General features: G+C 41.5%; 10 protein-coding genes and 1 long non-coding RNA gene across 16 annotated transcripts in view; 6 read left to right on the forward strand and 5 right to left on the reverse strand.

Annotated features, from left to right (window-relative positions):
* adgrg4a (adhesion G protein-coupled receptor G4a) overlaps window positions 1–22,342 on the forward strand; it is a 22,988-nt gene extending 646 nt beyond the window's left edge. For both annotated transcript variants that reach the window (XM_015949333.3, XM_054739232.2), the window contains exons 3-29: window positions 35–652; window positions 820–923; window positions 1,000–1,058; window positions 1,377–1,431; window positions 1,523–1,560; window positions 1,645–1,793; window positions 2,704–2,763; window positions 2,886–2,969; window positions 5,544–5,629; window positions 5,706–5,776; window positions 5,858–5,885; window positions 6,022–6,044; window positions 12,016–12,158; window positions 12,229–12,358; window positions 13,196–13,302; window positions 13,392–13,608; window positions 13,690–13,852; window positions 15,438–15,590; window positions 15,973–16,110; window positions 16,766–16,811; window positions 17,033–17,136; window positions 17,913–18,034; window positions 18,666–18,934; window positions 19,995–20,100; window positions 20,256–20,533; window positions 21,303–21,398; window positions 21,490–22,342. In XM_015949333.3, the coding sequence (XP_015804819.3) occupies window positions 35–652; window positions 820–923; window positions 1,000–1,058; window positions 1,377–1,431; window positions 1,523–1,560; window positions 1,645–1,793; window positions 2,704–2,763; window positions 2,886–2,969; window positions 5,544–5,629; window positions 5,706–5,776; window positions 5,858–5,885; window positions 6,022–6,044; window positions 12,016–12,158; window positions 12,229–12,358; window positions 13,196–13,302; window positions 13,392–13,608; window positions 13,690–13,852; window positions 15,438–15,590; window positions 15,973–16,110; window positions 16,766–16,811; window positions 17,033–17,136; window positions 17,913–18,034; window positions 18,666–18,934; window positions 19,995–20,100; window positions 20,256–20,533; window positions 21,303–21,398; window positions 21,490–21,629 (3,587 nt within the window). In that variant the 3' untranslated portion in view covers window positions 21,630–22,342. The remainder of the gene's footprint in view (window positions 1–34; window positions 653–819; window positions 924–999; window positions 1,059–1,376; window positions 1,432–1,522; window positions 1,561–1,644; window positions 1,794–2,703; window positions 2,764–2,885; window positions 2,970–5,543; window positions 5,630–5,705; window positions 5,777–5,857; window positions 5,886–6,021; window positions 6,045–12,015; window positions 12,159–12,228; window positions 12,359–13,195; window positions 13,303–13,391; window positions 13,609–13,689; window positions 13,853–15,437; window positions 15,591–15,972; window positions 16,111–16,765; window positions 16,812–17,032; window positions 17,137–17,912; window positions 18,035–18,665; window positions 18,935–19,994; window positions 20,101–20,255; window positions 20,534–21,302; window positions 21,399–21,489) is intronic.
* Window positions 22,343–22,548: 206 nt separating this feature from the next.
* Window positions 22,549–25,494, forward strand: LOC107378876 (transcription cofactor vestigial-like protein 1). Of its 2 annotated transcripts, XM_054739233.2 has the most exons (5): window positions 22,549–22,884; window positions 23,569–23,763; window positions 23,847–24,200; window positions 24,523–24,591; window positions 24,680–25,494. In XM_054739233.2, exons 2-4 carry the CDS (start codon window positions 23,574–23,576, stop codon window positions 24,558–24,560), a joined length of 582 nt encoding a protein of 193 aa, XP_054595208.1. In that variant the 5' UTR covers window positions 22,549–22,884; window positions 23,569–23,573; the 3' UTR covers window positions 24,561–24,591; window positions 24,680–25,494. The 2 variants fall into 2 exon arrangements, with proteins under 2 accessions (XP_054595208.1, XP_015804831.1); XM_015949345.3 differs by having other exon boundaries at window positions 24,523–25,494.
* A 13,526-nt stretch (window positions 25,495–39,020) lies between these two features.
* tmtops3a (teleost multiple tissue opsin 3a) lies at window positions 39,021–53,783 on the forward strand. The gene is made up of 4 exons (XM_015949320.3): window positions 39,021–39,521; window positions 41,605–41,933; window positions 53,061–53,294; window positions 53,408–53,783. Exons 1-4 carry the CDS (start codon window positions 39,161–39,163, stop codon window positions 53,639–53,641), a joined length of 1,158 nt encoding a protein of 385 aa, XP_015804806.3. The 5' UTR covers window positions 39,021–39,160; the 3' UTR covers window positions 53,642–53,783.
* Window positions 53,784–61,964: 8,181 nt separating this feature from the next.
* On the forward strand, window positions 61,965–63,866 carry cd40lg (CD40 ligand). The gene is made up of 4 exons (XM_015949307.3): window positions 61,965–62,319; window positions 63,049–63,076; window positions 63,194–63,277; window positions 63,358–63,866. The coding sequence occupies exons 1-4, from the start codon at window positions 62,110–62,112 to the stop codon at window positions 63,726–63,728; spliced, it is 693 nt and encodes a 230-aa protein (XP_015804793.3). The 5' UTR covers window positions 61,965–62,109; the 3' UTR covers window positions 63,729–63,866.
* Window positions 63,867–66,504: 2,638 nt separating this feature from the next.
* arhgef6 (Rac/Cdc42 guanine nucleotide exchange factor (GEF) 6) lies at window positions 66,505–109,723 on the reverse strand. 2 transcript variants are annotated; one of them, XM_015949233.3, is made up of 22 exons: window positions 109,417–109,723; window positions 108,368–108,451; window positions 106,709–106,793; window positions 103,909–104,027; window positions 96,713–96,917; window positions 96,482–96,534; window positions 96,124–96,218; window positions 92,780–92,875; window positions 90,747–90,869; window positions 89,218–89,356; window positions 88,293–88,352; window positions 86,382–86,528; window positions 85,687–85,773; window positions 83,720–83,801; window positions 82,353–82,468; window positions 81,230–81,409; window positions 79,659–79,679; window positions 76,223–76,319; window positions 71,925–72,011; window positions 71,736–71,835; window positions 71,398–71,452; window positions 66,505–66,942 (listed from the first exon to the last, which is right to left on the reverse strand). In XM_015949233.3, the coding sequence occupies exons 1-22, from the start codon at window positions 109,579–109,581 to the stop codon at window positions 66,820–66,822; spliced, it is 2,319 nt and encodes a 772-aa protein (XP_015804719.3). In that variant the 5' UTR covers window positions 109,582–109,723; the 3' UTR covers window positions 66,505–66,819. The 2 variants fall into 2 exon arrangements, with proteins under 2 accessions (XP_015804719.3, XP_015804729.3); XM_015949243.3 differs by lacking the exon at window positions 79,659–79,679 and having other exon boundaries at window positions 66,592–66,942.
* A 430-nt stretch (window positions 109,724–110,153) lies between these two features.
* On the reverse strand, window positions 110,154–116,834 carry LOC139061608 (uncharacterized). Its single transcript, XR_011520435.1, has 2 exons — window positions 116,697–116,834; window positions 110,154–110,274 (listed from the first exon to the last, which is right to left on the reverse strand). It is a non-coding gene; the product is annotated as an uncharacterized lncRNA (long non-coding RNA).
* Window positions 116,835–117,676: 842 nt separating this feature from the next.
* On the reverse strand, window positions 117,677–122,147 carry rbmx (RNA binding motif protein X-linked). Of its 2 annotated transcripts, XM_015949262.3 has the most exons (10): window positions 122,063–122,147; window positions 121,842–121,953; window positions 121,610–121,735; window positions 121,165–121,271; window positions 120,944–121,097; window positions 120,265–120,399; window positions 119,660–119,777; window positions 119,204–119,332; window positions 119,033–119,124; window positions 117,677–118,290 (listed from the first exon to the last, which is right to left on the reverse strand). In XM_015949262.3, exons 3-10 carry the CDS (start codon window positions 121,716–121,718, stop codon window positions 117,977–117,979), a joined length of 1,158 nt encoding a protein of 385 aa, XP_015804748.3. In that variant the 5' UTR covers window positions 121,719–121,735; window positions 121,842–121,953; window positions 122,063–122,147; the 3' UTR covers window positions 117,677–117,976. The 2 variants fall into 2 exon arrangements, with proteins under 2 accessions (XP_015804748.3, XP_015804779.3); XM_015949293.3 differs by lacking the exon at window positions 121,842–121,953 and having other exon boundaries at window positions 122,063–122,141.
* A 3,016-nt stretch (window positions 122,148–125,163) lies between these two features.
* Window positions 125,164–144,887, forward strand: tm9sf5 (transmembrane 9 superfamily protein member 5). Of its 2 annotated transcripts, XM_015949222.3 has the most exons (18): window positions 125,164–125,475; window positions 126,045–126,112; window positions 126,216–126,309; window positions 126,397–126,524; window positions 127,273–127,402; window positions 127,994–128,121; window positions 128,214–128,328; window positions 128,410–128,489; window positions 128,585–128,690; window positions 131,047–131,097; window positions 131,474–131,606; window positions 136,149–136,268; window positions 137,615–137,672; window positions 137,836–137,995; window positions 138,099–138,250; window positions 138,361–138,472; window positions 138,549–138,720; window positions 143,972–144,887. In XM_015949222.3, exons 1-18 carry the CDS (start codon window positions 125,350–125,352, stop codon window positions 144,037–144,039), a joined length of 2,001 nt encoding a protein of 666 aa, XP_015804708.1. In that variant the 5' UTR covers window positions 125,164–125,349; the 3' UTR covers window positions 144,040–144,887. The 2 variants fall into 2 exon arrangements, with proteins under 2 accessions (XP_015804708.1, XP_015804711.1); XM_015949225.3 differs by lacking the exon at window positions 131,047–131,097 and having other exon boundaries at window positions 125,165–125,475.
* Window positions 144,888–149,631: 4,744 nt separating this feature from the next.
* gpr101 (G protein-coupled receptor 101) lies at window positions 149,632–151,917 on the reverse strand. The gene has a single exon (XM_015949212.3). It carries the CDS (start codon window positions 151,133–151,135, stop codon window positions 149,801–149,803), a length of 1,335 nt encoding a protein of 444 aa, XP_015804698.3. The 5' UTR covers window positions 151,136–151,917; the 3' UTR covers window positions 149,632–149,800.
* Window positions 151,918–239,665: 87,748 nt separating this feature from the next.
* Window positions 239,666–242,550, reverse strand: zic3 (zic family member 3 heterotaxy 1 (odd-paired homolog, Drosophila)). The gene is made up of 3 exons (XM_015949200.3): window positions 241,371–242,550; window positions 240,445–240,608; window positions 239,666–240,029 (listed from the first exon to the last, which is right to left on the reverse strand). Exons 1-3 carry the CDS (start codon window positions 242,359–242,361, stop codon window positions 239,847–239,849), a joined length of 1,338 nt encoding a protein of 445 aa, XP_015804686.1. The 5' UTR covers window positions 242,362–242,550; the 3' UTR covers window positions 239,666–239,846.
* A 7,038-nt stretch (window positions 242,551–249,588) lies between these two features.
* zic6 (zic family member 6) lies at window positions 249,589–255,596 on the forward strand. Its single transcript, XM_015949189.3, has 2 exons — window positions 249,589–250,973; window positions 253,182–255,596. Exons 1-2 carry the CDS (start codon window positions 250,034–250,036, stop codon window positions 253,787–253,789), a joined length of 1,548 nt encoding a protein of 515 aa, XP_015804675.1. The 5' UTR covers window positions 249,589–250,033; the 3' UTR covers window positions 253,790–255,596.
* Window positions 255,597–288,358: the final 32,762 nt, after the last annotated feature.

Below are 288,358 nucleotides of genomic sequence, written 5' to 3' on the forward strand. Positions count from 1 at the left end.
ATAAATTCACTGCCCTGCTACTCTTTATTTTTAGCTGCTTCTGTCAGCAGCAGCCTGTGGGGGAAGACGCTGCAGTTTACCAGCTCTCCATGTTTGTGGCAGCTCCATCCACGGGTGCATGTACCAGCCCTAAGAGAGCTGACTGTTTGCATGAGATTAAAACGCTCTCATGCAACAAAATGGACTGGTTTTGACTACAAAGGTCCACAAGGACAACAGTCAGAGCTGGGGCTTGGAGGCGTCTCAAAGCTGACAGTGTGGCTGTTTGGGAAACGGCATGAAACTGACAAAGAAGTGACCCTGAATGAGTGGCACTCTATCTGCCTCACCTGGTCTGGTAGCGCTCAGAGGCTGAAGGTGTACATCAATGGGACCCTTCTGCAGGAGTATCCAGGATCAGGGGGGCGCACGCAGCTGTCCCCCAAGGGCACGCTGACTCTGGGGGTGGGTCATTTTGTTTCTCATACTGAAGTGAAGCCTGAGACTGGGAGTAACCTGCTTGGTGAGATCGGTCTGTTCAGGATGTGGAGCAGAGAGTGGAGGTCCGAGGAGCTGAGCGGGCTGAGCTGTGCAGACGGAGACGTGATGAGCTGGGATCTGCAGCAGTGGAAACACAACTGCCTTCCTCCCTCTGACAACCATCTGCTCTGCGGTAAAAACAACGCTCTTTGCGGAGAATTAACTCTGAGCTAGGTGTTTCAAACAAGAGTCGCTGAAAAAGATTCATTTTAGTGTCGTGAAATGAGCAGGGAGGTTTACAGAATGAACATATCACAAGCTTTGGATTGTTGTTCACTTGTTTGTTTTTGTTGTTTTCAGAATGGTCATCCTATAAAATTAAAATGTGGGCATTCATTCGAGATGCATCAAACTCTGGGAGCTGCTTAGCCACCAGTGAAGTGGAGAACTTCATGAGGAAATGGGTACGAAACGCAACGGAAACAGTTAAAACAGTTTGATTTATTTGTTAGAAGAAATTATCTGTGTCATCTTTTTCAGCTGGAAAACATTTTTCCTACAAATATTTCTGTCCAAGATGTTTCCGTCTCTTCTCCAAGGTAAAAACAATCTTCTCAGTTTGCAGCAGACAGCTCGGCTCTGAAAGGGTCAGAGATTTGTTCTTATCAGTTTGAACAAACTCATTAGTGTTCATGAGGTTTTCTGTGTGGCTGCTTTTTGTAGAAGTAAACTAAAGAGACAGTGAGGTGTGAAGTCAAAAGTCATAAATTCCTCTCTAAAATTTCATGGAGGACCATATTACACAAGCGTTAATGAATTAATTCTAATGGAATTTACTGCACTTTCTTTCCCACAGGATGTGGCTCACACACCCATCACACCTGAGGCTAATTTCTCGTACCTCTCTTTTCTCACAGGCCAAACTGTCCTGCGACTGAAGATCCTGCCACTCTAAACGAGCAACAACCTCAGGTACACCACCACCAAAGAGCACACACACTTGTGAGTGATGGTTTCCATGGCATCATAGATGCTAGGAATTAAAACCAATCTGTGTTCACAGGATTTGGAGCAATTGTCAAAGTTAACTTGTGACAAATGGTGAGATAGTTTCCCCAAAAGCTTGACAAAGGAGTCCTGTATGATCCAGAACAGTTCCCGTTTAACAGATTTCTGTTTGTTCAGTTTCAGCTGTGAGGTTCATGTGAACGTGGATCCTGCTGCTGATGTAAATCTGGTTCAGACCAAAGTTACAGCTTTACTGACTTCAAACTTCTCTCACGGCTTCCCCACAATCACAACGGTCGCTGGCAGCATCGTGGTGCTTCCTGTTGGTGAGTCTGTGCTGCAGCACGCCACAGTCAACAGGAAGGGAACGGCCGACATGAACGTACCCAGGGTGGGCCGATGGAACCAAATATCAGTGGTGTCAATATCAACATTAAAAGTCACACTGTTGATAAAATAGCTAGTTATACAACAAAAACACGCGTTTAACGGCCTACAACATGTGATGTTATTATGATTAGGGATTCACAAGATATCGGCATCAATATTGGCATGGTCCAATGTTAGTAGTTTTAACACATCGGCATCAGTCTGATATGTGAAACTGGGCCGATACTGACATAAAATCCTTTTTCCGTCTAGTAGCCGTTTGTGTTTCAGTTTCAGAAGGGGAAGGGGGTGATAATGTATAATTGTTTGACCATATGACAGTGATAGTAATCATCTCAGAAGTATAAACGTGTGTGGTGAGTATATAATGATAATATATTATATTTATTTATAATTCTGATCATTGAAGTATGATTATTGGCATGAATCTGGCAATATGATATTCATCACAATACAGGAGAGACGATACAATATCTTGCGATACTAAAAACCAGACAATATTTGTGGTTTTATTTTGACTCAACTCAATTACAAAACTCAGGCCAGATGCCTGCTAGTGTTATTGCAAGATCTTGTTGTTCTGTCAGAGAAGGCTGTAAAAACTGCTGCCACCTAGCTGTTGGGGTTTGAATTGCACCACACAAAAGAAATAGAGTAAATGTTTGTGTGTAAACTCTCAATAAAAAAAATTGATAGACTGCTGATATGGGTTTTGTATCGTTTCACAAAATATCACAGTTTGACATTTCAAAACAATGTTTAATGCTGATTGTCAACAGAATGATTTGAATTGGTGACATGTGGTTTGGAAACTGCTCTTTGATAGATGCCCTCACTATCTTCCAGAGGTATTCCCTGCTGCATCACAAGCTCCAGCAACCATCAGTACACATTTATTTTCATCTGGTGAGAATACAGAAAACTAACCAGACAAACAGCTAAATTAGTTGCTTTGTGTTTGGCTTAAAATGCGCACTCTGCTGTTTTGTATTGTGTGGTTTAACGAAAGAATGTACTTTTTTTTACAGAAATGAGTTCAACTCAAAGTGTGCCCTTTAGACCAGCTAACTTGTCAACCACTGGGGAACCTGTAGAGCCCACTGCAGCCACTGGTCAGTCTACTAAACCAGTCACACACTCATAAATTACTAAAACATATTTGGTTTCAATTCTAACTCGGTCTTAGTAATCAGAAATGTTCTTGTTTTGACCATAGCTGCCATTTTGGTGGTTCTGTGAATCGATGTTAGATCATCACTCATTTTTCACCCCAACAAATGTTCTAACCTTTAGCTATTGATCCTATTTTGCAAATTTCTTATCAATATTAAACAGCAAAGATCTTTAATCTTTTTACAATTTGTAGTTCCCGTCCCTGTGCAATAACTGTTTAAACAAAATTATGCAGGTGCATAAATGTGAGCACTGTTTCCATTTTATTGATTCCCAAACCTTTAGAACTAATTATTGGAACTCTAAATTGGTTTGGTAAACTCAGTGACCCTTGAACTCCACACACAGATGAATCCAGTTATAAGAATGAATATTCTCTGTGGAGTATCAACATGGGGGTCTCAAAACAACTCTCACATGACCTGAAATCAGATTGTTCACCATCATGGTTTAGGGGAAGGATACAGAAAGCTGTTTCAGAGATTCCAGCTTCTGTTTCCACGGTTAGGAACATATTGATGAAATGGAAGACCACAGGCTCAGTTCAAGTTAAGGCTCAAAGTCGCAGACCAATAGAAATATCAGATAAACAGAAGCAAAGAACGGTGAGAATAGTCAGAGTCAACCCACAGACCATCACCAAAGACCTACAACATCCTCTTGCTGCAGATGGAGTCACTGTGCATCGTTGAACTATTCTGCACACATTACACAAGGAGATGCTGTATGTGAGAGTGATGCAGAGGAAGCCTTTTCTCCACCCACAGCACAAACAGCTGCTTGAGGTTTGCTAAAGCACATTTGGACAAGCCTGCTTCATTCTGGAATAAGGTGCTGATGAAAGTAAAACCATGGACGTAATTTTCACTTTAGAAGTGGGAGGGACACGGGGGGGGGGGGGGTATCTTTACAGTATGCTCTAATAGGAAACAGGCTTCAACACAAACGGTTGTTTTCCGCTTGGTCCTAGAGCTCAACCAGTGTCAACTTAATATAAAGTAATATTGTTTTTGGATGGTAAAAAGTGCAGGGGTCAAAACTTGACTTTGGAAAAAGTGGGGGGGACATGTCCCCCCTGTCCCCCCCCAAAATTACGTCCATGAGTAAAACTAAGTTAGTTGGGCACAAGCGGCGTTATGCGTGGAGGAAAAACAACACAGCATTTCCAGAAAACACCTGCTACCTACAGTAAAACATGGTGGTGGTTGATCATGCTGTGGGCTGTGTGGCCAGTGCAGGGACTGGGAATCTCGTTAAAGTTGAGGGATGCATGGATTCCACTCAATATCAGCAGATTCTAGAGACCAATGTCCAGGAATCAGTGACACGGCTGAAGCTGCACCGGGGCTGGATCTTTAAACAAGACAACGACCCTAAACACTGCTCAGAATCTACTTAAGGCCTTCATGCAGAGGACCAGGTAGAACGTTCTGGAACGGCCATCTCAGTCCCCAGACTTGAACATCATTGAACATCTGTGGTGTGAGTTAGAGAGCTGTCCATGCTCAGAAGCCATCAGACCTGAATGATAGTGATGGGAATTCTGGCTCTTTTTAGATAACCGGTTCTTTTGGCTCAGCTCACCAAAAAGAGCCGGCTCTTTTGGCTCCCAAGTGGCTCCTCAGATTTTCTGTTGCGTAGAGTACATTTATAACCAAAATGATCCAAAGCTACATGTAAAATGATTTACTTATGTAAAAAATGCTATATATCAAATATTTATCATTTCTATGGATTTAATAACTGAACACTTTAAGAAATCTCCACTTTCCAACTGCTGGCGCTCATTTTCTCACTGTCTTCATTGCACTCTCCTCCCTCTCGCTCACCTTTTTCCTGCTCCTCATTCCCTCTCATCTCCCTCCACCCGCATGTGCTCTGCTGTGTGTCTGAGTCTGATCCTCCCTCTTCCCCGCCCCTACTGCTCTGTGTGTGGACAGTCTGGACACGCAGTTACACATATTGGCCAATCGCCTGTAGCGTTCACCAAATCAAGAGGGGAGGGGACGTCTCCCAATGACGAGCCGGCTCCCGTCGTTCACTTCAAAGAGCCGGCTCTTACAGCCGATTCATTCGCGACAGACACATCACTACTGAATGAACTAGAGATGTTTAGTAAAGAAGAATGGTCCAGAATACCTTCACCCAGAATCCAGACTCTCATTAGATGCTATAGGAAATGTTTAGAGGCTGTTATTTCTGCAAAAGGAGGATCTAATAAATATTGAGTTAATTTTTTTTTGTGGTTCCCAAATTTATGCACCTGCCTCATTATGTTTAAACAATTATTGCACACTTTCTGTAAATCCTATAAACTTTGTTTCACTTCTCAAATATCACTGTGTGTGTCTCTTATATTTAACTGAAAATGTTTATGGTAGCAACCAACGATTTAAACAGGAAAATCATGAAGATTAACAAGGCTGACAACTTTTGCATCCCACTGTAGAAGTTTTTTTTCTACAGCTACTACTTTAATACTTACATACTTTTCTTTCTTTACTTCCTTGCAGTCACTGCAGATCGTTTTTTTCGAGTTAACGCCATTATAAGTATGTCAGAGAAACCACCAAAACCAAATGATGTCATAGCAAGATGGGTAAGAAATTATGCAGTCATGCTTGTGAAAGTTAAAAATTCACAAATATTTAGCCTCTTGTTTCCTTTTCTGAAAGTTAAAAGAGCAGCTTGAAGTGAATAAAACTATGGACGTCTTGAATCTCGTCATAAAAGAGAATGCTGACAGGTTGGTGCTTCTGCATTATCTTCTGAACTATCAGCAGTTTTTGAACGCTCATCTTTAACTGCCCTGTCTTGTTTGTAAAAGGAGCGTGGGTTACTACAGTAGATTTATGGTAAGTGGGATCCTTTTAGTAAGAAGAGATTTAAAATATGTTTAATTTTCTGTATAAAAGCTGCATTTTCAGTTAAATATTGCATAGTTCCATACTGATCAAAATATACAATAAATACTCGTTTCCTGTTTTTCAGACATTCTACAGTCAACAGAAGCAGTAGGTGACATTTGGATGATTTGTTATTTCCCTTAAAGGTGGAAAATAATGTTTTAAATGTTTATCTTTAGAGTTAGCAAAATATCTCATGAACCACTGGACAGAATGACTTAGACTCTCAGAAAGAAATGACAAGATGCATTAATATAATCACCATGAAGGACATACAGACACTTGTGGTTCCCTGAGTCTGGTGAATTTAGAGAAATGTGACAAATGAAAACTAAAGAAACACATAAACAAAGTAAAGATTAAAGGAGCCTTGTCATGGAAAATCCACTTTTTGGAGCTTTTCACCATGTGATAGTGTTTCCTCATGAAAAAAATCCCAAACATGTTTTTGGCTGCATTCATGCACTTCCCTGTCTCAGCTGCACATTTTGAGTTTTACATTGAAAATCCTTTAACCTGTTTAACCCTAACGCCCCCCAATTGGGGGCCTCTACAGTTTCATGTCCCAAACATCTACAACTGTCCACATTCTCAACACACAACTAAAACCACAATCAAACAGCCCAGATGGGAAACAAGGCCATTTTAAATTGTAATAAAGTAAGATACAATGATATTTGAACTTTATTTTAGAAGCGCTTCTGACCTTCATTGGTGTCTGCTGGGAAAAAAACAACACTTAAACAAATGTAGTTGAGGACCCCTGGAATAAATAAAACAATTGACTAAATTTCCTAAATGGAATTTGAACTCACAACCTCCATCCTGTCAGCACTTTCACACAGGGCAGCTCTTCTAAAATAAAGTTCAAGTATTATTTTATCTTAATGTATCAAAAACCAAAAATTGCTTTGTTTACAATCTAAACTGTTTTAATTGTAGCCGTGCTCGGGGAATGCAATCGATCACTGAAACTTGGGACATGAAACTCCATAGGCCCGCAATAGGGAGGCGCCAGGGCCCAAAGAAAAAAGGCCTAGGGCCTAAAGGGGTAAAGCATCAGTGGAAATGATTTGTGTTATCAGGCCCTGCTCTTCTCCCGGAAACTTCTCTCTAATCTGAAACCTGCCTCTCTTGGCCAGAACACGATATGTAAATTAGGCGACTATGGCTTTGTAACAGACTTGGTAATCCAGTGGTTAGAGTGCCAAACTGGTATGTGGTTTTGTGCAGGTTTGCATCCCAGTTGCAGCAGTGACTTGTTTCTTCTTCTTTCTTTTTTTTGCTACGCTTGCCGGTATTATGTTTTCGACTATTGGTAAATTGGTTAAAATATAAGGACTCATCTTTTAAACCATCCATCCATTCATTTTCAATTGCTTTTGCGGAGTAAGGTCGCGGGGACAGCAGCATAAGTTTAGAGGTCCAGACTTCCCTCTCCGCAGCTACTTGTGCTAGCTCCTCCGAGGGGAATCCCGAAGCGTTCCGTGGACAGCCAAGAGACATAGTCCCTCCATTGTGTCCTGGGTCATCCTTTAGGTCTCCTCCCAGTTGGACATGCCCAGAAAACCTCACCAGGGAGGTGTCCAGGAAGGCACCTGACCAGATGCCCAAACCACCTCAACTGGCTCCTCTCTCTGTGGAGGAGCAGCGGGTCTACTCCAAGCGCCTCCCAGATGACCGAGCTTCTCACCCTATCTCTAAGAGAGAGCTCAGACACCCTGCAGAGAAAACTAATTTTGGCCGCTTGTATGGGTGATCTCATTCTTTCAGTCACCACTCAAAGCTTGTGACTATAGCTGAGTGGGAACATAAATCGACCGATAAATCGAGAGCTTTGCCTTCCGTTCTCTTCACCACAACAGTCACTGTAACCACTGGACTACCAAGACCAATATAATAGCAGGCTGGCCTAAGATGCTTTCGTAAGTGCGTTTTGACAGAGCAGGTGTGAACTCCTCTAAAGCAAACAAACCCGTATTTCAGATAAAAGACATCTCAATAGTGCCAACGGTAATATTTTATCATATACTGTGCTCACCTTTGCTCTCAAAGATTTAAAATAGCATGATATGGCTCCTTTTAAATATCAACATTGAAGGCTTCAACACTCATCATATGTGCTATCAAAATATTTCAGGCTTGTTTTCTTCTTTTGTGTTTTTTATCTTCCAAAAGTACCCGCTTATCTGATGATAACCTTGCAGCATTATGTGTATCTGCTGTCTTAGAGCTGCCTATCATGCTCTTAATCATTGTGTCATCTCACCGTGACACATAAAACCACCAGTGGCGGAAAAATACTTGATTTTGTTCTTACTTGAGTAAAAGTACAGATAAGAAGGTAATAAAAGTACTTGAGTAAAGATGAAAATATCCAATGAATTTTTGACTTAAGTAAAAGTAGTAAGGTATGCATTTAAAAGTAACAAGTGAAGCATTAAATGTGCATTGCATTTTAAGTTTACTTATTTAAGTGTAGCCAAAACAACAAACAGTGCAGGTAAGTACTCAACTTACCAGAGCACTCCCATTCTGAACAAGAACATCACCAATGTTTGTGATTTTCAAAGTTTTTAGTCCAATCTGGCTCTTTTGGAAGAGAAGATCCCATCTTACAGCTTGGTTCGGGTACGTTTACAGTGGAAATTACAATAAATTAAAGTCAATATAAAACTAAAAGACAAACTAAAAGTTATTTTTAACTCAAACTTTCTCGATAATTCAGTGGGGTAAAGTACAGATAACTGCTTTAAATTGTTGTGGAATAGAAGTAAAAAATTGGCCCAAAAGCTGCTGTCTGTGATTTTCCCCTTTTAGAAATTATATATGATTTTTTCAGAAATCCATAAAAGTGATCGCCTTATCATTTACTGCGATATAACGTAGCCAATACATCTTTTTTTTCCCCAAGCCCGTCAACTGTCCTATGGAGCTCAATATAGCAACGGTCAGCAACAACCAATAGCATTAGACTACCTCTGACAGACAGACGTCAATCACAGAGCGTGCTCGAGCGTTTAATGACGTAGCTCGGTTGATGCAGAGTCTGTGACTTTTCTTAAGGGCAACTAAGTATTTACAGTATAAATATGTGAAAACACATTATAACATGAGCATAATAATTGTAAAACATTGTATTTTAGCTCTGTTTTGTCAGCTAGAGGAGCGCATTCATGAACAAGAGGCGTTGTTTTGGGCCGTAGAAATGGAAATGAAAAGTGGCTCATGGTGTGATACACTTGTCAGCCACTAGAAGGTGTCATCAGATAAAAGAAAAAATGCGGACTGCTACTTTAAAGGAGTCATCACCTGGGGCCTCATTTATCAAGCTTGCTTACGCACAAAACAGGGTTGGAACATTGCGTAAGCAAATTTCCATGCAAACTTTGGGATTTATGAATGAAAAATTAGCGGAAAAATGTGAGCAACTTTAAGTTGACTAAAACCTGGATCTGACTTACACACATTTTGGACATGGAGAGCACCTGCAGTGCTGCTGCTGCTGAGAAGGATACAATTATGAAATCCTGCAGCATTATCACTTGTACTACTTCGTTTTCACACAGAACAAGACCCCCCACACGCGCGCACACACACACACACACACACACACACACACACACACACACACACACACACACACACACACACACACACACACACACACACACAGCCTGAAGCGCAGAATACGGAATGCAGAATATCAGCAGGGGGACAGATTGAGACAGAATGTCATGCATCTGTGACAGTGTGTGCCCTGTCACCGTGACCCAATTGATCATGCGCCCTGGCTATTTGGACAAGGGAGATCTCTGTTTGGGTGACTGGTTAGTGTGCATGAATTTCACCTCGGAGTCTGGGGATCAAATCCTGAATGGATCATTTTTTTTTATATCCGCCACAGATCTCTCTGAAGAATTCACAACATTGACGGCTTCAGCAATATTGTGCCACTCTGTGGATTTTCTCTTATTTAATTTGCAAAAGCACTTCCTTTCATTTCTCCACCTCACCCACAAGTACCTCAACTTCTGCTTCTGTGAAATTGCGCTTCCTTGATCTGCAGTCGCCATCGTCATTGGCGTAGCGCTGCAACAGCCGGCTTATGTATATGCAGGAGATCCACAAGGCACTTTGCATTGACTATTTATGGTAGTAAGTGGGCGTGGTGAGGGTGGGATGCGACTAAAAAGCAGCTGAGAACCTTTCTAGATAGTTTCTGATTTACGAAGCGTGCAGCTGTGCATACTCCATGTTTGATAGATCTCAAACCTACTTGGTGTAAGTCCTTTTTTTTTGCTGAGCTTAAGTGCGGTTTTAGTAAGGATTCTACGCAATGTTTGATAAATGACACACCTGAAATGTTCACTTTTCTACTTAAAAAAGTGTATATAATGGCTTCCTAATGATTTTTCACTGGCCAGAAAGTTGATATTTAACATTGGATCTTTTTTTACTCTTGGCTTCTTCAACAGGCCCACGCGCACCCCAGGAGCATGTGAACTCAGATCTTGAGTTCTGGCCTTGCTGTTGTCACAAAAGCAGGATATCCATATATGGTACTGTACATATGTACAGTACCATATGTGGACGGTGCAGAGCAACGCCGCTATAACCCGCACTGCTCTGCTTCCAGAAATGATGGCCTGAAAAGACATTGTTTCAACTTTCTTTTTGGAACTGATTGTCTTTGAAAATATAGTAATAATAGTTTGTATTTTAAAATATCAAACTTTTATCGAACTAACGTTGTTTCAGCTGTCATCAAGCATCCAAATGTTTGCTGGGTTTAACACAATTTATACATATCACAAAGTGATATCTAGGCTGGGTTATCAGATTGTTATTTGTTTATCTTTTCCATTATATTATTTTACAGTAATAAGATGCCCAAATTTTCATTTTTAAACATCCAAATAAGAAAGACATTGAATTCACAGCCAGGAAAGACGTCGGTTCAACTTTAATTTTGGAACTATTTTTCAACCATGATGGGACGTGTCATTTGGAATTGTAGTATGTCCAAAGAAGCCATAGTCTTTCTCGCCACGCTAAGTTCACAGTTTCCGTACAAAGCCTCCCAAAACGGCTTACAGTTGGTGGCGGTAGCAGGAGAACAGTCTGCACTTAGCAAAGGAAGATGCCGGTTTGTTGCTAAATCAAATAGTGAATCGCAGTGGAGCCTTTCTAGCCAATCAGAGGCAAGAAAGACGAGATCTTCCTTGGACATTCTACCATTCCAAATTACGAGTCCAACACAGCCGGAATATCGCGTGTGCTCTCACGAGAAAACATGTCCTTTACAAAAAGGGTCAGAAAAGCACTTTTTATTTTTTTTCTAAAATAAATTATTTTTATGGGCTAAAAAGACTATAATTTTATGTAGATATCCATGGTACTAACAGGTGATGACTCCTTTAAGTAAAGTACTGCTACATATATTGTACTTAAATACAGTAACTAAGTACTTGTACTTTATTACATTCCACTACTGAAAACTACTTGTAATAAAACAAACGGTAAAACCATTTGAAGATGAAGTGATATTATTACACCCAAAACTGATTAACTCAGAGTAAATCCAATTAAAGATGGCCACCACAGCAGCTTGCTGAACTATGAGAACACAAACAGTGATTATTGCTCAGCCAAATAATTTTTCTCTGGCCTCCCTCAGCTTCTTTTGTTGCCATTGATTCAGTATCTTTCAGTTCATCTAGTACTCAGTTTATCTCTTAATGCTAACTCATGTTTCCTGTTCCTGATTCCCACCTACCTGTTGTATCCTTGGAAAGTTTTAAATCACGTAAAGATGTCCCTCTTTATTCTTTGAATAAATAACTTGAATGCTTCTTGCATGCCTACAACCTATTCTGTGAGCTGTTTAAAAGTCTTGTCCTTTAATTGTTTATTGCATTATCTTGTCTTTTTGTTGAGTTTATTAGTTTTTTTTTCTTTAAAATGTCACACATGTTCCATCTTTTTTTTAAATAAATCATTATTATTGGAAGGTAGTTATCAAATCTGTCACACTGACACATTTTCATGAATTTATGTTCCCACTTCTTTTCATCAGATATAACTGCACCTTTCATGTGAAAGAATTCTGCTTGAGCTGCGCTGAAGGAGCTGAATCACTTATTCTTGCTGCCTTGACAGAAAAATTTGACAATGGCTCATTTATCATTCAAACCGTGAAAGTGACAATCAAACCCATAGGTAAGTTGTAATTCTAAAGGAATAAACCTAAAAGAAACGCAGGATGGAAAAGATATTTTTTGTTTTTCAGAGCCACAAAACTGCTTAGAAGATGACACATCAACAATCTATGGACGATACATTTGGCCAGAAACATTTCCAGAAGAAACCCAAGAAATGGGATGCAAGAAGCCAGTGTCAAACAGAGCCTACAGACATTGGTGAGCAGAGAAACTTGTGCTAAAAGGAGTGGTAGAGCTCCCTTACCAATAGCGTACCATGCAGCATGAAATACTCTATAACTTTGCAGCATATGTTTCATACAATAAAGTACATTTTAGGTTGACATGACATAAAATAATAATATCCAGAAGATTATTCATGCTGGGCTGAGCCCGACTGCCATCCATTAACCTTAAAGTAAGAAAAAGAGGAAGAAATTTTGTCTATGTGTTTTAAACTGAAAAAATCATGATAACTTATGGCAGAACTACCCATTTCTTTCAAAAAAGACCAGAAAATTCTAGAATTATAGCTGCCTGTCTAGAAAGCTTTAACCCTCCACACACTACACTGCTGGATCCTTGCCATCCTGAAGCTCGTAGAAAAAAATTATTCCATTCGTTGCATCATTAGCAATAAAGCCTTTCAACAAGTCAAGCAATAAACTGCATAACAGATACATGACAGTTTAATGATCCATTTTATGAATCTTTAAACCATTGAGCTCATGCTCATTAATTTAATAATCAGTTGAGGACAGAATTTTTTTTAGATGACTTTTATTACTTCTGTCAGAAAATTGGTCATGGGACCACGGGCTGTGGCATGACCAACATACTCAATAGTTTCTTATGCTGCACCTCCTGCACTGTAACTGCTCAGTGTTTAAATCAGAATTTAATTTGTGTATTTTGAATATGCTATCTCAATGATTTTGCTGTTCTTGCTCCTGGAAAGCACATTGAATTTCCTCTGTGTGTGAAATATGCTTTCCAGATAAAGCTGCGTTTGCCTTTTTCAGCCTTTCCACTCACAAATGTTCTTGTCTTTGGCAGTAAATTAGACATAGAAACAGACACGACCAGCTGGGCCGATCCTAATATGACGAAATGCGAGCAGCTTCTAACAATATCAGACCTCAACAACATCACTGTCACACCTGGTGAGCAGATAAGCTGTTCTGGTTGATGTGTGTTTTATTTTGAAGCTCTGCAATAAGACATCAACTGTTATTGCATTAATGCTCTTTAGGTAACGCAGCAGAGGTTGTGGACATGATTCAGGACCTTGTAGAAGTTCAGTTAGGGAACAGTTCCCAGCTGTCTTCCTCTGAACTGGGATCAGTCGTGGAGAAGCTCAGCGAGGTCCTTGATGTGAGCACCATTGAGCCTGACGTTGGAGGTGACATTGTAAACATTGTCGCCAACATCCTGCTGTCTGAAACTGATGTCACACCTGTGGCTAGCACGTAGGGAATGATTTGATTTTGTAGTTTTATCATCGTTTTAATGGGATTTGTAAATCTTCTTCTTTCATCTTTTGGGAAAAGTGTTCTTGATCTGACCGACCGGATGGGAAACAGTATGGAATTCCAGGGCGAATCCACAGATATTAAAGCTCCAGCTCTCGCCCTTTCCATGATTAATGTAGATCGAGATGAGTTCAGTGGACTAACTTTTGCCGTGTCTCTGTCACCAAACATGGACCCTGAGGTGAGACAATTTTAGAGAAACAATCTAGAACTAGTCCAAAACATCTGGAGCTGTTTGTTAAAACTGAAGTTGTTTTCATAAATATTTTGTACACCATGCACACTTAGTGAGGACTCAAGGTTAAATCCAATCTTCTCATTGTTTGCTGAAGATGAGCTGTACTGAGGGGACAAAAGTGTTCCTAAAGCGGGACCTTGAATCTGCGACCAGAAACTAGAGCCAGGACTCACTCACATAAGAGTCGGTTTGATTCATAACTAGAGATGGACCTGGACAGTTGAAGAATACAGCTATAGACCTTCCTGTGGTTTGTTTCCCTACCCAATTTATCCGCTGTTTAAAGAGCAGGTTCACTAAAAAACATTTTTACTTATTATTTTTGAAAATGATCAGTCATTGAGTTTTTCATGCAGGCTGAATCTGAAAATAGTCTCCTACACTTATCTCCTGCATTAACGAAAATAGACGGTGAAACACTCAGTTCAGAAAACCCTAGCAGATCTATGTCACACTGTCACTTAACATTCATGGACTCACCCATCTTGACTCACGACGTAGAAGGATGTTGTTGTTTTAGTGCCCAGAAAATAGCAGTGAACGTCTCGGCTAGTTGAAGCTTGCATTAGACACTCCACCACACAGCAGAACTCCTTCTGGCTTGTGTTATTTGTGGAGATGAAAAATCAACTTTGCAAAGCAAACAGAGTCAGAGGTAGAGTCCTGTTACTGTTAGCCAATCAGAGCTGAGATGTCTGAATATCAGGAAATATGACTCCAAAACCTGCCGTCTGAAGCTACTTTTCCTCCAGCTGACTTCAACATTCGTAAACAAACACACTGGAGCTTTTTCTCTCCCGAGAGTGACTTCCGGCATTCATTCCTATTAGAGACCACTGCAGATGTAATTAAAAAAATGTGAGAACTTGATCTTTAACTAAGCTCTCCTCTCTCAGTGGAAGAATGCCAAACCACAAAACCAGAGAAAAGGACCAAACAGGCTCAAGGAAAGCTTTATAGAACAGTCCCATCAGTGGTTTTCCAGTTTGCAAATGAGATGAATTTCTTAAGAGGTATAACTTTGGTGGGCCTTCTCGCACACATTTAGCAATGTTGCTTGAAAACCAACCTGGATTCAAACACTTGTGCTGGGTACCTATGTAGTGTTTCCTTTTAACCTGGTTGACTCTGGTGTTTTGGTGGGTTTTCTGAAGTCCTTTGTTAACAGGTTTAGTTCTAGGTTTCCTCACACCACTTGACTGAAGAATCTATAATTGGGCCGTGACTGCTCTCGTTTCCTCTGAGCAGGCTGACAATAACAGAATCATCAGCATATTTCTAAACAAAATTATTTTTAAAATTACTTTTTAAGATTACAAAGAAACCAATGAAAGCCCAGAGCAATAAAATAAATCTCCATAAGGCATGACCAAATGTAACAAATAGAAGAAATTTTAACTTCTTCTTTTAGTTATTTTCACACCTGACATTTGCTTTTGCATAACAGAAAATGTGCAAATGGAAAAACAACACCAAGACATCATAAGAATCATGAAATATTTTTATTATTTTCTTTTTTTTTCTTCAGATTTTTGTAAACCAGAGTTTTGTCAGCAAACCGCTCCCACAGACAGACGCTACCATCTCTCTGCCCTTTGAAGTCAACAACTTTTTCCCCCCTGGAGTCCGAAACACCACGCGAGTTCAGTTTCAGTTTTATGGAACACCAGATCTTTTTCAGGTAGGTTCTGTCTATATTTAAAACAGTGATTGTGAAGCAGCATGCGTCTCCGTTTGACGTACATATCATCGTTGGTTTTAGTGGAAAATACTTGATCTGGCTTGTTTGAAGTATTTTTTAGCTATCTTGATGTTGCCTGTAAACCATTTTTACACAGTACTTTTACAGCTCAGACCTGAGCTGACCTATCCATAAAGCACACAAACACATGGATGGTGTCAGCTTTTCATCAGCTGAAGAAAAACAAAATTCCCCAAAGAGTCATATTCAATTACACAAAAAGACTCTCATCAAGTTGTTTATTTATTACAATCTTCAGAAAGGAGACCTTGTTTGGGCAATTTGACCCATTTGACTCAAAACAGTTGTGTCTTTTTAACAGGACCCGCTATTAGCCAATGTAACACAGAGAAACTGGACATTAAACTCATTTGTAGTATCTGCCAGCATCAACAACAGCCAAGTCATCAACTTGGTGAAACCGGTGGTGGTGACCCTCAGCCATCAGACACCCAAAAAGGTGAGAAATGAAGGTTTTCAGGGGGAAGAGGTCTAGGGGTGCTGAGCAACTAGAGAGCTGCCTGGCCAGCAGGGATCACGTTAACCAGATATTTTAGGTATTTAACCATTTTTTGGATATTTTTACGTTAATGAAATATTCTGAAAGCTGTCGGTCATTTTGACAGACTGCAGTTTACAACCCCCAACTCATGCATGTGCGCAGACATTTTAAACTTTACGCACATAAAGTTCATCCCAGAGTAAAAATCAATCAAGAAAAGATTCCCGTCAGAGCATCTGCACATTATCTCACACTTGGACACCATTCTCAATGCATCTCCAGTGCAGTGGTGCACATGAATCGAGGGCTTTTCAGGTCTTAAAAACTCTTCATTCAGAGAGTCTTTTACATTACATCTGGTAATTTATGGGAGAAATATTCCTTGATTTTAAAACTTTGGCTGAAATAGCGCTTGTTATTCCAGTTTCCAGTGTAGCAGCGGAGGTCAGATTCATCCCTAAAAACATGTAAAAAGCCATAAATCTGTCTGAGGTAAAAGTCCAGAACCTAATGACTACAGCCTCTCCTAGCACGACCTCCGCTGGCCAGGAACACTTTCAGGGATTTTTGTTTCTATTTGCTTTGATAACATGATGCTATTCCTTGTTTGCAGCTACAACAGAAAGTACAGTGCATGTTTTGGGATTTCCAGAAGTACGGTCAGTTGGTCTTTATTCATTACTTTTTGTGTACAGTTCAGATGAGTTACTGTGGCCAAGCCTCAGTGTGTTTCATAAAACCCTTGTAGGAGGCAGGCTGATAAGAAGGTTTAATCAAATGTGTGTGTGTGTGTGTGTGTGTGTGTGTGTGTGTGTGTGTGTGTGTGTGTGTGTGTGTGTGTGTGTGTGTGTGTGTGTGTGTGTGTGTGTGTGTGTTTTAGGCGGACTCGGTGGTTGGAACAGCAGTGGCTGTGAAACTCGGAGCGTTTCCTCTCATCAGACCAGCTGTCTCTGTGATCATCTCACACATTTTGCTGTCCTCCTGGTGAGTCACCTGGGTTCAGCAACCAACTTACCAGAGGTGTGGACTTGAGTCACATGACTTGGACTCAAGTAATTATGTTAATGACTTCTGACTTGATAAAATCTATAAAGACTTACGACTTGACTCGGACTTGAACACCAGTGACTTGCGACTTGAATCGACTTGCATCTGTTGACTTGATGATGACTTGAGCATATTTGATATTTTAGCACAAAAATGGCACGACTTGGACAAAAATCATAAATCATTCTTCGTTCTGGGTTTGATCTTGTTCTGCTAAATGCAGCAGCACTTTGTTTATAATCAGTTTCAGCTGCACTTCCTGCTTGTTTCAGCAAATAAATTAAGCTTTAAGAAGCTTTATTTCTGGAGTTTATTTATTATCATTGTCATTGAGTTGACATTGGACAAATGACTTGATTATGACTTGAAAATTCAAAGTTAAGGACTTGGACTTCCACATCATTGACTGGACTTGACTTGGACTTGGTTGCCTCTGACTTGGACTTGACTCGAGACTTGACTAGAAAGACTTGTGACTTGCAAAGCAGTGACTTGGTCACACATCTGCAATTTACTGCACACTGTCTGGTTGCTTGTTGGATGCTTGACTGTGTTTTAAGCCAACAATAAAATATTTGGACATCAGTGCTGCAATATATGCATATTTTATGCATTTATGCATTAGAAAACTACCGCTAGCTTCAGAACATATCTGATATCACTGATAGGAACGTTGCTGATATATGAAGTGTTTTATCTGTTGTGCCTTCCAGGATGTATCCAGGAGCCCTGTCAGTGGACCTGATAGTGAGATCCTAACCGTGATCTCCTATGTTGGCTGTGGAATATCCTCTGTTTTTCTGGGCATCACTTTACTCACCTACATTTTTTTTGAGTAAGTCATTCACTAAAGTTTCATATCACACTACAGGACCATACATATGTAATCACCCATCCATCACAGTTTATAGGTTTCAAAAGTGTTATTTTTACTTCCAAGCTCTGCCATGATGCTAACAAAAATAGCAAACTTCTTCTTCTTTGAGCTTTTCATTGACAGTTGGCAAACTAAAAAAGCTAACTGCTAGCCTTTATATGAGCTATCGACACACATCTCTTGCCATGAAGCATGTAGAGCTCTCCCACTGGTGTTCCTAACTGTACCACAAAACTGTTAAGTGCTATTTCTGGTCAGCAGAGGGCTGCAGAGAGCTGCCCAATTTGAGCATGGTCAAGTTTGTGTCTCAGTTGAAAACTATTTTGAAACAATAGCTTAAAGCACTGGTTCTCAATCCTGGTGCTGGAAAGCTGGTACCCAAAAACATGCTTCTGGTTTCCTAATAATCGCAATTCTTTAATTATTGTAAATTAGGCAGTTAAAAAGTATTTAAATCCATGGTGTTACCAAATGTCTAACTGGATTAAAGAGCACAAAATAGTCTATTCTGACATCTCTGTCTTGCTGAATTAATGATGCAGTGAGCTGTCAGAAATTTATGCACACTGAGACGTTCTCTCTTCTGCAGGAAGCTGCGTCAGGACTATCCATCTAAGATACTCATGAATCTGTCAGTAGCTCTGCTGGGCTTGAGCATGCTCTTCCTTCTCGACTCCTGGCTGTCGTCTTTCAACAACTACGGCTTGTGCATCACAACAGCTGCTGCGCTGCACTATTTCATGCTAGCCTCCTTCACCTGGATGGGCCTGGAGGCTGTGCACATGTACTTTGCGCTGGTCAAGGTGTTCAACACCTACATACCCTCCTACATCCTCAAGTTCTGTGCTGTTGGATGGGGTGAGAAAGGACTTTGTGTATCCTTGACTAAGATCCTGCTTTTTTGGTGGCTGTAGTGGGCTTATCACATTCAGGGATGGACTTTAGCTCACTGATCATGAGAGTTCAGTTCTGTTTGTTTAACTCTAATAACACAACACTTGACATACTGTAGTAAAGTTAAGACAGCACTGCACTGAAACAAAAAGCTCACCAACTCAAAAGGAGCAGCAATAATCAGCACCAAGGTCTCAGTAAAAGACTCGGATGTGATGGTAAAAATATGATCTTGAGTTTTTTTTTTCTTTTTCTTAACAATCCAACAACTTTCTAACTTTTCTCTAAAATGTTGCTTCTTTCTTTAGTCAACCCAGCTACTTTGCCAAGGTCCCAGCATTGTTAACTGGTCAGAATAAGACTTAAAAAGAACTCACCTTTTGCATCCTTTAGAGTTGCCATGTGGGTCTCTACTGCCTCTATAAACATGGCAAAAGTGAAAAACATGCATCTACTTGTTTTCTGTCAGTGTTTGGTTTTAGAAATTATACGCCTAAAACAAGCCATTTCAACACGTTCCCTTTTGTGATGTCACAACCTGGGGAAATTAGAACAGAACCACCTCTCATGTACAAGACAGAGCTACTGCTGGAGGAACAGCAGCTCTACTCTTGGTTGAATTTTGTTAAATATTGTTAATTTGGGATATATTCACAGCAAATGCCCATTTTAAAAAGATTGATTCAGTTAAGCAACTAAGTGTTCAAAGGCTGCTTAATGAAACTTGATATGGTCAAAAAAAAGTGCCATATTGTGCTAGTTTCTTTCAGATTTTTACAATCTGATTATTTACACTTTTTTCATATGCATTAACATATATAGTCACTGTAGTTATTCCAAGAAGTTTAAAGGGTTAAATTACACTCAAGCCCATTAGCACAGTGTTTATGAGAGAGCTGGTGTACATTCAGAGAACGTGCCGTTAACACTGATTTGTGTCTCTCTTTTTAGTCACATAAGATGCATTTGATTTTTTAATGACTTTATAGAGTGCAGTATAATTTTGGTGTTTTAATTCTTGCAGGTATTCCTTTGGTGACAGTGAGCATGGTTCTGGCTGTTGATAAAGATGCTTACGGCAGCTTGATACCTAAAGAAACTGCAGTGGCGCTTCAGTCCACTGAACCCTTGTAAGTACATCAGCAGCTGGCTGCAGATGCAGCAGATTCTGTTGATTTGATTACTTCCCGGAATGTGGACAACATCAAAACAAATCCGCCACATTTGACTAGTTTTACTACACGTGTCCTTGTTCATTTTAATTCTCTCGCCTCTTCTTCCTCAGCTGCTGGCTGCAGGATGACGTTTTCTTCTTTATGACGGTGGCATTTGTTCTACTCATCTTGTTGGGCAACGTGATTGTGTTCATTGTGGTTCTGATTCAGATCAAACAAATGAGAGCCAATAAACTGTCAGCAACCAGCCGCAGCTCTCTGCAGGACTTGAAAGCAGTCGTTGGTCTCACTGTCCTGTTGGGCCTGACGTGGTCGATGGGCTTTTTTTCCTTTGGCCCTGGCCGGGTGGCCATGATGTATTTGTTCTCAATCTGCAATTCTTTACAAGGTAAGTAAAAGACATAGTGGAGTAATTATCATCAAAATTATATTTATATTAGGGGTGGGAATTTAAAGTGTTAATTATGATTAATTCTTTTTTTTTTTCAATTATGCACTTTACCACTCAAGCCCGAGCACTCCCCAACTAGGGGACCAAAAAGTTTAGTATCAAAAGTTGTTAATTAAAATTAAAATATAATAAATATCACCGCGCTTCACCTCTAACTAAATTGCAGAGCCTGGGCTACAAGACCAAATAAAACCTTTTCTATGTGCTCCAAACACAACTAAAACTGCATTTAAGTGAATCACGACAAATTGCACTTCGTGAAGAAAGGAAAGAAAGACAACTTTTACTTTTTACCGTTATGTCTTCAAGTTGTTAGAAAGCAGACAGGAAATAACTTTACCCACAACTTTATTACAGCAGAAGGGACAAGCACACACACCATTAATGTTGTAACTGTCAGCAGAACTTCACCATAACTCTACACTACACCTCTATATTAGCAGTGCTCTGCAGCCATCTAATGTTCAGGACACAACATTTACAATGTTCCATATCCATTTGTGTTATCTGTGCCTCGCTAACATTATTTTTGAAGAACTAAATTGCATGGGTGCAAATTGTCTTGAATGATTAAAATGTGTAGTATTTATATTATCACACACACACTTACACACACACACACACACACACGCACACACACACACACACACACACACACACACACACGTGTGTGTGTGTGTACTCATTTTTGTTTGCTTTTTCCCAGGCTTCTTCGTGTTTCTTTTCCACTGTTTAATGAAGGAAAATGTGAGAAAACAATGGAGGATCAATCTGTGCTGTGGACGTTTCAGTGATAACTCAGGTACCCGACTGTTGCTTTTGTGCAGTAGAAAAAAACTTTTATGAGTGTATTTTTGATGCAAATGGCATTTTCCTCTCTTCTCGTGTTTTAGATTGGAGCCGCTCTGTGACTGTATGTGGCCGCTCTGACAAGGGCAATCTGATCAACTCTGATTCAGTTACCTCAGAGAACACGTCCTCTCTCAGATCACTCACGCCACCCCACAGCAGGACCACCAGGGGGCAGGAATGAGCCTCTGGAGGAGCAGAGCTACACAGTCCTACAAGGTTCAATGACCTGATGTCTTTCATTTTCTGAGATGAGCTGGGAGACGTGAATTAAATCAGATATCTGAAGAGTTGCACAGGTTACTACTTCGACTCCTCCTCTTTAACCCAAAGTCAGCTGTGCTTAAAGTCGGATTGGTCTAAACCTATCTCCTCTGTGATGTTTTTAGAAGGGTAACCCCAAAATAAATGTCTAAATGTCTTAAATTTACTGTTCACTTTATAGGTCTTTTTTGGCACTGAAGGTTTAGTTTTATTATTTTGTAGAAACAGAAGCGTTGCAAATTGAAATTAGAGGACAGCTGTGAGAGCTATATTTAAAATGTTTAATATTTTAATTAAATTAAGCTTTGTTGTACAAACTTTTCATCAAAGTTTTTGATTAAAAAAGAAGATTTGAGTTTATACATAAAATACTTTTAGAGTACAATCTGTTGGCTCTAGAATAAAAAGTAAGCCTGTATGTGGAAACATTGTTCTTCTAGGGAAAGATTTTATTCCTTCAAATATTTACTTTAAAAAGGTTAAAATACAGAACAGATTATATGAAGAACTTGGACGTTCTTGGATTAAATGCAGACTTTCTTGAAAAATGTGATTTTTATTTTCTGTTAATGATTGTGTGTTCAAACAGTGTTGTTTTGCCTCGTCTACAATAAACCAAAAAGCTTGGTTTCATCCTTTTGTTCTCATCTGTTCTTATCTGAGTTTTACTGCAGAAAAAGTTTTGCAAAAACATTTCAATCCAGTTTTTTGAAGCACATTTTACATGAAAATAAAATCAAAAGATGAAGATCAATAAAATCTGATCTGACGGGAGTGAAAAGTCAACCTGTTCTGCTGTAAAGCGCAGGAGTTTCATGTCAGTATAAAATAAATGCAGAGCTACTTATGAACCACAAAGTCTCATGAGAATTCAGCAGAGGAATGTCTTGTTGAGCTGCTGTTCTGGTTCTGGAGGAACTGGCTGGATAACATTCTGTTTGCAGCCGTCGCCCTCCCAGGCTAAAATATTCTGTCATTGACGGATCCGTGAGTTAAAGCTCAGTTCTGTGGAGAGCAAATGGAAACTTTTTACTGATTTATTCTGTGATCAGACGCTCAAACTGAAAACGAGAGGCGTTTTCCAATCATTTTGGCTGCTGCTGCGTTTGTCGTTTGATCGACCAGTCGATGCACGCTTCTGCTTCCTGGTCCCCTGTGGTGTGTCGTCAGGTCAGGTAAGTGAAGTGAGAATGGCCCGGTTTGTTTTAGCTGTTCTGCCATGTTGTCTTTGTTAACATTGCACTTTACTTTTCTATTAAGTTTAAGAGTTTGGTTTATAAAATCAAACACATCAGTACGCGCTCTAACAACCTGAGTTAACCCAAATATGACTTAAAAATCCTTTTTATAAAATAATTTTTAAAACCATGAAGATTTTCCAGAGAACCTAAAGCTGTAGAAAATCTGCAGGAAGTTAAAAGCAAGAAACGACCATTTGTGAGGGAAAACTTTCTGCTTTTCATTTCGTCCTTCATGCTGATGAACACAAATGTTATAAAAGCAAACCTAACATTAATACGGTCCGTGTCTTAAATCTGTTTGACGCATGTCGACCATAAAAAGTAAAAACACAAACAGGTCACAGTGCGTCAACATGCCTCAGCGCATAGGCATGCCTTTTGGATTTCAGAGGAGAATGACTTCTACAATTTTCATTATAATCAAATAAAATAAAAATAGACCAAGTGATGGTCATTTTCTGTTTAATTTAATTCTCGTAATTAAAGCTGCTGAATTGCAGTTTGTAAAAGATTTAGGTGATTTCAACTGAAACGTCTCCTTTGCTGAATGCGCAGTCGCATTTGTAAGTCTTAGTTTCACAGAGAAGATTTCAGCGATGGCTTTCTGTTGTGCTTCAGCTGACATGGAGGAACGAACCGACAGTCCCATAGCAGTGAAGGTGGAGGGGAACTCTCACAGCGTCATCCTGACATACTTCCAGGGGGACATTAACAGCATGGTGGACGCTCACTTCTCACGCGCTCTCAGTAAAGCCTGTAAGCCCAGTGAAGTCACAACAAAGACAAAAAAAGTCGACAAAACTGTTAAAACGGGTAAGAATGAAAATCCCACATTGTGACGTGGTTATCTCCCTAGCTTGATCTCATTGTGGTGGTTTGTTTCTGTCCCCCTACAGAGGACACAGGCTCATGTCAGGACACTCCTGTTGTCCCTTACTCCAAATCACAGATCCCATCTGGAGCAGGACACTTACTGACCTTCAGCCCAGCAAGCGACACTCCTGGGCCTTGGACCCCATACAGGTCAAGGGAGGGTCCAGGTCTGTCCACCATCATGTGCTCACTGTCTTCAGATGGTCTCACCCTTCCTGGATCGCAATATCCCACATCGCTGCTCAACCTGCTGCACAGTGACCGGAGTGAGGTGGGCCCCAGTATGGCCTCCAGTTCGAAAGCAGAACCCCTACCAACTTGGACCCTCCCTCAGGGATTTAGAGAGTCTGCTGACCCTCAGATAGGCTTTGAACCTGGTAAATCTGCTTCTGAAATAAACTTTACGTCCGCTCTGGAAATGCCCACAGCTGAAAGACTCTGACTAGAGTAAAAGGATTAAAAAAAGATGGGTTTAGCCTAAATTTATACTTTGTTCTATATTTAATGTAAAAACTATAAGATTCTGTTCTAAAAACTGGTTTTACATGACTGATATACTCACATTGATCACTTTTTCATAAAATATTGTTTAAAATGTGATTTTAAACTTAATGTAAATATGTCTTGTAGTGTTGCAAAGACAGTAGCTTATCTCTCTGCTTAATCCGTCTTGTTTAATGCTTGTCTTCTGTTTGTTAGGACGCCACGTGGACAAGAAGGACCTTTACTGGTACTGAGGACAAAACAGTCACTGCTGCATGGACTAAGGTCAAAGGGCATTAGATTGAAGTTTTATCATCAAACATTTGTGTTCTGGTGAAAAATCTGTGTTCCTGCTCTCCTCATTCCTCACTAGAATGACCTCAGCAGCTGAGCGCGCACCGGGACTGCCTCTTCATAGGAACACCCACAAACGGGTTCTTCAAGTTTGTCATTCATTTGTTGTTGCTGCATGAAGTATATTTCCCTTATAGGTTTACACCAATAGACCAGTGTTAAATCAGAACATCGAGAGTGTCTTGGATGCCTAAAAATGGTTCATCTGGATGGGTTTAAAGTTTCTGTGAGTTCATGATGCAGGTGCATGAAGGAAAAAAACTGTGTTTGATTCATGAAGATCTAAGGAAAACAGTGTAGAGCGTCAGTTCTGGTAAAAAAAATAATATAAAATGTGTAACCAAGATGTGAACAAAAAGGTATAATTATAAACATTTGAGTTGAAAACATTTTTACATGGCAAAAAAATCAAACAACTTTATGTAATTTGACCGCAAATACAAAACAGCACCCCCTGTCGGTAAGTTTGAAACCAAAGTAAACGTCTCATTACAAAAGAATGATCATAAAGTAAAGTTGGAATTTTAACTGCTGGAAGTTTATGTTTATCTACTTGTTTAGACACTTTTCCTGTGCCTGTGCAATCTGGGATTTGCAGCTTCCTCTGAAAGTCCTAGAACACGGATTAGAAGCGTCTATGCATGTATTACTCATTCTGGAGAAAAAACTTTTCATTATCTTAATTATAATAATAAATATCATTTATTTACTTCACCACACTGGATCCAAAATGATTAAATTTCTGAACAAGCTATTTAAAATGTTTTTGATACTTTTAGAATTGTTATTTTTTCTTCCTTTTAGGTGTAAATAATAAAAAATATATATCTTCAACTGCTGCAAATCTAATATATGATCAATGTCAAGTAAATTTTTAAGGAATAAATGTCTGATCTTATCTACAAGTAGTGAAGAATGATTTCATTTGATTTTGTTACCATTCACATAACATTTTAAAGTGATAGTGACGGGGGGTTAACCAAGCTGCTGAAGGTAGCTCTTTGAACAGCCACACCTTGGAGAAATAGATAACCGGAGTGAAAAGCTAATGTAATTAGTGATGTGTGGTTCGCAAACGAAACGGCTCTTTGAGCCGGCTCCTTCTCGGAAGAGCCGAGTCGGAGTCGTTTTTTTTTTCCTTATTTTCTCTCTCTCCCTTTCTCTGTGTTTAAGCCACACGTGATTGGTCAACTCCTCTGCTCTGCTCTGGGGTAGGGGGGGGGGGGGAGTTAGCAGGGGACAGGCAATGGTGTAAACACACAGAGCAGTGAGAGGAGGAGGATGGTGAGAAAGGGGAGAAAAGGCATGCTACAAAATGGTGAGGACATGAGCTAAAGCAGGAAATGCAGCTAAATGTGGACACATTTACCAATATTGACAATTCAAAGGAAGAGTGTGGGCTATGCAAAGCAAAAACATCTTTTTAAGCAGGCTCTACACATGTGTGATTATTTTAGTTTTCCATACTCGTGTTTGTAACCACATTTTCCACAGTCTCTGTTGACTCCGTGGCCGCTCACTTTGGGTAGCTTAGCTTTGGCTAGCCTGGTTACGGTCACTTCACTTTCTTCCTTTAGCACTTCCAGCATCTCTTCCTCATCTTCAAAGTCCATTGTGTTAAATACCTTAATGGCTTCATCGCTAGCCACATGCAGGAAAGTCGCACACTTAACTTTCTCTGGAGTTCTCCGAGAGACCACTGGCAACCAGGAACAGCTCAAATTTCTGGATCCACATGTGCAAGTTTTCTACTATGTTTCCTTCCAGGAAACATAGACCAGAGACCGTTCGGTGGCTTTAATTGCTCCATCCTTTACTTCTGACACCATATCATGTGTTTAAGGTAGTTGGAAGCCTAAATAACCAGTCAGTTAGCTAGTCCGAACACTTGTTTGTCTCAATTACAATTGCTTCTACTTCTTCTTCTTCTTCAGTGAGTGAGGCAGGCTAGACACCCACGAGGCATATTGCTGCCACAGCCACTCAAACACACCATCAGAGAGCATCACAGCCTCTCACGAACCCCCGTCACATGCAGATACCACATCAGGGCCCACACCCTACGCCTGTCCTCCACACCCAACAAGGTCTGCAGAGAAAACACCGACATACCCGTAGCCCTCAACAGTTCAGAAGAACATGGCACACAGACTCAGGCTCCCCACAATCACACTTCCCGTCAATGTGTTTCCCCACCAAAAACAGCCCGCCGCAAAGACCACAATGCCCCAACATCAACCGAGTGAGGACCACCAAGTCTCTCCTCCGAAGATCGAGGACCGACTCACAGCCACTCACCAAACGATGCAACCCATAAAAGCCCCTACCCACCACCCCACCATCCCACGATGCCTGCCACTATCTCATGGCCTCCCAGCCTATCACAGAACAATACTCAGGGGGGCCCATGGCAACCTCCAGATCCACAACAGTGTTCCTCAACGCCACCTTGGCCACAGAGTCCACCCTCTCATTGCCCACCACCCCCACATGGGCAGGAACCCAAACAAAACAAACCTCACAGCCACAAGCCCAAAGATCATGCAGCATTACCTTGGCAGAAATCACCAGGTCTGACCTAGAGCCAGAGCCTGACCATGACAGAGCCTCCAAGGCAGCAGCTGAGTCAGAGCAGAAAACAGCACGCTCCAGGACACGCTCCTCCACCCAACGCAAGGCACAGAAGATAGCCACCAACTCAGCCGTGAACACAGAACAATGGTCCCAGAGCTGACAACCAAAGCTGAAGCACAGGTGCGGGACCATCAAACCCACCGCCACCCAACCACTATCAGGATCCTTAGAGCCGTCCGTATACAGCTGCAAATGAGGGCCCCACTCCAACCCCAAAAATCATGAAAAGCACCAGCCACCCCACCATCATGGCATCACCCCAAAAAGGTAAAATCCACCTCCGGTATAGGCAGAAGCCAGGGCGGAACATCAGAACAGACCGGGAGCAAACAGACAGGCCAACTTAGGAAGCCCAAGGCGTCCGCTCTGTCCCGCAACCGGGCAGAAAATCCACCCCCAACCGACCCTGCCCTCCAAACTCCCAATGCTGGTCCAACAGGCCCGATGCAGAAGAAGCATCACCCGTACCCCTGACCCTCAACGGGTACCGGAGTCCTTGACTCAACGAAACTCTGCTTCTACTTATCCATATCAACCCTCTATATAGCTTCATACAGTCACAACTCCCCTAGTGGTCTTTATGTAACAACACGATATGAACACAGCTGATATGTTTGATTTAGTGATTAATCCTTTCTGTAGACTCTAATGCCGGCTAGGGAGAAATTTCACACTACCTAGTCTCTTTTGAAATAATAAAGTGTATTTAATGTAAGTTTGTAGATTGGTCAGTAATTTGACACACTTACATAATTTTCTGGTGATAAATTAATTTAAAAAACAAAAAATGCGAGGAGCTGTTTGAGAGCCGAAAAAGCCGGTTCATTTGTACATTTTTTCACTTTATATACAGGAGGAGGCAGAGGTGTGGACTCAAATCACATGACTTGGACTCAAGTCAGACTCAAGTCATTAGTTTAATGACTTGAGTCTGACTTGATAAAATCTTTAAAGACTTATGACTTGACTTGAACGCCAATGACTTGTGACTTGAATCGACTTGCATCTGTTGACTTGATGATGACTTGAGCATATTTGATATTTTAGAACAAAGTGGCACGACATGGACAACAATCATAAATCATTCTTCGTTCTGGGTTTGGTTTACTGCTAAATGCAGCAGCACTTTGTTTATGATCAGTTTCAGTTGTACTTTCTGCTTGTTTGAGCTAACAAATGAAGCTTTAAGAAGATTTATTTCTGGAATTTATTTATTATCATTGTCATTAAATTGAAGTTGGACAGATGACTTGATTATGACTTGAAAATTCAAAGTTAAGAACTTGGACTTGACTTGGACTTCTACATCATTGACTTTGAACTCGATTTGGACTTGGTTGTCTTTGACTTGGACTTGACACGAGAGTTGACTGGAAAGACTTGTGACTTACTTGTGACTTGCAAAGCAGTGACTTGGTCACACCTCTGGAGGAGGCGACGCGAGTCTCTACAACGTGACGATGAGAGACTAAAACGCTGCAGTGAGTGTATGCAAATATAACTGTTCACCCATGCCTGCATGCTGGAAATGAAACTGTAGATAAACAAACATTCTGGTGTGTTTTCATGTGTACGGGACCCCAATAGTAGATGTGTACGCTACAAACATCTATAATAATTGTACAAAATTTAATTGACTACTTTTTTATGTGCCAATGAAGTGGGGTTGTGCATTGTTATGTAGCCTGGATAGCAATCCTATATACGTGAATATATATTCCGGCCTCGACTCATAGACCCATAGTCGTTGGACGGAATCCACGGTTGTCTTTTGAACTGTCTAATGGACAGTGCGAGGACCAGTCAGAACAATAAAAATCATGATTTTAATCGCTACGGAAATCAGTCAAGGAGGCAGTCCACCATACACTGTAGAGGAAGAAGAAGCAAATGCATCATTTGTAGAAATAAAGGATTTAACTACCTCATCTGCACATGCATCAAAGAAAAGCCAAGTGTGAATCGTCCAAAGTTGGCGCCATTCCTGAGGCTGGTCTTAGTAATTTTTCTCCGTCATAGCTCTGGTTATAAGACCGCCCAACAGCTCTCTACAATTGTGATTGACTTAACGATTCAGGCCAATGGTAGACTTGCTGAGGGAATATGGTGCGTGGTTAGACAGACCTGCAGAGCAACATCTTTTGCTTCTGCTGGGGTTGGTCTAGATCTATATGGTAGAGGTTTTGTGCACTGGTTAAATTAAAATGTCAATAAACTCTATCTATGTTTCATACAGCAAATATAAACAAAAAAACTTTTTTTAATGAAAATTGAAGAGGATTCAATCTAAGGTCATCTTTAATGAAGGTATAAAGACAAAAACTGTTCATTATATGGGTCATTAATGAACAGAAACTCAAAACTAGATTATCTGAACAGGTGAATAGAGAATTTCTTTAATTTGGTAAGCAGGTGGCCTGATGCAATAATTTATTTTCAGATGTCTTTTTTTTATTTACAAACATGCTGAGGCGTCATCATAATGCACAGGTATGTCACTGACTCAGTTCTGTCTTTAAATGAAAAGACAGTGGTGTGCTGGTTCAATTTAAAGATTTCCAGCAGCTCTAAAAGGGATTCAACCATTATTCATGTCATTCATTTGTACTTTTCATGCTGTGACATGTATAAAAAGATCTATTTTAAGGTTATTTCATGCCCCATTAGTCACAAACCAGCCATGGGCCATTCTTTGTGGACCCCCGAAGGGTCCGATGCACAAATGAAAATTTTAGATCTAAGCCTGGCACATTATTAGGCCTTAAAAGCTTGTATCTTTAAAGATGAAACCATAAGGAAAAGAAATGCTTCTCCAACTCTCCAAAGGCTGCACATGGAGATGTTACTCACAACATAAGAAAATTCAAGGAGTCTTACCTCACCAGCTGTTATTTTTTTCATCATATGCTGAGATGTCATCGTCATTTCACTGTCGGAACACCATTCATCATCACAGATGGAGGATGAGCTGTCTGCACCAGAAGAAGGTGGATTAATGATATTGCAGTGTTATTAATAGCTTCTTCCCATCTGGTGCCATATTACTCACAGAGGAGTTGCAAAATGGGCCAACCCAGGTGTGAATTCAGATCAAATGTCCGTGTGCTCTTGAGCCCAGCATCTCATGAGAAAGGTGTAAAGCACCGTGTGTGTTAAATTAAACCCAATCAGAGAAATGTAATAATGCAGCCATGATTAAAGAGGAACAAAAACTCTTGACATTTTTCTGTGAGTGTTCGTCTGATGGCTGCAGAGCTGGTTGCAGTTATATAAATAAGAAAGGCAAAGAAAGAGGAGAAAAGAGAAAGCAAAATATGATTAATGGTGTTGTTAAGTGTAGTTTTTGTATCAATTGTGGAATAATTTACCTGGTTGACAAGTTATTATTGTTTTGTCCTAATTAGGCTGCATTTTAATGGTTTTTCACGTTCTTGTGACATGCCAGTCATTTAGATAAAAAACGTACTGAGTGATTGTTGACTCGTTCGAGCCGGTTCAAAGGCAGGCATCATGTATTTTATTGGTTGAGATGAGGGGAAGAGCAGTCCTGTCACGTGGTTTTGCTGTCTTGCCTCCAGACTTATCTTCCAATCCAATCCAATCCAATTTTATTTATAAAGCGCATTCACAAGGCATTACAACAAACAAGGTGCTGTACACTAAAAATGTTGGTTAATTAAACAGGCGTTATATAAACATGTTGAACACAGATAAAAGATAAAAAGGAAATACAACAAAATTCCCAAAAATAACAGCTAAAAATCATTAAGACACAGGGTGAAGTAAAAATAGGAAAAAAACATTTTACAAAGAACCTCAATAATACGGAAGTCGATAATTGTGGAGTCCATTTTTAAACAGTGCAGATGTGAGTGAGGTTCATAATTATGTTGTATAAGCTAGGTTGAAGTAGTGAGTTTTCAGGCGTGATTTAAAAATGCTAGCTGTTGGTGCTAGCCTCACTAGCAGTGGTAATGCGTTCCACAGCTTCGGTGCACAGACAGAGAAAGCCCTTTCTCCACGGCTTTTTAAACGTGCATTGGGAACAGCTAGGAGGAGCTTATCTTCAGACCTGAGAGCACACGGCAGGTTGTAGTAATGGACAAGTTCACACAGATATGGAGGAGCTTGATGGTTCAAGGATTTGTAAGTGAGAAGCATAATTTTGAAGTTTATCCTGAACTGCATGGGCAACCAGTGGAGAGATTTCAGAATTGGAGAAATGTGTTGTCTTCTGTCAGCTCCAGAAGCTGACAGAAGACAACACATCTTCCTCGTGATGTTTTACCATTTGCACCAGTTACAACCATTAAAGCCTAATTTTACACCTTCAGGTGAGTCTGTGTTATTTGCCAACCTGATTACAACACCAATGTGTCACAGATTGTTGTCCTTGACAGTTAATTATATAACTTATTTATATCACTCACAAACCTGTTGAGAACTAAGATTAAACAGCTTTCCAGGCAAGCAGCTGCTGCCCTTCTAGTGTTTCTGGGGAATAGAAAACATTATAACAATTTATTGCAATGCTTTGTCCTGACAAATGAGGATGTGTGGACCTTTCTACTATGCCCACCTGCTGTCAGCCAGGTGTGTGCTTGTGTAATCACAACAATGAGAACAATACAACCAACCTCCCAGTAAATGTGTCAGTGACAATAAGAAACATGTTGGACACCATGAAGAGTGTTTCTGTGCAAAGGTAATGAATGTTCTTGGTCTTCCCGATTGCAGATCCTCTCTGCCTCGGTTTAGAGTAATAAAGTTTACATCCAATAGTACTGATAAGCTAATGGCTAGTTTGTGAGCAGCCAAGGTCACTGTACATTTATGCTGTATTAAAACTCAGCTCCATAGTGAGCTCTAACAAGTATGGACTTGGGTATTTTAAACACATAACCTAAGGCTGTGGTTGGCACTAAATGCACTATAAATTATTACAGTGAGCTTAGTGGGACTCAGCTCTAATTTTCTAAATTCAACATGGTTCAGGTGTTTTTTAATGAAACACTTGTAAGGTTATTTGAATGGATTTTTTTTTACTTTTTGTTTTCACTATTTACAGTGAAAATCTCCAGCTGCAGAACAGTTTTGCACTCCCACTGTGCCAAGTCATCAAGTCTAGCAGAAACTTCTTAAAACCTCACCCACAATAACTCTAAAATATAAATGGCCTGTATTTGATATAGTGCCTTATAGCGGTCTATGACCCCCCCAAGGTGATTTACAGTTTAAGCAGTCATCCACCCAAGTGCACACACATTCACACACTGGTGGAGCTACAATGTGAGCTGACAGATGTGAGGCTGACGTACACAAGCGCCATTGGTGCCTCTGACCACCACCAGCAGGAAAGGTGGGTCAAGTGCCTTGCCTTAGGACACAACAGCAGCATTCTGTGCCAGGGGCTGGGATGATTGACCTAACTATTTGGGCCAATGGCTCTTGTCCAATAACTGCTCAAGTTTAAAGATGTGGAACTCTGAAGAACGATTTTTAATCATTATTTCTGATTATAATTAGTCATTCTGAGTTTTTAATGCAGGCTGAACATGAAAATAGTCTCCTACACCTCTCCTGCATGAGCTTCTGATAGAAAATAGATGGTAAAACTATAGGATTAGAAAAGCCTGACAGATCTGTCACTTAACATTCATGGACTCACCTATCTTGACTCGTGACGGGGAAGGCTGTTGTTGATTAAGCGTATAGGAAACAATAGAGAATGTCCCAATTAATAAAAGCTAACCGTTAGCGTTAGCATTAGCATTAGCAATTCCACTAGGTAGAAAAAACTCCTCCAGGCTTGCGTTATTTGAGGAGATAAAGCACCCATGTTGCAGAGCAAACAGTTAGTGAAGGAGTCATGCTGCTGTTATCCAATCCGAGGTGAGATGTCCAAATATCAGGGAATAAGATTCTAAATCCTGCTCTCTGCTGCCACTCTGCTGCAGCAGACTTGTCCATGTTGATCTAAGCAATTCTGGATTTTTTTTGGCACAAGTACAGCTTGCAAGACATCCCTTCCTACCAGAGACCACTGCAAATGTATTGAACAAACAAGTTTCTCACATCTTTAAAGATTGATTGAAAGACCCAAATGGGTTGAAATATTTCATTAAGAGTTCTAAATCTCAATGGCAGTGGTGTTTAAATTCTTCCCTTTTTCAGGTTTTTTTCCAGCTCACAGATTCAGTGACTGAACTATTTGCATAGCAAGTCCTCAGGTTCTGCAAAACCCATCAAATGATCCATTTCTCAAACCAGATGTGTTGGGATGGAGAGACATCCCAAACATGTAAGATTTCTGCTCTTTAAACCAGGTTAGGTTCACTGCTCCACAGAAATGACATAGCAGTTATAATGAAAATATTCCAGTTTGAGTGGGTGGTGTTTGCTCTGTTTCAGGTTCCGAGGGGAGGTAAAGGTGTTCCAGAAGAAAGTGAGGAGGAGCAGCTGTGGAGAGTAGGATCAGCTTGGAGGATCTAGTCGGCTTTGTATAAAGCAAAGGTTATCAAACAGTTCCTCAGAGACTGCTGGTTGCGACCTTCAAAACAAAAGATGGAGCATGCACAAGTCAAACCCGCCAGAAACTATCCTTGTCAATCTTTTGATTGTAAGTTATACAGTTATGATAATAATAACAACAACAACAACAACAACAATAATAATAATAATAATAATAATAATAATAATAATGATAATAACGATAATAAATAAATTAATAAATTGTTATAAAATAATAATCATCATCATATAAATTTGGACCTTCACTGAAAAACAAGCCAGCTGGCATGCAATCATATGTATCATTAAATTTCAACTTTTAATGTCACAGTCTTTATTAAAACTTTTGAACAATACAGCTCCAGAGTTTCAGCCATGCCACCATTCTTATGTTAATCTTTCATTTGTCACCATAATTAAAAAGCATAATCAACCATACTTTGTATTTTGCCATTCAGAACAGTTAAAAACACAATCCAGCAGCAGTTTATTGGTCAGTGGCAGTACAATGGTTATCTTATGTGGCATTTTAATGGTATTTAGCTGGCATTACCAGTCCATGAAACTCATTATAAATATATCTCTTTACTCTTTACTGTGCCCTTCCACGTTAATGAAGTTTTACATTTTTGTGAATATTTAGTTTAAAATGGTTCTTGTGGTTTTTGCAGAAAATGTCTGGAGCGAAATTAATAATAAGGCTGCTTTTCTATTTTGATGCACAAATATGTGTCTTAATTATTGCTTCTGACATGTTCCCCCGATGTTAGCTCAATTTTAAAAGAAAAACTAATTTCTGCTTAGTTAAAGTGATTTATGTTCCCCTTTTTTCATCCATATTCAGTGTTTGCATGGCGCTGTTTCAGCCTATCTCCTATGGCTGTGTAAATCATGCAGGGTGCAATCTTGGAATGAGATTTATCACTTTACTTATATGATGATGAAGAAGAAAATATAATTGCAGGCTTCATAAAGCACCCTGTCACTTTAGTGCAAACTAAAAACAGGGTGAACTTGAGGAGGCAATCTTATGTAACGTCTCCCTGAGACGGTGTTTTTTCTCCAGAAAATATTATAGAAAGAAGATTGGCAGCAGGTGTGGAGCAGGAACAGCAGGCAATTTGCATCCCTCCAGGAGGCAGATGTGGAGACAGCAGCATGCGGACTGCAACCTTTTTTCTCCCTGGGCGCCACTCATCCTCAGGCCAAAATGGAGTATTTCTTTGAAAGAGATGAGGCAAGGAAGGGGTGAGGAAGTGATTTCTGCCCATTGAGCATACAGCAGCGACCTGATGTTCTTTGCAGAGAAAGAAGGAAGTGCATTATGCGTGTTCTGGGATGCTGCATACGTCAGAAAACGTTGAAGATGACAGGCCAAATCTCCACAAATCGATGGATTTTATAGCCTGGCCTGCCAGACTCGTCCTCTGTTTAATTCTGCACAGAGGAAGAGTCTGGTAACCAGGGGCGGATTTAGGACTGAAGAAGATCCGGGGCTTAACACGCGCGCGAGCACACACACACACACACGTAACACTCACTAGTCTTTTCATAAAACATTCGGGGCTTGAGCCCAAGTAGCCGGGCCCAACGCCACCCCTGCTGGTAACTCACAGGCAGAGAGGCGCATGAGGTGAGGGACTAGGCAGGTCAATAATAACCAGTCTGATAAAAGATGGAAATGCCAACTGACGCTGTAGTTTTTTAGCTGTAGTAAAAAAAAGGCACCTGGCAAAGGCGCAAACATCTTTTCTTTTTTAGAAGAAAGGCTCTTAGCACTGCGATGGACTGGCTCTCTGTCCAGGGTGTACCCCGCCTGATTGCCCGTTGACCGCTGGAGATAGCCCCCCCCCATGCCCCTGCGTGGACAAAGCGGGTTCAGAAAATGGATGGATGGATGGGCTTTTAGCGCTTCTACTTGAATGTCTTTAAAACCACAACAAGTTATTTACAACAGAGGAAAGAGCCGCAGCAAACTCTGCTTCAGTCACCATGTTTATGACAAATCCTTTGTTTTTATTACAGAAGAAAGCTATGAGAATTATATTTATAAAGTAGATGCTAGAGAACATACCAATAGACTTTTTATTGAATCAAAAATTATGAAATTCAGGGATCTGGTTAATTTGAAAACTTTACCAATTATGTTCAAGGCAAAAAAGAGGTTACAGAAGTTTTTTTGTTTTGATTTCAAATGATGGAAAAAAATAGAAAGAAACCTGAGTTTAAAAGTGTCACGTTGAGGGGATGGTTAGGACCCAAAATGCAGATTACCCAGACAACAAGAGGCAGGAGTTGTTATAAAGTAAAAATCCTTTTATTGCAGGATGAACAAAAATAAATCCAAAAGGCAGCAAGCCAAAAATCCCAAAGTCCTGAGATCCTGGACACCGAAAGCTCACCTGGAGCACAAAACCTGAGAACTAGAACTAAAGCTCACATACAGCACAAAAACCTGGGACAAGACACAAAGCTCACACAGAGCACCAAAAACAACGCTGACTAACAACAATGGACCAACAAGACAATGAGACAAGACAGGGCCTATATAGACTGGGAGGAGCAATTAAGGAAACAAGCAGCAGGTGTGATGTTAGCCTAAATCAGGACAAGTGGGGGAGTACAGGGAGGTGGAGTGTACAGTCGGTAAAGACGGCTCTCCCTTGCCCTGCCTCCAACATGCCTCCATCTAAATAGGATAGATTATCCAGAGTTATCTCTGTAGTTATGCTGCTATAGGCTTAGACTGCTGGAGGATACACTGACCACTTTCCACACTCTACTGCTTTTTTCTACAGTCTGCTCTTTAACTGTATTACATTCTGCAATTTCAGCTGTTAACTTTATTTTCTCTCTAAGTGTTTTGCTCCCCAGAAGAAGCTACAACGATGTTCTGCTAAGCTGTGGTGGCCTCATGGAGGGGACCATCGTCTAGCACACTGCTGCTAACCACTAATACATTCTCCCTCTCCTGATAATAACTTTTTGTTTTCATTGACGTTGGACATGTTACTGCTAGTTTACCCATTTAATTATAGATCCACTAGGATTAATACAATAAAGTTTATCTCACCAAATAGAATATTTACTAAGACATCACAATAGAACTATAGACACATTAGTGTGTGTGTGTGTGTGTGTGTGTGTGTGTGTGTGTGTGTGTGTGTGTGTGTGTGTGTGTGTGTGTGTGTGTGTGTGTGTGTGTGTGTGTGTGTGTGTGTGTGTGTCTGCCTGCTCTGTCTTCTTGATCCCCAGTGAGTCGTGGAGGATGGCTGCTTATACTGAGCCAGGATTCTCTGGAGGTTTCTTCCTGTTAAAAGGGAGTTTTCCTCTCCACTGTCGCTGCATGCTTGCTTAGTATGAGGATTGCTGTATAGTCACTGACACTTGTCAGTGACTTGATGCAATTTGCTGGGTTCCTTATATAGGACACATTATTTCTGATTGGCTTAATGAACTGTGAATTGGAATGTTTACTGTGTGAAGTGCCTTGAGACGACTCTTGTCGTGATTTGGCGCTATATAAATAAACTTGAATTGAATTGAATTCAATTGGAGTGAGGGCTGGAGGGAAAGCAGGTGAATATAATTTTCTAAATGGGGAACAGAACCAGAGGAGGGCAGAAAAACCTAAAAACTATAAAACACAAAACTAAACCTAAAGACTGAGGGAAGGACTCTCTCTCACACACACACACACACACACACACACACACACACACACACACACACACACACACACTACACCGAGCTGAGGAAGGACACACACACACACACACACGCACACCGAGCTGGGGAAAGACACGCACACGCACACACACACACACACACACACACACTGAAATAAAAGACCTATATAAACTGAGATGGGGAGACTAAGAGACGTGAAGAGAACCAGGAGGGAGCTGGGGACAAAAAGGCTGGAGCTACAACAGAAGACACATAAATGAGACATGGACAAAAAACACATGAGGGTGCTTATGAGACACAAAATGGGAAACTAGAGAGGGATGGAGAACATGAGGAGACACATGAGGGAAGATGCAGACGCAGACCATGACAAAAAGAGTTTTTGCACGAACAACATTAAAGCAAATGTGTATTTCATTTGATGGAGTAAAATTATGGAATAATCTGGATCATGATCTGAAAAAAGTTTAACTACCGATCAATTTAAGAGACTATATAAAGAAAAAATCATAGAATCTTATGATTGATAAGTAAATATTGAATGAGTATTGAATGAGAGAATTGATAAGTTTTATTGTGATTTTGTTAACAAAGATAAGGAAGTTCTATACTTGGTTTGTGTGTAAGGCCATTCTGTAAATTATATTGTATGAAGTAGAAAGGGGTAGGTCATACAAGACTTGTTCTTCCTCTCCCTTTATTTCACTTAGGAGACTGTTGATGATTGTATTTTGCATGAATGATGAATGAAACTGCAGAGTGAGAAAATAAATGAACAATTAACAATGACAAACTCGGTGTTATGGTGAGTTATGTATGCTACTCAATGCTGATTGGCTTGGTTAGAATTCTGGGGGGATGGGGTTATTTGAATAGGAGAGTTCCCAGACCCTTTCTCTGTGCAGAATTAAACAGAGGAAGAGTCTGGCAGGCCAGGCTATGGATTTTAGCTTCAAAACATGTCCGGTAAATTGGGTACCTGGACATGTGAGGCCACTTTGGCAGCTTGGCCTTTGTAAGCTTCATTTGACTTTTTGTTCCACCAGTTTCTACTAATCAGCCAGGCTTTTAGAAGGGTTTGTGTGACATTGGAACCCTAACTTAAATAGGAAGCTGCACACTACTGAGAGTTTTTGTGCAGAGAAAAATAAAGCAAACTTGGAGTGATTTTTCCTTCAGAAATGTCTTTGCTTTGAATTGAAGCTATTCCATAAACATTCAGTTGTAGTTTGGCACAGAAACGCTGCAAGAAGAAGAAATGCACAGCTTAGCAAAATCAAGCTTTTGACTTGAAATTGGAAGGTTTTTTTTTGGGACAGCATATGCCGTGAAGAGAAAAAAAAACGATGCAACTTCCTGTAAAGCTGCAAATTTGAATAGGCTGTGCCGCATTTCATCATTACATGTGCACTTGGAAAGATTTGCTCTATTCACGCAGCTTGATGCGCATCAAAAGAACTCATTAACTGGAAGGACCCAAAGTGAAAGGCGGCAAGTTTGTGTCTGCAGGGAGGAAGGGGTTGGTGTGTTTGCATGTATATTGCATGTATAAGGAAGTGCCCTGACTCCCTCCTCACCCTCTACTACCAGAGCTCTCCCGACCCTCAAAGCGCCTGGACCCGCTGTATGCCTCTGTGCTTCAGCTCTAACCAGCCGCCTCTCTGCTATGGTCATCTTCTTTTTGCGCGACTCGAATTTCAGCACCACAGACAGCTCCAGCCTCGGCACCACCTCCGCGACGCCCCGGAGCCCCGATGGGCTGAGCCGGACCGGACACACGGCGGTGGCTGTGTGCCTCGGCTTCATTTTAGTGGCGGGCATCCTCAACAACGCGCTCACGCTGCTCGTGTTCGCCAAGTTCCGGTGCCTGTGGACGCCCATCAACCTGATCCTGCTGAACATCAGCCTGAGCGACGTCCTGGTGTGCGTGTTCGGCACGCCGTTCAGCTTCGCTGCCAGTCTGTGCGGAAGGTGGCTCATCGGAGAGCTCGGCTGTAAGTGGTACGGGTTCGCCAACTCGCTCTTTGGTGAGTGACCAGAAAAATAAATCAATGAAACTTTTAAGGAACAAAAACATAGTTGTTTCCTACTCACTACTTCTCTCATAATATCAGAAAGTTTGGTGATGATTTAATCCTAATTAATTGCAATCAGTTAAGTTTAATTCAGGTTCGATATTAAACTAAAACAAAATGACATTAATCGTTAACTGCAGTCTAGATGATGTACTGTGAATACATACAGTGAGTACAGAAAATATTCAGACCCCTGTCAATGTTTCACTCTGTTACAGCCATTTGCTAAAATCAATTAAATTAATGGTTTTCCTCATTAATGTAAACACAGCACCTCTTACTGACAGAGCAAGACATAACTTTAGAAATGTATTCAGATTTATTAAAAAAGAAATACTGAAATATCACGTTTTACTTAAGGAGACAAGCGGCTCTGAGTGCCAACCAGGTGACTGCATGAATGGACCATATCACAAAGTATTCAGACCCTTTGCTCAGTGTAGGAGAAGCACCCTTTGGAGCTAATGCAGCTTCTTGGTAAAGATGCAACAAGTGTCATACACCTGGATTTGGGGATCATCTGCCATTCCTCCCTGCAGATCCTCTCCAGTTCTGTCAGGTTGGATGGTGAACGTTGGAGGACAACCAAGTTTAGGTCTCTCCAGAGATGCTTAATTGGGTTTAAGTCAGAGTTGAGTCAGAGTTTCTGTGAAGCCACTCCTTCATTATTTTAGCCGTGTGCTTAGGGTCGTTGTCATGTTAGAAGGTAAACCTTTGGCCCAGTCTGAGGTCCTGAACACTCTGGAGAAGGTTCTTGTCCAGGATTTCCCTGAACTTGGCCACATTCATTGTTCCCTCGATTGCAACCAATCGTCCTGTCCCTGCAGCCGAAAAACAACTCCACAGCATGATGCTGCCACCACCATGCTTCACTGTGGGGACTGTTTTGGACAAGTGATGAGCAGTGCCTGGTTTTCTCCACACATACTGCCTAGAATTAAGGCCAGAAAGTTCTATCTTGGTCTCATCATACCAGCAAATCTTATTTCTCACCATCTCTGAGTCCTTAGGTGTCTTCTAGCAAACATCATGCAGACTTTCATGTGTCTTGCACTGAGGAGAGGCTTCCAACGGGCCACTCTGCCATAAAGCCCTGACTGGTGAAGGACTGCAGTAATGGTTGTCTTTCTACAACCTTCTCCCTTCTCCTGACTGCATCTCTGGAGCTCAGCCACAGTGGTCTTTGGGTTCTTCTTTGTCATTCTCACCAAGACCCTTCTCCCCCAGTAGCTCAGTTTGGCCGGACAGCCTACTCTAGGAAGGGTTCTGGTCATACCAAACATCTTCCATGTAAGGATTATGGAGGCTACTGTGCTCTGAGGAACCTTAAGTGCAGCAGAGATGTTTTTGTAACCATGGCCAGATCTGTGCCTCGCCACAATTCTGTCTCTTAGCTATCAGGCAGCTCCTTTGACCTCGTGACTCTCATTTGCTCTGACATGCATTGTGAGCTGTAATGTCTTATATAGACAGGTGTGTGGCTTTCCTAATCAAGCCCAATCAGTATAATCAAACACAGCTGGACTCCAGTAAAGGTGTAGGACCATCTCAAGGATGATCAGAAGAAATAGAAAGCACCTGAGTTAAACGAGCGCCACAGCAAAGGGTCTGAATACTTAGAACCATGTCATATTTCAGTTTGTCTTTTTTAATAAATCTGCAGAAGTTTCTAAAAGTCTGTGTTTTTCTGTCAGTAAGGGGTGCTGTGTGTACATGAAGGAGGAAAAAATGGATTTAATTGATTTCAGCAAATGGCTGCAACATAACAAAGAGTGAAAAATTGACAGGGGTCTGAATACTTTTTGTACCCACTGCATTTTCACATGTTCATGTGCATTGCAATTTCAAACAAACCAACAAAAAACATTTATAAGTGATCTCACAAGTGAGTGTATGTGACTTATTTGGTTTGTTTTTATTTTATTTCCTTCTCTGTGACCTTGTTTGTTTATTTGTTTATTTATTCCTTCAAACATGACACAGTTTTAACAGATGTTCATAATTATTACCTATGTGGTATTTTCTGCTTCCCAAGGCATCGTGTCCCTGGTGTCCCTGTCAGTCCTGTCCTACGAGCGCTACAACACCGTGCTGCATTCCTCACAGGTGGATGTCTCCGATTTCAGGAAGGCTTGGCTCTGTGTCGGGGGCACTTGGCTCTATTCGCTCCTGTGGACGCTGCCGCCCTTCCTGGGCTGGAGCAGCTATGGCCCGGAGGGTCCCGGTACCACTTGCTCTGTCCAGTGGCACCTGCGCTCACCCACCAGCATGTCATACGTGTTGTGTCTCTTCGTCTTCTGCTTGATCCTGCCCCTTCTGCTTATGGTCTACTCCTATGGGCGGATCCTTGTCGCCATCAGGAGGGTGAGTTCATTCACTCAGCTAATGAATGGTTTGGTTTCTGCGAATCAACACGTCAAACATGAGGTGGAACTAAATTGTTTTCCCTGGTCCCAGTTACAGCCCAAAGACAAAATAATATAATCAAAACATAGTTGTCCCGCTCTTAATGCTCTGAAGCCTCCTGCCTAAAAGGAGGGAACAAGCAGAGAAAGGTAGTGATGGTCATTCATGATTGGAGGTGTAGAAGTCGTGTGATGGATAAACTGAATACCACGGTCTTCTATGCAGCTTTCACCACCCTCTGCAGAGCCTTTTTCACTGCTTCAGAGCAGCTGCCATGCCAGATGGTGACACAGGAGCACAGAACACTCTCCACTATGCAGCTCCAGTTCAGCATGTCTCAGTCTCCTGAGGAGGTATAGGCACTGGTGTGTCTTTCTAACCAGGTAGGAGGTGTTGCAGCTCCAGGTGACATCAATCAATATGTGGAGGCTCAGGAGCTGGAGGTCACTTCCAGCGCTGCCCTCTGATGTGCTGGAAAGGAAGGAGAGGGTGTCTACACTGTGAACTCATTACCAAAATTCAAAAAAGTTATTTTCTTTTAATATTTTTAACAATGTAGTATTATATATTTTTTAGTTTTCATTAAAGAGACAATGTGTAGTTTTTAACCATTAATTTTTTGACAAGTTTTTTTTTCATTTACTCACAATTAAAAACAAAACACAAAATAGGTTTGCAAAAATAAAAAATGAAAAAGGAACAGAAAGAAGCAAAACTTATGTTATCTGTTCCCCTTAACCAAAATAAATACAATTGACAATAAAGTTATTATAGTTAAAAAAAATGTCGGACTTTGACAAAAAATGGAGAGAAAACAAATACGCACACAAAAATGTTTTTCTTCTTATATTAATAAAAGGAGAAAACAATCAAAGCAAAACAAAACACACAAAAAAATAATAGCTAAAAAGAAACAAAGTAGAACATACAATGTGTGTTTTCCCTTTCATTCTCTCTACTTCATAAATATGTCTATCTCATGACATCTTATAAGCTAAGCATTTTATTTTTGATATGTATATTAAAGGTATATATTTTGATATTCTTGATTTGGGTACTTAACTTATTCCACATTTTGACTCCATATATTGATACACAACATTCTTTTTGATTTATGCTGTTTTGGTCTTGTGTATATTTTATTGTCTTTCAAATCATAACTACTCCATAATTTGCTGGAAGGAGCTTTTTGTCGACTTTATACATAAATTTCAAAATACTATAATCTACTAGGTCATAAAACTTTAATGTTTTTAATTTAATAAATAATTGGTTGGACAGATTTTTGTAATTGCTTCTTGTTATAATTCTTATTGCTTTTTTGTAGGATGAAAACTGAATGTGTTTAGGTTTTATATGTTAGATCCCAAATTTCAACACAGTAGTTCAAATACAATCAATGAATTGAAAAATAAATATAGGGGTTTGTCATCTAGTGACCATTTCACTTTGTGTAATATTGCGATTGATTTAGCTATTTTAGTTTTGATATTGTTTATATGTAGTTTCCAAGATAAATCCTCATCAATGATGACTCCCAAAAATTTTACTTCTTTTACTCTTTTAATACAGATTTCTTCTAATTTTATTAATGTTTTTATATTCAGCTTTCTATTTCTGAATATCATAAAATATGATTCATCAGTGTTCAGTGAAAGCTTGTTCCCATCAAACCATAATTAGATTTTTTTTCCAACTCTGAATCACTTCTATCATTTGATCAATATCGTCTCCTGAATAATAAAAAGTTGTGTCATCAACAAATGAGATACACTTTAACATATTAGATGTAGAGACACTATCATTTATATAAATAACAAATAGTTTAGGGCCTAGTACTGACCCTTGTGGTACTCCACAAGTAATATAATACAGATTGGATTTGATATTGTTCATTTGAACATGCGGTTTCCTGTCATGTAATTAACTCCTTATCCAGTTTAGGGCTGTTCCTGTTATGCCATATTTACTACGTTTTTTTAGAAGAATGTCATGATCTACTGTATCGAATGCTTTTTCTTAGGTCAGTGAAGATACAGTACTCATCAAATGGTTCTTTTTGTCAATGGCTTCCGATATTTCTTCTGTTAATTCCATTAGTGCCATTGAAGTTGAGCAATTTGGTCTAAACCCATACTGAATGTGATTTAAAATATTCTATTTGTTCAGGAATGCATCCAATCTGGTAATATATAGTTTTTATAATATTTTTGAGAATCGTGACAGAAGGGATATAGGTCGGTAGTTTGAGAAAATATGTTTATCTCCACTTTTGTGAAGTGGAATGACTTTAGCTATTTTCATTTTGGTAGGAAATATGCCAGTTGTAAATGATAAGTTGCATATAAGTAAATGGATGGATAATATTCTCTATTATATTTGTTATTATTATTATGTCTAAATCATCGCAGTCAGTTGTTCTTTTATTGATTAGTTTTTTTATTACAATTTCTCTTATTTCTTCATTAGTCCCTGGATTTAATAACATGCTATTTTTGTTATAATCTTTTCGCCTATGTTATAATTATTTCATTTTGGAATGTTGTTTGCCAAGCTTGGTACCACATTAGTGAAGAATTTATTAAATTCATTGACGATTTTGTTTGGATCGTTTATTTCAGTGTCTTCATTTAAAAAATAATTCGGAACAGTTGAAACTGATTTATTTCTTTTTGGTAACATTGTTTATTATTCCCCAAGTTGCCATTATATTGTTTTTATTTTTTTTCTAGTAGATTGCTATAATAATTTTTTTTTTGTCTTTTTATTATTGAAACTAATGTACTCTTGTTTTTCTGTGCTCAGCTTCGCTGGTTCTTTGTTTTAAAAAGCTTCTGTATAGGGCTTTTTTTTTCTTGCAGGCATTTTGCAGTTCTTTTGTCAACCATGGTTTATTCTTATTGTCTTTTTTGTAATTTTTTTTTATTTTACAGTTTTTTTTATTGACTGCACAATATTCTTATAAAAGAGCTGTAAGCCAAGTTTACATCATTTATATAGATTTCATCCCAGTTTTGTTGTTCTAGGGCTCTGTTAAATGAGTCTATCAGTCATGATTCCAACACTCTCCAACCCCCTGAAACATTACTAAATATGTTATCTATAATTGTTGAGCTTTGTACAGTAATTCTTGTGGGTTTGGTTATCAGTGGAAACAGACCAAGTAGATGCATGGAATTTACAAAGTCATTTCATAAATTGTTTGTATTTTTCAAATCAATGTTGAAGTCCCCACAGAGAAACAAATTCTTGTTACAGATTCCACTAAACATCTCCGAAATTGTATTTGCGAATGATTCAATACAGGAACCTGGTGATCTATAACTGCTGTTTATTATTATGTTTTTTGTCATCTCAGATATTATTTCAACAGTGATCATTTCCATTACATCAGCAATTGCTGTTGACATGTTATACATCACTTTGCTTTCTAGGGTGTTACATATATACAGTGATATACCACCATCTTTTTTATTTTCCCGATTCTGGTAATACATGTTACCCATTTATTTGAACATCCTCAATATCTCCTTCTTGTAACCGTGTTTCTGTAACCGCAATGACCTTAAATCTCATTTCATTTAGTGTTAAAAACTCCAATATTTTATCATAATTGCAATGCAAACTTCTACTATTGAAGTATTCACCAAGGTATAGTCACGCAATTCTTGGTCGTTATAGTATTTACATTCATTATTATGCATGCACAGATTATTGTCAAAATCCTTTCCAGGATTGTATATTTTGTATTCTTCTTGTATTCTTCTGTCCATGTGTTTTTTGAGCTTTTCTATTAATTAGTTTCTGTGACTTTGTTATGGATTTTTACTTTATTTATTCGTTTTTCCACCATTTCTCTTCCGTCTATCAGTCATTGTTTATTGAAATTTTCCAGTTCCTTCAGCTCCTTTATTATCTTAGCCTGTGACCCTTGTTCTTTAATCCATACATTCCCATTTCTTGTCCATGTTGCTATAATTATTTTCTGCTTTTTTAGCATCTGTGCTTCTCTGGCTATTGTCCCGTATTTTTTAGTTAGATGTGTGTTTATGTACACATTAGTGCCTCTTAGCTTGTTTCCTTGTGCCAATACATTGTTTCTTTGTTTTCTGCTGGTGAACCTTACTATAGTAGTTGGCTTTGCTTTTTCATTTTTCTTAGACAGAGTGTGATGTATGGAAATAGCTTCTTTTTGTATGGAAATATTGTTACTGTGTAGAAATGTTACAACTTGTTGTTCAAGTGACTCAGGTTCTTTTTCTGAGACAACTTCTGCTGAGTTTTGATTGGTAACTGCATTAGCATAGCTTCTGTGTCTGGTTTCAGTTTGCATTATTACCAAGTCTTCTCTTCTTGTACATTGTTCAAGTTCGACCACTCTTTGCTCTAAAGCTGATATCTTTTTCTCTTTCTCAGTTAACAGTACTTTGAGTTCTCTCGCCTCATCCATCAGTCTTGGTTTTATGTACTTAAGCTTGCATCACAAACATGGTTTACATTAATATGTGCATTCTATTTGTTAAAAAGGCTTTTTATTTCTTTGAGCATCATGTTTAATTGCTCTTTTTACTCTGATGCATTATTGGGTTTGTAAATTGTAGAAGTTTTCAAAAACTGCAAGTCTAAAACAATCCATAATAAATTTTGGTCTACTTCTCGAGAAAGCCATTAATCTCTGGAAATATGCATCAAAACGTAGAAAATGAATTAAATGATGTGCTTTTGTTGAAAAATATTGGCGGCTTCATGACATAGAACCATAAACGTCAGGTTTAAAATACATGAGAGAGGGCCTAAGGGTGTTTCTCAATGTCAAGTCACCTGGCCTCAAGAGGGGATGTCTTGCAAGGCCAGGCGCCTTGCTTACAAGGACACTGTCCTTCCTTGGTCAGAGAAAATGGTTAAATGGAACAGACTTGCATCACTTGACAGCGGCTTCCCTGGTGGTCACGTAACATCACGTGACACGGGAGGTAACATTATAGTTTATACATATAAGTTTCAATATAAATATGTAATGAGCCTTTTACTTTTTATATTGTGTTTATATTTGTTAACCCTCCCAGGCTCAAAATAAGTTCTGATAAAAGGATGAACAACTAAGTCCTTCAGGGATACTTCTGATTTTAAAAATGCTCATAAAATACATATGTGGAGTTACCAGGTAGGTAGGTTTAAACGTTGCAAATCTGCAACACCTGCCTCCAGAGGGTTAAATTAAATATATAAGCGAGTTAGTACCCGCTAGCCACTGAAGCTGCAACTACTAAGCAACTGACCAACCATTGATAACTTCTTTGGATCTAAAACAACCATTTCAGATATCAGCCCAGTAGCTACAATTAGTTGACTTACTTTTAAACTTGAAAGTTACCCCCAAAGTAGCTGCCGGCTTCTGATCCGCCATCCTTTTGAAAATACTGGGGTGTATTCTGGGAAATATTTGACCAAGGCTAGGCTACAAGACACCTCCCGCGTATCCTTGCTCAGCTAGCTAAGTGGCTAACAAACGGAGAATACACACCTTGGTAAAACATGAACATTGGAACACGCCTTGGCAATTCCTGATGATGTATCTCCTAGGCAACCGGAGTGGGACCAAGACATCAAGTCAAGGTTCCTTGGCATTGAGAAACACCCTAAGTCTCTGGGTGGCACCATATTAGATGTCATGTTTCCTTCTACGGGAGCCCACAAGGACCAAATATATCTACTGATTTGTAATAAGCGGTTACAAAACTTTCACCATTCATAAGTGTTGTTGTTTTACACATTTACTTCTTCGCTTGTTGCCAGTGATGAAAGGGAGTCTGATGTTCATGTCATTTTGCTGGAGGTTGCACTCCCAGGGATTTTTGACCCTAATGGCCATCCGTTGGTGAGGTTTTACTCAAACACAAAAATACTGCATGCTTGCAATGATTTAGGTATGTACTGCCCCTATCACCAGGGAAAACACACATAGTAACTTTAATAACTGCTAATGTTAATTGCTATCTGCTAATAACTCACTCAGTCCAAAAGGATTGGACACTACACATTATTGGTTTTATGTACTTATGCTTGCATCACAAACATGGTTTACATTAATATATGCATTCTATTTGTTAAAAAGACTTTGTATTTCTTTGAGCATCTTGTTTAATTGCTCTTTTTGCTCTGATGCATTATTGGGTCTATAAATTGTAGAAGTTTTTCAAAAACTTCAAGTCTAAAACAACCCATAACAAATTTTGGTTAGGATGGTCTACTTCTTGAGAAAGCCATTCCCTTTTCAACTTTAGCTCTCGTGTTCTTTTCCCTCCAGTTTTCATCTTTCTTTTCTCCCATTTTCTATCCAATAAATCATCCCCATGTCAGTGGCTGCAACAGAAATCTTAAGTTTGACAGCTCTGTTCCCGCGCATCACACTCACCTAGGTGCTCTTCTCCCTAAAATCCCCATCCTCTAAATCTCCAGACATACTTCAGCTCACTGCAAAAAGAAAAGGTAAAAAGATCTCTTGTAGCATGGGTCCAGTTGAGATGTATTGTGTTTTAGTGCAGAAGCTTTTAATTGTGAGGGTAGAACAGAAATCAGTGACGCAAAGTGGATTCTTTTTAAATGATATAGCAACACACCACATGTAGAAATCACACCTGCATGGAGTATACAGTACGGTATGATTGAAGGTGTTGCTGTGAATTGCAGCAATAAACCACCAGAGTCTGCTAAAACTTCCTGAAAAAGTTCTGCATTTAAAAAAAATCCAGAAATCAGTTCCACCTCCATAATCCTTGCTCTTATTTCCTAATTAGTCTAAACTTAGGAGACACGTTTCTCCTGCATTGTGATGCACTTTTGAAGCTATAAGTTCAGCACACACCTCTAAACTCTCACCAGGAACATGTGCAGTACAGTTGGAAATGTTGAGTTTTAAACACACATGACCCAGAACAGAACAGATATTGCATTTCTGAAACCTTTTCCTTCCAACCTGATCCATCCGCTCAGGTAAAAGCTCTGCGATTGTTTTCAGCTGTCGGGGTGCTCTTAGGCTCAGGGACTGTTTCTGAGGTTGGCTGTCAGACGTGGCTGCGCAGTGGCACAGTGGTTAGTGCTGTTGCCTTGTAGCAAGAAGGTCCTGGGTTCGCTTCCCAGCCTGGAATATTTCAGCATGGAGTTTGCATGTTCTCCCTGTGCAGCCGGGTACTCCGGCTTCCTCCCACAGTCCAAAAACATGACTGTTAGGTTAATTGGTCAGTCTAAATTGTCCTTAGGTCAAAGTCAGTTTAATTGTCACTTCTGCCAGATGTATAGGACATACAGAGAAGTGAAATTATGTTACTCTCAAACTCTCGCTAGATAGAAAATAAAAATTTAGTATAAAAACAGTAACCAAGTTCAGAGAGACTGTGGGGGAAAAGAGAGGAGAGGTGGGAGAGCCGGGAGGGAGTTTAGCTTCCTATCTGCCTGATGGATAAAGCCATCCTTCAGTCTGTTGGTCCTGGCCTTGAGACTCCGCAGTCTCCTCCCTGACGGCAGCAGCTCGAAGAGGCTTTGCATTGGGTGAGTGGGATCAGCCGCAATGCGAAGCGCCTTTTTTGTGAGGCAGGTGTTGTAAATGTCTGGTAGGGAGGGGCGAGAGACCCCAATGACCTTCTCTGTGGCTCTCACTATATGTTGGAGGGTTTTAATGCAGGAAATGTTGCAGGCTCCGAACCACACAGTGATGCCGCACGACAGGATGCTCTTGATGGTGCCTCTGTAGAAAGTGTTGAAAGCCAAATGGGGGCTGGTGCTCTTGCTCTTCTTAGTTTGCGGAGGAAGAAGAGACGCTGCTGTGATTTCCTCGCCAATACTATGGTGTTGTTCGTCCAGGAGAGATCCTCTGTAATGTGCACACCCAGGAACTTGGTCCTGCTCACTCTCTCCACAGACACACCGTTGATGGTCAGAGTCAGAGGAGCATGCTGAGGTGTGAGTGTGTGTGTGATTGTTTGTCCTGTGTGTCTCTGTGTTGCCCTGCGATGGACTGGCACTCTGTCCAGGATGTACCCCGCCTGATTGCCCGTTGACTGCTGGAGATAGGCACCAGCGCCCCCCACCCCGCAACCCTGCGTGGACTAAGCAGGTTCAGAAAATGGATGGATGGATGGATGGGCTCGCCGATATGTGTTTCTTAAGACGTTGTCAGGACTCACCAAGACCTAACATCTCCAGAAGCCACTAGTGTGTGTTTACAACCTGACAATCAATTTATCCAGCAGGACGAAGGCCGGGCAGCATTTCTGTGTTCTTTAAAATGACTCCTTCTCACTTTCCTGTGACTCTCTCATCTTTGTGGGTTTTTATATAAACCTGTCACTCATATCCTCCCAGTTGGTAATTAAAGTCTCCCAGTTGCTCTTTGCTTTGACTGGTTCCATGAATGAATCACCCAGAAACTATTCTTAGATCTAGTAAGCCATCTGTTGCTATTGGATACGCATTGTTATACAAGAATCTTTATTTTCCTTTTTTTTTTTCTCTACAAGTTGGCAAATCCAAAGAAAGGGGGATGTGCAGATCTGGATTTACACCAGTAAACTGGTGCTCAGCTGCACTAAGAGCTATTGTCTGGTTGTTGTTTTTTTATTGAAAAAATAAAAATAAAAAAATAGTCGAGGGAAGTCCATCTTGTGTGACAAACTGGTCTGTCCGGGGATGAAATTCACTTTGAATGGACTGATGAGGATGAGGCCTTTTCTTTACGACATCATTTAGATGACCTTAAAATGCTTCTGTGATCAAATGACTGTTCAAAATGAAGAGATCCAATTTTGACTGGAGCAGTATTTTATTATTCTTGAAACCAAAAACTCTAACAATGGAAAAATAAAATAAATCCACTGTGTGTCTTACAACAGTTGTCCAGAAATCACTTATGTTCTAATAAAATGGATTTTAAGAGACTACAAAGATAGTAACTTTTTTAAAGCAGGTAAAATAGGTTGAGCACGTGTAGTAAGTAAGCAGTAAGTAAAATTTATTTACATAGCACTTATCACATAGAATCACAGTGCTTCACATAGATCAAAACAAAATGAAACAAAGCATAAAATCATAATGATCTCAAAACAATTAACATCAGAAAAAATAAAGTCATACAATTATAAAATTTCATAAACAGTTGATGAGGATCGGGATGGTAATTAGACAAGCAGGAGATGACTGAGGTCCACAAATCAATACCGAGATGACGACAGTCACAACAGAAGGGATCTAGCCTTGCCGGTCAGCTTATATAACTGAGCTAAATTTAGCCCAACTTCTATGATACGTCAGCACAGGAGGAGAAAACACACAACTTATGACTTCTTCTATTGATTACCCGATGCAGCAGAGTCTGTTGAGACGTGGGCGAGTGTACCGCCAGGTTCCTCAACAATGATTATGTGGGAGTGGAGCAGAGTCTAATTAGTAAGCATGAAAAGTTCTACGCTGACATAAAAAATGGACCGACAAAGACAGGACAGGGTTTTACACTCAGGGGCTGGGTGATTAGGAGGATTGGGCACAGGTGATATTAATAAACAAGAGGAGGAGCAGGACAGGGCAGGTGAGGAAAGCCCCAACTAAGGCCTGTTAAACAAAGCTACTGAACTAAATAACTTAACACTGTAGAAATAAGACACTGGAGAACTAAAGATAATAAATGACCTATAGGAGTAATAGAACCAAAAACACTGGAAGACAGGGGAGGATGATACCCAAGGGAGAAACGAACTAGACAATCTACAATAACAGAAAACTAATGATCAGAAAAGTGACTAAGGGAAACATAAGAGAAACCTGGAGAGAACCTGGAGGGGGCTGGGGACCACAGGGAGGCACCTGAGGGAGGATGCAGACAAGGAGACGCATGAGGAACACAAGGAGACTCGAGGGAGACGCAGACCATGACAGTTTCAGAATTAAATGTTCTTTAGAAGTTTATTTTACATACCAAGTTCTGCCTGTGCTTGTTGAAAAAGAAACCCATTTTTAATAACATTCAATAATTTACAAATCTCAGGTTTCATTATTGTTATTTTCTGACCAGAAGACAGTTTGTTTTCAGCTGAGGAGAAGATTAAATATCTGTTGTCATGATTTGTTGCAGTAAAAGAAAATGTTCCTTCTGTTTGGTATCAGCACATAAATCATGATTCTGTTGCAGTCTGGATCATTTTTGGTTTCCCTTCTCATCAGGATTTGCACACATTTTATTTGAAACTTCCTTTGGATCAAACACCAATTGAGAAATTACTCTTAATTACCAGAGTATTTAATTTGGTCAGTAAATCATGAGATTTTCATGTTAAAAATAATTTTAGAAGCTAAATGTGGTTTGTGACAATCAAGATAAACCAAATCCATAAAGCTTTTATTTTGAAATATTAACGATAATCATCCAGAGTGAGTGCTTGTGTCCACTCAGATCTATAAGCAGCTCACAGACGCAATTAGGCTCATCTCATTTTTCCGCCTCCATTCTCCTGCTCGGAAGTTGATCTCAGCAGGAAATTTGAAAGGGTCTCTCGGTTTCTAAAATGCCCTTGAAAGAAGAAGGTTAGAGAATTAGTGGATGATCTCAAAAAGAGGGGAAAAAACTGTTTGTTTTGTAGAAATCTTCTTAACATAGGGCATTTCTAAATATATTGTATTAAATAAAACCTTCTAAAGTTCATCTGCCATAAGGATTGGATAAGCTTTGAGCTTTGCTGCAACAATTGTTTAATGAAGCCGATTTACCTGCACCTTTTCAATTGACTCTGGTGTAAAATGACACCTAAAACTATGATGTGGCGGTGTGATTAGCACCTTTGGGATTTTTTTTCTCTGTGTGGAAGTAAAATACCTGCTGCAAAAGTCATGTGAGGAGAAGGTGATCCAAATTTGGAAAATAAGTCAGAGCGTGCATTTGCCTGTTTTATAACCACCACTGGATGGCACTAAAGATAAAAGTGGACAAATACGCATGAATGGATCAGAGGACAAGAGGAACAAATAAACCACTGAGATGCTTCTAGAAGTGCACCAACAGCATTCTGATTCATTTCCCTGTTTTCATCCTGTCACCAGGTGGGTAAAGTCAACCTGCTGGCAGCTCAGCGCAGAGAGCAGCATATTCTGCTGATGGTGGTGTCCATGGTGTCCTGCTACATGCTGTGCTGGATGCCCTATGGCGTCATGGCCCTGATGGCCACCTTTGGGAGGGCGGGGCTGGTCTCTCCCACGGCCAGCGTGGTGCCGTCCATCCTGGCCAAGTTCAGCACAGTCATTAATCCCATTATCTACGTGTTCTTCAACAACCAGGTGACAACCAGGCTCTAGTTATACCTTCGCTGACACAAGAAATGAATCAAGTTCTGTTCTTTTAAAACTCCTGCTGACGGGAGCTGATCACGACTCACTCTGTTTTATGGCAGTTTTATCGATGCTTTGTGGCCTTCATAAAGTGCAGCGATGAGCCACCATTTGGCCAAGGAGAAGGAATTCCAGCTCTGAAAACTCAGCAGTCAGAGGCCCTCCACATTCGGAGACAAGCCTCCTCCAGCTCCTCGCAGCCTCAGCCCCCCAGCTGCAGCAGAAGCACCATCGCCTGTAGCCACCACCACCACCACGACAGCAGGAACATCCTGTGTGTCCACTACACACCTTAGAAAACACACCTAAGTCTCTTCTGTTGTTCATACCCTGAAAGTGCAACTAAAACACATTTGTTATTTATGGACCATCCCTGAAAAGGAGATGCTACATCTCAAGGGGCCCTCCAGTAACAAATAAATAAATAAATAAATAAACACGACTGTTGATACCCGACAGGTTGTTGTCACCTTTTAAATGTTTTGAATGTAAAACTGCAGCAGTGCCTGACAGTTTATGATTCCCTACTTTATTTCTACAGAGGCAGACTCTGACCTGCATAGCTGATCCGTGACCTTTTAGTGTGTTTATTCTAATTCTTCTAGCATCAGGTGTGCCAATTTAAACACATAAATGCATCTGAACACTCTGAGAGTACTGAATGTATTTGCTGCACTCATCAGGAAGTAGGAAGAAAACGAAAAGGTTTCTGGGCCATGTTCATCCAAACGTGCTGATAAATAATGAATACAGTGGTGTGAAAAACTATTTGCCCCCTTCCTGATTTCTTATTCTTTTGCATGTTTGTCACACAAAATGTTTCTGATCATCAAACACATTTAACCATTAGTCAGAGATAACACAAGAAAACACAAAATGCAGTTTTGAAATGATGGTTTTTATTATTTAGGGAGAGAACTAAATCCAAACCTACATTGCCCTTTGCTTTGCAAAGTTTGCATAAAATAAAATCATGTCTCACTATTCCCGTTTAGTTTTCTTTTTTACTTTACTGTAGTTTCAGGAAATATTAGGTTTAAACTTAGCAACGAGTGAGATCTTGGTTCACAAACAACTTTTCAGATCTAAAACAAAAGAGACATAAAACCTCTGCATAAATCAGCGTATACAGCTGTGGGACCACAAAGGGAAGCTCTCATACAAGCATCTTTTGCCTTCCTGAGGTGGCTGCATCGCTAAGCACGCTTTCTTCAAATGTTCACATAACCCAGAGCTTTGATGGGTTGCAGGTTTTTTTCTGCAGCTGCGCTTTTTAGATTTTTTGGAGGAAATATTCTAAGAATTCAGAGACATAACTTTACCCTGTAACTCTGCTTGTCTCTGTGTCTTTAAAACGCAGCACAGGGCACAAACATCATAAAACAAATCACAAAACTAAGCCATGAATCTTTTTTTCAAATAAGTGAAAGCACTAGCGTTTAAGATTTCCATGGTACCACAGGCATATCACTTTTTGATTACATCTACATCTGGTCAGAAACCTCCAACCTCACACACCAACTCAGGCTCCTTCCCCACCAGAGAGGTGACATTCCGCTAGCTTTTGTAGCCGAGGATCAGACCGCCAAGGTCCCTGCCCTTGGCTACCACCCGACACACAATGCACCCGACCCCTTTGGCCCCTTCCACAAGTGGTGAGCTCAATGGAAGGGGGACCCACGTCTCCTCTTTGGGCTGTGCCTGGCCGGGCTCCATGGGTGAAAGCCCGGCCACCAGGTGCTCACTAACGTGTCCCAACTCCAGGCCTGGCTCCAGAGGGGGGGCTAATAGTGATTAAAGTATTAAATGATATCTGTATTAATACAGATTCAGGCAAAACATCTGTTTTAGTGATGCTCAAGCTCAATGCAGCGTCTGATGCTGTGGACCACAACATCCTTTTTGACTATTAAACTGGGTGGGACTATCAACTACAGTCCATAGTTGGTTCCAATCATACCTCACAGACAGGAATTATGTTGTTGCTATTGGTGATCATCAATCTAAGCAGATCACCCTGACATGCAGGGTCCCCGAAGGCTTGAGTCGGTCGGTAACAAGATGGCGCCTGTACTTGGCTTAGCCGCAGTCACCGGTCACTTTTTCAAACTTTTCTCCACTAACCTCCTATTTTCCACCTTGCTCCTGTCTGCGATCCTCTTCAGTAGTGTCCCTGCTACCATCTCCTATGATCGCCAGACTCTTTTGTCCTTCTGTTCGTTCACGATCGCCCAAGATGCACCGAGGACGTAACATCCTGTTTGTTTACCTGAGTGGGGCACCGGCCCGGAGCCAAACGACGGTCCCGAGCTGCGCACCTCCAGCTATGTTTGTCCGGTCCCGGGAAAACGTCGGAGGAAAAGAGGTAAACGAGCAGGAATCCAGGTGAGAATAAGACTTCTCTTAAAGCGTGGTTTATCTGGTAAACATCGGCGTGATCTTCTAGCTTCTTGTCCTTTGTTTGGTGACCTGAGCGCCACTTCCGCATTTCCGCCAGGCGGCGTTGCGACGCGTTTCATCCGTCCAAGTTTTTTAAGGTCGGTTTATCCTCATTCCTCAGTGGTTTCTCCTCCTGTTCCCTCCATAAGCGGTTTTTATAAACACTGTGGATCTAACCCTGCTAATTTACGTCCACTAACTCCAGCTGTTTCTGTAGTTTCTGATTCCTCCACCTCACTCAGCATGGCCCTATAGAGCTCCGGGAGTTGACGTCACTTCTCCCGGCATGCAACAGTTCAAATCGAAACGGCGCCATATTGGCATGCAGAAGCCGGCAGCTGGACTATTTGTTATTGTCAGAAAACTCAATCAAACGGGAAATATGGTAGATTCCTGTTGTGCCCCAGGATGCAGAACAGACGCGGACGACATAAGGAATGAGTCATCTACAGGATTCCCCAAGATCCGGAGCGCCGCAAACGTTGGATCATTGTAATAAAACGCGCTAGTGACCGGGCGAAAATGAAACTGTGGGATCCCGAGAGTAAAGGTTTTCGCTTATGCAGCGACCACTTCATATCAGGTACTTAAACCAACGTTTCCTCAACTGTGTATGGTATTTATTTTAAATGCTTTTATTACGATTCTTAGTGGGCTTCCTAAATTTATTTTGGCGTGGCTTTTTCTGTCTTATTACTCATAGCAGCAAATAAACGTCACGTAAAACGTTGCCTCGTGAGTTCTGCGTGCTGCCGTTTCCGTGTTTTATGATCACAGCAATTAACCGGCTAAGCTGTATTTAATTTTTAAGCAATGGTTGATCAATTGTCAGATCACACATAAAAAGCACTTTGGATTGCTATTATCTGTCTCACCGAGACTACTTACGTGTAAATCTGTTATTTGTCCGTCCATCCATCCATTTTCATCCACGTATCCGGAGTCGGGTTGCGGGGGCAGTAGCGTGACTTCCCTCTCCCCAGCCGCCGGAGCCAGCTCCTCCGGGTAAATCCCAAGGGGTTCCCCGGTCAGGTCCAGTGTTGTGCCGGTAAGAAGCCCGCTCCAACAGCTTCTGGCATCGGAGCGGGCAGTAGAGTCGAGAGTCTCAGACCTTCTCCCCAGCTCCTCCGGCCGGGGGAATCCCAAGGGGTTCCCCCGGCCAGGTCCGGTGTTGTGCCGGTAAGAAGTCCACTCCGACATCTTCTGGCGTTTTTAAAAAGTATCCCAGGGGCACGGTAAGGGTCGGAGATGTTTAGTCTATTTAATTTCTGACTATATAAAACGATTTCTTCTGTTTTAAAGTGTGAAGTAAACTCAGACGAAGTAAAATCCAAGCGGATCCCGTTCATGTTCATGGTTACATCCGTGTTTGTTTACCTTTTTTGCATGCCAAAATGGCGTCCACTAACTGAGAGTCACGTGGGGTCCGGAGCTCTATTGAACACCCGCTCTGTTAACAGTAACATAATTTAATTCTCTCTAAAAACCTGGATTTTATGTTTCTGACTGAAGTTTGGCAGCAAACATCTGATTATTCCGGTCTGATTGAACTTTGCCCGAGTGGTTATTATTTTCTTAGCCAGCCCCGGGGTTCTGGTCGTGGTGGAGGCCTAGCTTTTGTTTTCAGAGACCATCTTCCATGTAGCTCTACAACCTCTGGTCACTTTGCTTCCTTTGAACTGCAGCTGATTAAAGTCGGGCATAAGGGCCCGTTCTACTGTGCTGTGGTCTATCGTCCACCTGGTCCAAACAGTTCTTTCCTTCAGGAGTTTAGTGACTTTCTATCCTCCACTGTGAAGCTGTCCAGACTGGTGATTTTTGGTGACTTTAACATCCATGTTGATGATCCCTCTGATCACTTTGCCATGAATTTCTCCAGCCTTATGGACTCCTTCAGCTTTACCCAGCATGTTTCTGGCCCCACACACACCAGGGGGCACACTCTAGACCTTGTTTTTACCCTGAGTCTAAATGCTGACAGTGTTTGTCCTGAGGACGTTTATATTTCAGATCACCATTGCACAGCTAGCAATTTTTCTGCTGCTTTTGATCCACCCTGTTCTTCTGATAATGACCCAGACTCCTTAACTTCTCAGTTTAACGAGCACTGCCTCTCCATTCTGGACAACATCTGTCCTGTCAGAACCAGATCAGTTCCTGCAGTGAACCCTACTCCCTGGTTTAATGACAGCCTTCGCAGCCTGAAGCGCCAATGCAGAAAAATTGAGTGTTTGTGGATGAAAACCCATCTCCACATCCATCTGCTGCACCTAAAGGATCTTCTGGCATCCTTTAACTCTGCAGTCAGAGACGCCAGGGTTTCCTATTTTTCCATCCTGGTGTCCCAGAGCAAAGGGAACCCCAAGGTGCTGTTTAACACCATCAGCACCATCGTCTCTCCTGCCTCTCCTACAGCCTCCATCCACTCTGTTGCAGACTGTGAGAACTTTCTGTCTTTCTTTGTGGACAAAGTCAATAAGGTTAGATCTAGCATCTCTCCTTCAGCCTTATCGCCGCCTCTCCCGACTCCAACCAGGCCCATCATCCTAGATAGCTTTGCTCCTGTGTCTTTGTCTGAGTTAACCAAACTAGAGCATGCCCCCTCGACATCTTACCCTCATCTTTGTTTAAAAGTGCTTTTCTGTCCATCGGTCCCAGCGTGCTCTCTATAATTAATGCTTCTCTGGTCTCTGGTCAGGTCCCTGCTTACTTTAAGAACGCTGTAATCCACCCGCTTCTTTAAAAACGAGTCTCGACCCCTCTCTCCATAGCAGCTTCAGACCCATCTCTAAACTTCCGTTCAACTCCAAGATCATGGAAAAGGTTGTGGCTAAACAACTCATAGCTGCTCTTGATGAACATAACATCTATGATAGCTTCCAGTCAGCTTTTCGTAGAGCTCATTCTACTGAAACCGCTCTTCTTAGGGTCTCTGATGACCTTCTGACTCACAGTGATGCAGGGGACTGTTCTGTTCTGGTCCTGCTGGACCTGACTGCAGCCTTTGACACTGTTGACCATCACCTGCTACTGGAGAGGCTCAGAGACTGGGTAGGCCTTTCAGGAACTGCTCTGGAGTGGTTCTCCTTGTATCTCTCTGAGCGCTCTTTTTCTGTGGTCGTCTCCAAGTTTAGGTCCTCCACCACCTCCCTTACCCATGGTGTCCCACAAGGTTCTGTGCTGGGGCCTCTGCTCTTCCTCCTCTATCTGCTTCCTCTTCAGCACATCCTGAGCTCCTTCAAAGGAATCTCCTACCATCTTTATGCAGATGACATCCAACTGTACATCTCCTTTAAGCCCCATGAAATGTCTAAGCTGCAGCTGTTACACGCCAGCTTAGACTCTATCAAAACCTGGATGGCTGGGAGTTTTCTACAGCTGAATGAAGATAAGACTGAGATCCTCATCTGTGCCCCAGACAAGCTGGTTCCCAAAGTCAGAGACTCTTGGTCAGCTTGCTTCTCACACCAAACCTTCCGACAGGAATCTTGGTGTGACCTTTGACCCATCTCTCACCCTGGATTCTCATGTCAGTTCTCTTGTTCGCTCTTCCTTCTTCCATCTCAGGAACATTGCTAAGCTGAGTCCCATTCTGTCTCACTCTGAACTTGAGACAGTTCTCCACACCTTCATCTCCTCACACTTAGACTACTGTAACTCTCTTTTCACGTGTCTGAGCAGAACCTCCCTGAACCGTCTACAGGTGGTTCAGAATGCCTGTGCTCGGCTTCTGACCAAGGCCTCCAAATACACCCACATCACCCCGCTTCTCCTCCAGCTTCACTGGCTGCCAGTCAACTTCAGAGTTCATTTCAAGATCCTGGTTCTGGTCTATAGGGCCTTACATGGACAAGCACTATCTTACATTGGTGATCTCCTTAGTCCCTACACCCCCAGCAGGTCCCTGAGGTCCAGTGATCAAAGCCTACTGGTTGTGCAGCACACCAGGCTAAAGACCAAAGGTGACAGATCATTTGCTGCTGTGGCCCCCAGACTCTGGAACTCTCTCCCCCTGAGCCTGAGATCAGTGGACTCAGTGGTCTCCTTCAAAAAGCAGCTGGACTCACCTGTTCAAGCTGGCTTTTGTATGACCTTCTTCACCACTCTCTCTTTATTCTGCTCTCCCCACCTATTCCACCTTCCTCAGGATCCACTGATTTCCCTCTTTCCTATTTACTCTCTCTTTCTTAACATTTTTGTAATCACAATTGTCTATTTTTGCTCATTTTAAAAATATTTTAAAACATTTTCTAAATGCTTTTTTATATTTTTACATTTTTTGTTTTTGTGAAGCGCCTCGTGATTTTTTTCTTGAGAGGCGCTATAGAAATGATATTTTCTTCTTCTTCTTGATTCTTGCACTGCTTTTCAAGACAAAGACCCAGGTTAGGAATCTTGGTGTCATAATTGATTCCGACCTGAGCTTCACTGGTCACATTAGGGCTATAACTAGATCAGCGTTTTATCATCTGCATCAAAGAGCACGACTCAGGGCAGGGGTCTCATGTCCAGACAAGACCTAGAGAAACTCATTCATGTGTTCATCTACAGCAGGCTGGACATTTGCAATGGTCTTCTAACTAGTCTTCCCAAAAAGCTGTAAAACAAAGGCAGCTCATTCAGAATGCTGCTAGTCTAAACAAGAACCAAGGGAACTGAACACATCACTCCTGTTCTTAAATTTCTACACTGGTTACCAGTAAACTACAGAATCGACTTCAAAGTACTTCTACTAGTTTATAACTCACTCAATGGCATGGGGCCAAAATACATGTCAGATTTCCTTCAGGTATATACGTCCAGCAGGGCTCTGAGATCTTTAGGACACAGTCAGCTGGTAGAACCTCAGGTCAGAACCAAACAGGGTGATGCTGCTTTTAGATAGGCTGCACACAGATGGAATCAGCTTCCTGATGACCTCAGATGTGGCCTAACTCTAAAATTGTTTAATTGAAAATTAAAAACCTTCATGTTTTCATCAACCTTTGAATACATGCTTCTTATGCTGCACTTTCTGCACTGTAACTGCTCACCTTATGACTATGCCTTTTATCTGTTTGTTGAATCTGAAATTGATATCTACGTACATTTCTTTTTTTATTTTTTTGTGTGTTTGCTGTTAATGCTTTTGTAAAGCACTTTGAATTGCCTTTGTGTTTGAAGTGTGCTATACAAAAACAGCTGCCTTACCTTAGCCTAGTGAACTAGACCAAATTTTTGCTTTGCAAAGGTCTAGACATGCTCCATTGGAACCTCAGCAGCTTCTACCAGGACTCTGGCTAGCCAATCACAGCTCTCTAGAGGGGTTTCAAACACATAAAGAGCTGTGATTGGTCCATAATGGTGGGCCAATCATAGTGCTCTATCTGCTTAGTGAACAAATCACAGAGCTTTATCCGCTTTGTGGGCCAATCAGGGCACTCTATATGCCTGGTGGGTGGGATGATGCAACAGAGTGAAACAAGAGTATGTCACATTCTTTGTCCAGTGGAATGAGGAGATCATTTGAAAGACAACGGTAGAACCTGCCCCACAACCGAGAGCCGTCAATGGAGCATGGCCAGACTAAATAATACATTTATTTAGTCTGGCTTGCCAGGCTAGACTTACCTTGCTTTATTTTCTGTTCTGAAAACTTCTACTTTCACAACCTCCTCTAGGCTGAACCATCCTTTCATATCAGACTTGCACGGGCTAGTTGCAACACCTGGTGAGCAGCAGCAACACAGCGAGGTGTTTCACTTTGGCCCAATTTTTGACAGTACAGTCTCAGTAAATGTAAGACTTGTGCAGCGATTACTAGACAAGCTAATTATGCATAAAGAGTCTGGGAACCTGAATGACCTAGATTCAGGTTGCATCAAGCCACACACGTTTGAGGTTTGGTCAGTGTACTTTTATCAACCACTTAAAAGAAATAAGTTAAATTATTAAGGTTCAGGACAATTTGATCAGACATAATTTCATTCTTTAGGACCAATTAAAACATCTGACTGATGTTTAGTGAAGCAGCGCTTTGCATCTGATGCACTTCAGTGTGCTCTGCAAAGTAAACGTTTATAAATAACTGCTTGCTTTTGATTGTCACAGAGTAGCACAAAGTAATGCAATAAATAGAATCATGACATACATGGCAGAAGGAGGCGTGACATGATGAGCACATTCATGTCCTCTCAATAGGTTAGATCTGTCGCAGATCTGAAGGCCCCACAGCTTCCAGGAAGTAGACAAAGAAAAACTCAGTTGCTTGAGAGAGCATTTGCTCAGAGGTGCATGGGATGTCACGGATGTCAGGCCTCTCTGGGTTCCACTGCTCTTCTCCATCATGATCAACACCTACCAGACCAGCGTGGCTCCACCGCCGGTGCCTCCACGCTACGCCAAGCCCCAACCGGTCCTCATCCCGGCTCAGCTTCCAGCACCGAACAGCGGCAAGCCTCTCATCCGATTTCTGGTTGCTTTAGTGATTCTGCACTTGCTGCTGTCTGTCGGAGGGTTCATTTATCTGTTCCATCAACAAAACCCAGGTTCATCTGTAAGTATGCTTTTATCGATTGTAACAAAGTTTTACTTATGAAACAGGAAAAATTACAATATGGTGCAAAGGTTCATTTCATTCAGTAACTCAACTTATAAGTTTAAAGTAATGTATTTGATAGACTCGTGCAAAGCCAGATATTTGAAGCCTTTGTTATAACTGTGATGATTACGGCTTGCAGCTTGCAGATGAAAACCCCACATTCAAAATTTCAGACAGTTAGAATATTGTGAAAAGGTTCAATATTCTAGACTCAAAGTGTCACACTCTGATCCGCTACTGAATCCAGAATACCTGCTAAGGGTTCCTGAGCCTTTAGATGGCCTCTCAGTTTATGTTGAATTACCAACATAAATTAACTTTTGCACCATTTTTCAAGTTTCACCTGCAAATAAGAGCCTGATGCATAAATTACCTGATTAGTTGATACTAAATGAATTCAGATGTTGCTAAATAAAACACTATCAAATTGCAATTTTAAGAAGTGTTTGAAAAGTTTACTCTAAATATGGGTTTGCTTATCTTTAGATGCTGAAAGTGTTTGTGTGCTTTCACACATGAAAAGGTCGCACCCTGCAAAGCAATGAAAGCACAGGAAATGGTTCACAGATATTTCAAATGTTGAGCATTTTAAAAAATGCATTCAAATTAAATCAGTGATTTATAGAAATGTACATATATGAAGCATTGTGAGAAAATAATTACCTTTCTTTTTTATCAAAATAGGAAAACCTCCCCTCCCATCAGCGACAAGGTAATTTTTCTGATTAAATCTACATCTGAGCTTCTAAAGAAAACTAGCTGACCACACGAACGTCTGACATGTTTTTTTATTTTATTTATTTATTTATTTTGTTTGGTTTGTTTCCAGTTGGTTTTCTCTCAGCAGAAAAACAAGAAATTACTTACAGAGCTTTGGCACGAATGGTAGCAACCACTCCAAAAGAGGAATCAAGTAAGGAAATAAGATTAATTTAGAAATAAATGCATATTATTTTTAAGAGACTGCTGAAACACCGTCCTCTCTCCCCACAGAGGGTTATCTCCAGTGGGACATGAAACACTCCATTCGCAAAAACATCAACTACTACCGAAGCAGCTGGCTGACCATCCTTGAGCCTGGTGATTATTTTGTTTACTCCAGAGTGACCTTTTCCAAAAGTCACGTTAAAGAACCGCTGACCAGCTGGGTCAAAATGAGAAAGACTGAGGAGGAGGAGGAAAAGGTTATGATGGTGGCCTCCTGCAGCTTGTCCGATTCTGCATCGAGCCCTCAGTTGTGCACCGCCTCACAGGGGGACCTGATCTCCCTGGAGAGCGGGGACCAGCTCAGCGTCTGGGTACCAGACCTCTCTCTTGTAAACTATAAAGATGGTGCAACTGTCTTTGGGATGTACAAACTATAGGACTCTAGCAGGAGCACGTGCACGGATCTGAACTCTGTGGGGACTCTACATCTGGATTTATAGCTACCAAGAAATCATCAGAGTGGATCAAACAGACATTTTGTTGGAACTAAGAGACAAAATGCACATTCAGAAATTATAATTTATTAAATAACGTGCAATTCTGTTTTGTGGATAGTAGTTTTATATTTATTTCTGTGTATTGCTGCATTTGTCTCTGATAAGATTTTATTTTTAAAAATCTATTATTCTTCCCCATTTTTTAAACATTTTTAGTAAAAAATAAAAAAAACTTGTTTTCTTTGCATTTTATTGCTGGGTTTATTAGTTATTGTACCTAGAAGCTGCCGTGTCCAAGAGGGGAGCATTTATTCTTAAAAACTTACTTTGGACAAAAGATTGCAAGACTCCAGCCCTTTGAGATGTTGATTTAAAAGAAGAAAAAATCACTAATAATGATCTTTTGCTAACAAGTTCATTAAAACCAACTGAAGATAGTTTAGTCGCTCCCAGAATGTACAAAAAGCCTCCTCATTTAGGACTGAATAACAGCTAAAATGGCCTTTTTATCATTAAACTAGACTTGAGCAGAAAAGGCAACATGTTTTCCATCAACATGTTAATTCAGTTTTGATTAACAAAAAGTTTATGAACCTAAAAAGGTTGTTAAAATTGAAGACAAAACAATTTCTCTGCGTTTAATATTCAGAATAATTTCCTATAAATGCTAATTATGGTGTCTATTTTAGGATTAAGTTATTCTAAAGGGAGCTTATGAGTAACTTCGTGTGAGAGCTTTACTTGATGAGTAATCTATCCCGACCCAGCAAACTCGAAACGATAGTTAAGCCCTCAGACGTGTGCTTCTCATGGTGGAGGCATGGAAAGTGTGAATCTCTATGGAGGTGTGTAGGTGCAGAGGCAGCACTCTCTCACAGGATGTCACCCATTCTTGTCACTCCTTCCATCGTGCAACGAGTTTCCTGAGAGTGAACCTGAGCGACCTACTAATTCCTGCATGGCTCGTGAGTCGACAGCAGGATGGAAAAGCCTGCCTTGGAGGATTTCCAGCACAAATGAGAGATTGCAACAGCTTTCCGTTTTACATTTGGTTAAACAAATTCAAAGTTTATATTAAACTTTTAATAAAAGATCCAAACAAACAAAGTACAGGGTTTTTAGGTAAGAGAGAGAATACAATACTTGCATAGAACGGTCTTTAAAATGAAAAAGAAAGAAAACAACACAGTGCACAGGAAATATAACTTCAGCTGGACTGGAGTTCCTCTCACCAGTAAGTGCTCAATGAGGATTTTGGAAATTAAAAAAAAATTCAGTGTGTGATGCTTAATGAACAGTTTTTACAGAAAACAACAAACAAGCTATAATGTTAAGCAATAAACAAGTGATAAAAGCTGGAAAGCAGTAATAGACCAGCTCCAGCTCAAAAGCAAGTTGTGCCTTTAAAAGCATGAAGGAGACACTTCTGCAGATGAACCTCATGCTGCTCTGAGGTTTCTACCGAGACGTGTGCAAAAAACAGCACTTCCCACAAAGACACTGTTTCACAATCTGAACTACTATGGATCACCTGCAAGTGGAAAACTAGGCCATGGGTTAAGTTAAATAACTGAGAAACCTGGTTGAAGAAAAGGCTAATTCTCAGTCGGATGTGTGGCGGAGAGAGACTGAAAATGTTTGGGTCCATTTCTGTTATTGCAGGTTCTCCAGGTCTGACCGACCACCACTGCTGCGGCGGCGGCTGAGCCAGGGCTCGGTCAGTAAAGCAGTCACTTATTGCATTTCATTAACAGTCACCGCTTCTCTGCAGAACAGACAACAGCGTCGACAGTGCATCCGCGCTAAACCATGAGGAAATGTACAGAGGCCAGGCCACGTTAATGTACCAACTCATACACTCATCAGGCTCGAGCCGTTTCAGCTAAGATACTACAATAACGACACTTTGATGATCATTTACTGATTTAGTCCCAGTTGGTCTTAAACTCTCTTTTTTGGTTTTCGGACCCCTTCGGGAGGCACTTAGACATTTGAGCACTTCTCTACACTCATATATAAATGTTCTTTTCCTCAATTCTGCCAGAATCCACCAGGATAAGAGATATAAACCTTCCTTACTCTCAAAACAAACATTTTACTAAAGTATTTCCTCATTTGTGATAAAAAAGATCTTTGTTTTTCTCACAAAACTACATATATATGGCTTTCACTACTTTTAAATGTTCATGTTAATAAATACAGATGATGTTTTAAAATCCAAAATAAAGAAAAGCTGAATATTTTGGGTTACAATTATTCTTGTATATATATATATAAGAGTAAATTACCTTTTGTACTAATAAATAGTGCACAGTTAAGTTTTTCCTATGTGTTGATGCCCTGGAAGCTTTGAAGTCCATATCTGAATAAAAGGATCACATTTCTGACGCAAAATTCATAGTAACACTGTAGATTGATGCAGTTTTTTTAAAATAAACAGTCAGCGGAGACATTTGAGACTGTTCACCGTGGTGAGCTCACTTGTTTGACATGCCTACAAAAATGTCTTGAACACAAGGCAACAATCATCTAAACGGTTTAAAAAAGATCCCAGGCCTTTATGGATAAATAAAAACTGACAGTGACAAAGTCATGAGTTCTGTTTTAGAAAGAAGTGCATGCAAGAGAAGGCTTGATGGCTTTGTACTCCTTTCATTTTTCCAACTGAACACACAAATAAAGCAGTCTGGGTGTTTTTTTGTTGTTGTCTTGTTTCTTCTTGTCCAACACTGGCCCGTTTGCTGGGTGGAGTTTACGGAGCGAGTCACCATGTGGCAGGAGATTTGGAAACATGGTGGTGGAGCCCAGCTACATACAAGGAAGCTTGTTTTTGTTTGTCTCATTTAGTGACGCTGGATCAGGAAGACGGATCTCATCATCATAATGAAGAAAGAAACTCCAAGGTTTGAGAGTCTGATTCTGCTGCGTGAGACTGAAATGTGAAGACACGACAAAGATGCACAAATAAACACACAAACGCTTGTCCCAGTGCAGGTCAGCCCACACGTAGCACCATGAAACCAGGACGCGTTCAGTGGCCGCTGTCCTCCCAAGAGCTGTCGTTCTTCTGCTTGGACAGTTTTCGGACTAGCCTCTCCAGCTCTTTGCGAGACTTCTGCTCCTCCTCCAGGAACTGCTTCATCCATTTGTTCTCCTGCAGAGTGTATGAAAAAGAGCTGTATTTAATGAATAATGTAAGTAAGACATTTTTATTTACATAGCACTCATCACTGAAAGAAAATCCCAAAGTGATTCACATAGATTTAAAAAAATCACAAGGTCATAACATCATAATGATCTTAAATAAATTAAAATCAGGAAAACAAATTCATGACGTTACTAAATGATCGTAAATATAAATCAAGTGAAAGATGATTATTAATTCAAGTAAAAAAAGAACAAAAACACAGTAGATTTAGGTAAAAGCAGGTCTAAATAAAAGGGTCTACAGCTGCTTTTTAAAGGTGTCCAGGCTGTCAATACGATGTAAGATTCCTCTTAAGCCCAGAGACCCTGGTGCTACAGAAGAAAATACTCTTTCCAGGCTAAAAAAAAAAATAAAAAATAAACTACTCGGGTCACGTTCTAGGGTTACAGACACCAGCCAGACCACCTTATATTTTTAATGTCACGGTTGAAAGTTCTGACGCAGTTTACAAGGGACATTATTCAAAACTCGCCTTTGGCTGCCATGTGGGTCTCTGCTGCCTCTATAAACACTCTAAATGTAATAAAAACCCATCCATCTTGTAAATGGCTGCAAGTAGGTGGATTGTCAACGTCACTCACTCAATTGTATATAAATGGGCGTTAACCCGGATGTGGACGTGGCGTTGGCATTCCACCTGGCTTGACGTGTTGCAGCAGACCAAACCTCCACGTTAGTGAGGGCATTCTGATTAAAATTGATTAAATAAGAACGTGTCGCCCTACCAAATGCTTTGTACATTTAGTCTATGGTCTTGCCGTGCCAAGCCTCTGCGTGACATTACTTTGATTGCACCCCATGGCAAGAGGAGCAAGGTATTTGTTCTTTGTTTCTGTTTGTTGCTCCTGATGTTTGTCAGCAACTGTCTTTAATTTGTAAATTATGTATTTTCAGTTTTCACTGTGTTTGCACAGTGTTTGGCATCAGGTGCTCGGTGCGATTCTGGGAATGAGACGTATGCATCTACAGCCTGACGCAAATAAAAAGTCGCACCCGTCTAAGCTCTCCTCCTTATATCTCTTGGATGCTAAGGGGCAGTAACAGACAGAAACAAAGAACAAATATCTCTTTTTTTGACCGTGTTTATTTAGGAAATTATGTGCCTGAAATGACTCATTTGAAAAAGTCCTAGTTTGTGATGTCACAAATGGGGAAAAACAAACCACCTCTCACATGCAAAAGAGAGCTGCTACTGGAGGAGCAGCGGTTCTCCTCCAAGCTCCCCCTAGATATCAAAGCCTCTCTGCACATTTTCCAAAATGTATTTAACCGATTATTGAAGCCATTAAGTGGTTAATTCTTTGTTAACCGTAAACTCCCTCTCCAGCCCCCCTCCTGCGCACGCACACAGAGAAAAAAATATAAAATATAAATAAAACTAACGCTTTTCCTCCTACTCTTTTAACATCACTCAGACACAGAACCAAAGTCCCACGCCTGTTAAAACATTCATAAACTAAAAACAACGTTAGTGGGATGAGAGCTGAAATGTCCACCAGGACATGTTGTGTAATGGGCCGTCCGGCATTACAGCACTGCTTATAGAGCATTGTGGAGGCTACACATTTAAAAAAACACTTGAGTTTCCTTACATTGAACTAATTACACCAAAGTTTCCAAACTACAGGAGGCAGACACCAAGCTGTCACAAACGCAGGAGCCTTGTTTCATTTTGCTGCACAGCTTTATTTCCATGTTTTTCCAGGCTCAACGCTTTGATGTCGGCCTCATTTTGTTAACTACCACATAAAGAATGCTCCCACGCTGTGCACTTTCCTAAACGCTTAATTTTTGAGTAAATTTATTTGATCATGTGACAAGCTCTTCTTCTGTGGTTTTGACAGTGGCATTCTTGTGCCTTCTGGTGGCAAAAATATATATTACACCCATGCACAGCAGAAGGACGTGAGTTCAGCTGGCAGTTAACGGGACTTAACCGGCCAACTGTGTACACCCCTACTCTCAGCTTACAGCAGAAAGGCAGGGGCTGGGTGGGCGTGGCCAGCGGCAGCTCATTTTCTGGCAAAGCCCTGAAACGACTCATTCCAGAAGTGACTGAAACTGTCAAGAATTAAAATGCTGAAATTGCTTCATGTGAGAGGGATTTAGTGCAAAAAACTTCTTAAACATGTTTTGTATTGATCATAGAACTATTGTAACTTAAGGAAAAAGTCATTATTGGTCTCCTTTAACATTTCTTCAGCTCAGCTCAAGGGAAAATAATGGAGCTTCAGTACTGTTGCTGCAGTAGAAAACATGTTTTTAAAATCACCTTTGTGAAATCTAACCAATGCACTCAGTGTGAAAGCATAAACTAAAAGGTCTTTTCTTACATTAACGAGCATGTATCAATTATTATTATGCACAATATTGCAGTAGTTCAAGATCTTGTGCAGTCTGCTATTAGTTAGGGCATGCATGACTTGGTTATCACAATATATGCCAGCTGGCTGTGGTGACCTTTTGAATTTGGTCAACTCCATAAGTCAGTTAGTTGTAGACGTACATGCGGCGTCTCATTAAAATACATCCAATGGTTCATGAGATGTTAACTAAAAGAATAAACAAGCAGATATCACGTTATTGCCCCCCTGTGCCCACCTGTGTCCACCTGCCTCGTGTTACCTGATTACCCATCCCAGTGTGTACATAGTCCTTTGTGTCCTGTATTAATGAGGTGGAGTCTTGGCTAATGGCCAACTATCTACATCTGAATGAGGGAAAGACAGGGCTCATTGTTTTTCACCCCAACAGCAGGAATGTGGATTGTTATGTTGATCTTGGCCCTCTTTCTCCATACTCAAAACCAGCTGTTACCAGTTTGGGGGAGAAACTTGATGCAGGACTTAAATTTGAGGCTCACATCAACTCTGTGATCCGGTCCAGTTTCTTTCACCTGAGACGCCTTGCTAAAATCAAGCATATGCTGTCGAGAGCCCACCTGGAGCGGGTGCTGCATGCATTTGTAATTTCTAGGCTTGACTACTGCAACTCTCTCTATGCAGGGTTGTGTCAGTCATCACTGCGTCGCCTACAGGTTGTGCAGAACAGCGCAGCCAGGTTCCTGACTGGGACCAGGAAACAGGACCACATCAGTCCGGTTCTGGCCTCCCTGCACTGGCTTCCGGTTTGCTATCGTTCACAATTCAAAATCCTCGTCTTTGTTTATCATTTCTTCCAGGGTGGTGGTCCCGCCTATCTGGCCACTCTCCTGAACAAACATTCCCCATCACGCGCTCTGCGCTCCTCTGACCAAGGCCTGCTCGCTGTCCCTCGTTCTAGGTGTCGTACCCGCGGGGACCGGGCTTTCTCAGTCCTAGCACCGTCACTCTGGAACCAGTTGCCACCCTCAGTTAGGCTGTCCCCATCTCTGCCTGTCTTTAATGGGCCATTCCCATCTGTACCGGGTCGGCTCGGGCCGGGTAGCCCCAGTCGGCCCCAGCCTGGCCCGGTTGATTCCACACATCCTTGTCTTAAGCCCATGTGGGCTGATTCGACCCACCAATCAGAGGCTTGCTCTAATGGAAGGTGTGAATTTGCTGTCAGCAGTGGGTGTGTTGGCCCTGGTCGGCCTGAAGCAGACCACCTCGAGAAGAGGGCCGAGAATGAGCCTTGGTTGGCCTGGAAAAATACCAGGCCACCCAGATATGTAAACAACCTACGCTACCCGGCCCGACCCGGTACAGATGGGAATGGCCCATAAGAATCGCCTAAAAACACACCTCCTCCGCTTGGCGGTTCCAGAACATGTTTGATTTTGGCCCTCTTTTATGTTGAATTTATTTCACAGTTTTCATTGGTTCAATCTATCCATCCACGCAATCCAAATGTGTTTCACACATTTGTCCTGTACCAAAATGTTTCATCTATCTTGTAATTTGTATTTTGTAATTTGTATTTTGTAATTTGTATTTTGTAATTTGAATTGCTTTTATTGTTGATTTACTCAATATATTTACCTACAACTGTACCATGTTCAGCGCTTTGGGCTTCCTGACAGGGTTGCGGAAGGCGCTTTATAAATAAAGCTTTGATTGATTGGTTGATTGATTGATTGATTGATATAAGCCTTGTGTGTTGCTTGTGAGTTGTCAGTTCGTACTCATTACATGTCAGTTTATGTTCACATCTGTCTACCCGTCGTGTCTGCACTCCTGACCATTAAAGAGGAACCAATTGTCCATTGCTGTCTTGCCTGGGTTGATTTACCTGCCTGAAGGATCCGCTCTTCCTCCCTCACCTTCCCTCCACACCATGACGGCAGATTAGACATGCCAACCTTCAGTCTGTGTTTTTTTTGACCAACATTCAATAACTTTCGTAAAAGTCCACCATCAATGAAAGGTTTGCACCCATACAACTCATTAACAATTACTCATATTCATGAATAACCTCACTTACCTTTTTTAACTCATGAACTTCATCCTTTAAAGCATAAACTGCATCAACCAGGCTCCTAAAAATCCAAAACAAACCACAAATCAGGATGTAGAAGAGAGAGAACAGTGCTCCTGCGTTGTATGGGTCTTTAATCCCCCTGGTCCTCATTAGAGGAAGACAAATAATGCCTTTTATTTGAAGGTTTCTCAAGCAAACTGATCATTCAGCTGCTGAATTGGGATCAATATCTGATTTATGAATCTCATTACAGAAACAAAAACACAGTTTGTAGAATCATTAACAAAGCACTGAGAAAGAAAATACAAGCCTACGCTTTAGTAGAACGTTAGTAAACTTACTTTTCCTCAATAACTGTCTGCCCGTTGCTTTTAATCTCCTCCACAATAATCTTCTCCTCTTCTGGCAGGAGCACCTGAGGAGGGCACTCTTTACGCACAGCTGCACACGAGCACACACATAAAGAGAAGATCTGATCATTTATGGCCTTAATTGAAAAGGTGACAAAGGAAAAGAAAACACAAACACACCTGTGATGTTCTGGTGCACGCAGACTCCTGTGCAATAAGCCTCAATCACTCGAAGTATCTGAGCGTCCTCCTCCAGAGCAGCTGTGCCTGTGAAAGCCAGCTTTTAGAACAGATACATCTGGAGAATCCATCAAGAGAGGCTATCACGGTGGCCATTAACCAGGAGTCATGGTCTGTGCTAGCCTGGCAAGCTGTCCTATATATGTGAAAATGTAGTTTGGCCACGACCCACTGACGGATCTTGGATGGCAGAATCTGTGGTTTCTTTCAAACTGTGTCCACATGCCACTGGACAATAAACAATGTGGCATACTCACGGCTACGGATCTCAGTGAACAGGGCAGTCCACCATAGAGCCCTGCACGGGCCTAAAATCTGAGCCCGTGTCCGGCCCGCCCCGGCCCGAGCCCAACTTTTTTTTTAACCTTTCATAATGTTTTAGCGTGATAGAATGCTCTGCATTCTAATTATCTGTGAGAAGCATTCTGCAGTAAAAAAAAAAAAAAGAAAAGAAAGAAAAACAGCATTCATGCAGCTTTTTTTCTAACAGAGCATATTTTTCAAGCGGCAGATGAAATTTATGAACACTATATTAATTGGATGCGGTTGTAAATGTAATCTGCTCTAAAAATGTGCTCTTGTGCAATTAGAAAAAAAAGCAGCATTCTAATTTTCTAACTGTGAGCGCATTTTCAGAGCGGCAGATTAAATAAATGTTCCCAATTAATATATTTAATATTTAATCTGCCGCTCTGAAAATGCGCTCTGCAGTTGGAAAAAACCCAGCAATGAAAGCTGTAATTTTTTTTACTGCAGAGCAAATTTATTCACAGAAAAATAGAATGCTGCCGTTTTCATGAGAATAAATGAATGGTTTCTGACATCAAAGTGGACATAACATGGCATTAGGGCTGCAACAAACGATTATTTGGATAATCGATTAATCGGATGGGGTCTCGACACGATTAATCGGATTACATGGGGAAATTTTTAAAAACTGCTAGGGAAACGTTATTTCTCTCCTTCCTTCACTTTATTTAACACAACATTATTAGAAAACAGTTCAATAGCAGAAAAACAACATGCCATCACCTAAATTGTCTTATAAGGTGTATAGACAGAGACCCTAAGCTACATCTATCTGTGACCTAAAATGCTTGGTCCAAGTTAAACAGCTTAAGGGCAATTCTCATCTGTTTTGTTTGATCTCATCTGTTGACATTTATTTTAAATGTAATTAAACATAGGCTGTGAATTAATCAAAATTGATCACTATTTCCAAAAATGACTGAAAAAATACCAAATAAAACAAAAGTAAATGAATGCCATCCTCCTTGTGTGATGCCCTGGGCAACTGCCATAAAGTCACATCAAGAAATGCTGCTGATCATTCCAATGATCCCAAATAGACTCACATTAGGCCACATGAAAGCAACTGAACCCAAAAATATATTAACCAGTATATAACTGCACTCTCACACAACACGCCTGCAGCAACAGTTAGGACTCCTCCCTCCCTTTTAAAAGCGTTTTTGCTTCTGAGGACATTGTGGTTGTAAAACCACATGTTAGTAGTCTGGCCCCGGTGTGATCAACCAGTTTCTGCGGGAATGTGACGGCGGAACCAGGGCCAGATTAACACTTTGTTGTACCCTGGGCAACAATATTCAAGGGCTCCATCATCACAACCCAAGGATCACAATAATGTGGTCACATACAGAATATTTTACTGTAATATGCAGTAAATATACTCAATACTTGAATGCCTGACAACACTTAACCCGCCCAGAGTAACCTTTGACCCACCTCGTGTGGACTGGCCAATGAGGAGAGGGTCTTAACTTGAGGCCCTCTCTTCATTGGTCAGTCTGCATGAGACTGACTCTCAACTGACGTTCAGTCGTAGGCAGCGAAGAGTCTCTGTGCAGCGCAAAAGCCCGGGTGGACAGTTTGTTTAATGTAGGGTGATCATATTTCCATTTCCAAACAAGAGGACAGGGGATCTGTGCCTATGACGTCACACTATGGCAACGCCACACAAACCATGATGGGACCCATTTTTTGTAAGAACTAAATTAATATCAGATTCTGCCAATTAAAGGGCTCTAAAACAATTCATATGTAAATATTTTGCATATTTAATGCAAAATCTAATTTTTCTGCTTTAGTGCTGCAACAAGGTTTTATTAATAATAAATTATTATACCTTTTGTTTTACTACAGCATCGGTAAGCTTCATGTGCACAGATTATTAAGGATACTTGTTTCAGCTGTGAGATTAGACGATAGGATCAATGAAAAAATAAGTTGTCACACACTCCATGGAAACTTTCAGAGAATCCACAAATAGTGGCTTTCAAATGGTTTTGTTACTTTTTGCAAGTTTATAAAAGAAGCAGATGAGACAGCGTGTCTGATAATTTAGTTCTTCATCTGATAATATTAGAACATGTCAGTAATGTCTGAGGGGCTTTTATAAACACCGTATAACTAACACTACTGGAGAGGGTAGAATTACACAGAGGCTTCTGGGGAGCCCAGTTAGTGAGGGGGGGGGGGGGGGGTATTTTGCCTTGGCCCCCAAAATGTCTTGAAACGGCCCTGGGTGTGTGACTGAGTTTTGAAGGTGATCTGAATTGTATCAGATGTATAAATATAACATGTGTATAACTTATTGTTTTTTACTGGTAAAAACGTGTAGTGGAGATAAATCTACCTACATTTGACTTTTCAACACTTTGTTTTGTTTTCTTGTTTTTATTTAACTATTTTCCTGTCCTGTCTGTCTCTCATCTTCCTGCATCTCCTCTTAATTCTCCAGAAAATCAGTTGCCTGGATTCTTACCTTTTCACCTCATCAGTTACTTTTGAGCAGATCAAAGAGATCTCCTGACCGAAAAGCGCAGAGCGCGTTTTCGATGTTGCGTGAGGTGACATCACCACAGCACAGGTGATGAGTTCCACAGTAGCGCGCTTCAGGCACAAATAAGACAGAAAATAGAGAACATGTGCAGACATGAACGATCGTGTGCTAATTATAGTTTTTTGGTTGCGCCACTTTGAGAATGGACCGTGCGCTGGAAGCAGCTGCCTGGAGCACTGCGCAACAATGCGGAACCGGTTCGCAGCAGCGCAAGTCTGCCGGCTCTCCCTCGCGCTGATCTGACTTGCTCTGGTCTGCGCGCAACAGCGGGCGGGAAGGGGCGCTTTTGGAAGAGTTGTGCGACACAACGAATCGATGACGCAATTCGTTGCCAACGCTTTAAGTAATCGATTTTCATCGAATTTATCGATTCGTTGTTGCAGCCCTACATGGCATTTTAGAATAGGGGCACATGTTTTAATCAGCAGTTTGAGAATTTGTTTATATAGGCACATTTATAAACCACACAGACCTTAACTGAGCTAACAGTGCGTGAGAAGCAGGCAGGTGCTGCTGCGTTCAAGTGTTTCAGTTTTTTTTATGAATTCGATTTTTAAAAAAGGCGCCCGGCCCGTGTCCGAGGTAATTACACAGTCGTTGGCCCGAAGCCCGGCCCTCGAGCCGTCGGACCGGGCTGACCCGCGGGCCTAGGGCTTCAGTGCAGGGCTCTAGTCCACCATACACTGTTGAGGACGATGCAAAACATCCTTTTTCTAAATAAGAACTTTCATACCTTTTTCTGTTTTTGACCCAAAGAAAAGCCCAAGTCTAAATGGTCCAAAGTTGATGCCGAAGCCATTTCAAACAAGCTTCTACCATCTTAGTATCGCTCAGCCGTAATAACATCCTGCCCACCAAACCGACAGAACACTGTGATTGGCCAGCCACCAGACTGGTCAGGGCTGCAGTGGTTCCTGTTGGCTAAACCGACATGAGAAGCTAAATCATTTTGCTCTGATGGTCTAGACATCTAGGGCAGGTCAGTGCATGAAGTATCTTGTTGATGTTGAAACTGTAGGTTGTTGTTGTTGTTATTGTTGTAAACACCTTATGATCCATTGACATGGAAATTTTTTTTGTCGGACGCGTCCCATACATTTATACAGACTATTGTATTAGCTCCCTGTGTTGACTCCACTCTCACTGTACATGTTTAATATGAGCAGGAGTGGGAGGGGCTTTAACCATTCAAATTTCAAAATCTCCTCCCCCTCTCTGATAATTTCATGGACCACAGCTTTCATTTGTAGCTCATTCACAACAATAATCTATATTACTGACACTGACAATTTAAACCAGACAAAGATCTAAAATGTATTTAAAGCAAATCAAAACACTTAAATAATATTTTCTAATATAAATGTATAACTCTTACTTTTTCTGATCTGAATCTCGTCATCAGAGGGCTTTCGCTCTTTCCTCCTGTTTCCGGGCAGGAACTTCTTCATGGGCCGTGGGCTCTTGCTGGAGTCCTGAAGGAGAACAACAATCGGTTAAACTCTGCAAACACAAATTCCCACTTATACACACACCGGAAAGCTGAGGCTCCAGTCCAAACAGAGTGCAAGCTCACAGGGATGAGAATCCCAAATGCACAAAAGAATCATCAACGGACAAGGCAGTAAGCGTGTGGTGGCGACTGAGACCAGGGCGGCCAGGTGTGTGTGTGTGTGTGTGTGTGTGTGTGTGTGTGTGTGTGTGTGTGTGTGTGTGTGTGTGTGTGTGTGTGTGTGTGTGTGTGTGTGTGTGTGTGTTCAGATGCATCCGTCTATCAGGAGGTTGCTAAAATGTTCTCTCAAAAAGATTTGTAATCTTTATCACCAAAACTACAACAAAAAAGAAATCAAAGCTTCACCTGCATAGTTGTTTAAAAGCCTCAAGAAAGAAATTCAAGATATTATATAATTAATTTCACATGTCATCACACCACAAGAACAAAAGCGGTTTTATTAATGGGTCTTTTTTCCTTACTTAAAAAAAAAGGACAAACATGGCTTCCTTTGAACAGAAACGCTGAGGGGAGATGACTAATAAACCTTCACCAAAGTAACAATCATTCCATGTGTGATGTAATCATGAAAACATAGACAAGGAGACTGCGGAGAGCCTTTAATATTATTTTTTTCCTCAAACCACAGACCAGATTTCAGAAGTATACAGGGCTGTGTGAAAGTATTAGTCCCCATACACATGACTTCTACCACACTTAAAAGTTTCAGATCAGCAAGCAGGTTTCAATATCAGACAAAGAACCTCAAAAACCTCATGATGAGATTTGCTATAAAACGTTTTGGAGATGCTCAAGAAAAACATGACTTCGTAGCACATCGTACATTGATAATACAGTTAGGCATGGTGGCAGGTGTGTTACGGTCCGGGGCTGCTTTGCTCTAACTGATGGAACCATGAATCATCTGATCTTAAACAAACCGTTCATGCTGGAAAACCCTTCAACGAGTAAAAATATTCCTTAATACTGATGTGAGAATCATTATTATTTATCACAAACTATTTACTGCTAGTTGACACCAACGGTCTTACAACCAATTATGTTTAGGACAAGGGTCTTCAACTAAATTAGTTTAAGGACCAGAGTTTTTTCCAGCAGACACTGTGAGGGCCAGATGCTTTTCTACAATAAAGTTAAAGTATTATTGTATCTTAATTTAATACTATTTAAAATGGCTTTATTCGCCATATAAACGGTTTTGATCGTTGTTTTAGTTGTGTTTGGAGAACGTAAACAATTATCTATATCTGGGGCTTGCAATATGCTGCTAAACTTCGTTAGGGCCTAGAGGGTTGGTGGGCCGGATGTAGCCCGCGAGCTGCCAGTTGAAGTTCAGTGGTTTAGGGGGTCATTTACTTTGTAAAGAATGGGTCGTTTACATCTTACTTATGAACCATAAAATGTGAGATTCCATAGAAATATGAAATATCAGTCTGATGGAACTTTGACTATTTTAACCAGAAGATCGGAACTTTTTCTTGCAGGGATTAAGCGACATTTTGTATTAACTCCAAGGAAAGAGAGAGAGCCAGGTTTAAAATAGTTAAGAAATTTATTTCTACACAATTTAAACAAGGCTAACTTAAAACACTGTGTACTGATGGAACTAAGGTGGAGTGAGACGTGATGAATGATGATGGTGTGTGTGTGGAATGTTATTCAGAACCAGCGGATCCGGAGAAGCAGTTAGTTCTGAGTGGGAGTGAATGTTTCACTCTAAACTTTAGTAGGAGATTTATAACACACATGAAACGCCATCTGTCGGTCTACGTACCCAGGGGAAGCCTCCATCAGATCCAGAATGCAGAGGTCCTCGTGGACCCTCTTTGGTACCGAAGCCGGTAGAAAAGCAGCGGTGCTGGCCAAACTAGTCTTGGAATGCTTCCAGGTCACGGCAGGTTATCACTGGTGTCTCCGAGACCCTGAAGGGGTCGTGAGGTTAAGCTTTTATTCTGAAGGAACCGTTGCGGTCAGGTGTAACTTATCCAGCTTGTTGAGGTTCTTTATGGCTGAAGAGGAAGTCCGGATGGCCTGTCCGAGACTTCTCTAGAACGCTTTGAACTAAAGAAAATGTGGCGTGGGATAGCTTTTATAATTGTCATATTTTGGTTTACTGGCGAATCAGAATTTGACATGCAAAAGAGGGTTTATACAAACACCACAGATAACCACGCCTAGCCAGAAACGAAGGTTCTGATTGGGTCAGACAAAAGGAGATGTGTCGTGTGCTTTAGCATTATGTGTCTTTAGTGTCTAGTGCAAATGTCCAGGATTATAATAACTTGTAAAATACCACTGATCACAGGATTATAATATCAAGTAATAACATTGTCATTTCACAGATCATTGGGCTCACATTATTATTGGTAATTAACAAAGTTGTTGATTATATATTTATCAAAATAGTTCTTCGTCTTCGCTGACAGAGGTGAAGCAGTTCAGATGAGCAGAGGGCATGAAAGACCTTGGCCACTATCGCATGTAGATTAGGCTGTCAGAGACTTTATGTCTCTGCTCGAGCAGACACAGCAGATCATGACCTTTAGGTCAAAAACAGGACATTCATGATGCTACAACTTTGTCAATTCCCTTTATTTATTTAAAAAATTATTTTTAAAATAAATTCAGCATTTTCTCAGGCCATCTCTATCTGATATTTACATCTTCTTTTTTGCTGATCTGAAACATTTAAGGGTCTCCTACACTACCAGGTGGTTTTATACCCATTTTCTGTAATTCTTCTTGCTTATCAAAGATGTAAAATGACCTGACAAACGTATTTAAATAAGTCCCTTTGCCATAAACACTTGCTATGACTAACAAGTGTAGTGTTTAAAAACCACCAGATAAATAATGGGGATCGTTTTGTAACAAAATTCCATTTCCAGACTGTTTTATTTTTCCTTTAGTCTATGATGTCAGACTGTAATAAAACAGTGCCAACAAATCCATTGATGTGGGACAAACCCCAACTGCTCAAAGTCCCTTCTGTAGTGGAATTTCTTCAGCACACATGTGCGTGGGAAATTGAATTTCAAAAAGACAAAACGGTACTGCACCAGGTGAATGGCACCTTGTAGGGAATGGGGGAAATAAAGAAGCTATCTCGTGGGGTCACAGAAAACAGGAAACCAACAAGATGACAATGAAAAGGGAAGAAGTGAAGCAAACACAGCAGCAATGAGCTCAACACACACTCACAGGCAACCCAACCCACATCTTTGCCCACAAACACACATGCTAGAACACACACTTGTGCTAGCACACACACAGACAGAAACAGAGTTAGATCTAACCTTACCTTCATGATATAAGACATCCTCTACAGAAGGCAGAGTGGAAAAAGAGAAAAAGGGGAAAATGTGTATGAAACATTATGATGAGAGAGGAACATGACAGAAAGTTACTAAAGTGCTCAACATGCCCTCAGGATTTCAGTTTTATTTTGTTTGTGCAAAACAGGGAGAATATTCTCGACCAAATGGTTTCCATAGAAAATAAAGAACAAAGGTGTAGAGGGAAACATGACACCAAGGGGGTGAGGGAAACCACACTCATTCACTCTTTTACACTCTATATTTAACAGACTGGCAGAATATGAATAGTAGCATTTTCATGAATTATTTAATTGTCAATTTAATCAAAGTAAACAAGTTCAGAGGTCTGCAACCAGGTTCTTCTCCCGGTGCTTTAGCTGTGACAGTAAAATGAAGAGTTTCTCTTGCTTATCCTGTTTTTAGTTGCAAATGTTTGCAACTTAAGAGATTTTTCTAGATTCTCTTAATTTCATCCCAAAACCTTTTGCAGTTTTTGAACTTCATTCTTAAACTGATGAGCTTTTTGAGGATGTAATCCTGCTATTTTTTTATTTCTAACAAACTTGGCTGTTTCAGAAGGATTCTAATGCCTCATTAAAGCAGCCTTTACTCAGATGAAGTTTGTTTTTGGAGGGGGTTTCCTGCATCAGACTAAAAATATGCAAACCTGTACAGTTTTTTGTTAACTGAAGTTTTCCAGTTTGAAATAATAAATATGCATATGTTGTGTACGTTTCTTAGAAAAAATGCGTGTAAATGATTTGTACATTATGCATTTGCTGTTTTATTTCAAAAGTTTAGGCTAATAAAATGTGAAAAAAACACGTGGTTCAGAAGACACTGAATGTAATCATTGCAGAGCAGATAAAACCAGCAGTAATAGCTACAAGCATGATTGCTTTCACCCTAATGAACTAATTTAAAATCATTTTAAAAGCAGACTCAATAAAGTGACCACAAGAGGCTGCAGATGAGTGTCTATTATCTCGCAGTGTGGCAGAAAGCTATAACTGAATGTGCTGACATGAAAATGCTTCTGCCGCCCACGTGGACCACAGCGAGAGCATCCTCTCACAACACAAATAAGTAGTTCATAACCACGGCTGAACTCATAGCTCTCGAAAGCCAGTCACACACGCAGACCATGCAGACATTACTGGAATACAGTTCCTCAGAACTGCATCACCTCCTGCTACCTGAATCCGTCTCGAAACCGCTCCGTTTTGTTCATGATCATAACGATGCTCGAATAAGCGGTGGCAATTAAAAGATTCAAGCTGAGCCCTAAAACTGTTCCAGGAATTAAATTAAAATCTACCACTGATAAGTGAGCTAATGTCATTAGGAATCAGAAAACTCATTAGACAGGGACTTAATTAGGCCACAGTAGGACACTTTAAGATAAGTAAACAGGAGTCTTGGAGTTTGAATAAATCTAAGACAAAAGCAGAAAGAGATGAACCCGGTAAGGAGGGGGGCTTCTTGCAGGTTCTGACTATCACTGATGCATGAGTGATTCTGAGAACTCTGTTTATGCACGTCCACCACTTCCTACCTCTTTGTAGCCGAGTGCAGCGGAGGGCTTGAGAGGCGGAGCAGGACGCAGACAGCTGAGAGACCACGGCTTGCTGATCTTTGGTGGTTCCAGGGGACCTCGGTTGGCAGCGCTGATACTGCCCACATGGGACAGGTGTGTGGGGACGCCCACCATGCTCAGAGGCTTGCCCTCCACATTCTAAACAAGAAAGTCAGAGCAAACGAGTGAAAATAATTTGGGCGTTTTAACCCTCCCACTGTCCTAATGGGTGTGACCCCGCGAGGAAAGTTTACCATTGAGCAGGGTTGATGGTTTATCCCTTGGGTCCATGTGGCAGGGGTGAGGAGTGAGCACCGCTAAATCATCAATCCTGCTCAATGGTCAACTTTCCTCGCGGGGTCACACCCATTAGGACAGTGGGAGGGTTAAAATCTACGCTGGGTTAGAATTTTGGATTTTAGCGCTTTAAAGCAACTCTAAATAGTGTTTAACACTTTAAGCTTTTGCTTTCAAAGTGGATTTCAGTGATTCTTGAGGTAAACACTTTACAGACTTCAGATTGAACAGCACTCTGTGATCCTCTACTGACCAGAAACTTCACTTAACAGTTTTGTGGGAAGAGTAGGTGCACTGGAGGCTTCACGGCAACAGCTGTTTACTCTGCCAATAGCTAACATAAAGGCTAGCAGTTAGCTTTTTCAGTTCGCTGACCATCAATAATGGTGAAGCCAAAGAATTTTGCATGTTTGTTGACATTATGACAGAGCCTGGAAGTAAAAGTTTGATAGTAGTGTCTTTGGGGGGGGAGCAGAGAGCTAAACCAGCGTGAACATCTCCTACACTCGTTTGAGGACGCTAAAGAAAGCTAAAAAAGCCACAGACTGATAGTGACCTGGGTTTGTTGCTACTGGACTTGTAAATAATAGTTTTTTTTCCCAACTGTGTGGATCTTTGTCTTCTTGTATCAGTTGGTTCATGTTAGCGTTATCTCCTTTTAGCGCTAGCTACAGCAGGCTTGTTTACAGCAGTTATAAATCCACTTGCAAACAGTAGAACAGAAAGGCAGTAAACGTATTTAGTGTTGCTTTAAGCACAGGAGAGTTTTGACTTTAAACATATGTTTAATAGTAGGTGCACGTACCTTTGAGATGGTGCTTGCAGGGCTGCCTCCTTTGGTATAAGGCTGCAGATGCTCCAGCCACTCCTGTAACTCCTGTGTGCTGCTACAGTACACCGTAAAACGATCAATCACGCTTCCTACAACATACAAGCACACACACGTGCACAAACCAGAGCACACTTTAGTGAAAGTGAAACAGGCTTACACATACAGCTATTAAGCCCCACTGATAAAACCTACCAGAAACAATATCCCACACTAAAAACAGACTGTTTAGGCAGTGTATCATGTAAACTTCAAGTAATCTTCTATCTAGATTGATTTGCCCTCTCAAATAAGAAATTAGTCTTTATGGAATTAATAAACAGAGTAAATGTAAAAATAATGTTCAGGCTAAGAACATTCCAACACAAGGTGGTAACTGTAGCCCCAGAATACAGACTTTAAAGTGCGAGTAAAGGTATGGGTGGAGATGTATTTCATCCACACTTCCTGTTAGGAAGACGCTTCTGACAGAGGCGTCGCCTGGTGAACCAAGAGAGCGGCACTGAGGCAGTGATAGACCGCACCCCCCCTCAAAACACCCCCCCCCCCCCGCATGTGCTGTCAGAGTTTCTCAATCTAAAAACGAGTTGTTAACTAGCGTGTGCGCCCTCGCGTGTGCACGCACTCCTACAAGACTTACCCCTCAGGAGAAGAGCAGACACAGATTCTGCAGCATTCTGGAGGATTTCCTGTTAAACGTGATCATTACATGAAAAGGGGAGGACGACATTTTTCAAGGAGGCGAGCGACTCCGAGCGCTGATGTGTCATATCGGCAGGTGAGTTGCTGAGCCAGCTGGAGGTGCGGCTGCCTCACAGTGAAGTACAGCCACGTAGTCATTAGCTGACGTCACGTTTTTCAGCTTAGCCATCAGCCACAGCTGATTATAAATAAATGTGGAGCAAAGTTTTAACCTGAAGATGTGGATCGAATTATGGTTTTGGGCTGAAATGTTAATTTAAAGTAAGTTGCATTAAACTGCCACACTAATGATTACACATGTGTACAGCACCATTAGACACTCATCTATGCAGGTTATCAGCAAAAAGGTTAATTTAGGCGTTGCTTGCTCTTTAATGAATTAACTCTAAATCCACATCTGTGATGATCATAGATGTACCAACACTCCACCGTGTGGAAAAAAGAAGCTTCTAGGAGGGAGGCCTTCAATGGCACTAGCTTGAGCCTTTTTCCTCAGTAAAGACCTGTTACTGCAGCAAATATGGTAACATCTGGTGTAAAAGCATTCCTTACCGCATTAGATCCAGATTTGTACCACCTCCTTTCATACTTTCCAAACGTTATTTAATTTCAAGAAATTTTATTTTTGCTGTGATGCAAACCTGTAATGTCGAATGCATGATGAGCATTATCTGCATCTTCTGCTTGTCTCGTTACCGTGGTACCCGCTAGTGCCATCCTACCCTGAGATGAAGAAAAGATAAAGGAGGTAAATAAATACATAGTGAATAAATTACAATTAAACTGCATTTTAAAAAATGACAGAAAACGGTTATAAAGATGAAAGATTTGACCACTACTTGTTTTATCCACCTAGCTAGGTATTGAATTAGCATGTTTACAGAACACTTTGGCAGAAAATAAACAATAAAAAATAAAAACAAAAGATCTATGATAGCTAGGATGCTGTTACAATGAGTATTAATACTTGGGATTTTTATTTAGTATAATATTTAATATGACATTAAACTATTTTAATTTTTTTAATATAACTATTGTTTAGTTCTTGATTATTTGTTGACTAAACAAATGAAGAATGACCAAATTCTAAAATAAAATTTTAATAATTCTGTAACATTTGTAATAAGAAACTGTTTTCTTACTAAATACATGATGAGAAACCATCCTTTTTAAGTTTCATGATTGTTGTATCTGTTCTAAACTACAGCTAAGTTACAGTCTGATTTGGTTCATCGACAAAGCTCATACATCTCAGAATAAACTGCCAACAAAAAAAACATTTTAAAGCCCATTCAATAAAAACATTTATTCACTCAGTTAATCAGTTTAATCAAAAGTCTGTCTTCTTATAAAGTTTGTGGTTAAATCTAAAGATCCAGTTCACTTACAACTTTTAAGGCTATTTTCAAGTCTTTCTATACATTATCAAAGGTGTGGAACACTGAAAACACATTTGTAATGATTATAATATTTCTGATTATAATGGGTCACTGAGTTTTTCATGCAGGCTGAACATGAAAATAGTCTCCTACACCTATCTCCTGCAATAACTTCTGATAAGAAAATAAACAATGAAACTCAAGGATTAGAAAATCCTAACAGATCTACATCACACTGTCACGTAACATTCACGGACTCACCTAGCCTGGCCAGCCAAGCCCCATACTTCCTTATGGGAAGCATTAAGGTTGGTTTATGCTTGACGCGAACGCGAGGTCCGCACGGCTCCACGCAGCGAAATTGCGTCATTTTAACAACCACGCCCCTCCACCGCGCCTCCGCACGGCCCAAAATTTCTGCAACGTGCACCTAGGAAATTTTCTAACCACGCGGATGGTCGGACGCAGAAAAACATGGCAGACCGGCAAGAACTAGTATGGCAGAGGTTTGTAAATACAGACATTTTTATGATTCAGCTTTCAAAGATCACCGTGATCAACATGTTGTTAATAATTCTTGGAGAGAAATAGCTCGCACTGTCGGAAAAGACGAGGACGCTGTTAAAAAAATGCTGGAATGCCATGTTGTAAACAACAGTAATTTTTACTTCTACTATGGTGTAATGCCGTAGAGCTACATGCTGCCACCTACAGTTTGGGAGAATATTGGCTCACCGCAGAGACAAGCCGCACAAACCATAAACGCTGCGAGTTGTGAAGCGCGTTCCATCCGCGAGCCGCATCACCAAGCGGAAAGTAAATGCGTCAAGCATAAACCAAGCTTTAGGTCTAGAAACTCTTCTATTCAAATAGCCCCACCCCCTGAGAATTCTAACTGAGCCATTCAGCACTGAGCAGTGTACATCACACACCGCAAAGCTCAGTTTCTCATAAACAAAGAAGATGGAGTCTGAGGCGGAGTTCACTTACTTGGACACGTTTTTAAAACCACGTTCAGAATCACATTGCTGTTATCCAATCAGAGGCGAGATATCCAAATATCAGGAAATAAGGCTCCAAATCCTGCGTGTCCAAGTAATTTAAAAGCCCTCTACTGATGTGCTATTTGTTAGTTCCTGAAACAAGTGCAACTGACCCCCCCCCCCCCATCTTTTCTGTAAGACCTTGTGTTTAACTTTGAGTCTCATGTGCAGCACAGATCATCTCACCTGATAAATAAAGCCACTCATCCGAGGACTGGTAGAAAGTATAACTAACACATTAGGGAATAGCATCAGGTAGCGCTCCTCTCTTTCCTGGGAAGAAGAAAATAATAAGCATTGTATGTTTGCAGATCAGACACCAGAAGCTGCTACTGCTGCAGATGAGCGGCTGTAAAATTTTCTAACATTAAGGAGGTCGGAAAGTGTTTGTGCTACTTTAGGTTCCTAAAGCTAGAAGAGCCGCTGATGCTGAGAATTAATTGCCAAAAGCACTTCTACACCTGCTGAAAGTGGTTGCCCATGACTGACAGTTGGTTTACATAAAGGCCCAACTTAGGGTTTCTTCCAACCACTGCTTCAAATTCAGCCCCTGCACAGAAACTCCACAAGAAAGCTAAGTCTGCATTATCCCCCACATCCGGCCTACTTAGGTTTGTGTTGTGTTGCTTGTGGGGGATATTACAGAAATGGCAATGAAGGAGACGAGCTAGCACACACTTTAATAAATAGTGGGAACTTGTGGAAATCAAAATACTTTGTGCAGCATGAAGATGGTGGAAGGAAACTAAATGCGTCTTGGTTTTATTTGTGTTGGGATCATTTCCTGTAGTTCAAGTATTCCCTTAGAAGCAAGAAAAGTCACAGCCTACAACATGTTTATCAGCTGATTCTGCTCTGATCCATCCAAACCGGTCTCTCACCTCGTTAGAACCACTCCTCACATGAACCTGGGACGTGTAGACCACTTGACCCAGACTCTTCATGCTGTCCCCCTCCCAGCCCCGAACTGGCTCCGACAAGATCTGCAGCTCTAGATTTTTACGCTTTCGAAGGTCCTGAGACTGCGACTAAACACACAGTTGCACATATTAATACCATACCAAGTTTATTTCTATAGTACACTTTAAAACAGTGGTTAGAGCTGTTGCCTTGTAGCGAGAAGGTCCTGGGTTCGCTTCCCGGCCTGGGATCTTTCTGCATGGAGTTTGCATGTTCTCCCTGTGCATGTGTGGGTTCTCTCCGGGTACTCCGGCTTCCTCCCACAGTCCAAAAGCATGACTGTTAGGTTGATTGGTCTGTCTAAATTGTCGTTAGGTGTGAGTGTGCATGATTGTTTGTCCTGTGTGTCTCTGTGTTGCCCTGCGATGGACTGGCTCTCTGTCCAGGGTGTACCCCGCCTGATTGCCCATTGACCGCTGGAGATAGGCACCAGCCCCCCCCCCCCATGCAGGCCCGTTTGATCCCTATTTGCATCTTGAGTCTTTTAGAGAGAATATTGTGATTAACTATGTCAAAATCTGTGGAAAGGTTGAGAAGTAAGAGGAGGATATTACAGCCTGATTCTGTGGCCACCAGTATGTTGCTGTGCAAGCAAATATGGGCGGATTCTGTGGCGTGCTTAGGCCTGAAGCCAGATTGAAAAGGATCTAAGAGTGTTCCTCAAGACGATGTAGAAAACGGTTATGGACTACCTTCTCTAGGAATTTGAATTTTTGGATATGCAGACAACTAATGTGAAAAATTACAAGAAATGTTAACATTTTTGTTTATTTTGTTTAATAATCTGTTTCTTACCTTATTAAAAAAACTCAATGAGTGACTTTTTCTCTATTATCTTCATTATCTTTTAAGACTGCACCAGCTCCACCAACTTTGTGCCATTTTCATGTTTTATTCAGCTTTCAGATGTATGTCAGCTAACCTGTATCATAAAGTTGCACATTTTCAGGTGTTATGTGGGGACTCTCCCCTTCAAATGAGAAAAAATGACAGTGCAACATCTATGGTTTTTCCACTGCTTCTGTAGACTAGCACGATGGAGCTGTTCCTCAGAGCCTACCCACCCAACCGCACGTTCAAAACACACACAAAAATTGAATTTGCAAATGAAAGCAGGCAGCGCCACACGAGGTTTGTCTTCCCGTTTACTGTGAAGCTGCACTGAACAGATGAGTGAGTCACTTCTGTTCTTACAAGGAACTGAAGAGACACAACGGGGAAAGAGTATCTCAAAGTGTTGTTGACTCAGGTGCAACGCTGTCGCTAGGTTTGGATCCACTTCTTTTAAGATGGCATTTCGATTCACACCTACAGTAGGAACAACGTAATCATTTCACATACGGCGAAGGCAAAGATCACTTTCATTAGGACTGAAAAGTGTTACGATAAAACAAGAACTGGCTGCAAATCTTTTAATTATTAAAAAAGCATTTGATTGTATCGTGGTCTGTTTTTATCAAGCATAACTGAATTAGAGCTCTATAGTTTGTTTAAACCATGTTCTTACATTTGACACAGATTTAAATGCATTAAATATGTATTTCAGAAAAGTCAGAAACAGCAAACAGGGAGAGGGATGTAGAGTCTAGTATTTCAGGGTTAGTTTATTTCTCCCGTTGGTCATTTCTGTCTCTTTGCTGTTTTTACAATTCTGTATTTTGTGACCCTAAAGTTTATTAAGAAAATTAAACAACAAGAAATAAAAAAAAAATTGTAAAGGAATGAAAAAATAACTAATTCAATGGAAAGTTTGTTCTGTACTGATTAAATTAATAAAGATGCAACACAATATTAGGTTAAGCAGCCACCTAATCCCAGAAACCCACACTTACCAGGAGGTTCTTGAATGCTGCTGTTGCCTTTATGATATCTGTATAATCTGGGTGAGCTTCCTGTAATCCCAACAAACATCAAATCAAAACAGTAGAAGAGGATGAGCATAACTTATAGTAGAATAATAAGATAATACTTCTTATTATCATCATTACTGTAAAACACAATGGTTGTGCAACACAGATTAATCATATACTTTGCAGAGCAGGTTGGCATGGCTCTGCTGCAGAGTGAACATCAAAATGCTGTGGCTGTGTTTAATGCACTCTACAATAGTGCAAAGGATCTCACTAATGTATTAAAACATGTCTACAATGAAAGATATACATGAAAATTGAAGTAGAGGCCGGCCGATATATTAAATATTTTCTATATCGGCCATCATCCAAAATAGTTTTAAAAGCAGAAAAAACAAAAATCTGGCACCTCTGTGGCCAACTGCCACCACTACTAGAGTGAAGAAAGGACTCAAAGGATCCCAACACACCATTTTTTATGTTTCAAGTATTTTTTATATTTGAAGTTCAATAAATATTAAGAGATTTATGGACTTATTTAATTTGCATTGCACACAGTGAGTGTTCAGTTGTCTTTCACAATCAATGCGCTGCTAAAACGTTTATATCGGCTTTAATAGTCGGCTATCGGCAACAAAACTCATTTAAAAATCGGTATCGGCCTTAAAAAAATAATAACATATTGGTCGGCCTCTACATTGAAGTGCATGTAGCAGCAGAGAAGAATTATGGGATAGCATTATGTCACTCCATCCATTAAGCAGAAGCCTTTTAAATTTGATGAATAAATAAACAACAGGCTGGAAGCTGAAGCCTAAGTTCTCAATGACAGACTTTTTTTTTTTCAGGACACAAACAAACAAATGTTCTCTGTATCCAAATACTACACCCTGATGTTCGCCTGTACCTCCACGTGTCTCTCTAGCTCCTGCAGCAGCGTTGGGTATTTGTCGAGCCTCATGAAGGGCTTACTGAGGCTGGTGGTCAGAGTCAGGACTCCTGGAGCGCTGGCTCCCAAGTTCTCCATGAACTTGTCCAGTTCCTCTCTGTCAAAACACATATAATACATAAATCAGGCAGGTTTGGTGCAATGTTTCCAGAATCTTAGAAATGTTGAAAAATGTTCACGTACATTTCAGGCATGTTGATTTCTGATGTTACAAGCATCTGAGCATTTTTGACCCTAAAGTTAATCTTCATGTACACAGATAACACATTTAAAAACTGTAACTATCAAGCCCAAGCCCCAAAACAATATTTTATATGTAAATTTTAAGTTTAAAAGCCCAGAGTGGTTTGATAAACCAAAAGCAACACACACACAAACACAAATAAATGGCCATCATGCATGATGATTTGTGGTATTTGTGCACTTGTGAAGATGAAGCACATTATCTTTATTATTACTGCACAAGGAACCATAGCTGAAACCCGTTAACCCTAGAGAAGGTCTTCTTTACTTCTGCTAAACAACACTGAACCACATTCTACCTGTTGGGGGGTCTTAATGTCCAAAAATGTGTGTGAACTGATGTCACACACACACCTGTAAAAAAAAAAAAAAAAAAAAAAAAAAAAAAAGATCCCAAACAAGTGCGAGACTAAATCTATTTGATAAGCAAAAACGATGAAAAACTGCATCAGCAACAACGACTCTGCTCCAAAAGCAGGTCTCACCACCCGGGCACAGCTTTAACTCAACTAACTGCTGTCATCTGAACACGTGAAAATACCACCACGGTTAAGAGTTTAACAGGAAAAACAAACAACCCACTAAGTTTCGTTGTGTCAGTTCAGTGATAAACATGAAGCAGGCTTTGAAAGGAACATGCAGTTTTCCACGATCCACAGCTTCATTCACACAATGTCCTGTGACTGCCACTAGTGAAAACTAGTAAAGCAGTAGCATCAGAGACGCAAATGTGCTTACTGTGAAAAAAGCAGCAGCCTTCCGGGCTTTCAGAAATAACCACAACTCTATATATCCTGTCAACAGTCAACTTCCTGTGTGTAACTCAGACTGTTCCATCTAGACGACTCCCACCATTATGGCTTCATTTGAGCTGTACTGTAGAGATATTCTGTTATGTTTATAACAAGTTAATTACTCCATGTAAAAAACACTGAGTGATGATAAATAAGACTTGTAATGGTAGGAAGAGAAACCTTCTAGAGACACTAGTTTCTAGAGTTTAGCATCCAGAGCTTTTAAAGAAGGCAATGCTGACACCTAGTGGATAGAAGCAACACTACAACACAACAGAAAGCCACATGCCCCCTTAATGCCAACTAAAACTATTTAGAAATATTTTAGGCAGGTGTCAAGAGACTAACTTGCATTATTAATCTACATTTTGACACCAGGTTAAATGTCATGACTGTTCTCTGGTGAGATTATAATCCAGTTAGACGTGCTGTTTTGTGAGGAAGTCTGACTTTTGATTGGTGAGGATGCAGACAGCTGAGGGGTGGCTGGAACAGTAGCTCAGGTACAGATTCTTGATCTGATTCATCAGGTTTAAATAACAGGCGGCCACTCGCTGCTGGCTCTCTGGGACTCTGCAGAGTAAAAAAAAAAAAACAAAGAATGAGGAGACGAAAAGTATTCACAGCATCTGACTGACGGTTTATTGACTTTTACTTAAAAGCAACACTAAAGAGTCTTAAGACTTTAGGCTATTGCTTCCAAACTGGTTTCAGTGGTTCTTCAGCCACAACCTTGAGCAGCTTCACATTGGACAGCACTCAGTAGAAACTGCATTTAACAGTTTTGTGCTGCGGGTACGATTTTTCTTTATGAGGAACTTGCCCTGAGTTTCACTGTGTTCTTTAAACCTCATTTCAGGTATGTGTGTTAACTTGTCAACACAGGGGCGGGTAGGTGCAAAAGTGGACTTGCTTTATGGCAATAGCTATTTAATAGGGATGCACCGAAAATTCGGGCACCAAAAGTTTTCGGCCGAAAATTTTCATTTCGGTGCACCACTACGATTTACTGTGCTGGTAGCTAACATACAGGCTAGCAGTTAGCTTTTAATGTTCACCAATGGTCAATAAAAATCACATGTAGAAGAAATGGAAGAATTTTTTTTTTTTTTGTTGGCATCATGGCAAAGTCTAGAAGCAAAAGAGAGCAATGTCTTATGAGATGAAGCAAAGAGCTAAAACCAGAGTGAACATCGGCACGGCCTACACTTATTAGGGAGCTGAAGGAGGCTACAAAATCACAGCATGATGGTGACTTGGCTTTTTTGCCACTGAACTAATATTTGTTGTCCAACTAATTGAGCTTTTTACTTCATGATATATTCTCATATCAGTTGGCTCATGTTAGCATTAGCACATTGAAGACAAAGAACTCTTTCCTTTAATAAATCAGAAGAACTCTATTTTTAATAAAGCTAATCAAACAAAGTGTTAGTCCAATAATAAATGTGAACCAATCTGTGAAATGACAATGTTATGATCAGTAGTATGTTAATAAGTAATATAACTTTAAACTAGCTGCACTAGACATTCTCATCCACGTAATGCTTAAAGTCACATGACACATTTCCTTTTTCAGATCCAATCAGAACCTTCCAGATCTGACGCGAGGCGTGGTTTTGTCGGTGCTTGGTAAATCCCCTCTTGTTGTCCCTTTTTTGATTCGACCGTAAATCAAAACATCCAAATTATAAAACTATGCCCACGTCATCTTAAATTCATTTAAGCATTCTAGAGAAGTTGTCAGAATGGCCAATCCGTAACTTTTCTCTTAAAGCCGAAAGAACCTAACGACAAGCTGGATTAAATCTCTTGCATGTTCCACCTGCTGCAACGGTTCCTTTCGGAATAAAAGCTGAACCATCGACCCCTTTTTGGGTCTCGCTAGATACCAAAAAACTGTCGTGACCTGGGAGTATCTCAAGACAGGACTGGTCGGCAGCCGCTGCTGTGCTACAGGCTTCGGCTCCAGAAAGGTCCAAGCTGGACCTCTACACCTCCTAATCTAGACGGGGACTTCCGCTGGGTATGTAGACCGACAGAATGGCGTCTCAATGTGTGTTATAATCTCCAGACCAAAGCTTAGAGCGAAACATCATCTTCACTCCCATCAGAACTAGTCATTTCTCCAGATTTGCTGGTTCTGAACAACACTCTACACACCATCCATCTTGCCTCATTCACACCGAGATCCATCCATCACACAGAGTGTTGAGTGTTTAAAGTTAGTCTAGTTTTAATTTGTTTAGAAATAAATCTTTAAACTTTTAAACCTGACTCTCTTTCTTTTGTCTCTGAGTTAATACGAAGTGGTTACATAATCCCTGCAATAAAAAGTTCCAATCTTCTGGTTTAAGTAATCCAAAGGTCCATAAAATTGATTTCATATTTCCTATGGAATCTCACATTTTATGGTTCATTAAATAATATGTAAATGTAATCGTTACAATTCATTAGGTTGATCTTCGACTTTCACAACTTACTTGGTACATTCTTCCAGAGCTAAACACAGGCCCTGTTGGAAGGTGAGGATCTCCTCCAGGTTTCCACACAAGGTGCTGCTGTCTGCACTGCTTAATCTAAACATACAAGATGCAATCATCAGAAAAGAAAAGTATGAACTACTTAAAATATATTCAACCATGTGATGCATACAGTCATGGTCAAAAGGCAGTTGATCCTTTCCCATTCTCAGATCTTACAGATCACAGTCCTTCAGATCAAAGCAACCTCTGATGAACACCATCATTTTTGTAGCTTTATGTCTACAAAAATGATGGTAAAACCACTTTCAGCAGGTTGTCACATCTCTGAAGATTAACGGTCAAAGTTATTTAATTATTACAACACAGCTTCAGCTCACTGGGGTTTCTGTAGTTCCATGGCAGGAATCTGTGAGCCTGGGGCCCAGGTTTAACTCAGCCATTGCAGTACAGCATTGTTTTTTCTTTACAAAAAGGGTGTGTATTGGCTAGAATCTGGCATTACGATATATATCAGGGGAGACAATACGATATATTGTGATACTAAAAGCCAGATGATATTTACAATTTTAAGACGTAATATAATTGGAAAACGCCACCAAGGCACACTCGATGTTATTGAAAGATCTTGTTTCGCCAGAACGAACGCAGTAAAACTGCTTCCACCTAGCAGTCAGAGTTTGAAGTGCACCACACAAATATTGTGCATATAAATTCAATATGCTATAATGAATATAAATTCATCAATATGCTGATGCTGATTTCATGACCAAATTTCAACCCAGCTTTTACTGCAGATGCAAACATTAGAATGTCACAGAGGAGTTTATAATTGACAAAATGTCTGCAAGGGTCTGATGCCTTTAAGTTTAAGTTCTAATCATTAACTCTCCACCGCCATGCTTCATTGACACGTGTATGCTGAGAGGTTAATTTTATTTTTAGTCATAATCTGATCAGATGCAACTATGCATGTTTATAAGCTGTGCCACTTTGTTGCTTTAAAGGTGCATTATGTAGAAATGAAGTAAAAATGACATCCTGTGGTAAAATCAGGTTACTGCAACTACTTTAAATTACTCTGGAGCTTTTTGCTGGCCATCGCAAATGACAATTGCCAGTGCTGCAGTATTAGCTCGCAGGAGACACGGCAACCCCACACTCACTGATGGTAAACAGTAGTTACGTCCCTCCTTCCTTTGTTTTGAAAGGAGAAAAACTGACAATCCCCACAGCTGGATATGAAATATGTTTCAGTATAACCTTCCTTACAAAATTACTGAAACATCAGACTCTTTTGAGATTTTCTCACTGTAAAATTCTCACTATACTCTTACATACTGCATCTTTGTGAGAGGAGTGATGCTTTTTTTCCAGTCAAAACTTCCCAACAGCTTAAACTAACCATGTTACTCCATGGGGCCATTTGCAGCACTCAGATTCATTTAGCACATTTTATGCATTTCTGTTGAGGAACTTTGTTTCTCCAGTAGGATGGTGCTGTAGATTCACACAGTTCAACATTTTGATGTGTATTGTTACTAGGGGTGTAACGGTACGCTAAAATCGTATTTGGTTTGGTCCCGTGTTTTAAAGAGTTTGGTTCAATTCATTTTTGGTATATTATATTTATTTATTTAATATCTGAAGCAGCTCCTATAGTGACCAGAACCAGGTGTCATCACAGGCTGCTGATCTTGCATGATGTTTTTAATTATTTCACAGGTTATTTATGCAGCTATGAGTGTCACCACAGACAGACAAGTGTGTTTGACTGTTGATGCTCCTGTCTTTATTTCTGCAGCGAGCCTTAAAAACTCGCCTCACACCGCCCAGAGTTTCTTCTTTAAAACTTGTTTTAAATAACGAGCTTCCTTCGTGCCGTATTTGTTGTTGTAGGATGAAACCTTCAGCAGATGTGTTTGCTTACATTTTAGCCACTGTGTGCCTGCAGTGTGAGAGAAGGCAGGAGCGACACAACGCTCCGTTCAGCATCTCTACAGGCTCCACAGCAGCAGCGACAGCCAGCTGGTTTGATCCGCTCTGAAAGGTGTTGTTCAGAATTTGCAGATCACATTTTTTAAATGGAGATCGGGCACATACAGCCATCATGCGTCACTCAATACAGCGTCAGTGCGGAAACTCGCCTAGGAACCTTTATCTGCTGCACTTAAATCACGCAAATAAAAATTCATTATTTAGCGGAAAAAATAAACCGAAACAGTTCGCACGTGGACCAAATCAAACAGGCCGAACCAAAACGGTTCAACACCTCCCGTGAACCGTTACACCCCTAATTGTTACTCATTGACAAAGTCAAATACGTTTTTTGTTACATGAAGACTTTGGATGATTTTTGCCCTTGCTTTGAAAGGTTTGGACACTCTGGATTTAAACCTTAATTTACCCACCACAAACTTTAACTTTTAACATACTAACGCCTGTAGAGTTGCTTTGTGTGTGACCCCACTGACACTAACACTGAAAGAACTTGCTGTGGTTGAACTGAGATTAAACATAAATGTGTAACACCAGAAAATTATTAGGTTATACTATGATGAGAAACCACTTTATTCATGTAAATACTGAGTTTAAAGCAGATGTACATAACAAAATATTTACGATGACCGTAGTAGATTAATTAAATGCTTTTTAAAAAATGAATTTGAGTGATCCACCCAGCTTTAGGACTGGATTTAAACACACATCAAATATTGCTTCGCTACAACTTGGTCATTTGTCAGTGACTCTGCATTGAAACCAATTGAGCAAAAACACAATCAAGGTTTTAGATAGGAAACCACCCTTTTACAACATCTATAAAGTTTAAATTTTTTTTTTTTGTACTTTCGAAATTTTAATTTAAAAATTCTTGCCTCATTTACAAATCTCTCACAGGCCAAGCCCCAGCACCTTTAACAGATATTTTTAAATGGCAAAGACCCATCTGAGAGACTAGGTCAGTGATTAGAGGGGATGGCAAGATTAATTTCAGGAAAACCCTGTTTGCACAGAATACGCTCACTCAGGGGATGCAGTGAGTTGACAGAAGAGACAGCTCCTCTTTCAATTCCTTTAAAAGCAAATTAAAGTCTCTGTAGTATTTCTTTCTTGATTTAGTGTAATTTGCTTATTTTGCTAATGTTTTAACCATGCTTTGTATTCCATCATGTTTCATCTATAAGGTAATGTGTGAGTGCCTATGGGACTACGGATGGAAACTAGCTCTTAGCTAACTCTGGCATATTTACATTTTATGTACGTTCAGCATCAATATACTTTGTTCCATTCAAATAAACAAATCAGATTTAAATAAATAAAACATCTTCAGCTTCTAATCTTACTTGTCGCTGGCTTGCAGAGGTCGCAGGTAACAACTCAACACTGTTTGCAGTTCTTTAACAAACTCCCGCTCATGCTCCAGGATGTCTTGTACCACCTGGAGTAAAGCAACACAACAAAGAAAATACAAAATAGCATAAAAAAGGATGTCCTGAATGTAGGGTAGAAAAATAAGACAAACAATAACCGTCTGTCTTTGAAATGTATTTTCCTTTTTTAAAAGACTTACAATCATACAATGTCACTAGTATGGTTTTAATATTTTGCATTATTTATTTTACCAGAGATTGAACTGCTGAAGGCCATAAAGTCAACAATTGCCATGAAGTTAAGGTATTTTATCCGTACGGTATAACGTACCACGTTGTAGTAGTTCTTGGTCAGCTGAGTTGCTTTAGGAGACAAAGACTTTTCTGGAAATCAAACACATGATCAGAAGAATTTCAAAAAACTGATTCAAAACTAACGTAGGATCCATTTTAACAGTAAGATAAAGTAGTTTTAATTATATTTAATGTAATCATCATTTTAGGACCTCTGCCACCATGAGATTGAGTTATCATACGACCCAGACAGGACACTCCAACTCACCACAGGGTTTGATCTCTCGGACGTAGTTACTGGGAAACCAGCCTGTCCTGCCATTGAGCGTGCCCTCCCACCATCCTCCCTCCTCCTGCCGCGTCACCAGGATCATGTCACCTTTACCGAACGACAGCTCATCCTCGTTGTTCTGCTTGAAGTTGAATCGAGCCTTCACCACCAGCTGCCCACCACCCCCATTCTCAGACATTTCCTGTAACGGGAGTCATCCGCGTCAACCAGTAAAACAAATACAAATCATATGTTGGATTAATTTTTCTGTGTGAAATCCCGCTTTAGATGAGTGGTTTCCAATCTGGGGTCCATGATCCCCGAGGAGGTCCCCACAAGGTTGCAGGGGGGTCCCAACAATTATGTCTGTGTTGAGGTAGCAAAGTTACCACGATTGTATTTGTAAAAACTACATGTATAAAATCCCAAAAACCCACGCAAATGTTTAATAGTTCAGTTCATTTGTGATTGTAATATTTTTTAAGAAAACAAGTGCTTTTTAAGTAAAATAAGGTTGTATTTGGTGATATTTAATGTTTTTAGCATGCTTTATAAAAAATACTCAAGATAGGCCAGATGTTTGCATGCAGGTAAAGTGGATGTCATTCTTTTTCATAATGAGTAGGTAAACGTCTCTTAAAAGAATAAAATTAAATGTGGGCAACAGTGGCTCAGTCTGTCGCTGTTGTCGTGTCCTTGGGCAAGACACTTGCCTGCTGATGGTGGTCGGAAGGACCGGTGGCGCCTGTGTACAGCACACTCGCCTCTGTCAGTGCGTCTCGGGGCAGCTGTGGCTACATCGTAGCTCATCACCACCAACGTGTGAATGACTGATTGTGTTGTAAAGTGCCTTGGGGGGGTTCCAGGACTCAAGAAGGTGCTATATCAAGTACAGGTTAAATACAGACCATTTCCCATTTAGCCATGAAGCTGTAAAGCCTGTATAGAGGCGATTAGATGATTTTAACACGATAACGGGGTCTAGAAAGGTCCAAATAACAATAATAAAAAGGGCATTTTCAGATGCCTTTCCTTGTAAGTTATAAACACATTATTTTAGGCTCTGTTTCTGATCAGCCTCTGTTTACAAAAATGTCCTAAAGGATTGATTTGCTAAAGGCTAGTCAGCCAGGACCACAGTGTATTGCTGCTGTCTGAAAACTGTTGCAATCTTGAAATTTCTATGGCAATTTGTGAGCTTGAACAGTCGCTCCTCCTTGAACCGTAACCTTATCGTGGTGGAGGAGTTTGAGTGCCCTAATGATCGAAGGAGCTATGTTGTCTGGGGCACTTTGTGCCTCTGGTAGGGTCTCCCATGACAAATTGGTCTTAGGTGAAGGGTGAGACAAAAACGGTTCAGAGGATCTTTCATGGATGTAAATTCAAAGAGTCGGAGTACCCGGCCCGGAGGGTTACCGGGGTCCCACCCTGGAGCCAGGCCTGGGGTTGGGGCCTGTGAGTGAGCGCCTGGTGGCCGGGCTTTCGCCCATGGGGCCCGGCCGGGTCCGGCCCGAACCGGATACATGGGCTCATCCAACTGTGGACCCACCACCCGCAGGAGGAACCTGAAGGGTCCAGTGCAATGTGGATCGAGTGGCAGACCAAGGCGGGAGCCTTGGCGGTCCAATTCCTGGACAAGGGAAACTGGTTTTTGGGACATGGAACGTCATCTCGCTGGTGGGAAAGGAGCAGGAGCTTGTGGCAGAGGTTACGCGGTACCGGCTAGATATAGTCGGACTCACCTCGACACATAGCATTGGTTCTGGAACCCAAGTCCTTGAGAGGGGTTGGACACTCTCCTTTGCTGGAGTTGCTCTGGGTGAGAGGCGGAGGGCTGGGGTTGGCTTTTTGTTAGCCCCAAGACTCTCTGCTTGTGTGTTGGGGTTTACCCCGGGGGACGAGAGAGTAGCTTCCCTGCGCCTTCGGGTCGGGGAATGGGTCCTGACTGTTGTTTGTGCTTATGGGCCAAATATCAGTTCAGAGTACCCACCCTGGCAGCAGCGGAATGGTGGAAAGAATAATTTGAGGAGCTCCTCAATCCCACCTACGCGCATTCCGAGGAGGAACCAGAGCCGGGAGACCTGGGGATGGACTGTCCAATCTCGGGGTTAGAAGTTGCTGAGGTAGTCAAACAACTACACAGCGGCGGAGCCCCGGGGGTGGATGAGATTCGTCCTGGGTATCTCAAGGCTATGGATGTTGTAGGGCTGTCATGGTTGACACATCTCTGCAACATTGCGTGGTCATCAGGGGCAGTTGCTGTGGAGTGGCAGGCCGGGGTGGTGGTCCCCATCTTTAAGAAGGGTGACCTGAGGGTGTGTTCCAACTATAGGGGGATCACACTCCTCAGCCTCCCTGGAAAAGTCTACACCAAGGTACTGGAGAGGAGGGTCCGATCGATGGTTGAATCTCAGATTGAGGAGGAGCAATTTTGTTTTCGTTCTGGCCGTGGAACTGTGGACCAGCTCTATACCCTTGCAAGGGTGATGGAGGGGGCATGGGAGTTTGCCCAACCAATCCACATGTGTTTTGTGGATTTGGAGAAGGCTTATGACCATGTCCCCAGGGGCACCCTGTGGGAGACGCTCCAGGAGTATGGGGTGGGTGGCTTTCTGTTAAGGGCCATTCAGTCCCTTTACCAGAGGAGCGTGAGTTTGGTCCGCATAGCCGGTAGTAAGTCGGACCTGTTCCCGGTGAGGGTTGGACTCCGCCAGAGCTGCCCTTTGTCACCGGTTCTGTTCATTACCTTTATGGACAGAATTTCTAGGCGCAGCCATGGTGTGGAGTGTGTCGAGTTTGGTGGCAGGAGAATCTCGTCTCTGCTTTTTGCGGATGATGTGGTCCTCCTAGCTTCATCCAGCTCTGACCTTCAGCCCTTGCTGGGTAGGTTCATGGCCGAGTGTGAAGCGGCTGGGATGAGGATCAGCACCTCCAAATCTGAGACCATGGTTCTCGACCGGAAAAGGGTGGCTTGCCAACTCCGGGTCGGGAGAGAGGTCCTACCTCAAGTGGAGGAATTTAAGTATCTTGGGGTCTTGTTCACGAGTGAGGGTAGGAGGGATCTGGAGATCGACAGGCGGATTGGTTCGGCGTCTGCAGTGATGCGGACCCTGAGCCGATCTGTCGTGGTGAAGAGGGAGCTGAGCCAGAAAGCCAGGTTCTCGATTTACCGGTCGATCTACGTCCCAATCCTCACCTATGGTCATGAGCTTTGGGTAATGACCGAAAGAATGAGATCGCGGATACAAGCGGCCAAAATGAGTTTCCTCTGTAGGGTGGCCGGGCTCAGCCTTAGAGATAGGGTGAGGAGCTCGGACATTCGGGAGGGACTCGGAGTAGAACCGCTGCTCCTCTGGATCAAAAGGAGTCAGTTGAGGTGGTTTGGGCATCTGGTCAGGATGCCTTCTCGACACCTCCCCAGGGAGGTGTTTCGGACATGTCCTGCGGCCCCTGGGTCGACCCAGGACATGTTGGAGAGGTTACATCTCCAATCTGGTCCGGGAACGCCTTGGGGTCCTGCCGGAGGAGCTGGTGGAGAAGGCCGGGGAGAGGACGGTCTGGATCTCCCTAGTTGGGATGCTGCTACCGCGACCCGGACCCGGATAAGTGGAGGAAGACGATGACGACGACGAATTTGTGTTGTTTTATAAAATTTGACACCTCCGTTCTGTTTGCATTGCATGATTACTTACATTCAACCCAGTGCTTATTTATAGATTTGTATTTGGAGCAGCGTAAAGCACATCCTGTACATCCAGGAAACATTCAGCTAGAGTTTCTAAACACTTCTGCAAAAATTAACCATGCAACAGAAATCTAACAGCAGTGTGAAGATAAATAACTGAACACTTGTATGAACTACTGAGCACATCTGATGATTTAGAGATTTTTAAAGGGAGGAACCAACTTTAGTTCATCACTATTGTTAATTTACTGAATGCCAAATTTGTTGTTTTCCCTGGAACAACACCAAGTAGATTAGATAAGATTGGATTAGACTGGATTAGATTAGAGACCTAACTTTATTAATCCCTCTGGATGTTGTAATAGACCAGGGGTGTCCAATCCTGGTCCTGGAGAGCAAGTATCCCTCAGCAGGTTTTACATTAACTATGTTTCAACACACCTGATTTCAATAGCAGGTAATTAAGATGCTTCTGCAGAGCTTGATAAACTGCTGCACAGGTGATTCAACCACTGACTAGCATGTTGGAGCAGAGAAACCACATAACCTGTTGGATACTGGCTCTCCATGATAAGGATTGGGTTCCCCTGGTTTAGATAATTCAGTTTCCAGCAGTAGCGCATCCTCGGAAAGACTGCTTCAAAAAGAAATACATGAAAAGCAACTACAAATAAACATATAAACAACATAAAAAATGTGAAATATAGCAAAAGCATTTACAGTACATCTTGATAAAATTGGTATAGTTACCCGTGATGTCAGAGGTTGTGTGTTCTCAGACAACAACTCAACACAAAAATTTGTGAATTCTTAAAAAAAGCAAAAAACCAAAGACTGTTGAATCCTGCAGTAACATAAACTGCAGGGAATTGGACTGGCAGCTTTCCAGTTAGAAAACAAGTTCGACAAACATGAATAGCAACAGGCCAATTTCCCAGCAGACACTTTAACTCGAACCAATGAGACAAGTACAGGTGTAATAACGAGAACAGAGTGATGGAGGAAATAGGGAAGAGGAAATTCTGCCTTTTCGCGTGATGAACAGAACCAGTTTCGCACAAGTGCAGATGCCTAGTAACTGTGATGTTTGCAGCCCTCACTAGAGAACCTGAGCTCATCCTGAGTCTAAATATTTTGCTATGAGATGAGTCAAGTTCACTGCTGAAACTTTAAAGAGTAAGTCACTCCCAAATCAACCTTTTTTGCTCATAAACTGTATAATTGTGTCTAAAGCAGTGTTTCCACCATAGGGAGCCCAAGTCTCCCCCTTCGGCTCATGGGTCCCCGGAAGAACGAAAAAATGAATGCAAGTCAATGGAGCTAAAACTGCTGTTTTCTAATGCCAGTTTAATGTGTGAAATGCTTTGAGATGACTCTTGTCATGATTTGGTGCTAAATAAATAAACTTGAATTGAATTGAATTAAACTGCTTTGCCTTACGCCTTAGATCGCACATATGCTGTAATTCAATTTAAATGAAAAGTAATGTGTGTTTCGACCACGCTTGTCACGTACTTTGAGATTTATCAGCTCATAAAAGTTTGTTATTAGCATGACTACACATCAGACGTCTGTAAGTTGCATGTATGACGTCACCACAGAATCTCCTCTTCCCTACTACGTCCCAAATGGTCAGATTTATGGTGGTCCTTTCCTCCTGAAAGAAGGATTTGAAGTTTGTTGAACTTGCAACCACTGGACCATGCAGGGGCGTAGCAAGCTCATTTTAAGTGTGGGTGTTGAGATTATATACACACATATACAGGGTTATTTCATCTTAATTTCTATCATCTTTGGGTTTAGTGCATTCACTTACTATTAATTATAAAATTATAAATAACAGGTCACTACAGTCTGGGCATAGAAAGTGTTTCTAGGAACAGAAGCTTGTTGGCAGCAGCTCACCTGTTCCACTGACAGGTGAAACCCTCTCATCAGCAGCAGGTGATCAACAAACACCAGCCCAAAAAATAATAATAATAATAAAAAATTAAAAAATCACCGACCTCAAACTGGGCCAGTGGGAATTTCCCCAATCATGGCCTGGTTCCACCCGCCGTCTCCATTAGACATCAGAGCGTGGCTCCATTGGCGCTCATTAATGCGACTAGATTATACAAAGTTTTCGTAAATAAACACAACTTAGATCTGTGGCTCGTATTAAACCAAAACCAGGGCACACCACGGGAGCGAGCTTGTAATGAGCTCGCAAGTTTTTGACGCTTGGGCGGTGCGGAGCAGTGGGGAAACGTGTTTAAGAAACGGAACCAACCGGAATACTGACGTAACACCGGAGCGCACAGGTGTGGGTTTAAATTAGCAACAGGAGAGGGAGGGGGAGAGGGCAAACACAGCGAGAGAAACACAGAGGGACCGGACTGATAGTAAAGTTTTAAAGCCTAACTGTGGGAAACTTGTGGGAGTTTAACCTCCACATCCTCCACGGGTGCGACACCCATGCCTGTGTCCTCCACTTATTACACACTCACGTATTTAGCAGCAGAACACCAGAGGTGTGAGAACTTCTCCACTCAATAACATCAGAGAAGGAGAAACAATCAGCTGCTTCCACTTCAACTTTAAGACAAACCACCAGAGTCCCAAACTGAAAAACACCATTTGAAGTCACGGACAACAAATGACGTTTGGACCCAAAAAACAGCAACTGGTGTTTAGCGCCATCTCGTTTCCTCTGGCATTGCGGGTGTCTGGTTCCGGCAGAGCATCTCAGGGAAGATACCCGAGGGGAGGGGTGAGTGCTCCGTGACTGTGTTTGTGTTCAGTACCTAGCTTGTTTGCAGATTGGTTGCAACAGCTTTAACACTTTGCACTACATTCATTTTTGAATCTGCCTTTGCTAATGGCAAAGAGGTGCCTAGTGGCGTTGCCTGTACCATATGTAGTTGCATTTTTCTTGACTGTAGCAGAGTCTCAGCCATGGCTCAGCCACTCACAAGCTGGTGAAACAATACAGCTCAGAGCTTTTTGCCTCTTAAAAAAAAACGTCCCTCCCTTTCTTCTAGAGAACAAGGTGGAGGGAAAATAATGTTTCTCTATTTGCACCTCCAACTGAGGGACATGTCTGCGTGTGTGTGTTAATGACTCATTTCTCCAAAAGAGAAACTCCAAGCACGCACAAGGGTGCTGTCAATCACTGCCTCAACGACGTCCTCTTTGTTCACCAGGCAACACCTCCTCCTTTCAGCGCATTTTTCAAACAGAAAGTGTGAGTGGAGTAAGAATCAGGTAGGGGGTGACTTGCTCTTTAATGAACACTTACCAGAGTGTTTCATTTTTATTTGTATCTGCAAGTTAGTCAGTATATCCTTCAAATAAACAAGTTTATTTGCCATAAAAAGAAGTGTTTTGATGTATGCTACACATCGTAGACAATCTAGTCCGGACTCCATCCTTAACCGTTTTGAGCATTTGTATTTAAATTGCCTGTAAATGCTGTAAAACTAATTTTAAAACTGGGATAAAAAAAGACAAGAAGAGAAGACCGTACCACTGATCTGGACTGTCTTCGCAGAGACCCTTTGGATTTGGCGGAGAACAGAGTGTGTGAAGCCGTGGCCTGATTAGGAGAGGATGAACCGGACTGAGGACATCTCTCAGCAGAACAGTCTACAGATACGGAAGAAAAACACAAACACATCATGCATTTATGTTTCTGAGCAGATAGCAGCACCTTAAAAATGCACTCATGCAGTTAGACTTATTTTGGAGGACAACAATATGATGATAATTCATGTTAGCATGGTCAGCTGCTCTGTACAGCCCCAGGGTGGTGAAAACACACAGACTATGAATTCATCTTTCCTCTCAGGGCAGCCAGATTAAACCAAAGCTGACATAATAAGCCAAAAATAAACAAGTAGCTATCAAAACAACAACAGCTTACAGCTTTCAGATAAAAAGTGCATCAGAGTTGACTAAAGCAGCATCCAAGTTGTTTCCACGTATATTCTTTCCAAACATATTCTGATCCCCTCTTCCCTTGCTCTATCCCTGATATAAATTTGATTTCTGACAAATACAAGATGAAAAGCAGAATGTAATTTATGTTGCAGATGCTCAACCCTTCCATGCAGTAACATCACTCATCCACTGCAGCAGAGGAGCTTTGATTTAGGACGAGTAGCTGCCAGCTGTCCTGCAGTACCGAGTCCTGTAGCTCTAGAGATACATGGACAGGTCCTTTTCATCTTGTCTGCTGCCAGGATACATTTAAAAAGTGACACATGGCAGGATTACAAACCTCGCACATGCTTACAAACAGAAGTCCTCACAGAAGGGAGCCTATCAGAAGCCAACTGGACTAAATCCAAATCTGAGGTCTAATTCTTGCTCAGATCACAGAAGATAAAGACAGGCTGTGATGAACAATTAGACTCATGGCCCTTAAATTCAGATCAAATAAAGAGTCCAGCTGTGGGGAAATAAAACTGACAGGGACTAAAGCATATTTGCATTTATGAGCAGTAAAACAGGAACCTGATATATGTTCAAAATGGAGAAAGCAGGAGAGGCGCTGGTGTTTTCCATATGTAAAGTTGTTATTGCCGATCATGCTTGAAGTTGTACAATACCACTGAAACAGTGACAGGTGGGCTTCATGAACACCACGTGTGGCTCCCCTCACACAGTGAAGTCCAGCAATACCATGTTTTCATATGCTGACAACATTCAGAACATTTAATCTATGAAACACACATCTTGAGTAAAGACGTGAAGCAAAATACATGAAGATGACAATAAAACAATGTTTTATGATGGATTGCATCATTTAACTTGCTACTAATCCATTTATAAAGATCAGCAGAGCAGCTGCAAGTTGTAGCCTGTGAAACACTTGGATATCGATTGGTAGTCAACACTGAATACAAACCCACGCCATCAGAGTTTACACTGGAATGGATTCCAGTTTTAATAAATTGGGCACTGATGAATGTAACATTTTTCCAAGGTAAGGCTCAGGTAACATCATGCAGCCCTGAAACATTGATTTAACTGTTTTTACCAATTTCATGACTAATTATACATTTCAAGGCAAATACTGAAAAAAGATTAAAAGGTCTCATCTGTTTATTTTCTCAATACATGTGCTGTGGTCTCTCTAGTATGAATGAATGCCTTTTGGGTGGTTTTCTGTGGAAGAAAGGCTCTGGCACCTCCATTTCAGGGGTAAAAAGTTTGTCCGAGCATAGGGGGTGGACGGCAGGATTTGGAGTATTCTCATTAATATTCATGTTATGCAAACAAACAAACAAACGTTTTCTGAGCATTTCCCCGTCTATTTGCTTTAAGTGTCTAATACAGGAGATTTCCATGTTCAGCCTGCACGTGAAACTCAGTGACTGATCATATTTCAAAAAGAATACGTTTCTCACCTTTAAACGCTTGATGATTTCTCAGCACGTCTACAATAATTCAGGACAAGGCAGCAACAGTTTGTTTATGTTTATTTATTTGGCAGACGCTTTTATCCAAAGCGACTTACAATTTATAACCTATAGGGCATGTTGTGACCTGTGAGGGAAACCGGAGTACCCCGAGGAAACCCACGCATGCATGGGGAGAACACGCAACTCCACGCAGAAAGGCCGCAGCTGAGCCGAGTTTCGAACCTGCAACCTTCGTGCTGCGAGGCAACAGTGCTAACCACTGCACCACCATGCAGCCAGTATTATACATACAAACAATCATGGGACACTGTTTGAGGAACAGTGAAAAAACTGCTCAAGAACACCTGCAACACAGCGAGACACAAACACACACTGCTCTGCCAGCTGTCGATCCACATTTTTAAAGAGCTCAATGAGAAAAGATCTTCAGCAGGGCTCGGACACAATGCACCAAACACCATTCAAGGCATTCTCCATTAAAACTGGTATATTTGGTCAACCATTTCAATTAAAGACATTTATTAATGGTGCATACTTTTGGTACAGTTATGACACTTAAAGAAGATATACACTGACCAATTTTTTCAAATCACCATCTATCTAAGAACAGGTGAGAGCTTAGCATCTGAGAAGTTCTGAGGTGTCATTTTCATCTGTCAACACAATATGAAACCTTTAGTGATGCAGACAGCAGCTTCTCGTTTACTGAAACAACAATACTTGTTTAAAACTGAAGTTCAGAAACCATGACATCATTGTCACACGTGGACGAGCCAGCTTTTAGTGATAGCGTATGAAAACAATTCAGTGGCTAATGTGCACTAAAGCCAAAGCTAATGTTTTAGGTGTGGGCGACCAAATGGTTTTAAACAGAGCAGAGAGAAAATGCAAAGCTGTTACCTTGTGTGGCAAAGTTGACTGCCAGCAGAGTACTCAGGACTTTGCCAAAGTTCTCCCCAGTGTATAACCACTCTGGTTCAAAACCCTGGGGGGAAGAAAACATCAGAGAAGATGCAGTCAGACCAGAAAAACCTAAACGTATCCCGATCATCTGAGCTGGAAGAGGCTGAACCTAGAGTCAAATTTAGACCTTTTCAAACAGAGGAACACATCTGAGTTCTGGTTCTTTATTGCACACACAATGGTGGAGAAAGAGAAAATTTACTTTGTAACAAAAACTGAAAAAACTAAAAATATACGTATATACAAGCTCATACATACATTATACATTATATACATATATACACATTACATATATACACAAATATACATATACATACACATATGTATATATGTGTATGTATATGTATATATATATGTATATATATATATATATATATATATATATATATATATATATACATATACATACATACATACGTACGTACGTACGAACGTGCGTGCGTGTGTGTGTGTAAAACAGATTACAGGTCAAGGCTACTAATCAGTATTAATATGCTAATTATGAAAGTAGCAGTAAAGTATGCTATACAATTCTAAATGTCAGTGAAGGTGTACGATCATAAATGTGAGCACAGAGTGAATAAACAGGCCCTGATCAGTAATCGGTGCTTCTTCCTCTTTGTTTATCTAAGAGCAGAAGTGAAAGCAGTATATCTGCTTTTGTGTGTGTGTGTGTGTGTGTGTGTGTGTGTGTGTGTGTGTGTGTGTGTGTGTAGTCACAGTGAGCTGCCACTAATGCCATAGCAAAAAAAGATAGAAATACTTTAACCATAATCACTGAGGTAAGGGCCAGCTCCAGTAGTCACACAGACATCCTCTGGCTGACACATTCAACAGCGTCTCAGAAAACATCTGCCACTGACCTACTGACTGGTGGCAGAAGGTCTAATTATGGGCTAAAGCGGAGCTGGCGGGTAAAAGCTAACAGGACCTCCCAGACATAACAACCCAGCTGGACAGAACTACTCAACCACTAAAGCAAGCCAAGCCTGCTGACTCAATTAACTGTTTAAAGAAACCAAGTGATGTGTTTCAAAACCAAAACAGGTTATTTATAACACTGGAAACGTCATTAATGTCCACTGTGGAAGCTGCTGGTAAAATAACCAAGAAACTCCTAACATCTGCAAATGATTCAACTCTTTCTCCTATAGGACATACTTTTGCAACCCAGGACAGTTAAGAGATAGCCTGGCCTGCCAGTCTCGTCCTCTGTTTAATTCTACACAGAAGGAGGCATGCTGGCCAGGCTAGTTAGAGATGTCTCTGAGAGCTTTCAGCCTGCGCCCAAACATTTATTCATTTGCATTTTAATGTAAAAGAGAAGTTTGTGAGGAAGTAAACTTCGTGTTTGTGTTTCTTATACAGCGTGATGCAATCAATTATCTTTCTCTTTTAGTTTAGAGTGAGTTCCCTACCATGATCCATATAAACATGACACCATATGTCAGCGTGCTTAGCAGATCACAACACATTCAAGATGGTTAACAAATATTTCTGAAAACTGCAATAGCCAGGGATGAATAAAGAAGATAAAAAAAACTTATGTTATTATCATAATTACACACCTTTAATAAAATAAACGAGTCAACTCACCTCAACTTTCAAGGACGAGCATCCTCTTAAAAACTCCTTAATGTTGGAAATGCAGTCGCTTTCAGTTCTGGGATCCTGACAATACTGAACACACGGAATAAGTACGTTATAAACACAGACTGTCCATCGGTTCAGTGTGCCAAACAGTCATCAGACACACACATTAAACCGCTTCAAGCATCACTTTAGTTCCATTTGTGATTATAATAACGATGCAGTGGCATTCCAACAATGGTGAGCTCGTGATCTGAAACAGTGCTTGGTTCTTCGTGCGTCTCCTTCATGCAGACATAACCATAAACCCCAGTGAAACGCCAAGAGCCATATTTAAGCAAAACATCCGCTCCCAGCACTGCCCTTCAAAATAAAAGTCCGCCTTGTGCTACTGACGAGCACGAGGTGATTGAGACATTAGAAGAAGAAATACTTATTTGGTTTTAGAATTAACCGGAATTTTTTTATTGAGTCTAACATGAAACTACAAAAGTAAAGATACGAAACTAGCTAAAAAGAGTGAGTCGAGTAAAGCAGAAGCAGCAACTTCCGGTTGTCTTCTGCTCTGGGGAGGTCGTACACACTGGGAAGAGCAGCCGCTCAAGAGGAAGTGACGACCTGAATTTGCAACTGTTATCACTATCAACTTTCTTATCGCCAGACTTAACATTAAAATACACATGCATCACAGTACAATTCCAAATTCCGTGACTTTAATTAAACCCTCTGTCCATTCTACCCCTAACAGGGGGCGTTTAGTGCAGCCTTGATAGACCTATTCACTCAGATCAAGAACGCGTAACATTTTATCTCTTCACAGGAAGCCACTTACTGAAAACCCCTCGTCAGTAAACTCACTAGATGCTCCCGTTATCCAACGCAACACTCACTACGCGAAAGAACTAAGTTTGCTGTTGAAACTCTAAGCTCGCAAACAGAAAGCTGAGCCTGTGAAGTGCAAGAAGTTCCTGTCGGTATCGCTTTCATCAAACCCCTCCCTTATTTCCAAATCTCTGCTGATCATTCTCCATTTACTTGATAAATCAGCAGCTCACCTTGGGAGTGAAGCTAGGTATGAGCCGCTCCGTGAGCTTGCACAGGACGACCCCATCCTTGAGTGATGTCTTCAGAAACTCCTCCGGGTCCGCTATGTTCTTCTTGGGCGAGCTGAGCACTCCCAGCGATATCAACCACGTTACCGTCTGCTCTTCGGGATTCATAGCTCCGCAGAACGACCATTGCTTAAGCCCGCATAGCTACAAGAAAACTGGCGGCCTGTTCCGTAGGTATCAATATGCAGCTCACATCCGCACTTCTGCAAGTTAAAAAAAAGGCTGTGTGGGGGGAGAGGCGACGCAGTTCAGGACGCAGAACTGATGATCACCCCTACTGGTATACAGGAACCTCAACAACACGTTTCCTGCAAGTTGACTTTATCACAGGAAGTAAGGCTCAGAAAACTAATATGTTTGGTGTTCATCACATCATGCAAGAGGGGAAACCTAATCCAGAATAAAAATGTGTATTTGGTAATAACGCAGTCAAATTAGCGAGCATGTAAAATAAAAGCAAAATAGGTATGTTCAGTGTTTATGAGTTTTATGAATATTTACATTTGCAGGATGGGGACAACTTTGCTAAACCCGACCATAAAAACAATCTAGGCCTACCTCTTATTGGTCCGTTAAAATAATTTTTACAAAACCAGTTTAAAACATTCATACATTTTGAAGGCAGACATAAACTGTATTTTAACAATATTTTAAAAAACATAATAACTTGACACCACTGCTCTTTGAAAAATATTTATTAAAAAATAATAAGATTTTTTTTTAAAGAACTCCTGAATTCTTCCCACTTTAAGTTGCTCCAGTTCTGATTCATCCAGCACCTGCACAGAGCTGGATCAGCACCTGAAAAATATTGAAGAAAAAAATGTACATTTGTTCTTTTTTATGCTTTAGACAACTCAAAAACTTCAAAAAGAACCAAATATTAAGTGCCAACAAAGATATTTATAGGTGTGGGAAACTGGTTTAATATATTTGCAGTGGCCTCTGGTAGAAATGAATGCCTTGCAAGCAGCCCTCAGGGCAAAAAAGCCCTGAATAGCTTGGATCAGCATGAACAAGTCTGCTGTTGTAGAGTGGAAACCGTGTCAGTTCCAATACCATCATGAAAAAAATAAACTGCACGTAGGAGACAAGGATTAAGAAAAATAAAGATAAATAAATGTAACTTATGTAAATGTATATAACAGATGAGTGGTTGAATTTACAGTTCTTTTAAATGGTTTACAATGTGTCCAAATTTTGAGATGTTCCATAAAGTCTTCACGATGTCGTGATGACTTTATTTTTATGTCATCACGCTGAGAAGTCCACTTGGGTGTCTAAAAAGAACAACTTATGCTGTTTGGGAATATTTCAGGTACAAAGCAAACTTAAAAGAAGAGCCTCTAAACACTGAAGAGATCATTTGAGCTAAATAAAAGACAACCTCTAAAGACGTAGGTCCCGTCAGCACAGGAGCGATCCGGAGCTAAAATAGCAACCTTCTGTTTGGAATATGTTATTAAAAGAGACACTTTTCTGGTGGAAAATAAGCTGCCAGTTTTTCCCAGATGTCGCAACTAGCCCTTAAGTACCCGTATGTCTGTGCCACAAGCTCATCGAAGGGAGTTTTCAGCTGTCGTTCTACAACATCCTATGTTGAAGCCAGAAAAGGTAAACAATCTGGTTATTTAAGCAAATAATCTTTCTATATGCTGCAATAATATTATGTGCGTTATGTTATTTTTTAGTAATGGTGTTGGTTATACAATTTCTGAACGGCAAAAGTCCAAATGAACAGTTTGGTAATTCCACTTGAGGCTAACATCATTTTTGAATCAGTCCCAGTAAAAGTGGTCAAATGTGGAGGAAGTTGGATGTATTAAAATGTGGATACCGCCTAAGCTTACTGACTGGTGCTAGCGTTGTATATTGCATGTGGAGACAGGTTTAAAGACACATGGTAAATGGCCTGTATTTGACATTGGGCCTTCTAGAGTCCTGGAACCCCCCAAGGCGATTTACAACACAGTCATTCATTCACCCATACATACACACATTCACACACCAGTGGGGATGACCTACGATGTAGCCACAGCTGCCCTGGGGTGCGCTGACAGAGGCGAGGCTGCTGAGCACCGGCGCCACCGGTCCCTCTGACCACCACCAGCAGGCAACGTGGGTTGTGTCTTGCCCAAAGACACAACAAAAGCGACAGATTGAGCGGGGCTCGAACCTGCAACCTTCCAATTACGGGGCGAGCACTTAACTCCTGTGCCACTGTCACCCATACCATAGATTGAGCCCAACGACTGAGCTCAGTTTATGGGTCGTGGGAAGGCCATATATTTACGATGACTTGCCAAGCTAATTTAAAGGTGCAATAGGAGACAGGGCTGTACAGTGCAACATATATGTCTCACGTGCAATGAAAAAAACTCTGTGCGACAAACTATTTTTAGACATGGCACTGGTGTGACATCTTTTCAAGTTACTTTTTCCCCTTTATTGAACAAGGTAAGTTGCTTTAGATTGTGTAGGAAAGGTGCCTTTTACTGGCGCACAATGTGCTAATCTAGGTGCTGTGGAGGAAAACAGAGAAACCAGCATGTAAGACACAAAGGCAGAAACAGTCCAAAGTTTGGGCAGATTAGCTAATGCTAGTGGGTATCAGGTTCACAATGAAGCGGGGTTCTAAAAAAACACGATGGTTGTGAAACTAAGGCTACGTTCACACTGCAGGCCTTGTACTCAATTCCGATTTTTGGAGTGAATCTAAATTTTTTTGTGGCCGTTCACACTATGACTGAAATGAGACATCAAACTCTCTCCAGTGTGAACGCTCCGCGGCCACAAAGCGACACGCATGCGCAGAAGACAAGAAGTCACACTCAGTGGAGCCGAAACCAGGAGCACCGGAGTTGTGATGTAATACTGATCCTTAGGGCTGTAGCGAAGCGTCGACGGCTCGATTCTAAAAATTCATCGACGTCAGATCCGGTAGTCGACGCGCCACGCCCACTTGTTGCATCCCCAGGAGTTTGTAAATAGAGATGGAATCTGCCTGTTTTTCTTCTAGTTCGCCTTCTTCTCCGCCTTCACTAACATCTCCGCCAAATACCGAAGACCCGGAACAACGTCCGTCCGCTACTAGATTCCTTTCCTGTTTTGCCCGTCTTCGTCTCCCGGCAAGGACAACAACTTCCGGGGTCAGATGCGCTGCTTCGTCTCTACCGCAGATGTAGAACATCACCGGGAGCGTTTCTCCCTTCATAAAGGAGCTTCTTTCAGACATTAGGAGAGCTGGTTTGGTGGTAGCAGTCTCTCCTCCGTGCTGGTCTGTTTGCTGCTGGGTGTTTTTGGTTTATTTAAACTTGGTAACTTGAACTTAACGTTGGTAAAGCTACTGTTAGCATTTTTGCTAACAGCTTCTTGCGTTTGGATAAGCGGTTACGTTTTGGTTTAGAGTTAATCTTTTTTGTGGTGCAGATCTCCCTTTTATTACATTTAGTGTTGTGGGTTTTCGGGTTTAGGTTAAAATATCACCTTGAGTTTGGTTTAACCACCCAGTTTAGAGTTTGGACCTTTGGAGATCCTTATTTTGGTCCAGAACCCAGTAATCTTTGCCCAGTGGGACATCGCTACTTATTTGTACATTTGTTTTAATTCCAGACAGGCAGAATTAGTTTTGTTATTCCCAACCTGTAGATGGAAAGATTTATGTTTTTTTGTAGTTGTAAATAAACCTGATCATCATTTTAACTTTTAAATCCCGTGTTATTGTCCCTTCCTTTTTGCACATGAGCCAAACTCCCCAGGAAGGGTCGTAACACCACTCGCCTCACGCACATAAGTGACCAAAACAAAGCAGTATGGAGACTTGTCTCCAACCACCTCTCAGGCAACAGCCTGCACTCTTTAAGTTCTACATGTCACCAGAACATAACCAACCAACAAAATAAAAGCAGTGTTATACAAAATGGAAGGCCTGTAGTGTTTATTCTCTTACAGTAAAAATTTATCAATTTTTTTGAGGAATTTATTTGAGATTTTTTTGTTTTTATTAACTGTGCAATAAAAAAAATCACTAGATTAATTGTCTAGTCATTAGACTAGTCGGCTACTCAATAATCGTCAGAATAATCGTTTTAAAAATAATCGTTTACCCCCGGCCCTACTGATCCTGTGAATAAACTGAAAACTTTCACACCTTTTATTTCTTCTGCTTTGGGCTGGAAACTGTTTTAAAAACTGTAAACTATTTTCCTCCTTGTTCCCGCCATCTACCTGAATTATTATTCATCGAAAATATTCCGGTATTAATTCATTCACGGAGATTCCCCCTCTCACGGAGACCTGCTAGGCTAGCTTGTTGTCAACTTTAGAGACCGTCTTAAACTCTCAGCTGCTTTTTTGCTTAACATGTTAGCTCCAGTTTTATAAATTAAACTGTTTTCCTGTACGGGAGTCAGAGAATTTCACTCCGTGTGTTAGAGAGGAGATAGTCCTGCAGCGTCTGCACTCATTAATAGATGAGTGTTGTTTAAACGTTTCTCTAATATTTATTATATTTATTATGGACTGTAATATGATGAGTCCTCCTCTGCTCTTTCCGCTAGACTGAAGATGGATGCTCTACACAAACACCAACAACAGTTTCTCCTGTTTAGTTTCTGTTTGATGGCTGAACCAAAGTCAGATCCAGCATGGCAGCAAGTCATGGAGCCAAACCAAGGAAAGGAGGGTGTGAAATTAGCAGGAGGCTGGTGAGCTGGGAGCTGGTGTACCCATCTCCAGGCTAACACAGAAGCTGCTGCTGAGTCAAGAGCACTTAAGGGTTAGTTAATACTGAAGGGTATTTCACATGAAGATGTTTAAAAAGACTGAACAAACTTTAGCAATCTGATGACCATCTCTTCCGTCGATCATAATGGGCAATGTGAGATCACTGGCCAACAGGAGGAACTCCAAGCCCTTTCAAGGACTCAGCCAGAGTTTCGGCAGTTTCAGAACTGCTGGAGGAGATAATGCAAAGAAGGATTCTCCAGAGAATCAAGAAAATGATGGACAACCCTGAGCATTCTCTTCACAAGACTGTCGTAACAACGGAAGAGTGTCTTCAGTCAGAGGCTTCTTCAGTTTCGCTGCAACACTGACCGCTACTGGAGATCCTTCCTGCCAACAGCCACTGTAATATACAATAACTCTTTTATGACTTGATTATTATTATTCTGAGCTACTACAGCAATCAATTTCCCTCTGGGATTAATAAAGTATTTTTAAATTGAATTGAATAAGGTGCCAAACATTGAGATATCGGCCATCAACTGACCACGACCGCCTCATATCGGTATCGGCTGTTGAAAAACGAATATCGGTCAACCTCTAGTTATGTCTGTCATTTTATAAAGTTAAGTCTGACATTTTCCACCCAATTCCGATCTTTTGAAAATCCTAATCAGACCAGAGCACCCAGAGTTTGCAAAATTAATGAGTTAACATACCTGCAAACTTGGAAAATGTGAAAAAAATTAACACTAAAATCACATCCACCCCTGCGGATCAGTCCCTTAATGTACAGGCAGCATGTGTAACTTCATCTGCCTGCCACACTTGGCTATTGTTTTGCAGCATTTATTTATAATTGTTTTTAAATGTTTACAAATCAATAATAAATTTACATGTGCCACATTGCAATGGATTGACTAAATGGTGAATTGACGCACTTTTACTCTGATATTACCCAGCAAACATTGTCACAGTGGCAATATGGTGTTGGCCAAAAATGGTTGCGGTTGGATGTCTTAAATTTGTTAAAATATATGTAACAGGAAATTCCCTAAAAATCTATTCAGATATATTTGCACATGTCAAAAGTTACATGAATAATTGATATTTTGACAATTAGTTACGTGTAAAACATCCAGTAAATATTGGTCCATGGTGTCCACGGCCAAAAATGGTCTTCATAGGACAGCTTAAACTGGTAAAAACAAAAATTGTAACGGAATTTTTCCGTAAAAATCCATTCAGATATATTTTTACATGTTTACAGTTATTGTTCTCGACCGGAAAAGGGTGGCTTGCCAACTCCGGGTCGGGGGAGAGGTCCTACCTCAAGTGGTGGAGTTTAAGTATCTCGGCGTCTTGTTCACGAGTGAGGGTAGGAGGGATCGGGAGATCGACAGGCGGATTGGTTCAGCGTCTGCAGTGATTCGGACGCTGAGCCGATCTGTCGTGGGGAAGAGGGAGCTGAGCCAGAAAGTCAGGCTCTCGATTTACCGGTCGATCTACGTCCCAATCCTCACCTATGGTCATGAGCTTTGGGTAATGACCGAAAGAACCAGATACAAGCGGCCAAAATGAGTTTCCCCCATAGGGTGGCCGGGCTCAGCCTTAGAGATAGGGTGAGGAGCTCGGACATTCGGGAGGGACTCAGAGTAGAACCGCTGCTCCTCCGGATTGAAAGGAGCCAGTTGAGGTGGTTTGGGCATCTGGTCAGGATGCCTCCTGGGCGCCTCCCCGGGGAGGTGTTTCGGGCATGTCCTGCCGGCAGGAGGCCCCCGGGTCGACCCAGGACATGTTGGAGAGGTTACATCTCCAATCTGGTCTGGGAACGCCTTGGGGTCCTGCCGGAGGAGCTGGTGGAGGTGGCCGGGGAGAAGATGGTCTGGAGCTCCCTAGTTGGGATGCTGCCCCCCGCGACCCGGATAAGCGGAGGAAGACAACGACAACGACGTTTACAGTTACATGTGTAATTGTTATTTCGACAGTTGGTTACATGTAGTTCAACATATAACATCCCAGCAAATATTGGTCTGACAGCGACTTCTACTCATGTCAAGAGAGATGGCTCAACTGGTAAGGCATCCACCTACACGCTGAGGACCTGCGTTCGAATCCAGACTGGGACATACAAGATTCCATCTCAGATGGCATGCAAAAATGCTTTTTTTTATTACAGTAATGATATATAATTTTAAACATTAACACAGTAATAAGAAGCCTAAATTTTAATTATTAAATGTCCAAATGAGACACGCTGAAAAAAGTCGGTTCAACTTTCATTTTGGAACTACTCTTCAATCATGAAGGAACGTGTCGGTTTGACAATGTTTCAATGGTCATTAAATGTCCAAATGTTTGCTGGGTATGCACCATAAACATCGCACTAAAATGCAGTGTCATAGTCATATTGATTCAAAGCCTAAAGTTGCAAGATTATAAAAATCAAACCAAAGATTGGACGTCTCAGTGAAAGCTTCGCTTTTAGCAGGACCTACCAAGATTGGTCCATTCGACACATGAAGGTTGAATTGGTCCAATGTCTGGACACATTTCAGGCACATTGTAAGAGCAGTTGTCTTGGCTTGACTTGTTCATCCTGCAATGAAAAGAAAAATTAATCCATTGCCTTCTCCCCAATCATGTATTGACAAATGTGGAAACTTTAGTGTCTTCTTCCATCCAACTTTAGGTTCTCTTTCATGGTTGAGTCCAGTTTGGCTGTTAGGTTGATGGTATTGCTCCAGATGTCTCCAGTATTTGAAAAGGCAAGCTTGCAGAAAAGGCTTCAACATTGAGAAAATTGTTCCTAATTTGTTTATACCTGGCTTTTGTTTTTATTCAAAAACACTTGTGAAGCAAATAAAAATACTGAGGTCAATCTTTTGTCTGGAATTGAACAACTTGCTAAGCAAATTGTAACTTTGATGGCTCAAATGGGTGATAAATGTTGATCGAGAGGGCTCTTCCTGGGTTCTTTCTGTACTTCAAGTTTTTAGCTGACTTAAAAAAATATATCAGACTACAATGAGATGGGCTTTTTTTTCGGTTGATCTCCTTTTTGCTTTGTTCCATGAGGCAAATATTGTCTTGAATGTCACCTTTTTAGTGAAGATTTCATTATAGGACAATGAGAAACTCATTTACAGATGAGAAACAAAAAGGGTTGCTTTGCTTACCAGCGGTTGACTATCAGTTGAGTTGCATTTGGTTGTTGTCTTTGGTTTTGTTGTTGCATGTCATCAAATAGCTCAACGGTGATGGATCCATTTCCAAGAGAACTAAAGTAGAACATTTGACAGTGACATTTTCCTGATCTTGCAAACAGATTCCCGTTGGAACTCATTTGCTTGTGAACTGAATCCACTCCAATTGAGTACGAACAGACTCACCTATGCATTCGAGAATTTTTTACTTGGTGTTGTTGCTTAACATCCAGCTGGTCTTGTGTTGACAAATAGAGGAGTAGATGCCATAGTTCAACTAAAAGCTTTATTAGAGTATGAAAGCAAGTACGCATAAGGTATTGCAGGTTCCAACAGCACTAAATGTACAAAAACTAACACTTTGTTACTGTAATGTGACATAAGCAGGAACAACTAAAAAAGGAAAATAAAAATTTTGTACACATACAAAACTGGGAGAGTCGAGATACAAAGCCAAGCTTCCTACTCCACAGTTAGACATGCCTATTTTGATTTCACAGATTTCTTCCAAAGCACGTGTTTAAGTGTGTATGGAGACCAGCGTTCACGTTTATGCGCTTTCCCAGTCCATGTCAGTATCTACTGCGAGCCATGCCCCTATCAGCTCGGATTCCACCTCGGCCTCCTCGTGGCCCGCCACGACTTGAGCCATACGAGTCACGAGGAGGGTAGCCTCTATCAGCAGGGGGGGCTGGGCCCCTTTCCTGCCTGCCCATTCGCTCTCCGCGGCTAGGTGGATATTGGTCACTCCGACTGCTGGGGTAACTGTCACGACTGCCATATCCATCCCGGGAGCTGCTTCCATAGTCATCGTAACGACTGCTTCCACTGCTTCCACCATAGGATGGTGGGGGGCCCCGTGAGGGTGGGGCGCTGCGAGAGTTACCTGCAGGGTCAATGGTTCAGGTAATTGGAAAGGTTCAATTTATACATTTTTCTGCACTGTCAAGTGCTCACTGTTTTGCCAATAGCAATCACTCTGAAACAAATTAGACTGTAAGTTTCAAATCTTCCAATTTGAGTTTAACATGGACATTTTGGTTGATACGTGCAGTAATACATCCAAGCACACGGAATGAGTAGGAAGTGAGTACCCTTTTGTGCATGCCATTTTTTGAGTTGCCATTTTTCCTTTTTAGAGGTCCAGGTGATAGGAAGGATGAGGTTTTCAGACTCGGCTTGATGATATTTTACTCCTTGAGGGAGTGCTTTGCTACTCATTGCATACTGGACGGAGACTTCCAAGGATTTTGGGGGAAGGAGTTTCCTTTTGGTGGCATACATTGGTAGGTACATCAATGTTTCAGTGTTACTTTACATACTGCCACACATTTCCTTGACTAATGTCGTGGCAATGGAAATGTATTAGTTCAACTCAGCTTTTTAAAAGTCTGTTTGTACTTGCGATGCCAATGAACAAACATTCTGAGTGAGGTCAAAATGTAGACGTTGAAGATCAGGGGAAGATTGTTTCTCTCTTACGATGCAAAAAAAAAAAAAAAAAAAAAACGGACGTTTCTTGTGGCTGGACAAAATGGTGGTCAGTGCCATGACTTGGTTTGTTATTTGAGCAGCTCTTCGTTGTGCAATGGTCAATCTGTCATTATGCTCATGGGGTTTTCTCTTACCGTAACCATCATATGAATCTCTGTAGGAGCCACCACTGGGTCGTTCAACGTAGCCTCTTGGTTCCCGACCACCCCCATAACTATCACGGTCACTATAAAATAGGAACAACTGTTATCCAACTACCAGGTGAAAATTCTCCCTAGCTCCTCTAATTCTGTACCAACCCATACCTGTATCCTCTCGACATTGAGCCATAGTCATCACGGGAGCTGGAATTAGAATACTCTCTGTACGAGTAATCTCTTGAAGGAGGTCCGTAGTCCCTTGAATCTCTAGAATTATAATCCCGACTGGAGTAACTGAAAAAATTTTTTTACAAGATGCTCCAATTATAAGGTGACAATGAAAACAATTCAAATTGTTGACTAAGCAATTGTGAAATACCAAAAATTAAGTTAAACTAATTGGAAAAGTTGTATTTACTTTTATACAAATTAAGTGAAATTTGATTCAAGATGCACGTCAACAATCTAAAAAGGAATAATCTCGTATTTCTAACAGCATAAAAAACATTAAAGGTAAAACTATTAGCTAAAGAGCATAGTGCAAGAAAGCAAATTTCTATTGCTTTTGTTTTAGTTTTTATTCTATTAAGTATGTTTGTGCAGACACAAGACATTTCCTACCTGTCTTTAGAGCTGTAATGGTCATCTCTTGGTGATGGATAATCATCCCTCCTTGACATCATCGAGTCTCTACGAGGTGGGGGTGGACCATAGGGATCCCGGTCTCTGGACATTGGGGCTGTAATATGTAAAATATTAGCCAGTTAGTTACCAAACAGAAAAAAGACAAAATCCTCACCTAAGCAACAGGAGGTAATTACAATTATTACAAACACCACCTTGTCCAAAAAAAAAAAAAAAAAAAGGCACCACTTTTATTTATAATGGAGCTGGTTAGATCTAGGCTCAGCAACATGATGTGAACAGAGAATGAGATTGTTTCATACATGGCTCGGCCACCACAGCCTGGACCCCATTCCCATTGAGAATCTTAGGGATGTGCTGGAGTAGGCTCTGCATAGTTTTTAGACTCTCCAGTCATCAACACAAATTCATAGTGACACTGCAGAAGCTTTTAATAACAACGCCACAGCAAATACACGCTGTTGTCAAAGCTAAAGGCAAAGAGGATAGTCTTTTATGAGATGGCAACTTTTCCCTTAGCCAGGCAGTGTGCATCTATTCTGGAAACTGTGCAATGAATTTTGGAAGGTACAGACACTTACGTCTACTCATGGGACCAGATGGTGCAGACCTTTTAGGAGGGGGACCTCCATCACGGATCGGGGGACCTCGTTTCATTGGAGGGGGGCCTCTAGATGACATCCCTTTATAGTAGGAATCCCCTTCATCGTAGTAGTCTACTCCATCAAAATATGCAAAAAGTAGAATACAGATTTCAAACAACATCTTTAAAATAAACAAATTTAAACATTTTAAATTTCACAATATATTGTGGTTTTATGAACTTAAAGGGATACTACGCAACTTCTTCATATTTTTAAATCGTTTTCTTGAGCCAGTATGCACTAAAATGACTCTTTACAGGGTTAATGAAAGGTCACTCAGCCCTTATAGCCCCCTGTGGCCAGAATACCCCACTGGCAACATCACAGTTGCCGGTCTGGTCTGTTGGGGGGGGGGATTGAGCTGACCTACCTGGTGCTGCTGTCTGACTTCAGCACATTTTCTGCATGTTTTAGATCATGAACACAGCTGATTTGTTTAATATAGTGACAGATCAAACCTCTAGACACTTAGGAATGCTGGGAGATACTTCAGCTGTTAGAATAAGGTGTTAAAAAGACGAACGTACAGAGACGAGTTTTGGTTCCGCTTTGGACATTAGGAGGTGCTAAATGCAAGCAAAACTGCCTAGTATCCCTTTAAAAACTGACACTTTACCTCTGGATGGGGGACCCCTGAAACCACCTCTGGAACCACGAGGACCTCTGGGTGGACCACGACCGCGGGAGTACATAGGTGGTCCACGCCTGCCAGCACTCTCAAACTGAGGCTTTGTAGCTTGCTCCACTTTAATAGGCTTGCCATCAAGAGACTGGTGAAAAAGTCTCAATGTTAGCAAACTTTGATTCTGTTTAATAATGTGTGATAAAAAAAATTACCTTTCCATTCATCTCGTGAGCTGCATCTTTCGCATCAGCGGGATTTTCAAACGTAACAAATGCAAAGCCCCTTGATTTGTTTGTTTCACGATCTTTCATCAGAAGAACTGAAGGAAACATGAGAGCAGAGCTTAGTCATGGCAAATAACTACAAGGGGTTTTTAACTACAAGAGTGCAGTTGTTTTGCCTTATTAACAAATGCAAAGTCTGCTTTGGTAAGTCGTTTATCATTATTTATTTATATACATGAACCTTACAAAAATGTGGATTAATGACATCAGCTGCGCCGAGGCTTGTAGAAAATAACGCATGTTATTGAAAATGTGCAACACAGGAATGAAACTTGATCATTTCGAATTATGATACAGGACGTCTTGTCTTTATTATATAATGAAACACTGAAAAACGAGATGTGTAAGAAGCAACTCAAGGTTCCGTTCCCACCTTCAACAATCCTGCCATATTTGCTGAAGTACTGCTCCAAGGCCTTCTCGGTGGTCTCCGTGTTTAACCCACCGATGAAGAGCTTCCCTGGTATGTCTGCTTCAACCATTCTGCTAAACGCTCTGCCTGCAATAGAAAAAAAGTGTGTCGTTATAAGTGAAATATGTATTTAAACGGAATACCACACATACAACTGACACCAATTTGTTATCCAGTACTAGTTATGGATTACCTTGTTGCACGCGAAGTCTTGAGGCGTTGAACGCTCAAAATGGCGATTTACGCGCCTGCAGTTTCAGCGAGGCAATTACTCAACCTTAGCTTGTTAGATTTTTCTCCTACAACTGACAAGATTACGCTTTACACGAGCCGTCGCGCTACATTTAAAACGTATAAAAGTATACTTCTCGAATCACACTAAGCATACATGTAAGAATGTAACTTAATCCAAACCTCTTCCAGACGACGACAGCGAACAAGGGATCTTCTTCTTCTTCTTCTTAGTCCTTGTCTTCTTTTTCCGGTTGAATATTGCACTAGAAGCAGAAATGCTCTTTACTGCCAACTGTCGGTCACCTAAGGCGTTACACTGTTTTCAACTATCATTGACCGCCGCATGTTTCTTTTTTTTCTCTTGCTTATATTTTTGTGCTGTTTTAAACGACAAAGTATCTCCCGCAGCCACAATCGCAAAGTTTATCATTTAAATAAACGCAGCTAGTTTATTTCCTGCATTATGTTCATAGCCCATTCTTCTGATATATCCCTTTATATAATCAAATTTTATTGTTTTTGTCTAACACAGTGGAAAGAGTTTGCTAACATATTTCTATTAAAACAACGAATTCACAATAATTTGGCTTCGGTAAAGTTTTTTAATTTGATAAATTAAATCATCAGAATAAGAATGAGGTTGAGGGTGAAAAAATGATGAGTAATTTCCAACAGTCTCAGAACGTTTAAACAAACAACTCTAACAATTACAAAATTGACCTACATTCAATATCAGCTAAAAAGCTGTAGTTTAACACTAAGGTATTTTATTTATAAATATAAATATATGATATGAATTAGCTATTCATAATGTGTTTTGAATTAAGCATGAAATTAAAAACGGAGTGATTTGTTGACACTACAGTATGTTCTATTAACCCTCTCAGGCTCAAAATAAATTTTGATAAAAGGACAAACAACTAAGTCCTTCAGGAGTACTTCTGAGTTTATAAATGCTCATGTAATAATTATGTGGAGTAACCAGGTAGGTAGGTTTTAACTGTTGCAAATCTGCAACACCTGCCTCCAGAGGGTTAAAGATGTAGAACATAAATCCCTTCATTATTGTTGATTTTCCCAGGGCCATGTATTGTATTTATCACTTCACTCTGAAAACACACCTGCACCCAAGAAACAAAAACACAGTTGTAAATTCATTAGTGTGTATTTTTGCATGAATATGGGCATTTCAATGAGTTGAGAGAAAAAAATTAATGAATGAATTCGTTTATCTGATGGACATAGCAATTACATTGGGCAAACCAGATGCATTGATGTGTTTGTAGCACTAGTGCTAATTCACAACACTTGTCCATATCAGCAATTCAAAAAAACATCAATCAGCATATCAGTTAAACTACAGCAATGTCCTGTCTAAAAGCATAACTTAGACACAAAGCCAATGGTAACTGATAACAGTCAGCTGTTTTAACCCTCCCACTGTTTTCATGAGTGACCCTGCCAGGAAAGTTGACCATTGAGCAGGGTTGATTGTTTATCCATTGAGATCCACATGGCAGGGGTGAGGAGTGAGCACCACGATATATTCCGGCTTCTGACCAAGTCCTCCAAACACACCCACATCACCCCGCTTCTCCCCCAGCTTCATTGGCTGCCAGTCAACTTCAGGGTTCATTTCAAGATCCTGATTCTGGTCTATAGGGCCTTACATGGACAAGCACCATCTTCTATTGGTGATCTCCTTAGTCCCTACACCCCCAGCAGGTCCCTGAGGTCCAGTGATCAAAGCCTACTGGTTGTGCAGCGCACCAGGCTAAAGACCAAAGGTGACAGATCATTTGCTGCTGTGGCCCCCAGACTCTGGAACTCTCTCCCCCTGAGCCTGAGATCAGTGGACTCAGTGGTCTCCTTTAAAAAGCAGCTGAAGACTCACTTGTTCAAGCTGGCTTTTGAATGATCTTCTTCACCACTCTTTATTCTGCTCTCCCCACCTATTCCACCTTCCTCAGGATCCACTGATTTCCCTCTTTCTTATTCATTCTCTCTCTTTCTTAACATTTTTTAATCACAATTGTCTATTTTTGCACATTCTAAATATATTTTTAAACATTTTCTAAATGCTTTTTTATATTTTTACATTTTTTGTTTTTGTGAAGCGCCTCGTGATTTTTATCTTGAGAGGTGCTATAGAAACGATATTTTCTTCTTCTTCTTCTTCTATTCATAATCATATAATCCAACTAAATTTAGAAATAACTCGACAGCCAGATTTGTGAGTCGATACACTCAATTATACTATTAAAGTATTTGTGGGCTTCACATTGTTTAGTTCCAGTAAATAGAGGAATAAGATAGTTGCAAGAGTATTTTGTGGACTATTAATACAAGAAGGATGCACAAAGCTTTGTGTTATGGCTAATTCTGTATCAGATCATTTATATAGACTATTTTGGGTAATTAAAAAAGATAAACGTTATGCTAAAACCTGCAATGCAGTGTTAATTTACTGGGGCATTCACACAAGGAGCCAACAATAGCAGATTTGCTCATTCTGAGGATTTTATTTAGCTTTAGGACATGAATAAAGAGCTGCAAGGCTTCACTCTACTCCTCTTTCCCAGCTCCTCCCCCTTGGGATTCTCCTCAGGAGTGTTGTCTTCTCTTTTTTACAGAAGGTGCATTTCCACCTCTGTTTATTCCTTATGAACCTTAACACAAACTGCCAATAAAGGGAATGAAGCTGATTAATAAGGCATCACAGTGTGCGCCAATCAGACCCACCTGGTGCCCAAGAGCACCTGGCTGCGGCCGCTGTGGTTTCCTTGACACCCCCAACACCCCCCCCCCCCCCCCCAATGTTGTGTTTACAATTCCAGTTTTACTAGTCGCCATTTACAGGTTTTTTAATTTAAGTGTTGTCTTTGAAATTCCCTCCCCCTGCTACTATATATATGTTCTCTTTACAACTATACAATGGTGTTTTCATACACAATGTTTCCCCAATACAGTTTTTTTCTAATTCTGCGCAAATATAACAAAAGAAAACAAGCATGCTGTTGAAGGCCACGGTAAGTTCCACGGTGTCAAAAAATGCCTCCAAATGAAGTGCTTGTCAAAATAAAACGACTACCTGTGTATCCGGCTAATTTGGATATGAAATTACGGATTATCAAAGTGCACGTAATACTTATTTATATAAATTGTCCTTCTAAATTTTATCGCAGGTCTATCTACGCTTGGTAAAAATCCCAAATCCAAATGTGCAGAATGGAGTACGTATGGCATGCATTTATTTAGAAGGTGACTGTCTTCTGGTGAAAACCCCGTGACTTCCGCATAGCTTGACAGCGTCACCAATGCTCCTGAATGTCCAGCTCAGTCTCCGACTGTAGATTAGAAAGACGGCGCTTTGCTAACTTAACGGAGCTGGTAAACTAAAGCTTCCACTAGAAGAAAGGCTACTTTGTAATACCTCAATATACTCAGCGAACCGTCTCCGCGAGAAAATGAAGAGGCGCATACCACTTGGTTTTGTTCTGGTGGCTTATTTCTGTTCGTGCTCGGCGTTTTATCTTCCGGGTTTAGCCCCTGTGAGTTTTTGTGAGAAAGTTAAGGATAACGAAGAATGCGAGGTAGGTTTAAGTCTGACGAATCACAATTCTTGGAAACTGAAGTATAATTTTCTCTTTTAGGTTATGTTGGCTTTTTAAAAATGTTTTCTGTAGTAGTTGTTTGTCAGTCGCCCTCTAGGCCTCGGCTACTACCTGGATGTAGGACACATACACTCACAAACTTTGGCATATTTATTGCTTTTCAAAAAATATTTACACTTATAGTTTGTCGAAAGAGTAAATATGTTGTTGTTTGTGCCTTTTTGGGGGTTTTGCGTCTTTGGCCTGTCATCTTACCTTAAGATATATTATTTTAGCCGTTTCAAGGAGGGAGATGACGTCGTATTTTAGCCACCGCTGGACTCTTGTTTGTTGGAGATGTCCAGGAAAGTCGGATGAAAAATGAAACAAGTTCCGCTTCAATATTTGTAATCAAGAGTTTGAGCTGTTTTTCATATTTTTTAAACGCCTGTTAACAGTTTAGAAACCCATCACTTAAAACGAGTTTGCTATTTTTAACCGTCCTGCTGTCTATTAGGGTACGTTTTATTTTACCCAAACGTGATAATTCGAGTTCATGTCGTTCACAGACAGAAATTCAGCTGTTCGTTAATCGCTTGGACTCAGTGGAGTCAGTTCTGCCTTACGAATATGATGTGTGAGTAACAAATTAACCTCGTTTTTCTTGTTATCTTCCTTCAAAGACACATTTTCTGCGTGATTGTCTCTAAATCACGAATAACAATCTCTCTCTGTTGAAGGTTTGACTTTTGCAAAGACGAGAAGGAGAAGAGACCCTCTGAGAACCTGGGACAGGTATTGTTTGGGGAGCGAATTGAGTCATCACCATACAAGGTGAGTGCTTTTGTGTTGATCAGTGTCTTGACACTTATCTCGCGTCTTTTCCATGTAAAATGCTTGAGTCAGTCCTGCTTCTTACAGTTCAAGTTCAAGTCAGCTGCCACTTGTCAGCCAGTATGCACAAAGACGTACAAGAAAGACAGCAAACTGGATGCGGCCAAACTGGACTTTCTCAAGATGGGAATGCAGCTGAATTATCAGCATCACTGGTTAGCTGACCTTACTGTCATCTGATATTTTTTAAACATCTTTGATTACTTGTTCAAAGCTGTTAGTCCGAGTAAGTTGACACGTTACAAATTGTAGTGGAGAGAGGCGACTACTGTCATGTAGCAGATTTGGTAGTCCAGTGGTTAGTGGGCTGGGCTGGGATGCAGTTTTGCGCAGGTTTACATCCTGGTCTCAGCAGTAACGTTTTTTTCTTATTTTTTTCACTGCACTTGCCAGCAATGTTTTCAACCCTTTATTGGTAAACTGTTTAAAAGTAAGGACTAATCTGTTTTTTTTTAGCTTCATTAGTTTATTTAGCCAGTTTGAGTCCATGTGAACAGAGTAAATCAATCAGGAAATAATGAATAAAACTAAAATATACAACACAAAATCTGCTTCAGCTCCCTAAAGAAATTACTGCTGACACTACTGGGCTTTGAACCCATGTGATGTCAGCACATGGCAAGACTGAGATGGCGGACAGATGCCTTAACCAATGGACTGCCATAGCCAATACAGCAACTGACTCACCTAAGACGCATTAAGAGGCATGCTTTGTTGGAGCAGAGTTTCACTGAAACCGTTTTCTTTCTGGGTATAAAGGCTAACATAAATGACTCATATTTATTATAAATGGCATCTCAATAGTGCCAACAGTAATATTTTATTATACTGCATACATTTTCTTTCAAAGGTTTAAAATGGCATGATACAGAACCTTTAAAACCGGGCACTTTTTTCCCCCAGGATCATTGACAACATGCCAGTGACATGGTGCTATGATGTTGAAGATAATCAGAAGTACTGCAACCCTGGCTTCCCCATTGGCTGCCTTGTCACAGATGGTGGTATAGCTAAAGATGCTTGTGTTATTAATGTGAGTTTTTTATTTTATTTTAACATCTTAAGTGGTTTTCAAACTGAAAACCTTTGCATTTCTGCAGGGATTTTATAATGCTTCAACTGCTAATAAGCAAGGGGTTTAATTCTTCATGTCATTCCAAGTAAAGAATAAAGTTGCATTGAGTGTTTACAGTAAATCAATCCAACATGTACAGTTTCCTCCTGGCTGCCGTGACTGTGAAAGGCTGTTCTCCTGAGCCGCGGTACAGCTAAAGCTAACAAGTCATTCTTGAACAGCCAGTAAAACTTGAAAAGCAAAGTGTTGACCCTTTTCTCTGCAGCACAAGAATGAGAACGAGAGTCTTGGACAGACATGAATACTTCTAGTTGATAAGCACTTTAAAGTCTCATGGAATAAGAATACATTTTTATTTTATTCAGTCTAAACATTAGAAGCAAGTTTACCTTAAATTTCGACCCCTTTTTAAACAGTTTATTATAGTATAGATTTTATATTGGTGCCTCTCAAGTTACTCAGTAAATCCATTATATGAACCAATAAAGTTGGTGTGTTAAATGAAAAGGATCTTGGAAGACTAATCTGCTCCTTATTAACCCTTTTCAGGCCGAGTTCAACAAGAAAAACACATTTTATGTCTTTAACCACGTTGACATAAAGATCTCCTACCATAGTGGAGAATCAGAGGGTTGGACTGGCGATCGCCTGGTTGCTGCCACCCTGGAACCAAAGAGGTGCATGTTGAATACTAGTACATGGACTACTTATTGTTTGTAACATTTAAACAATATTTATAATAAATATTAAATATTTTTTTTCACTACAGCATCAAGCACGCTGTTGACAAACCCCCAAGCTGTGATAATGGTAGCCCGATGGAAGTCCCAGTAGAATTTAAAGAAGATGTTTCAATCACTTACACCTACTCTGTCACCTTTGTGGTAGGCTTTTAAATCATGTGATATGTTTCTATGAGAATTTGTCAAACCAAAGTCATTTATGCCTTCTTTTCATTCTTATAGGAGAATAATGACATCAAGTGGGCCTCTAGGTGGGACTACATCCTGGTGTCAATGCCCCACACCAACATCCAGTGGTTTAGGTCTGAAGATTTGTCTCTACAGAATTTTCTCCTGGAACGTCTCCTGTGGGTGTTATATTTGTTGAAGAAAAAGATGTGTTGTGTTTGTTTTCCAGCATTATGAACTCCTTGGTCATTGTGCTCTTCCTATCTGGCATGGTTGCTATGATCATGCTGAGAACCTTGCACAAGGACATTGCCAGATACAACCAAGTGGACCAGGTAAAGTCATCTTTTAATGGCCTGATTATAAAGTGGATAAAAAGTAAACCTTCATTCAAAGTGGGGTTATTAGATTTGCCAAAACCAGAAAATACTTGGGACAGTTTATTTATTTATTTTTTGCACAGCTGACTGTAAATCACTGTCACCAAAGTATTTTTCAAACTAGCTGCTTCATTTTTGAGAGAGCTGCTTTTTAGTAGCTTGGGTCATATTACTGATATTTTTTTGTTATCACTACTAAATATTTAAACCATAGGAAGAATGACTATCTTCATATTATCACAAGTGCTTTTAAACAGGTGTTTTTATTCACACACACACACGCGCACGCACGCACGCACACACACACGCACACACACTTTATAAGTAGACTGAAGCAGATTTCTAGGTATGAGACGACTAAGCCTGCCCCAGAGGTTATGACAGGATAACTGCCATGTGTGTGAAGTGGGAGTGGCTCAGGCAGCACACCTACTTTCAGTGGAAGTTCTTCAGCTCATTCTGCTTCCTATTTGAATTGTGAATTCTAAAGAGGAACAGAAGGAATGTAACAAGAACATTTTTGAGCCATTCATGGTCAGCTAATGAGGTTGCTTCCAGATGAAGCTTCACTTGAAGACCACTGATATTTATCAGGGCACATTCACTAACATTTTTTTGCTTCACAAACTGCCAGTGACATTGCCTCGCTTACAGTTCTGTTTCTTCAGATTAGTTGTGTCGGTGCCGCAGGATAAGACCATTTTTATCTCGCTGTAGTTTCATGTTACTGGTACTAATGTTTTCTCTGCTTATATTTAACCACATTGAGAGTGGCATCTTTTCCACAAGCCACATGTTCTCATCTAGCTTTTTCACCAATGGTGCTACATCACTTTCTTACCATAGATTTTGTTCTCAGTGGTCTTCATTTATTATGTTTTAGGTGTCTCTCCATCACACCTGATTTGACTAATTGGTGGGCCTAATCAGTTTAGGAACAGGTGATTAAGCCGTTCAATCAGGTGCAGGGAAACTACTAAAACATGGAGGATGATGGTTCTGGTGAAACAGGATTGGACACCACTACTGTAGATTAGAAAACTTGGTCAGTGCAATGGATGATGACGGGTAAATTTAAAGAGAAAGTTAAGTAATAAACAGTCTTTATTTTAATTACAATTGATCACTGTTGAGTTTCACATGCAGGCTGAATGTGGAAATGGTTTTCTACCCCCATGTCCTGCATTAGCCACCATAGAAATAAGACTGGGGAAACAGTTGGATTAAAAATCCAGGTCGGTTCAACATCACGCTGAAAACTAACAATCATGTGTGAATGGATGAATGATGCACTGTAGTGTAAAGCACTTTGGAGTCCTCTGACTCTGAAGGGCAAGTAAGGGTCATTTATCATGAACTCACCCATCTTGGCTCGGAAGTCTGTTTTTGATTTAGGGACCAGGAAACAGCCAAGTGCATCTAGACTAGTATAAGCTAACTGTTAGCATTAGCAACTCCACAACACGGCAGAGCTCCTTCAGGCTTGTGTTATTTGTGAAGATAAAACATCAACATTGTAAAGCAGATTCAGTGGTAGAGTCGCATTACTGTTAGCCAATCTGAGGAGAGATATCCAGAAATAATGTAACTCCAAAACCTGCCGTCTTCTGCCTCCCCCTGCTCCGTCCATCTTCTACATCCTGAAACAGGAGCACCAGAGTTTTTTCCACAGAAATCGACTCACAAGACATTCATTTATACTAGAGATCACTGCAAGTGTCTTGAAAAAACAAATGAACTTGTATTTTTTCCTCTCATTGTTCTGATGACTTGGTGTTCTGGTAATTTTCATGAACTCATTTGGTTTCTTGTGTAACACAGGCATGCAAATACTTTCTACTGTAAACACTTTGATTACTATTGAAAAATTATTCTTTTTAAAAATTTGAAATACGTTTCTAGAAATGATTACAAATTGTGATTGAGTTGTTAGTTTTGAAGTTGGATAAACTGGCGGTGTCATTGTGGTTTCCAAGGGAAACAAATATCTATTGATGCCACTGCAAATAAGTACATAATTATAAACCGCTTTTAAAATTACTTTTGATAATAATAGTTGTTGTTGAGGTATAAAAGTCACTGGGAGAGATTTTAATGTTTCTAATCCACCTAGTAAATAAACAAATCATAAACTGAAACATTTTGATGTTGGGTTTTAAAGGTGAACTTTTTTTTCTCTTGGCAGTAATGCATTTTGCTGATCTACATGTGTGGTTTTGTGGCTTATGCTTTCAGTCTGCAATGTTGAATACCACCCAGCACGATGAGTGCACTGTACCCCAAATTATCAATATTTTGTTACATTTTACAGGAAAACTTGATTAAGATTCCACCGGCCAAGGAAAAATCTTCTCTACCTTATGTAAGCGTAATGCAAGCTATTCCAAAAATGTTTGTTTTAATTAAATCAGGTGCTTGGGTGTGTATGATTGTAGTAACCAGGTATGTGTGTGTAAGAAATGTAAAATGTGGTGTGAAAGTTTGCAATTGGGAGTAAAAGGTAAAGAATTAAACCAAGTTAAAAGCCTTTTTTTAAGGAGAAGTGAAAAAAGTGTCCACACCAGATTTTACATCTTTGGTAAACCAAGTCTTCACTTCTTTTTGCTTTGCTAGCAGGTGTCAGTTTTTAAAGCAGCAGCAGCAGTTGCTGACTGGTGGTTGGTGAACCTTTCACTCTTAGAATTTTCAACATGTCAAATCAATGTTAATTGACCGTCCGGGCTGCCATCTCTTCACAGGAGGATGCTCAGGAAGAATCTGGGTGGAAGCAGGTACACGGGGATGTTTTCCGTCCCCCCAGGAAGGGAATGCTCCTCTCCGTGTTCCTTGGACAGGGCACACAGATCTTCATCATGACCTTCATCACACTCTGTAAGTTCCATTAAACCTTATGTAGAACACTCACTGATGTTGCTTTTGTTGCAGAGTTACGCTCAATTCATGGTTCACAGTCCACTTGATCTTCCACAAGGCAGTGTGCAGCCCAGAGGTTTGGGAAAGCGGTCAGGAGGTGGAAAAACAGCTAGGACTCTTATTTCGATGAGTTATTGTTTAAGGTTTACTATCATCTCAGATTAGAGTTATCACACAGAGACTACAAGGACACAGTGTGTTGAATTTATGGTGGGATGTTGTTCACATTATTCCAAATAGACAAACAATAAACCAACCAGTGCATTATAAGTGTGAACTTGTAGAATTAGAATACAAACGTTGTGGTGCAGCTGAATCCCAAAGGGTTTAAATTGGGAGTTCTGGAAGAGCCAGATGCATCAGTCGAACATGTTCATAGCTTTTCATCTTGTGGTGTCACTTATTTATAACTACCTTAATTATTTCAGTCAGGAGGTCAGTCTGACATGCTATTTATCTTTATGTGAGATAAACTGTCAGCAGGGCGACGTGTGACCTTGACTGCTGTGATCTGATATCAATTCCACAGTTATGTAGGGTTGGAAATGAAACGTTTCTTCTTGAAGGTGGCTTCTTGGAATACCCTAGATGGACATTTTGGTATTGACCCTTTGCACCGATGTCGCCTAATCACGTGGGTCCACCATGCTGGACGGCAAAAGCATGTAAACAGTGAGCGACACGAGTACTAAACAAAGGGAAAAGTAGAGCCTGAAATTGTTTTTGCTATCAAAACAAAAACAAAACTCCTCCAGCATTCCTTCAGCTAGTTCATGCCCAGTTCAGTTATCAGAAGAAGTAGCGCATCTAGCCGGGGCTCATAGAGAGCGGTGTGTTAACTAGGGATGCACCGATCAGGTTTTTTGCTGCCGATCACCGATACCGATATCAAAGAATGCTGATCACCGATACCGATCACGTGGATTGGCCAGAAATTTTCTACAACATTATAATGAGTGCTACAAACTACATAATCTGGGAATAAAGGAAATGCAACCTAATCTAAAATGGTCTGTATTGGGTTGTCACGGTGTGAAAATTTAATCTCACGGTTATTGTGACCAAAATTATCACGGTTTTCGGTATTATTGCGGTATTTTTTTTAAACGTGCTACATTTTCACACAATTAAATAAACCCTGTATGTCAGGAAATATTGTCCTCAGTTTGTGTCTAAATTTTGCCTAAAATGTGTTATTTTGTAATTATGTTGTTTATTTGTTTACATTTTTCCCCTTTAGTCTTTAAAATACCAATATTTGCCCATAACTTCTTATTTTATGTCTGTTTGATGTCATCATTTTAAAAATATTAGATCAGATGATACTCAGTACTCAAGTAACCTTCTAATCAGATACTTTTTTACCCTTACTTGAGTAATCCGTATATCAGGAGAATATCATCCTCGGTTTGTGTCCTTCCAGTGAGCTTTGCAGATGTGGGAAAATGTCATCAGGCAGTAATCGCTGTTAAATTCATAATTATTCTGGGAGAGAGACCAACTCTTATCTGCCCCTGGGAGCCCCGTAACGCATAGCATCATTTCAACATGGGGGTGTCCTCGACACGGTTTATATGCAGGTAGCAGGCGCTGCGGCTGCTTTATATAGCGACTCGTTGCATTCTCCCTCAACCCAATTCCTCGGATCACGCATTTTAGCTAAAACGCTAACGTTAACTTGCCTTGCGTTGACTGTAGAGTTGTGGGTGATGGTCACGCAGATGTGTCATGAGATTTGAAGCGTTGCTGCCTTTCACAGACACTTTTTCTGCACGTGCTGCAAACAGGATAGCCGTCTTCTATCAACTCCCTCGGCATTCTTCAAATATCTAAAAGATGCCCGTACTTCTGACTTTGTCTTCTTTGAGGGATAATAAATGTCCTCCTGAGCGCTGCCGTCTCCTCCTTTGGCCATTATTTCAGCTTTAGCTTCAAGAAAGTTTTGTTGTAAACAACGAAGTGCGCATGTGCCGCCGGCAACTTCAGCCGATGATACGGTGGCTGGTAAGGGTCACCGCGCCTACACCGTAGCCACGGTAAACCCACCAAGATAATATATTTTTTTAAAAACAAGACGGTTATTATTATTGTCAACTTTTTTTTTACCGGGGTTTACCGCTACACTGGTTACCGTGACAACCCTACCTGATCGGTTTGCTTTGATCTATTTTGAAAATTCCGATCAAAACCGATAGGGGCGCTATCGGCCGATTACGATCAAATGCCGATCCATCGGTGCATCCCTAGTGTTAACTAGCTTACCAACGTTAGCTTACGTTCTCTCTGCAGCTGTTCACCGATGTAAACATGTTGCTGACTTTGCCTAAATTCACCCCTCTGGATTTATAACCTTATGTTATAAACAGCGTTTCACTTCACACCAAAGCTGATTTTTAAAAAGTCCGGATCCCTACCAGCTTCTGTTGCTGGTGGTGTTACCGGGTTCAGCTGCTGCTCTCACACCGGAATGAGAAGATCTCTGAACGCCGACGCTCATATAAATAAATAATGTAATTTTAACAAACGTAATCATACATTGGAGCTTTAATATTAATAATTATCTCGCTTTACACTACAGTGGACGGCGCGCATCCTGTCGCTGCATTTCATCTCCATCAAAGTTATTAAAAAAAAAAGAGTTGAGTTTACATCCTTGTCTGTTAGTGCAGCCAACCACGCAGCAAGCTAAAACCATTTTACTGTCAAATCAACTAAAGAAAAGCAATAAAAGGATACAAACTGGCTTGTTTTGACTAGCTTTACTGGAGTTTCAACGGGTGTAAACGGTCTTTTTGCCGTCCATCATGGCGAAGGGGTCAGTCGGTCACAGGAGTGGCGTGACGTCACGTCCAAAGGGTCAATAGGAGGGTCTTTGTTGACATATGTTTTCATCTTTGTGCACATGTGCGAGTGGGTGGGTACACAAAATGGCTTGCTATTATTATGCGATGTAAACTGAGTTTGCGGGTGAAATCCCTGATATATGAACACTTTACCGTCTAAAGACAGGAGGAGGTTTAGAGAGAAGCTTAAAATCTGTTTTGAAGACAAAATTAAAGTTATTAAAAGCTCGTATGAGCTCTCAGATGACGGAAAATGATGGTTTGATGCACCAGTGTTTTTTTTAACAAACCTTCAGGGGAGATATTTATTCCTATTCAACAGAAAGCCCTGTGCTCTTGACTCTTAAAAAAATTAAGGCTTTCAAACGTCTGGAGGCCTACAATTATTTTGATTTAAGGAAAGTTGAGCCGTTCTCTTTAGAAAACATAAAGCGGTGGTCATGCTAATAGCATCAGTTAGCTCCAACAACCGTCACAGCATTGCTTACATCACCTGCTGGTGATGGCCAAAGAAAACTGATAAATTCTCACAGCAACTGCGAATCTGGTTATGTTTTAATTAATCTGTGTCCTTATTTGTTTATTGATGATCGCAGGTTTAGACACCTGAATCAGAATGCAAAAACATAACAATGTGGATTTAAAATACATGAAGATGAATGTTTTTAAAACGTAAACTTCTCTAACAAATACTTAGTCACAAGGACTTGCCGTGGAATTAAATGAGCCTCACAAACTGTTCGTTGTTGCAGGAGTCCAGGCTTTCTTCGGAGAGTTTGTGTCACTTCCTATCGTCTTTTGTACTTTTGCGGTCGTTTACAGAGGAAATTCCAATAAAACTTTATCAAGCCTCCCACAGGCCGAACAATCAACCACACAGCAAGAAAGATCGATCAGCTTCGCTGAATCCTCGTCCAAACATGCAAAACAATCCAATTATAGGCAAAATACGCAGTTTCTTACCATATGCACTCCCATGATGTAATGCGAGAAACATAAACACTGACGTCACAAAACATCCTCCTATAATTTACACTAGTTTTCTCTGATCTTGTTTCTTTCAAGGAAAACTACAATTTGTGGAGAGCAGATCGTGAGATTTGGCTTATGTTCATAATCAGATTTGATCTCCTACTCAGAAATGAGTAATAATCTGTAAACAAGTTTCATAATTATCACTCAGATTTTATACAACATTTTTTTGAGTCTATGTTAAAGTATTTTAGAAATGGTTTGTTTCATCCGTCCGTCTGTCCATCCAATTTCTTCTGCTTATCCTTAGTTGGGTCACGGGGGCAGTAGCCTAAGTGGAGAGGCCCAGACTTCCCTCTCCTCAGCCACTTGGGCCAGCTCTTCCTAGGGAATCCCAGGCTTTTCACCCTATCTCTAAGAGAGAGCCCAACCAACCTGTGGAGAAAACTCATTTCGGCCACTTTTATCCAAGACCTCGTTCTTTCGGTTCCTACCCAAAGCTCGTGACCACAGTTGAAGCGTAAATCGAGAGCTTCACGTTCCGTCAGACCGGTACAATGCCCGCATCACTGCAGAAGCAGCGCTGCGATGGTTACAATGTCACTCAAATGTATTACTTTTGTATTTCTGTGAAAATAATGACATTTGATTGTATGAAAGCATGAAATCTCTTTCTCCTCTGCAGTCCTGGCCTGTCTGGGGTTCCTGTCTCCTGCCAATAGAGGAGCTCTGATGACGTGTGCTGTGGTACTCTGGGTCCTGCTGGGTACTCCTGCTGGCTACGTGTCTGCACGTCTTTATAAAAGTAAGTGCTCTTTATTCCTACTTTCTTCACTTTTTTTGTGAAGTGATTTGAAAAAATGCCTTTTAATATGTAGTGTTTTAACTGCAGAACATACTGATTCAGAGGTGTGAATCTTGACTAATTTGCTGAAAGTTCACCTGGATATTTTTGAGATTGAGCCAAGTCTGAAAGCAGTTCAGAGCCCAGGCTGCCTGCCTCACAGGGTTGACTTCATTTTTGCTCTAATTCGTCGAGGTCCGCTGTTGACATGTCAGCACACCTGGTTTGCGCTGATGTATTCGGTCCACTTTCCTTCCCTTCAGTGTCAGTCTGATGACCATTCATACTGTAGATCGAATGTTATCTGGGCCCTGGGTGTGTGACTATGTTTTGATGGGTGATCTGAATTCTATCAGATGTATAAATATGACATGTGTATAACTTATTGCTTTATGCAGGTAAAAACGTGTAGTGGAGATAAATCTCCTTACATTTTAGTTTTTAAACCCATTGCTTTGTTTTCTTGCTTTTATTTGACTTATTTTCCTGTCCTGTTTCTCATCTTCCTGCATCTCTAAATTCTCCATAAAACTGCTGCCTGGCTTCTTACTTTTTCACCTCATTAGTTACTTTTGAACTAAGTAGATCAAAGGGATCTCCTGACAGCAAAGCAGAGTGCACGTTTCGATGCTGTGTCAGTGAGGTGAAATCGCTGAGGTGACGAGCTCCGCAGTAGTGGAGTAGTAAGAAACCACCCTGGACAGAGAGTAAAAATGTGGACATGTCTGGGGAAAAGAGGACGTATGGTCACTCTATCCTACAAACCACCAAATACAAAAATGAGCAGCCAACCTCTGAGCCACGGCTGCACATGAAACTGTCTCAGGAAACGGCCCAGACAAAGCCATCCGAGATCTGCAGGTGGCGACGGGGCTGCAACGTCACAATATCGGACACAGTTCAGAAAAAACTCAGCAGATTCCTGACAGATGAGCAAGTTTAAATAATGGAGAACATTAAAAATGACCCATAAAAAATTACTGTCCATTAAAAGATGAAGTGTGAAATTTTACTCTGCATCCTGTTTCTGTTTTTAAATGACAAACTATTATTCTGTTTTTCCTGGTATGGACCCTATAATTCAGTTGATCTATTAGTGACAGTATTGAGTGCTTACTCCTGTACTATTAGTCATACACACACACACACACACTCTCTCTCTCTCCTTTCTCTCTTTCTCTCTCTCCTCTCTTTCTCTCTCCTCTCTCTTAAATAAATCATCCTTCCTTTTAACAGACCAAACCGATAACACTAAGCTGTGTCATTGTTTCTCTCATGCTGATCTCATTCTCGTCTCTCCTTATCAGCTTTTGGAGGTGAAAAGTGGAAAACCAACGTCTTACTGACGGCGCTTTTATGCCCAGGGTATGTTCACTAACCGGACTGACTTAGGGAGTCTTTAAGTCATCTCATATTTCTGTAAAATGTCTACTCTCCAGGGCTGAATCCAGTCTAGCTTAGCACAAATGTGTTATCCTTCTCATGTTTCATCTTTACTCGTGTCATCTTCGTCTTCCTTCTTCTTTAGGATTGTGTTTGCTGACTTCTTCCTAATGAACCTGATTCTTTGGGTGGAAGGATCCTCAGCAGCAATTCCCTTTGGAACTTTGGTGGCCATTTTGGCCATGTGGTTTGGAATATCTGTGCCCCTCACCTTCATTGGTGCTTACTTTGGATTCAAGAAAGCTGTGAGTTTGATCCTATCAGATTTGTTGTAGTTACAAAGTCTAATTTTAGAGAAAACAGGTATTTTTGGTGCAACATCTAATACCCATTTTTATGCTCGTGCAGGCAATTGAGCAGCCAGTTCGAACAAATCAAATCCCTCGTCAAATTCCCGAGCAGTCCTTCTTCACTAAACCTATCCCTGGTATCATAATGGGTGGGATCCTGCCCTTTGGCTGCATCTTCATTCAGCTTTTCTTCATTCTTAACAGCATTTGGTAAGAGGACAATGGGGCGTTTGTCCTGAGCCTCATTATTTTGAATGTCAAGATGAATAACAGCTTTGTTCTTGTTGCCTCATATTTCACAGTAACTGTTTGTATTTTAGGTCTCATCAGATGTACTACATGTTTGGATTTCTGTTCCTGGTTTTCATTATTCTGCTCATCACCTGCTCTGAGGCCACAATTCTGCTGTGTTACTTCCACCTGTGTGCAGAGGTACCTGAATGCCCAGAGTTAAGCTTCTTGATTTTTTTTTTTGTATTCTAAAAAATAATTTGTCTTGTGCATCAAGGACTACCATTGGTGGTGGCGTTCCTTCCTGACCAGCGGCTTCACTGCGGTCTACTTGTTTGTTTATGCTGTGCACTACTTCTTCTCAAAGTTGCAAATCATTGGAGCGGCCAGTACTATACTGTACTTTGGATACACCATGATTATGGTCCTCATCTTCTTCCTCTTTACAGGTGAGAATTTATCTTTTGATATTTTAACTATATACCGTAAATCCTCTAATACAGGCCGGTATTCAATTAAAGGCCGGGTCTCCAATTTTGGCCGGTGTCAGAGTCGGCGGAGGTGAATAAAGGCCGGTCTCTTATTGTGGCCAGGTGGAATGTGGTAACAAGCAAGTACGGGGGGCGGTTGTGTTATCGTCTCACTTTTGATTTGCCAGTGATAGACCGCGAGGGTAACTTTAACCGTGCGGAGACAAGAGGAGGCTGTGCCAGCTTGTCGGTACTGACACGCGATCGTTCATGTCGGTTCATTTCCTTTAAAGATTTCTGTCTTTTATTTGCGCCTGATGTGTTTCGCTGCATGCTGTGGAGCGGGGCACATCAGCTTGTCCTCCGGTGCGCCCGCCAAGCACGGAGCACTCCGCTGTTTTTGCGGTCGGTAGATCTTTTAGAATTGCAGTTCAAAGGTAACTCATGAGGTGAATATATATGAACCCAGGTAGCAGTTTCTCTTTAGGATTGAGAGGAGATGCAGGAAGATAATAAACAGGCAGGACAGAAAAATAGTCAAATAAAAACAAGTTAGTTTTTGTACCTGGTGGTTGCAACAAACAGACACCATTGAAGGTAATCACAAGTGAGGAACAGAAAATGAAGTAATTATTTTAATGTTTAGAGCAGCAGGAACTCCGAGAGGCTGCAGGCGCATCAGTGAGTTTGCGGCTGCTGCGCAGGGGGAGGGGGTAGAGGGCTGAAGCAGAAACTACCGTTGTTAAAAGAAATGTTTAACTTTGAAAATGTGGGCGCAATTTTGTCAAAAACTCCAGCGAACCATTAGTTCATTTTGCTCAAATAGAAATAGAGGCCTGCCTCTAATACTGGCCCTCCTTCCAATAAAGGCCTGGAGCTTGATGAGCTTCAGTCAAATACAGGCCCGGGCCTGTACTAGAGGATTTACGGTATATAATTTTTATTTTTTGACTTTTCAGTCAACAGCTGACAATATTGCCTCAGTAATATCTATTGGATCATATATGGGGTTGTAAACAAAGGCATGCCAACACTGGTTATGATGATAAAAGGTATTTGAAGGAATTTTTATTCTTTAAGTGGGGAAATATGTTGGCCTGTGAAAGTAAGAATTGTTGTGGACTGTTTTATTGGAGGACATTGTTTAGAGCCTTGTGGATGTAAGAAGACAGTTTTTGTTTGAGATGGCTCTGTTCTGTCGATATGAGGTTTTGAATAGTAAATTAGAATATCCAAGTCTGTGTCTACAGATGGTGTGCCTAACCCTGGTCCTCGAGATTCCACATCCAGCATATTTCTGATGGGTCCCTGTTTCAGCACACTTGATTAGAATCAGTGGTGATTAACAGGCTTCTGCAGAACCTGATGAGCTGCTGGACAGGCGATTCAGCCACTGAATCAGCAGGAAAACACATAAAACATGCCGAGTTGGAGATCTCAAGGACCAGGGTTGGGCACTCTACAGTTATGGTCATGTCTTTGGTTGGTATTGGAATTCTAGCTTTCTACTGGTTTGTAATCTGTATATTATTTACATAGAAAAGGTGCTGCAATAAGACTGATTTAACATAGAATTAGGGCTTCACAATATATCGAAAAATTATCGTTATCGGGATAACAGGACGTGCGATAGGCCCATCGCAAAGCACGTCCACAAAAACGGCGAAAAATATTTGGTTCAAACATTTCCATCCGTGTCATACATCAACTTTTTGTAAACCAGCTCTGTTTTTTTTATGCGGAAGTATTATTTGACCAATCAAATGTAGCCCTTCTGATATGCGGTCAATCAGATGGGTCTGTTCACGTAATAACACCCGCCCCCTACATAGACTGTTAGGATGGAAAGCAACACCCGAACTGAGTTAGCGGCGCCGTTCCCTTGTTCGTCATGCTAGCTCAGAGCAACTAACGCACTTTGTGCTGAGGTTTCTGGATTCAGCGCTGCTTTCAAACGTGAACGTGAGTCCTCTCGGTGTCGTTAATCATTTTTACCGGGCTGACTCCGACACGTGCCGGTGAACCAACCCACCTTCATGTCGCTAGTGTTCCACCGGGTGGTGATGTTAGCCCCAGGCTCTGGTTAGCTTCCAGCTAAGAGGCTACAGCACGCTCCTCCCAGTCCCACCCTGCTAAAGAGGGCCTGGAAAAGTTCACCCACACATCAAATAGATTTTTCATTTATGAGCTTTTATAACCTTGTTAATCAGGATAGTTGATTTGCTGCTGCACATACACTGTCAGTCAGAAGCTCTGCTAGCCGGTTATCTTAGAGGAGCTAGTTCAATTTGTTAGCTTGTTACCAGAATCATAGTTGCAGTTTCATCATCTGAGCTGCTTTTTAAGATCTAGGTAAACTTGTTCAATTTGGGGTTAAAAACAAACGTTTTCACATATTTTCCATGTAGTTTTTTTGCCAGTTCCTCTTCTGAAAGGTAGACAATTGTTTTTCTCTTTCCCTCAGAAAATCTTAATTTTCTCCTAGTTTGGCCCAGCACAGTTCACTTCCCAATTGCAGCAACAGCCTTATATCATAACCACATATGTGGAGAAAATGTTCAGTAGCAATGAGAGAATTTGCTGTTGCATGTAAGTGATGTTAACTATTATTTAACATTTAAACTTATTTTCTGATTTTTTTTTATTTATTCAAAAAACCCTGGTAAGGAATGTTTTTCTGTATTTGGAGCATCAGAAAAAGTTTTATGGTGGAGGTGATGTTTTAAAGTCACTGAGAAACTGCATGCATGCAGTTTGTTGTTTTGCTGCTAATACAATAGCAGGTGCAGCTGCTAATACAGTAGCAGGTGCAGCTGCATATTTTTTCAATGAAAATGTGATGTTGTAATGGAATTCATGCATTAGTTTTTGTTTGCTTTGAACCCAGAGCAGACGTCACACGCCAGACGACATCAACACTGCATACTTTAGTATTTGTTCATTTATCGTGAGTAATATCAATATCGCAATATTAAGCACTGTTATCGAATATCGCAGGTTTTCCTAATATCGTGCAGCCCTGCGTAGAATTTTGTCATCCCATCTGTGAGACTAATTCATTGGCATATAACATCGCCCTTAAAATAACAATTGAAGGGCTTGCCAATGTTCGATAAAATTGTCCCATCAGCCGACCTTTATTTTTTTAATTTTTACTTATTTTTGTATTTAACCACAATGGTCACATTGAGATTAACAACCTCAGTTTGAAGAGTCCTGGCCAAGAAGCAGCGAAAGATGGTCACAAAATTTCTCAGTTACACAGAAAGTTATGTGCAAAATTATAGAAGGCAGTTACAACACAGGGAATCCTTACAGGCAGAAAGACATGTAGTTTTTTTTATCAGTTGCTCTGTTTATTCAGACATATTTAATTATTGCCTCACTTTAGTAGCAGGATTCAGGATCCTGTTCTTAGAATAAACAGCAGGAAACGTTGTAAATGATAAATGAGAAAGTCAAACACTGGTTTCCCCATCAGGTAGTGACAACAGGGTCAGATTTAATTAAAGACAAGATTTCTTGGGTCACAATTCGAGTCTGAAGTTGAAGGAAAAACCAAATAGATTAATAATAATAATAATTATGTAGATTGTCTTTTGGTCTTAGTTGCAGTTTGAGATAAGTGATATTATCGTGGATTAGCCTGTGGTAAAACGGTACTTTAGCAGTTTTTTTGTTTTCATAATGTATTTGAATAAGACGATGACAGACTGTATCACGGCAATGGTATAAAACAATGTCACCCCCAACTGGTGTTGTACGTTTTATAGTAACAGTCTAGCGGCGCTGTTGAGCTTTCTGTTGCCAAAGCTTAATGAATTTCAGGCTGTGTGCAAAGGAGTATTAGGTTATAAATAAAGTGCAAATACTTGCCTAGACTGTTGCACAAGAATATCTGGCTCACCATGATGTCAGATAAGGAAGCTGGAATTATTCTGTATCTTCTTGTCACCACTGCACTGTTTGACAATGTCTGAAGACAGAGTTATAAGTAGCTGAGATGTCAAAGATTATCACCCTAAAGTAGCCCAAGGAGCAGGAAAGGATGATCAGTTCCCCTCCTTACTTCAAGTTCTGATCCTAATAATCCTAATCCCTGTCACTTCCCTTTTCAAAGTTTTTGTCTGTCACCTCATCCCAACTTTGGTCACATGGTAGTTTGGGCTTGTGCTCTTTAGCGTGTTCCCCTATTGAGCAGTCGGATAGGGTTTAATACTAAGATGAACCGATCCAGGATTTCCACCAATCAGGCTTTGAGAAGGAAGCTGAGCTCAGGCAGATATGTTTGTTCCTTGACTAAATTAAATGTGTTTCTTTTGCATACTATGAGGTTGTTCTGTTAACTCTAACAAAGGCCCCCATCCAAAGGCTTCCACTGGTCTGATGCTTACTAGCTGTTCAGAATATGTCTCAAACTTATCAGTTTGGACTTTTCAGTGTTTCCTGCCATCACAGACTTGTCCAATTGAATTTAGTGTACAAGTAACACAATAGAACAAACATACCCAACATGCTTTCATGTATTAATTAAATGACTCCAACCAACTATTTTTTTAGGAAATTATTAGGACCAAATGAGAGATGGTAGCATGTTTGAGGACACAATATTTGACCTAATGCTGCTTCCTTAAACCATTATTGTGCTATTATACTTTAATAAATAGAACATTATAGATTTTGTGCCTTTTTCCTTATTTGCTAAACTAACGGAGTATTTTAGTGGGATAATGTTTTGTTGTCAGTTGAATAATACTGTTGTTCATTTAAATATAGCATGTTATAGTGTGCTTGATAGATAAAAACTGTTATTTCAGTTGTTTCAAGACCTTTTTAGTAGAAAATATGAGAACAACCAAATGTGATAAAATTCAGAAGGAATTGGGTTGATTATGATTTTTATTTTACTGTTAAATCTGTAGAATAAACAAATATCTGTCTTGATAATTTAGTGTCAAGTAGATCTGACATTTTAAAAATATTATTTTGTGATTGTTGCTTGAAAAAGCAAGCATCTGAGTCCTGCCATCAGTAGTTATGTCATCCTAAATATCTTTGTCAACGTCAAGAAGGTTTGATTAAGTGTTCCTGGTTGGTTTTCATTCTTTTGTTTTAACTAAATCTGCTAAATCGTAAGATGGTAAAATTAAACAGCTAAACAGTGTTTTACGTTGTAAATGTGTTGTGTGCCACTTTCCTTTTTGGTAACCGTCTTGTCTTCTTTCTTTAGGGACAATTGGCTTCTTTGCTTGCTTCTGGTTTGTAAACAAGATCTACAGTGTGGTGAAAGTGGACTAGCGGCCTGAAGGATGGACTAACTTGTTGCTGCCCCAGCGCTGGGCTCCTCAGTGCTGCTGTGTAATAAAGTGGTCTGAGTAAACATGAACTGAATACATCTCATGTGATAAAAAATCCCACAGAGCAGAGCCCGTCCTCTTTTGTGCTTTAAACCTCTGTTGCTTTTTCTTTTTGATTAAATCTATAAGTTTGTGTTCACGGTGACTTGTAATATTTCGAATGGCGCCTTGTAAAATCAGTGGGGGGGTTCCAGTTTGAAGTTGGCACCTTGTGCCACTTATCTGCTGAAACGTTTAACTTTCATTTTCTAAAGAAAGTAAAATATTTAGCCATTTGTTGTTTTTATTTCTATTCTTTCAAAGCTAAATGTTCCTTTTTTCACGATCTGTTCAGTACTGAAGAAGTGTGTACATATATTGTATAGAGAAGGGAGAACTTGTGAGATAAAGATTGTCATCATTTTTTTTATTTTCATTAGAAGTTTTTCGTTTTCTTTTAGTTTTTAAGGTGTGAATTGGGCTGTAATTCTTTAAGTATCAACCTATATTGTAGTTAGAGCATATAAAACATCACTGTTTGTATCATACATGTCCATTTTGTTGAATTAAAGATTCATTAGAGTAGCAGGATCCAGCAGGCACAGGAGGCACATCGGTGTTGTAGATCTGCTTCAGTGTGTCGAGGGTGTGTTTGGCTACAGAGAAGATTAATCATAACATAATCAATGAGTTTACTGTTTAAATAAATGGCTTGTTGAGCTCTTAACTTAAACATTGCTGCTGTCTGCTTCAAGCAGCATGACGTCATCAAAGGTGATAACTTTACAAATAAAAAATTCAGAGAGAAAACTTTGTTTTTGGCCTCTTACTAATCATTCCCATTGTTAAAATGACTGTTTAGATGCAACACTGTTATTAACCATTGACTGTACAGTTCTTAGTTTCTAAAACTAATATTTGAATGTGAAGCTCAGAGTAATAAAGATGCTGTTTAAATTGATTATAAGTTGTTAGAATATTTTGATGACAAATGCAGTGAATTGTGTCACTTTATAATGATGATTCCGATTGTTTGGGTGGATTTATGTGTTAGATGTTGGCTCCATGAATAATATTAGTTTGGAATAATGGAGATGAGTTCTATTCAACCAAGCTTACTAAGAGCCATGGCAGGCATTAAAGTGGCAAATGTGCTTAAAACATTGTTTTCATGCCTTACAGCTATAAATATATATGTATATAAAAGAAAACAATGAAATGGTTCTCATGCATTTGTCTAAAACCTCTACCAATGTCACCATTTTTGGACCAAAAGCAACTTAGACCATTGTCTCGTTGAATTGCTGCACTTCCCTGGGTCCTTCCTTACGCTATTGCATATTTAGCAACAGAACAGCACTGGTGTAATATAATAGAGAAGGAGAAACAGCTGGCTGCGCTCACTTGAACCTTACGACAAACCATCAGAGTCTCAAAAAGAAAAACACAATTTGAGGTCTCGGCTACTGAATACCGGTGACTAGTGTTTAGCACCAACTCGTTTTCCTCTAGCATCGCAGGTTTCCAGTTCCAACAGAAGCATCTCAGGGAAGTTACCTGAGGAGAGGGGCGAGTGTTCCGTGACCATGGTTGCATTCAAAACCTAGCTTGTTTGCAGATTCCTTATAACAGGAAGAGTGTGGATTCATAAACAACTAATCCCAGTTTTATTGTATTATCTGCAACAGATAAGATACTAGTCCTTATGAACCAGTTCAAAGAGAACCACTTAATTTTAAGGCTTTGAAAAAAAAGCAGCTTGATCATTCATTGTAATTCAAGTAAAGTAAAACTCCTGTTAAATTTTGATGCATCAGTGGTTTCCAAAGTTGTGGTTGGGACCACACTATGGGTCACAGAGGGCTACACGGGATCTCTAGATGATTTCCAGAAATCGAAACAACATTGAAAAATAATTGCTGAAGCTATATTTTTAGTGTAATTTTTACAAAGACTCAACCAATTGTAAATAATTGAATATGAGCTGAAGCATGTTTCTGTATTACTTGAATTATCTAACCTTGGTGTTACCTTGGTTACCTGTAACCTTGGTCATGTTGGTGTTGGTGTTGCATGCCTTAACAGTCAGTATTTTGTAGTTCTGAAGCTGAAAAGTTTGGGAACCACTGTCCAACCCTTACAGGTAAAACTCGAACAATTAGAATATGGTGCAAAAGTTCATTCATGTCAATAACTCAACTTAAAAGGTGAAACTGATATATGAGCTAAGGAATCCAAAACACCTGCAAACGGTTCCTGAGCCTTTACATTGTTTCTCAGTCTAAGATTAATCACAGAAATAAATAGACTTTTGCAGGACAGTCTAATTTTTGTAGTTTCACCAGTATAGAATTGCAGCATCTGTCATTTACCCATTGCAAAATTATTCTTTTGTGTCCTCAAGGTGTCAAATCCAGTAAGCAATATAATTACACATGTGCACATATTTTAAATAAAATTTTCTTCTCAGTGTTTAATAAAAACAAAAAATTAATTCAAACACAAAATTCATCACAAAATGTTGGTGTTTTTAAAGAGAAAACTCTTTATTCCAGTTTGCTGAAATATACATTGTTCTCTAGGAGAGTCTGACAAGTGTGATTGTCAATTATAATGTCGGGTTTCTCCTTAACCTGCTGAATAAATTAAAATTCATATACAGGGCAGGTCTGATACTTAGTAAAATGTCTATCACAGTATTTTAGGAGAAATAAAATACACTAGGAGCACCCAGGCTCAGTCAGCTGAACATATATATATTTTCATATTTTACCAAAAATATACAAAAACATATAAAAACTGAGATTGAACACTTCTTTTTTAAAGTAATGCACTCAAAGCATACTTTCAACTCACTGAATTGAGATGAGTTATAATAAGCATACAACTTTTACAATAATATGGATTCTATCTGTGAGTTTTAAGTATTTTTTAAATGAAAAATACTTTATCAAGAGGTATCTTTACAAATCTACATGTGTTCAATAGAGAGTAAGAAATCAGTTACATAAGCTCTTCGGGCATGCAGCCTACTTCAAAGAATGGGTGCACAGAGTCCGTTGGAGTTATATTTTTATCACACGTTGCTCTCTGTGCACTGTGGTGTTCAGAGGAAAAAAAGCTGACATTACAAAAGGCAGCAAATGCTGATTCCAAATACGGCACGCTGTAGTAGGAGGTAAAACTCCCCCTAAAGTTACAGTAGGCTTTAGTTAGAGACAAACTAGAGCAGAGAGTTACGTTTACACGCTTGGCCATCCCGTCGGCGGGAAGGAGACACGGACATTTCTGTGTTCCCTACCTGACAGGCACAAATAATCAATTTTTCTTTTCTTTTTTTTTTTTTTGTTGAAGGCGCTTCGAGACTGAATGATGCAACACATTCACATACAGGTGCTGGCCAGTAAATTAGAATATCATCAAAAGGTTGAAAATATTTCAGTAATTCCATTCAAAACGTGAAACTTGTACATTATATTCATGCAATGCACACAGACCAATGTATTTCCGATGTTTATTACGTTTAATTTTGATATTTATAGGTGACAACCAATGAAAACATCAAATCTGGTATCTCAGAAAATTAGAATATTCTAAAGGCCAATGAAAAAATGTTTGTTTCTCTAATGTTGGCCAACTGAAAAGAATGAACATGAAAAGAATGTGCATGTATAGCACTCAATACTTAGTCGGGGCTCCTTTTGCCTCAATAACTGCAGTAATGCGGCGTGGCATGGACTCGATCAGTCTGTGGCACTGCTCAGGTGTTATGAGAGCCCAGGTTGCTCTGATAGTCGTCTTCAGCTCCTCTGCATTGTTGGGTCTAGCGTATTGCATCCTCCGCTTCACAATACCCCATAGATTTTCTATGGGGTTAAGGTCAGGCGAGTTTGCTGGCCAATCAAGGACAGGGATACCATGGTCCTTGAACCAGGTGCTGGTGGTTTTGGCACTGTGTGCAGGTGCCAAGTCCTGTTGAAAGGTGAAGTCTGCATCCCCATAAAGTTGGTCAGCAGCAGGAAGCATGAAGTGCTCTAAAACTTCCTGGTAGACGGCTGCATTGACCCTGGACCTCAGGAAACAGAGTGGGCCAACACCGGCAGATGACATGGCACCCCACACCATCACTGACGGTGGAAACTTTACACTGGACCTCATGCAACGTGGATTCTGTGCTTCTCCGCTCTTCCTCCAGACTCTGGGTCCTTGATTTCCAAAGGAAATGCAGAACTTGCTTTCATCAGAAAACATAACTTTGGACCACTCAGCATCAGTCCAGTCCTTTTTGTCCTTGGCCCAGGCGAGACGCTTCTTGCGCTGTTTCTTGTTCAAGAGTGGCTTGACACACGGAATGCGACACCTGAATCCCATGTCTTTCATGAGTCTCCTCGTGGTGGTTCTTGAAGCGCTGACTCCAGCTGCAGTCCACTCTTTGTGGATCTCCCCCACATTTTTGAATGGGTTTGTCGTCACAATTCTCTGCAGGGTGCGGTTATCCCTAGAGCTTGTACACTTTTTTCTACCACATTTTTTCCGTCCCTTCGCCTGTCTGTTAATGTGCTTGGACACAGAGCTCTGCGAACAGCCAGCTTCTTTAGCAATCACCTTTTGTGTCTTGCCCTCCTTGTGCAAGGTGTCAATGATTGTCTTTTGGACAGCTGTTAAGTCAGAAGTCTTCCCCATGATTGTGGTGCCTTCAAAACAAGACTGAGGGACCTTTTAAAGGCCTTTGCAGGTGTTTTGAGTAAATCAGCTGATTAGAGTGGCAGCAGGTGTCTTCTATATTCAGCCTTTTCAGAATATTCTAATTTTTTGAGATACCAAATTTGGAGTTTTCATTAGTTGTCACTTATGAATATCAAATTTAAATGTAATGAACATTGGAAATACATTGGTCTGTGTGCATTGCATGAATATAATGTACAAGTTTCACGTTTTGAATGGAATTACTGAAATATTTTCAACCTTTTGATGATATTCTAATTTACTGGCCAGCACCTGTATGTCACAGATTTACCAAGGTTAAACAAACTGAGATGAACACCACACTTTCACAATACCCTGAGTTTATAAATTGTGGTAACACTTTAAAATAAGGGTCCCTTTATTAACTTTACTTGGTGCATTATTAAGCGTTAATAAACAAAGGGTCCCATCCTGACATTGTTAAGGTTAGGACAAAGGGCCAGGGGATGGGGTGTCTGCTACATACCACATAACGTGATATTAACATTAATATTAAGCTGTTGTTAATACTTTATTTAATATTTTATTAATGCTTAATAATGCACTAAGTAACATTCATAAATGGACCCTTGTTGTAGTGTTGCCAAAGCTATCGTTCTAAAGGATTTTGTGCCCTCCGTTATGCCTGACTATGCATCACATAACAGAAACATAAATATTATTATATTAATTTATTAATATGAATAACAAGGTTTGAAAATTTTAAGGGCTCTTTTTTTAATACTATGAGTAGACAAAACATTATCTCTGGTTTTGTACACATACTCCATGTGGTAACTCTTGAAAATGTTTCTCTTCCTTCTCTCTCCCTCACAGCTATTTTTATTCAATCTCATTGATACAAGATTGGAAAAAAGTTTTTCTCTATTCAAACATTTATTAATCAGTCATTCACACTTCTAATGTCAGCAGATTGAAATCATCTTGGTGTGCTGAAGATCCACAAAGAATAAAATCCCTTATTTTCCCGAGGCATTCTAAGAGCTTTGTTTGCTGTGAACAGGGAGCTCCCTGTCCGAGCTGACGCTGGTAGAGGTGGTCTCTTTACGGCTGTCCCCTGACTTCCTCTCACAAGTAGGAGAGGAGGATGTCATGCACTCCTCCCAGGTCTGCAGAGGAAAGACCCGAGCAGTCAGACTGGGAAGGTGAGGGTGAGCCCCGGAACGTCCCTCCGTCGTAGTGATGCAGCTCTCCACGGCCGAGCTCTGGCGGGGCCGACCCTGCTTGCATAGCAGACTGTAGAGCAAAGCCAGGAACTCTTTCCTCACGCTACGATGCATGTAACCATAAATGTACGGGTGTAGGCAGCACTGTAAAAAGAAGAGCACAAGGGCAAGAGAAGACAACCACGGGGGCACAGCTGCTCTGTGACTCATTGATATAATGTTCAGTATACTGTAAGGACCCATACTGAAGATATATGAAGCCATGATCACAAAGACCACACGAGCCGCCTTGCAGTGGTAATGGAAACGCCTGTGTTTAACTCGAACGGGGTGTCGTCTGGCAGCATAGGGACCCTCGGGCGAACTGACCTGCTGAGGATGATGTGGACTGCCGGGTCCCTGGAAGTCCTGTGGGCAGGGCTGGGAGTAGGATTGAGTCTGTATGGGATGCACAAGAGCGTTCTGCCTCCGGGCTGCTCTGAACACCATCCAATAACATCCGAGCATGATGAGCACGGGCAGCCAGAATGAAAAGGTAGACACCACAGCAGAGTATGACAGACTGGAGGACCACACCACGGTGCAGACTTTGTGATGATGGTCAAAGTCGATGTTTCCCCAGCCGTAAATAGGAGGCGTGCTCTGCAGGAAACTCAGCACCCAGGTGAAGACAATCAGGTTGGTGCCCAAATGTGGGGTCATTCTGGTTGGATATGACAAAGGGTGGATGATGGCCAGATAGCGATCCACTGAGACAACTATGATGGTGTTGACCCCAGCAAATGCAAAAAGGTGCATGGATACCACCAGAGCCTGGCACAACCGAGCATCCAGGGGCCACACACCTGGCACAGAAGCAGCAATGGCAAAGGGCATGACTAATATTGTCTGGAGAAGGTCTGCCAACAGGAGGTTGAGGACAAAGCGGTTGGCGACATGAAGGAGCTGAGGCTTCCTTTGGAAAACCAGCAGTACGACCACATTCCCAAACAAGGACAAGCATACGATCACAGATATGAGCACCATCTTCACCACACTGCCAGCCCTGGAGGACCAGCCTGGTTCCTGATTGGAGCCTGTGAAAGTAAGCTCCAGACGAACATCAGTGGTATTTGAGCCCATGCCAGGTGCCTGAGAGGTTGACATCGTAGATCTGACACCCAGCAGGGTGTTAACGCAAAGTCAGGTAAGTCCCATTTGGATCAGGAGGTAAAACCAACCCATCTGCTTTTTTGCTGCTTTTCTCTCATTTTTTCATTGGATTTCAGGAGCACAAATCCAACATGTATCTCTTTTTTAAAGCGTTTCAGCTAACTTGACACATCATCATGTGAAATTTGAGTCTAATCCACCAGAAACTGGAGATAACCAACGGTGTTTCGCTGTTCATCGTGATCAGTGATTAATCCCTGAAAGCTTCACCATGAGAGCAGGCCCTCAGCTTGCAGCCTGCAGGATGAAAAATTGAATTCTGACGGCAGCAGATGCCACCGTTCCAGCCGCCGGTAAAGATGTCCGCCCAGTGACGAATGTCACGGTCTCCTGGGCTGTAATCGATGTTTAATTAATACCTCCCGACGATTAGTAACGCGGTCGTTTGGCTGATGATGCTCGATCTCCGTCGCCTCGCTTCCATTTCAGCCCAGCTTCCAGTGATCGGCGCTGGGCTTTCACGGCTGCACGTCTTCACCCAGCGGGGGTCTCATCCAGCCAAGCACATCCCTCCACCGCTGCAGCCGCTGCTGCTCTTTTCGGATTTCAGGGCGGATCAAGCGTTTATTATTTCATCGGCTTTGACTCCTCCAGAGGAATATTGTTGGAAAATCGTCTCCGAGGTGTCAAGAAGGGACACCTGTACAGAAATCTCCCACTGGAGCTCGTCAGCGACCCCCTCCCACTTGTCTCCCCCCCTCCCGTTGTCATGAATGTGAGCGCGTTTCAGCATCCTGTCTGGTTCACTTTATACATGATGCAAACGTGAGGGTTATATAAATGGATTTGATGCTTTTTAGTAAAAGGAAAATAAACGCGTATGAAATAAGCCATAAATGGGCATTTACTTTAGTTTTTTCTACCACTATAGGAAACTTGTTTCAAAATGTTTGATTTTGCCTAAGTTCTCAGAAGACAAAATAGTTAAATTAAAGTAATTATGAGGACATCATCACGAGTCCAGATAGATTATGTAATATGTGATAAAAGCAAAATGTCTCAACTAGAAATTACTTCAATTTGTTCCGAATCCCAGTGAAAGTGCAAGGGCATCCAAGTTAAACTAACAAAACTGATACAACTGGTTAAATCAATGTTTCCCAATCTGAGGTCTGCATCCTCCAAGGGGTCACCGGATATTGCAGGGTTCTCCACATTTTTTTCCTGTGCTGAGGTCATAAATGATAAATTACCTGCATTTGTTTTGTGCCTTTCAGAGGACAGTCAGTGGACTCCAAAGTGCTTTACACTACTACAGTGTACTTTTATTTTCTTTATTCGCACAATAGAGAAACATATACAATAAACAATTAAAACAATTAAAATTACGGTACTGGAGGAGGCAAAATGGCCTGTAAATGGCTTGTATTCGATATAGCACCTTCTAGAGTCTGAACCCCCCAAGGTGCTTTACAGCACAACCAGTCATTCACCCATTCACACACACATTCACACCCTGGTGGTGATGAGCTACATTGTAGCCACTGCTGCCCTGGGGCACGTGACAGAGGCGAGTCTGTCACTGGCGCCACCGGTCTCTCTGAACACCACCAGAAAGCAAGGTGGGTTAAGTGTCTTGCCCAAGGACACAACGACAGCGACAGACTGAGCGGGGCTTGCAACACAAGGTCACAAGGCGGGCACTTACCTCCTGTGCCACCGTCGGCAAACAAAAGCAAAAGCCAGTGAGTCTTATCTGAAACCTTCACCAAACACATTTAGACATAAAATCATAAAACCATAAAACCATTGATCAAAAGATTAAGACATTAGTTGAAGAGAGTCTCGGGGTTTGCTAAAAAAACAAATTAATACCCTCCTTTAATTAAATTAAATGATTTTAAAAGTATCAATTGCATATAGGGAAAAGATTACATTTGCACCCCTAAAGAGGATAAATGCGAGTACGGAATGTATTCTGACCCCTGTCAATTTTTCACTTTTGTTATTTTGCAGCCATTCGCTAAAATTAAATTAATTCCCCCCTCATTAATGAGAGCACCCCATACTGACAGAAAACCACATTTTAAAAATGTATGGAGATTTATTGAAAATGAAAAACCAAAATATCATATGGTCCTAATTATTCAGACACCTTGCTCAGTATTTAGTAGAAGCACTCTTGAGTTATCGGTCTTTGACAGACAAGTGTGTAACACCCGCAGATCAGCCCCCAAGATGTTGCACGAAGTGAATCTGACCAACCAGTGTTACTGTGGACAATGTAGTACAAGATCAGATCACTTCAAAAATAGATAATTTATTAGAAATAATTGCAAAATCTAAAAGTCCATATCAAAGCTCAGTCTGTGCAGGTTGTGCCTATAAAACAGGGTAGGGAGACCAGTTAAAATCCAGGGGTAAGCTGAATTGTCTTTACCAAACCAACATGTATGAAGCCAGGTAGTGACGATGACTTGAGCTTCCCCCAATCAGCCCAGTGCCTCCACCCGTCCGACTCAGTGCTGGACAGGTGTTTGGTCCTTCTGATCAGTGAGTCCTGGTCTCCCTTTTTATGGCACACCTGTGTTGCGACACACACACACACACACACACACACACACACACACACACACACACACACACACACACACACACACACACACACACACACACACACACACAGTACCAGGTTACATGTGACCTGCTTGTCAACCCCAGCCCCCCACCCCCCAGCGCCATCTTTAGTGTATTCACGTTGCTAGGGGAAGCCGCAGCCAAAGTTGAAACAGCACACGAGACTGATGGAATAGAAAGGGACACTGGTGAAAATATTGAAAGGAATAGAAGCTCGATGTTTTTGAGAGAATTGGAAGAGAATGATATCTATGACATAGTTAGAGGACTTAAGAACAAAACCAGTACAGATTGGAATGATATTGACATGGTAACAGTAAAGACAATTATTTATGGTATTGTAAAACCCTTAAAATATATATTCAACTTGTCATTTCAAAAAGGGGTTTTTCCACAAGATATGAAAGTTGCTAAAGTTATTCCCATTTACAAAACTGGTGAAAGGCATCATTTTACAAACTATAGACCAGTGTCGATACTCTCCCAGTTCTCTAAGATACTGGAACAACTTTTCATAAAAAGATTTGACAGTTTTGTGGAAAAATATGAATTACTGACAGATAGCCAATTTGGGTTCAGAAGCAACAGATCAACAGCTTTGGCATTGATTTAATGGAAAAGATAACGGACTGTAAGGACAATAAGAGGTATGTAATCAGAGTTTTTTTTAGATCTAAAAAAGGCGTTCGATACTGTTAATCATGAAATTCTATTAAATAAAATGGAAAGGTACGGGTTTAGGGGAATCGTTGGGGACTGGTTAAAAAGCTATGTAGGGAATAGGAAACATTATGTACAAATAAATGAATATAAATCTGATTTGATGGATATAGCTTGTGGAGTACCTCAAGGTTCAGTACTGGGCCCTAAATTGTTTATTATGTACTTAAATGATATCTGCAGAGTATCAAAAATTTTAAAGTTTGTAATATTTGCAGATGACACAAATATACTGTGTTCAGATGTGGAATTGCCACAGGTTTTGGAGATGATCACACAGGAATTGACAATATTAAAAAAAGTGGTTTGATATAAATAAATTATCATTGAATCTAGATAAAACCAGATTTACGTTATTTGGAAACCAAAAGAAAAACAGCAAAATAGAAATATGTGTGGACAATGTATATTTAGAAAGAGTAAATTAAATAAAATTTCTTGGTGTGATCATTGACCATAAGCTCTGTTGGAAGCCACACATCACTTATGTTCGGGGGAAATTGGCACGGGTTGTTGCCATCCTGGGGCAAGCAAAGAATATGCTGGAGAAAGCACTGCACATATTATACTGTGCTTTACTACTGCCATATATAAGTTAATGTGTAGAGGTCTGGGGAAACATACACAAAAGTAACATACAGACGATAACTATAATACAGAAAAAGGCCATTAGAATTATAAATATTGTGGGGTACAGGGGCCATACAAAAGCACTCTTTGTCGAAATGCAAGCTGTTAAATTCCAAGACTTGGTGAAGCTCAAAACAGCGCAAATAATGTATAAAGTTAGACATAAACTGCTTCCAAAAGAAATCTGTTTATTGTTCAAAGAAAGAGAAGGTGGGTATAACTTAAGAGGGAAATGGAATTTAAAAATACAAAGTGCTAGAACAACTTTAAAAACTATGTCAATCGCAATTGCAGGAGTTAAATTATGGAACAGTCTAACAGAAGAAATGAAAGAAAGTAAAAACATAAACCAGTTTAAAGTAAAATATAAAAACCTAATTTTAAATAAGTATAAGAATGAAGAAAACAGGGTTAAACCCGAACGGTAATGTGGCTGGTTATGCTGTTGTTCTTCTTTTTCAGTGTTTTTGTTTTTTCTTTTCTTTCCATAACTGGTGAATCTGCAAATTTACACATTCTCTGTTTTTCATATGTTGTTTTGTTTTTTGTTTTTTATATATTTTTTCTCATATGTAGTTTGTTTAAGACTGAGAGAAAATTAAATGAATAAGAGGTAGAAATTGGGGGTAGAGACAAACGAGTAAATACTCACACTCTAGACCTTGTTTTTACCCTGAGTCTAAATGCTGACAGTGTTTGTCCTGAGGACGTTTATATTTCAGATCACCATTGCATTTTCTTTAACTTGTCAGTTTCTGCGTCCCCACCTCCTGCTCGCCGTATGGTTAGTTCTCGTTTTCTTAATGAGAGCACAGCTAGCAATTTTTCTGCTGCTTTTGATCCACCCTGTTCTTCTGATAATGACCCAGATTCCTTAACTTCTCAGTTTAATGAGCACTGCCTCTCCATTCTGGACAACATCTGTCCTGTCAGAACCAGATCAGTTCCTGCAGTGAACCCTACTCCCTGGTTTAATGACAGCCTTCACAGCCTGAAGTGCCAATGCAGAAAAATTGAGCGTTTGTGGAAGAAAACCCATCTCCGCGTCCATCTGCTGCACCTAAAGGATCTTCTGACATCCTTTAACACTGCAGTCAGAGACGCTAGGGTTTCCTATTTCTCCATCCTGGTGTCCCAGAGCAAAGGGAACCCCAAGGTGCTGTTTAACACCATCAGCACCATCGTCTCTCCTGCCTCTCCTACAGCCTCCATCCACTCTGTTACAGACTGTGAGAACTTTCTGTCTTTCTTTGTGGACAAAGTCAATAAGGTTAGATCTAGCATCTCTCCTTCAGCCTTATCGCTGCCTCTCCCGACTCCAACCAGGCCCATCATCCTAGATAGCTTTGCTCCTGTTTCTTTGCCTGAGTTAACCAAACTAGTTAACTCTATGAAGACCTCTTCATGCCCCCTTGATATCTTACCGTCATCTTTGTTTAAAAGTGCTTTTCAGTCCATCAGTCTCAGCGTGCTCTCTATAATTAATGCTTCTCTGGTTTCTGGTCAGGTCCCTGCTTACTTTAAGAACGCTGTAATCCACCCACTTCTTAAAAAACCGAGTCTCGACCCCTCTCTCCATAGCAGCTTCAGACCCATCTCTAAACTTCAGTTCATCTCCAAGATCTTGGAAAAGGTTGTGGTTAAACAACTCACAGCTGCTCTTGATGAACATAACATCTATGATAGCTTCCAGTCAGGTTTTTGTAGAGCTCATTCTACTGAAACAGCTCTTCTTAGGGTCTCTAATGACCTTCTGACTCACATTGATGCAGGGGACTGTTCTATTCTGGTCCTGCTGGACCTGACTGCAGCTTTTGACACTGTTGACCATCACCTGCTACTGGAGAGGCTGAGAGACTGGGTAGGCCTATCAGGAACTGCTCTGGAGTGGTTCTCCTCTTACCTTTCTGAGCGCTCCTTTTCTGTGGCCGTCTCCAAGTTTAGGTCCTCCACCACCTCCCTTACCCACGGTGTCCCACAAGGTTCTGTGCTGGGGCCTCTGCTCTTCCTCCTATATCTGTTTCCTCTTCAGCACATCCTGAGCTCCTTCAAAGGAATCTCCTACCATCTTTATGCAGATGACATCCAACTGTACATCTCCTTTAAGCCCATGAGATATCTAAGCTTCAGCTGTTACACACCTGCTTAGACTCTATCAAAACCTGGATGGCTGGGAGCTTTCTTCAGCTGAATGAAGATAAGACTGAGATCCTCATCTGTGCCCCACACAAGCTGGTTCCCAAAGTCAAAGACTCTCTTGGTCAGCTTGCTTCTCACACCAAACCTTCCGTCAGGAATCTTGGCGTGACCTTTGACCCAGCTCTCACCCTGGATTCTCATGTCAGTTCTCTTGTTCGCTCTTCCTTCTTCCATCTCAGGAACATTGCTAAGCTGAGTCCCATACTGTCCCGCTCTTAACTTGAGACTGTTCTCCACACCTTCATCTCCTCATGCTTAGACTACTGTAACTCTCTTTTCACGTGTCTGAGCAGAACCTCCCTGAACCGTCTACAGGTGGTTCAGAATGTCTGTGCTCGGCTTCTGACCAAGTCCTCCAAACACACCTACGTCATCCCGCTTCTCCTCCAGCTTCACTGGCTGCCAGTCAACTTCAGGGTTCATTTCAATATCCTGGTTCTGGTCTATAGGGCCTTACATGGACAAGCACCATCTTACATTGGTGATCTTTTTAGTCCCTACACCCCCAGCAGGTCCCTGAGGTCCAGTGATCAAAGCCTACTGGTTGTGCAGCACCAGGCTAAAGACCAAAGGTGACAGATCATTTGCTGCTGTGGCCCCCAGACTCTGGAACTCTCTCCCCCTGAGCCTGAGATCAGTGAACTCCTTTAAAAATATGGCATCACAGGGATGGCCCTAAAATGGATAACAAGTTATCTTACCGATAGGCAGCAATATGTTCAAATAAACAACACAAAATCACATATAAATAACATTACTTGTGGTGTACCACAAGGGTCGGTATTGGGCCCTAAACTATTTATCATTTATATAAATGACATTGTTGAGGCATCCAATATATTAAAATGCACCTTATTTGCAGATGATACAACTTTTTACTATTCAGGAGATAATGTTGAGCAGATGATAGAAGTGATACAAGCAGAGATGAAAAAAATTAAACTATGGTTTAATGGAAACAAACTATCATTAAACAGTGATAAATCCTGTTTTATGATATTTAGTAATACAAATTCAAATGATGAAATTTTATTAAATATAGATGAGATTAATATTAAAAGAGTTCAAGAAGTCAAGTATCTGGGAGTCATCATTGATGAAAAAATGTCATGGAAACTACATATAAACAGTGTCAAAACTACAATATCTAAAACGATTGCACTGTTATATAGAGCAAAAGGGTTGCTTGATAATAATTCATTATATTTGTTATATAACTCACTGATCATACCATACCTGAACTACTGCATTGAAATCTGGGGAACAACATATAAAACTTACACAAATTCCATTTACATCTTACAGAAAAAAGCAATAAGAATAATCACAAGGAGCAACTACAGAGATCCGTCCAATCCATTATTTATTAAATTAAAAACACTAAAATTCTATGATCTGGTGGACTACATTATTTTAAAATTTCTGTATAATGCAAACAAAAGGAACGTACCTGCAGGTTTAATTAAACGATTTTCAAAAAGACATAGCAAATATGATTTAAAGGGACATGAATTATTTAACATACCTAGACATCGGATACTCATAAAGGAACATTGTGTCTCCATATATGGAGTTAAACTGTGGAATAAATTGAATACTGAACTCAAGAATGCAAAAACAATATTGACTTTCAAAAAAGAGATAAAAAAATAAAACGATTAACTTATATAGATCCGTTACATAAATGTGTGAGGGGAGGGGGGTGGGGGGGATTAAAGGAACAAGATATTAACCTAGTATGTGCCTGTATGTATATATATGTATGTATATAGATCTGTAACTTAATGCTTCTTTCTGTGTAAATTGTTTTCTTTTTCTATTTTTTTCTCAAATTCATGGGTTGAGATTTTGTCGGCCAACAGGTCCAGGAACTATATTGTTCAATTTCCTTAAGAATCATATGATTGTTTCATTTGTATTAATGCTATTTTAGTTAAAAGGGGCAGACAACATAAGTTTTTCTTCTTTCTGTCCCCTTTTTCATTTTTGCTTGCAGCAATTTAGTTCTGATTGTATTTTTATTTTAATGTCAATAAATGAAAATAAAAGATAAAAAAAAAAGCAGCTGAAAACTCACTTGTTCAAGCTGGCTTTTGTATGACCTTCTTCACCACTCTTTATTCTGCTCTCCCCACCTATTCCACCTTCCTCAGGATCCACTGATTTCCCTCTTTCCTATTCACTCTCTCTCTTTCTTAACATTTTTTAATCACAATTGTCTATTTTTTGCTCATTTTAAATATATTTTAACCATTTTCTAAATTATTTTTTACATTTTTACATTTTTTGTTTTTGTGAAGCGCCTCGTGATTTTTATCTTGAGAGGCGCTATAGAAATGATTTTTTCTTCTTCTGCCTACTCTTTTTCAAACAAATATTGGAATGATATTTTGTAATGATATATGTGTGAAATGTTTGAAGTAAAAATGAACTGAACTGAACTGAATGTGGAGCTCCAGGAGCTTCTCTCTGTTAGAGCTGGAGGTCAGGTCCCCAGAGACTGCACGGGGACTGCTATGGACAGACACCTTTAGCAGCAGCTTGTTGAAAAAAACGTAATGAGCACAGCTTCAATTGCAATAAAAGCAAGTTATGTCCAAGATAAACAGGAGTCCGTGGCAGTGCTGCATAATCGTATAATCTTTTGTATAAAGGACATGATTGTGCAACATTACTGCCACGGTTTAACCACTCATAAACGATCTAAGGCTCCCTGATACAGCTTCAGTCTTGCCTCAAATTGACGTCATAATTTTGACAAAGACAATGGGCCGACGACAGATTGAGACGCAGACAGGGTTTTATACACGGGGCAGGATGATTGGGAGATGAGCTACAGGTGAGTGGGGAGAGAGACACAGGGGAAACCTGGTGAAATCAATTTACTAATTAGGGAGAGGAAGCTAAGCTGAGGAGGGGAAACAAAACATAACCTATGAATAATAACCAAACCTAAAGACTACTAGAAGAACAAGATAAACAACTAATGATCTGAGGAGAAAGGGAGAACTAATAAACTGGTGGGGAAGGAACCTAAACGGAAACCTGAACCTATGAAAACTTCAGGGAAAAACTAGCTAGATAATATAAATACAAAGAGAACTAAAGAATAAGTGAACCTGGGAAACCTGGTGGGAGCTGGAGACAAGAAGGGGCACAGGAAGCTTGGGTACACATGAGGGGGATCCTAGAGGGACACCTGGAGGGGTTGGGGAACACAAGGAGCACAGAAGACAGGAGGGACACCTGGAGGGGTTGAAGACCTAAACGGGCACAGAAACCTAAGGAGAACACCTAAGGGGAAAACCTGGAGAGGGCTGGAGAGCACAAGGAGGCACATGAGGAACACAAGGAGACATAAGGGGAACCTAGAGATGGCTGGAGAACACGAGAGGGACGCAGGATACAGAACATGACAATGACCTGCAGACGAGACCAAGCTTTCTGACGCTGGCCAGCACCTTTTTCTAGAATCCCTTGATAGTCTTGAGGTTTCATTGTACCCTGCACAGGTTCAAGACACCCTGTGCCAGATGCAGCAAAACAGTCCCAGAACATAACAGAGCCTCCATCGAGTTTCACAGTAGGGACAGTGTTCTTTTTGTGATATGCTTGGTTTTTTCATCTGTTAACATAGAGCTTATGTACCTTTGCAAAAAGTTCAATTTTTGTCTCATCTGTCCATAGGACACTCTCCCAGAAGCTTTGTGGCTTGTCAACATATAGTTTGGCATGTTCCAGGCTTTTGTATGATTTGTTTTAAACAACGGTGTCCTCCTTGGTCATCTCTCATGTAGTCCACTTTGGCTTAAACAATGATGGATGGTGTGATCTGACACTGACTAATTACAAGACACTGTAATGCTAATTTGTGGACGCATCATGATTTAAACATGTCCCTCTGGTATAACTTGCCTCATTGACTGACATCCACAGTGATGAGTATGTCATGTCCTTCATTGACAAATAGCATGCAGAGACAATTTGAAAGATAACATAGAATCCGCCCCACTGAGCTAATTGAGAACTCTGTTTCTGAGTCATGGTCAGACTATATTCACATAAATAGTATGGCTTGTCAGGCTAAGGTGTTGCAGCTGAGACAGGAAAATTCATATGTGAAACCAAAACCACTTTGGGAGTGTTTTTCATTAGGAAATACCCATTAATGGCCAAATGAAGCCTCATGAAGCCAGGGCTGCCAACTCTCACACAATGAGCTTGAAAAACATGCATTTGATTGTCTTCACATTTTCTCACACCACAACCCAAATTTCTAATGCAAAAAAGTATGTGTTTGAGCTACACACTGCATCGCGCTACTGTACACACTCCACTAGCTACAGAGCTACAAGTTCATTTTAACTGGATCTTATATATGAGCAAGACGGAGAAATTGACTCCCTCCAGTGGTGAAAAGCTCAAACTACACTCTATTTCTCTTTCTCTCTTTAGAGAATATTTCACCCTTCTTATCTCAATCAAGGTGGAAAGAAAAATCCTAACGTTGTCCTCTTGTGAATATTAATCTTAAGGAGAAGAACGAAGAGGAGTAGGAGAATAGGGGGCCATCTGTATAAAGTTACAATATTTAGCAATGTTAAGAAGAAACCTAACATGGATATTGCCTGTTTAAGTAATCCTTAAGCTGCTCATTATATCTAAGACCTGGAAAATTAATTGTTGAACAGCTGTTGTTTGAAAATGTCACCAAACTAAACTTGTTTCAGGCGCTATACAAATACACACCACTTACCATTTGAAACTTTATGTCTTATTGGATGTCTTTAATAATATGGATCACATCCTCTTTTTGTTTCCATGGTCCATACTCCTGGGTTGTATTTTTCACATTCACACCTCCTATCCATTCATCCATTTTCATCCGCTTATCCGGAGTCGGGTCGCGGGGGCAGTAGCCTAAGTCGGGAGGCCCAGACTTCCCTCTCCCCAGCCACTTGGGCCAGCTCCTCCAAAAAGCAGAGACTTGATCCTCAGGCCACCAAAACGGATGTCCTCAACACCTTGGCTGCGCCTAGAAATCCTGTCCATAAAGGTTATGAACAGAATCGGTGACAAAGGGCAGCCTTGGCGGAGTCCAAATCTCACTGGGAACAAGCCCGACTTACTGCCGGCTTCCATTGTTGAGGCGGCCGACCAGAGCTTCAGCCGCAGGGTTGTCGGTGCCTGTCATGGTGGCAATCCCTGAACCCACTGGTGGTGATTGCGGTTAGGGATGCTGTTAACCCTCTCAGGCTCTAAATAAGTTTTGATAAAAGGACGAACAACTAAGTCCTTCAGGGGTACTTCTGAGTTAAAAAATGCTCATGAAATACGTATGTGGAGTAACCAGGTAGGTAGGTTTTAAAGTTGCAAATCTGCAATGCCTGCCTCCAGAGGGTTAAGCGGAAGAAAGCGTCCTATTGGGTCTTTTTGTCCTGTGCGACTCCAGAGGCAGCTGATGGGTACCGGCAGGTCAAGTGGAAAATGGCTTGGGTGGTTGCGGAGGCAAACTTTTGGGTGTGGGAGGAGTTCGGTGAGACCATGGAGCAAGACTTGCATATGGCTTCAAGGAGATTCTGGTCCACTGTCGTGCGCCTCAGGAGGGGTAAGCAGTGCGCTAAAACACTGTTTATAGTGGGGATGGTGTGCTGCTGACCTCTACCCAGGACGTTGTGGATTGGTGGGTCGAGTACTCTGAAGACCTCCTCAACCAAAATCAAATCAAATCAAATCAAAGATACTTTATTAATCCCAGAGGGAAATTATAGTTTCAGTACACACAATTCAGAGATCATACATACATGGGCAAGACAAATGACAATAATTGGTGACTGTGGTCATTCGCAACCCTGAGTCACGCTACCTTAATATAGATAAGAGGGTAACATGAGGAATTGATTCGGGAGGAGGGAAAAAAGGCACTTCCCATCTACCCTCCCGCCAGGAGGGCAGCTTTGCTCTGCAAAAAACACCCCAAACAGATATGCATCAGACTTCAGACAACACAACATGAGACTTCAATGGGGCGCGTGGGGAGGGGGGGGGCTGGGATCCTGTTTTCCCCAGCGAGAGCAGCCATCTACGGCGCTCAGCCACTGTAGCCACAGGTGGGGGGGATCTCGGGAGAAGCGCGCAGAGCACATTGACTCCTGCAGGTTGATGACCGCGCCAGGCTGAAGTCCACCAATCCAAAGGCGGGGGGGGGGGGGGGGGGGGGTCGGGTTTTCACAGCATCTGTCTGCATTCCTTTGTGGGGGGTTGTTCCTAACCTCTCAAGGCTGTTATGGCGTCAGATTCGGATACCAAGACTTTGTTTTGGTCAGGCTGAGATAATTTTCCTCTCTGCCTTCAGTCTTTAAACTGATCATTCCAGTCCTTCAGTGAAGCCAATTTGGGTTTTTTAACTTGTCCATACCGTCCAGTGACCCTTCCGAGATGACATCCATTTTGCGCACTAATACCGGTATCGCAGCTAGAACATTGTCCAGCTTACAATTCACCTCGAGTAACGTCCCAGTCTGACAAGTCTCCACACGGACGGTGCTTTCCGTGGGTGCGGGTCGCCCACCAATTGCTCCCGTCTTCCCACATTTCCAGAAAACCAGAAATCCTCCCACTCCAATCAGGAGAAATCCAGTGATCATCAAGCCGAATATCCACACATCTTCGACATCCTCAGTGGACAGCTGGGAGAGGCATATGATCTTCCATTCCCTCCAGGAATCCAGCATATACCCCGCCGGGTGTGTCCCCTGTGGACATGTGGGAGCCCCCTGCTCCGTTCTCATTGTTGAAAACATCTTATCAATCGTGTTGAATGACGAATTTATCAAATCCATGGTTAAAAATAGAGTTTTTCAGAAGAAATGCAGAGAAGCGCTCTGTGGGCAGACAGGACAAAGAGCCTTGGGAAAAAAAACATAAGGGAGCAAAAATAGAAGCGTCTGTACTCTGCGAGTGCCAGGAAGAGAACTCCCCACCAGTCAGGAAGCAGTGTCCGGGGACTTTGTGTTGGGCTCTCTAAATTCTGGTGCTGAGGTCACTGAGGTGAGGCTCTTGCCTTGCCACTGAGGAACTGGTGTTAGACCAGTTTTGCTCCAGGCAGACCGCCTTGGGAAGAGGGCTGATAAGACATCTGGGTGTGTGCGAGAAAATCCAATGCCATTTACAAACTAGCATCGGCTCCACTCCACTCCGCTCCGCGTAGCCTGGCCGCGTTGGTTCCACATTGCCTTAGGAATGTGGACGTAACTGAGCACATGGGTGGTCTCCAAAATTGGTGTGAAAAATCAGTGATGTCATGAGCGCATCTCTGAGCACGTGGGCGGGGCAAATGAGCGCAGAAGTCTGCAGTGTTTCCATTATTAAGCAAAAGCGGCCTGAGCAATCTTGCGTTTGGAGACTCTCTGACTCTGATTTTGCATCTTGCTTTGCTGTGTCTGGCAGCCTGGCAGCACTGTGTGTGTGTGTGTGTGTGTTTATGTGCCTCCTCACAGCAGTGAGAGACAGAGAAAACAGCTTCAGGCAGACTGCCTCAAGCAGAAGGCTGAAAAGACATTTGGTTGCACGAGAAAATCCACGGCTACTCAAATGAGAACACTCCAAACCCAGTCCAGGTCAAATGGAGCTGATGCTATTGTGTAAGTGCTATATGTCTCTTGGCTGGCCAGGGAATGCCTTAGGATTCCCCCGGAGGAGCTGGCCCAAGTGGCTGGGGAGAGGGAAGTCTGGGCCTCTCTGCTTAGGCCACAGCCCCCGTGACCTGACTCCGTATAAGTGGCGAAAAATGGATGGCTGGATGGATGGATGGATGGATGGATGGTGTGTGTGTGTGTGTGTGTGTGTGTGTGTGTGTGTGTGTGTGTGTCTGCTCTGTCTTCTCGATCCCCAGTGACTCGTGGAGGATGGCTGCTTATACTGAGCCAGGATTCTCTGGAGGTTTTCTTCCTGTTAAAAGGGAGTTTTCCTCTCCACTGTCGCTGCATGCTTGCTTAGTATGAGGATTGCTGTATAGTCACTGACACTAGTCAGTGACTTGATGCAATTTGCTGGGTTCCTTATATAGGAAACATTATTTCTGATTGGCTAAATGAACTGTGAATTGGAATGTTTATTATGTGAAGTGCCTTGAGACGACTCTTGTCGTGATTTGGCGCTATATAAATAAACTTGAATTGAATTGAATTGAATGGACGGATGGCTGGATGGATATAAATCCTCAGTATCATAACTGAGTTTGGGTGTACCTCAAAGATGTGTCCTCGGGCCCCTTCTAACACTGGGCAAGCCCATTTGGAACCATGCTGTTCCACATAATTGTTAGGCTGTTAACACTCAGTGTATGTGTACAAAAACTTACAGACATGATCTCTGCCAACTTTTCATCTTTTCTCTTAACAGAAAACCAGGATGGAGCCACAACTTAAAATAATTTCACTGGTCATAGGTCATCCTGTTTGGTTCTATAAAGTCTTTCAGTTTTGTTCTGCTGTTAGAAGTCTTGTCCTGTTAAATAATAATATCTTAGTTGTACTTTTCTAATGGATTTATCGTTTATTCTGATCTCTCTTTTGATGCCCAAGAAAAATAAATCACACACTTTTTTTCTTGTTTCATTTAAGCACATTATTTAAAAACTAAATTATTTTTTATAATAGTAACTCAATAATTATCTTATTCTGGTATAGTTCTTGTGAACTCCTCTGACCAGGCAAAATGTATTTGTTTACTGGAAATGCTCTTTTTAATATTTGATAAGAAATGTGTTTAGTATGTAAATTATTTGTATAACAACCCTCCCAAATCATTTTGGGAACAAATCAGAGAACAAGACAAAAACATCAGTTTTTGTGGGGTTCATATATAAACTAAACTGCAACTGCATAATTTTTCCTGTTTATGATGTGAAATCAGTCATTTTAGCATCATTTGTAAACATCAAACAAAGAGAAGATGTACCCTTTATTTTTGTGCATTTAAAAAAAGATGAATCTATTCACTCCAAATGACTAATCTTTTGAAACATGTTTGACATTTTAGCACTGATAATCATTAAGAAATTCAGTTTTTAATATAAAAAAACCCAGAAATTTTAAACAACTTTGAAAGCTACTGCACATTTGTTTGAGCCGCGCTCTTCTTCAGCAAACACAAAAATTGCTTCAACATTTCAGTCTTTGTGTGGGTAAAAGAAGTGGCTTCATTAAGATGCAAAGAAAACAAAAGCAGCTCCTCATTGTGCAATCCAATTAGTCTGTGGCTTACATGGCCTACTAATCAACACTAGTAATTAGCCATTTTATTTCAAGTCTGTGCTCTCTCCTAGTTATCAAAAAGCTCTTTGATGTGACTCACGAACACCCCGTGTTTTAGATTTAGATTGCAAATGAAATGCTGGTGACCACAAAGGGGTGTGGAGATGTTTCCCTGTTCATATGGTGAATGGCCTGTGGTTCAAAGGGAGACCCACAGGCCTTCTGTTTCATGGGATTATCAGACACGCCATGCTATATGCCCCGAGTGCAGATGCCTCTGCCTCCAGGTCTGGATTCAGTTTACGTCCCAGCTCCCATCTATGACCAGTAAACACCCAGTAGGCAGAAATGCTGGAACTGTAAAATTTATTGGCATGGCAGAAGATTTACATTTGTAGTCAAACGAACGAGACATTCTTTTCTGAGAATGACAAAACAATAAATACTTTTCTGTGGAATATCCCTTTTATTACTTAAAAAACACATTTGAAGTGAATATTAGTTGCAATTATTTAACTTTAATTTGTTTCATTTCATCACCAAATATTCACTTACATGACCACTAGAGGGCAGAAAAGTTGCAAAACAAGTTAATGAACGTGTCTGAGTCTGATTTTACACTGTGGTTTAAAAACCAACAAGAAATTGATTTGTTTTTGTTTGCTAAAAAATGAATGTGGAAGACACGTTTCCGTGTGCCGAGCTATTAGCCACCTGACTAATAGTCTCATTACTTATTTTATTGTGTCACAAGATCATTAAAAAAGGAACTTATACGGCTACAGAGAAAACATTTGAACCACTTATAAAAAAAGGCAAAGCACATCTCAAACTACACAGTTTTAGAGATTTATTCAACTGATTTATTCTAAAAATAAACCAGATAAATATGAATATTTAAACAAAATCATCTGATTGCAACTCCCACGACTAATTGATAGTCTAACTTTTGTTGCATCTTGGCCAGGACTCTCTTAAAAATTACCGGTAGGTATTTAATCTCAATGGGATCTTCCTGTTTAAATAAAGAAAAAAAAATAGGCTACATTAGATGAAATAGCACAGTCTTACCCAACTTTTGAGAGGGGTTCAATGTGGAAAACTCAGAAAAGACTATTAAGAGAGGAAAAAGTAAAATCTCTTTTTGTAAAATCTCAAGACTGATGACACTTTGTTACAAATAAGCAACATTTTGTGGTGGAAATCACAACAAGGGTTCAATCACACAACAAAACCATGATTCAACACAGGTTGCATTTAGAAATGCACATTGAAATTCTGCCATACGAAAAAAGAAAAACCACCAATGAGTAAACAAGATCCAGAAACGTTGCCGCCTTCAAGAGCTCATGCTTATTTAAGATGGACTGAGGTAAAGTGGAAGATTTTTTTCAGCTCTCTGATTCTTACAGAGGCTGTAAAAAGAAGAGCTGATGCAACACGCAGTAAACAGACCCAATCTCAACTTTTTTTTAACATGTTGATTTACTATAATCAAAAACAAAATCAAAAGTGGAACTATCAGGTAACAATAGGGCTGTCTCTGAGTGCTTAGATCAGAGGCTGCGTTTCATTCTGGTCTGGAGTCAGGTAGAGAACAGAGAACAGCTGTTTTCCTCTGCTGAAACAACTTCCTGTTCTTATGTTTCCTGTCTCACATGCATTTTGAGTTACCATCTGGGACATAAAATAGAAATTAGCCGGTGCATCTTCTTATGCATTGTCTCTGATTATTAAACATGCGTAGAAGCTTTAAGTGTCAGACTTCTGATGTGTTATTTTAGTCATTTGAATTTATTTGGATAAAAATAATTTAATTTAGGTAATTTATCAAAATTTTCATTCTCCACTTATTTCCAAACTGTGCACTTACTGACACAAAGACTGTGTTCAGTGCAAGGAATCCTGTCATGAAAACAAGGGAAGGTTTAATAAACATAACTGTGTGCAACCCTGCAGAATGCAATCACACACCTCGAACGTAATTCCTCTTTTGGGTTATTTTCAATTAATTTTTTCCATTTTTTGATTAGAAAATAACATAAACGTGATTTTTTTCTCCTGTAACATATGTAAAATGTGTATTTATTATTTCCTTTTCTATCTATCACCATAAAAATATTTTTTACAAATAACTGGCTGTCTTGATCACTTGATTAATGCAATAAATTATATTTTTTAAAATTTCTTTAGAGTGTGTTTTTCTTTACGTATTAATTTACTGTTTTGCAGCCAGGCTCAGAAAAGCAAGGTGTCCGGTGGCAGGAGAAACCGTACATGGATCCTCATTAGCATTTTTCATTTTATTAATCTATTATAGAGACTGTAATAGTAGGAGCGCATTTCTGATATTTAACACTGAATATTTTCAGGGAAAAATGACATTAAATGTTTGACAGGTGAACAACACAAGACTGGAAACATTCTTTTCCTTAATGTTTCATTTCTGTCGCTTGTTCACTAGTCATATTTTAGTCGTAACATATGACATTCACAAATCACACAAATAAAATCTGATTACATTGAGTTGAAGATCATAGATGCTCGTTTGATCTTTCAGCATGACGCGAGTTGACCTCTCACCTGGTGAAAAAGAAGGGCCTGGCAGCAGGAGCTTAACGTCATCACGTTTAATCACAGATTTGTTAATATAATGAACTGACAGCAGAACACGAGCATGCTAATTCATTAGTACTGCAGAGATAATCATTACAGACACTTATTGGGGCAATTAGGACTAATAGATAATGAATACCAGTACAATAAGTTTGTACCCACCAAGTCTGTGTTAGCATCAGATGAAATGAAAACTTCTCATGTTTCTCGTGTCTGCAGTTCAGCATGTCTCCACAGTGGGAGGTGGGGGGGGGGGGGGGGGCACCCTCAAACTGCAAACACACATAAACACGGAGAGGACGTGGTGGTCAGCTGAAGCAGAAGACGAAAACTCTGTAAACAAACAGATGACAAACGATTGAGAGCGACTGCTCTCCACAAAGAGCCTTTCATTTTAGCGCACAATACCAGTTGTCTTCGAAGCCCAAACAGTTTAGAAGTAATTACTAGTGTTTTCCCCAGAAGGTGATTACTTTGCCACACTTGGCAGCCATTGTCACCGGCCTTGCACCGCACTCATCAGTCCGACAAAGGGGGAGAAGTGCTCGATTGATGATGAGCCTTCTGTGGCTTTGGGGAGAATTTAAAACTACTTGTATGAGGCTCTTTCAGGAGATTAACTTGCAATAAGGGCTACCTGCCATGGACACATTCCCTGTATTCATGGTGCTGGCACAAAGACTTTTTAAGAGGAGCACAGCTGCATGAAAGCAATTGGTGAATGGGGATAATGGGTCACAAAAGACAACAAACTTCAAGTGTAAAGAAATAAAGTGTTTTTTAAGATGGGAAGCATCCATTCAACGCAGGACCATTCCTTCTTTTGACCATTGAGGATCCGGCCACTCCACCACCCAAAGCCTCAATCTAATTATTTTAGGACAAGACATGTTATGGTGCAAAGTGGCAATAAGAGAGTGCTCTGGACCAAAGTGCGCTTTAATTCAGTCTCTATTTGACAGATTTCCCTTCAAATGGACGTCACACACCAGTTGACTGGCACAATCAAGAGGCTTCAGGCAAGGCCTGGGCCCCTTTTGGTTGTATAGTCAACAACACATAAACCACACACACTTGACAATTGAAGTTAATGTAGGAATAGGTGCAAACAAATGTAATATTTACTGCAAAAGAAGGAAAAAACAGAGTAAGAGAGCATCAGGTTTATTTAATTTTATTTAATTTTTTTGCTCTGAAAATTGTGGAAATTTACAAAGGCAGATTAGACCACAGCCATGGGGGCCCAGTCCTGATTCCATTCATTAAGCAGAGAGAGAGAGAGACTGCATGTGTCCTTGCTTGCCTAAATGTGAAAATTGCTCATGCCATTATTTCAGATGAGAAAGTGGGAACTGAATGGATTTGCTTTAATATAACAGACATGGGATACCACATACAGAGAACCAGAGGGGGGGCCAGACTTCTTTGGTTTTGCTCACACAGTGGAAAGGCCCTGACAGGTGTGCTTTTGTATGCATATGTCTATGTAAGGGCGAGGCAGATTTTGTGTGTGTGTGTGAGAGAGTGTGTGTGTGTGAGTAGTTGAATGCGCGTTTGCCGACATGAATGCACAGGCCATAAGGTGTGTATGTGTGTGTGTGGGTTTGTGGGTGTGTTAAGCCTTTCCGTGTTTGCGCCACCACACCCTGGCGAAGCGAAGGGCCTTCTCACTTCTTGTGGGTCTGGTGGCGTAGAAGGCCAGGTCTCAGCGCCGACCTTCGCACGGCTCAGATGAACTGAAACCAGGATACAGGAAACGGGAGAAAATGAGTGTCGTGGAAACCCACAGCCCGCTGAAGAGACTTCTGAGTTTCTGCGATCGGTTCTTTTGCTGGACTGGTTCCAGATCGTCCGTAATCTGGTAAGAAAAAAATTAATGACTTACTTTCAAATCTGTAATCCTTTAATCATTTTTTAAATCTTATAAAACTTTAAAAGGATCCATGTTTTCCCCTTAGATTTCGCTAGCTGTTGATGTGACATCTCATGAATACTTGGTGTGAAAACCTACAAATTCTTCAATTTGGACATCAATGCCAGGGTCAATGAACTGAGTGACACTTAAGGGTCAGAGGTCATCTCAGCTAATTTAGTGGTGTGGAATCAAAGAGTAATCCTAAAACAAATGTTGTTGAAGACTCGTTTAGAAAAACAGCCACAGAAAGCTACAGGAAAACTTTTATTTTAACAATAATCTCATTTGGATTAACTGATTTTGAGATTTAAAATAAAGATTCTCGGTTTTCTGCAACTGAACGGGGGTGTAGTTTTGAGTTTGACCACTAGATGTCAGAATTCACCTGGTAACAGCGTTCTTCCGCCCACCTCCCTTCCACTGGCACCTGAGGGGTAAACTTGCGAGTAGCCTACACATGGTGTGACAGCTTCCCCAGGAAGCTCGGGTGACATTTGCCTCACTTAATGACACAAGCTAATTAATCATTAGCTGTCCCAGAGGTATTGCTGTTAGAGAGGCTTTGTCGTGCCTCTCCCCAGTGGGGGGTCCCAGCCTCAACGTGTTATGTATGCATAACTGGCTCATCCCACGCTGCAACATCTTAATTCTCACCCGTTTAGCTAGTTTGACTGAACCGTACTCGTTCTTTTCCAGTCCTTCATCTCAGATAAAAAAGAAAACTGCAGAGAGATCACCTGGGTTTGTGTCAGCCTGTTGCACCACAGTTGGACTGTGGTGTCTCCTTTGGTTGCGACTATCAGCTGTGGTACGGGGGACTGATTTTTACTGATGGTTGACTGAGCAGACAAGCAGATTGGGGTCTATATTTGATGCATCAGTGGTTTTAACCAAATCGCTTTGTCAAGGCCCAGTGGACACTTTAACATGTCAGATTCTGCTTTGTTTAATTACCAGATGATGCCCGCACCCTATATTACAACTCTGGCTAATAGTCAATCTCCATTTGTTTGAATATAGATTTAAGCTGATGAAAGGGTTAAGTTCACATGTGCATGTGCATGAACTCAGTCCAACAAGAATGCATAAAAATCTTTCATGAAAAGTTTTAATAATGAAATCTGCCCTCAGCACATACTTGTGCCCCCTCAGCATCATTACTGCCCCCCCCCCCCATTGGGTCCAAGGCTGTTTGGTATGTACCGGGAGCTCCAGGTGATGCATGAAGGTTCATACCTCACCCACCAGTGAGGAGTGTGGGTTGGTGCACGTGTGGACAAGGCCATCGGGGGCACGTGCTGATGAGGGCCTGGACTGCAGGAGGGCTTTGAAAAATGTTAAAGGTTTTGGGATGAGACTCAAAGTACCCTTGGGAAGCCATGATCCCTGACACCTGTCTCCTGACCCTTGTGCTTTGTTCTGTGACCCGAGGATGGTGCATACATGTGGAGGGATACTGATCCAAAAGTTTCACTAAAACACAGTTCACACTGGTAGTCCAGCGAATCATAGGTGCTCATAAAACCGGCTAAAACTGGCCCAGAAACTGGCTACTGTTACAATTCAAACATAGAATTTTGTTTCCTGTTCTGCTAATAGTGAATGAAAATTAGCATGTATCTGAAATCATTCCTTGAAGATCCGCTTTAAATTATTCTCTTTACTGCAAAGTATTCTGTTGATGCCACCTGAACATACACAGAATTTGTTTTCTATACACAAGTGTGTTCAAGACGACCTCCTGCCATGAGCAGCCTTTATAATTCTGATCCAGTGGAACCATCAGACTCTCTTTTTATTTGCTACAAACATAAAATGGCAAGATAGAGGTTAAACAAATGAGGAGTGCAGCCGTCCTGCAAGGATGAGAGCCACAGAGGTACATTCACATGCTGCTACTGTCCACAGACTCTATCACCTTGATGAAGCACTTAGTGATTTTCTTTGTCACTCTTAAAATCTTTTGTGGCAGAAAGACATCTAAGCCTTGACCTTGTGAACACAGACACTATATTTTCTACAGTCTTAGCAGGAGGCCTTTGGTCACAGAAACATAAAGAGATAACAAGTAGTTACTGTTGTCCGGCTACAGAAGTGTCTGCTCAAGCTTTAAGATGCAAAGACAGATCTACTACCTTCGTCGTTGTCGTCTGTCTTATAAAACACCGGGGCGTGCCCGTCCTTTGGGAGTCCCATTGACAGGCCTACGATGATGGCGCCACCCTTTTTTCCCCTCCAAAACCCATCGTTGTTCACTGTCAGCGGTACGCTTGTACACATCCACCTGCACATGCGTAACACACACATTAGCTTGTGCAAATGTACCAGACAGCGGCAGCATTTGAGCCTGTAAACATATTTAACAATGCACACCGAACAGCGATCCATTCCCAGCAGGAGGCTGCAGGAAACAGATGAGGACCAGTCAGGTTGATCAGGAAAAATACTGCCTGTCTGCTTACTGTGTGCTGCGCTCACTCTGCCATCCTCTGGGCTCATTAAGAATGAATCAACGTAATTTCTTTACAGACATGAAAGAGTCTATACCATGAAGCTGAAGGCGGGAAAGGGAGGAGACTGCATGTCACTTGATTTTTATCAGGGACAGCCGATCCTCCTCCGTTTACCAAAGAGCATTACTTCTTTTCATAACAGCAAGTTTATGCCTCCAAGATATTTATCTAAAGTGTGTAAAAGTGAAGCAAACTTCTCTGCTCGTACTACTTTGGCTTTGTTGTGTCGTTGGGGTGGGGCCAAGAGCTTCACGTGATTTTCTATCTCCAGAAACCCTGCAATTACATCTGGCACAACTCTGCATGAAGTAACGCTTTATAAGCCTTTGTGTATTGCAGCTTTGAAGAGCCGCGGCCTTCTATAAGTTTCTTTTTGTCCCCCCTCCCTTCCCTCCTCTGTTGTACAGCGCCTCCATCAATCCCCCCCTCCAGTCTCCCCCATCCCCCCAGCTTGAGACAGAAGACAGAATGTGATGTGTCGTCTCCCTCATCACACAAAGACCCAGTGCATTGGACACACCTTGGACAGCACAAAGGATGAAAAGCACGACGAAGCTTGGACATGCAAGACCACGCTGCCAAGCCCAATAAAGACGCTTCAAAAGTCGAGCAGCAAACAGTGGTCTTCTTCTCCTCTGCTCCCTCCTTTTTCTTCACAGGGCCTTGCAGAGGGATGAAAAAAAAAATTAGAAACCGAAAAATAGATCAACTGAGTTAAACGAAATTTTTGTCTTTTCCTCTTTTAGCCACAGGAGACCTTTGGGTTTAATTTCTAGGCAATGTTGTGTCTACAGCAGACCGAAGAGAGTAAATGCGCGTGTAAACACCTAGATTAACATTTTGTACGTCTGCTAGTAGAGCAGAGGATTAGCCAGAAAACATCTCAGCTTTGAGGCGGCCTGTAAATAAACTCGACTGCAGCTTTATATCATTGCATGTTGCAACTGGAGGAAAGTAGTCTGTTTAGATAAAAATAAATAAAAACACCATGAAAATCTGCAGGTATTTTTTTGCACACGTCTTGGTTCCCCACAATTTTCACATTAGGTTTATTATTAAACATCATTTATTTTGCACCAAACTATCTTCAAAAAAGGACTTTTATCCCTTTTCATTTTTGCCTTGTTAGTATGCAAAAGTGTTCACATGTCATAAAAACGACTTTTCTCTGGCAGCAGCCTCCTTCTTCCTCCTGCTTCTCCTGCACTGCCTCATCGAAACAGATGGCGTTTTATGCTGGGCACAATCAGGACTATTCAGCATCAGGCCGGTCAGACCCTCCCCACCTGTGTTCAGCCCAATCATAACCTAATGAACACATTGGGAGCAGTCTGTTCCAAATTACTCCCAGTTGGAGACAGGGCCGCAGGTAACACCCCCCCCCCCCCCCCCCCTTCACCTACTCGCCATCACACTTTGCCCCTTCCTCTGCACCTCACCTCCTTCGCAACAGTTGCCTTGCCCACCCGCCTGAACTGGTACTGGCTCCACCACTCAGACCCCAGCTCTGACTCCTAATCAAATCAAGATTCATATCTCAGTGCTGTCAGCATTCCAGCACAGCTCCGAGAGGCTGCGTGTGCAGCGACAAGCGTATAAGTTACACATGGGGAGATGTGGATTGACAGCTAAAGTGTTTATATGTTCGGGTGGAATTGGTTTTATTTGATAGATATTTTAGAACTGTTTTTTTTAAGTGTAATATGAATACCTGTGCTCTCCCCCTACCTGCGCAGGAACACGCTTGTAGAAACACTGCTGGGTTCTTGCACTGTCAGCGTGTTTTCACCTTTTACATGGAGACTTGTCCATTAGCATTTAAACTACCTGGAGAGTTTCAGCTGCTCAGATGGTGCAACTCTTGTGTATTTTTGGTTCGTGGGTCATTTGTGCACAAAACTGAAACAAAAAGTTAAAATCACTCCTTTCGCCTCTGCCAAAAAGCAGAGTTTACTTGTACGTTTATGGCTTCGTGGCCTCTTTTTTTAAACATGTATGTCAGAACAAGAAAACAGGCAGTTGTGTATAGTAGACAGTTGACACCAGAAGTGTGCTTTAGTCAAAAGCTGCTGACATTCTGATACACCCTTCGACTTCCCCAGGGACAAAGGAATGAAACCAGGGCCCCTGCCTCGTCATGTCCCATAAATTGCCATGGGATCTCAGGAACCGCAGATCAACCAGCAGCTGCTACATGGGTGTCCATCACTGGTTTTTGACAGGAGGTCCTGCCCTGCTGGCTGCCCCTTCTTTACTGTCCCTCTGGTCAATCTGCACCTCAATTGGCCCCTGCACTGGTGGGTGAAGCCTGCTCCTTCTGTTGCATGTCAAAAAGAGCCAGGAGCTACGGAGGAAGTGCAAAAATCCTCTAATGGCCTTGATCCAGATTGATGTGTCAATGACAATAGGCCCCAGTGCCTGAGCTTTTGGGCATTTTTTTTGTCATTTAGGAAGCACAGAGGCCACCACAATAACACAGTAAAATTATGCATGCAGGACAAGTACCATTGACATGTTAAAGAGCACTGCCAGTTGCTATGATAATTAAGTTAGCTCATTCCAAGGCAGAGAGCTCTTGTCGCTTAAATACATCTTTAAAGGCAGCTTTTAAGACAATAGATGTATAAAATGAAGAAGGGCACCAGATTAGGTTTTTTCGAAGTTAATATTTTTCACGACAATAACAAACATTGAATTCTCCTCGTGGAAGCTCACATTACAATCTGTAACATCCCACGTGCCACAAGTGAAGAGTGACCTGCTTAAGTAAGCAACAACTTCAATGGCATCTCCTCTGTTCAGACTGCTTTCAACCAGGGTGTTTGGCTACGTCGAGGGGTGTCTGATCTCCCTGCACCTTCAGTGGCCACTTTGTATACAGCTGGGGCATGTTTGGCCAGTAAAGTAAAACCAGGAAGCCTTTGAAATCTAACCAAAGCTTTTCCAGCAAAAAGGTTGGAAGTTCACTCTTATTTAAAGTTTCTGAGGCTTTCATTTTGGACACATGGAGCCAGAGACATCAGAAGACAATTTTCTTTCTGTGTCTATGCAGCTGTGATGATGAGCAAATAAATATAAACAATCAGAGAGACCGTTTGTAGAAGTTTGTTCTTCTTGAATACATCTACATAATGTTAGTATGACTTGCTTTTGTGATCAAAGGTACCTTTAGAGGTCAGTGGTCATTAGTTGGTGTATTCAATCCGAGCCTGCGTGAGTCGTGTTTTTGTATTTTTTAGCTAATTGGCGCCAACGCCACTATGACAGACAGGCACCAAGTGAGACAACTTTAAAAATGCGATTCTTGCACTTTCAAGGCAGGTCCTTTGTTTTAACAAGATGCTAGTTAATGGTTCTGCTTTTATGACGGTGGCCGCGTGTATAATTAAACTGCTGTTGTATTTGTTATAAAAATCCCCGGGGTGCAGGAAATGTTGCGGGAGCCAATTTCACTTTGAGCAGTGGAAAATTAAAACCGTCAAACCTCATACTGTTGTTTTGACATCATTCCAATGTTTATGGATTTTCCTGTGTGGGGTTGAGGTTTTGTAGCTACTACGTGCCTCACCTTGTGTTTGTTGGGGGAACAAAGGTTGCAATGTTTGCACAATGCTGATTGTCCCTTCTGGGAGGTCTTGCCTCTGGTGCTACTTGTTGAGAAAACATGTTGCATGTCTGCCATTAATGGATGCCTGGCCTTTATACCTACATCGTTATTGAAACCCGCAGCTCATTTATGATTTCTGCTGCGTACATATCTTTGCTTACATTTTGAAAACAGATGGAAACCTAATAGACTGATAAACCCTTACAGCAGATATTACAGTTGTAATATTAAAGGAGCAATATGTAAGAATTCTACAGTGCAACAATAATAAAACAGTATAATATAGCTATTATGTTGGAAGAAAGGCTATTTTGAATAAGGTTTAATTCTCAGCCAGCTGGGGTTGTCAGTTTTTCTACTAAAAATAAAACAACTAAAACAAAAGAGGGACATAGTTACTGTTCACAATCAGTGAGTTTGAGAGGTTGCCATAGCCCTTTTTGTAAGACACACCATGCTGGCAAACCAGTGTAATACTGCAGCCAGTGTGTTATATGAACACGCAGTGGCTGCATGGCATTCTGGGAATTTTGCGACATTCATACAGCCATTCTTGGTGGTACTATTGCCACAACGCCAGACTTGTAAAAGCATATAACTCCTAGGGGCAACAGAGGGAGGTGTCATGATTACGATCGGGAGTTACCGTCGAGCTTCGGAAGGAAACTATATTGAAAACAAAAGTAAACACGGCAAGAAGCTTTGCTTTTTGAACAGAATCAGCTGAGATGGTAAACTGGAACAATGCAGAGCTCCAGGAGCTTCTCTTTCTTTGAGCTGAAGGTCAGATTACCAGAGACTGCACAGGGACAGTGGGGGGACACACACCTTTCGGAGCAGCTTGTTCAAAAAACCTAAGGAGTGAGGCTTTGATCGCAATAAAAAACAAGTCATGCCCAAGATAAACGGAAGTCTGCAACAGCACAGAGACCGCCCCCATAGCCCCTTTATGCCATCACATTACCGCCATTGTCTGACCACTTTTAAACAACCCAAGGCTCCTTGATGCTTGTTCAGCATTGCAGCATTGTTTTCTAAAAGAGGCTCATGTCTCAGGTGAGCTAGCGCAGCGCCAGAATTTGTAATTTGACACCGACAAGCAAAAAGCTCCAGAGTTGTTTAAAGAACCAACGCCAGTAAACAGGAGTGACCCAACAGTTATTTCTTGTACCTCTACAAAGCCACGGCGTCTTTTTGTCTCACTCTAATACTGGGTGAATTAGGTTTGAGGCTAACGTTTAGCTAACAATGCTAATGTTGAAGTAGAAACAAACAGCCATCTCTAAAAATATCTCAAGCTACTTTTTCAATTACCAACAACTTGATATCAAAGTGAAATTTAATGAGTGAAGTGAATAAGTATTCAGTCGTAATGTTTTACTTCCTTACATGAGTTGTTCAGAACAACAAGCTAACATCAAAAACCCCACTTCCTCTTTTCTGGACAATTGTTAATGTAATAAGTTTAGTGAGTGCTCGCGTCCCTTAAAACACTCAAGAATGCTAACACCAGATATAAGAATGTATTTATTTACTTATCAACTTGCTGTGTAGGACACATCCATGCTTGTCATCTAGAACCTTCTGGCGCTGATCTGTAACTGGCATTTGACCACAGGATGTCATTCTGACATCATTCTTAACATATTGCACCTTAAAATATTAATACAAAAATAAAAGGTGAAAACATTCATCCCAATAATTAGTATCGCTCTTTTATAACTGAGCAACATTTCATCCCAGAGCAATCACGGTGACACAAAATAACCTAAGCAGTCATTTACATCCTCATTTTGTGGGACAGGCAAAACGGTATTAAGAATTAATCACGGCGAGGATTACTGAAGTTTAGGGTGGCAGCTTGTTGGCATAATGTAATGCACTCCAGACACAGCACAGATAAGCCTGATGTACGACTTACCTGCATGGCCCCGGTGATATCTATGGAGATGAGCTCATGGTCTTGATGTCACCTCCTGAACACCAGTTCCCTGCCACGCTCGTGACGCTGTATCTATGCTAATACAGGGATCAGTGGGGTTGAAAGCTCATCTGGCTTGTGCTTTTTTGCTTTATCTTATCACTCTACTTATCCAGCTCCTGTCTGCGCAGCATCACCACATACCTGACACGCCGTGCACCTTAAAGAAGCACAGCCTCTTGTTTCTCGTCCTCCATCTTTCTCTCTCTGGCTGGCTGCTTCACACTATTTCACAATTCCACCTTTCATTTATTTATTTTTTTGGCTTATATTGCATCAACTTTGGTGAAACTTTATTATCATCCAGTGAAACTGTTTGCTGGATGTGCTGTTGAAATCTCAAGAGCTTAACGTTATCATTGAGTTGAGTTTGAACATCATCAAGACCAGTCAAACCAAAAGAGCATCCAACAAAGTTGTCCTCCATGTGGGTTTATGATCAAGAATGGGTCAGTTCAGACAGTAAATCCTGTCTGACTTAGCTACCCCCCCCACCCCCCAGCCCTGTCCCTCTTTGCCTCTTTGTCTACATCACACCCACCCTCTCTGGCACGATTATTTCTTATCATGTATTTATTTGTTTAATCCTCCCCTCCCCCCACAACACTTGGCGGCCCTCTCCCAGTGCACGAGCTGCCTGTCTGGCATCCCCCACCTCCCCCTACGTTTCCAAATCCACACCCATCGCCGTTCCCATCCAGCTCCAGCCCAACCACAGTAGGCGGATGTTACTTCCAGAGCCCCAGAGCGTCATGCAGGGAGGAGGGAAAGAGACCCCCACCTCCTCACTTCATCTTCACATCCCTCCCACTTGCATGTGCCCACCACTAGCTAGCCTCCATGCACACTATAAATAATGAATCCATTAGCATGCATGGATATTGTTTTAAAAAGGGGGGTGGTGGTGGGGTGCCTCAATTCATTATTAATCCCCTTCTAGGCTAAATGGGCTGTAGCTAGGGCCTCTGCTCACTGTGGTCTTCTTTACCCTTAACCAACACCACCCACCCTGTCCTGAACCTTCCCTTATAACTCCTCCTTCTGGCCACTGCTGTGTCACATCTGGACATGGTGTCCTCCCAGATTTTAGAGGCCAAACTCTAGACTCAGTCGCTTCAGATCTCCTAGCATTTATTTTCGACCATTTGATTCCAGTACAGAACTTATTGGCGGGTGAGCAGAAGAGGGTTTACGGGGATGAAGGGGCTCAGAGGGCGGAAAGCATCAATATGTGGGTGGGCTGCGGGGAATTATGTTATTTTAAACCCCGAACAGTATTTAGAATCTTTCATCAAATAATGGGTTAGAGGTTGGCGAGCATGTGTTTCAAAAAGATAAATCAGTATGAGAGTATTAAAGAGGCACATGGCCTCAACTGTAAGGATTGCATCCACGTGTGTTTATGAGTACAAGAGTGTGTGTTTTCAGTAGTGTGAGTCATGGTGCTCACCCCTCTGCTCCACACACCCTCACCACTAGGCTGCACTGCCTGCTTCTCCTCCCAACTGCCAAAGATTCAGCCAGTGGTTTACAGATGACAAAGCCACAGGAGAAAGTCACCCTATAAAAAAAACCTACATTACACACATAGATGTTGTGTTTGTTTTGACGTGCTGGGAGTGAGAATGTGTTGGTGCACACTCACATCCTGGATATCTGCCCTCCTTAGTCACAATGTGAATAATCCTGTTCCCCCAAATCACCGTGGAACATAAACAGAACAAATGCTGATAAGGAATTCAAACATGTCCATTATTTTTGTTTCTAACACACATTTGTTTTTTTAGAATATTGATATCAGGGAGAGAAAAGGTGTTTGGTTCGAACATTTACCTGCAGCTGACTCTGGAAAAGAAGCATGTCAGGAACTGTCTTCTTCGGTTTTAAATTGTATTTAGAGAAAAATCCAACAATCAGATGTCAAAGCAAATAGAAATAAATGCCTTTGATGACTAAGGCGTGTCAGATATTGGCCTACTTCTTCTGAATGGTCTTTGAAACGTTAGCCTCAGAGGGAGCTGGGTGTCAAAGTCCTCACTCCTGTTTCTGAGTCAGGGCCGGAACAGCAGGGGATGTTTTGTTGACATATAGGACCAGAGTTTGTGGAATGTTCTCGACTTAATGCTTGGATCTCAGGCTCATGGCATGAGGCTGGGGGCTTGTTTCCAGGGCTGGGCACCACACCGTTCCTCTGAACTTTGATCAACCTCTTAAATTCTTCTTCCTGGGCAGGAAATTGAAGTGTTTTGACGTGCTGGTGTGCTGCTGGTCATCTATCTCTGGGGCCTGGGAGGGGACAGGGGTAAGAGGAGACCCTCCGTAGATCAGAGATGAGCTGCTGGGCCTGGGCTCAAAGGTAAACGGGGAGAAACCTGGACAAGGAAAGAAGATATCTGTCTTGGCATGACTCGTCATGTGTGTACCTCTGACTGATCATTCTTCTCCCAGCATCCAGAAAAAAATGCATATACTCATTATTACTTTTTCTTTAAACTGGAGAAGGGTGTCAGAAAAAAAGAAATACTTTAAGTAACTTTAAGTAACAGAGGGCGTCAGGGTCAGGAATTTGTCTGATTAGTAAAACAAAAATATGAGCTGTTTTTTGATGCCATTTAATCACGTTTATGATCATCAAAAACGTTCCATTCTAACAAGCTCTAATGCATTTAGGTGTATTGATAATTCTCTCCATTCCTGCTCTATAACAATACTGTATGATGCATGTTGCAGATGCACAGTGCTGTGATGCGCCGTCGTTGCATAACGCGGCAGTAAATGCGTGCAGTGTACCAGGAAATGAACCTCTCCAGCGCATCACAGGGGGAGTAGGAGGATTTGGATGTGACTGTTTATGTAAAAGTATAGGATCTTGTCGGAGTGAGCCAGATGGAAAGATGGCTGTCATTTTAAAGATTAACGTGCGTCTTGTCTGCGCTTGGATTTTGCACCTCGGTGTGACCTTGTGAACTTGTCCCGAACATCTCCCTGTTACACGCCTCTCAGAACACCCCTCCACATACCCGGGCTTGTTTGCGCTGCTGGCTTTACCCAAGCAGGAAGTGACATCAGCGGGTCCAAACTAAAAATATGTCGCAGGATGAGCGGTCTAGGATGTCCAGGTCCGGTGTTTGTGAAACAGGAGGATGAGGATGCATCCCGCACCGGCTCCTGCGTGATGCTCTGTGATGGATGCAGGACAGTGCCACTGTTACGACAGACGCACGCAAGGCTGAGTGAGTCGCCTGCAGACCGCGCGGTGCTTTGATGCCGTCACTCTCTTTCATTCAAGTTCAGATAAGGTGCCATAGTTTTGCCCCGTCTGAGCCGGTGACGCAGCGCGCAGGCGATCAGACTAGCTGGGTGGATTCAGGGATTCGTTCACCTCTGCTTTTAAAACACTTAAAACGTTGGCTGGAACAACATAAATCAGCGTTTGGGTTGCATGTGCGAGAGAAACGAAACGTTTTAATCGACGTTATCGGTGCGCTTTTACGCATGACGCAGTAGGTTCGATTATTTAAAACGCACGTAAGGATGACAGTAGGATCAAATGCGTGGTTTATTAAGTAGGAGTTTGCGTCGTGTTGCTCCTCAACATCTGAGTAGCATCTATTTTATCCATGCAGCGCGTGAGTGTCGTCCTCAGCGGGGAAGCTCTGACAGACCCTGCTCTGCTTCCACAGCGCAGCAGTCACGTGATCCAACCTTAAGTCAGGTGCTGCCGTTGTTTAGATGAGATGTCAAGAAGTGTTGTATCACACATATAAATACAATAGTTATAATAACAGATCACAAGTACAGAAAAAAGCAAATTTGAATATCTATCTATCTATCATCTATCTATCTATCTATCTATCTATCTATCTATCTATCTATCTATCTATCTATCTATCTATCTATCTATCTATCTATCTATCTATCTATCTATCATCTATCTATCTATCTATCTATCTATCTATCTATCTATCTATCTATCTATCTATCTATCTATCTGCACACTGCACAACATCACTAAAATATATGCAAGGATTCATAGATTTATTCCCATTTTTTAAAATAAGTGCTGCCTGACAAGACAGATGGACAGCTGTTCAGCAGGCTGCCTGCAGCATCTGCTGCCCAACTTTTCCTAATAGAGGACATATGTTTAAGTGTTATTTATATTCTCTAGACACAGCTTTAGATAAGCATTAAACTTCCTGTCATTCTCATACAATTTTCAGTGCAACAGTTCAAACTTTAGTTTTTAGTTTTCTACTAAATAAACAACCAAAGAGATGAACTAAATGGACTGATTTGAGTCTTTTTTATAACGTTTTAGGGCGGCACAGTTGTAATAAGCGTGTGTTTATTGTTTCTGCTACATTGTGATTGTATGTTTTAGCAAATATTAAATACACATTTCTGTTGCTGCATATCAGTTGTTGACTGCAAAGTGCATTTTTGTTAAAGACAAAAGCTTCCAAAGGCAACAATGTGCAGTAGAGCCACATACATTGTGCAATAATCCCTGATCTGTCCAGTAGAGCGCCTGTACAGTACAGTTACATCTGGCACGTGTGTGGAGCAGCCATGTGGGACTCCTGGTGCATATAACTCACCCTGCTGTTGCCTGCCTGTCTGGAGTGATAGCTTCATTATTCATGGTTGCGTGTAGACAGCAGTCCTTAATCTTTGGGTTAACGGGAGCTCCTTGCGACTCTGGAGTTGAATGCTTGTGCATTGTCAGCCTGTTTGTTGATGAATGGGTAAGAAAGGGATGACTGCTTAAGTAAGGGAGCAGCGGCTAAACATACCCATCACGTTGTGGCATTTGGGGACAGTTTGAGGCCATAGGTAATTAGCCAGACAGAAGCCACGAGAGGGGACATATATTCTTCCTGGTGAAAGGGTCTTGGCAGGGGGTCTTTTGGCGCTCGACAGGTGCAGCGTGAGAAAGGCATTTAGAGAATCAAAACCAGAGCTGAGGCCAGATGATGGTGTCTCTCTGGCTTTTGGGGTCAGGTCCTCTTTGTAACCTCTAGATTAGGGGTGCCCATTCCTGGTCCCATGAGGACCGGTATCCAGCAGGTTTTGTGGTTTTTCTGCTCCAACACACTGGATTAACTGGTTCAATCACCTGTGCAGCATCTCATCAGGCTCTGCAGAAGCCTGTTAATCACCTGCCGATTGAAATCAGGTGTGTTGAAGGAGAGTTAAAACTAAAACAAGCTGATACTGACCCTCTATTGTGCAAAACACACCCATAATCACATAAACACACCCAGATCAGCTGAAAAAAGGAAGAAAAAAAATGCCAGGCAGAGATGTATAGATAAAGCCAAGCATTGACTGTTATTTGATTTTAATGTAAACCCTCCTCTATGTTTGTTCTTTAATCTTTGTGTGTTCTAGCAGTGTGTGTGTGTGTGTGTGTGTGTGTGTGTGTGTGTGTGTGTCTAAAATAGATAAAATAGAAGTTGGAGTTCATAATGGATCACTTTGAATTGCAGCAGTCATTTGTCCTGACTCACATGAGGAAACTGGAAACACTATTCAGTTAAACACCCATGATCCCACACTTCCAAAGGAGTGCAATCATTCAGTTTTAAGGTTAATGTAATAAAGAAGTCCCGTCATGAAATGCTTGGACACGTTTATTTTATGCCGATAGTCCTAACCCCAACCTTAACCCTAAGCTGAAGAGTAATCTGGAATGTCTGTACTGTAAACGGCAACACACAGCTCATTGTACCGGACGTTAAAAGGAGGAAAAGCAGCCGCGCTCACTGTGTCATGTTTTTTTTTTTTTTTTACTTGCTTCCTGCCTGTAATGCTTGAACTCCATAATCCTGGTTACAGCCATTACAAATCCTGCTGCCTTGACTTTAGACCCCAGACAGGAGACAGGCGCTGCAACTTGGTTTAATTTAGCATTCCTCTGAGCTTTACGGGCAGGTGTTTAACATTACTGGCAGGATTTTTATTGGCAACTTTAAAGGCAACTTTTTTTTGCTTACCTCTCAATTAGGCACACACAAATACAATGCTGCTTGTACAAGCGCCCACACATTCAAGCGCACAGCCGAGCATGAAAACATAATGGGATGCTCCATATGCACCGTGCTATCGCCTCTTTATTCATCTCTTCTGAATGCCTTTTTGAGGTGAAGATCCATCCAACCCCCACACACCTCTATCCATATGTTATCTCTGGGTACCTCCACCTATCCTGCCACGTCGGACCATGATGTGGGGGGGTTAGAGTCAGAGTTAGGGGAGATGTGTGGCCTGTAATTACTGAATCTTAGCAGGACTAGTGGTTGTGATGTGCAGCTCCCAAATCAAGGTACAGCCTGCAGCCGGCTCCTGCCACCGCGGCCCTCTGCTGCTTGATTGCTGGCAGGCTTGGCGAGGGATGTCAAGTGGCAGGCTGGGAAATGTGAAATCCCAGATAAAGCACAGAGCCCTAAAAGCCATGAAGCTGTAGTAATGAGGAAAGTGATGGGGTTTGGGGCGCAGGGCATGCTTAGCAGGCAGGCAGCAGCCAACCTTTCACACCGCCCTTCTCTTCTTCGTATGAGAGGAGGCGAAGGTGTTTGTATATTTGACTTTTCTAATCCTGGATTTAGAGGGATCCACCATACTCCCAACAATGCTAAACTGGTGGGTGGGTCAGAACAGCTCCAGATATCCCCTTGGGTCATCCTTGGACATAAATCATAAACTCTGAGCACATCCTGCCACTGCTTCTCATGTTTCCCAGGGTCAGTTCCTTTGAAAGTAGTGGCGAAGCCTTTGTAATGTGGGCCGCTGAAGAGAAATCATTCACAATATTAACGGCTTGCCTGATTTTGAACAATTCTGGAGCCGCTGTAGCAGTTAAATGCATTCCTAGTTTTGTGGAGGCCATTATTCCTGCTTTTTAATCACCCTTTTGGCTTTTATAACCTCTCCAAGCCCTAGTGTGTGGCTAAGGGGACCATGTGTGGGCGAGGAGCTCGGCTGGCTCTTACCAAACCGCCAAAAGTCACTTTATTTTTTGCTGCAGTGCAAAAAGCTAAAATACTCTACCTGGATGATGTCAGCTGAAAGTAAAACATGCATCTTGTGTTTATTTCTGCGTTAGTCTCAGCTCAGTATTTGGGATTTGATAATTCACCTGAAATTTCACTGTCCTTCGTTTCTGTTTTCATTGTGTCAGCGCTGGTAAAACACAATAATGAATCTGGCATTGCTTTTCTCCTTTACGCATCCTCATTATGACAATAAATTATTCTTACTAAATGATTTTTTTCCCTTCGATGTAAATCATCCAGCAATATTTTGTAGCAGGATTATGTTTCGATTTTTGCCAATTTCCATTTTTTTTACCCTGTTTTCCCATCTGGACATTTCACACAAACACAAAAAGCAATTTTTATGAAATGCATTTTTATTTTTTCCCCCACACAGAAACACACACTCCTCATAGCAATCCTTGATTGTTTCAGTAGTCGTGATGTTAACGAAGGTATTGGTTCTGATGGCAAATTAGGCTTTATTTTGCAGAATATTTTCACTTTAAGTTGATAAATAACAATTTAGAGTAAAATAAATGAGCTTTCTAAAATACTGTACGCACTATTTATGATGATCCATCAATTTGTGATTTGACAAAATGTAGTTTTGCATATAATTTAAACACACGTCGGCTACCGTCATTTAGGCTCAACATTTTCCAACTTTTAGTTTAATAAATCAACTTGCATCCATGGTGCAGGAGTGAAAAACAAACAGAACCACTCACCCCCTCATTACCTGCTTCCAGGTCCGAGCAGCTCAAGGAGAGATGGACAGGTGTGATTAATCTGCAGAGATTTGTTTTTTCCTAGCTTAGCCCTTGGCTAACAGTCTGTTTAAATCATCTAGCCTTTAGTCTCAAGCTGACAGGATGTGTGAAGTGGCTTGTCTCACTGGTGGTTTAGTTACAGCTAACCAGAACACCTGGGTGCTCAGACGCCAAACAGACGGGTGAGCCGCTGTCAGGCTGCAGACTCGTCACTGACGCGGGTCACAGTTGCACAGGCTGTTCAGCTGGGTGAGAATGAGGGGTGTGTGAAGTCATTGCTTGTTTACCCTGCGCCTGATGGCCCCCCGCCAGCAGCTACAGCAATTATCACCTTGAAGGAATGTGGGACCCTCGTGCTAAATTCCCTTTGACCCCCCTGATGTAGGAGGTCAGGAGGTGGGCGCTCTCTCCAGGGGGAGATCTGTGTGGGTGACAAAAGTCAGTGTGTGCAGGGTGTGTTCGTGTAGAGGTCTGGGGGACACCCCCGTCCGTCGTTAGGTGCCTGCAGACCCCCAACACAGCAAACAAGATCGGCATGTTTGCTGAGTAAATTGGTTTCTAAAGATTTTAATTTGACACACACACACACACACACACACACACACACACACACACACACACACACACACACACACACACACACACACACACACACACACACACACACACACACACACACACACACACAAAAACACCTAAAGTGTTATTCAGAAGACATGAGCAACAAGGTTTTAGGTAGAAGGAACTGACCTTTTGGCCAAGCCAGACGCTTTCACACGTTTCTGCCTCAGCGCCACGTCCAGGAAGCCTCCTGCACGAGCGAATCCAACCACCAAGCCCACGTTCTAGAAATCTACATTTGTTATTTGAAAGTGTTTGTTTGTCTCAAGCTGTTTTTAGTTCACGAGTGTAAATCACAACTTTACAAGTGAGTGTAGGGCACTGTAAAGGATGGCTGTTCATGTGCATGTTTGTGAAAGCACAAGTGAGAGGATAGTGGGTTTAAATATAAGAGGTCTATTGAATCTGACGTGTTTTGTTCTAGACGGAGAGTTGCAACATGGACATATGATATGGCAGAAGACGAGGCATCTTTTTATTAATCTTTAGTACCTCCAAAGCTTGGTGATTGCAGATAAAGTATAGGGGACATACTGCTGAGAGTGAAGATGCAGTGAACACAGATTTCATGTGAGAAATGTTTGTTGCTTTGAGCTTATGCAACGTTATTTTTGATTTTACAGGCTCTCCATCCTGGCTGTGTGCTGCAAGAGACTGCTGCCTGGCATCAGTGCATGAGGTAAACACACCGGAGTCTTTCTGTGGTGGTGTGTGGCTGCAGGTCAGTTTTCTGTGTTGCAGAGGAATGCCCTCCTGAGACATCTCGCTGACCAGTCCGTATGAAGCTGTGCGCTGAAACGTGAAGGCCTTGATGCATTGTGACAAACCCGAGTGTCCCCGCAGTGTCATCAGATCACAGCGCCACTTCCAATTAACGCTCGTCTCCGAGCTCCTTGCTCCCTACCGGCACTGCCGAGGAGAGCTGCAACAGAGCTCGGCTGGCGTTCTTTAAATTTTTTTTCTTCTTGTTTTCATCCAAAAATGTCCAGAAACTCTCATCATTAATTAATCTTCACGCTGATGGAGCAAACGGCACACGGGATGGACAGCTGTCAGACAGAAGGGGTTTAGGTGGGGTGGGACGGGGAACAGAAGGACCACCTTAACCAATGTGGGCACTCGCACACAATCAGCACATCATCTGCACCTTCTTGTCAGGAGTTGTTCGTACCTCTCCAGGTTGTCATGGCAACATCATTTACTCTGCCAGAGGGGCTGTTCTTCTCTGTTTCAAATTGCACTGTAATATTGGAAGTGGCTGAAGAGATTTGGGGGAGGGCGGGTGGGGGGGCGGTAAAGGTGGACTTCGCTGTAGCCTGAAATGGAATTTATTTGATTTAATGTGATGTTTTATGGAGCTTCTTCTAAAAACAAATCCAGTCAAGTTTTCATCTTGCAAAGCAGTCCTTTTCTTTTATTGACCCATCAACACGATTCCTAAAATTACTGCAGCAGTTTGTTGTGTTTGTCTTGCTGTTCATCTGTGTATCTAACACCGCCAAACTCCATAACTGTGGCTCTTCGTCTGCTCCATATCCCGACTCTTAATAACCCTACACCCCTTCACCTCTCTCTCTCTCACATTTAGCAGACTCCTGTCTCCCTCAGTACACTCACCTCTGCAGCACTCATCCATGAGCAACACACTCATTCACACGCGCTTTCGCATGACTACACAAATGCACAAACAGGACTTAGGCCCCAACTGGCTCACGCACATGAAACACACTCGCTTACTCACCCAGGAATTATCACGGTAGTAAAACTGGAGAGAGAGAGAGAGAGAGAGAGAGAGAGAGAGAGTGAGAGTGAGAGAGAGAGGGAGAGAGAGAGAGAGAGAGAGAGAGAGAGAGGGGGAGAGAGAGAGAGAGAGAGAGAGAGAAAGATGGAGGGGGCAGGGGGTATTCAGAGGGAGGGAAAAGTGTGACTACCCCAACGGAAGTATTTTCTGCCTACTGTGTCTGTGACCTAATGTTGAGGACAAGCTACTGTTCTGTCCTATAAACTCCTAAAAAGTTTGACCATAAACACACTTTAAAAAAATTCTGCGCATATTTTTATATTTTTACCACAGTGAGATAGTTGTTTCAGGTGTGTTGTGTCTTGTTTCTTCTGTACTGGCGTTTCACTTTGAATGATGTGACAGACGTGAGTCTGTTCTGCTATTCTCACTTCTCTCTGTCTCTGCTTGTATGTCCTCGACTCTTGCTGTGTGTGTGCGTGTGTGTAGGTGTGTGTGTGTGTGTGTGTGTGCTCTCTGGTCCGCTGCTTTGGCACAAAAAGGAAGACCGAGCCGCCCCATTCTTTGTTTTCCTTCTTGTAGGAAACTAGCAGCAAATTGCGGCTCAATGAGGCGTTGCTGTTTTGTATGGTCTGATAAAGTGCAAACCTAACCGTCTGCGCTGCAGTGTTTTGTAGCTTTGGCCTGTGAATGTAGGTCCATGTGATGGTTGGTTAGTGTTGAACATTAGGTGATTGAGGGTGGTTGTGGTTTCTCTCTCTGTCTCTCTCTCTCTCTCTCTCTCTCTGTGTGTGTGTGTGTGTGTGTGTAGGGGCCATTCACGCATTTTTAAGATGTCACCCCATGTTTGGAGTCGCTGTCCACCGTGCTTAATTGTGATGAGGGGTAATTAGAGCCCTGTTTTAAGGCTCCTTGGAGAGTTTAGTGTTCTGCCTGTCTTCAAGCGCTGCTAAAATCCCAAGACTGTAGAGTTCTCTGTAGAGCCGGCATGACACACTTGTCAAAGTGATCAGAGCAGGGCATATGTGTGTGGGTGTATTTATGTGCCGGTGGGAAATATCCAAGTTTTTTACTTCAATGAATTCTTCCAACACCTGCAGTAACTACTTAGGGTGGAAATGAAAGGGATGACTCACAGAATCTGCAGTGATTTCAGGAGGATTTTATAGTTTCACAACCACACAAGCTCAACACGATCCTCAGAACCGATCAACTCCCAAATCATTTGCAAAAAAAATTTACAAAATTATTTATTAATACGCTATATTTACTTTAAATCCTGTGCACAATTAATTCATGATTGTAGATAAGTTGCTTTTGCTTCCTTGTGTAATTTAATCACCTAGATTTCAGCTCTATTTGAACTAAAAGCTGTTTAGATCCACCGATCAAGATCGTTTAGTGAAGGAGAACAGACACACGGCTTGGGAAGCCGACAAAAGCAGAAGGTCTGGGGTGAACGTTTGACCTTTTCTTAAGGGAACCCACATAAGCATTCTGCTCTCCAGAGGCTGTTGAGGGTAATTATCTGCCAGGGTGCACACGTTGGAGAGCGTCTGTTGGAACGAGCTTGTGTTTACAAGGTGAGCGTGGAATTGTTTGCAAGCATCCTGTGCCTCGTGTTGGTGTGTCAGCCCCAAATGGGATAAAATGCATATCCACTCACCACTGTGCAGCACTTCGTCACGCAAGTGCGAGCTTTGTGTGCCCTCCCAAGTGAGCACACGCAGACATATCCCATTTTTTCCCCTTCCCTGGAGTTCAGAGACAGAATCTGGGCCTCTCAGAGGAGGAGTGTGGCTCGAGGAGGAGGCTCAGGAGCCATCTTGGACATGGGGTAAGGGGGCCCAGTGGCACAAAGCCCCATTCCCTGCTCCTCCATGTGGAAAATGGCAGGAAAGCGAGGAGGAGGGGAAGGAAGGGGGGAAAATGAAGAAGTGGAGGAAAGAAGAGGAGGGAGCAACAATTAGTGGGATCTTCTAATCACCGAAGCAACACTCATTTAATTGACATGTGAAATTTGAATTCATCTAACAAGTTGATATAGGCAGCACAACAATGGAGCAGTTAAAGTCCAAGGACTGCTGGTGGAAGCCTGGGAGGAGACGCGGCAGCTGAGGGCTGAGGCCGCGGTCTTTGTTAGCGCTAGCTGCTGCTGGCTGGGTCGGTTGTCCGTGAGGAGATTATAACCCACAATGCCCCTGGCCCTTCTCCACCACCATAGAGCAGCGCACACCAAAACAAGGGGCTTGTATAAGTGTTTCTGCTTGTTGTGGTTATTTATTTTCAGCATAAAGTGCAAGTAGCGCGAAAGCAACAATTATTTTTACTACAATAAACCCGAGCCTAATAACTCCTGAGGAGGTAAAACACAAAAGGAGGACGACAGAGGGAAAACGGCTGTCTGTTCATTCCTGCTCTTACAGAAATCAATAAGCTATTTAAGGTCATCAGAAAGCAGCATCACTGTCAACTTGCTGCTGCGGGAAGTGAAAACACCAACCCCCCCCCCCCCCCTACCTACATGACTGTTTTAACACATGCATTTGTAAACTGTAAAATGTTTTTTTTTGTTTTATCTCCTGCCACACATGTTTTTTAAACAATCCATAATTTGGTCTTCTTATCTTCTTAGTTCTGAATAAAAATATTTTGTTGTTAGTAAATGTGACAGCTCATCAGGAAGGATTAAAACTTTTATAAAAAAAATGTAAAAATGGCTAATTTGATCTCAGTGTGAACACAGTAAGAAAAAACAGATTTCATGAATTTTACTAGCATGACTCAATGGTGGCTGATCTCCCAGTTAAATGTGTTGGAACACTTTTAAATAGGACATTTGTGATGGATTTAATCAGTGGAGGGTGGAAAGGAAAATGGTTAAACTAAGGAAGGTGACCAGCATTAAAATCTTTGCTTGAACTGATGTCTTTATGGCTGCTCCTCTCTCCCAAAATGTATCTTCTGATCATTATATATATATATATATATATATATATATATATATATATATATATATATATATATAAGATAAATATAAAATGATCAGAAGATACATTTTGGGAGAGAGGAGGATTAGAGAATAAATATTATTTGATATCTGTGGCAACAAAGCTTTAAGGCAATCAGACTGAAGCTGGATCATCACAGATGTGGATTATAGCCTCTATAGCCTGAGGAGAGCAACTTCAGCTAAACCTGACTGCAGCATAAAGTGGATTTCAGCTATAAGCTCCCTCTCCCACCAATAAGTAGAATAAAATTAGAGAAAATAATAAAGCAAGTTTGTGACCATGTTGTTATATCACAGGTGAAACTTAAAAATTTTGAATTTGGTGCAAAAGTTCATTAATGTCACTAATTCAACTGAAAAGGTGAAACTAATATATGAGACAGTCTCATTCCATACAAATCCACATATTTCACATTTTTATTTGTTATAATTGTGCTAATTATGGCTTACAGCTGACGAAAACACCACATTCAGAATCTCACACTTATTATCAATATCAGAATATTGTGAAAAGGTTCAACATTCTAGACTGACACTCTATCAGCTAATTAATCCTAAACTCCTACAAAGGGTTCCTGCCCCTTTAGATGGTTTCTCAGTTTAAGTTGGATTACGGAATTTTGCACCATGTTCTAATTGTTTAGGTTCTACCTGTACAGCAGTAGCTCAGGAGATAGAGCAGGTTGTCCAGTAATCGGAGGGTTGTATGATTGATCATGCTGATGTTGTGTCCTTGTAAGCGCCTCGTGATTTTTATCTTGAGAGGCGCTATAGAAATGATATTTTCTTCTTCTTCTTCTTCTTGTGCAAGAAACTTAACCCTCCTTGTCTTGTGGTGGTGGTTGGAAGAACTGGTGGTACCTGTGCCAGTCAATCAGTGTGCCCCAGAGCAACAGTGGCTACATTCTAGCTCATCCTCATCAGTGTGTGACGTTACATGTGTGTGTGAATGAATGAATGATACACTGTGGTGTAAAGTGCTTTGGAGTCCCCTGACTCTGAAAGGAGCTATACAAGTGCGGGTCATTTATCATTTAACCTTTCATGGTCCCCATTGAAACAGAAAGAGCAATTAAACCTTTGCTTTCGTCACATTTTTTCTTCATTGAGAAAAATTAAAGATTTAATAAAATCACATAAATAATATGAGCTCACCTTTTCAAAGGTATGGCGAAGGATGCTTCTGAATTTCAGCAAAGAACCGCCCTCTCCACATTTTGAAAAAACAAAAAAAAAAAACTAACCCATGCATGCTCTGTTTAAAGTCAAAGTCCCATAGTCATCATCACACACTGGTGGAATCCATCTCGGCATTTGACCCATCCCTATGGAGGGGAGCGGTGAGCTGCAGCGGTGGCTGCACTCGGGAACTATTTGGTGGTTTAACCCCCCAGTCCAACCCCTTAAAGCTGAATGTCAAGCAGGGAGGCATTGGGTCCCATTTTTAACGTCTTTAGTATGACCCGACCGGGAATCGAACCCCAATCTCCCAGTCTCTAGGTGAAAACTCCACCTCTAGGCCACTGAGCTGGTTTACAAGGTGGTCACAAGTAGCTGTTAGCCTTGCAGCTAACTTCTTCTAGCAGTACTCAGAAAGAATTTCTCCGAATAGCATGCCAAACTTTAGCTTACACGGGGAAAAAAAAAACAGCGAAAAAAAAAAACAGCAACAGAGGCGTCCGTGGGAAACCCAACCTTCACCTTGCGGATGCGCAGGAAGTGAAAACTACTCAGCACTGAACACGTATGACAACAGCCTTACGTGAAAGCTTCACCAGAATGATTGACAGTTATGAGGACCAATGGTTCAGATGATCCACCCGAAAGAAAAATATTCTCCTCTCTACCTTTAACTCGTGTATCATTGGTTACATTTTTATCTAATTTCCACATTGTTTAGAATTGTATTAAAGTTTATTGAACTATTTGGTAACAGTTTACAATAGGGGTCACATTATTAACGTTACATAGTGCATTATTAACCATTAATAAACAATTAAATACAGTGTTAATGTAACTGGACTCAGCCGCACTGCTTTGTCCAGTCAAGAAACATCCTGCGTTGTGTAAATGACGAATGGCTCAGAGGTTCAGGTTCAGCCCAACTGACAGTGTTTTTATTCTCCAACTGCACAGAATGGGATAACACACAGCAGCAGTTAAAACCATCTAGCCAATCTCAGCTCATCATAATTAAAATGACAGTCTGATACATGAAGTTTCCCTACACTGTCGGAGAACAGGCCAACATTAAAGTGCAATTTGCAGCAATGTCCGGTTTTATAAATGTAATCGGCTCTATTGACTGCACTCATGCTGCTATAAGGGCTCCGAGTGAGAATGATTATGTTTATGTAAATAGAAAAAACATACATTCCATCAACATCCAAATTATTTGTGGGCCAGACATGGTTCTAACAAATGTGGTGGCACATTGGCCTGGGTCTACGCATGACTCATTTATCCTGACGCACAGTAGTGTGGGCAACAGACTGCAGGCAGGTGCTGCACGTGATGGCTGGCTCCTCGGTAAGTAGATCCACACTTATATTACTTAAACCACTGCATATTATAGTCATTGTGGTATAGCACATAGGTGACAGTGGCTACCCCCTGAGATCCTGGCTCCTCACTCCCTTCAACAACCCACAGAATGCAGAGGAGCTGCGATTCAATGAAGTCCATGGGCGTGTGCGCTCTGTTATTGAGCGCGCCATTGGCTATATTAAAGGCAGGTGAAGATGTTTGGATGCGTCAGGGGGCAGACTGCTATACCAGCCCAAAAAGGTATGCAGAATAATTCTGGTCTGCGGTGTCCTGCACAACATCGCACTGAGGAACAACGTTCCTCTCCCACCGGGGCTACCTCCCCCTCCTCACCTTGACCAGCCTGAAGTGCAGCCCCCGCCCCAACATGTGGAATATCAGCAGGGGGCCAGATTGAGACAGAATGTCATGCGTCGTCCATAGAACCAACACAGACGGCATGATTTTCATATTTTATTTTTTCACCAATTCCTTAAGTGTTCGTGAAATTTCAGTCAGGACATCACGTATTATGTGCAGTTCTTCCCTCACTTTGTTCACTGCACTAAGCATGTGTCAGTTAGCACCTGGCCACTTCCTGGTGCGCTATGTGCCCGAGGCGCGTTGGTGGAACAGGCCGACCCTGCAGCCACATCTTCTGTTGTCACCTGGGATGCCTCGTTGGACCCTTCATTCAGAGTCACTGGGGGAACAATGAGATATGATTTTGTTTTATATTTTAATGACAGACACATTTGATCTGTATTAATAAAAGGCTTAAACGTTACCAGTCTCCTCTGCATGGTCAGTATCTCCCTCCTTCTCCGGCACGATGCCATGCACGCTTGCCGGTCTGAGTACTGCTGAGATCCTAACGGCGAGCAGTGGGAGACCAGAGGTGCCAGGGACTCCGCCAGTGGCAGACACACTCTGGCAGTGGCAAAACATCTTTTTTTTTGCCTCAACCTTCAGATCGGACCATTTCTTTTTAATATCTGCCACAGATCTCTCTGACAAACTCAAAGCATTGACGGCTTCAGCAACGCTGTGCCACTCTGACGATTTCTCTTATTTGTTATGCCACTGCTGTTACCTCCAAAAAGCATTTCAGTTTCCCACTTCACCCACAGATACCTCAATTTCTGCTTCTGTGAAATTGCGCTTCCTTGACCTGCCTTGATCTACAGTCGCCATCATCACTGGCGGAGCGCTGCAACAAGCCGGCTTATGTATACAGGTGCTGGCCAGTAAATTAGAATATCATCAAAAGGTTGAAAATATTTCAGTAATTCCATTCAAAACGTGAAACTTGTACATTATATTCATGCAATGCACACAGACCAATGTATTTCCAATGTTCATTACATTTAAATTTGATATTCATAAGTGACAACTAATGAAAACTCCAAATTTGGTATCTCAAAAAATTAGAATATTCTGAAAAGGCTGAATATAGAAGACACCTGCTGCCACTCTAATCAGCTGATTTACTCAAAACACCTGCAAAGACCTTTAAAAGGTCCCTCAGTCTTGTTTTGAAGGCACCACAATCATGGGGAAGACTTCTGACTTATCAGCTGTCCAAAAGACAATCATTGACACCTTGCACAAGGAGGGCAAGACACAAAAGGTGATTGCTAAAGAAGCTGGCTGTTCGCAGAGCTCTGTGTCCAAGCACATTAACAGACAGGCGAAGGGACGGAAAAAATGTGGTAGAAAAAAGTGTACAAGCTCTAGGGATAACCGCACCCTGCAGAGAATTGTGACGACAAACCCATTCAAAAATGTGGGGGAGATCCACAAAGAGTGGACTGCAGCTGGAGTCAGCGCTTCAAGAACCACCACGAGGAGACTCATGAAAGACATGGGATTCAGGTGTCGCATTCCGTGTGTCAAGCCACTCTTGAACATGAAACAGCGCAAGAAGCGTCTCGCCTGGACCAAGGACAAAAAGGACTGGACTGATGCTGAGTGGTCCAAAGTTATGTTTTCTGATGAAAGCAAGTTCTGCATTTCCTTTGGAAATCAAGGACCCAGAGTCTGGAGGAAGAGCGGAGAAGCACAGAATCCACGTTGCATGAGGTCCAGTGTAAAGTTTCCACCGTCAGTGATGGTGTGGGGTGCCATGTCATCTGCCGGTGTTGGCCCACTCTGTTTCCTGAGGTCCAGGGTCAATGCAGCCGTCTACCAGGAAGTTTTAGAGCACTTCATGCTTCCTGCTGCTGACCAACTTTATGGGGATGCAGACTTCACCTTTCAACAGGACTTGGCACCTGCACACAGTGCCAAAACCACCAGCACCTGGTTCAAGGACCATGGTATCCCTGTCCTTGATTGGCCAGCAAACTCGCCTGACCTTAACCCCATAGAAAATCTATGGGGTATTGTGAAGCGGAGGATGCAATACGCTAGACCCAACAATGCAGAGGAGCTGAAGACGACTATCAGAGCAACCTGGGCTCTCATAACACCTGAGCAGTGCCACAGACTGATCGAGTCCATGCCACGCCGCATTACTGCAGTTATTGAGGCAAAAGGAGCCCCGACTAAGTATTGAGTGCTATACATGCACATTCTTTTCATGTTCATTCTTTTCAGTTGGCCAACATTAGAGAAACAAACATTTTTTCATTGGCCTTTAGAATATTCTAATTTTCTGAGATACCAGATTTGATGTTTTCATTGGTTGTCACCTATAAATATCAAAATTAAACGTAATAAACATCGGAAATACATTGGTCTGTGTGCATTGCATGAATATAATGTACAAGTTTCACGTTTTGAATGGAATTACTGAAATATTTTCAACCTTTTGATGATATTCTAATTTACTGGCCAGCACCTGTATGCATGAGATCCACAAGACACTTTGCATTGGCCATTTCTGGCAGTAAGTGGGCGTGGTGAGGGCGGGATGTGACTAAAAAGCAGCTGGGAACCATTCTCGTTAATCTCTGATTTATGAAGTGGAGATTGCATGCAGCTGTGTGTACTCCATGTTTGATAGATCACAAACCTGCTTGGCGTAAGTACATTTTTTTTGCTGAGCTTAATTGCGGTCTTAATAAAGATTCAACACAATGTTTGATAAATGAGACCCCTGACCTGTATTGAATTCTGTTTTATAACAATCTGCACTAATCCAAGTTGACACATATTATAATGTTAAAAAAAGACCATAATACCAAACATCATGGTAAGAAAAAGCCTAAACTACCAAACTACTGCATATACATGTCTGTTTGGATTTGACAGGAACTTCAACAATGTGGTTTTGGAAGAACAGAAACCTACTTTAGGAGATTTTACATTTTTATTCATTTAGTTTTTTAACTGAATTACCATTTAAATCTCTGTAAGTGTTAAAAGCATTATTTATTTTATTATTATTATTATTTGCTCTGATCTCTTTATGTGGACTTCTGGAACTGACTAAAGAGTGGCTTTCCTCATCACCTCTCAGTGTATTTTCTGTAAACTCTGACCTTTACCTTTGTCATGCTGGGTTGGGAAAGAAACCTCCACATTAGCGCAGCTTTTGTCGTATTGTACTCTGTGCTAACAGATAGTTCTATTGTCCAGGACTGACTTTGTTGAAGAGGCAAAGAGTCAGAGGGACTCAGGACGCTTCTCAAGTCTTTCAGCTGGAGTGTAATCCCCTTCCTTTATCTCTGGGGCTGATCTGGTTTTCTGTGAATGACTGCCTACTTGTCTCTAGCTCTTAGTCACGTTTCCTTTCACATTCTTGTTCTCTAAATCTCTCTAGTTTGCTTGTTGTGCCACGCTCATGCTCGGTGATCCATCTTCAGCTCGTTCCCTCCGTCTGTATGTGGCAGCATCTTGCATGGCTGCTTTAAAACTGTTCACTGGGTGTAAAAGAATACCCAAACGCATCCAGAAGAACCACCTAGATGCCACCTTGCACCACACACCAGACAGGTAGCTTGGCTTATGTCCAAGAATCACATCTGGGATGGTGTGTGGATACTTTGGATTTGTGTGTTGGGGGCTGGGAAGTGGGCTGCATCTGGGACGTTTGATTGGCCCGCTGGCATCAGAGCCAGACGAGATGCTGATTGGATGGCTGGATGCAGACTAGCGTGCAGGTTTCTGTGTGCCATGTAGCTTTGCCTCCCAGCACGCCAGCCAATAGCTCCACATATTGGATGCTTTACAGATTAGATCCATTGGAACTTTATGCGTAGCCTGTGTATGTTTGCATGTGTGCGCGTGTGTGCGCGCGTGTGTGTGTGTGTGTGTGTGTGTGTGTGTGTGTGTGTGTGTGTGTGTGTGTGTGTGTGTGTGTGTGTGTGTGTAAGAGCATTTTTAACCCCCTTGAACAAATCTGCACTGTCTTCATGATCACAAAATGCATTTGCCTCTCCCAGACTCATCATTAATTATTGACGGCAGATCTGACTGACCTTCCCAGATCGATGCAGAGGCTGTCCACAGTTATACGGTTAGGACTTAGCTCATATACGCTCTCAAATGGTCAACATGGAAGAATTTATTGAGGATTCCTTATGATAACAGCAGGAATCCTCTACATAATTTATCACAATTTATGGACTCATCCAAATGGAGCCAAGCAATAATAATCGCTGTACATCTTCAGATAAGGTAAACTATACCAGTGGACTGAGTTTTAGTCATATTTAATTCTGTGTACAATAGTGCTGCTGTGATAAAATCGAAACATTGATTCTGAATTGATTCTTATGAAAAGTCCAAGAGTCAAATTGAATCGATTCATAAGTTTTAAAAAATTATTTAACATTTTAACAAAGTTTGCCCTTTTTACTGCTAAAATGGAAGGAAAACTCCACATGGTCAAATGAAGGTTAATACAGTTTCCCCTGGTGATTCACTGGAGGAGCTGTCCCATGTTTGCCTAGAAATCTAGACCATCAGTGGCTGAAGCAAAAGGACTTTGCTGTGCATGTCAATATAGCCATGCTCCATTGGAACCTCTGCAGCCCCGGTTACTCTGGTGGCTGGCCAATCACAGCGCTCTATAAGTTTGGTGGGCAGGTAGACAGTGACGGTTCATTTGAAACGGCTTTGGCATCAAATTTGGACAACTTCCACGTGGGCTTTTCTTTGAGTCAAGAGCAGATAGAGGCATGTAAGTCCTTTATTTAGAAAATGGATGTATTTGCATCTTCTTTGACAGTGTATGGCTGATATCCGTAGTTGTGAGTACGTCACGTTGTTTTATGTAAAAATAAAATGTGGAGACAGTTTAAAAGACAACCTTAGATCCCGTCCCACATCTGAGAGCAATGGGTCGTGGCCAGACTACTTTCACAAAAATAGGATGGCTTGCCAGGTTAGGCCCAAGTGGCTGGGGAGAGGGAAGCCTGGGCCTCTCTTCTTAGGATGCTGCCCCTGCGACTCAACCCCTGTTAAAGCTTGGTTTATGCTTGACGCATTCACTTTCCGCTTGGTGATGCAGCTTGCGGATGGAACGCGCTTCACAACTCGCAGCGTTTATGGTTTGTGCGGCCCGTCTCTGTGGTGAGCCAATATTCTCCCAAACTGAACGGGGCAGCATGGAGCTCTACGGCATGCATCCAACACTACACCATAGTAGAAGTAGAAATTACTGTTTACAACACGGCATTCCAGCATTTTTTTAACAGCGTCCTCGTCTTTTCCGACAGTGCGAGCTATTTCTCTCCTAGAATTATTAACAACATGTTGATCACGGTGATCTCTGAGAGCTGAATCATACAAATGTCTGTATTTACGAACCTCTGCCATACTAGTTCTTGCCGGTCCGCCATGTTTTTCCGCGTCAGACCGTCAGTGTGGTTAGAAAATTTCCTAGGTGCGCGGTGCGGAAAGTTTGGGCCATGCGGAGGCGCGGTGGAGGGGCGTGGTTGTTAAAATGACGTAATTTTGCTGCGCAGAACCGTGCGAACCTCACGGACGCCAAGCATAAACCAAGCTTAAGCGGTGATGAATGGATGGATGGAAACGGTTTCATAGTCTTATTTGTCTTCTATTGCTATTAGGTGTGCAGTGATTTACTTCCTCTAGTATCAAGTATTTTATGATTTATTTAATTAGAATTACTATTAATGCAGTTATTCTCATAAATTAGTTAGGGGCAGTTGAAGCCAGATTTAGGTATAAAAGGAAGCATTCATCAAAGTTTCACCGTTTCCATTGATGCATCAGCCATTTCTACAGACCCAGTGTTTCTGCTCATTTTGACAGATTTCAATTTATCTCAAAGAACTGAAATGGGCACAGAAATATTTTTCAGTTTCTGATTAACTTATAAATGTTTATTCTGGAAGTAAAACATTCACATGTATGTTATTGCTGAAGTGAACAAAGCCTACAAGGAGTAAACATTTTCTTTTTTAGAACCTAGCAATGGTGTGTTCATGAACCAATTAAAAAAAATCAGATTTCAATTCTAATTTTAAATTGGCCAGTCACTGACTGTTCCACTCATACTACATATTGGCTGATTTTGACCCTCAGAGGACTATTTGAATGCACCTGTACCATTTTATAACAAATTCTATCAGACAATCACAAGCCTGATCCAAAAGAAACAACCTTTGAGTACAGATTTGCAAAAGGACTGAGATATTTTGAAATCTGTAGTTCATTGTATTGTGAAAACGTTCATTAAGTCAAAGGAGGTTTAAGTGTGAAATCTGAGTTTTTACGTGATATTTGAGCTTTAAGATACGACTAACAAAACTGTCCTTCTCCTGAGATAAAAAAAGACTCATGGGCCGAATGCCAATGTAGAAAACTCCAGAAATAGACCGTTTCTGTGTTTTCCAAGGAGAAACCCATCAATCCGTTCTACCACAGAGTCCCCTAGACACGTGCTCATCTGAGGTGGAAGGGAGATCGTAGAAACATGTTCTGAGGTCACATGGGTCCATGTTTCAGCTCGCTTTTGGCAAAAGCAGGCGTTGGTTCTAAGAGCCAATGATAAGAAAGATCATTCAGAGTGTTATCAGCAAAAGATGAAAATGTCAGTGTCTGTGATTTTACGGGGGTGGGTCAGTGCTGGACCATGGACATGTGTGACCATGAGAGGAGGATTAATGCAGAGGTGAAGTTTAAAATCACCAGAGAGATATGCAACCATCACAATGACGTCTCTTCCAGGGATGTCTGTGTTTCCTTTTGCAGGAAAACGGCAGACATGAAAAAAAGGAAGCTCCTAATGTTGGTCCCAAAGCCTCTGCTGCAATTACACTTGAGACCTGTTGTGGAATTACTCAAGAATAATAAAGTTATTCAGTTGATGAACAAACAACATCCCTTCCTTTGTGCCTGGTGAGCAGATGTGTGATCTTATAAATAGGACAGTTTGATGCATATCTTGATGTGTGGTCTGAGATGCGTTTGTAAATTGAACAATTGAGATTGTGTTAATGTAGACATTTATTTTTCTTTGTAGATTAAACGATGTATTCAAGTGCACTGTTATTTGGCTTTATTAGATGGGATATATTTAATTAAAAATCCTTCACAAGAAGAATGTATTTAGTAATGTGCCAGTCTGTGAGCTTTCCCAATAAATCAGACTCCATGCTGTAAATATGTGTGACTCTACAGAGCGTTTGTTAAACTGGAAAATCCTCAATATTTCTTTGTTTGTTTGTTTAGGTGTTGTTTTATGTTGTGGTATACTTTATTGAATTAAGAATAGGCTCATGATATGTGAGGATGAAGCATTTCATTAAATTATTGTAAACTTTTTTAAATAGTCAACTGAACTTGATTTTATTTTGCTCTTCCTACCTATTCCACCTTCCTCAGGATCCACTGATTTCCCTCTTTCCTATTCCATTTCTTTCTCTTTCTTTACATTTTAACCACAATTGTCTTTTTTTGCTCATTTTAAACAAATTTTTAATCATTTTCTAAAATTCTTTTTTGTATTAAAATTTTTTTGTTTTTGTGAAGCGCCTCGTGATTTTTGTCTTGAGAGGCGTGTGACCAAGCATCAAAATATGACGATCAGGGTGCCCCAGCACGCTGGGAGAGGACACGCAGGGACACGTGTCACCATGGGCGTCAGGGATGCTTTGGGTGTGAGAATGTGTTGGAGAGGCGCAATAGAAAATATCTCTTCTTCTTCTTCTTCTTCTTCTTCTTCTTCTTCTTCTTCTTCCATCCAAAGGACTTCTTCTTGATTGAATGCAGATTCTATCCAATTACATTTTGTATCAAAGAACAATTGCAAAAAAATAAATAAAAATAAAATAAAACTAATTTAGATTTTAGAAGGCAATAATATTCACAAGAAAGATCTATAATCCCTGGTATGAACTAGCTCGTAGTAATCGTTAAATTCACTAAGTGTAGTTTCTGAGTTTTAGCTTGACCAGTCAGTCATTAAACTAATCACACTGAATATTAGATTCCCACCAGATGATTTTGCTCAAATGTTTTTTAAAGTTTCCTATTATTGTTGTGTACATGTGAAACTGGAAAAATGAGAATATGTGCAAATGTTCATTTATTTCAGAGAGACCATCTAAAGGCTCAGGAACCCTTTGCAGGTGTTTTGGATTCATTAGCTGATTAGAGTGGGACCCTTTTAGTCTAGAATAGGGCTGGATGATAAAAAAAAGTATACTGATAACAATTTTTTTTATATTGATCAACATGTTTATGTTTATGTATTTAGCAGACGCTGTTGTCCAAAGTGACTTACAAGTGATAATCGGCATATTGCCCTTGAGGCTAACAACAACAATAACAACAACATTGACATCAGTCATGGAGAGTAGGGAACAAGGAGTGGACAGTAGAGAGGGGGGACCGGTGCAGGGAGGGTGCTAGTTAAGAAGATGCTCTCTGAAGAGCAGGGTCTTCAGGAGTTTCTTGAAAATTGAAAAGGAAGCTCCTGTTCTGGTAGTGCTTGGAAGGTCGTTCCACATTTGTGGAACGATGCATAAGAAGAGCCTGGATTGTCCTGAGCGTGGTGTAGGCACTGCTAGCCGACAATCCAGTGATGACCGGAGCGGCCGGGCCGAGACGTAAGCCTTTACAAGAGGATTCAGGTAGATGGGAGTCATACTATCTTGGACTTTGTATGCTAGTCAATAATCAATAATATCAATAATTATGGAAAATAACAACAACAACAACAACAAAAAAGTAGAAAATATATTTTACGTCCAGTCCTAGCATTTAACTTTTGGTATTTTTACTTTTTCTCCGCCTCTTCTCGCTGAGACATCTTGCTGCCTCATGCTCTGTTTTGGCTGTTTGGCTACTTTCTAAAAGGTCTGTGCAGAACTGGTTTAGTACAAAGCAGAGATTGATTAACAAACTATTAGCGTACACAGTCAGTGGGTTTACGTGTGTCATACATGACGATTATAACTTGTAAGTTGCTTTGGACAAAGGCGTCTGCTAAATTCATGAACATAAACATAAACATACAAAACTATTGCCCCGAATAGACCGAGATTTTAAAAAAATTTACGGTATTTATTTATAAACTTATACACACACACACACACACACACACACACACACACACACACACACACACATACACACACACACACACACACACACACACACACACACCGGTGGCGCCTGTGTACGTTAGACTCGCCAGGGTAGATGTGGCTACAATGTAGCCCGTCACCACAAGGGTGTGAATGTGTGTGCGAGATTGGGTGAATGACTTATTGTGCCGTAATGTTATTGAAAAACAAAAATTGGGAAAATGTAACAACCTAAACTCTAAAATGACAAGAAAGAAGGGTTGGATTGGGGGGTTAAACAACCACATGGTTCCCGAGCGCAGCTGTGCCTGCATCACCGCTCCCCAAGGTGATGGGTAAAATGCTGAGAACTGACTTCGCCCGCCAATGTAATGCAACATTTTAGATGAGAGCACCACCCTTGTAAGGTCTCTTTACATACAAGAGGCACACATGGCTCCAGAGCCACAATTGCAGGGCCATTACCCCATCATGCTATACAATTGATGCTGTGCAGAGGTTTATCAGAATTTCCACTTTTGTCAAAATAAAGTATTTTTCAGATCTGAAAGTGTGCTGAAAACCTGTGGGCTTTCATGGTTCAATCTATGAAGGGAATTCGGTGGTTGTGTTGATGGTCGCTTTGTTTTAATGGTGACGAGATTCCATTTAGTGTGGCGCAAGCTGCTGGGGACCACACCTGCTGTCCTGGAAACCAGTGTCTCTTCACCCCCACTTTACATAATAATAATCATAATAATAATAACAACAACAACAACAACAACAACAACAACAATAATAATAATAATAATAAATTTGATTTAAAATTGCCTTTCAGGACACCCAAGGTCACTTGACAGGAAAAATACATTCAGTAAAATAAAATTAAAACAACAAAAAACACAATGAAGAAAAGAACATAGAAAAAAACAATTCAAATAAAATCAAAGGTCATATGCAGATTTGAACAGGTGTGTCTTGAATCTGGATTTGAATAGGGTGAAATTTTCAATATTCTGATGTCTGGGGGGAGTGAGTTCCAGAGACGGGGAGCAGAGCTTTGCCGGCTGAAAGCTCTGCTCCCCATGGTAGTGAGACGGGCAGAAGGAACAGCAAGATGGAGGGAGGAAGATGGTCTAAGGGAACTGGAGGGGGTGGTAATACTTATAAGGTCTGAAATATATGGAGGAGGGAGGTTGTGGATGGCTTTGAAGGTATAGAGGAGAATCTTGAAGATGGACCTGGAAGCCAGTAAAGCTGCTGGAGAACTGGAGTGATGTGGTGAAAGGAAGGGGTTCTGGTGATAATACGGGCTGCTGAGTTCTGTACCAGTTGAAGTCTGTGAAGGAGTTAGTAGGGGAGGAGTGAATTGGAGTAATCGAGACGGGAGGTGACGAGACTGTGGACAAGAATGGCGGCAGTGTGAGGGGTAAGGGAGGGTTATGGATCGAAAATGGAAATAGGCTGACCAAGTTATGCTATTTATGTGAGCATGAAAAGAAGGTGAGCTGTCGAGGAGGACACCCAGACTCTTAACCTAAGGCAAGGGGGAGACTGTGACGCTGTCAATAGTTAAAGAAAAGCTGTCAGATTTGGAGATGGTGGATTTGGTACCAACAAAAAGAAGTTCTGTTTTGTTGCTGGTGAGTTTGAGGAAATTAGAGGTGAACCAAGATTTAATTTCTGAGAGGCAGAGGGTAAGGGAGGAGGGAGGGGGAGGGGGAGGGGAGTTAGGTTGACTGGAAATGTAGCTGGGTGTCATCCGCGAAGCTGTGAAACTGGATGCTAAATCTGCAGAAGATATTTCCAAGAGGGAGGAGATAGAGTATGAAGAGGAGGGGCCCCAGGGCAGAGCACTGGGGCATGCCTGACATAACTGTGGAGGGTTTTGAGGAAAAGGATTTTAACTGGATGAACTGAGTGTGGCTGGTAAGGTAAGAGTGAAACCAGTGGAGCGGGTGTGAGTGATACCTAAAGCCTGGTTTATGCTTCTCCGTCAGCTCCGCAAGGGACAGACACGCACGGATTGACGGAAGCGTTTTGCTCTTTTACTTCTCCGTCTCCTGGAGAGTGTTGCAAAGCAACTGCCCGGCAGGACCACAGAGGGTGTAGCGCTGTTCTGTGGTATCCTGTCATGTATCGGTCCAAGATCGTGTGTTTATATTGTGTTTTGTGTTTATAAGAGACTTTTAACACGGACATATTTGTCTCTCATTCTCCCACCGCTTCATGCGCTCTCCACCTCTAAACCCACGTTTCCTGTCATTTCCGTCCACAAATAAAACGCTTGCTGCGCATCTTTTCACTCCTCCAGCCACGGGAGGATGAAACGCTCATATTTTTAGAGTTTTTTCGCGAGGTATTCTTCAAGCTTCTCCGTGTCTGCCGCTGGTTAAACTCGGCTCTCTTTGCAATGGCGGCGCTGTAAACAACAACGGCGTCCTGACCAATCACAAGCTTGTGTAATCCGTCTCGTTCGACGGATGTTTAAAAAAGTGGGCTCGACTCCGTACGTACTTGCGTGCCTGCCGGAGCCCTACGCAAGGACGGATAATGGTGTTGCGTGTGCTTCGCACTGACGCAGACGGAGAAGCATAAATCAGGCTTAAGAAGGAGAGTCTATTGACAAAGATGGGATGAGAAATGGTGTCAAAGGCTGCACTCAGATCGAGGAGAATGAGAATGGAAATCAAACCAGAATCAGCAGCAATGAGTAGGTTGTTGGTGATTTTAATGAGAGCTGTTTCTGTGCTGTGGCTGGGCTGAGTCCACATTAGGACTTAAAGATGTCAGCTTGATCTTCGACAAAATTAAGTTTAAACAAAATCTGGCTTTAAGAAGCTAATTATTTTCATTGACCTTTTTACTTGACATTTAATTAGAGGTAAAAAGGTAGGTTGAAACAGAAAACTGAAGGAGGACATATATGAATAGAGCTCGGAAAAAAGAAGTATACACAGAGAATACCCATGAACAGTGACTTTACTCACCCATATGACAGTCTGGCCTATTAGAGGTCCTAACTCTGTTATTACACTTGTCAACACAGCTGTAAGAGAAGCAAGTGCCAGGCTATACCACCAGGCCTCACAAGAGACACACATGCATTAAGATAGAAATAAAAATGTGACCATACTCGCACACTCTGCCCATATGGACTTACAGACACATATAAATATTCACACTCAAAAACAGTTGCGCCATCCACATGGCTGCACATGCTAGGCCGTATCTGCTTACTGAACGACTGGCAGCACTGTCACCCCCAGACGGCTCTCCTCTGCCCACCTGTCAAAAAAAAAAGGAGAGGAAAAAAATAATAATTCACCTGGCTGATGTCTCAGTCTTCTTCTGTGCTCAGTTTTTAGCTTAACTTATAATAGCCATCTGGCTCAGCAGCTCCCACCCCCTCTCTCCTCCCTCCCTACAAAATCTTTACCAACTCTCACTCGCTCTTTAGTCCTCTTTTAACAAGTGTCAGCAGTTACCCAGCACAGCGGTCTTAGTGAGGCTGCTAACGTGGCTAAGTGTCCCTCTGCCTCTTAGTGGGTGCCGTGATTCTGTGTGTGTGCTTCACAGATGGCACAGGGAGGGGAGGGAGAGTTTGAGGGGGTGATGGAGAGAGCTGTCTGAGGCTTCGGCAGCTCTCAGGCAAGGCGGTCTGTCTGTGGGCATCTGCACTGGCAACTCCCAACCCCCCCCCCCCGCGCCGAGCCCTCCCCGTCACCCATCCAGCATTGCTGCGGGTACCTCTCCAGCCAGTGCCACATTGGCAGCAGCTCACAGGGACATCTATGTTGCTGAAAGATGGCTCCTCTTGACCTCAGATGCACTTTCCCCCGTTTGCCCTCGGGAATGGTAATATTGATAAATGATAGGGAGGTAAAATGCATCTTGTTTGCTCTAGATAAAAAAAAAGTTAACCAAAAGCTCTACTCAGAGACGAGTGTGAGAGAGAGTCTGTGCACAGCTGCACATCTGCATTCATGTTGGGATATAAAAACAAAGAAGCGTATTAAAATTCAGCACTTTTACTTTTAATTTCCTTGAGTTTGACACTTTTTTTGCTTCACAGGTGGAGAAGATCTGAAAGGATGTGCAGTTGTCTTAGTTTGTTTCAAGAGATGAAAACTTTCAGTTCTGAGAGAATTCCTGAATAAATTTAAGTGCACCCCATAAATTCATTTTGAAAAAGTGATTAAAGCAGATATTCTCTTGGAGGAACTCAATTGTGATTGGCTCAGACAGCACAGCAGCACAGAACAGGGTCTGGCACATCTGTTCCTGAGGAACTGGTGGAGGTTTGGGCAGTGGAAGTGTTGGAATACACTGATTCGTGCAGAGCTCTCTTTACCCAAAACGACGAGTCTGTAAACTGTTTAAGAAGGAGGCTGTTGCCATGGTTTTCTGCTCTGTTCCAATCAGTCTTTTTTTGACCACTTAGCTTTATTTATTCTTCAAACAAAGACCGTGCCTTCTGCATCAACCAACTGTTGTACCCCTGAGACCAATTGTTCTAAATCGTGTATGTACCACATTTCATTCATCGGCAGGGTGGCAAGCTTGGATGATGAATTGAGGCTGATTGGATGAGCTTTGGAGAAAGAGCCTTTACAAGCTGACACCTTTGGCTCATGGGTGGTTTGGAAACAGAGGCTTTGATGAGGGATAGAGATAGCTATCACGATAGCCTGGTAACACAATATTCAGTGTGTGTGCTCGACCTCCAGTTAGAAATGCATGCTTGCCTTGTTTTTTGATCTCCCTTGAAAAAGACATTTTTCAGAAAAACTTACCTTAATGACACCCCCAGGCACAATGCGATGAAAGTAAGATAAGATTAGATATTTTTATGACTAAAATGGGCTTTCCACTGATCCTGCATGTCTGTTCTGTTTTATTCTTTCTCTCCCTTCAATACCCCCTCCTGTTTTGTATTTCTCTTCTTATTTTCTCTGCTTTAATAACCAGCTGAAACTCTGTCTCAGATCTGACAAAAGCCAAAGCAGCACAAACACCAAGGAGCTCCCAGAGGTAAAGTCGCACTCGAGGAGCGGATTGATGCTCAGTGTGTCAGAGAGGTCCAGAGGTTTGTCCTCCTGTGGGCCGAGGGCTGCATCTATCGTGTTTAATAGTCTTGTAAGCTGTTTATTTCGTCCCTCTTGGCTCTCTTTACAAGAAGCTGTATTCCCTGGATTGGATCACAGCTAATTAAATACTGCACACATGTAATGTCAACAGACAGAGGTGTCATATAACCCCGTCCCTTGCCTTTATATTATTACCTCAGAAGGAGCAGTGTTTAGCCTTTTTTTCTACTTCTCATATTAAAATCCAGCACAAGCTATGGGCATTTATTCTTTCACGCGCTTTGAATACTTTTTTTTTTTTTTTTGCTACTGGGAAACTGACAGATCCAAGCAAGAAAAAATGTACGAGTTTTTTTTTGGAGATCGTTATAAAGGAACTGTTTTAGCAGAAAATAACTAAAACACATGACAAAAAGCTAGTTTCATTTGCGCATAACTGCACAAATTCCTCCATGAGATACATCAGAGGAACACATTTTAAGTTTACAAGTAAATGCAAAGTGCTAACACCTACCAGTGGTGTGCTTTGCACCTTCATGTACAAATGGGTACATTAAAAAACTTTTGTAAGTAAACCAAGATATACCAAGCAGTGGTGCCCCCAGATATTCTTCTTTGGAGGGGCTAGTTAAAAATTTGGTGAGGTATACCAAGTTGGTCTTTGCTCTGATTGGGTTTACCATGTGGCTGTGCTTTATATACTCCTTTATTCATTTTCAATAAAAAAAACAATAGGCATCCGACACATTTACGTCAAATATGAGAAAAACAAACATTTCAAACAGTTTTTAATTATTGTTTGAAAATATATTATTTAAGCATTTTACAACCGTTTAATGTGCTCGTTGCAGTTTCAGCAGAGAAATAAGTAAAAATTCTACAGTAAATAGTCACAAAGCAGTCCGATGTAAAGAATTTTTCTCCTTTAAAAAAACTAAAGAGGGACACAGTCACTGTTTTACAATCTGAGCCCACGAGGATGCTGAACCTGCACCGAGCTACTGCTGCAGTGCTGGCGCTAGTGACTCAACACTGGCTGGTAATGAGCTCCAGAGTTGTTTAAAGAACTGAAGCCAGCAAATAAGAGCGACCCAGAAATTATTTCTTGTACCCATTTGAAGCCATGGCATCTTTTTTCTTTACTCTAATACCGGGTGAAGCAGGTAAGAAGCTAAAGTTTAGCTAACAATGCTAGTGTTGAATAAGAAGCAATGGTTCTACAAATATCTCAAGCTACTTTTCAATTAAAAAAACAACTCTATGTTACAGTGAAATGCATGTGTGAAGTCAAAGAGTCCATTGTGGTGTTTTGCTTCTTTTAATCGTAAATGACCTGTATTTGTATTGCACTTTCGAGGGTTCTACCACTCCCCCAAGGCACTTCACAACACAATCAGTCATTCACCCATGCACACATATTCACACGCTGATGATGATGGGCTACAATGTAGCCACAGCTGGCCTGGGGAGCACTGATGAAAGCGAGGCTGCAGAACACTGGAGCTACCAGTCCCTCTGACCACCATCAGTATGCAGAGTTGGTTAAGTGTCTTGCCCAAGGCCACAACAGCAACATTATTTAATGAGTCATTCAGAACTATAACAGCAAACTAACAGAAAGACCTTGGGGGTGGTGGTCGTTGACAGCAACTTTCCAGGGGTGGCCTGGTTATTTTTTTTTATTATTGATCATTTCAATAATTAGAAGTTTCTACCTAAGAATAAACCACCATCTTATATGAAAACAGAACATTTTCACCTTTTTCTAACGTTGAATAGTATATATAAACATATATCACACAGCTGCAAGTACTAATCAACAGAAAACAACAGCTGGGAAAGTAAATGACCTGAGTTGTGTTTTTTTATTAGTCAGCAAGGTGTGCCATTTGTCAGAATGGGACTTTAAGGTGATATTGCAACCAACCACTAGTGGGTGCTTTGATTTCTTTTGCATTACGTTTATTTATTGTGTTTGTCAATGGATGCAACAAATAATTTCCTTGATCACCATTTCCCTTTTCTCTCTGAAACCACTAGTGTTTTCATATTGCTGTTGTTTGTTGCAGCCGTGTATGTCCTTGTTTCTGCAGCAATCTAAGCTGTATTCATACTCGTACTAGAGCCCTTAAGTCTTCTGGATTTTTTCTATAAGATTTGTTTACAGTTTAATACTCTACTCAGTTTTCTACTAAATAATGATTTCAAAATAATTTCTGCAAATCAAACAATACATTTGCAAAAAAATACATGTTTACTGGTAAAATCCTTTGCTTCAAACTTGTCCTTTTTAACATTTGTTTTTTATTCCACAGTGACATTTATATATTTTGCACAAAGTTTTCCTGATTAATGTTTTAATAAAGTTTAATTATCTTCTCTGTTCTCATCAGACTGTAAACGAAGCATCTTTTCTTATTTTCTGATGAACCCAGACCCTGATTTGTGAATTTCCTGGGCTTCCTTTTTAAAAGGCAATTTATTTTTAATCAAAAATATCTTCACAGTGATGGTCTGAATGAATCTATGTGACTCAATGCACATTACACTGATCATATTGTGCTCACTAAGGAGCATAAATGTTCTTCATAAAATGAGATCATATTAATTTCACATATGAAATTATAAATCATATCAATATTATTGTGGATCAGTTACTCAGAAGCCAAAAATGTTCTGGTTCCAATTGTTCCACAGCTAATGAACAGAAATTCTGTGCAAATGTAATACAAACTCATTCATTTCATCCTCTTCATTTTGATTTGACAGTTAGAAGATCATCATTTCTATAGCTCTAATAAATCAGTAATTTATCCAGATAATTGAAATGAAGTTTTTTCCCCACAATCCCCTTCTGGTTTTTAGTGACCAGTTTGTGACATGAGGTGATGTGTCACATTTGTCACTAGGCGTTTATTGGACACCCAAGGGAACTGTTAGTGAAGTGTAATACTTTGGGTGCAATGTAAGTAAGTAAAAACTTTATTTATGTAGCACTTTTCACAGATAAAATCACAAAGTGCTTCACAACATGCATAAAAAGGCAGAACAGGACAGGAGCACAAGGTCAACTTACATGAAAGCTTGTCTAAATAAAAGTGTCTTCAGCTGCTTTTTAAAAGAATCAACAGAGTCGGCCACAAGAAGAAACAAGGGCTGGGCGTTCCAAAGTCTGGAATGCTGACTGAGAGGTGAAAAACCTTTTAAAAAAACAAACAAACTTGGAATTTAAACAGCGTAATGAAAATGTAATGAAATAAGACATAATTAAATGATCTGCAGTATGAGATCGGCTGAAGGAGACTTTACGACTCTTAAACGTCTGCATCTTTTTTTATATTTCAGTTAAATAACAGATTTATTTTAGATGCAACACGTGGTTTTGCAGAAATATTTTATTTCTACAAATGCCTTTGATCCCTTCTTAGGTTGTCTGGCGATCATTGTTTATAGCTTTAGTGTGGCAAAAACAGCTTTGACAAATCCTGCAAACTCTTGTGTTTACAGCTCATTATTATTATCGGGCGGGGTGGACTGGGACCAAAATTCGGCCCTGGCATTTTTACGAATCGTGGGCCCTCAGTCGGCCCTCCCCATTGGGAGAGTGGTGGGGGTGGGGGGTGTTGCCACCTGCGGACTTGTCTCTAGGCCGAATGTGAGATCTAATATGGACCAGGACTGTTAAATTACAACCAGGACCAGACCGCTGCGACCAGGAGCCCTGGCCTTCCAGATCAGCTCATTCTCCACAGGTGGAGATCAGCGGGGCATTAGCTACATGCTAACGTGGTAAAACAACTCCTACATCATCGCTCTACCACGTTTTTCTTGCTAAAAAGGCCTGGAAAAACTCTGTTAGCTTCGGGTTACCATGTAGCTAATGTTCTGCAGATCACCAACTGTGGAGTAGTGTCGGCCCAAACTGGACAAGCAGCCCACTTGGCTAAGCGGCCCACCGGGACAGTGCCAGAATGCCAGATAGGCCAGTCCATCAGGTCTTAGAGAAGGAGAACAGGAAACATGTGAAAAGATGGTTAATGTTGTTGGAACTGCAGCTTAAAGAATTAACGAATGGATGTTAGTGATGGGACCCAGTGATCACAGAGGGAATAAGACACTCTCCTTATCGACACACAAAATCCACAAAGTCTCACGTACACACACACACACACACACACACACACACACACACACGCGCGCGCACAGCGCTTTGTGATTTATATCTGTGAAAGGCGCTATATAAATAAACTTTACTTACTTACTTACACACATACACACACACACACACACACACACTCTCACGCGCACGCACGCACGCACACGCATGCACGCACACACACACACGCACACATACACACACACTCACGCGCACGCACACACGCACGCTCACACACCCACACGCACACACATACACACACACACAAAACAAACAGACACACACACACTCACGCGCACGCACGCACACGCACGCATGCACGCACACACACACACACACACACACACACACACACGCACACAGCGCTTTGTGATTTATATCTGTGAAAGACGCTATATAAATAAACTTTACTTACTTATTTACTTACACACATACACACACACGCACGCACATGCACGCACGCACACGCATGCACGCACACACACGCGCACGCATGCACGCACGCTCACACACCCACACGCACACACATACACACACACACAAAACAAACACACACACACACACACTCTCGCGCGCACGCATGCACATGCACGCACTCACACGCATGCACGGACACACACCCACACGCACGCACACACACACACACACACACACACACACACACACACACACACACACACACACACACACACACACACATATACACACAAAGCCTTTGAAAGACTCATGAGGGTAGTTTTCTTTTTTTAGTCTAAATCTTTTTATTTCCTCTGTATGGTGTGTGTGTGTGTGTGTGTGTGTGTGTGTGTGTGTGTGTGTGTGTGTGTGTGTGCGTGTGCGTGTGCGTGTGCGTGTGCGTGTGCGTGTGTGTGTGTGTGTGTGTGTGTGTGTGTGTGTATTACTTTACAATCACTACTCCTCTACAAATCAAAGCTGAGGTGGAGAACCATCAAGGGAACTTGTCTAATTAACAATGCTGCCATTCTCACAGACACTTGTCTCAGGCAAAATCTCTGCAGCTACCAGGGTCCTCCACTCAACAGGAAACAAATAAAACACGTGGAGAGTCATAACTATTTTATGTTGCTAGAAAAATACTGATTCAGAGAGGTGTGTGAATGTCAGGAGGAGACATGCAGTTTGGGAGGTCTGCAGATAAACACACACAGGAGGAAAGATGAACAAAAATACACAAAAATATAGATTTTATATACAGAAAATATATTTCAGGGCTTCATGTTCTCACAACTCTGACTAAATGTGTTCTAACAATCCATCAAGTCAAATCCTCAATTGTGGTGTAAATATGGAATAAATAGGTATTTGTAAAGCATATTCTCAGCTCAAATCTAAAGAAATGTGAAATGTAACTGTGAGCACAAAATAGCACACTTTGATTAACTGAAAATCTGGAAAAAAACTTATTTGTTTGGCTGAGGAAGATAACAGGTATTCTATTTGAATAATTATATAATTAAAAGAGAAAAAATTAGTGGCCACTTTATTTCTGCATTCGCTTTGATTGTAAGTTGGGCACAACAAGAGTTTTATAAAGCTACCAATCTATTTATAGTAACACTTGTATACATGTTGATAACTATAAAAATTACGTATTTGTTTACTATCTCATTCTATAAAGGTAATGGAGACAATGTTTTTTATTAGTTTTTATGAGCAATTCGTTTTTTTTAACAAACAAGTGATGATTCATGACAAAAGTACCTATACCTTTGCTAGAGCATGCTACAAAGTGTATTTCTGCCATTATTATACTTTTTATACTGCTATACTTTTGTATTTTTGCTGTTATTTATATAGAACAGGAACTGCAACTTGTTGTACAAGATAAAATAGGGTTAAAGCTAATATTACTTTAATCTAATAGTGATATCTGACAGAAGAAATAATCTAGTGAAAAGGTCTGGTTCCTTTTGTTAGCAGCTGCATGTTATGCCTTGTTTTATTTACAAAAACATCTTATTTTTGTCTCTAAATAAAATAAGTTTTTATACAATCCCAGTTTTTCGGTGCATATTTGACTATGAGAATGCACATAAATGTTGGCAGGGGCAGGCGGGCGGTGTTCTTCCATAGCAGGGTGGTGGTGATGCAAGATCCTGCTGGGTCTTTTGTCACCTCTGCTAATTATGTGATCCTTGTGACCTTGTCGTTGCTGCACACCAGCTAGAGCTGGTGTCTGCCCTCTGCTCCAAGTCGTAACTAGATGTGTGACTTCAGTAGGGGGGTGTGGAGTAGCACAGCGGAGGTTATAATGATGCATGAATAGATGACAAGTGCAAACACTCAATATACATTAATGATGATACACAGCTAAGTGCAGCAAAGTTACTCTGTGAAGCTGATAATGTTAATTTTATGGTGGTTTTAATGTATATTCAATAAAAATACACCCTCCACCTCTGGTTCATGACTTCATTACAACGTGGGTGGATGCAGCAGAAGTGCGAGTGGTGAAATAAACGGTTAATGTTCCTTGAGGACATTTTCCTTTCGGGGATCTGGAGGTGCGTTAAAGAGGACAGTTACAGTTTGGAAAATGAGTAATCTGCAAACATATGAGAATAACACTTGACAGATGCTCACAGGGTAGCGTCGTGCTCTATCTTATGATTTTTCATTAACTGGGCTGTAACAGCTGCAGATGTACATCAGTGGTGACAGTCGTAGCGTGCCAAGTCTTCTAAAATAAAAAAAAAGAAAAATAATAATCACCATCACTCATCTCTCCGTGCACGCCTTTGGAATTTCTTTCAGTGTACATGTGACACTTTTCAGATAAGTGTTTTTTGTGTTAACAAAATGGAAATCTTAATTTTGCTAAGCTAATTATAGCCTGCAGTCTGTTGCTAAGCAACCTAATGACAGGAGACAGCAGGGAGTCAAGAATCTAACCTTTGGCTGGATGGAGCCAAGAGGTGACATTTGGATTTCCTTCATATCACCTCTGTTGATGCTTGGCGCTCCGACTCTGCTTCAAATAGTTCAACATCTGGTCTAAAGTAACTCGTCTGTTTTTAATACGGTCAGAAACACGGCTTAAACTTCCATAAGAGCATATAGAGCAGCCCATCAATGTCAAGTAGTTTAAACAAAGAGCTGTTATGAAAATGACAGTTCCTATACATACATGTAAATGTGGGGGAGGGGGGTTGAGTCATTCTGCGCTGCAGAAATGTGCTTCATGTCTCATCTCACACACTGCTGGTGTGAAAAATGCCATGGCTGTTTTCTTGATGCAGTTTTGAAGGGCACTAATGTGCTAAGGGACGTCTGCTGTTACCGTATGGCCCGATCATACATAGAAACACTGGAGCAACACCATATGCGGTAGTGGATAATGTGCAATGTTCTTTAGGCTAACTGTGAGAAGCACACAAAACATAAAATTCACTATACGCATCGCTACCAAGTGCAGATTGGTCTTAAATACGGCCTCCAAAAAGTTCTTTATGAGCATCTGATCTTTCCTTCTGATGGTGTGTGTGAATGTGTGTGTATGTGTGTGTGTGTGTGGTAGGAGGGATTCAAGGCTCAGCGCCAACATAGTTTTGAAGTATCTGTGAAAAGACTGTTCTCAATCCATTTTATTTGCTCTGCTACCTCCGTACCATTTGTCCACGCGGAGCTCCACAACCCTCTGCTCCACCCAGCCATCTCAGGGATTTAGTGTGGTGGAGCAGAGGTGTAAGAGCCCACAGACAGTTAAAAAATAGCCATCTGGCTGGGGAGTCGGCAGTGGGGGTGGGGGTGTTGCGAGATGGGGGGAGTTTTTGGAGGTTTGGGGCTGAGGAGTCATGCTGGGCAATCAAAATGACGGACAGCAGTGAGAAGTGTTTTGCGGGCTCTCACGTACATGCAAAGTAGCCCGACTTGTGAGCGTTCACAGCTCCCTCTGGTCTTCAGGTAAACACCGATGGGCCAAGGTATGCGCGGTCTTTCCCCACCTCGGTGTGTGTGATTTTGTTTGCCTATGATAATCTTGTGCTTGTTGGCATGCTTGAGGGAGGAAAGAGAGAACTTTCTTGTGTTTACCTCAATGTCAGTGACTTATGTTTTTGTTTATTAGAAAATGCCAAATTTATTTATTTCTGTGGTTTCTTCTCTTACTATCCGTATTTGTGCATATATATATGTATGTATATATATATATATATATGTATGTATATATATATATATACATAAATATATATATATATATATATATTTTTTTTGTGTGTGTGTGTGTGTGTGTGTGCAGCTGATGGTGTATGAGCAGAAACGACAGGGTCAACAGGTGAAATAAACACCATCCATATTTCATGAACCATCAAGAAAAGCCCTTGCATTCGACACAGGCTAGTTCTAAGGATACCGTGAAAGGGTACAGAATTGTTCCTCTCCGCTCTGAACAAATATTATAATCCTATTCTCTTATGCTCTCCATCTTGCCCTCTCTCCCCAGCGTTCACCCCGATGGCGGCCCCCTTTTCCCTGAGTGAAAACCCCTCAGAATGTGTGCAAGCTTCATTTTTCACTCTCCCTTTGGGGCTCTGTTGTCAGAGAGCAGCCCTTAGGAAGTCTTTATTTCTGCCAGGCAGGGCCTCTTGCGTTCTTCCACCCTCTCCCTCCGTTCTCATGGCTGTCCCCCCTCCCCACCTGCTGGGATCCTGATCCCAGCCGGGGCAGGACTTCAGCGGGGGACAATTACTGCTGCTCCCCAGCTTTGATCATCTGACCACATGGAAGCATAACAGCTGACCACATGTTTCAACAGACAAGAAGAAGAAGAAGAGGAAGAAGAAGAAGAATTGAAGACAGAAAAGAGGAATAGCTAGAATGGAGTGTGAAGACGAAAATAAACCCCCTTTTCATTTAAGCTGAGCCCAAGGTCTCAGCTCTCTCTCTGTCCCTGATGGAGCGTTTGCTCCGAATGGTTGAACCTTTGATGGTGATTATTTATTTGCATCGGGCCAACCATACTTATTACCCACCACGTCTGGCTACTGCCTCAAATAAAGTTCTGTTTCAACTTGCCATTCACTCTTTTGTGAGTGCCGCAGAGAGAGAAAGAGAGCAGCAATTTGAGGCAGCCCTTTTAAAAAGTGAGCGCTAAGTCCTCTGGTATTGTCAGCCACATTGTTAGGAGGCCAACTGAGCTCTGCTGTCGTGTTCTGGGCACTGTCTAGCTTTTTCTCAACCCGGGCCGGCTTCATTCACTCTGCTCCTTCACAAAGTCAGAAGCTTTTCATACTGAATACAGGGGTTGCTCTGAAAAAAAAAAGAGACCCAATTCAAACCACCACCTCATTCACACCTCAGAAAGCAAACAGCACAAAAAATAAAATAAATACATGAAAGATTTTCAGGAAATGTCGTCAATTACCCAAAAAGAATCTGCTTTCAGCCCAAATGAAGCAGCACTACATTAATAAATCATGATCTTTGACCCGTATAGTAGGGTTTTCAGGTTGTAGTTCAGAGTCAAGCCCAAATTGATCAGACAGAAGCCGAGTGAGGGGAGGCTGTTTGCTTTGCCCTGGTTGTTAGGGATGGCCTCTTGGAGTGTCCCATTGTGGAGGAGATCACTTTACCACATTAAGGGTGCCTCAAAAGGCCCTCTTCAGCAACACTTTGGCCCAGCCTGGAAGAACAGGGCATGTTTTGACTGGCCTGCCACCTTTTATTGTCGCTGCTCTGCCGACCAACAGCTCGGTGCAGCCGGTGCACACACACACACGACATATGTGCTGCATGTACATGTGCAGTAATACACACACATGACCTAACAGTTATGTTAATTATTTGATAGTGCTGTAATTTGATTAGATTATGGCGCTGATCAATGAATCTGAAGGATGGGAGCATTATAAAAATCCCTGAGTTTTTGCTGATGAACATGGAGCCATGTTGGTTATTTCAGATATTTATAATACATGTCATAATTACATTCAGTTCAATTGTAACTCACTGACAAAATTTAACATCTATCAAATATTAACCTGTAATACTAATTTTTTTAAGTCCAGATGTCAACGCTGAAAAAACATTTTTATTTATTATTTCTGATTATAATCAGTCACTCTGTGTTTCATGCAGGCTGAACATAAAAAGAATCCCTTACACCTATCTCCTGCAATAGCTTCTGATAGATGGTAGACGGTGAAACTCTAGGATTTGAAAAGCTGACAGATCTATGTCACACTGTCACTTAACATTCATGGACTCACCCTTCTTGGCTTACAACGGGGAGGGCTGTTGTTGGTTAGCGTCCAGGAAACAGCAGAGAACATCTAGGCTAGTGGAAGCTAGCTGTTAGTATTAGCAACTCCACTACATTAGACCTCCTTCAGGCTTGTGTTATTTGTGTAGATAAATCAGCAACGTTGCAAAGTTAACAGTCAGTGATAGAGTTGCATTGCTGTTAGCCAATCAGAAGCGAGATGTCCAAATATCCGAAAATAAGACTTCAAATCCTGTCGTCTGAAGCTACTGTGGCCCAGTCCCAATACTCGCACTGCGCCCTACGGTCTTCAGCAAAGTGCACATGCAGGAAGTGCTCAGTAAGTAAGGATAAACGGAGTAGGAAGTGATGCCACCATCACATCTGAGGATGTTTGCAGCCGCAAACGAAACGTCAGCAAGGTAAAGAGAAACCTTATTTGTGTTTGAAAAAGAACCAAAAAAATGGAATTTGAAGACAAACACAGCAAGAACGTACAAAAGATTGCTCAGTAAGGTTTCGAGTGCGTAGTACACAAGTGCGCAAAAAATTGCCGAATTGGAACAGTTAGCATTGCGTCATCGACCGTGATGCACGCCAAGATGCCAGTTGCTGCTACTTAAAAATAATCTTTATTAACAACTTTCAAGCAAACAAACAACTTATTTGACAAACTTTACATTCATTGCTGTCCGCATTAACCCTCTCAGGCTCAAAATAAGTTTTGATAAAAGGACGAACAACTAAGTCCTTCAGGAGTACTTCTGTGTTAAAAAATGCTCATAAAATACGTATGTAGAGTAAACAGGTAGGTGGGCATTAACGTTGCAAAACTGCAACGCCTCCCTCCAGAGGGTTAAATGTAAGTCTAAAACATTCAGAGCATGAATAAATATCATTAGTCATATTAAAATTAACTTCTTTCATTTGAAAATACATATTTTCTGAAAAGGCACTTCAGCTGCTTCTTCTAGCCTGGGAATGCTTCATTGACGGCTCTCGGTCATGGGGCGGGTTTTACCCCTGTCTTTCAAACGATCTTTGCATGCTTCTGGACAATGAACAACGTGACATACTCACTGTAACGGATGTCGGTAAACGAGGCAGTCCGCTGTCGAAGAAGGGGAAAATACATCCTTTTTTCCAAATAAAGGACTTAAACACATCTATCTGCTGCTGATTCTAATAAAGCCCAAGTCTAAATTGTCCAAAATTGATGTAAAAGATGTTTCAAACAAGCTGTTGGCTTCTTGTTCCACTCTGTTGGGTCATCCTGGCCACCAGACGAATAGAGGACCTTGATTGGCCCACAAGTGGATAGAGCGCTGTGATTGGCCCACCATTGTTGACCAATCACTGCGCTCTATCCATTTGAAACCCTTTTAAGAGAGCTGTGACTGGCCGACCAGAAATCTTCTAGGGGCTGCGGAGGTTCCAATGAAGCGTTCCTAGACCAAACTTTGCAAAACAAGAATTTGGTCTAGTTCCCAAAACCACCTTCTTCTCAAAATGCCCATGCAGCAATGGATTGTAGGTAATACACAGTGTGGCTCAAATGTGCAAATTGGACATAGTCAGCTTCCGCCCTTGAGAATCTGGGCACCTTAGAAACTCCCCCTGGTTGGGAATGCCCAATTGAAAGGCAAATACTTCTATAAAACACATTGTATGTACTTTGGCTCTCTGTTTGGACACTCAGGCTCCTGGAGCAGCTATTTTCTGCTTTTACAGATTTGCTGTTTGTGACCTGTTTATTGAGTAGAAGATCTTTTGTATGCATGCATTTTTATGCTTATGGAATTAAAATAATTTATTCTCAAAATGTGTTCTTTTATACATTTCTCATCACCACTAGTAGCACAACTTCACCACCTGCTCATATAAATCTACGAATGTCTGACTTCTTAAAATGTGAACTCTATGTAAACTAATTTAGTTTCTCAACTCAGTGAAGAATTATGTTGCATAAGTATATTACTAACCCCCCCCCCCCCCCCCCAAAAAACCCAAATGATTTCTTCAACAATTAAGCAGCCATATTGTAATGTGCATAATGTTTATTGTTTAAATATTGATGTTGTGTAGATGTAGTCATGTTCAGTTAAAGCGGTGTTTTGGACAAGAGTTTAACATTTCTCCTGCAAATTTGAAGTGAGTTTGTCTCCAGGGACGGGCAGTCTCTTTATGACGTGGCCTCTGCCATTTGTGCATCCTGTCCTACTTCATTATTATTTTTATCTGGCAGTTAAAAATAATTAACAAGTCATACTCCTTTGTCGTCCGCGATTTTGGGCCGTTGGTCCGCCAATGAAAGGTCCTTCCATCAGCGTGGTCACATAATAGTGTCAGGGTGCATTTTAAAGTGCAGTAATTCAGTGCTTTACACTGCCTCATAAAATACCGACATGCCCTGATAATGAGAAGCATGAATGGAAACTTGGAGTTCCCTGTGGCCCCTTGTGTGAGTCTCTTTAAGCGAGGAGGGAGACATAGCTCGGAGGAAGAAAGGAAGCGCAGAGAAATAAGAAGCACAAAAGAAGCGAAAAAAGTTTTTCAAGTAACGTAGCTGCTTTATATCCACCTTCTGAAAGAACAAAGATGACTAAATGACTTTGTTCCCATACATCCTGCTGAAGCTGCAGATAGTCTGGTTCAGAGTGGCAGGTTTCCATGCCTCTCTGAGTGATATCATATGGACAAAACAGCAAAGGTCACAGTAAGCTCAAGCACATAACTCTTCATATTTCAGCCCTCTGTGGCACTCTTTATGGAGTCTTGACCCACGGACAAGCAGGCTGTGTTTTTTTTTTAGTTTGTGCACCAGTATGTTGCATATGAGCAGAGTAGATTGAAATAGACAAGAAGAGGCTGTGTGCATGCTTTAACACTTGTTTACATGCTTTTTTTCTCCTTCCTATCAGGTGATCAGTGTCAGGCCACTCTCAAAACACATCTTCATCTGACTGCAGCAACATCTTGTTGTCATGGCATAAATCATGATGCATCGTGGAGGTGGTGGCAGGCAGCGTGAGTCAGAGAAGCAGTCTGCTTGACTTCACACTCGCTGGGGATCTGGTAACTCAGCAGGTAGCCCGAGTACAGATTGAAACGAATGCTGCCTTTCTGCACTTGTGACACCCTGAGAGCTCTATTCAAGGGCACGACTGTTCCTTTATTGCAGAATAAATTGCAGGAGTTCTTTTTTTATTGTGTACAGATGGGAAAGGTTCAGGTTTGCTCAGCTCCCAGTCATTTTCTCACAAGGTGTGTGTGTGTGTGTGAAAGAGTTTTGGTTTTACTGGAAAAGCCCTGTGATCCCACAAACGTATGAGCAAAAGTACCCCTGTTTAAGTGACACTTGTTTAATCAAGGCAAAGATGCGATTCTTGTAGATGGTTTGAGTTCAAATCTGGAACCAGCACGTGACCTTTCTGTGAGGTTACCACCACAAGGGCTGTTTTCCTTTTCCTTGTTGTTTTTGCTTGCACGGACTAGACTGACTTATAGCAGCTTTGCACTAATGTGCACGTCACAACCACTGACTAACTAGCACTTCTTCATCTGCCGAGAGAGCCATAGTCCCAGCGGCACAAATTGGGACGTCTGATTTATATTAACAGCTCTGGAGTCACATCTGTGTTTATCAAGCAACAGCTTTGAAAATGACTCAGCCAATCAAAACTGTCAATTTGTCTAATATCTCCTATTGCTGAGGTAGCATGTAAATGAGTTTTTCTGTACAGAAGGCAGTTGCTGCATGGGGACGGTGCCAGCGAGTGTGTGAAATGCACACATGCATAAAGCTGTCCTTGTGCGCTGCTGCCAAGAGCAGCAGGGAAACTGGAAATGATTGTAAATTAAGCAGAACTTGGCCAAATGCAGAATCTGAAATTTAAGAAGAAAAAAATAATAATTGTAATTAGGCCCAAGAAAGGGAGTTCTCTCAAAGCCAAAAGGTTGACTAAGGTGAGATGTGCAGATTGAGAGCGCTAGACGGCGTTACAGGCTGGCAGGAGATGAAGGGGAAAGGTCAGATTTTTGATACGTCTCTCGTAGTAACAGCAGCAGTCATAAGGGGCTGTCCCAGCTGATGTCTGCCACTAGAGATGAATTATTCACTCACTTGTCAAATCAATAATGATCTGGTCTTTAGTGGCCTACTCTCCCCATGCCCTACTTATCGGTTTTTCAGGGGAGAGGATGCATCGTTTGACAAAGGCTCGGAAACAAATTTATTTACTTGTTTGCGTCGTCGCTGGGGGAAATCTGTGGCTATTTGTCATCGTTTTAAGTTTCAGTTTCTTGGTAAATTGAACTTTGAACACAGAAGCTGAATCAAATAAGCAGGAAAGATTTTGTAGGAGTGGAAGGTGGCAAATGGAGGTAGAGAGAGAGAGGTGCATGAAGGGTGGATGAAGGGAGGGGGGTAAGGGGATTGTTGAGAGAGGGGGGGTTGGCAGGATGGGGCGGATGCTGCTATGGCTTTAAGGGCATGGGCATGTTTGGATGGCACGGCCCACCCCTTGCCCCCTCTGCCTCTGTTCATGTGTCACTCACTGTCTCCCACTCTGTAATTTTCCATCTACTGTAACCATCTGGGCACATTGCCACCCAGGGAACTTTTAAAATAAATAAAGAATTCATTAAATAATTAGTATCTCCACAACAATCTCTTTTGTTCTGTCAATCTCAGAGCGCTCACAAGTCACTGTGAGAGATGGAGGAAGAAAGAGAAAAGGAGGAGGTGGAGGAGGGGGGTGACGAGAAATTAGCAAAAAAAAAAAATCAATTCAAATAAATTAAAGCACTGAATTTTTTTTAAATGCATTTTACTTATCTGCCACTTATTACGTCTAATTGGACCTCATTTCCTGTAAAAACGTTTGTGTGGTTGCATGTGTGTGCGTATGAGTAAGTGTGTGTGTTTGTGACATTTGCTAATGGTCGGGTGCATGAATGATAACCACTTGGCTTGAAGACAGACAGATATGAAGGGCTGTCACTCTAGCAGAGACAGCCATAATGGCTCCGAGAATGCTTCTCCACGTGTGTGTGTATGTGTGTGTAAGGCTATATAAGTGAATGTTTATGTGTGTGTGACAGTATGGTGATGATAGGGGCCCACGCTTGGGTGGGTGTTGGTCGTGCTTCCTAATCAAAACCCATCCTCGTGCTGGTAGCCGGTGAGCGTGTGGTATGATGTTTACATTGGGGGAGATGGAGCAGAACCGCATCTTTGTCCCCTACGAGATCCGACCCCCACCATCCCAGCACCACACCCTCGACACACTCCTCTGCCCATCGTCCTGTGTTGTGTGAAGTTCGTAGCCTGGGACATGGTGGATGATAGTGATTTGTCCTGTTGTCATACATAGAAACAGCATGATGAATAAAAAGTCACTTTTTAAATTTGATCTGAATGCAAGGTATGCGCAAAAATATTTAATTTTCCTTCATGAACTTTACTGAATTCTTAAAAAATACAATTGATTTTAATAAGGATTCATTTACAGGTCAACAATTATATTTTTATACAAATCAAACCATGTACCTAATAATCTGGCAACAAAAGCCTGAAAAAACTTGTGGAAAAAGTTGGAATCAAAGGTTGCTTTTGGTAAATGCAACAGCAACAGACCGTCTTTAATGACTTTTAGACTGAATCCGTGACACGATACATAGTTTTACCCCTCAAGCATGTGCAGTTTAGGAATGTCAACTTTAACCACGTTCATCGCTCTTTTAAACAGCCTTTTTTCCTTTCTATTTTCTAGGAGAATGTCTTTTTCATTTTCACACTTGTGTCTTTGTTATAAACACCATAACCCATCGGTGGGTTTATTTGACCTAATTGTTTTAACCTGTGTGTGTTTTCTTAGTTTTTGTCTGTGTGTTTGCTGGTGTTCAGCACTTTGGTCAGTTGTGATGCTGTGTTGAAAGTGCTTTATAAATAAACTGGCATGGTATCACTTTATTAGTGAACAAAAGTCACTTGTCACTCCTGTCATTCCTGTCTTCTCATCCGTAGCCCCACATCAAGTCGACATTTCCTTTTTTTCCGGAAATTAATGGGGAATTAATGATTCCGTTATTCTCCCGCTGCGTGAAGAAGAGAAGGGGGGTGGGTGGGGGGTTGGGGTGGGGTGGGGGGTGGGGGGTTCTTTCTTTAATCACCCAACCTCTAAAAACTGATTGGAGCAGAAAAAATCCGCCCAGTCCCCTTCTGCCATGTCTCACAATGGAGGCGCAGATTTTTTTTTGATAGGGTTGTATGCTGTCAGGAGGCCAGCTGGAATTAGGAGTGGATTAATAATTTTAAACAAGGCTAAACCGCTTGGACTGTCTGTCTGTCTGCTTTTTGCAATGCTTAGCCAATGGTCCGTCTGCTCTCCGACCACATCAAAACAAATCTACAAACACTATATCTTCCTAATGAAGAGGGTTGGGTTTAGTTTATGGGCTTTGGATAACATGTAAACACGCTTATTTAGGTAGATTTCACGAGGTTCTAAGTCTCAGAACAAGCCTGGATTATTGTGCGCAGTCTGACGTGACCTGGACAACAGCCTAAAAAGACGCATTACTTTGGCTTTTTGTGCAAAGTCAAAGTGGTGACAACGGCTAATCACATTTGTGTCGATTTATTTCTGCTCTTCTTCACCTTTTGTTCCAACAAATCCTCTCGTTGACTCTTGCATCTTAGATGCCTTTATTTTTATCACTTGTTGACATGGTTTAAACCTGCCTTGTTCATGAAAGATCTATAACTGTCTTGCTTTTTGAATGTAGATACACTAATCTGTACTGACAGGAGTTGGTATAAGACCACCAGAATGGTGACCCCGGTCATAGGAAAGATTAGGTTTAGCACCAATAGGAGTGTTAAATGGTGACTAGTGGGGATTTGTTGGGCTATTTGGAAAAGCAGAAGCATTACAAACCAAATTTGGGTACAGTAAAGCTCGACAAATCAGACCCTGCTGGGGACATGTCTCACAGAACAGAACCATGTCTTCAGTAATCCACACATTATTCGTGTGTGTATGTGTGTGTGTGTGTGTGTGTGTGTGTGTGTGTGTGTGTGTGTGTGTGTGTGTGTGTGTGTGTGTGTGTGTGTGTGTGTGTGTGTGTGTGTGTGTGTGTGTGTGTGTGTTTGGAGAACAAGTGTGTGTCTGGACAAATTCAGAGTGAAGAGGTCTGTCTGTGGTCACGTGATGTCTCGGGAGAGATGGTAAAGAAAAAAAAAGTAACTCAGAAATAATATTTTCCTACTGGGCCTCTAATGAAGGAAGAGGAGGGTCCAAAAGGCCCAAATAAGAACCAGGAAACCCACACAGCATACACTATAAGAAATGAAATGTTGACTTGAATGGTTCCATTAAACCAAGATGCTTGAATGTAAAAAGTTAGATACTTTCAACAACTCATACAAATGTATATTACTCTTTACACATAGGTAGAACCACATGGCATAGCTTGGTTAAGTTAATTCAACACTTTATTTTTTTACAGTGTATGTTATTATTATTATTTTACATTTTTCAATCCAATCACACTTCTTAAAATAAAAACAGAACACACACACACACACACACACACACACACACACACACACACACACACACACACACACACACACACACACACACACACACACACACACACACACACACACACACACACACACACACACACACACAGTAGATGAAGTCAGAAAATAAAGTAGGGGGTGAAAAACCTGACTATAACATAAATCTTTATTTTTTCTCTTTAATTCAGTCATTGTAAAAGTGTTCTGTGAATGTAGCTGGGACATTAGCCCCCTTCTGAGCTATTATCCCTGCAGTCTGGTGTTGCAATTTCACACTCCACTGATTCCGACAAGCAGCAGAGAGTCTGCATGCCCCAGATTTCACCTTGTTTAGGTAATACAGAAAAATCATTCCCAAGACAAGGTAAATTGAACTAGGTACTGGATGGGCACACTGTTGCCAATTTCTGGAAAAAAAAAACATTGAGGGGACATTTATATTTTTTTTCTTCTTCTGAAGTTAAAAGTAAAAATCTTGGATTTAAGAATCAGCCCAAAAGTGTTTTAAACTTCACATTTATGCTCATTTTAAGTTTCTCTTCTTCGTATGGCTCTGTTCTGTTTATTAATCACTAGGTTTTTAATCCCTCTAAGTTTGGGAGCTCTGCACGTTTGGGTCAGCTCCCAGCTCTTATAATATCACTTTTTTGGGGACCAGCAGCATTTTAATGCATGGCCGAGTGAATATTAAGTGTGTGACAGACAGGAGAGGTTATACATTATTTATACTCGACTGGAATGGAAACAAACTGATGATGTTTCACAGCATGAACCTGAACGCCGATCTGCAGCTTCAGTTACGCACACCCAGCAGCCTTTTGCTTTATCTAGAGGAACATCCATCCAAAGTTCGTTGTCTTTATTTTGCTCTCGTTTGCAGACGGGAGTTAACGCGTTGCGTTCAATCGATTCGTTAAGAAAAAACAAACAAAACACAAAAAACAAACTAAAAATAAATAAACAGAGAAGAACGCTCCTGAATGCAAAATCGTTTGCAACCCCTTAAAGAGCCACGCTTTACCAACGCGTAACGGGAATGCTTTTAGTTGCGGGTTTAAAAAAAGCTTTGGCTCTCACATTTGGACCGGTACTCACCGAATTATTACCTTGTCTTCGTTGATTTCTTAGTTTCGTCACTTCAAAGGCCAAGAAATGTGCGTCGTCAATTTAAAAAATTAATAAATTAAAAAACGCGCAAAAAAAGTTTTTATCAATCTTTTTTTTTTTTGTTGGGCAACATCGCAAAAGAACTGCAGAAAAAACAGAAGGAAAAAACTTCAAAACTAACAAACAAACAAAATAATAATAATAATAATAATAATAATAATAATAATAATAATAATAATAATAATAATAATAATAATAATAATGGGAAAATAATAAATACTAATATATTTACAAAATATAAGTTGATCTGGAAAAGCTCAGAAAAAAATGTTTTTATTGCTTCAAAAGTCTCATTATAACCAGGCAGGTTTTCCAAGGACTTATTAGGGGTTCAACTGTGTAGAGAAGATTCGAGTTTCACCTGGCAGACTGTGAGCTGCACCCTCACCCCTTCCTCCCCCACCTCCCCTGTCCATCACAGCTGAGGATGGATAAGGTGTCCCTGAGATGCTAATGAAAATATTTGGCCATGTTACATTTGAACAAACAACAGATGATTTGCAGCCTCCAAAGGCCTCCAGAGGGAGAAGAAATCTGCAAGATATTAAAGGAGAGTTCTGCCAGTCACACGACCAGGCACACTCTGTCATTCCGGGCCTTTGTGGTGTGAGTTAAAACTGAAATCCCAAACCACAGCTCCTGGTGTTTTTACATAAAATGCTCAGATAAAATTGTAGTGCATTGAAAGTTTATGGCGACTAAAAATGGCCCCAGCTATAAACCAGAGAAGACTTTTGGGAATGTATGTGTGAAACAAAGTCTCTTCCCTTTTGTTAAAGGCCCTCAGAGCAGAATTGAAAGAGGAAAAGCAATTATTGTAGAGATTGTCCCACAGGCGTTGAAAAGATATCAGCATGAGAGTTGGGATTGGCTCGGGGGACACCTATGGCCCCATGCATTATCCTGGCATGAGGTCGCTTTGGCAATCGCCTGCCAATTTCCACCAGCACCTGGCTGTCCCATACCCCCTCCTTCACCATAGCCCTCCTACCTGGCTCCTTTCTCTCCTCCTGCACCACCTCCTTTATTTTCTTCAAAACCCCACATGCCTTTTATTGTCCGATGGGGACTTTTATGGGAATGGTAGAAAGTTCGAGCTACGAGGTCTCACCTATTGGTTCCAATCCTGATGTCGCTGATTGTCAAGATTTATAGGGAAGAAAATAACGTATTTGACTCAGATGTGTTGGTGTAGAAAAACTTCAATCAAAAAACAAACATAACAGTTTGTCTAATACTGTGAAAATCTGAGCCAGTGGTGTAGTGTTTGGCCAAAAGGCATTGTGGGAAAGGTTATATTAGTGGAAAAAGTGGGAAGAAAATAACTGGTGCTATGTCTAACACTTTTTATTATGGCTGTTGAAAACCTGCATAGCACAGCTGTTGAATGTCACTCTGCTTTTGCACCAGAGTTGCTGCCTCCCACACAAAAACCTGGTCTGTTGGGTCCATTTACCCAAACACATCGTATTACAACCAGATCACCTCTGATCAGGGTCCCATAAATGCACAACAAGGGCCACAGCATTACATATGAAAACTCAGACTGTTCCTTCTGTTTGCCCTTATGTGTAGTGATTTATCCTTTTCTTATAGCAATACTCTGCTAAAGTTTAGCTTTATTTCTTTTAATGAATAATTTGTTTATAAATTTTTGGGTTAAAGTCAAATAAAAATGTGGATTCTTAAATTGGGAACTAATGGATCAATATTGTCAATTGGACACTTTTTAGAAACTTTGGGTAGAATTTATACTTTGGAAGGTTGTAAAACTACCCTAGAGAACATTTAACAAACAAACAAATAAACGCATATTCAGAGACTAAACAGGTCTGTTATTTCCAGATTTTCACTTACTTCTCAATTTCCTATTTATAAAGCAATCCTGAAAGAGACACGTGACCCATATCTGCTACTGGAAATACACAAGCACTTTCCATGATATGTGGACCAACTTTGGGAGACATTCATTTAAACTAAGATTCAAATGGGCTTTAGTTAAGTTTCATTTTATTTATTGACATTTTTGGTATGTGTGTGTGTGTGTGTGGGGGGGGGGGGGGGACTATCAATTGATCTTGGTTAACAAGTCTCATGAATGAAAACAAATGTATTCAAATAGTAAATAAATAAATACATTTGATATAAACCCTATCTCTAAGGTGTGACAGGTGTCTTTCTTTTTCCCAGCTGTGACATGTTACAAAAATTTGCATCATGTCACTGTCACAGAGAACAGCATAAACAGACAAGTAAAAACAGGTCAATCCTCACCATCTTGAATGAAAAAAGAAAACAGAATAATATAAATACCTCAGCGAGGAAAGGTATTGTTTCTTCCACTGTCTGTGTGATGAACGCACGTGCTGTGACAGAACCGGTGCTGCCTCATGCACGGATTAAAGATCCCAAACATTATGTAACCACAGCTTACCTTTGGGTTGTTTCTGGGTTAACTGGCATTTTTAGGACACAGTTTCAAATGATCCATCCATCTATCTATCTATCTATCTATCTATCTATCTATCTATCTATCTATCTATCTATCTATCTATCTATCTATCTATCTATCTATCTATCTATCTATCTATCATCTATCTATCTATCTATCTATCTATCTATCTATCTATCATCTATCTATCTATCTATCTATCTATCTATCTATCTATCTATCTATCTATCTATCATCTATCTATCTATCTATCTATCTATCTATCATCTATCTATCTATCTATCTATCATCTATCTATCTATCTATCTATCTATCTATCTATCTATCTATCTCTATCTATCATCTATCATCTATCTATCTATCTATCTATCTATCTATCTATCTATCTATCATCTATCTATCTATCTATCTATCTATCTATCTATCTATCTATCTATCTATCGATCTATCGATCTGTCACGGCGTGTGGGCGAGGTGAGCGAAGGTGAGGCGAGGATCCACACGTGGGGAGGAAGACAGGCAGACAGGTAAAACGTTTAACATGAACTTTAATGAACAACACGCAGGACACTGAAACAATGAGGCAACAAGAGACAAAGAACTGGAGGAGGGCTGGGTGCTTGGGTGATTGGGAAACAAGAGGCAGGTGGGAGCAATCAACAGGGACACAGGCTGAACCAAACGGGGTGACATGACAGGGGGTGACAGTACAACCCCCCCCCCCCCCTTAAAGGGCGGCTTCCAGACGCCCACAGGAACACAGAACAGGGCCGGAGGAGGGGGACCTGGATAGAGGGCCGAGAGGGACCGAGGGCCCGATGAATAGGAGGCAGGGACCAGCAGAGTCCGGGGGCCTGCACCCGAGGCAGAGGAGGCAACGACAAAGACGGGCTCTTAGGGGCCTGCGTCTGGGGCAGAGGAGGAGGCGACGACATGCTCTTGGGGGCCGGCGTCTAAGGCAGAGGAGCTCTGCAGGCTGGGCCGGGGACATAGTCTCTGCAGGCTGGACCGGGGACATAGCCCCTTGGACGGGCTGGACCAGAGACTCGTAGAAGGGCTGGACCGGATACGGTACGACCTCCGGAACCACCGCTGGAACTGGAGACGGCGTCGACCACGGGACTGGAGATGGTGGTGACGTCGGACTAGAGGGGACGTCGACCTCTGGACAGGAGAGAGCGTCAACCTCTGGACAGGAGAGAGCGTCGACCTCTGGACAGGAGAGAGTGTCGACCTCTGGACTGGAGAGAGCGTCGACCTCTGGACAGGAGAGAGCGTCGACCTCTGGACAGGAGAGAGCGTCGACCTCTGGACTGGAGAGAGCGTCGACCTCTGGACAGGAGAGAGCGTCGACCTCTGGACTGGAAAGAGCGACTTCAGATGAGGCGACTTCAGATGAGACGTCGACTTCAGACGAGACGTCGACTTCAGACAAGACGGCTTCAGAGGGGGCGTCGACTTCTGGCCCGGGGGCATCGACTTCTGGTCCAGGGGCGTTGATTCCTGGTCTGGAGGCGTCAACTTCTGGTCCATCGACTTCCGAACCGTCGATCTCTGGACCGTTGACCCCTGGACCGTCGACTTCTGGTCCAGAACCGGAACCATCTGCTTCTGAGCCAGAACCGGAACCATCTGCTTCAGAACCGGAACCATCTGCTTCTGGGCCGGAACCGGAACCATCTGCTCGGGGCCAGAACCGGAGCCATCTGCTTCGGGGCCAGAACCGTCTGCTTCTGGGCTGGAACCATCTGCTTCGGGGCCAGAACCGTCTGCTTCTGGGCCGGAACCGGAACCGGAACCATCTGCTTCTGGACCAGAACCATCTGCTTCTGGGTCGGGACTGCCTGCTTCCGGATCGGTACCGTCAGCTTCTGGGCCGGAGGCAGAGCTGCTGCGGGAGGGGCGGCCTGGACAGGTTGGACCACCCCGGGACCACCGCTGGAACTGGATGCGGTGCGTCCACCAGTGCCACCGCTGGAGCAGGCTGTGGCAGAAAAGGTGGTGCTGGAAGCCTTGAGAGCAGGGTGAACAGACCGTCCAGCTGCGACTCCTTGAGGCTGAGCATCCAATGGAGCTGGGCCAGCTCAGTCCGGAGACCGGCGAGCTCCGCTGGGTGAACCCCGGGCTCGCCCCTCTGGCCCTGAGACGAGGAGGATAGAGCGTCCAGGCGGGATTCCTGGAAGCTGATGAGCTGGCGGAACCGGCCGAGCTCCGCCTGGAGCTCTATCAGCTGGGCTGCTGCTCCTCCCCCTGCAGACGACGGAGGCGCCGGTTCGGCAGGAGACCGGGCCAGTGGTCTGGCCGGGGGCGTGCCCAAACTGCCGCGCCGGGCAGGGGCAGGGGCAGGTGCAAGCTCACAGCTCCGTCCCGAGACACCGGAATGAGGTGGAGTCCGGCGTCTTTCCCCACGCCGTGGACCGACTCCCGGGGAACAGACAGCCAGCCTCGTGCCCTCGTAGCCGGAGCGATCCGGGAGCGTCTCCCCATCCAATCTCCCATCCGGTTCCGGAAGGGCGGCGAGGATCGCCGAGGCTGACGGTCGGGGACATCGGCGGTGGCGAGGCGGAGCTGGGGCTGGAGACGGAGAAGCCGGCTGGTGGGTCAGGGTAAGCCACCGGAGCAGGTACTCCCATGGCAGAACCTCCCCGCTGGATCCTTTAATGGGTTGCCTCATTCTGTCACGGCGTGTGGGCGAGGTGAGCGAAGGTGAGGCGAGGATCCACACGCGGGGAGGAAGACAGGCAGACAGGTAGAACGTTAAACATGAACTTTAATGAACACAACACAGGACACTGAAACAATGAGGCAACAAGAGACAAAGAACTGGAGGAGGGCTGGGTGCTTGGGTGACTGGGAAACAAGAGGCAGGTGGGAGCAATCAACAGGGACACAGGCTGAACCAAACGGGGTGACAGGACAGGGTGCGACAGTATCTATCTATCTATCTATCTATCTATCTATCTATCTATCTATCTATCTATCTATCTATCTATCTATCTATCTATCTATCTATCTATCATCTATCTATCTATCTATCTATCTATCTATCTATCTATCTATCTATCTATCTATCTATCTATCTATCTATCTATCTATCATCTATCTATCATCTATCTATCTATCTATCTATCTATCTATCTATCTATCTATCTATCTATCTATCTATCTATCTATCTATCTATCTATCTATCTATCTATCTATCTATCTATCTCATGTTAAAGTGCGCACTGCGCAGGCGCTCTAAAATCACCGCAGGAAGCGATGAATAAACTCTTTAAATAATGGAAAGGCGCTCTTCAATTCTAATTCACTTTCTTTACAGAAGGATGCATTAACGAGCATTGTGCTTTTTATTTTGAAAGAATAATGAATATGTGAGTGCTGCGGTCCTCCCCTCTCCCTTCTCTCCTCCCCCAGGGGGGAGAGCCCGTCCTGTGAGGCTGGCCCGGGGCTCTCAGGTGAAAAGTTAGTAGCTGAATTACTCTATTCATGCAGGCTGAAACAAATGTAGCTTTGTTGACTTTGTAGGACACGCCAAACGGCCAAATGCTCAGATGTAAACGCTTTAATTAGCGATTTGAAATGCTGGCAGTGAGAGACGGGGTATTGTCTCAGGACTTTAAAACGTCACCGTTACTTATTCCTCAGTGATGCGCCGCTCACTGATTCATAAAACTCGCTCCTCGTGGAGACTGGAAGCGTCGTCGCCGCTACGTTCGGGGCAGGTTCATTAAAAGGATGACAATTGCTCATTTACGCGCTCGCCACCCATGAAAAGTGCTGAAAATATATTTGTGAAAAGACATACGCAAAGCACAATTGCTGAACATCTGCTTTGCTGAATGAGCGTTTGCCAGAGCACGCACTCCGGGGACCTATTAGCGGTGATTCCTGCGCGCGCTCTGATAAGGAATTCATCAAGTCTCTGACACCCCGCCAGATGTTGGGGAATTGCCGCCGCCTCTTGTTGGGCATCCTAATAGATTGTCTTTCAGCGCGCGGCTTAACGGGATTAAGGAGATGGGGAAAGTAAATGATTGGTTGAAATAATTCTACATAATAGTGACTTTTATTTATTGGGGCGCTATTTTTATTTGGTCAGTGAGCCACTGTCAGATACCTGCAGGCTCTTTGCATGCATCATGCCCCTTGGACACAAATGCATGGTGTCACGCACGCGCGTTATGCATCACCAGCGCACAGTGGATTGAGGTGCTCCGATTACATATTCACCACCTGGAGGTGAAACAAGCACTGATAATTGGCAAGTTCATCAACTTCCGCGCTAAACGGGAGGCTCCGGTGTTGGAGATGTATGATTGTAAAGTGGTATGTTTCTTTAAGATGTCACAATCTACCTCATTTATTGCCACTGTTTATAGGTGTTTCACCTGCAGTTGTTGTCTGAATGATCCTGAGTTGTGGTGACGGTACATGGAGCCATCTGGTCATGTGCAGATGTGCCTGTCTCCTGTACTAAACACCCCCGCAGGTTCAGATCAGAGGCCAAAATAACTAACGTGCGTTAGAGCCTCACTAACTACAAAGCTCATAAGTCCTGCCGGATAAAAGCCAAAGATGTAAACAGTGCTGCGTCCGTAGCGTTGCCACACAGACTGCGTTTTTAATTTTATTATTTTTTTACTTAGATTAGGACTTTAAAGACAAGAGTGAGTCCAAGTGACAGCTTAACCTGTTAAAATTAGCCAATGAATTTAGTCAGATCGCCTCTTCCGTTGCGTGACAAAAGGCTGGAAACTTGCTTGTGTGACTTTATCCTCTTAGAGCTCCCGCTTAGCAAGCAGAGACTCTGAAGACAAGGGAAGGTAACGGGCTGCGGCTGTCCAATCAATCCCGTATTAAACTTGAGCGGAAGGCGCGTGCAGGAAAGTATCTCAGTTCCATCATCTCAAAGTCCTCCATGTTTCTCCCCCTCTGGTTCCCTCCGCTCGCTCTCTCATCTTTACGGACGAGAGAGAGAGAGAGAGAGAGAGAGAGAGAGAGAGAGAGAGAGAGAGAGAGAGAGAGAGAGAGAGAGAGAGAGAGAGAGAGAGAGAGAGAGAGAGAGAGAGAGAGAGAGAGAGAGAGAGAGAGAGAGAGAGAGAGAGCCGCGCGCTGCCGATCCTCCGTGCCCGCGCGCTGCAGCTGAACACACCAGTCCGTAACTCCTCATGAATGAGCATAAATCATAAATCAGGCTGCTGCTGTCGGTTGTGATAATTTTGACGCACGTGATCGCCGACGTTTTATCCCCATTGAGAAAACATCTCAGATAGAAGCTTTGTTTATTTTTCTTTCTCGACTCAAACGCCTTCTCTGGTTTTAATCTGGAAACGATTTATATTCCTAACACGTTGACGTACCTCTTAACTTAACTGACTTGAACATTAAAAAATGTAAAGTTTTTAATTAAATCTTTTTATTTTATTTCTGTCTTCCTTCCCTGTTCTGATCACCTGCTGCTGTTGTACAACTCAGTGGCTACCCCCTAAAAACACGTAAAGGCGCAGCTTCCATGTGAGCTTTCGGGGAGGAAAAGCGGGTCCCGGTTATTTGACGTCACTGTTGTCTGAGAGGAGGAACTTGAAATGTGCGACTAGACAAGCCGAGAAGGGAGGGGGGAGGGAGACAGGGTGGGCGAGGAGGGGAGGCAAGAGGAGGAGGAGGAGGGAGGTGAAAAGACATGAAATCAAACGGAGAGCGAGGGAAGCGCTTGCGCAAAAGAATCAAACAGCAACAAAAATTGGAGTAAATCTGTTCCCGCTTAAAGGATATTAGTGAAAATTACCAGTAAAGTCCTAATGACCGCATGTTTTTCATTCCGATAAAGTGGAGTAAACAGCAAATTTTCTTTTCTTCTGTTTATTATTATTTTATGTTTTTCGTAATTCTTGCGCTTAATCTAGACCTTTTTTCCCTCTTCCCACCATTTAAATGCTCATTACAGCACTGATGTGCGGTAACCCCCTTTATGTAGCGGTGCCTTGTAAATGGCTGTGGCAGCGCTCCCCCACTTCCACTTTCACGGTCACGCATGCCCCCAGCTCCCCTTCTTCCGGTCTGCAGCCTCAAAACTTTATTCTAATACAATTATTAATATTACTTCCAAATGAAATGATAAAACGTGCTGTCCATCACTGAAGCGATTCTCCAACGTGCCTCCTAAACATTCCCGCTCCAAGCTCATGCGCACACACTGCACCCCCCCCCCCCCCACACACACACACACACATTGAAAACACACAGTCAAGATGGCGACTAATCAGTGTCAAGTTCAAGTGATTCTTGTAAACAGGCAAACAGTGCATGCAGGGTGCACAAAAACATGCTGATAGCAATTAACGTGGCACTCTGGAACTCGCTTTTCATTTTTTTTAATTTCAATCAAAATTTCCGTTCACATTTCATCATAAATAGTTGGTTAAAAACAAACCAACCAACATACAGTAGCCTAAAAAGTACAAGGAAACGTCTGACTCTGGTAGCTAAATAGGCTAACGCATATAATAGGCCTGCTGTTGTGACGTGGTTTGCCTTGATGTGGCACAGTGACACAGTTCATCAGTAATACATTTTTGCTTTTCAGGAATAACTCGGGAGTGTGTGACCCATCCCCCCCCCCCCCCCCCCCCCACACACACACACACAGAAAGGGTTACAACATCACATTCTAGCTGTGTTTATACATCAGAATTTCCTCTGACCTCTGGACATAAGGGGGGCAGAAAGGTGGTGGGAATAAGAAAATGTACTTCTTTTAAATTAAGGTATAGAAAATAGCATATAAAACATATACTCCTTAAATTATTTAAATAAACGTATTTCATATATCACTGTCAAGAGGTACCTTTTTTTACATTTTGTTTTAAAAGTAGTGCTGGTGGTCTGAAATTGTTCTCAATAATGAGCACAATATATTTTGTGTATGCATAATATTTAAATCTCGAGAATAGGTTACAATGCAATGCTGTAACTCTTTTTGCCACTGAACGTATTCTCCTTTCAGTCCCACATAGATCTAGGAATCCTTCCACTAAATTTTTGTTAAACACAAATAATAATAATAAAAAAAATCATAAAATCTTGACAAGTTATCCACACAAAACAAGCAAATGTGTAATCAAACGGCTCTATATGCAACACCACAACAAATAACACGCTTAGTTTCACAGAAGAATTACATTTAAAACAATGCAAGCTGACAGACAAAAACTGTTTTATTATTATATCAATAATATTATTATTTTGAAGATAACTGTGTTTTGTGACAGTTCCATTGTTGCCGATGCACACATTTAAACAGAGGCTACTTGCACAAAGACATTGCTGGAACTAGAAAGATTGCCATACAGGCGCTTATTTTTTGGGTGCTTTACCCCCGCCCCCCCAATTTAAAATACTGAAAATCCTCATGTTGGAGATTAAAAACTTCACACACTCTTCTAAAAACCTGTATAGGAGTGCAATAAACTGATGGGATTATTTTATCTTTTTATCCTTCTTCTTCTTCATCCTATGATTTGACATCTATTTCTGATTCTATAAAAGTATGATCCACAAGAAAGCTCAGATTAACCCCCCCCCCCCAAAAAAAAAAATCAACAGAACCTTCTCAGCTCACCTGTTCTACACAGTCAGTGATTTTTTATACATGTCAATGGTCTCAGAAAGAAAATTCCCCCCAAAAGTGACTGAAATATCTGCATTATATATAGACAAATCCATAATATTCATATAGATGATATTATTTTTGATCCAAATAAGACACATGTAGGCCTATTGGTTAAAAAGAGAAAAGGAAAAAAAAGATACAATCGCCATGTTGGAGCTTAAGAGTTTATCATTTGTTCCATGTTAAGATGGTTATTATGACCAAAACTGTACAGTTCTTGTTAGAAAAAAAATCCATAAATATCATTTAAGTTTCAGAACTTATACCCATAATTAAATTACAAATTGATAAATATGGCATCATGGATATGTATATGTATTTACAACGGTATCAACAAAAGGCAACGTTATATTAAACGGTAACAATCGTAACCTAATACCACATGTCTCCACCTGAAAACGGACGCTGACAACAGATTCGACCCCATCAAACAAGGAAATACATTCACGAGTATAATATTTATTTCTCTTTTTTGTCTTTTTTTGTGTTCAAGTTCATGACAAAGACTTTGGCACGTTTCTTAAGACTGTTAGAAGTTTTCAACAATCAATTGAAGAGGCAAGGCGTAAACGCGTCACCGGTCGTAGAAAACAGCGTGAAATAAGCTTCCTTTTTTCATTTTATGTTTTTTTATCTTTAAATAAAAATGTGAGAAAATACATAAAATTCAAAATAAAACAACCTTTCTGGAAATCTGTGAACTAAAAGTTTAAAAAGAAAGCAAAACATGTATTTATAGTCAGAAAGTATTAGGTTTATTTATACTTGGGTTCGCTTGTTTTTTGTGTGATTTTCCTTCAAAACTGCAGAATAAAAGTCAAAATGTGTTTTCGTGATCCTGAGAACGGACGTGGCCTGCGTGCTGCTGGCGTTTGCTCTCATCTGCCGTTGTTCTTTCAGTCTCGTGTGTGTGTGTGTGTGTGTGTGTGTGTGTGTGTGTGTGTGTGTGTGTGTGTGTGTGTGTGTGTGTGTGTGTGTGTGTGTGTGTGTGTGTGTGTGTGCGCAAAGTGAGAAGGAATTTCAGTTACTCCTGGTTTATCCTCGTCCTTCCGGTCCACGGTGACAGAGGCGTTGCTGCTCTGCCTTCAAACGTACCATTCGTTAAAGTTGGGCGCCAGTCCTTCGCTGTGCCCAGACGTGTTCTGCACCGCTGACGGCGGTGTTTTTGTCGGGTCCTCGGTGCTGGCTGAGACCAACACCGGCGGTGTGGACGATTCGTACCCGGAACTGGCTGCTGGGGAGGATTCAGACCCTTGAGACTCGTGTACCTGCAATAAAATTTAAATAATATTAGAATAAACACGTGGTACACACATCGGTTGACTTCATCTCCCTAAAAATGTATTTTAAATATAAAGTTTGATCAGAATTAGAAATTAAATCCCGTTTTAGGCCAACCTTTTAATTAAAGTTAAATGCTTCATTAACGTTATGATTTTTAAAATGAATTTTCCTTAAACATGAAAAAAAGACAAATTCAGCATCAAAGCTAAATCCTTTCGACATTTAAACTAATTGTTTAGACTTGCAAACTTTATGCAATCCAATGCTGTAAGATATAACAAATGCTTCAAGTTGTGTCTGTGCTGGATAAGGAGGAGGGGGTATGAGTGTGTGTGTGTGAGTGTGTGTGAGTGAGTGCGTGTGTTAATGTGTTTAAGGAGTAATGAAGACGTTAATTACCTTCATGTGTTTCCTGAGAGAACTGGGGTGTGTGTAGGACTTGTCGCACACTTTGCAGATGTATGGCTTGTCTGACGTGTGCACATGCATGTGCTTTTTCCTGTCGCTGCTGTTGGCGAAGCGTCTGTCGCAGCCATCAAATTCACACTTAAACGGCTTCTCACCTGCAGGATTTAAACACACACGCGCGCGCACATGGTGAATAACCCAAACGGCTCGAACAAACAAACTCCCCCTTTGCAGGAGCACTAGAAAAGCCCAAGCTAAGGCATGTAAATGGTCTGCAGACGATTATATAACAGCGTAACCTAGTTTTTGCGGCGAGACGTGGATCCAGAGCCACTACTCCTTCCAGCTACTGTTCTTCTAGTCAACAATGAATCAACAGGGCAGCATGCAACGTCTGAGCGAGTTAGAAACACAGCTAGACATTGATTAGCTGCCTGGTTCAACTGTCCAATAGCAGCACAAAAACGTGGACACGCGAGCTGAGAATCTCAATAAGCAGACCAAAGTTTTTTCGTATCTAAAGCCTCAAGAATTAACCAGGATTAACAACACATCAAAGATATTCAAATTAGTTTATTCCTTAGCCTAAATTAGCTCCGTCTTCTCACAACAACAACAACAACAATAATAACAACAATAATAGTAGTAATAATAATAATAATAATAATAATTATTATTATTATACTGATAAGAAGCTTCTGAAAACGTTAAGGAGCCAAGTTCGAATTTGTTGAGCACAACAAAATCAGAGTTATGATTCCAACACACACACACACACACACACACACACACACACACACACACACACACACACACACACACACACACACACACACACACACACACACACACACACACACACACACACACACACACACTCCTACTACTACTACTACTACTAGTGTTGTGGGTCCTACCTGTGTGCGTTCTTTTGTGGATTTTGAGATTTTCAGACCTGGCGAATATTTTCCCACATCCGGGGAACGGGCACGGGAACGGCTTTTCTCCCGTGTGCACTCGGATGTGATTGACGAGTTTGTACTTGGCCTTAAAAGACTTGCCCTCTCTCGGACAGTCCTCCCAGAAGCAGACGTGGTTGCTCTGCTCGGGGCCACCGACGTGCTCCATAGACACATGCGTGACCATCTCGTGCATGGTGCTGAAAGTCCTGTCGCACGTCTTTTTGGGTCTGTTCATCTGGTTCTCCTCTATCCATTTGCAGGATAACTCTTGTTTGATTGGCTGCCTCATGTACCTAAAGAAGGCCCCAGGACCGTGGTGCGTCGGCACATTCATCCCCATGTTCATGTTGATGGGGTGGTTGTAGTTGTGGAGCTGAGCCCCGTATGGGTCCGTCCTGGGGCTCGCTACTGGCCGATACGGGTCGGGTCTTCCGAAAATGTCCCCGCGTAAACCAAGATGCATTTGGCTGTTGACTACGTGTCCGCTGGATGAAGTGTGGCTGACTGCCTGGTCGTGAAGTCCAGGAAACAACAAATGTCCGGGGTTGTCGGGGATCCCCGGCGGCCCGTGCAGGCTCCCTGTCGAGGCTGCAAAGATCCCATGCTGGGCGCTCGGTGCAGTGGACTCTCCGACGCCCCGGTTTCGGAAGAGAAAGTCTCGTGTTGTGTTGAACGCTCCTCCACCGTACGAGCCCACCTGCCCGCCGTGAGAGTGTCCCAGGGCAGCAGCATATCCACTTGCTTGCGGAGTGAACGCTGACGTCTGGCTGGAAGCGATGTCGTGCGCCACGGGGCTTATTTTAAACGCGGCGGAGTGGGAGGAATCAGAGAAAGGATTCAGTCCCAGACTCGGGTCTCTGTTCCCGATGTCGTGGTGCCGTGGCGTCCCGAACCCCCCCACTCCTAACGATGCAAACTGCGGACCGCTATCAAGAAGCATAGTCATGAGCTCGAAGCAAACTTAGGAGTCGGGAAAAATACAATTTAAATCCAGTTTAGCGGAGCGCGCGGGCTGCAGGCGCTGCGCTGAGATTCACCACTCTGCGTGGAGAGGGATTCCTAAAATAAAAAACCCAAGCCGAAAACAGGAGGGAAAATCCTATGTAAGGAGTTGGGAGGAGAAAAAAACTCCCGTGGACTGCGATCCGTGAGAAAGAGGATCAAACTTCCCCCCCTTACCAGGCTGATGATGTCCTTGGACTGATAAAGTCAATCACTCTCCCAGAACATAAATGAACTCAGGAGGTAGTGCTATGGCGCCCAATCAGCGCTCAGCTACCCCTCTGACACGTGACCGCCTAGGAGGGTGTTAATTGGCTGGAGTTCTAGTGATTGGCACGGTCTGGGATTGAAGATGGCAGGTTTTCTCACTGGTCTCATTTGATTGGTTCTAGCGGGCATTATTTTACAGGTATAACGGAACAGTGCAGCGCTGCCACATGTATGCGGAGCGCGCGTCCTCAGAAACTCTCAAACAGTTTAATAAAGAACAACAGAGGTGATACAAGAGGGGAGTTTAAACTTTAGAAAACTTCTATCATCTATATCTATCTATCTATCTATCTATCTATCTATCTATCTATCTATCTATCTATCTATCTATCTATCTATCTATCTATCTATCTATCTATCTATCTATCTATCTATCTATCTATCTATCTATCTATCTATCTATCTATCTATCTATCTATCTATCTATCTATCATCTATCATCAATCTATCATCTATCTATCTATCTATCTATCTATCTATCTATCTATCTATCTATCTATCTATCTATCTATCTATCTATCTATCTATCTATCTATCTATCTATCTATCTATCTATCTATCTATCTATCTATCTATCTATCATCTATCATCAATCTATCATCTATCTATCTATCTATCTATCTATCTATCTATCTATCTATCTATCTATCTATCTATCTATCTATCTATCTATCTATCTATCTATCTATCTATCTATCTATCTATCTATCTATCTATCTATCTATCTATCTGTCTATCTATCTGTCTATCTATCTGTCTGTCTGTCTGTCTGTCTGTCTGTCTGTCTGTCTATCTATCTATCATCTATCTATCTATCTATCTATCTATCTATCTATCTATCTATCATCTATCTATCTATCTATCTATCTATCTATCTATCTATCTATCTATCTATCTATCTATCTATCTATCTATCTATCTATCTATCTATCTATATCTATCTATCTATCTATCTATCTATCTATCTATCTATCTATCTATCTATCTATCTATCTATCTATCTATCTATCTATCTATCTATCTATCTATCTATCTATCTATCTATCTATCTATCTATCTATCTATCTATCTATCTATCTATCTATCTATCTATCTATCTATCTATCTATCTATCTATATCTATCATCATCTTAGTTTTTAATTAACATTTTTCTCTTACTATAACTAAAATCTTGAATGTATCTGGCGCTGTTCCAAAGTCTGGCTTTCTTGAACCCGCTTAAAAGAGATTTTTTTCTTCTTCTCCCTTTTTTGCAAGGCTCTGTAAGACAGAGAAATAAAAGACAGAAAGAAAGATGGCAGTAATTGTAATATCCTGAGAATTTCCCCCCTTCTTCCGCGCGCGCGCGCAGCCAAAAGATTCGTGCAATTGAGCAAGTTTCACAGGGCTGCCGCTGACTCGCTGCAGGACACATAAAATCTGATCAAGTTCAGAGACGCGCTGAGAGCTTCAAGCGGCGCTTTTTAACTCCGAGCTTTTCACATCCCCCCCACCTCTCCCTTCTTTCTGCTCACCCCTCCCTCCGCCTGTCCCAGGAAGGAGTTCACATTCTTTATTTTAGAGGGATTTGGACCCTAAAAAAGGAAAAAGAAGAAAGAAAGAAAGAAAAAAATCAAATTCACTCTGCTGTCGCCCTCGTCCTGCTGCATTCACCCTCAGAACATTTCACCAAGACAGAGTTATAGTTTGAGGAGGTGAGTTGGTTTTCTTTGGTTATGTGTGTGTTTGAACGGGAGTCCTGCATGCTCTAAAAGTTTTAGTTGGACGTTTTGTCTCTCGTGAGCTGGAGGGATTTAACCAACGCTACTTTTTAGTATTTAAGCCTGTTGCTCATATGTTGTTGCAACAGAAACGCTCTTGAAAATAGAAAAAACACCAGCCTGCATTCAAAATTTGCTCTTTTTTTTACCTCAACAACTTTATCTTCCTTCTCTCTCTGCTCACGTATGTGTGTGTGTGTGTGTGTGTGTGTGTGTGTGTGTGTGTGTTTGCGGGTGTGTTTTGTTGCGCGTGTGCGCGCGCCACTCCCTCCCGCTCTGTCTCACGAAGCCTGCCACAGTTTACTCCCCCTTCACCCTCACACACTCGTTTCCCCTCTCAGTATGCGCGTGTGAACACACACACACACACACACACACACACACACACACACACACACACACACACACACACACACACACACACACACACACACACACACGCACGCACGCACGCACGCACGCGCACACACACACGCACAGATTCATTGCGCCCTTTGTGAACTTTATAAGTGACATGCAGCCTGTTAAGTTTTCCTCCATCCTCCATATTTTACAGGCTTGTTGAAACGTGAAGGCACCGCGCGCCACTTAAATAAATGTACCGTGTATTTACAGCCACATTACTACTGTGAGATGATTAGGTGACGTGGTTTATCTGACTCAATAATGTTTATTATCGTTATTATTATATATAGCATTTGTTCCTTTGAGCCAGAGAGCAACGGCGTGGGCTCTGAGCTCTTGCTGTGGAAAAAGGGGGGAGCTGTCATCAACAAGGCCAAATGTAAAGCAACTGTTGCTTTAGTGTTAAATTTAAAAGCACTGCTGATCTCTTCTGCTAGTGGCGCTCATGGAATGATAAATTACCTCTTCAAATATGGAAGGGGACTTCAAACGCCCCCATTTTATTATTCATGTTGTAATAAAAACAAACAGCATTACAAGTGTGAGTAATTTAATTCTATTTCCCATGTTGGTGGTGTGCTTCTGTTTTTTTCTTCTTCCTCAGATAAAATTTACCCTATTTAGAAAAAACCCACCAGACAATGCAACTTTTTGAGAGCTTGGTAAGCTTGAGACATTTTAAACGTTTATTTGACAGATGGGTTGAGCTAGTTTAATTAAATTTGACAAAGTTGTAATTAAATGTTTACCTCCTTTAATTCTAATTGCAATGGATGATTGATTTTGCATGCATATCATTGGTTGAGGTTAGTATATTAAAAGAAAAATTACAACACATAAACAAATTAAAAGGTTGAACAAGAGCAGGGATGCAACGTGATGCACAGGAGCAGGTTATTCTGCAGGACTGCCGTTTGCATAATTTGGTTATTTAAGTCATCTCTGCTGGGATTACCTCACAGGGCGTTTGGAACGCTCATTGGTTATAACATAATCTCCCTCCTACAGCGCATGCGCGTTACCTTAAAATATCAGAATATTTTAGTGTGAGTGCCTCCCTGACTGTATAGGCCCATGCTGTTGGAAAAGAGCAGAACATAACCTCCACCCTTATATGGTAAACAACTCCCATTTATCTGCTTGTTGTAACTAGGTGTGTTAGAGTCAGCAACATTACTTTGGTTCATCATTTGATTTTAAAATCAGCCAATGCATGATGGGTATTTTACTATAATAAAGTGCCTATTGCAGATTTTTCTGGCAGACAAGATGTGCTTTTTTCTTCTGTGCTGTCTGGCCTGCAGCCCACACTATGCTTGCCTGGCTCAGGCCACTAGTGCCATAGACAAGTGTGTGGACCTGAAGTTAACTCAATAATGACCAGACCAAAGTATAAATGTAGATCTCCCTTCATCTGCAGCCAGGTGACAGTTTAGTATTGTTTTAATGTATTTATAGAATTGTAAATGATTGTGTGTTTTATTTTTTATTTACTTTTATTTGGGTGCACAACACATGCACAGACGCAGAGCAGTGTGGTTTGTTGTTTTTGGTCTGGTTACCTACAGCTGAATGTAGCGCTTTGTGTAACATTACTCGATTAGAGATAAGACAATGAAATATTTTGCTTGATGATGTTGTTAAATTTGATGCATTCCTCATTTTGCTTTTTAAAAAATATCTGCGGCGCACAAAGGTTCAGCTCCTGGTTAACAATTGAGGAATTGTCCAGTAAAATATCCTCAAATTTTGCTGTTTTGTTTGAAAATTTAAGACAAATCGACGAGCGAACTCTTTTGCACATTCGTTGATTTAAAAAATATTTCACTTTTACAAAGTAAATATTTACCGGTATGATTATTTTTCTTAAACAGGTTTTTGTTTTAAGTGTAGCAGCTAATAATGGCTAAATTAATGCTGCTTTTTTATGCATTTGAACAGTTTTTACTGTTTTAATTTCAAAATTACTTTTAAAATCATCGCGCCGGCTTCGTAGAATTTTGAGTTGTGTGTGTTTACACCTGTCGACAAAAGTCTTCTTTATTCTGATTTAGCGTAATCTAAGATAGTCTTGGAGCCGTTTATGGGTCGGTATGAGTGAATAGTTTTTATTTACGTTTGGTTATTTGGTCAGTTGGGCCTTGAGCGACTGCACTTGGAATTTGCCTTCGTATGGCTGATGGAGAGAGCTAATTGACTTCTTGCTGTGATTTACTTGAGCAGCTGTCCCCAAATGGACTCATCCCAAACCTGTTAATTCATCTAAATTTCATAATGTGATGGCGACAAGGTGCACTGCCATCCCACATCAATTACAAGATCCCAGCTCACTAATGCAGGCACTCATTTAAACCCCAAAACACTGATTTATTACTGCAAAACGCACTTTTGAATGAGGACAACATTTAAATGTTTTTGTATAATAACAGAAAGCACACAACCTAAATATCATTTTGATGTATTTTAGAATATTAACAAACTTGAATATAATTTTGAGGATTTTTACTTTCGTTATAAAGTGGCATATAATTTGAATCATGAGTGTGGATTCGCTGCTGTTGTTTAGATAATTTTGTTTTTGTAAAATAAACACTTTCATTAACTTTGTGGTTTCAAAGTACATAATTTCACAATGTTTTAGTCTAATCTTGTGAAGGATTTTGGAGTTTTGGGGACTGGATACTTTACGGAGACTGGATTTGTGGTTGCTTTTATCTCTGCATTCCGGTTTTTGATATATTTTTGGGACAATTTCTTGTGAGGAAGACCTCGCAGATGTTTGCTGACATGTTTTGTCCCTGAGAGTGATGCATTTGTGTTCAACAGTCAGTAAAAATTGTGTGACTTGTTAAGCAGCCAAGATAAATGACCAGACTGGTGTAGCTGCAGGGTCTGGAGAGATTTAAAATGTCAAACTGTCGTTTCTTTTTCTAAATGAAGCTATTTCAGCTGGACATGAACATGCCTGACAAATGACTGGCTCTTAATGCAATCATTTATTTTTATTGTAATTAAATATAAACTATACACATTATTTTTAGACCTATTTATTACTATTTTACGGATTTGGAAAAAAAATTACAGAGTATTGTTCATTTTTATTGTAATTTTTAACAAACATTAGACAAATGGACTAATTCACACATTAAATGAGACTTAATGAAGTTAAAAGCTGTGACTACTTAGGATGTTTAAACATTAACATTTATTTTAGGACTTTAAAAAAAAGTCATTTAGATTTTAATGTGGTACAGTGTAGGATAGGCCCAGTTGTTGTGACTGTTTCTGCAGAGCTGAACCAAACAGCCTCATGGGATCAAAACTGTGGATTTACCCCCCCCCCCCCCCCTCTTCAACCCCCATTTTGCTGCAGATGAGGACCTTGATGCTCAGGCCTGCCAGTACTCCTGAGTGAACTGAACTTTTCAGTTTATTGGGCCTTCTGTCCTCAATTATTTTCAGAAATGCATCAGGCTAAAGGTTGGCTGAAATCAGCAATGACGGAATCAGGCCAATTGTGTGCCTGGCTGCTGTTTGTTGCATTTAATGGTAAATGGGTCCTTTATTTGCATGTCAGCAACTATTAGATTGTTTCAATTTATTTATGAAGGGAAAAAAGTTCAATTTCTGCTTCAGAGTGCCAGCTTTTAGAAGTAAGAGGGTTTTCCTCCCTAAACCTACATAAGCTGCAGCCCAGAGCCTACAGCCTCGTCCTGTGGATTTAAACAAAAAGTAACAGATGAAAGAACCTGACTAAAACTGGACGAAGTGGAGGAGAGTGCGCTGACAGAGGCTGAGCCATGGGAAGAGAGAGAGAGAGAGAGAGAGAGAGAGAGAGAGAGAGAGAGAGAGAGAGAGAGAGAGAGAGAGAGAGAGAGAGAGAGAGAGAGAGAGAGAGAGAGAGAGAGGCGAGCTGATGTGCAGAATTACGCACCATTCGGCTCCGTGTCCTCACAGCAGCGAAGTCAGAAAGTTTGTCTTATATGTATACAGCAGCGGAGCCGTGCAGCCTGTTACGTTTGTTTCACAACTGAAATTTTACGTCCCCCCCCCCCACACACACACCCTTTTACATGTGTGCCAGCCTTCAGGATGCACGGCGCACTTTTGAAGATTATTAATTTATTTATGGACTTAATGAGAAGTTTTATTTACAGAGATGGTTTACATTCGACTCTAAGGTATAAAATAGTACAGCCTGTTCTCCCAGATGACTCCGCTGTGAAAATTTAGCCTGAAAGAAATGTATTAAATAATAATAATAATAATAATAATAATAATAATAATAATAATAATAATAATAATAATAATAATAATAACCTACTTGTTGCTTAGTTAGTTAACTTTTTTACTCGGGAGATGACTTTTAAATCTGTTTGGCCTTAAAAAACAAACTATTTAACTTCAGTTATCTGTGCAGATAAATTATGCAAATAATAGATTTTTTTCTCCCACTGAAAAGTCAGTTAATTCGTTTCCTGTAACGTTCTGCGTTTTCAAGTGTTGCATTCTCTCCTAAAGCCAGTCTTGAGCATAATTGGCCGGAACACACCAGGACCGGGCTCTATTGTTCTTGCAAAGCAGGAGAAGTGGTTTTGGCAGGACCGCAGAGGAATAAAAAACACGCTGCAGATTGTGTCTGAATCCAGCCACTGATTTCTATACGGAAATATTAGTATTAAACATAAACCTGTGCGCTCGTTTCAGAGGCTCTAATGAGGAGGCAGCCTGAGTTACAGAGGCAGTGATATTAAGGAGTACTATCGCGGCACATTTCAAAGCGTTTTCTCTGCGATATTTGAAAACGGAGTCGTGCGGTGAACTTCTGCGTGTCCCTTTTAAAACAAACCCAGCGCCTGTCAGTCACAGCGCATTCCAACCAATCCCAAAGCTCCCTTTTTAAAAAGCACGTTTGCCTGCTGTGCTTTTATATTGCACCATGGCCTGTTTCGAAGCATTTTTACTACCACGGTTATTGCCACAAATCAAGAGGGCAAAGTGAACGGTATGGGACTCACACCAACTCTAACGAAATTCAGTCTGGTTCCTATTCTGCGATGTTCCCGGCCAAGAATTTTACATGCAGATGATGCCCAGCAAGGGGAAATGGGAAGAGCATTTCTAGGTGTATCCTGAATTGGTTTGATTTTGCAAACTCATAGCCAAACTCACAACAAAACATGACAAGCCTCTCGAGGTTTAGTGGCTGCCCTCTCTCTTGCGTCAACCCCGGGGAGAGCAATACTGAACCCAGCGTGGTGCTGCCACCTTTGGCAGGAGAGCACATGGGACACCCCACCGGCAGTTCCTTAAAACTCTGCCCCTCGCACACTTTGCGAGACTATGCCGAGACGAGGTCCAGTGCTTATGCTGACCACTCGGTTCCCAGTTTTTCAGACTCTGGATACCACAGCCCTGGGGGCATCATCATTGGAGCCAATCTTTCTGGAGCCGGCATGCCACCCGTCACTGATCAACTGGCATCAAGAGCTAACCAACATGGCGGGATTGGAAGGTATCGTGACTTTGCTGGCTGCAGAGACAACAGAAGCCATACTTTTTTCACAAGTTACCAGGAGCAGGCCCACGCCTCCGCCGACGCATCTCGAGACCTCACAGGCCAGATGATGCTGGGGCTGCCCAGCGACCTCCTCGCCCGGACTCACACTTATGGCCAAACCATCAGCCCCAAGGGAAACAGCCAGCAGCTCGTCACCCAGTTCCTGGGTCTCTACAAGCCCCTGAACATGGCAATTCAGCGCGGAGGAGCGGACGCTTTCCTCAGGTGCTCCAAGCAGGCGGTCAAGCACGAGCTGGTGTGCAGGTGGAGTGACGGCAAAGAGGGGCCCGGGAAGCTGCCCTGCTCCAGAGCCTTCGGGACCATGTATGAACTTGTCACCCATGTGACAGTGGAGCACGTCGGTGGAACTGAGCATTCTGAGTATGTGTGCCACTGGGAGGACTGTGCGAGGGACGGGAAGCCTTTCAAAGCCAAATACAAGCTGGTGAACCACGTTAGAGTCCACACAGGGGAGAAGCCTTTTCCCTGCCCCTTCCACGGCTGTGAGAAAGTTTTTGCAAGATCAGAAAATCTAAAGATTCACAAGAGGACTCACACAGGTCAGTTCACAATAATAATAATAATAATAATAATAATAATAATAATAATAATAATAATAATAATAATAATAATAATAATAATTATTATTATTATTATTATTATTATTATTATATTTAAATGTTTTAATGAAAATAAAATAATTTAAAAACTTTAATTATTGTTATTATTATTATTATTATTATTATTATTATTATTATTATTATTATTATTATTATCATTGTTATTATTGCTGCTATTATTACCAATAGTATGACCTATATATGCATACATTCCGTGTGAGGGATTTCATTTCGTGCTGATTTTTGCCATGGCCGTGGTAATAATTGATCTGCAGGAGAATAAACCGTGTCTAGTCCCCACGCAGGAGTCACAGATGAGAAGTAAAACAGCTGCAAGCATGCAGACAGCAGGCCTGGAGCTTTGGGTGCCTCCCTCACTTCATTCACTGAAATTATTAAATAATTCCCGGGACACCGGAGAGTCGTGACGTAGCCGTTACGCGCTCCCCCCCTCTGCCTCCCAGGGATTCTTCACCCTGCAGCTCCAAAACTCTAACAGAGCACGTCAGAGCCTGATAGAGTCATGATGAGTTTATACTTCTACTACTACTACTACTACTACTACTACTACTACTACTACTACTACTACTACTACTACTACTAACAACAACAACAACAACAACAACAACAACAACAACAACAACAACAACAACAATAATAATAATAATAATAATAATAATAATAATAATAATAATAACAATTTACATGACCATTCCATCTGAAAAAAATGTCACCACCAAGGAGCTTGAAAAGCTATCAAAGTGCAAGGACCTGGAAATAGAAGTCACATGAACGTGGGGGATGAAGACAACAGCAATACCCGTTGTCGTGGGCGCACTTGGCCTCATCAAGAAGGGTCTGGAGAAGAGAAAACAGATTCCTGGAAAACCAACAGTCCAAGAAATCCAGAAGATTGTTCTTCTCGGAAGTGCCCACATCATCAGAAGGACGCTTTCCATAAACTAACCCTGAAACTGCCTTAGAAGCATGGATTGATTCTGGCACTTCAGTGAAAGCATACAAATATACAAAATATAATAATAATAATAATAATAATAATAATAATAATAATAATAATAATAAACAGTTTATTTACTTTATAAAAAACCCAAATGAAGTTTTATTTAGCCCACTGCCATTTCACCCCTTACTTATTTGCGTCCTTTTAATGATTCGTGTGATGAAATATTGTACAATTATGTCATAAAATGCATTTTTAAACTTTGAAACTTGGCAACAACATGAGCAGCAATCAAGACTATTTCCTTCTTTATTCTATTTTAGTAATTTACCGTGCAGATGTATTTTATTCTTTTTTCCACAAATGTCATGTGTAGAGATTGGATGTGGCTTAATTGCAGTGAAAATTGGCCTTTAAATCAGAATTACTCTACCATAAAAACGAAAAGCAAAGACTGGACGGAAATATTATTCATTCTCTCTTTTATTTCTGGTGTGAATTGTTCCTCTAATGAAAGAAGAGACTCAACAGAGACCCCTAATGACATTTTTAAGCTTTTTAAAGCTGCACATGCGTGGTGTGCCTTTAAGATTCAACCCCCCATATATATATATATATATATATATATATATATATATATATATATATATATATATATATATATATATATATATATATATATATATATATATATATATATACACACATATATACGTATATATATATATATATATATATATATATATATATATATATATATATATATATATATATATATGTGTGTGTGTGTGTGTGTGTGTATTTGTTTAGAGTTTTTTTTATATAAACATGAAAACAAACAAAGATGTTATGAACAAGGACTGTTAAGGTTTTATTTAAAGCTTGTGGAGAAAACCAGCAGTTTTGCACCGTAAGAGTTCCAGCTTGAATTTAAACAAGTTTGTGGGTTGATGAGTTTAAGAGGGTTGCTGATTTAGTTCAAATGTTTTTGTCCCAAGTGAAATTCAACATCTAAGAATATCTTATTTGCTAAAATGTGTAACTTGAAACGTTTATAGCCTTATTTCTGCTTTTTAAATATGTGTTAGGGTCACCCACAGAAAAGTTAATTATGAATTATTTTATTCTGGACTAGAGCCACGGGGCCTGAATTCACCTGTGTAACTCGTCGTTATTTCTGTTTTTAGGTGAAAAACCTTTTAAATGTGAGTTCGAGGGCTGCAGCCGGAGATTTGCGAACAGCAGCGACAGGAAGAAGCACTCTCACGTGCACTCCAGTGACAAACCCTACATGTGCAAGGTCAGAGGCTGCGACAAGTGCTACACCCACCCGAGCTCTCTGCGAAAGCACATGAAGCTCCACTGCACCAAGGCCCACGTCGCCAAAGGTGGCGAAGCGCGTCCCGGTGACGAAGATGACCGGACCGCGGAGGGCAGGGCGACCCAGATCAGTCCCCCGCATCCACCCACCTCCACTCAGGATGTCCCCCTGTCCCCCGAGAGTCGAGACGACTCGACCCCGATGTCACGTTTCCATCACGCGTTTGACAGCAGCTTGGACTACTCCGCGCACAGGTCGCAGCCCCTCCTGGACCCTTTGCTGTTGCAGAGAGGCAGCTACAGGTCCCAGTCCTCCCAGTACCACTGCGGCCAAACGGGGCACAGTTTTGGCCAGACATCGCGGACTTTCCCTCCCTCCTCTCCCTTTCAGAAAAGCATCGTGAACGGATGGTACACGTGCCACAGCGGCGTGGACTCCTTCCCACCAAAGCAGTGCAACATCCCCACAATGTGAGGTCCTGCTTGGTGGGACAGAAACATCCAGCCTGAGACCCAGATGTTCTACAGATGTTCCCGTGTTTCTTTCTAATTTCCTGTGAATGTTGTAGGTTGTGATTCAGCCAAAATCTTGCTTTGCGCTGCGCAAATTGCGCAGCGTGGCATTTGTTGTTGTTGTTATTGTGAGGCCTGTTTGGTTCTGCTAACCTTTAAAGCAGCTTCTCACCGTGTTGCATAACGATTTAAAGCAGCCTGTCTATGAAAGATTGTTTAAAGCATATTTTAAATCCAAATCCTTATCAGCGTGTTCTTTTAATGGGAAATGAAAAAATGGGTGGATAAATAAATAAGTCTTGCAGAATGTAGCCCTCACTGTAGGGGTCTTTGTTCAATGTAAACTAGGTGTAGTGTATGTCGAGATGAATAGAAAATATATTCATGACTTATGTATGTCGCAAGATGAATAATTATCTGGAAGATCTTTCTCTCCACTCACATTTTGGAGATCTAACAAGCCTGCGTGGTGGGCCCGGAGCAGGATTTGACTGTAATTAAAGAACCGGCAGGCTCATTATTATTATTTCCTTCTTCCCTTGATTAAATTCAAATCTTCGCCCCTCTTTTTTCATTAAACATCCTTGTAATGTGTAATATATGTTTATTTCACATTTCTGTGCAGTAAAACCACAGTGTTCGTGTTAATGGTAAAACGTTTCATTAGAATACAGCTCCGCTGTACTGTACAATTAATTATGTACCTTATATTTTATTAAATTGTCTTCCCTTTGATCAGACGTGCGTGACATCACCAACTCAGTTTCTTCGATTCACACTTCTTTTTTATTTCTTAAAAAAAAAAAAGATTTTATTCGTTAAGTTTGCAAATCTCGTGCAGCTCGTGGACCCACCGCCTGGAAACATGTCCCACAGAGATCTTCTATATTCTTTATTAAAGGAATTTCAGTCAAATCACGTGTGCAACGTGAGAACTTAAATCAGCGAAAAAAAAACAAATTATCCTCTTGAAATGTGTCCTAATTCCACTATATATATATATATATATATATATATATATATATATATATATATATATATATATATATATACATACAGTATGTATGTATGTACATTACTGTTTTACCAAAAGAAAAAGAAATAGGTCACTCTGAAACGATGAAGACTCTTCCCTTTATGCCTGATTTAATTGTGTTTTTTCCTGCTCACCTTCTTATTGAACACGTGTTTATCGTGTAAGCTGCTTTAAAACAGAGTTTCCCCTTCTTTGAATCCATTAATAGTAAAATGTTTGACTCTCTTGGTTTCACTGACACAATTGTTTGCATAGATTTTGTTCCTCCTGGAGTTCAAACATCAGCAAACACCTCATTATTTTACAGGAATGAGACAAAAAAACTCCTTCTTTTCTTCCTGCAGAGCATGAATTCCTGGTGCAGACTTGTTCTCATTGAGATATGTTTGTTATTAGGTTGCTGTAAAATTACACCTCTACCTAAAAATAATCACAAATAACCCAGATCTTTAAAGATAATCTAATTAGAACAAGTTTTTTTTGTTGAAAACACTTTTTAACCTGTAAAATTCTTTAATGCAACATTTTTATTTATTTTGATGTGAAAGCAGATGGATAATTTCCAAGGTTTTAAATGAGTTTATTTAAAATTTGCAGTTGTAAATGATTGGGATGAACCATCCAGTGCAACATTGTTGTTCCTCTGGTGCTTTTATTTAAATATTATTTACAACCCAAGCAACAAAAACCCAGATGCTTTTTGTGAATAAAGTGTATAAAGAAAATGACATAATTTTGCTCTGCTTATTACATTTCTGAGCTCAACAGAAATAAATCACACTCACGTGTTTACAGTATCTGGAGATGCTGTCTATGATTAACTTGTTTATGCATTCTCTGTGCTGTACGTTGCCCGTCGTTCTCACAGGGATGCATCTTTTGGGAAGTCAGATATTTTTGATGATGTGTTTTGCACCCCCCCCCCCCCCCCCTTGCAAAATTTCTTGAGGTTTATTTTTAGTTTTTACTTTCCACCAGGGGTTTCCTTCCTTTTTTTTTAAAGGGAGCCATCCACATGGCACTGAATCTCAGTTTCAACACCATCAGTTAGAGCATTTCAGATCTGCCTTTTGAGTGGTGACTTGACACTTTTGTGAGTGCTACATAATGTGATTAAAAGTAATATTAATGGAAATGAGGTTTTTAAAACTGCTATGATATGGCCTGAGATCTTTTAAGTGGATGGTTTGAAATTTTTAAACTGTGAAGGGCTCTTTTTCTCAAGCAAACTGGGGCAAACTTGGATAGCTTGGATCAGTATACTTTAATGGTGTGATAACTGCAATTTATAAGGTCACTCTCACTGCATTCTAATCAATAGCTTGCATCAAAGGTGTTGCTTTACTTTTTAAAAAAGAAATCTTTCAGCACTGAAATTTAACTTTTAATTTAAACCCCAAAAGCTCTCATTTTTACCCCCCCCCTCCCCCCCCAGTGGATTTACTGGTATTTGAGCTGATCTTGGATATTTTGGGCTGAAAACAACGTAGTTCTTGTGCCACGCGAGGACACAAACTGAAACGTTAAACATCAAAGCCGTCGCTCTGTACTCTGACCAACCTGTGGTTCCATAAACACTGAATCTTACCCAACCCTTCCTCCCCAGCAATCACAACTGATTAGACCTCCACATACAGTTTGCCACTTGTTTGCCACCATCTTTACTTTTGCGCTCTGCCTAGCAACAAGTGCAGGCGCCATTTTGGCTGGTGTACACATCAGCTTGATAGTTTTGGAAACCTTCTGTGCTGCGGTTGGGCCACAGTTGGTTTCAGGCGAGTACCAGAGGGGGTGAGTGGCTTTTTCACACCAGCTTTTTGCTTTTATGCATCATCATAACCGAATATGACACCTCACGTACTTACAGTGCGCTGCTCCCACACCTTACAGACAGTTATCTGAAAAGGCTGTGTCAGCACCGACTCCAAATGACCCAGTGCCATTTTAATTGGATCTCTAGCTTTGTCCTGAACCTCCCCAGGTCAACTCAAAGGTGTTTTTTCTTCTTTTTATCAACACTACCGCAGCCCCTCCCTTCTTCTATTTTTTTTAGCCAGATCTTCTTGTTCTTCTTTTTCATCAACCTTTATCCCTGCAGCTTCTGGCTACCTTCACCCTCTGTGACTCCTTCGTGATTGCCCCCTAATCTCTGCCAGTGTGATTCCAAGGTAAGTAGGAATCCTCTGCAGGATTCTCCCTTAAGACAAGCACGAATCCTCAACTCATTCGTTTACTTACACTTCCTCACTCCTCTCAAAACATCACATAGATGCAGCTACACTCGTGCGAGTTTCTGTCTCTAATTTCCTTTTCCAGTTGACGAATGGTCGGTCACACGGAGATTTGACATCTCAGACACCAGCAAGACAAAGAAAACATAAGGAGGCCACCTATAACAAAGTCAAATACCTGATTAAATAAAATAAAACCATGAAATGTGCAGCTCACGTTATGCTTTTCTGTGAGGTGATCTGTTTGTGTTTATTTACCAGCTTTGATGAGCTCATAAAGCAGCATCAGCTGCAGTGCTGTCATGTTAAACAATGCAATCACAATTTTATATACGTGTTTAGAGAAATCTAGTCCCTGGTTGGTGCTCTTATTATGATTTAAGCAGTTCTTTAAATTTCTCTCATGCTCATCTGCACAGCAGTTTTCTGATTTCTGTGGTGCCAACCCCCTGCGTGGACCAGCCTACACCGGGGCTTATTAAGCTAGGCTCCTTTTTACTCTTCTCAATGGTCGCTCCCTCTGTCAACTTAAGCCCAAGCCCCTAAAATGCTCAGCTCCCTCACTATTGTTAAAGAATTTGCCAAAAATTGGTGCAGCTGACTGGAGTACTGCTGAATAGCCAACATACAGCAGGATGGAAAGAAAGGCCCTGCCTACCCTCATGTGTAATGCATGCTTGTCTTTTGATGCTTTGCAATTTAGCCCGTGGCTGGTTCTTAAAAAGAAACCTTTTTTTAAATTCTTTTGTCATCTATTATCCATGCCTTACATAACAGATATTTTCAAAAATCCGATGAACCTGTTTTTATTTTATTTTATTTTTTTACCTTTTATCTCACCTGATCATACCAGGAAGTGACCAGAAAACTTAAAATAAACAAATACGCAGCAAACACTTTCTCCTCCACTTTGCATGCAGCATTTGTTTTGATCTGACGCGATGGAAGCATAAATAAATAATATATAGAGAAATCAAATCTTTTGAAAACTCCCACTTTCATCATTTTCGGGGTGGGGGGTTATAGTAGGTTATGTTCGGTGAGCAGAGCTTTGAAGATCCCTCAAAGCCTCCGAGCTTTTGAGATGCATCGCTTCCTTTTAAGGGAATGACCACAACTTTGGTATTGCTTCTAATCCCTCTTCCAGACCCTCGTCATAAGAGATCCACCAGCCTGAGCCTTAATGCCCTCCGCTCATTGGCAAGGGCAGCTGGTAGCTTTCATGAAAGAGCCATATGAATATACTCAAATCTGCATATTTGAGCAGGAATTGATCCATTTATCTGTTCTGTCTGAACACTTTGAGTTATATGATCTTTGAGAAATGATCAGTTAGATTTCGAAGCCCCTAACATTTTACAGAATGCATTTGAAGTGTTTGTTAGAAATTGTTACAAAGGCTTTGATGTACCTCCTAAAGAACACCCTTCCTAACAAAAACCAAAAAGACGCTCTGCAGAGATGTTTCAATCGCCTGTTGTCTTTGCCGCCGCCTCGCCAAATGATCAGCTTTTATTAGCAGGAATCTAGATCTGTTGTAAGACTTTTATATGATTTCTGAAATTTATGTTGTTTGAGGTCAAACTTGAAACAGGGATCCCACTGATCAGGATCCAGGGTGTTTTCAAAGCGGCGAGTAATCGTGAGTGTTTAATTTTATCTGTTGCCGTATGCATCGCGAGACAGCTGCGTAATCAAGCCTGTGAACTCTACATCTGACAGGTTTCTGTTTCTGATCACATTCCTATTGAAGTCCATCTATTAGTGGAACACGGGTGTGTTGGGTGTTGACTCAGGCTCATGCCTGCTGCCATCAGGCCGTTAAATTAACATGCGCTGGACATGCGACTGAGAGCGCTTTTCATCCTGGTGTTTGTGGCAGCAGTCAGGTCCCATGAGGCCACAGTTTAGAGACCTTTAAGTGAGAATGTATGGCAATCTTTCTGCAAGCCTTAACTGCTCCAACATCACCCTGGGGCCTAACTCCACAATGATGGATGTATGCTAGAGAAGAGGTTGGCCCTTGCACATGACAGGAAATCCCCATGGGCCATTTCAATTACCCTTAGACTAAGGTTTTTAATGTGATGATATGTTGAATTAAGGGCTGTGACATTAATGGAAGGGCAAATGTTATTTGGTGTGGGCCTGACCCTGCAGTGTGCACTGGAGCTCTGTCACAGCCTAGGAAGCAACACACAGGAGCTTTAGATGAGCTAAAAACTATTAGTGGATTACTGTTTAGTCACAAGAGCACAAATGATCACAAGTTCAGCTTTTATTTCAAATGCATGTTTATCATAATACAGAATTGTTGCTTCAGATTGAAGAGTACATGTTAAACAAAAAATCTGCTGCAGCGATCTTTGCACTGACTCCGGTGCTAACTAAAATTTGTGAAGTCTGCAGCTTTCCACAGATGATTTTCAGGAAGAACAAAGGAGTCATGTCATTTATCTCAGTCTGCAGGACATAATCCTTTTTTCAATGTACCTGGAAGAGGTGCAGGATCAAAAATCAATTTCCTATGCAACAAAAGCTTGTGTCACATTCACTTGTTGCTACATGTTCTTTGTTATAAGTTGCATCTTCCTGAATAATTAGCGTTTGTCCTCAGCTGCTCCCCAGTTCAAGTCTTATCTTCTGTGTGGATGACATTCTCCTCTTATGTAACTGACTGTTATTGTCAAGTCTGTTTGTAAACATGGGCGTGTCACTGGAAAAATCATCAGCAATGTCAAAAGTATATTTGCATTTGTAAAACTCTAATCCTGCACACAAAGTTATCAAATCAAGAACATGTTGATCAGGACAGAGCTGAGCTGATACATTACAGTCTGTTTGAGACTTTTACCAGCACCACAGAAAAAGGAAGCTCACTAATTATAAACGGTCACGTGCCTGTGTTTGTATAGCACTTAGGCCCAGTCCCAATACTCACACTTCCACCCTTGCACACCTCAACTGTGCGTATTCTCGACCAGAGGTGCGACTGTGTAGGGTGTCCTGATTCTAAAGAGCTGAAGTTGACCATGCACCATTTTCCCCCTTGATCTGCACTTCCCCCAAGTCTGCATTGGGGGAAGAGTATTACTCACAATTAGGAGTGGAATGGTTCATGTTTTTTTTTTTACCGTTTCGGTTCGGGCAGTTCGGTTCGGTCCACTTGCGTACCGTTTTGGTTTATTTTTTCCGTTAAACAATTAGTTTTTCACACATTTAAGTGCAGCGGATAAAAGTTCCTCGGCGAGTTTCCGCACGGACACAGCATGATGGCTGCAAGCACCGGATCTCCGTTTAAAAAATGTGATCTGCAAATTCTGATCAACGTCTTTCAGAGTGGATCAAATCAGCTGACTGTCGCTGCTACTGTGGAGTCTGTAGAGACGCTGAACGGAGCATCGTGCCGCCTCTCCCTCCCTTCTCTCTCAGTGTGAGGTGAGTTTTTAAGAAATAAAAACACGTCAGACCCAACACTCGTCTGTAGGAGAGTGAGCTGTGCAAATCATAGACATGAATACGTAGACGCCCCATTGGGTGCTGGAGAGTGTAACAGCGTCACCGTCATGGACGTAATTTTCACTTTAGAAGTGGGGGGGACATGGGGGGGGGGTATCTTTACAGTATGTTCTAATGGGAAACCAGCTTCAACACAAACGGTTGTTTTCTGTTTGGTCCTAGAGCTCAACCAGTGTCAATTTAATATAGCGTAATATTATTTTTGGATGGTAAAAAGTGCAGGGGTCAAAACCTGAATTTGGAAAAAGTGGGGGGGACATGTCCCCCCTGTCCCCCCCAAAATTACGTCCATGGTCACCGTCATGTTGGATGGGTCTCCTCACTCTTCAAAGCCAATGCAGGGTGAGCAACAATGCCCGTTTCTGTGCAGCCTACGGTTACAACAACCAGTGTACAATTGGAAACAGATCACATGGGATTACTAGTGACTTTTCTAGCCTACCTGATATGATTTAATATTTAATATTTATTTTTATGTAATTACGTTTATATTTTAATTATCATGCCGTACCTTGTGTTTGATTTTGTGAAAAAGCTTGATAAAATGTGTTTTTTACTTGGGTAAGCACCTTCCTCAGTTGGAATGAATGTACTGGGGGCTAATCTATCCAAAATGGCGGTCGGCCATTACGGCATCTCTACTATACAGCGACAGTTGACAGGGCATCTATGTATATATGTCTGTGGTGCAAATAGTCTATGAAATAATTAAATACATCAAGCTAGATTAGCAGCCTGTGATGATACCTGGTTCTGCTCACCATAGAAGCCGCTTCAGGTATTAAATAAATATAATAATAATATACCGAAAATTAATTGAACCAAGCTCTTCAAAACACTGAACCAAACCGAATACGAGTTTAGCGTACCATTACACCCCTACCCACAATCCATTGCTGCATGGGGATTTTGAGAAGAAGGTGGAGCAATGAATGCCTTTTCAGAAAATATGTAGTTTCAAATGAAACAAGTTAATTTTAACACAACAATGAATGTAAATTTGTTAAGAAATAGTTTGTTTGTTTTAAAGTTGTTAATAAAGATTTTTTTTTAAAGTAGCACAAACAGCGACCGGCATGCATTGCGGTCGATGACGTAACGCTCGCTGTTCTAATTCGGCAATTGTTTGCATACTTGTGTACTATACAACCAAAGCCTTAGTGTGCACTTTCTCCAAGTGCACTTTGCTGAGACTGTAGGGCGCAATGTGAGTATTAGGATTGGGCCTTAGGGTTCCATAAACCCCCAAGGTGCTTCACAACTCAAACAGTCATTCACCCATTCACACTCTTTACACTCTACTTCCTGAGCTACTGCTGCCCTAATGTCTCATAATGACCACATTTGACTTTAATTATTGTTGTTTGCTCAAAGATCACACCATTATTGCTCTGTACATTAACTTATTTAAGATAAATCTACAAGGACCTAAGAATAGGAAACACATCCTCTGTTTAAAAACACACTGTTTTACTGCAAGTATCAAACTATTATCTGTTTTTCCCTCCATGTTTTGGAACGTTGTAATTGCTTCCTTTTATCAACACATTAAGTAAAGATACAGGTACGCCGGGAGCCAGTGTGAGCTGCCACAACCACACACACACACACACACACACACACACACACACACACACACACACACACACACACACACACACACACACACACACACACACACACACACATTCACACACACACACACACACACACACACACACACACACACACACACACACACACACACACACACACACACACACACACACACACACACACACACACACACACACACACACACACACACACACACACACACACACACACACACACACACACACGAAGAAGATGCCGAGGGCAACACTATTTTCCACCAACATTTCATTATTCATCTCTTATAAAACAACTTTAGATGCTGCTGCGTGTTCTGATTTCACCACCTTTAGATAAGTTTAGGTCGTGAAATATTGTTGTTTTACTTAATTTTTTTCATCTGATATGTTTTTTAAATTTTCTTCTCATCTCTGCTCATCCATTACTTCACGTTCCACCTCGTTGTGAAATGTGTCTGTTTTTACTTTTAGTTAGCTTATGCATGCAACAAAATCTTTACTGTCCCCTGTGAATGTCAGTTAGCAGTAGAGTTTTGTTGTGTGTGTGTGCACGCACATGTGTGCATGTGCGTGCATGCCAGGCCACAGATGCTGAAGTCCCAGTGTATTCAAGCTCACAGATCACAGAAGTTATGAAAATCTCCTTGATCATTTCCATTTCTAAAATAAATTCCTTTGAACTTTCCAAGTTGCTTGTGCTTTTTATTCATAAAGCCTATTTAGACAATCAAGGAGTAGAATTAGGCTCACATGCATGAGCGTGGACATGCACTCCCTTTCAATCAGTTAAAACCAGCTGTTAATTAAAGTTCTGAGCTGCTACTCTGCCCAAATAATTTTCTTATTAGCAACTGCATTCCTTAGATCTGGTGTCAGCAGAGCATTTTTTACCCTTTTGGGTGCTCCTTTCAGTGTTTTTTTTCTATTTTTAATGCAGGAAATCCCACTGACCCATTTAGTTGGTCTCAGTTTTGAAGAGAATAATCTAGATTCCAAGTCTAGAGAAGGTCTATTATTAGTCCCATTTGACTCACATCCTCAGTTTAGGAGCTGCTGAATTCCCTGAGAGGAGGTATTAATTTGGGTAGGGGTGAGATTATCTCATGAAACCAAGCTGTTTAATGTTGGGAGTTGTCAGCTGAGTGTTTACTCCAGCATCTGAAGACGTAGGTGGTCCAGAAACGTTTCACCAACATCACACATGACAACTCGTGATGCCACCTTGATGTTTCCCTTTTGGGGTCTCTCACCAACAACAACATAATATTGATCCTCAGCACCTTTTTCACAACCACCTCACACCCATTCAGACACACACACGCACGTGCACACACACCTGAGTGGCTGTGAATTAATTGATGTTTGCAAAAAGAAGCAAACATCCTTTTTTTGTCAGTTAAACAGAGACTTTATGAGGTCAGCTCAGGAGGACAATGATGATGACGATCAGAGCTGTAAAATAATTAAATTGCAATGTTTTCATTCTCACTAAAATGCTGTAGCAGGACCAGCAATCAAAATGAGAAATAAATGATTTGGATTAAAAACATGTTTTTAATTGGATAGATGAACGAAGTAATTAAGTTCAGTTGGGGTTTTCTTTTGGCTTTTCCTCGTTTATGAAAATGACACAAAAATGATGCACTTATGAAACTTGTTTATTTAAAAATATGTGAACGATATATTTCCCAGTCACTCTTTTCTTTCAAGTGCATAAAGATCAGTTAGATTTTTAAGTTTGAAGTCACCTTTGGTTGTGACAGTACTAGAATGCAAGACTATGTTTATTAGTTTCATTTACGCACCTAATTGGATATTTTAAGGATTTTTGTTTTCTTATTGTTGATGTGCAGTGATGTGGAAGAGCTGTCTAATCAGCATCTTACCTGCAGCAGCAAAAGAAAGTCTGTTTTTGGACTCTGGAAGACGTTCAGTAAACGAGTCAGTTGCTGTTTTAGGTCCAAATGTTTTTTTTTGCTACAAAAACCATGGGACTCTGGTATATTGTCCTAAAGTTGAAGTGGTAGCAGCCGCCTGTTTCTCCTTCTCTATTACTGAGTTGTGAACCTCTCTCACCAGTGGTGTTCTGTTATAAAATGAGTGAGTGCAACGAGTGGAGGACTCAGGTAAATGCAATGATTCGGTGAGACAGACAACTGGATAGACCAACAGCTGGTTTTGGACTGAGTCGACTTATTGGCAGAGGTTTTTAGATACATGTGAGGGAACTGCTTGGGGTCTTGATTAATCATTGTTGGTGTGTGAGGTTGAGAGGTTCTGACTAGATAAAGTCGGACTCACCTCAATGCATGGCTCTGGCTCTGGAACCAGTTTCCTTGGGAGGGGTTGGACTTTCTACCACTCTGGAGTTGCTCCCACTGAGAGGCGCTGAGCAGGGGTGGGCATACTAGTTGCCCCCCATCTTGGTGCCTGTACATTGGGCTTTACCCCAGTGAATGAGAGGGTAGCCTCCCTTCACCTACATGTGGGGGCCGGGTTCTGGCTGTGGTCTGTGCTTATGCACCGAACTACAGTTCAGACTACCCACCCTTTTGGAGACCGTGGAGGGGGTGCTGGAAAGCGCTCCTTCCGGTGACTCCCTTGTTCTGCTGGGGGACTTTAACGCTCACGTGGGCAATGACAGTGAGACCTGGAGAGGTGTGGTTGGTAGGAATGGCCCTCTGATCTGAATTCGAGTGGGGTTTTGTTATTGGACTTCTGTGCTAGTCATGGATTGTCCATAATGAACACCATGTTCAGACATAAAGTTGTCCATATGTGCTCTTGGCACCAGGATACCTTAGGCCACAGCTCGATGATCAACTTTGTTGTTGTTTCATCTGACCTGCGGCCTCATGTCTTGGACACTCGGGTGAAGAGAGGGGCGGAGTTGCCAACTGACTCCAGAGGCAGCTGACGGGTACCGGCAGTCCAAGCGGAATGTGGCTCGGGTGGTTGCCAAGGCAAAAACCCGGGCATTGGAGGAGTTCGGTGAGACCATGGAGCAAGACTTCCATAGGGCTTCAAGGAGATTCTGGCCCACCATTCGGCGCCTCAGGGGGGGAAAGCAGTGCACTACCAACACTATCTATAGTGGAGATGGTGTGCTGCGGACCTCTACTCAGGACGTTGTGGGTCGGTGGGCAGAATACTTCGAAGACCTCCTCAATCCCATTGACACGTCTTCCAGTGAGGAAAATATGGGGACTTTGGGTTGGCCTCTCAAATCTCTGGTGCTGAGGTCACTGAGGTGGTTTAAAAGCTCCTCTGTGGCAAGGCTTCAGGGGTGGATTATATCCACCCAGAGTTCCTTAAGGCTCTGGATGTTGTGGGGCTGTGTTGGCTGACATGGCTCTGCAATATCGCGTGGACATTGGGGGCAATCCCACTGGACTGGCAGACCGGGATGGTGGTCCCTTTATTTAAAAAGGGGTACCACAGGGTATGTTCCAATTAGAGGAGGATCACACTCCTGAGCCTTCCTGGTAAGGTCTATTCAGGGGCTCTGGAGAGGAGGGTCCGTCGGATTGTTGAACCTCAGATTCAGAAGGAGCAATGTGGTTTTTGTCCTGGCCGTGGAACACTGGACCAGCTCTGTACCCTTAGGGGGATCCTGGAGGGTGCGTGGGAATTGGCCCAACCAGTCTACATGTGTTTTGTGTATTTGGAGAAGGTGTTTGACCGCATCCCTCGGGGGGCCCTGTGGGGGGTACTCCGGGAGTATGGGGTACCATGCCCTCTGATACGGGCTGTTAGGTTCCTGTATGACCGGAGTCAGAGCTTGGCCCGCATTGCCGGCAGTAAGTCGGGCTTGTTTCCAGTGAGAGTTGGACTCTGCCAAGGCCACCCTTTGTCACTGATTCTGTTCATAGCCTTCATGGACAGGATTTCTAGGTGCAGCCAAGGTGTGGAGAACATCCGTTTTGGTGGCCTGAGGATCAGGTCTCTGCTTTTTGCAGATGATGTGGTTCTGTTGGCTTCATCAGAACGTGATCTTCAGCTTTCGCTGGAGCGGTTCGCAGCCGAGTGTGAAGCAGCTGGGACGAGAATCAGCTCCTCTAAATCTGAAACCATGGTCTTGATTCGTAAAAGGGTAGAATACCGTTTCTGGGTCAGGGATGAGGTCCTGCCCCAAGTGGAGGAGTTCAAGTATCTCGGGGTCTTGTTCACGAGTGAGGGAAAACTGGAGCATGAGATTGATAGGTGGATTACTGCTGCATCTGCAGTGATGCGGGCGTTGTATCGGTCCGTCGTGGTGAAGAGAGAGCTGAGTCAGAAGGCAAAGCTCTCGATTTACTGGTCGATCTACGTTCCTACCCTCGCTTATGGCCATGAGCTTTGGGTAGTGACCAAAAGAACAAAATCGCGGATACAAGCGGCCGAAATGAGTTTTCTCCGAAGAGTGGTTGGGCTCTCCCTTAGAGATAGGGTGAGAAGCTCGGCATCTGGGAGGGGCTCGGAGTAGACCCGCTGCTCCTCTACATTGAGAGGAGCCAGTTGAGGTGACTCCTGGATGCCTCCCTGGTGAAGTTTTCTGGGTACGTCCAACCGGGAGGAGACCTAAAGGTAGACCCAGGACACGGTGGAGGGACTATGTCTCTCACCTGGCCAGGGAACGCCTTGGGATTCCCCCGGAGGAGCTGGCCCAAGTGGCTGGGGAGAGGAAAGTCTGGGCCTCTCACCTTAGGCTACTGCCCCCGCGACCTGACTCCAGATAAGCGGATGAAAATGGATGGATGGATGGACAAATACAACCTCTCAGTTCACTATATTTATATTTATTGTACCAGAGTTGTACATTTTATACAATTGCATAAGATAGAAATGCATGGACGTAATTTTGGGGGGGACGGGGGATGGGGGGACATGTCCCCCCCACTTTTTCCAGTCAAGTTTTGACCCCTGCACTTTTTGCCATCCAAAAACAATATTACACTATATTAAATGACACTGGTTGAGCTCTAGGACCAAGCGGAAAACATCCGTTTGTGTTGAAGCCTGTTTCCCATTAGAGCATACTGTAAAGATCCCCCCCTTCTAAAGCAAAAATGACGTCCATGTAGAAATGTGCATTATAAACAGACTTTCATATACATCTGTAGTGTTTATTTTAAAGGGGACAGACATGGTACCTCACTTTTTTCGGTTTCCTTCACTTCTGATGAAGTGTTTCAGATTATTAATCCTATTTTCAGATGTAACTGCATCAAGAGCAAGTCTAACAAGTTGCACTTTTAAAGGATGTGTTTAATTTTGTGCACACGGGGCAACATGACCGGTATTGTCGCTCTGCTCTTGCACCAACCTTACTCATCAATCAGAAATCAAAGCTTTGACAGTCGCTAACTTGAAAGGGATGCTGCTGGTGTGTCATGACCCAAGAGGCTTCTTTTTGCACAGCATATTAAATCACTCCGGGTAGGAAAAAAAGAAGCTTATCAATGATCATGAGGAGAAGCAACAATGCACCTGGGCTGCATTAGGCACTGCGATCATCAGATCCAATCAAATCAAGATTATCATTCTTTCTTTTGGTGACTGAAGCATGGGTTTCTTTGTAGAAATTCACTGCTAGAAAAAGTAAAAGTAAAAATAATTCTGCCTCACATCATTTAACGTCCCTGAGGTTCTTATTTATTTGTTGCAAAAGTAAGTAGTGTGTTTGAATGTTGCCAAAGGACTCAGAAGAATCTTTATTTCAGGTTGATTTGATGCTTCATGAACTTCAGAAATAAACTTCACACAAATACGAAAAAATCCAATAAAAGTAACCAAAATGTGACAGCAGCCAGTCGCAGGCGGCATCAAAAATACAAAACAGAAGAAAAAACTTTCATCCTGGATCCACTCATCTCCATTTAGGTGTGTTCTCTGTGTTTTTCTCCACCCCTTGTGGGATTTGGTCTCAGGCAAGATGTCTGTTTATCTGAACAACCAGCAGAACTTCAGCGGAGACTTTTTCTCTTGCATTCAGATGGCGTCTTCATATCTTAAAGAAGTCAGAGCTAATGATCAGGCTAAGTGCTGTAACTCTTTGATCTGTTCCTGTAACCACACATTAATAATCACAGTAGGCTCAGAGTAATGTGTGCCCAACTTAGCTTAATTATTGCATATAATGATTTATTTATTATTTTAATTTTTCGCACCGTGAGTGTCTGATGATCATTTTAAATACACAGGTGAAAGCCTCGTTTGATGTGTTTTTAACTCTGGCAGGTATTTACCATCCTATAGGGCAGAGACCCCTTACCCATGTCCAAGACAAGCCAGGACCACTAAACCCAGTAAATGTGATCATTTACAAAACGTATATAGCCATACAGAGTTATAACCTTTAAACTGAGTTCTCATTTTACTGTAGGGTGTGCTTTTGGGATGTTATAAAGGTACTTTTTACAAATAAAATCTTGCTAACCCCACAATCTCAGCAAAGACAAAATTGTGGGGATCTCCTGAAATCTTGTGGAGAACCCTTGGGGGTCCTGACCCTCATTTTGTGAACCCCTGCTATATAGGGGCTGCTTATGGTTTAGCAACTTTCTTTCTTGCAAAGGGTGGTTCCTCTAAAAACTAAAACAGACCTAAAAACAACTGACTCTTCATACCAAAATGTACAACACTACATCCATGTGTCACGCTGTCGGTGATGAGGCAGTGTGAGTCGGTAGTGTGTAGCCCCCCGATTGCCAGAGTATCTTAATTCCTGTGCAGAGACTTTAGTCTTTTTTGTGTGTCCCTGGACATGTTTATGGGCTAATAGGCCTTTGTTGGTTGTACTCTATTTATTTAATACAATTGTAGTGTGAACAGAAGGAATAATAAACAGGCTGACTAAACATACGATTCTTCTTTTGGGCTGAGAAAACCCCGTGTAAGGACACAAAAGGGGGACGTTTCCACTGCAGAAAGTAAATTCTTTTGAAGTGGAACTAATCATCTGAGGGATGGTTCTCGTTGTCCTAACAACGCAGCTGAATTGGAATGAGCCTTCCTTTTTGTGGAAGATATGTTTTCTTTTTTTCATTCAGAACTGATGATGATAGTAGTTTCACGCCCTGTCCGCCCACATTGTCCGTCCGAACTTCTTTGCCGATAAGTCTTTACTCGGCGACGCCGATCGCACGGCGGGTGACTCTTGGACTGTGACGTCAGCCTAACTCCTCTGTCTCTGGGTCTTTCTCTCCTTTTTAATGCCGTTAGAATGAAAAGGGGAATCTCTCGGTGTGAAAAGATGAAAGCTGAAAACAACCCTTATATCATAATAGACCTTCTTTGCATAATGTTGGCTGAAGGTTTTAGGTTATGTTGCTTTTTGTACATTTGAATAAACAAAACGAGGCGTTCTGTTGTGATTAGAGGAATTTTATTAGAGAAATACGTGTTTCTGTTAAAGTTTAATTTGATGCTTATTTTTTGTTTCCTTTAGGTGTTAGTGATGCTGCAGCTGAATTAAAGCTTCACAGGGAATGCTTTCTGCAATACTTTTTTTTCAACAAAACATTTATATGAAGTTCAGTGTTTAGCTGAAAAAGCGATCAGAACATTTTTTGTTGACCGAAATCAGATTGAAATAATCTCCCTAATGAGGATTTTAATTGAAATCAATGACTTGTTTACATCCATACTCCTAATGAAATCATTTATTTCCTAATCAGGCCTGAGTAGAAGAAGTGATGCTTCTCCTCTGTGAGGATTTAAATTGTTCTTAGCGACGGATGGCCGATTTCAGCATCAAATTCAACATGTGAAACTTGCTTTTGACTTGAGAAGACTCGTGTGGTTAATACATCTGCTGTTGACCCGAATGATCCGACCCTTCACAGATTCACAGAGACGTCTCGTTTTGTCTTAAGCTCCAGCCTGCGTTTTCCCCATCTGCCTTCAGGAAACAGAAAAGGTAACTTTGACCTTCTGACCTCAGACTGGGAGAATTTCAAACAAAATCTTTGTCTTCACACAATCTGTATTGCTCTGCCTCTCCAGAGTTATAAACTACCGGCCTTTCCGCTACTCCTCTGGTCATCCAGCCGATTTATTGTCTCAGTGGGGGTACAGAGTTCAGGCAGCAGTCATCGACCGAGATGGAGGTGAACTCTTGAGGAGGAAGCTTCCAGGCTTACTGGGGCAGACTTATCACTCAGGCCTGTTAAGACAGAGAACAAACAAAGGAAAACAACAACTAAAGTCCCCATCTGAAACATTTCACACACACAAAAAAACATATCTATGAAAAAGCAGCTTTTGTTAAAAGTTTTAAACATCCACCTCTTGATCTCCCACAGATGATAATTGAACTGACGGAATGAAACAACCACATCACTTATTGCTATCTAAATTAACTATAGATCAATATTTTAACAGCCATCAGATGTTTTTGTCAGGCTTATTAGCTTTTTATCATTTGTACTTTTTCTGGTATTCAAACCCTTCCTACTGTGTTTTCATGCTGCTTATTTTCACAAAATCCTTATGGCTGCATTATTAATCGCTCTTCTCACAGATGATTTATTAATTGCGGTATTGCTCTCTGCAAATAAGGACACCCAGTGAACAAGTGGTTCCTGTTTAAATGATGTCATAAAACTCTATAATCTGAATTAAATCAAACATTGTTTCACCCCTTGTTCCCGCTGTAATAACTCTAGTTAATCATTTGTATCAGTGAGTGGCAGGTGGCAGCCAAACGAGCAAATATTTTCTTAGCCAGAAACTAATTCAAGCTGATAATAGATTTGTACGTAGCAGGAATGAATCTACATGATTTTCAGTTATCGCGGCAGCCATCCACACAGGAATTAAAGCGAATTCCAGCTGCTGATGAGAGATTTGGCAGCGGCGTGGTTCGCTGTGATGTCACGCAGGGGTGGATCTCTGTGTGTGAGCAGTGACAAGACAAGACAACTCTTTCTTCCATCTGAACAGCAGGATTAGCCTCCATTCGTTTTCTTAAAGGGGTGAAACAGATGTTGGGAAGATGAATCTGCTTTGTCTCATCCCTTTTTGCCTGCTGGGTCCTGCGTGTTTTCTCTTAAAGCCTCACAAGCACGCCCGGGCCCTCCGACTGGAGCGAGTTAAGGCAGGACGCAGCACATAAGCTCATGACACACTTGAATGTAGGCCATTTTTAGTTCTTGTTAGTTGGAAGAAACTCAGCCTGTTAGAGGATACAAACCCAGAATCCTCAGGGAACCTCATTTATCCCTTTTTCCAGCAAGCAATTGGCTCCTTTTAAAGGTTATTTAAATGTGTTAGAGGCTTACGGACAAGAAGTTGTACATCAAACCAGAGCTCACCTGCGTGCTTTTTTTTGACTGAGTGGTTGATCTTTAGCTATTCCTTTAAATCACTCAAAGATTCCTAGGCTTTTGTGCATTTTTAATCATTCTTTTACAAGCCGTTCTTTTGCTGGTTGCCATTGTCATCCATGCAAATCCTCGGAGAGGACGCCGGTGTAGTGCCAACTGGCTCAAGCAGAGGAAACACAAGGCAGCCATGGCACTATTCTCGTTTTCTTTCTTGCAAAAATGAAAATCACCTTTTTGGCAGGTGCAGCTTTATGTGTCCTGTTAGCCACAAGAAAAAAACTAATGTAAAGAAGATGAACTCATGACAACAGATCGTAACTGTAAGCTTTCTTTTTTGTTTTGACTTTAAACCAGATGTATACTTTTAGAGTTGATTTTTGTTTTTGACATGAAGCCATGAACATTGAGGTCAGTTTGTTCAGAGTTATGCAATGCATGGTGAGTCACTGCGGGACTACTACAAATTGCAAGGTAGTTATGAAGCTACTATCACAAATAGAGCAGGAAATTATAAAAAAAATTCTATGTGTATATGAAATTTTAAAGAAAAGAGAATAATGTTTCTCGAGATGCAGTTTTATTAGTTATAAAGGTGTGGAACACTTGTTTAATCAATGCATTTGCAATGGTCTCTAGTATGAAAGGATGCCTTGTAAGTTGTACTTGGCAGAGAAAAAACCCTCTGGAGCACCATTTCCAGGAACTAGAAGTGAGCCACATCACAGCTGAGCTCCAAACGGCAGGTTTTTCACTCCTGTTTCCTGGTATTTGGACATCTTGCCCCAGACTGGAAAACAGCAACACAACTCTTCCACTGATTTGCTTTGTGGATGTTTTATCTCTACAAATAAAACAAGTTTGAAGGAGTTCTGCTGTGTGGTGGAGTTGCTAATGCTAATGGTTAGCTTCTACTAACCCAAGCACTCTCTGCTGTTTCCTGGACGCTAAACCAATAGCAGCTTTTCCCGTCGCGAGTCAACATGGGTGAGTCCATGAATGTTGAGTGACAGTGCGATGTAGATCTGTCAGGATTTTCATATCCTAGAGTTTCACCATCTATTTTCTATCAGAAGCTAATGAAGCAGATAGGTGTAGGAGACTATTTTCATGTTTCATGTTGCATGAAAAACTCAGAGTGACTGACTATAACAAGAAATAAGATTTTAAAAATGTTTATTCAGTGTCCCGCACCTTTAACTCATGCACTTAATTCACTTTAGCTTAGAAATGCATGCACTTTAGGTTAGTGTGCGGCTTTATCAGTTTCTCATCATAAGCCTGTGGATTTATTCTCCTGGTAGTGCTTTGCCTAGTAGACAATAGTCCTGCAAATACCAGGGGCCAAGTCATTATCTCCAACCCAGCAGGTGTAGACATTATTGAAGTGTTGAACTAATGATATGTAATGAGCTCTCTGTGACACATGTCTAGCCACTCTGACTTTCATGGGGCCCATTAATATATAATAACTTCATAATTAGTTTTGTTTGGAAGCCAAACCTCTTTCAAGCAATACTGAAGTTGTGATTTTATGCAATCTGCTTGTTTCTGGTAAATAAATGTTGTTTTCTTATCTCTCTGTACGTGAAGGTGCTTCTGTACCTACAAAACAAGGATATTATCCACATGAATGACTAGTGTGTATGTGTGCAGTCGTGTGTTGCCATTTTTCCTTTATTGAACAAACATTATTCCAAGACAAACAGTGGGAGAGAGAGAGAGAGAGAGAGAGAGAGAGAGAGAGAGAGAGAGAGAGAGAGAGAGAGAGAGAGAGAGAGAGAGAGAGAGAGAGAGAGAGAGAGAGAGAGAGAGTGAGAGAGCAATCATTAGTGTTAGTCTCTTTGGTTTGCTCAGTAAATTCAAAGCCCCGTACACAAACAGAAAGGCTGTCTTAAAAATTTATACTGGAAATGGTTTTGATGTTGTACCCCACTGCAAACACTTTCAGCATTCTGCAGGTCGCATAGCAACAGCAAACAAAGGCAGGACCCATCTCAAGTTTCCTGTGGAGCGCCCGGTCCGGCGTTGCCTTTGATCTTGACTGGGAAAATAGCTGAGTGGGCACTACTTGCATTTGTCTTTCATTTACTGACCCCCCCCCCCCCCCCCCATACCCCAACACCCCCCCCCTCCCCAAAACAGTCACCAAAACAGCCAAATCTTCATTTGTCCACAGCAACCGGTATCCCTCCTGCATAATCACAGCGAGGGCAGACGTTGACGCATCGCTTAGTTAAAATGGGATGATGTTTTGTTTTGCAGCTTCTACCTTCAATAGTTTGTCTTTTGAGGTTCTATTGGGCATAAAAAGTGAACAAACTGGCTTCCAGCACCTTCATTACCATTTTCCTCTGCAGAAATTGTCAACCTGTGCCCCAAGACACTCAAGTGAAAGCCTTGTAGAACACTTGAAGCATCCTAATGTTGCCTTTGCAAGTCCTCTAAGCGTTATGAACTGCTAACCCGTTAGTATCATTTGTATTCCCTTAAAGTCCCGATGCCAGCAGAAATCTGGGCACACTCTGGAGCTGAAGAGGATTGTAAGCTGCAACAGAGTGCAGCTATCTAAACAAAATCAAATGAGGCCGTGCCGTGGTAGGACATTTTAGAGAAATTCCTGTTTTCAGAGCAAACTGAAGGAATCTAACTATAAATAACTCTTATTCTATGCATTTTCATGACCAGAGCATGACAGTGAAACTCATCTCAGCGCTATTGAATGCATAATCTTACTCTGCTTTGCTTTGCTTTCATTCAAAACAGCTCAGACAGCTTGGGAGATTAAACAAATTGAAGTGTTACACACTATTTTGGTGTAATTTACTGTAATTGATGTTTCTATCTAGTGCTGAGGTCTTTAAAAGGAATTGCTTGTGCTTGTAGAAAGGCACGCAGCCCAGTGGGGGGTATTGACTTAGGTTGTTGACTAGTGCTGCTGCACTGGCATCTTTTAATGCTCTCCCATTGTTTGACTAAATGACAAACTTCTCTGTAAAGCTAAAAGCAAACGATGTTTTTTAACAAGAGAAAGTGGATATCTGGATTCACGTGATTCATACTTAGAGGACGGAGCATCTTGTCATGTTCCAACCTGTGTGTTTCAGATCAGATTTCTGGAACACGAGTGCCAATATAGCAAGTTCAGGGCAGAGTATGCTTCAGGTTCATCTAGTGATGGAAGTGCTTATGGCTTATCCAGGTTAAAGATGGGTACTCAATACATTATCAAGGCCTTTTGACAGCTTGTGTGTTATCCTTAATCTTTTGAAAACAAAAATTATCTTTATAAATAAGCAGTTTGGTGCTGAGTCTACAGTAATGCAGACGGTGTACCGGTCTATCTAAGTCCCTACCCACACCCAGGGTCACGGGCTTTGGGTAGTGACCAAAAGAATGAGATTGTGGGGACAGGGTTAGGGTTAGCGGCTGAAATTAGTTTTCTCCGCAGGGTGGCTGGGGTCTCCATTAGAGATAGGGTGAGAAGCTTGGTCCTCCAGGAGGGGCTCAGAGTAGACCCACTGATACTCCACATAGAGAGGAGGCAGTTGAGGTGGCTCGGACATCTGGTGAGGTTTTCCTGGTGCGTCCAACTGGGAGGAGAACCAAGTGGAGACCCAGGACACGCTGGAGGGACTATGCCTCTTGGCTGGTCTAGAAATGCCTTGGAATTCCCCTTGAGGAGCTGACCAAAGTAGCTGGGGAGAGGCAAGTCTGGGTCTCTCTGCTTAGGCTGCTGTTCCCAACACCCGGATCCGAATATGCGGAGGAAAATGGATGGATGGATGGATGGATGGAAGGATGGATGAATGGATGGATGGATGGATGGATGGATGGATGGAAGGATGGATGAGCAGATGGATTGATTGGTAAATAGGGTTGGGATTTATAATTTGGAATTCTGTGTGTGTGATGAAGGAGTGTTCACAAGTGAGGGAACTGGCGAATTGGTGCTTTGTCTGCAGTGATGCGGGCATTGTGCCAATCTGTCGTGTGAAGAGGGAGCTGAGCAAGAAGGCAAAGCTCTCAATTTACCGTTGATCTACATTCCTACCCTCACCTATGGTCACGAGCTTTGGGTAGTGACCGAAAGAATGAGATTGCGGATACAAGCGGCCACAATTAGTTTTCTCCACAGGGTGTCTGGGCTCTCCCTTAGAGATAGGGTGAGAAACTCATTCGTCTGGGAGGGGCTGGGAGTAGACTCGCTGCTCCTCCACTTCAAAAGGAGCCAGCTGAGGTGACTCGGGCATCTGGTTAGAATGCCTTCTGGTGAAGTTTTCTGTGCTCATTCAACAAGGAGGAGACCCAAAGGAAGACCCAGGACACGCTGGAGGGACCACGTCTCTCAGCTGACCAGAGAATTCCTTAGGATCGCCCTGAAGGAGCTGGCCCAAGTGGCTGGGGAGAGGGATGTCTGGGCGTCTCTGCTTAGGCTGTTGTCCCCATGATCAGACCCTGGATAAGTGGAGGATTATTTATGGATGGACGGATGGTTGGATGGATGCATGGATGAATTTAGATCTTTTGATTTTAAACTTACTCAAAATTCCATTGAAACAAGACTGAGGCCCTGTGATCTACATAAAGAAACAGAACAATCAGGACCATTTTGTGACCTTTTGGGAACTGCCTCATGAATGTTTGCAATTTGTGACCAACAACCGATTTGGAGCCAAGTAAGATAAGGATGTAAAAGGAGGATCCCAAAGGTCCCAAGTGTTTCAAAAATAAAGCAAGATGCCGCAATAGAAAATTGGAGAGATAAATGACTAAATCACAAAGTGAACAAAACCTCCCAACTAAAATCTTGTGTAGAATGCAAAAGTATATGTGTTACTTTAAAGTCGAGAAATGTTTAAACACTTAAAGACAAAAAGAAAAAATACAAACAATCTTTTTGTCTGAAAGTGATTATTTATTACATTTTGATGCCCTGTTTTGTACTACAGTGACAGCCAGTGTTGGTGTGGCTCTTAAATTCCTATTCATGGTGGTTTCCCTGAGGTTTATACCACTTTACACAGAGCTTTATCTCATTCTTAATCTGTCAAGTTCACAAACAAGCTATTTCGGTTCACTCTCACCAGCTGTTTCAGCTTTTAAAACAGCTGTTTTCAATGAAGAAGCACAAAAAAGTCACTGAATATTAACGGCTCAGCTCCAAATGACTGACAGATGTAGTTAGCAACCATCAGGTGAGTGTAGAGGCAAATTTAGCAGCCAATACGTCTATTTCCCTCTGGAACTGGAGGGGGATTCGATACCCCAAATGGAGCTACAATGTGTTGAATTCATGCATTTATTGGCAGATAAAACATTTCTTTAAACAAATCATTTTACTGCAGCGTAGCAGTGTATCCAATTCCTGAAAACATGCTCACATCTTTATTCTTTTTGCTGCACTTGCGTATGTAAGATGTTGTGTTGTAGCTACGGTGTGCTGCTTCATTACAGCTGTAGCTCCAAAAGTATGCAATTAATCCAAAAACAGAAAACAAAACAGTTTACCTGACAGGTGTTAGGTGTGTTAGTTATACTCCCCATCGGTGCTGTTTGTGTGTTTTTCACTCTTTTTGACAGCGTATATATTAAAAAAAAAGTCATTTGTTCTGGAAGCTTCTTTGAGAGGAACACTCGTTCCAGCTGCTTCCTATTTCGGGCTGTCAAAGCAAAGAAGCTGCAGAGCAGGCTTTTACATTCCTTCAGTGTCTTTTTATGGAAGCAACGAAAGGTTTTCAAATTCAAAACATGTAGAAAAACTTGTTCCGTCTCTTTTCTGAGCTTTGTGCGCTTTCATCTTCACGCATCTTAGTCACTGAAAAGCCATAATATTTATGGTGGGGAGTCACATATTGCTCAGCACTAAAACTTTTACAAAACAAGTTGAAATTAATCTGATAATGAAACAAAAATAGTATTAATAACAATATAGAGTTGAGCTAGAAGGCAAAGGTCTCGATTTATCGGTCGGTCTATGCTCCAACTCTCATCTCATTTCTGGTCACGAGCAGGGATGTTCCGATCACATTTTTCTGTTTCCAATACAAGTTATTTGATTTTGAGCTTCTGCCGAATCCAGATTTGATACTTCAGGAATGCATTAAAATAAGAAGAAAAATTAAAACATGTCCAAAATTTCCTTTAATCCAGATTTTTTCTGTTTATCAAAGTATTTTTCCAACACATTCTCACACCCGAAGCGGCTAAAACTTACGAAGGGTGACCAAGTTTTTCTTTGGCTCCCGACGTGTTGGGAGGTGACGCGCTGTACCAGAGCATCGCTTTCCAACGCCCGCGGTTAAACGCACATTTCACTGATATTTTACCTCTAACCTCTTGCTATTTAACCTCACCCCCATCCTAACCTTAATCAATCAAATCAAATCAAAGATGCTTTATTAATCCCAGAGGGAAATTAGAGTTTCAGTACACACAATTCAGAGATCAGACATACATGGGCAAGACACGTGACAAGAATTGGTGACTGTGGTCATTCACAACCTTGAGTCGCGCTACCTTAATAGAGATAAGAGGGGTTTACATGAGGATTGGTTCAGGTGGAGGGGAAAAAAGGCACTTCAGAGTTACCCTCCCCCAGGAGGGCAGCTTTGCTCTGCTAAAAAAACACCTCAAACAGATATGCAACAGACTTCAGACATTACACAACATAAGTGTCCACTAGGTGGGGTGGTGGGTTGGGACTATCCCTACTTCAGTTCCTGCAGGCACAATAGAAGCAGCGCATGTCACCTCAGTGTGGATAGGGGGAGGAGCATTGAGGGTTGGAGGGTTGCAGTGACCCTGGAACGTTTCAGCGGCCTTCCCGCAGTCCCGCCCAGGCTGGGATAAGAGACAAAGTTGAGTTGTCATAGCGACGGCACATTCCGCATATCTTCTGAGCGGGGAGTTTTCGTTGGAGCCTTGCTGGCTCAAGGACGTCAGATTCTGATTAGAAATTGTTTTGGGGCCAGACAGAGATAATTTCCTCTCTGTCTTACAGTTTGTTGGTTCTCAACCTCTCAAAATCCCAATAATGGACATTAAACTATCCCAATCCGTGCTGATTTGTCCACTCTCTCCTTGATGGCATCCATCTTTGTGCCAATGAATGAAACTCGGCCAAAGTCCCAAGCTTACGATTCATCTTGACAATTATGTGAGTCTGTGAATTCACAGCGCGGTGCAATCCATCTCTGAGCTCCGGGATCAGACCAATATTCCTCGACAGCTCGTTAATTTTCTGGTAAGCCAGGTAGCCTCCAATGCCGATCAGCAGGAAACCCGACACCAACACCACGAATATCCACACATCTTCAGAGTCCTCCACAGACAGCTGGTCTGTCCCAGAGGGGCATCCGGGAGCCTCTTCTCCCGTTCTCACCGTTGAAACATTTTTATCAACCGCATTGAGTGACCAACTGATGAGATCCATTTTAGTGAATTTCAGTTTCCAGTTTCCAGAAAAAATGCAGAAGCAGCTGTGCACCCAGCACACACAGACAGACAAGGGCCTTGAGTATAAGATATGGAGGAGAGGAGAAGAAAAGTGTCTGCACCCTCCAAGAGCCGGAAGAAGAAAGACCCAGTTTCTCATTCTAAACTCCTCGTTAACCGTGTTTGAGACGGACGATACAACTAGAAACAAAGTTTTGCGTGTGCAAGTGGGTTATGGTTAGGGTGGGGGTGAGGGGAAGGTTAAATTGCAAGAGGGTAAAGGCCACAATTCAGTGAAATCTCCGTTTTACTGCGGGCGTCGGGAAGCGACGCTCTGACACAAACAAACGCTTGGTCCCCCCGCGTCAGTTTTAGCCTCATCGGGTGGCTCCGTGCTTTTGTTAGAGATGCTGCTGTGAACTGGGGCGTAATGCAGACTGGTGATTTGCTGTGGTGACACCTGAAGGCACAGCTGAAGGAGAAAGTAGTTGTTTTGACTGCTGTTTATCATGCAGCTCAGTCTTTTCCAGCATGTTGAATGCCCAGTATGCATCCATTACAAGTGGCTGTCCGGTTTAAAATACCACCGACATACAGACATGTTAGCTCTCCTGTGGAGACACGTTAGCTTGGCATTAGCCTACTAGCTAACAGCTGCATGCTATGTTGTCGGAATCCTGTAAATTGTGTGATGTAATGGTGTTTTCCTCCAAGAAACAAACACTACTGATGTAGAGGAACTTGATGAAAACAGAACCATTGTTGTTCCGTTTGAAAATCTCTATTTCTGGATGAATTATAAGAGTCACATATGTTGTTTTTTAAAGTTAAATTAGATCTTTTATACCCGATTCCGATTATTAGAAAATTATGTAATTGGGCACGATTTCTGATCATGTGATCGGGTCAGAGCATCCCTAGTCACAAGCTTTGGGTAGTCTTATTTGTTGCATGTATTAAAATAAATCCAAATTTTCTGGATCAGGCATCAGCGTTTAACCTTTGACAACACATCTTCCTCTATTTCTCCAGCCAACCTCTTGCTGGGTCTCTGTTTGTACATGACTGATGGCAATAATTGGCTGCACAAGATATTAATAATCACTTGAACCCTGAGAAGCCCATTTACTGTCACCTTTGTTTATACGCTCGTCACGTTAATGTTGGGGCCAAGTGTCAAGGTGACATGCAGCAAGGATGCATGTTTTCCCAACAAAAACGGTGTGCTGTAACAAGATAAGAGGCGTTACTCACTTTAGAACACCTTTCCAGCTTTAAAGCTCACTATAATAAGAAGGTGAGGTGTTTTTATGTTCGTTTCTTTTTATATTAAGTGTGATTTTGTTCTAGGTTCTGCTTGGAGAACATAATTTCAGCTCATATTTGTGGTACTGCCTTAAGAAAAATAAGAAACTTTAAAGGTAACTTTAGGTTAAGTTAATGGAAGGATGTGTTGACCCAGAGCTATAGTTATCCCCGGAGGGGGGTGATCGCATGCAGGACGGCACAGAATAAAGTGTATAATATAACATTTTATTACCTCACATTGGATTTAAATGTCAAGCACTATATGTTTATTATTGCACTGTAAAATAAAATGATTAATTTAAATAAATTCAATCTTCAGACCTATGAATGTGGCAGTGATAATTTGTTGATGAAATATTTTTGTCTCCTTTTTCTTGACAAATTAATTTTTGCAGACTAAAAAATGAAAACTAAAAAAATACACGCCAATGAAGACTAAATTATGACAAATATTAATCGACATTTTTGTTGATGACCAATAGATGACATCAACAACTGACAGAAACAAATCTCCAATCAGAAAACTGAAAAGATGGGACAAGGGGGGGTGGGGGGGTGGGGGGGGGGTGGGGGGGTTTGTTGCTGGAGCCGAACCACACCGGATGTGCGGAAAGGCAAATCTGGTTGGTTTAATATTCTCATGGTGCTGCTGCGGCCGATGTGATCAACATTTGGTGTTCTAGCAATGTTTTTGCGAGGAAAAAACATTCAGACCACCCACCTTGGTACATTCATGCCAGGGAAATAAATAACAAATACACCTGATAGCAGTTCTTACCTTTATTTGTTTCCTCGCCGTGCTTTTGTTTTGATAGTATGATGTCACTTCCTGTCATGTGTACAAATATTATTGCTCATATTTGTTTACTATATTAACACTGAGAGGCACAATTCCTGTCAGTGGTAATTTTGGTATTTTCCATTAATTGTTGTTATTAAAACATTTATAAATAAAGACTTTTATTGATCCAAAGTATGAAATGTGTGTGAAATTATTTAAATAATTTAATTTATTTTTTCTTTACTCTTTTAAATAGGTGTAAACATATTTTAAACAAGTTGAAAATTATTTCACTTAAAGAAAAATACTTTCTTTTTTTCAGTTGACTAAAATAAGACTAAAATTAAAGGAAATTGGATGAATAAATTAAGACTAAAACAAAATTTTCATTTCTTGTCAAATTTAACACTGGAACATGGTTGGATGCAAATGCTAAATTCTATTTCCAAGAATTTTAAATGCGATTGTAGAGTTGAACACAAAGAGTTTTGCTTTTTAACTTGGGTGACCATAGCTCGTAATTCGAGCCAATAGTTAATTTTTTGCGCTTTCTTCATTTTTGAATCTAATTGTGTTTGTTTTTTATCTGCAGGTGTTTATGATTCAAAGATGAAAATCAAAATAATATAGTCAACATTGCGCAATACATTTTGGTTTTTACGAATTTTGTGCAGAGACAATCAAACAATACACTCAAAAAATGTTGTATTTACTTAATCAAGTTATATCAGCTGGTTCTGCTTAACCCAGTTGCCTAAATGTCAAGTGTAATATACATTGTTATGTTTAAAGTAAATGTGCATTACTCTCTACATTTAAGCATTATTGGAAGCAGTTGGTATAACTTGGTTGAGTAAATTTAACGTTTTATTTCTTACAGTGTAGACAAACAGAAGTTGCTTTATAATATTCAAATTGACATCATTAGCATTATGCTACAACATGTGTTTGACATATGATGGGATGACACGAAACATCAACACCAACACTCACAGTAGGTAGAAGCTATTTAACAATGCAGTTTCAGTTTTCTGGAGTTTAGGCAGCAAATCCACAGAAACAAAACTAATACTGCACTATTTTAACCTCAGCATGTTTTTATCACCTCCAGGGCAAAGTATTTAGGTTCCCTCCCCGTTGTTTGTGAGGAATTCCTTAAAATAGAAAGAATGCCTAAAGCTTGCATGCCAATTTACTAAGACGCAAAGGCAACACCATCTCAATCTGTCAGCCTATATGCTATGTACACTTGGAAGAAATATGTGTCTGTTTGTGCCATATAGATTCATCACCTCTTATCTATATGACATTTCTGGAAAGAAAAAGAGAAGAAAAACAAAAACAATTATGGCACAGACGGCGTGGGGGTGGGGTGGCATTTGTCATTGCTCTCATTGGGGTTCAAAAGTAGAATCTAAAATGTCTGTCTTTGTCTGATCCAACACGTTTTATTTTTATAACTGAGAAATCTGTTCAGGGACCCCAGCATTTTCTCCCAACTGTCAGGGTGTCATTTGTCATGAAAAAATAAAAAGTGAAGCTGAGTTCCCACCCCCAGTCCTTCTGTATGCTGTGAGGTTAGCTGTTGCAAACATGTAAGGTTGAGGTGTGTACGGAAGGCACTTCAAACGCATCGGCGTCATGGTCATCCAGCCGTGCCGAGAGCACTTTGGTGGAGGTCCTGACTGCCTCTTTGACACCGCTTTCCCCTGTTGCTTCATCCTCTGTCAATGGCCACAAACTTTTAGAAAAGGAGAGCAGCCGGACTCTTTAGTGCTGTCCCTCTTGATTGAGATGTTAACCTTCACGACGACCCCTTGCTCTTTAGCATCTTTTTTCCTCTCCTCCTCTTCTGCTCCTTCTTCTTCTTCTTTTCCTATCTCTCATGGTTTCTCTTCACCAGCAGCAGTCTGCACGATGAAACCGTCAAGCCATTAGTGAGTCCCAGCGCTGATAATGAAACCACGGAGGTGGTCTGAACCAGTGTGCCACTGGAACTGCAGCACAGGGGGAAGGTAGATCAGGATAATTACCTTTTCCATGGGGGCACAGTGGAAAAAAGAAAAGAAAAAAAAAGTTTCACTTCCTCAGCTCTTGATTGGCGAAGGGGCACAGAGTAATGAGGTGTGACACCTTTTGCTCATAAAGAATAAAGATGAAAAAAATTAGGAATAATAATTAAAATCCTTTAGCAATACAACCCCTGACCTTGCTGATCTTGTTGTCACAGCTATTTCCTGTTCTCTCTGTGTGTGTGTGTGTGTGTGTGTGTTTACTTGTTTTTGCTGTGGTTTAGGTCTCACACACTTACTGTAAGGAGACACTAAATCGTTGCTAGCCGAGACTTTGAAGAATCTATGAGGTCAGGTTTTAAATTATGGTCTGAGCCCACAACCAGGCGTTTTTCACTGCACTCCTGTGAATCCATTTTCCACACAATGCATTTCAAATCAAAGCAGCGTCACCATAACATGCCTTAGGAAACATTAAGCCATAGTGCGTTACTTTCATGTACGATAGCATAGCCCCTGTGTGCTTTGATGTGCTCACTTAAAAAAATAGCTTTATTAATAATAACACACTAGCTTCTTCTCACATCACCATCAGCTTGTGCTGCTTCGTTCTCCCTTTCTGAACCACATCTGTCATTCTTTCCATGCCTCAGCTGCTTCATCCCTCCCCAGCCCCTGAGCCTCGTCCCGGGATTGGCCCGTTTGTGTTTTAGGAGGGGGATTATAGGGAAAAGAACGGGTCTCGAGATGAAGAGAGCAACACAGACCTATCAGAAAGCAGCAAGTGTACTACGCTCCAACATCATTGGTTGCTGAGGAAATCAAATGCACCATTTGATGTTTTTGATTTCCTCTGGGATGGGGGTTGGGGTCAGATTTGAAGTTCCTGTTTGTGAGTTTAAGTGTGTTTGCTTTTGCATCTTTGTCAGTTGACACATTATCACTCAGGAGACAGCATGTAGACACTGATTCTGCTCACATCCTCCAATATTTTGGGTGAAACACAAGGCAGCCTGCACATTTGTGGGTGAGCATTAGGAATGAGACTCCTAAATCATTATGTTCTGTAATTTCTTCCTATTTCAGCTATTTATAGCATAATAAAAGGCTGAAGGTTGAGGTTGAATCTTGTTTATTTTTCAACAAGCCAACAAACCTAGCCTTGACAGTGAATCAAATTTTCACCATCTTGACATTTAAAATGTGCCATCTTGGCAACACTTCCAAAATCTCCTCATCGACTTTGGCTTTCTCGTGACTAGAAATCTTCCCCTCTTCAGCCATAATAGATCTGAGTGGTCTGCAGGCCCTTGAGGGGCACCTTGCTCCCCTCCCGGCCATCCCAGGCTGCATTGATCACTGTTCTCTGCGCAGAGACCAAGGGTCAGCTTCAAAGGCCTCCTGCCCACTTCCTGCCACCTGGTATTGGACGAAGGGTACGTCCCCTCCCTCCCCCTCCCCCCACCGTTGCTCCTCTATGAACAGGTTAAGGACACAGAGCCAGCATAGCTCCTCCCTGTGATCTCCTGCTGCCTCTTTTCTAACCACCCACATGCAGAGAAGCAGGTGAGAGATCAATCCCACACAAACACAGCACAATCACACCACCATTTGATGTGAAAATCTGCTTTTGATTTAATTATAGCCCCAGAATGCATGTCTCCCTACAATGACAGTTTTGGACAGGGTTACGGTTTTATTTCTGCGTGCTAGCGGGGGTCATATGACCTCAAACCTCTAATCTAGAATTATTTTTCTCAGTGAAATTTCCCCCTATTCTGGCAGCAACAAAAATATTTATTGCATGCATCTTGATCACATTAAAATATGTGAACATCCCTAAAAAGGTCCCGTTTACACAAATCCGCCACAAGATTATGACCGCTGGCAAGTAAGATCTTAATCCTGGCTTTTAAAGTGATGCTGTTTTGACACCTTCCTGGTGCCTAAATATTGATGAAGATTAATCAGACACTCCAGACTTTCAAAAATTACTTCAAAAAGTACTTTGTAGTGGCTCAAATGTGTCTGAGGAGTTCACAGAGCTTCCAAACTTCCCATAATAAAATCTGATGGGAGCCAGTGACATCTTTGAGGAGCAAACCTTATCCATAAAGACCCCAAACCCCACAGGGTATAATTAATCTACTGCTACTAACCCAGACATCTTGGGTTTTGTTTAGGACCCAGTGGTGGTTCTAGGTGTTGGTACAGAGTAGCAGCTGGAAGAAAATACCCTGCTACCCCAGTTACCACCCTATTTAATGGCTTGATAGCGTATATCTGTCCATTTTCACAATGCTGAAGTCAATAACATTGAAACAAACCTTCAATCTCTGTCCTAAAACACAGATTTGTATGTTAGAAACACTCTGTCTACATTTAAAAAAGTTTCACCAAACCAGGAGGCTTCACCAGCATAGACAATACCCCACGCTAGCAGCCTCAGGCTGGTGCAGCAATGTATCAACAGTTCGGCCATACTGGGAAGGGGGACTTTTACCAGTAAAACCGTTAATTTGTCTTGTTTACTGAGAAACTGTGTAAGACTTGTTCTTTTTGAAATACAATTGGCCACCCTGAGCTGTTTTCTGAAGAGTCCTGAATCTGAATTTTACCTTCGAGAGGGTCAAAAAAAAAAAGCTTGGGAGTAACGTGCAGTACTAACATCCACCATCAGCGGCATAAAATAGCCTGCATGCATGCTGCGTCTCCCCAAAAGTATGGCTTCAGCTGCCTGCATCACAGAAGCCGCATGCATGAAAGGACTGATGCAAACGTGGATGTAAGGGACCTTTTTTAGACTCAAATTGTTGCAACAGAATGACAACAATACCAGCTGTGATGAGAGGTTTGTGAAACTGATTTAAAAAGTCTCAGTGAAGTTGTGCTACAAAGGAAGTGGAATATCATGTTAAGCAGCAGATTACATGGGGATAATCTACACAAGCTGGGATAGTATTCTTATAAAAGTTATTAACAGTAGCTGATGCTCTCCAGATGACTGAGTAACAAGCATAAAGGGCACTGTGATGTTTCTGGAGGTAAGCACAGCTAGAAAAATGTGTAGGAGCAGGGAAATTGCTAAAACATGCTGTAAAGCAGACCTCCAGGACCTGGATTGGTTAACCCTGCTATAGTAGCATCTGATGTTACTTAGACACTGTGGATGTCCCTTTTTGTCTCCAGCTCCCTCCAGGTTTTCCTCATGTTCTCTTGGTCTCCCCACTGTAGTTTCTATAGGTTTATTATTTCAGTTCCTTAGTATCCTTTAGTGTGTGTGTGTGTGTGTGTGTGTGTGTGTGTGTGTGTGTGTGTGTGTGCGTGTTCCCTTCCCCAGTTAGGTCTGGCTTCCTCCCCTGCTCCGTTCTGCTCCTCCTCTCTGCTATTAGTTTCACCTGTACCATAATTCCCCACGCACCTGCTCCTCACCTCCTATCACCCCAGCCCTGTGTTTATAACCCTGTCTGTGTCTCCAGTGTTTGTCGGTTCACTGTCAGCATTGTTTTTTCCCCTCTCTAGTAAACTATAGGATCTGGCTCGTGGGTGAGCTTTTGTCTTCGACTTTGGAACTTTAGATTTTTTGACCTCGAGTCCTACAGTCTTTGTTTTTGAGTTCTCATCCTAATAAAAGGATGTTTTTATTTAAACGACCTCTCCAGCCTTGAGTACTGTGGTGTTCTGCATCTTGGGTCCAATCCTCCTGCGCTCGCAGCATGACAGACACTTGATAGTTAAACAATGAACACAAAGGAAATTGTTTTTGTTTTCAGTTTGATGCACATAAAAACATTTAAAATCTTAGTAAATGTAAAAATTTCACAATTACATATTTATGTTACAGGAGGCATATCATGGAAAATCTACTTTTTGGAGCTTTTTACAATGTGATATTGTTATTCCCTCATGAAAAACACCCCCAAACCTGGTTTGGGCTGCAATCGTGCGTTTTCCTGTCTCAGCTGTAAGTTTTCAGATTCTGAGAAAAGACCTACAGACACAAGGATGGAAACTGAGTGCTTCACCAGGCCTTTCTCCTCCCCATGAAGCTAGTCTCAAATCTGTAACCTGCCTTCCCTGGATGTAGGCCACTAACACCCACTTTCTCCGAGTTGTGAGTATAGAGCGGGTTGATTTAATTTCTGCAGTCGAGAATGTGACCGTCATTTCACAGATGACTGCTTTAAACTTCCACCAGTACCTGAGTGGATATTATGACAAATTTCCTCTGCGTTGGGGACAAAACACTGCCCATAAAAAACGTGCATCCTGTCCACAAAGACACACATAATAGCCAGCACAGGGTATGTGTGTTAGGCGACTAAACTATTGTAAAAGGTTTATAGTTAGTGGGTTAGTGGGTAGAGCACCAACTTTGCCTGCATGTTGGTTTGCTATGACCTTACGCTGGTTCGAATCTCAGTCTCAGCAGTAATTTATTTTTCTTATTTTTTAGCTACACTTGTCAGTATTATGTTTCCGACTCTTTATCGGTGAACTGTTTAAAATAGAAGGACTAATCTAGTTTTGTTTTCTTTTATTATTTAGCCAGCTGAAGCCTATGTGAGTCCATGTGAGGTGAGTAGATGATTGGGTTTTCTGCATCCCATCCAGATCATTCCAACTAAAAAGCTGCTTGGAAATGACCAGATTCAAAGATCTCTAGAGACACAAACATATTTTGCAGAAAATAATCAATAAAACTAAAATACATATAAAAAAAAGATAAATTCATTAAAAATTAATTACTGCCAACACCACAAGTTGAACCTACGCCAGGACACGACAAAACAAGAGGAAAGGCAGATGCTTTATCCACTAGACCACTAAACACAAAACAACAATTGAGTTTCCTAAAGCCTAATTTATACTTCTCCATCTGTGTCGGTGCGGAGACAAACAACCCTATTATCCCTCCTTGCCAGGGCTTTCCATATATATAGGCTCGCAAGTAGGGACAAAGTCGAGCTTACTTTACTCAACATCCGTCCAACAAGACAGAGAACGTAAGCGTGTGATTGGTCAGAGCACCACTGCTGTCAACAGCGCCGCCATTGCACCCTCAAAAATATAAAGAAGCTGAAGATATCTAGTGGCAGACATGGAACAGCTTAAAGAATACCTCTCAGAAAATGGAATATAATATGAACGTTTTATTCACCCGTAACTGGAGGAGTGAAAAGAAATGCAGCAAGCGGCAAAATGATGGGAAACTTGTGTTTAGAGGTGGCGATGGTGGCACATGAAGAGGTGGAGGAGAATGAGGGACAAATTTGTCCCCGACGTTTC

The sequence above is a fragment of the Nothobranchius furzeri genome, chromosome 1 (assembly GCF_043380555.1).
Source record: "Nothobranchius furzeri strain GRZ-AD chromosome 1, NfurGRZ-RIMD1, whole genome shotgun sequence".
NCBI classification, from domain to species: domain Eukaryota; kingdom Metazoa; phylum Chordata; class Actinopteri; order Cyprinodontiformes; family Nothobranchiidae; genus Nothobranchius; species Nothobranchius furzeri.

What these genes read in the sequence shown, in the direction of transcription:
- LOC107378876 (XM_015949345.3), top strand. Translation starts at nt 23,574, where the DNA reads ATGGAGGAACGAACCGACAGTCCCATAGCAGTGAAGGTGGAGGGGAAC. An exon ending in CGACAAAACTGTTAAAACGG is followed by an intron (nt 23,764 to 23,846) that starts GTAAGAATGAAA and finishes GTCCCCCTACAG; the next exon opens with AGGACACAGGCTCATGTCAG. An exon ending in TCAGATAGGCTTTGAACCTG is followed by an intron (nt 24,201 to 24,522) that starts GTAAATCTGCTT and finishes TCTGTTTGTTAG; the next exon opens with GACGCCACGTGGACAAGAAG.
- tmtops3a (XM_015949320.3), top strand. Translation starts at nt 39,161, where the DNA reads ATGGTCATCTTCTTTTTGCGCGACTCGAATTTCAGCACCACAGACAGC. An exon ending in GTTCGCCAACTCGCTCTTTG is followed by an intron (nt 39,522 to 41,604) that starts GTGAGTGACCAG and finishes CTGCTTCCCAAG; the next exon opens with GCATCGTGTCCCTGGTGTCC. An exon ending in ACGTGTTCTTCAACAACCAG is followed by an intron (nt 53,295 to 53,407) that starts GTGACAACCAGG and finishes GTTTTATGGCAG; the next exon opens with TTTTATCGATGCTTTGTGGC.
- cd40lg (XM_015949307.3), top strand. Translation starts at nt 62,110, where the DNA reads ATGATCAACACCTACCAGACCAGCGTGGCTCCACCGCCGGTGCCTCCA. An exon ending in AACAAAACCCAGGTTCATCT is followed by an intron (nt 62,320 to 63,048) that starts GTAAGTATGCTT and finishes TTATCAAAATAG; the next exon opens with GAAAACCTCCCCTCCCATCA. An exon ending in CCCCTCCCATCAGCGACAAG is followed by an intron (nt 63,077 to 63,193) that starts GTAATTTTTCTG and finishes GTTTGTTTCCAG; the next exon opens with TTGGTTTTCTCTCAGCAGAA.
- arhgef6 (XM_015949233.3), bottom strand. Translation starts at nt 109,581, where the DNA reads ATGAATCCCGAAGAGCAGACGGTAACGTGGTTGATATCGCTGGGAGTG. An exon ending in AGCTAGAGAGACACGTGGAG is followed by an intron (nt 88,353 to 89,217) that starts GTACAGGCGAAC and finishes TTGGGATTACAG; the next exon opens with GAAGCTCACCCAGATTATAC. An exon ending in CAGCATTCAAGAACCTCCTG is followed by an intron (nt 86,529 to 88,292) that starts GTAAGTGTGGGT and finishes CTGTGTGTTTAG; the next exon opens with TCGCAGTCTCAGGACCTTCG.
- rbmx (XM_015949262.3), bottom strand. Translation starts at nt 121,718, where the DNA reads ATGGTTGAAGCAGACATACCAGGGAAGCTCTTCATCGGTGGGTTAAAC. An exon ending in CATTACAGCTCTAAAGACAG is followed by an intron (nt 119,333 to 119,659) that starts GTAGGAAATGTC and finishes AAATTTTTTCAG; the next exon opens with TTACTCCAGTCGGGATTATA. An exon ending in TCAATGTCGAGAGGATACAG is followed by an intron (nt 119,125 to 119,203) that starts GTATGGGTTGGT and finishes CCTATTTTATAG; the next exon opens with TGACCGTGATAGTTATGGGG.
- tm9sf5 (XM_015949222.3), top strand. Translation starts at nt 125,350, where the DNA reads ATGAAGAGGCGCATACCACTTGGTTTTGTTCTGGTGGCTTATTTCTGT. An exon ending in CCTACTCTGTCACCTTTGTG is followed by an intron (nt 128,329 to 128,409) that starts GTAGGCTTTTAA and finishes TCATTCTTATAG; the next exon opens with GAGAATAATGACATCAAGTG. An exon ending in GATACAACCAAGTGGACCAG is followed by an intron (nt 128,691 to 131,046) that starts GTAAAGTCATCT and finishes TACATTTTACAG; the next exon opens with GAAAACTTGATTAAGATTCC.
- gpr101 (XM_015949212.3), bottom strand. Translation starts at nt 151,135, where the DNA reads ATGTCAACCTCTCAGGCACCTGGCATGGGCTCAAATACCACTGATGTT.
- zic3 (XM_015949200.3), bottom strand. Translation starts at nt 242,361, where the DNA reads ATGACTATGCTTCTTGATAGCGGTCCGCAGTTTGCATCGTTAGGAGTG. An exon ending in CCACAAAAGAACGCACACAG is followed by an intron (nt 240,609 to 241,370) that starts GTAGGACCCACA and finishes TAAATCCTGCAG; the next exon opens with GTGAGAAGCCGTTTAAGTGT. An exon ending in CTCTCAGGAAACACATGAAG is followed by an intron (nt 240,030 to 240,444) that starts GTAATTAACGTC and finishes ATTTTATTGCAG; the next exon opens with GTACACGAGTCTCAAGGGTC.
- zic6 (XM_015949189.3), top strand. Translation starts at nt 250,034, where the DNA reads ATGACAAGCCTCTCGAGGTTTAGTGGCTGCCCTCTCTCTTGCGTCAAC. An exon ending in TCACAAGAGGACTCACACAG is followed by an intron (nt 250,974 to 253,181) that starts GTCAGTTCACAA and finishes TTCTGTTTTTAG; the next exon opens with GTGAAAAACCTTTTAAATGT.